The 288,358-nt window shown below is 38.3% G+C and overlaps 1 protein-coding gene and 1 non-coding gene across 6 annotated transcripts; both read left to right on the top strand.

Moving 5' to 3' along the window:
* The first annotated feature begins 108,548 nt into the window (after positions 1-108,548).
* Positions 108,549-267,777, top strand: NCOA1 (nuclear receptor coactivator 1). Of its 5 annotated transcripts, XM_030920913.1 has the most exons (21): positions 108,549-108,566; positions 133,508-133,664; positions 148,207-148,312; positions 155,305-155,471; positions 162,927-163,024; positions 174,703-174,880; positions 183,245-183,424; positions 185,015-185,110; positions 189,407-189,547; positions 197,683-197,830; positions 199,459-200,782; positions 203,901-204,081; positions 220,599-220,716; positions 222,310-222,478; positions 223,829-224,143; positions 234,307-234,408; positions 236,949-237,351; positions 248,609-248,780; positions 254,552-254,735; positions 259,220-259,309; positions 265,384-265,554. In XM_030920913.1, exons 3-21 carry the CDS (start codon positions 148,224-148,226, stop codon positions 265,552-265,554), a joined length of 4,326 nt encoding a protein of 1,441 aa, XP_030776773.1. In that variant the 5' UTR covers positions 108,549-108,566; positions 133,508-133,664; positions 148,207-148,223. The 5 variants fall into 5 exon arrangements, with proteins under 5 accessions (XP_030776773.1, XP_030776776.1, XP_030776777.1 ...); XM_030920916.1 differs by lacking the exons at positions 108,549-108,566; positions 133,508-133,664 and adding an exon at positions 265,242-265,298 and having other exon boundaries at positions 148,224-148,312; positions 265,384-267,777; XM_030920917.1 differs by lacking the exons at positions 108,549-108,566; positions 133,508-133,664 and adding an exon at positions 265,242-265,298 and having other exon boundaries at positions 148,224-148,312; positions 265,387-265,688.
* On the top strand, positions 168,086-168,192 carry LOC115894503. Its single transcript, XR_004054608.1, has one exon. It is a non-coding gene; the product is annotated as a U6 spliceosomal RNA (small nuclear RNA).
* Positions 267,778-288,358: the final 20,581 nt, after the last annotated feature.

Genomic DNA, 288,358 nt, shown 5'->3' with positions numbered 1-288,358 from the left:
TAGAAACAGCATTTTTTTGAGAACTGCTTAAAACACATTCAATCCATTGCTTTAGAAATAATCAGTTTTTACTGGACTAGGCAAGAATACCAGAGAGTATGTTGATTGCATTGTTTTAGACTGGGATAGAATTGCTTTTGCAGAATTGTTCTTTGGTATAATGCAATAAATATTTATTGAGAGCTATTAAAACAAACAGCTTTATGAAATTTAGCACTCCTCTTGTAGAATTCTTATGAGGATTTTATCTCCTTTATCTCAGTGTCCTTGTTGATGTTGTTACTACTGTTACTATTAGTGGCTCATCTGGAGGACTAAGATGAGCTCATAAAATGAGCTAATATATGATGAGCAAATACTGTCTTTAGCTGGAAGCAAATACTTGTATTCAAAGGGAGACAGCTTTGTGGATGAGGGGCTGTGTTAGGAGTATGGGCTCTGGAGCCAGATTTCCTAAGCTTGAATTCTGGCTGTCTCTGCTACTACCTAGTTGTTGTGTTACTTAACCTCTTGGTGCCTCAGCCTTTTCATCTATTAAATAGGGATGATAGTATCTATCTCCACAAGGTGGTTGTGAGAATTTTGTGAGTTTATACGTACAAAACGCTTAGGTCATGCCTGGTCCAGAACATATACAGTAAAGGTGAGCTGCTGTTTTTTTTTTGAATGTTTAAAATAAATAGTACATACTTATGGGGTGCCCATGATATTTTGATACATGCATATAATGTATAATGATCAAATCGGGATATTTAGGATATCCATTACCTCAAACATTTATCATTTCTTTATGTTGGAAACATTTCAGATCTATTGTTTTTTTATCATCTTCATCATCATCATTAGAATCTATGGTAGTAATTCTTTCTCCGGGTCTCGGTACCAGGAAAAGCTGTGTTTCCTGTGACCAGCTGGTTCACTTGTATTATGCAGTCATCTTGACTTTTGTAACTGATGGTTATTTCTCTCTTTGGAAGGGAACTCAGAGTCAAATGTATGTTCCTTCTCTTATAACTGTATAGGACCTTGTGGCATATGATTTGTGTGGTAAACTGACCTCTGACTTTATCTTATTTTCCTCCCTCATTTTCTCTATGCCCAATTTCTTCTTTCTTTTTAATTCTAATACACCCTGTGAACGGTCTCAAATCCTGTTTGGAGTAATACGGAAACAAGCAAGTAATTTCATTGTAGCATGTGCTCATATTGAAATTTCAGATTAATTTTCATTTAATTTACCTTAAGCTAGCTACTTCCTCCTGACAAGGAGGAGCTATAATTTTTATTAAGATATCTCAAGTCATATCATAGATGGGTTACTTCTGGGAAGGTTCCCTTTGACAGCTAATCCTATTGATGGTGTTAGCTTTCTTTTAAGCTTTAATTACAAAGAAAACTGAAAATTTCATTTCATAATTATGACTTTTATTCTCATTTTTTTCTTTGACTTTTGCTCCAGCCATCTCTTGTGGATTTGGAAAGGAAAAGGGGGGCTTATTTAAAAAATTTGTGAACCCCTTGTCTTAAGATTACTCTTCAGAATAAGACTTTTATATTAGGTTATAGCATAGGCAGAGTAAAGTCTATATGTGTTGTTATTGTCTTTCTTTTTTTTTTTTGAGGCGGAGTCTCGCTCTGTCGCCGGGGCTGGAGTGCAGTGACGCAATCTCGGCTCACTGCAAGCTCCGCCACCCGGGTTCACGCCATTCTCCTGCCTCAGCCTCCTGAGTAGCTGGGACTACAGGTGCCCGCCACCGCGCCCGGCTAATTTTTTGTATTTTTAATAGAGACGGGGTTTCACCATGGTCTCGATCTCCTGACCTTGTGATTTGCCCGCCTCGGCCTCCCAAAGTGCTGGGATTACAGGCATGAGCCACCGCGCCCGACCTATTGTCTTTCTTTTACAAAAGAGAACATTAATTAATTTATTTGCAATGACAAAAAAAGTGGAATGTCCCAAAGTCTAGAATATTCCTGAATATTCTGGTTATGTCATTAGCATAATCATTTCCCCAAGCAGATGTACATGGGGCTGGCCTTTTTTGGGGGAGAATTTAAAATAATTTTAATGAATGAAATGCCTCAAGTCTTTTTAAAAATTTGTAGATTCCTTCTTCCCCTCATCCCCTTTTTTTCTTTGTAATTTACTTTTGAAGAACCTGGGTGGTTGTCCTGTAAAATTTCCTATAGTCGGGATTGCAGTTTTTTTAAACATGTTGCTCTGCCCTCTATATATCCTGTAAATTGATAGTTTGATGTAGAAGCTTGATAAAGGTTTTATTTTTTTGGTGGGGGGAGGACGAGACAACTTTATAGATGGTGTGTGAGACACACAAAATCTCTGGTTATCTCTTGTGATGTTAGCAGTTGTTAGTATTACTATTGGCTTTTGCTTCTTAAAATCCTAAAGTGATCACCATGTTGTCTAGAAGAAAACGGGGAGGCATTGTCTGGAAATGAGAGAGTCTGCTTTGTACAAATAGGACTCCTGGTGTGACCATTTGAGAATGAAGCAATATTGTGTGGATTCAAGAAGATCTAGGTTTCAGTCTTGGCTCCTCTGTGTAGGATCTTGCATAATCAACAAAATCAGCAATAATGACAGCAGCAGCTACATTCACTTAGTGCTTGTTTTGTACCAGATTATGTGCTAAGTGCTTTATGTACATTGTGTAGTCTAATCTTTATAACAATCTCGTAAGCCAGACATTATCATATTTATTTTTGCAGTTCAGAAAGATTAAAAGTGTCCAAGGCCACATTGCTAAGAAATAGTGAAACAGGGAATTCAAGCCCTGCTTGACTCCAGTCTTGTGCTCATAATCACTTTGTTTTTCTAAATCTGTAAAAGTGGGTATACAAATAGCTGCCTTATCTACTTTGCAGGGTTAATTAGATGTTTGTGAAAATGCCTTGAAAAATAAGATAGATATTAAAGTGAGAAGTGTGCTGGGATGACCATTCATGAGGAAAGGTGGATGGTGGAGGCTTTGCCTGTGACTAAGTGACAGTGAAAACTTTGGATGGAAAGAACCCTGTGGTCATTTTCTGACTTTCATTTCTATTACTATTGCTGTTGAAATGTGGAAGTGTTTTCTTCTCTTGTTAAAATTGAGAGTGATAGAAATTTTGTAGGTGGTAAATGTTGCATGTCAGATTGCTTAAGAGTCCCTGGGTGAACAAGGATGTCTTAGTTTTACTCCGTTTGCCATATATGTAGGCTTAGTACAGATGAGTTTAACCAAGAGAGAAAGAGTGTAGTCACAGTTCAAATTCTTTTTTCTAAAAGGGCAAATATTTAATAAATATTACAAATATTTAATATTCATTTAATATTTAACAAATATTTAAATTTATTTAATATTTAATAAATATCAAATACATATTTAATATTTATTTATTGAATAAATATTTATTTAATAAATAAAGTAGGAGAAATTATAATTGAATGTATAATATTTTATCTCTTTAGCTGGGTAGTGGGTATATAATATACATTAAAATTATTTTCAGCACCTCTTTATATGTCTGAACTATTTTATAATGAATAATACTATTAAAGTACTGACCAGTAATATTTGCATGTGTGACAGACTAAGAAAGAAGTAGGAGTGAGGTTAGTACCTTTAGGTCTGCCTGCCTGGGACAGAAGGGCAGACTGTAGGAACGTGCACTTTTTTTGAGACGGAGTTTCACTCTTGTCACCCAGGCTAGAGTGCAGTGGTGCTATCTCTGCTCACTGCAACCTCCGCCTCCCAGGTTCAAGTGATTCTCCTGCCTCAGCCTCCCCAATAGCTGAGATTACAGGCGCCCGCCACCACGCCCAGCTAATTTTTTGTATTTTTAGTAGAGATGGGGTTTCACCATGTTGGCCAGGCCGGTCTCAAACTCCTGACTTTAAGTGATCCGCCTTGGCCTCCCAAAGTGCTGGGATTACAGGTGTGAGCCACCACGCCTGGCTGCACTTTTTTTTTTTTTTTTAAAGGAGACGGGGTCTTGCTCTGTTGCCAAGATGGGAGTGCAGTGGCATGATCATAGCTGACTGCAGCCTCAAACTCCTGGGCTCAAGTGACCCATCTTGGCCTCCCAAGTAACTGGGACTATAGACATGTACCACCTGGCCTAGCTAATTTTAAAATTTTTTGTTAAGATGGATTCTCCCTGTGTTGCCCAGGCTGGTCTTGAACTCCTGGCTTCAAGTGATCCTCCTGCCTCAGCCTCTTTGTAATCCCAGACTGTTGGGATTACAGGCATGAGCCACTGTCTCTGGCAGTGCACTTTATTTTCGGTAAACTCTGGTAATGTGTTTATCAGAAAGCCTTAGGGCTTGACCTGCACACCTTTTCTTGGTACTTTGCTTCTTGCAGTTCTTTTCAGACTCTAGGGACTTTATTGCCATATTTTCTTTACTATGGTGAAATATCTAGTATTTCATTCTGGTATTCCCAAGAAAGTTTTCCCATTTTATTGATATATAAATTATATTCCATAAGTCACCCTGTTAAAGTGTATAATTTGGCAGCTTTTGGTATATTCACAAAGTTGTACGACCATCACCATTGTGTAATATCAGACTGTTTTGTTTCCTCAAAAAGAAATTCCATGCCTGTTAGCAGTCTCTCCCCATTCCTCCCTTCCTCAGCCACAGGCAACGACTAATCTACCTGCTGTCTCTATGGATTTGCCTATTTTGTACATTTCCTATAAGTGAAATCATACAATATTTCACCTTTTGTCTGACTTGTTTCACTTAGTGTAATGTTTTTGAGGTGCATCTATGTTATAGTATGTATCAGTATTTGATTCCTTTTTATGGCCAAATAATGTCCCACTGTAATCCATTTTGACTATTATGAATAATGCTTCTCTGAACTTTCATGTGCAAGTTTTTGCATCGACATATGTTTTCATTTGTCTTGAGTATATGAATTGTGGGGTCATATGATAATTGTGTTTAACATTGTGAGAACCGCAAAACTGTTTTCCAAAGTGGCTACACCATTTTACATTCCCACCAGCAGCGTGTGAGGGTTCTGATTTCTCCACATCCTTCAGTGAAGTGGCATCTCACTATAATTTTGATTTGCATTTCCCTAATGACTGTGTTGAACAGTTTTGCATATGCTTTTTGGTCATTTGTACATTTTCCTTAAAGAAATATCTCTTCAGATGTTTTGCTTATTTTAAAATTGTGTTGCCTTTTTGTTATTGAATTGTAAGAATTCTTTATATATTCTGGATGCAAGCCCTTTATCAGATATATGATTTGCAAATATATTCTCCCATCCTGTAGTTTCTCTTTTTACTTTCTTGGTGGTTATTTTTTGAGGGACGAAAGTTTCTAATTTTGATGAAGTCCCATTTATTGATTTTGTTCCTTCTTATGCTTTTGGTGCCATATCGAAGAAACTGTTGTTTAATCCAAGGTCACAAAAATTTATGTCTTTTTTTCCTAAGAGTTTTAGTGCTTACATTTAGGTCTTTGATATATTTTTAGTTAATTTTTCTTTATGGTATGAGGTAGATCCCAATTTTTTTTTACAGTGGGGGCAAAAGCTCACTATCTTCCAAATACGTACATCAGTAGCACTTTCAGTTTCCACCTTGCTTGATAATATTTTAATCATTACATGATTCTGCCACTTCATTTGTTTCACCCTCGACTCCCTGCTGAGTATTTGCTGTACCAAAACTATACTAACTTTTGCACTTATCGTAGAATGTGAAAGTTAGGAAGATGTTTATTGATTATGCAGTTGAATCTCTATTGGAGTAGAACCCTCTGCATCTGTGACAGAAGAGCTCTCAACTTCTGGAACAGTTTTAGAGGTGGTTAGTTCACTGAAGTGTGCTGTGTTATAATACAATAGTTGTATTAAGAAGTCTTACCTATTCAAACATCATTTTATAAATAAAAAAAGTTTCAGAGGGAACAGGGGTTTAGGAACTCAATAGTTTAAATAAGTTATTTTGCTTTTAGCAGTTTAAATTAAAAAGAGTTGGTGATTGCATCAAAACCCACAGTGTTTTATAATTAAATGAGAACTTTATATCCACCATTGTAGTAGGAGAAATGCTTGTATTCCTAAAGCAATTCAGGTCAGTTTTTAAAAGCTCTAATGGCTAGAAAGCTTATTCTTTTGTTGAGTTGGAATGTTGCCCTTGGTAATGACTACCCATTTTATCAAGGTCCTCTTAAAACTCAGAGTCTAAAATTAAACTTCACTTATGTGCAGAGTGGTGCAGAGTGTAATTGGCTGATAGTTTTTTTGTTTTTCCTTTTCATATAACCCAGAATTAAGCTGTTATTGGAAGCCATGCTATCTTTGGGGCTCATCTTGAGTTTGTTATCAGTGAAACCCCTCTCTAACAAGAGTTTCTAAGTGCGTCTCCCGTTCCTTTGAAACACTACAGTTGTGAAATGTGCTTTGCACCTATAGATCTGGACTCATCTCTGTGACTTCTTGGCTGTGTCACCTTAGCCAAAACACCCAGTTTCTTTGATCTCAACTCACTTTTCTATTGAATGGAGTTAATTCCTCCATTTTTGCAGTATTGGATGATTAAATGAAATGATTTGTGTGTGTGGGTGCGTATGGCTGTAGTGATGAAAGTAAGGCTTGTGAAAACAGCCTTCTGTCCCAGGTACTTCTTTGCTGGCCTTACTTAGTCAGATATTAGCTATTTGTTAGCATCCGTCCAGTTCAGATGTCTTTATATCCTGAATTGATAGGAAATATTTCAAACATGCAGAAAAGAATAAATAGTGGAAAAATCATTCTGTGCACCTTCTGCCCAACTTAGATCTTAACATTTTGCCTTATTTCAGATTTTTTTTATTTTTATTTTTATTTTATTTTATTTTTTTTAGAGAGGAGTCTCGCTCTGTCCCCCAGGCTGGAGTGCAGTGGCCGGATCTCAGCTCACTGCAAGCTCTGCCTCCTGGGTTCACGCCATTCTCCTGCCTCAGCCTCCCGAGTAGCTGGGACTACAGGCGGCCGCCACCTCGCCCGGCTAGTTTTTTGTATTTTTTAGTAGAGACGGGGTTTCACCATGTTAGCCAGGATGGTCTTGATCTCCTGACCTCGTGATCCGCCCGTCTCGGCCTCCCAAAGTGCTGGGATTACAGGCTTGAGCCACCGCGCCCGGCTTATTTCAGATTTTTTAAAAAAGAGGTAAAACATTGTGGAGTCGAACCTTCTGTGTACCCTCTTTCTTTTACCTCTTCCCCATTCCCCAGAGGAAACATTGTTCTGAATATATTTGTATCTATACATAATGTAGTTGTTTTACATGTTTTAAACCTCAAATACATACTATACTGCAATATGCTCTTGCAGTAGCCTTTTTTTTTCCTCATCCTTTTTTTTCCTGCGATTTCTGTTTCATGGCTATATCATAATTTACTTACTCATGCTCCTCTGGGTGGTTATTAAGTAATTTCCATGTTTTATTATTGGACAATGCTGTAGTCAACATTCTTGAACATATTGCTTGTGAACATATGTGCATTTCTGTAGAGAGCTTGGAAGGAGAGAGTGTGTGTGTGTACGTGCACACACATGTACATGTGTGCTTGCATATAGGATTGGAATCTCTGGTTGAAAAGTATATGCATCTTCAACTTTGGAGAATAATTTGACATTATTTAATAAAGTATACCAATTTAAACATTACTGTCAGAGTGTGAGAGTTTTACATTCCTCACACATTTCCAGTGTTCCATTTCTTAGCATTATCTAAAACGGGATTCATAAGGTTCTAGATGGTTAGCAGCTATTAGGTTCAGCAATTTCTCCGGCCAACTCTAGAAGCACTTGGTATGTGTAGAAAACATTTATTCTATCAAATGAACAGGCTTCTGGTACTGTGTGGCTCAGGATCTATGACTAACTTATTCTGGTATAAAGCCACCCAGAATTCATTTGACCAGTTTACTTGAAAAATAGCAAATTTTTAGTCCAGGATCGGTGGCTCATGCCTATAATCTCAGCACTTTGGGAGGCTGAGGCAGGCGGATCATGAGGTCAGGAGATTGAGACCATCCTGGCTAACACTGTGAAACCCCATCTCTACTAAAAATACAAAAAATTAGCCGGGTGTGGTGGCGGGCACCTGTAGTCCCAGCTGCTCGGGAGGCTGAGGTGGGAGAATCTTCAACTCGGGAGGTGGAGGTTGCAGTGAGCCGAGATCGCGCCACTGCACTCCAGCCTGGGCAACAGAGAGAGACTCCGTCTCAAAAAAAAAAAAAAGAAAAAAAGAAAAATGGCAGATTTTTATCTCTGAGTCACATAAGCGTTGGTAATAGTCTTCATTACGTATATATTACTTGATTAAGCTCTATGTGAGCAAGTAAAGTGAGTATCTGGCAATTGTGACTTAAAATAAATATTATTAAGAGATTAATAAAATAAGCATAGGTTAATCTGTAATAAAATGTAAATATCGGACTAGGTGTGGTAGCTCACAGCCTTAATCTTAGCACTTTGGGAGACTGAGGCAGGTGGACCACTTGAGCCCAGGGGTTTGAGACCAGCCTGGGCAACGTGGGGAAACTCCATCTCTACAAACATACAAAAATTAGCCAGTTATGTTGGCGGTGTGCCTCTGAGGTGGGAGGATCGCTTAAGCTCGGGAGGTCGAGGCTGCAGTGAGTGGTGATTGGGCCACTGGGCTCCAGCCTGGTGACAGGGTGGAGTGTCTCAAAAAAAAAAAAAAAAAAAAAAAAAGAGAAAAAAAGTAAACGTATAAATAGATAAATTTATATGGCTTAAGATTTTGACGTTAAAGACATCTAGGATAATTTAATGTGAAGTGTAGTATACTGAATGTTAGGTGAATATGCAGAATTAATGAAGTTACATTAATCATCCATAGCTTAAAGACAGAGATGGTACAGATTCATTGGATTAAGAAGCAAGTATGTGAGCCAGAAGAGTGCTTATCAATTTGTGACCTTTGCTTGCACTCCAGGCATCAGAATAAGTTACCAAAGTTGTTTAATTTAGCATTGAGAAAGAACTTACCTGAAAGAGATTATTTTCAAGTTTTATATTAAAAACATGTTTCTTATGACATTCCTAAATTATTAAAGGTGCATTTAGGAACAACTTATTTTGGGGACTTTTATTTTGGTACCCTTTTATTTATTTTCATTTTTATTATTTTTTTGAGATGGGGTCTGGCGCGATCATGGCTCACTGCAACCTCCACCTACCAGGCTCAATCTGTCCTCCCATCTCAGCCTCCCAAGTAGCTGGGATTACAGGCTCACACTACCATGCCCAGCTAATATTTTAAAACTTTTTTTTAAGAGATAGGTTCTCACCATGTTGCCCAGGCTGGTCTCAAACTCTTGGGCTCAAGCAGTCCTCCTGCCACCGCCTCCTAGAGTTCTGGGTATTACAGGTGTGAGTCACCGTGCCTGGCCTTTGGCAACCTTTTAATAATTTATCTCTACTTTTGGCATTTTGAGTGATTAAGAGTGATTCATGTTATATTGCTTGGAGGAAGGCTGTCTTGTTTTCTTGCTTGCTTGTTTGTAGTATTGGATGATTGGTCCAAAGTTATGAAAAGAATATTGGAACATTATTTATGGAAACTAGGGGGAAATGTAAAAAAGTAGGAGGGAGAAAAAACCCGTAGAGCAAATAAAGCAATAACTACCTATATGTAGTACTATCCCTAAACAAACGCCATTGGTGGGCTTCTGAAAGTGAGTCTGGATTTATAATTTTATTCAGTTTTTTTCCTAAAGCTAGTCTATAATTTATAGAACCAGGAGTTAAAAGCAAAACAAACAAAAAACAGAAGCCTTCAGTGAAGCTCCTTCAAGAAAGAAGTTATTCTTTTAGTTCTACTTCTGCTCTTTCTCAGTGCCTCAGAAGCTCTTACTAAGGAGCCTTAGCTCAGCCGGCAGGCGGTCACTGTAGCGGCTTGACTCCTGTGTGCTAGCTGCTTGGTAGGCTGAATAGACTGAGCCATGATCTGCATGTTATAAAGGCACAAGTGACATGGACCCTGACCTATGAAATAATTTTTTTTCTCTTTGTGAATATAAATAGGTTTTGCCTTATTTTAAATTGAGGGGTGGAGCTAAGACAAAAGTTCATTACGTTGTAAATGCAAATGAATTATATGTTGCTGCTGTTAAACTGAGCCAAGCTAATGGCCACACTCATGAAATGTCAGTGAATATATTAGTACAGATTAAGAATTTTTTTTAACTCGGTTTAATCCCCCTTCAATTCTCAGTCTGATACCTGACCCTTTTCTCTCCTCTTTCACATGTTAGTATCATCTTTCTCACTTTCTCTCTTATACCTCTGTTATACCCATTGCTGTGAAGTTGCCTCTCTGGCCTTCATTCCAATGTACTTTCCTATTTCTAGCCAGCTTTTTTTTTTTTCTTTTCATTTTAAAAATATATCTTTATATACCAGTGTTTTTTCCTGTGTTCCCCCTTCAACCATACACACACACACACACACACACACACACACACACACACACACCATTTTGTTTAGACTTCCCAGTATTTTACTGTATGTTGAATTTGAATGCTTTAAGGCTAGTGCATACTCTCTTCAGTTAGGTCTAGGCCCAATATTTTCCTATTGGCTTAAACTTGCCCCATTTACACACTTTTTAACTTTGGTTCTTGTAGAGAATTGAATTTGTATTTTTTGTACTGTATTTTCTGCTGTGTGTTCTTTTTTTTCCTTCAGTTTCTTTCTTCTTCTGTTCTGTGTGGAATCTCTTCTGCTTGTCACTACTCTTCTGTTTGCACACTACCCACCCTTTTCCAAGACCCAGTGTGTACCAACTTTCTCCTCTGAGCAAATGCATTTCATTTGTACCTGGAGTACACATTGCATTTTCTCACAGCCAGGCCCTTCTTGGATTTCTCTTATCTGGAGCTGAGGTTTTTTTCTCAGGGTTTATGTCTGCGAGAGCCTTTTCACACTGACAAGGTGTTTTTGCCACTGTGAGATTTCCTTTCACAGAAACTAGAAGGCTAATTTACCTAGCATGCATGCCTTTGACATACAGGTATTTATTTATCTGCTCCAACAATTAGAACTAGAATATTGGAAACAAGGTTTTTCTTAGGAAGATTTTACTCAAAGCCACCAGAGCATACATGTGAAGTGGTTATCATTGAGCTTAGTTGTTGCTAGCTTTTTCATTTTAAAATAGTTTTATCTTTGTATTAGGGCACAGGATGGTAGAGATAGTATGACTGGGTGTTTCTAGTGATAATTATGATGATTTGCTAGGATTTACAACTAGGAAGGGAATTATTTAGAATTTCAGTTAGTGAAATGATAATATAGTAATAGCGTCAGAATTTTGGAATGTGCCTCATGATTTCACTATGCTCTTTTAATTTTTACATAGTTCCTTCTGGTAGTTATCGACAAGTGTATGTATTTTGTGTAGATATTCTTACCATGTTTTTTTGTTCTTGTATTCTCTTTCTCATTTAACGCAACTAGTAATAACAACCATTTATTGAGTGAACATATATTTTAAAAGTCCTAACAAAATTTTAGCAAATCAAATCCAATAATATATAAAAAGTATAATACATTATGATGGAGGTTACCTTGGGAGTGCAAGATTGGTTTAATATTCAAAAATTAATAAATGTATTTTACCATGTTAACAGACTAAAAAGGAAAAAAATATGAACATCTCAATAAATGCAGAAAAAGCATTTGATAAAAATTCAGCAAATTAGAAATAGAGATAAGAATTCTCAGCAAATTAGAAAAAAGAGGGCTTCCTTAACCTGATAAATGGAGTGTATTTATGAAAAGCCTACAGTTTAACATTATACTTAATGGCGAAAGACTAAATGCTTTCCCTCCATAATCAGGGACAAGGGAAGTATATCTCTTCTTACCACTTCTCTTTCACATTATACTGGAGGTTCTAATCTGTGTGATAAAGTAAAAAAAAGAACTAAAAGGCATCCAGATTGGCAAGGAAGAAGTAACTTTTTATTTGCAGGTGACATGATTATCTACAAATAGATTCTACAAAAAAGCTACTAAAAGTAATATGTGAGTTGAACAAGGTTGTAGGATAGAAGATCAATATGTAAACATGAATGGTATTTTTGTATATTGGCAATGAACGTTTGGAACTTACAATAAAAATTAATGCCATGTATAAAAACATCGAATACTATGAAATACTTAGAGAAAACTCTGAGAAAAGATGTTTAAGACTTGTACACTGAAAACTATAAAGTGTTCCCAAGAGATATTAAGATGACCTAAGCAAATGGAGAGAGATACTGTGTTTATGCAACAGAAGACTAAATACTAAGATGTCACCTTCCCCCAAGTGTTCTGTGTGTACTGTGCAATCCCAATCAAAATCCTAGCAGGAATTTTTTGGTACTGATTGACAAGCTGATTGTAAAATTCATATAGAAATACAGAGGACCTAGAGCAGCCAAAACGACTTTGAAAAAGAAGAAAAAAGTTGTAAGACTTACACTATTTATCTTCAAGTCTTATTATAAAACTGTAGTCATCACAATAGGGTGGTATGGGTTTCAAGACAGACAAATAGATTGATGGAACAGAATAGAAAGTCTGGAATAGATTCATTTACATATGTGATAAAATGTATTTATATATGATGAAATATTATAATTCAGTCATAAAAAGGAATGAAGTACTGATACATGCTACAACATGGATGAACCTTTAAAACATTAGGCTAATTGAAAGAAGCCAGTCACAAAAGATCACTATAGAGTGGTCTCTATAGAAACAGAAAGTAGATTAGTGGTTGCCTTAGGGCTAGGTTGGAAGGACTGGGGGACAGGGTTTCTTTTTGAGATGATGAATATGTTCTAAAATTGACTATGGTGATGGTTACTTATGTCTTTGAATATACCAAAAATCATTGAATTGTACGATTTAAACAGGTGAATTGTATGGTATGTGACCTATCTCACTATAACTGTTAAAAAGAAAACACGGTTGGGCATAGTGGCTCACATCTGTAATCCCAGTACTTTGGGATGCTGAGGCTGGAGGATCGTTTGAGGCTAGGAGTTTGAGAACAGCCTGGGCAACAAAGGCCCTGTCTCTACAAAATAAAAAATTTAAAAATTAACTGGGTGAGGTGATGCATGCCTAATACTAGTAGGCATAGTCTCGGGAGGCTGAGATGGGAGGATTGCTTGTGCCCAGAAGTTGGAGGCTGCAGTGAGCTAAGATGCACCCCAAACAGAAAATTTAGTAGCAGTATTTTTTGAAAAGTATGAAAGAACAAGCCATGTGTTGAGAAAAAAATATTTGTAATTCATTTATAAAGGATTTAATTTCAGAATATATGGAGTTATCAAAGCTCAATATTAAGGAGACATAAAAACTAATTCAGAAATGAGCAGAGTACTTGTACAGAGAGTTTACTAACAGAGATACACAGATGATGGACGAGCACATCAAAAGATAATAAACATCATTAATCATTACAGAAGTGTGGATAAAATCCATAATGAGAGATCACTAACACCTTTTAAAATGGCTAACATTGCCATAAGTAGAAAGCTGAAACTGGATCCCTTCCTTACACCTTATACAAAAATCGATTCAAGATGGATTAGAGACTTAAATGTTAGACCTAAAACCATAAAAAACCCTAGAAGAAAACCTAGGCAGTACCATTCAGGACATAGGCATGGGCAAGGACTTCATGTCTAAAACAACAAAAGCCAAAATTGACAAATGGGATCTAATTAAACTGAAGAGCTTCTGCACAGCAAAAGAAACTACCCTCAGAGTGAACAGGCAACCTACAGAATGGGAGAAAATTTTTGCAATCTACTCATCTGACAAAGGGCTAATATACCGAACCTACAAAGAACTCAAACAAATTTACAAGAAAAAAACAACCCCATCAAAAAGTGGGCAAAGGATATGAACAGACACTTCTCAAAAGAAGACATTTATGCAGCCAACAGACACATGAAAAAATGCTCATCATCACTGGCCATCAGAGAAATGCAAATCAAAACCACAATCAGATACCATCTCATACCAGTTAGAATGGCGATCATTAAGAAGTCAGGAAACAACAGGTGCTGGAGAGGATGTGGAGAAATAGGAACACTTTTACACTGTTGGTAGGAGTGTAAACTAATTCAACCTTTGTGGAAGACAGTGTGGCGATTCCTCAAGGATCTAGAACTAGAAATGCCATTTGACCCAGCCATCCCATTACTGGGTATATACCCAAAGGATTATAAATCATGCTGCTATAAAGATACATGAACACATATGTTTATTGCAGCACTATTCACAATAGCAAAGACTTGGAACCAACCCAAATGTCCATCAATGACAGACTGGATTAAGAAAATGTGGCACATATACACCATGGAATACTATGCAGCCATAAAAAAGCATGAGTTCATGTCCTTTGTAGGGACATGGATGCAGCTGGAAGCCATCATTCTCAGCAAACTGTCGCAAGAACAGAAAACCAAACACTGTATCTTCTCTCTCATAGGTGGGAATTGAACAATGAGAACACTTGGACACAGGAAGGGGAACATCACACACTGGGGCCTGTTGTGGGGTGGGGGGAGGGGGTACAGGGGAGGGATAGCATTAGGAGATATACCTAATGTAAATGACGAGTTAATGGGTACAGCACACCAACATGGCACATGTATACATATGTAACAAACCTGCACATTGTGCACATGTACTCTAGAATATAAAGTATAATAAAAAATGGCTAACATTAAAAGGACTGACTGTACTAAGTGTTGGCAACTGGAATGCTCACACACAGCTGGTGGGAATGTAAAACCATATACTACTTTGGAAAATAGCTTGACAATTTTTTTTTTAAAGTTAAACATATACTTAACATGTGACCCAGCCATTCTACTCTTAGGCAATTTACTTAAGATAAATGAAAGCATATGTCCATATAAAATTTGAACATGAGTTATTATTATAACTGTGTTATTTTTAATACTCCCAAATTAGAAACAATCCAAACGTCCTTAATAGGTAAGCGGATAGATGTGGTATATCCATTAAATGGAATAGTACTCAGCAATGAAAATGCAGTAACCATATGCACAACAACTTGAATGGGTATCAAAATAATTATTCTGAGTTAAAGCTGCTAACCAAAAAAGAGTGCATTCTGTATGATTCTGTTTGTTAAAATCCTGGAACATGCATCTTAATCAGTAGTGAAAGAGTGCAGTTCAGTGCATGTCTGCGAATTGTGTTGAGCACAGGGAAGCGTGGGAATGAGGGATCATAAGATGCACAAGGAAACTTATAGAGTGATGGATATTGCATTATCTGGATTGTGGTGATGGTTTTATTGGTGTATACATGTGTCAAAATTTATAAAACTGTGTATTTTAAACACATGCAGCTGATTATGTGTTCATTATGCCTCAAAGCTGTTATAAGTAAAATAAAGTCTTGTGAATGGGAAAAAGCTCAAAGTGTGTGTAATATCCTATAAAGCTCTGTATGATCTGGCCCTTGTTATCTTTCTCACCTTCTCTCCTATTCTTTTCCCTTCCCTATTCTTTAGCCAAACTAGCAACTTTGCTGTTCCTTGACTATTCCAGGCTGCTTCCTGCCTTAGGAGAATTTGCTTTAGCTTTTTTTTTTCCTCCCTGCTTTTGATGTTCTTTTCCCTAGATACTTGCTTCATAACCCTCTCAACTCTTCAAGTCTTTGCTCAAATCTTACCTTGAGTAAAGGAAGTCTACCTGTTTATTTTTTCTCTCTCTCCAACTTTGTTAGAGTGTAATTGATGAATAAAAATGTTACATGCTTATGGTATACAACATGATATTTTGATATATATATGTGTTGTGAAATGATTAAATTAAGCTGATCACTGTATCGGTCACCTCACATGTTTTTGTGGTGAGAACTGTCTTAGCAATTTTACAGTGCATTATTATTAGCTGTAGTTACCATGCTGTACAATAGAGCTCCAGAATTTATTCATGTTGTCAAAGTGAAACTTCATAACCTTTGACTAACATCTCTCCATTCCTACCCCTTCCTGTCTTCAGCCTCTGGTAGCCATCATTCTGTTCTCTGCTTCTATGAGTTCAACTTTTTAAGATTCTAAGTATTTAGTGAGATCATGTAATATTTGTCCTTCTGTGTCTGGTTTATTTCACTTAGTATGAAGTCCTCCAAGTTCATCCATGTTGTCACAATTTACAGGGTTTTCTTCTTTTTAAAGGCCAAATACTATTTCATACACATACCACAGTTTCTTTATCTATTAGACCATCTTTGGATACTTAGGTTGTTTTTATATTTTGGCTGTTATGAATAATGCTGTGGTCAACATGAGAGTTAGATATCTCCTTAACATACTGACTTCATTTCCTCTGGATATATATCCAGAAGTAGGATTGCTAGATCATTTGATAACTCTGTTTTAAATTTTTTGAGGAACCTCCCTACTATTTTTCATAATGACTATACCAATTTACATTCTCACCAACAATGTATAAGGTTTCCCTTTGCTCCACATCCTTGCCAAAATTGTTATCTTTTTTCTTTTTGGTAATTGCCTTCTATCAGCTGTGGGACATCCTGTCTAGTATCCTCATCCCCTCATTCCTATCCCCTTCCTTCCCTATTCTCCCAGCCCTCCATACCTTCTAATATAACATATAATTACATATTTTATTGTTTGCCTCTCCCCGATGGAATGTAAGTTCTGTGAGGGCAGAACAGATTAGTACCTGGCTTATAGTAGCCTCTCATTACATATTTGTTGAATGGATGAACTCCCAGCTTTTGCAGCATGGACTGACTCATTTTCTCTTAATCACTCACCATAATATATACCTTTTCTAACATTCATTATTGAGTTTTCATAATGACTTAGTTTTTATAGTGATAATCCAGTAACACTACACCACTTCATCTAGTTGTGGTCTAATTTATTAAACAATTTCTTATCATTTAGTTTATTCCTGAAGAATAGAGTCATTCATTCAGCAAGCATTTAGAAGTCTACAGTGTTCAAGCTTTGTGTGCCAGCCTCATAAAAATGAAGAAAATATGGACCTTGCTCTCAAGGAACTCTCCAACTATAGTGGAGGTAGATATATCAACAGTTATTATAATGGTATCTGATAAGGGGACATATTAGAAGGCATTTTGAAGGTACAAAGAGCATACACCAGAGTGTATACCAGATGGAGTGCCCAATTATGAGAGCTGGAGGTTAGATCCTGATTTGGCAATGGTATAGAAATGGGAGGAGGAAGAACAACTAAGTAAGAGAATGCAGTAATCAAAATGTATGTCAAGGGATGATTTGGGCCAGATATTAAAATAGATTAGAAGGGGGCTAAAGATTGTCAAAGATGGAAAAGATGAAGTAAAAATTTAATTATTAGCTATATATTAATGTTTTCTAGTAATTCATAATCTAATACATTATTATTAGAGGAAGATTCTTGCTTTTAAGGATTTGAAAGAGGTAATACATTTAGATTGCATTTGTCTTAAAGTTTGTAGTACTCATACTCTTAGGAGAAGGGAGGATTGAGTATTTAGAATTATCTTAAACTAGAGTCAGTGGAAATTATAAGCTAATAGTTGTAGAAGTGAGCACTTTTTGAGTGCTTATCTTGTATCAGGCCTTACTCTAAATATTTTACATGTGTTAATTGAAAATAATATGATACAATTTCACCCTCATTTATTTGTATGGTCAAGTCAATTATCTGTAGGTAGGTTATTTGCATTTGGGGTTATCCATTCATTTCAGAAAACATCTTCATGGACTGTGTCCTTCTGTCCTCCCTTAATATCTTTCTCTCAGTTATTTTTACTGCCCTGATCAGCTTTTTTTTTTTTTTTGAGACGGAGTCTTGCTGTGTGGCCCAGGCTGGAGTGCAGTGGATGGATCTCAGCTCACTGCAAGCTCCGCCTCCCGGGTTCACACCATTCTCCTGCCTCAGCCTCCCGAGTAGCTGGGACTATAGGCGCCCGCCACCTTGCCCGGCTAGTTTTTTGTATTTTTTAGTAGAGACGGAGTTTCACCGTGTTAGCCAGGATGGTCTCGATCTCCTGACCTTGTGATCCACCCGTCTCGGCCTCCCAAAGTGCTGGGATTACAGGCTTGAGCCACCGCGCCCAGCTCCCGATCAGCTTTTTAAAACAAATAATCATACCTATTTTTAAAAACTGATAAATAGATTGTTATTATTAGAGTCTCCCTTCTCCCCATACATCATGGGTACGATTGTTAGAAACTGGGCTTTTTGGGCACAGTGGCTCACACCTGTAATCCCAGCACTTTGGGAGGCTGAGGTGCGTGGATCATGAGGTCAAGAGATCAAGACTATCCTGGCCAACATGGTCAAACCCCATCTCTACTAAAGATACAAAAATTAGCTGGGCGTGGTGGCATGTGCCTGTAGTCCCAGCTACCTGGGAGGCCGAGGCAGGAGAATCATTTGAACCTGGGAGGTGGAGGGTGCAGTGAGCCAAGATCGTGCTACGGCACTCCAGCCTGACAACAGAGCGTGACTCCTTCTCAAAGAAATTGAGAAAGAAAAAGAAAAGAAAAGAAAAAAAAGAAACTGGGCTTTTTAAAGGATTTGAAGACCCAAAATTAGAGGAAGGAGAAAAGTTGTGAAGCAGTTCACTTATGGGAGCTGATTTCAGACAGAACCTGAACTTTAAAGACAAATGATGGACTTTGCACAGAAATATCTTCATCCTCATTGTCTGATGATTTTTAAATTTTAGTTTATGTTGCCAGAAATTCTGTTTATTAAGCATTAATTTGAGTAGGCAAAAAGCTGTTTTTCAGATAGTTCTGGTTAGGCTAAGAGGTTATAATCATTTTAATAAATTGTTCAAGTCAGATTGCCTTTCAACTTCTTTTTATTTTACTTACTTTTAATTTTACTTACTTGTTACTTACTTTTTTACTTACATACTTACTTTTTATTTTACTTTATTTTTTAGACAGGGTCACACTCTGTTGCCGAGGCTGGTGGAGTGCAGTGGCACAGTCATGGCTCACTGAAGCCTCAACCTCCTGGACTCAAATGACCCTCCCACCTCAGCCTCCTGAGTAGCTGGGACTACAGATGTATGCCACCATGCCTGGCTGCTTTTTAAATTATTTTGTGGAGATGGGGTCCCAGTCTGTTGCCCACACTGGTCTTGAACTCCTGGGCTTAAGTGATCCTCCTGCCTCAGCCTCCCAAAATGCTAAGATTGTGTGAGTCACTGTGCCTGGCCTCCCCTACTTCATATATGTATATATATATTTTTTGAGATGGAGTTTCACTGTTGCCCAGGCTGGAGTGCAATGGCACGATCTCGGCTCACTGCAACCTCTTCCTCCCGGGTTCAAGTGATTCTCCTGCCTCAGCCTCCTGAGTAGCTGGGATTACAGGCGTCTGCTACGATGCCCAGCTAATTTTTCGGTAATTTTAATAGAGACGAGGTTTCACCATGTTGACCAGGCTGGTCTTGAACTCCCAACCTCAGGTGATCCACCTGCCTCGGCCTCCCAGAGTGCTGGGATTAAGGCATGAGCCACTGCGCCCAGCCTACTGTGTATTTTTTGAACTTATGGAGTGGAAACTGTAATTAGAAGGGAGAAATGTAATTTTTGATATCAGAATACTATGGTAAATTTGGCATCCAGTCTAGGGCTAGTGCAGGGTACTGTGGTGTTGGAAGGCTTAGAGAATCTGAGGGTAGTGAAATTAGGGGAGAGGAGTTTGTGCACAAAAGTGCAATATTGCAAAACACAAATTGTTTCATTAAAAAATTACTAGGGATGGTACTTTAGGCAGTGGCCATTTTAGGGGAAGTAAGGGCATTTTTTCTTCAAGTCTGTCGTCTAATGACCTCTCACTTACTTGCTCAGAACTCATTCATTCTTCAGTGGTGTCTCATTTTCCAAATTTGGGAGACTAGTAGTGGAGTTAAAGATTAGGTTGAATTTGGAAAAGATAAAAGTGCATCAAATTTATGGGAAGATGCTTATAAAATGATAATAAATGACTAGCATACAGATAAAATCAAGGATACAGAGAACAAGGGCGGCATGTTAAGGATAAGCATTAGGAAAGCAGAATCGGAGATTTGATTTGTAAGGAAGCTGATTATTTATTTGATCTCACTTCTACGTGATTATCTTTAGTAATGTGGAAATAGCTACTTCAGGTTATAGTCTTTATTATGTTAGAAAGTTCTTTTTTTTTTTTTTTTTTTTTTCCGAGACAGTCTCTCTCTGTCACCTAGGCTGGAGTGCAGTGGTGCGATCTTGGCTGACTGCAGCCTCCACTTCCCGGGTTCAAGTGATTCTCCTGCCTCGGCCTTCTGGGTAGCTGGGATTACAGGCATGTGTTACCATGCCCAGCTAATTTTTTTGTATTTTTAGTAGAGATGGGGTTTTACCGTGTTGACCAGGCTAGTCTCAAACTCATAGCCTCAAGTGATCTGCCCGCCTCAGCCTCCCAAAGTGCTGGGATTTTACAGGCATGAGCCCCTGTGCCCAGCCTTATGCTAGAAAGTTCAAATAATCATTCTTAGGTCTGCTTCCTTATGTTTTCTTCTTATTGCTCCTAGTTCTACTCTCTGAAGTTGCATAGGACAAGTCTATGTCCATTTTGGTGTATCAGGCTTAAGATACTTGATGATTGCTTTGATGTCTGTATTTGAAGATTGCTGTTCTGTCTTCCTATATGGTTCTCTTTTCCAGGCTAAATTTTACTGGCCTAATTGTTTCATGGATATCATTGTTTTCAGACTCTTTTGGAAATCCTTATGGATATTCTCTAATTTGTAACTCCTTTAAATTATGATTTCAAAACCTCACGTAATAGGTAAGATGTGATTCTGGTGGTTCAGATTAGAATGGGTCTGTTTAATCAGTGTGATTACAGTAATCCTAGTTTGCAGTTTTTTTTTTTTTTTAATGGTTGTATTCCACATTTTGTTTTCATTGACTGCTTTGATCATGTAAACCTATAGGTTAATACATTTCTCCCCCTTACTGTCCCCCTTTCCTTTCTACCTCTTTTTTCCCCCATAATTGGCTTTCATTCTAGAATAGAAAAGAGAATGGTGTAGTAACATGAGCCATGGATTCTAGGGGCAGAAAGATTTGGGTTCCTTCATTTATTAGTAAAGCGTCCTTGGACTATTGATCTTTTTTTTTAAAAAATAGGCTATTAATTTATCTTTACTAAGATTGTGGTGAGATTTCCATGAAATAATCTAGGGGAAAGACTTCATACTATTCTTCATTCTCATGCTTTACTTATCCTCAATTTTGAAAAATGTTTTTAAAAATAAATTTTATTGGCTGGGTGCAGTGGCTCACTGCACTGCAGCCTTTGTGACAAGAGCCAGACCCTTTCTCAAAAAATAAAATAAATAAATAAATTCTGTTGTATATATTTAAGGTGTACAACATGATGTTATGAGATACATGTGAAGTTGGCCCTCTGTATCTGTGGGTTTTGCATCCATGATTCAACCAACCACAGATCAAAAATATTTGGAAAAAAATTTAACAATACAACAAGATATAATGCAACTGAAAAAAATAATACAGTATAACAACTATTTACATAGTGTATACATTTATTAGGTATAAATAGTCTTGAGATTATTTAAAGCATATAGGACAATATGCATAGGTTATATGCAAACCATTTTACATAAGGAAGTTGAGCATTTTCATAATTTGGTATCCTGGGGTGGGGTCTGGGAACTAATCCCCCACGGATAGGAGGAATGACTATGTAGTAAAATAGTTACTATAGTAAACAAATCAACAAATCCATCATCTCACTGTTAACTACTGTTTCCCCATGGCAAGAGCAGCTATCATCTATTTACTCTTTGAGCAAAAATCCTGAGTAAAATATACTATTATTATAGTCCTGATGTTGTACATTAGATATTTAGACTTGTATATCCTACATATCTGCTACTTTGTATCTTTTGACCAACATCATCTAATTTCCTACCCCAACCTCTGCCCCTGATGACTACTGTTTTATCCTCTATCTCTGTACATTTGACTTTTAAAATATTCCATATGTGAGGTCATATAATCTTATTTTTGTGTTTGGCTTATTTTACTTAGCGTAATGTCTTCCAGGTTCATCCACGTTGTGGCAAATGGCGGGGTCTCCTTTTTTTTTTTTTTTTTTTTTTGAGACGGAGTCTCGCTCAGTCGCCCAGGCTGGAGTGCAGTGGCCGGATCTCAGCTCACTGCAAGCTCGCCTCCCGGGTTTACGCCATTCTCCTGCCTCAGCCTCCCTAGTAGCTGGGACCACAGACGCCCGCCACCTCGCCCGGCTAGTTTTTTTTGTATTTTTTAGTAGAGACGGGGTTTCACCATGTTAGCCAGGATGCTCTCGATCTCCCGACCTCGTGATCCGCCCGTCTCGGCCTCCCAAAGTGCTGGGATTACAGGCTTGAGCCACTGCGCCCGGCCTCTCCTTCTTTTTTAAGGCTTACATAATATTCCATTGTGTTTATATATATACACCACAGTTTTTTATTGATTTGTTTATGATTAATGGACGACTAGTTTGTTTCTATATCATAACTATTGTGAATAATGCTGCAATGAATATGAGAGTGCAGATATCTTTACAAGGTGGTAATTTAATCTCCTTTGTGTATATAACCAGAAGCAGGATTGCCTGAGTCATGTGGTAATTCCATTTTTAATTTCTTTAGGAACCTCCATAACATTTTCCATAATGGCTGCACTAATCTACATTTCCTACCAACAGTGTACAAAGGTTCCCTTTTCTCCGTACCCTTGCCAACACTTATCTCTTGCCTTTTTAATAACAGCTATCCTAATGGGTTTAAGGTGATATCTCATAGTGTTTTGATTTGCATTTCCCTTGTGATTAGTGATATAGAACACCTTTTCATATACCTGTTGCCCATTTTTATGTTGTCTTTGGAGAAATGTCTATGAGGTCCTTTGCCCATTTTTTAATTGAGTTATATGTTTTCTTGCTATTGAGTTGTATGAGTTCTTTATAAATTTTGGATGTTAATGCCTTATCAGATAGCATGGTTTGCAGGTATTTCTTCCCAGTCCATAAGTTGCCTTTTCATTGTGTTGGCTGTTTTCTTTGCTGTGCAGTAGCTTTTTAGTTTGATATATTTATTTTTGCTTTTATAGCCTGAGCTTTTGGTGTGTTGTCTTAAGAAATCATTGCCAAGGCCACTGTCAAGAAACTTTCCCCTGTGTTTTCTTCTAGGAGCTTTATTGTTTCAGGTTTTACGTTTGAATTCATTTCTGTGTATGGTGTCAGATAAGGGTCCAATTTCATTCTTTTTTTTTTTTTTTTTTTTTTCCCCGAGACAAGGTCTTGCTTTGTTGCCCAGGCTGGAGTGCAGTGGTGTGATCTCGGCTCACTGCAGTCACAATCTCCTGGGCTCAAGTGATCCTCTCACCTTAGCCTCCCAAGTGGCTGGGACCACAGGTGCACGCCACCACACCCAGTTAATTTTTGTATTTTTTTGTAGAGATGGGTTTTCGCCATGTTGCTCTGGCTGATCTCAAACTCCTGAGTTCAACCGACCCACCCACATTGGCCTCCCAAAGTGCTGGAATTACAGGCATGAGCCACTGCCTCTGGCTAATTTCATTCTTTTGAGTGTGGAAATCCTAAAAAAAGTTTAAAAATATTTAATAGATGCAAAAGAATGTATACAACTATTAACATATAAAGAATACAGCAAGTACTCATGTACTTATCACCTTAATTTATGTTTAGTTTATTTTTAACCTAGTATTAGACCCTTTAGCTGACTTACCATTTTAAATTTTCATTTATTGTATTGTCTGGCCTACTCAACTTTGTGTTATCAACAGATATGACGAAGAGCTTTGTTGTGTGTTTGTTTTTTGTTTTTTGTTTTTTTTGAGACAGAGTCTCACACTCTCACCCAGGCTGGAGTGCAGTGGCGCCATCTTGGCTCACTGCAAGCTCCACCTCCCGGGTTCACGCCATTCTCCTGCCTCAGCCTCCCAAGTAGCTGGGACTGTAGGCGCCTGCCACCACGCCCCAGTAAGTTTTTTGTATTTTTAGTAGAGACGGGGTTTCACCGTGTTAGCCAGGATGGTCTCCATCTCCTGATCTTGTGATCTGCCTGCCTTGGCCTCCCAAAGTGCTGGGGTTACAGGCGTGAGCCACCGTGCCCGGCCTGATGAAGAGTTTTTGAATTGTTAGAACAAGTCATTGAAAAAAATATGTAACAAGGTAACCTGGGACTGAGCACTGAGGCAGACCACAGTTCTATTCATTGGTTGATACTGTGTCATTAATCACCATTTTCTAGGGCAGAGTTACTTATTTCTTTAGAGATAGGACCTCTTACTGTTGTGCAGACTGGAGTGTAGTGGCACGATCCTAGCTCACTCCAGCCTTGAATTCTTGGGCATAAGTGATTCTCCCACCCTGGCCTCCTGAGTAGCTAGGACTTTAGGTGTGTGCCACCATACTTGGCTAATTATTTACTGATCGATTTATTTGGTTGATACAAGGTCTTGCTGTGTTGCCCAGGCTGGTCTTTAACTGCTGCCCTCAAGCATTTCTGCTGTCTTGGCCTCCCAAAGTGCTGGGCTACAGGTAAAAGCCATAGCTCCTGGTCTAGGGCAGAGTTTTCATAGTCAGTTTAACCTTTACCTGAAAGTACCTTTAACTGCTTAACTTCTTTTTTTTTTTTTTGAGACGGAGTCCCGCTCTGTCGCCCAGGCTGGAGTGCAGTGGCCGGATCTCAGCTCACTGCAAGCTCCGCCTCCCGGGTTTACGCCATTCTCCTGCCTCAGCCTCCTGAGTAGCTGGGACTACAGGCGCCCGCCACCCTCGCCCGGCTAGTTTTTTGTATTTTTTAGTAGAGACAGGGTTTCACCGTGTTAGCCAGGATGGTCTCAATCTCCTGACCTTGTGATCCACCCGTCTCGGCCTCCCAAAGTGCTAGGATTACAGGCTTGAGCCACTGCGCCCGGCCTAACTGCTTAACTTCTTAACACTTTCTTCCATAAGAGTATTTGAGAGATAGATGTCAGATATATATTCTCTTTAGTACTGGCCTAATTTATCTACCTATTTTTTTCTTGCTGGTTATGCTGTAAAAACTCATGTTTGCTAATTTTATGAAAAAGCAGCCATATTTAGCATAATGATACAACCGAAACACTTAGATATTTTAGCTAGTGATAAAATATACACATTCTTTACTTTTAGCATATTTCAGATTTTAAAAAAGTGGTTTTCAATTTTTTTTTTTTATAAATTTTCGGTCCAACATACCATGAACTACCAAATTCTCTACTACTTCTCAGAAATAGCATTTTATTAAATAGATTCAGATTAAAGATTGCAAAGTGCATCCAAAGAGTTGCAACCAAAGATTTCCAGGTTTAGAGTTGACAGTAGCTTATTTTTCTGGCATCACATTTGTAAGTCTGTTAGCTGTCGGTGAGCAGAATATCTGAAAGAGTGTTGAACAAAAGATATTCAGTGCAGTTTTGATTTAAGCAAAAATGATCGATCTGTTTACTGTTAAGAGCTAGAGAAGAATCACTGGTTTAATAGTTACATTTGCCTTCCCATTTATGTTGGAATGTTTTAGTGAGAATCTTTATTGTGACTAATGCTATGGAACTTTTAGCTAATCACAGGTATTTTATTTTGAGAAATAAAGACAAATGTGATGAGTGGAAAAACCTGTTTCTTACACACTTTTGCAATAATGTGGTTCTGGGTCTGTGTTTCGGATTTTTGACTTTTGATCATCTTGTCTTTCAGGTAACTTTTGTACTCTTTTTTCTGCTGAGGATAATTATTCTTAATTTACTTTTCATTTCTGCATGGCTTCTTCCCACTAGTTCATCATCTATATGCAAATTAAACAAACAATATGCAGTGGCATTCTAGCCAGTCTGCCTCATGTCCACTTCATTTGTATTTTCCTTTTATTTTGTTCAGTACTTTAAAATGGCAAAGCCCAGAGTCCACATACATTTAAACTTAGGTGTATAAGACCTTTGCAAATCTCTTCAGTGCTGGTAGAGAAGAGAAACAGTGAGAAATGTCTTGAAGGGGAAGAGTGAGGAGAGGAAAGTGTATTCATGAATATTTAGAATAGAAGATACCTTTTAAAAGGGGTTGATTACTATGTGGCCAAAGTCTTACGGGGATTTCTTACATATCAGACTTCTTTATAGCCTCGTATCAGCAGTATTATAGCCTCACAATAAAAAATGCTCTTATAGCATTCTGAGTGTTAAAGTGCAAGATTATCTAGAGTGACTGTGCTGGACTGGCTTAGTTGAAAACCATAGTAAATTAGGTACCACCTCACACCCATTAGGATAGCTATTATTAAAAAGGCAAGAGATAATAAGTGTTGGCAAGGGTGTGGAGAAAAGGGAACCTTTGTACACTGTTGGTAGGAATGTAGATTAGTGCAGCCATTATGGAAAACAGTATGGAGGTTCCTAAAGAAATTAAAAATAGAATTACCACACGACCCAGCAATCCCCCTTATGGTTATATATGCAAAGGAGATGAAATCACCACCTTGTAAAGATATTTGCACTCCCACACAATTCACAATTGGAGAGATATGAAACCAACCAAAGTGCCCATCAGCCAGTGAGTAGATAAGGAAAATGTGGCATATATACAACATGGAATACTACTCAGCCATAAAAAGAAAAAAAATAATGTCTTTTGCAGCAACTTGGGTGGAGCTGGAGGCCATTTTCTTTTTTTTTTTTTCTATTTAAGTTCTAGGGTACATGTGAACATGTGTACATGTGCAGGTTTGTTACGTAGATATACATGTGCCATGTTGGTTTGCTGCACCCATCAACTCGTCATTTACATTAGGTATTTCTCCTAATGCTATCCCTCCACCAGCCCCCTCCTGCCCCCTGACAGGCCCCGGTGTGTGATGTTCCCTGCCCTGTGTCCAAGTGTTCTCATTGTTCAGTTCCCACCTATGAGAGAGAAGATATGGTGTTTGGTTTTCTGTCCTTGTGATAGTTTGCTGAGAATGATGGTTTCCATCATCCATGTCCCGGCAAAGGACATGAACTCATCCTTTTTTATGGCTGCCTAGTATTCCATGGTGTATATGTGCCACATTTTCTTAATCCAGTCTATCATTGATGGACATTTGGGTTGGTTCCGAGTCTTTGCTGTTGTGAATAGTGCCGCAATAAACATATGTGTGCATGTGTCTTTATAGCAACATGATTTATAATCCTGTGGGTATATACCCAGTAATGGGCTGGCTGGGTCAAATGGTATTTCTAGTTCTAAATCCTTGAGGAATCGCCACACTGTCTTCCACAATGGTTGAACTGATTTACACTCCCATCAACAGTGTGAAAGCGTTCCTATTTCTCCACATCCTCTCCAGCATGTGTTGTTTCCTGACTTTTTAATGATCACCATTCTAACTGGTGTGAGATGCTATCTTATTGTGGTTTTGATTTACATTTCTGTGATGACCAGTGATGATGAGCATTTTTTCATGTGTCTGTTGGCTGCATAAATGCCTTCTTTTGAGAAGTGTCTATTCATATCCTTTGCCCACTTTTTGATGGGGTTGTTTTATTCTTGTAAATTTGTTTGAGTTCTTTGTAGGTTCTGGATATTAGCCCTTTGTCAGATGGGTAGATTGCAAAAATTTTCTCCCATTCTGTAGGTTGCCTGTTCACTCTGGTGGTGGTTTATTTTGCCATGCAGAAGGTCTTTAGTTTTATTAGATCCCATTTGTCAATTTTGGCTTTTGTTGCCATTGCTTTTGGTGTTTTAGTCATGAAGTCCTTGCCCATGTCTATGTCCTGAATGGTATTGCCTAGGTTTTCTTCTAGGGTTTTTATGGTTTTAGGTCTAACATTTAAATCTTTAATTCATCTTGAATTAAATTTTGTTTAAGGTATAAGGAAGGGATCCAGTTTCAGCTTTCTACATATGGCTAGCCAGCTTTCCCAGCACCTTTTATTAAATAGGGAGTCCTTTCCCCATTTCTTGTTTTTGCCAGATTTGTCAAAGATCAGATGGTTGCAGATGTGTGGTGTTATTTCTGAGGCCTCTGTTCTGTTCCATTGGCCTGTATATCTCTTTTGGTATCAGTACCATGCTGTTTTGGTTACTGTAGCCTTGTAGTATAGTTTGGAGTCAGGTAGCATGATGCCTCCAGTTTTGTTCTTTTGGCTTAGGATTGTCTTGGCAATGCGGACTCTTTTTTGGTTCCATATGAACTTTAAAGTAGTTTTTTCCAATTCTGTGAAGAAAGTCATTGGTAGCTTGATGAGGATGGCATTGAATCCATAAATTACTTTGGGCAGTATGGCCATTTTCACGATATTGATTCTTCCTATCCATGAGCATGGAATGTTCTTTCATTTGTTTGTGTCCTCTTTTATTTAGTTGAGCAGTGGTTTGTAGTTCTCCTTGAAGAGGTCCTTCACATCCCTTGTAAGTTGAATTCCTAGGTATTTTATTCTCTTTGTAGCAATTGTGAATGGGAGTTCACTCATGATTTAGCTCTCTGTTTGTCTGTTATTGGTGTATAGGAATGCTTGTGAGTTTTGCATATTGATTTTGTATCCTGAGACTTTGCTGAAGTTGCTTAGTGCTTAAGGAGATTTTGGGCTGAGACAATGGGCGTTTCTAAATATACAATCATATCATCTGCAAATAGGGACAATTTGACTTCCTCTTTTCCTAATTGAATACACTTTATTTCTTTCTCTTGCCTGATTGCCTTGGCCAGAACTTCCATCACTATGTTGAATAGGAGTGGTGAGAGAGGGCATTCTTGTCTTGTGCCCATTTTCAAAGGGAATGCTTCCAGTTTCTCCCCATTCAGTATGATATTAGCTCTTACTATGGGTTTCTCATAAATAGCTCTTATTATTTTGAGATACATTCCGTCAGTACTTAGTTTATTGAGAGCTTTTAGCATGAAGGGCTGTTGAATTTTGTCGAAGGCCTTTTTTGAATCTATTGAGATGATCATGTGGTTTTTGTCATTGGTTCTGTTTATGTGAAGGATTACGTTTATTGATTTGCGTATGTTGAATGAGCCTTGCATCCCAGGGATGAAGCCAACTTGATCGTGGTGGATAAGCTTTTTGATGTGCTGCTGGATTTTCTTGAGGAATTTTGCATCGATGTTCATCAGGGATATTGGCCTAAAATTCTCCTTTTTTGTTGTGTCTCTGCCAGGTATCAAGATGATGTTGGCCTCATAAAATGAGTTAGGGAGGATTCCCTCTTCTTCTATTGACTGGAATAGTTTCGGAAGGAATGGTACCAGCTTCCCTTTGTACCTCTGGTAGAATTCGGCTGTGAATTCATCTGGTCCTGGACTTTTTTTGGTTGGCAGGCTATTAATTATTGCCTCAATTTCAGAGCCTGTTCTTTGTCTATTCAGAGATTCAACTTCTTCCTGGTTTAGTCTTGGGAGGGTGTATATGTCCAGGAATTTATCCATTTCTTCTAGATTTTCTAGTTTATTTGCATAGAGGTGTTTGTAGTATCCTTTGATGGTAGTTTGTATTTCTGTGGGCTTGGTGGTGATATTCCCTCTATCTTTTTTTTTTTTTTTTTTTGAGATGGAGTCTTGCTCTGTCGCCCAGGCTGGAGTGCAGTGGCCGGATCTCAGCTCACTGCAAGCTCCGCCTCCCGGGTTCACGCCATTCTCCTGCCTCAGCCTCCGGAGTAGCTGGGACTACAGGTGCCCACCACCACGCCCGGCTAGTTTTTTGTATTTTTTACTAGAGACGGGGTTTCACCGTGTTAGCCAGGATGGTCTCGATCTCCTGACCTCATGATCTGCCCGTCTCGGCCTCCCAAAGTGCTGGGATTACAGGCTTGAGCCACCGCGCCCGGCCTCCCTCTATCATTTTTTATTGCTTCTATTTGATTCTTCTTTAGGAAGGCTAGAATGAACCACATGGTACTGAATTAGCATTTGAAACATAAGCATTGAACAAACATTTACCTTAATGTTGATACAGATTCAGAAATAACTACAGATATGTAAGTATACATAGCGTAGTATCCATACATTTATTTACTAGCTCTGTCTGCTGAGAGGGCCTAGGAGCAGTGACAACCCCGTAGCACGAGCACACCCAGCATCAGATCTTGGTTTCTCATACCATTCTCCAATAGAAAGAACTAAGGCTCCTTGGAAAATGGCTGATTCTAGGACTGGGGCAGGGAATTTGCAAGATGAGCCTGGAACGTTGTAGAGTGCCAGAAAATAAGAAAATATGCAAAATGCAAAAGGACAGGGGATTGGCAAAGGGATACAGGAACCAACTAAAAGAGCACCCAATGACTGAAGCTAGAACAATTTGAACAATAAAATAAACAATATCATATTATTGGATTATGACCCAAAGCATAAAATAAATATCCCTAAGTCCACACTGATTAAAATAAATGGTTAAATAAATAACTGTCCTCACTTATTTATTTATCTTGTGCAGAAGAATTCCAAATAATTTGTGCAGACACTTCCCTCCTCAAGGAAGTGAAACTTAACCTCCCACCTCCTACCACCCCCTTGAGTATGGGCTGCACTTGGTGACTGAGAGGGAATGGTTATTTGTATAGATTCTGTTTGAGATCAGTCAAGGACCAAGGTATTTACATAGGATATAGCATTAAAGAATGTTGGTGATCTCAGAGGGAACAGTTTGTGGGGAGAGGTAGATACTTGTGCTCTTTATGTATATAGCTCTAAATTTAACCAGCCTTATAGAATATTTATTTTGTGTTTTTATTAGATTTATTTATTTTTTTGAGTTGGAGTCTAGCTCTCTTGCCCAGGCTAGAGTGCAGTGGCATGTTCTCGGCTCACTGCACCCTCTGCCTCCCAGTTTCAAGCAATCCTTCTGCCTCAGCCTCCTGAGTGGGTGGGATTACAAGTGTGAGCCACCACACCCAGCTAATTCTTGTATTTTAGTAGAGATGGGGTTTCACCATGTTGGCCAGGCTGGTCTTGAACTCCTGACCTCAAGTGATCTGCTTGCTTTGGCCTCCCCAAGTGTTGGGATTACAGGCATGAGCCATCACACCCGGCCTGTTTTTATTAGATTTAATCACAAACTGACAGCTGTTTAGTGTCTACCAAAAGTTCACTGAAGCTATGATTGTACCACTGTATTCTGGCCTGGGCGACAGAGCAAGATCCCATCTCTTAAAAAAAAAAATCTTACTGCAAAAAAAAATCCACATCAGATATGAGACAGACAGTCTAATGAGTATCTTAATTATGCGTTCATGTAGTTTCTTGTATTAAGTCTTTAGAGAACAAAAGTATCAAGACCACATCATCTTAGTCTCTCTGACATGAAAAGGGCTGTGCTGAGTTCTGATTTAATGATATGTTATTTGTCTGTATAGAATCAGTCTGTAAGAAACATCATTTAAATGATGTGCATTTTCTAAAAATTTCTAAAATAATTTTTGAAACTATAGTCCTAGGTTCATTGTTCTTTGTATAAGTGCATCTAGTTAAGATATACAATTTACATGTTTTCTTTTTCTTCTTACTGAAAAATGAAAACTTATAACCTGGAAAACATGGACCCAAATTTGACACTTGATGTTTGTAATTTGCTGATATCATGAGCTTGATAGTGTCTGTTTCAATTGTTTACAGCAGTGATTTATAATTTTTACAATTCTTGAGATTAGGAGTTTGCGCAGGGTTCAGATAGGGGATTCTTCTGCTCTGTTTGCCATCGGTTGGGATCACATACTCAGCTGGTAACTGGTGTGGGCTGGACAGTCTCGGGCTTTCTTCATATGTCTGACACTTTTGTATGCCTCCATATGGCGTCTCCACAGCATTGTGGTGTCAGGGTAGTTGGATTTCTTACATGGCTTCTGGCTTCCAAGAAGAGGGAGTAAGGGGAAGCTGCCAGTCTTCCAGGTTCCTGCAGTTTCAGAATGTCACTTTGACTGCATTCTTCCTGCTGGTCAGAGCAAGTCACAAGGCCAGCTAGGATTCAAGGGACTAGGAAATAAAGCCTCATCTCTTAATAGATGGAATGACATGTGCACATTGGTAAGGAAATAATCAATGGCAGCCATGTTTGGAAGATAGTATGTGGCCATACCATCTATTACAGTATCTAATCTTTTAATTTATTTATATGATTTTATTATGATTAATCCTCTTTATCTTGTATTTTAACTTGTAACAACATAAGTCCTCTTAGAAATTAGGTTATAAATCTCAAATTAAAATTATTACCTTAATTTTTTTTTTTTTTTTTTTTGAGAAGGAGTCTTGCTCTGTCGTCCAGGCTGGAGTGCAGTGGCGCGATCTCGGCTCACTGCAAGCTCCGCCTCCCAGGTTCACACCATTCTCCTGGCTCAGCCTCCCGAGTAGCTGGGACTACAGGCGCCCACCACCACACCCGGCTAATTTTTTGCATTTTTTTAGTAGAGGCGGGGTTTCACCGTGTTAGCCAGGATGGTCTCGATCTCCTGACCTTGTGATCCACCCGTCTCGGCCTCCCAAAGTGCTGGGATTACAGGCTTGAGCCACCACGCCCAGCCTACCTTAATTTAATAGAAAAGATTTTGGGATAATGGGAGGCCTGAATAAACCTCTTTTTTGTTGTCATTCACTATACATTTGTCTTGTTATTCACTATAAATTTAATAAGTATTTTGGATTATTTAGTTGAAAATCTTCCAAAACATCTTTGCTTAGTAATTACAGCTATATTATGAGAATTTACTCTTTCATCTTAGTTTTCCCTGAACTGGGTGGCTTACTGACATGTGTCTGTGTTTTTTTAAGCCCTAATAAACTGTGTAGAGCACAGTTTAGCAGAGGCTATCATAAATGCAGCTACTCTTTGACTCAGTAATTCTGCTTCGTGAGTACAGAGATACAGCATTGTCTGTATGGCAAAATATTGCAAATGACATAATCAGTGAGAGGCTGATTACATTGTGATGTATTCATATATCATGAGATTAAAAAAGAAGGATGAGGGTATTCTATAAGGAATGCTATGAAATGAGTGCTAAGATACACTATGTTAGAAAAAAAGATATGAAACTCTATAGTATTGTATTGCTCTGTTTTCATACTGCTGATAAAGACATACCTAAGACTGGGCAATTTACAAAAGAAAGAGATTTAATGGACTTACAATTCCACATGGCTGGGGAGGCCTCACAATCATGATGGAAGGGGAGGAGGAGCAAGTCACGTCTTACATGGATGGCAGTAGGCAAAGAAAGAGGGCATGTGCAGGGAAATTCCCCCTTATGAAACCATCAGGTCTTGTAAGATTTATTCACTGCCACGAGAACAGTATGGGAAAAGACCTGCCCCCATGATTCAGTTACCTCCCACCAGGTCTTTCCCACAACATGTGGGAATTCAAGATGAGATTTGGGTGGGTACACAGTCAAACCATGTCATTCTGTCCCTGGCCCCTCCCAAATCTTACATCCTCACATTTCAAAACCAAACATGCCTTCCCAACAGTCCAAGTGTTAGCTCATTTCAACATTAACTCAAAAGTCCACAGAGCAGAGTCTCATCCAAGATAAGGCAAGTCCCTTCCACCTATGAGCCTGTAAAATCAAAAAGCAAGTTAGATACTTGGGGGTACAGGCATTGGGTAAATACAGCCATTCCAAGTGGGAGAAGTTGTCTAAAACAAAGGGGCTGCAGGTCCCAAGCAAGTCCAAAATCCAGCAGGACAGTCAAATCTTAAAGCTCCAAAATGATCTCCTTTGACTCCATGTCTCACATCCAGGACAAGCTGATGCAAGGGGTGGGTTCCCAAGGTCTTGGGCAGCTCTGCCCCTATGGCTTTGCAGAGTACAGCTTTCCTCATGGCTGCTTTCACAGGCTGGTGTTGAGCGTCTGTGACTTTCCAGGCGCATGAGGCAAGCTGTTGGTGGATCTAACATTTTGCAGTCTGGAGGACGGTGGCCCTCTTCTCACAGCATCACTAGGTGGTGCCCCAGTAGGGATTTGAGCCCCCACATTTCCCTTCTGCACTGCGCTAGCAGAGGTTCTCAATGAGAGCCCCGCCCCTGCAACAAACTTCTGTCTGAGCATCCAGGTGTTTCCATACATCTTCTGAAATCTAGGTGGAGGTTTCCAAACCCCAGTTCTTGATTTCTGTGCACTCACAGGCTCAACACCACATGGAAGCTGCTAAAACTTGGAGCTTGCACCCTCTGAAACAACAGCCTGAGTTGTACTTGTCCTCTTTTAGTCACAGCTGGAGTGGCTGGCACACAGGGCACTAAGTCCTTAGACTGCATATAGCAAAGGGACCCTGGGCCTGGCCCACAAAACCATTTTTTCCTCCTAAACCTCTGGGCTTGTGATGGGAGGGGCTGCCACAAAGGTCTCTGATATGCTGTGGAGACATTTTCCCATGTCTTGGTGATTAACGTTCAGCTGTTCATTACTTATGCAAATTTCTGCAGCCAGTTTGAATTCTTCTCAGAAAATAAGATTTTCTTTTCTATCACATTGTCAGGCTGCAATTTTTCCACATTTTTATGCTCTATTTCCCTTTTTTTTTTTTTTTTTTTTTAAAAAAAAGACGGAGTCTGTCTGCCACCCAGGCTGGAGTGCAGTGGCGCGATCTCAGCTTACTGCAAGCTCCACCTCCTGGGTTCACGCCATTCTCCTGCCTCGGCCTCCTGAGTAGCTGGGACTACAGGCACCCGCCACTGTGCCCAGCTAATTTTGTTTTTGTATTTTTAGTAGAGACGGGGTTTCACTGTATTAACCAGGATGGTCTCAATCTCCTGACCTTGTGATCCGCCTGCCTCGGCCTCCCAAAATGCTGGGATTACAGGCATGAGCCACCGCACCCGGTCTCTATTTCCCTTTTAAAACTGAATGCCTTTAACAAGACCCAAGTCACCTCTTGAATGCTTTGTTGCTTAGAAATTTTTTCTGCCAGATACCCTAAATCATCCCTCTGAAGTTCAAATTTCCACAAACCTCCAGGACAGGGGCAAAATGCCGCCAATCTTTTTGCTGAAACATAACAAGTTTTAGCAAACAACTTCCTCATCTCCATTTGAGACCACCTCAGCCTGGATTTCATTGTCTGTATCATTATCAGCATTTTGGCCAAAGCCATACAACAAGTCTCTACAAAGTTTGAAACTTTCCCACATTTTCCTCTCTTCTTCTGAGCACTTCAAACCGTTCCAGCCTCTGCCTGTTACCCAGTTCCAAAGTTGCTTCCATATTTTTGGGTATCTTTTCAGCAGCACCCCACACTTGCAGTACCAACTTACTGTATTAGTGTATTTTCATGCTGCTGATAAAGATATACCCAAGATAGGGCAATTCACAAAAGAAAGAGGTTTAATGGATTTACATTTCCACGTGGCTGGGGAGGTCTCACAGTCATTGCGGAAGGGGAGGAGGAGCAAGTCACATCTTACATGGATGGCAGTAGGCTGAGAGAGAACTAGTGCAGGGAAACTCCGCCTTATGAAACTATCAGATCTCGTGAGATTTATTCACTACCATGAGAACAGCATGGGAAAAGACTTGCCCCCATGATTCAGTTACCTCCCTTCAGGTCCTTCTGACAACACATGGGAATTCAAGATGAGATTTGGATGGGGATACAGCCAAACCATATCAAATATGCCACTTTTGTTTTTGTATGCTTTTATATGCATAGAATATCTATGAATACATAGTAAACAAGGGAAGGGAGCTGGATGATTGGAGGGAAGTTCACCGTCACTTGTTTTGTACAGTTTCCTTTTTGTACCAAGTATTTGTATTACCTAACTTAAAAAATTCTCTGATAGGCTGGGCACAGTGGTTCATGCCTGAAATCCCAGCACTTTGGGAGGCCGAGGCGGGCGGATCACTTTACGTCAGGAGTTTGAGACCAGCCTGGCCAACATGGTGAAACCCCATCTCTACTAAAAATACAAAAATTAGCTGGGCATGTAATCCCAGCCACTTGGGAGGCTGAGACAGGAGAATTGCTTGAACGTGGAAGGCGGAGTTTGCAGTGAGCTGCGATTGTGCCACTGCACTCCAGCCTGGGTGACGGAGGAAGACTTTGTCTCAAAAAAAAAAAAAAAAAAAAAAAAAGCTCTGATAGTTTTCATTTGTGATTGTCTTTTTGTGTAAGGCAGAACACTGGATGCTCTATCCAGGCAGGCAGGATGGGTTCTGTTTCAGACAGCATAAAGACCAGTAGGAAAGATTAAACATATGTACCATGTCTCTAGACTGCTTGTTAAGAGTTGTCATTTTTGCATTGTCCAAATATACTGCCCATTATTTTTACTGAATTGTTTATTTTTTTATTATTGTGTTGAAGAGTTCTTTATGTCCTGAAGACAAGTCCTTCATCAGATATTTGTTTTGCAAATATTTTCTCCAAATTTGTGGCTCGTCTTTACATTTTTATAACACTATCTTTTGAACAGCAAGTTTAAAATTTTAATAAAGTGTTATTTATTTATTTTTCTTTTATCGTTTGTGTTTTTAAGCATCATATATAAAAACTCTGCGTCAGTGAGAGGTTGGCAAACTAACCACCTCATTCAGCCCACTACTTGTTTTTGTAAGTAAAGTATTATTTGAATATAGCTGTGAACATTTGTTTATGTATTGTCTATGGCTGCTTTCATGCTACAATGGCAGAGTTGCGTAGTTTCAATAGAGACTGTTTGACCCTCTGCAGGATAAGTTTACCAACCCCTGGTCTAACCTATAATCCCAAAGATGTTTTTCTATGTTTTCCTAAGTTGTATAGTTTTGAATTTTTTATATTTAGGTCTATTAATTTTTGTATAAGACATGAGGTGTGGGTTGAGGGTTTTCGTTTGTTTGTTTTAGCATATGGACTGCCAATTGTTCCAGCACCATTTGTTGCAAGGCAATTCTCTTTCCATTGAGTTACTCTGGTACTTTTGTTTGAAATCAATTGACCATAATATATAGATTTATTTCTGGACTGTCCCTTTCTGTTCCATTGATCTTTGTGTTTATCCTTATGGCAGAATCGCGATATCTTAATTGCTGTAGCTCTATAGAAAGTCTTGAAATCAGTGAATCTAAGTCTTCCAACTTTGTTCTTCTTTTTGAAAAGTGTTTTGACTATTCTAGTTTCTTTGCATTTTCATAAAATTTTAGAATCAGCTCGTCAGTTTTTATAAAAAGCCTGCTGGGCTTTTAATTGGATTTTACATTAATTTGGGGGAAAATTGACATCTTAACAATATTGATTGATCTGATATGTGAAAATAATGTATCTGCAATTATTGAGGTCTTTGATTTCTCACTGTGTTTTATATATTTTATATATATAATATGTGTATATATATATAATGTGTATATATATATTTTTTGAGATGGAGTCTCGCTCTGTTGTCCAGGCTGGAGAGCAGTGGCATGATCTTGGCTCCCTGCAACCTCTGCCTCCTGGGTTCAAGTGATTCTCCTGCCTCAGCCTCCTGAGGAGCTGGTACTACAGGTGCATGCCACCACACCGAGCTAATTTTTTGTATTTTTAGTGGAGAAGGGGTTTCACTGTGTTAGCCAGGATGGTCTTGATCTCCTGACCTCGTGATTTGCCCACCTTGGCCTCCCAAAGTGCTGGGATTAAAGGTGTGAGCCACTGTGCCCAGCCTGTACTTTGTATTTTTGAGCACACAAATCTTGCATTTATTTTGTTATATTCTATTTATTTTTAATGCTTATACAATTGCTACTATTTTGTGAATTTATTTCTAATTATTCATTACTACCACTAGAAGTACAATTTAATTTTGTGTGTTGACCTTGTCTTCTGCAATTTTACTCAATTCATTTAGTAGTTTTAGTAGTAGAAATTTATTAGGTAAATTCAGTAGATTAATCCTTTGGGATTTTCTATAGACAATCTTGTCATTTGTGGAAAAAACCAGTTTGGTTTCCCCTTTTAAAATCTGTCTTCTGGCTTTTATTCCTTCTTCTTGCATCACTGTACTGACAGTGTAGTACAATATAGTACATTGTTGAATAGGAGTGGTGAGAGCAGACGTTCTTGTCTCGTTCATCATCTTAGGAGACAACGTTTAATCTTTTGTGATTATGTATAATGTTAGCTATAGATTTGTTATAGATACATAGGTTGAGGATGTTCTCTTCTATTTCTGGTTTTCTGAGAGTTTTGAATCATGAATGATTGTGGAAGTTTTTCAAATGCCTTTTTTTTTTTTTTTTTTTTTTGAGGCGGGGTCTCACTCTTTCGCCTAGGCTGGAGTGCAATGGGTGATCCTGGCTTACTGCAGCCTCTGCCTCCCAAGTTCAAGTGATTCTCCTGCCTCAGCCTCCCGAGTAGCTGGGATTGCAGGTGTGCGCCACCACGCCCTGCTAATTTTTGTATTTTTAGTAGAGACGGGATTTCATCTTGTTGGCCACGCTGGTCCCAAACTCCTGACCTCAAGTGATCTGCCCACTCGGCTTCCCAAAGTGCAGGGATTACAGGCGTGAGCCACTGTGTCCAGCCCAAATGCCTTTTTTTTTCATTAATTAAGATGATCATTTATTTTTCAGTCTGTTGATGTGTTGGATTACATTAGTAGATTTTCTTTCATATGTTGAACCAACATTGCATTCTTGGGATAAATGGTATTTGGCTATGATACATATTTCTTTCTATATATTGGCTAGATTCATTTGGTTAAGATATTTTCCATCTATGATGGTCTGTAGTTTTCTTATAATTTGTTTTGGTCTGATTTTTCTATCAGGGTCAATACTATATTCTCATAAAATGAATTGAGAAATGTTTTCTTCTTGTTTCTGGAAGAGTTTTTGTAATATTGATATGATTTCTTCATTAAATGTTTAGTAGAATTCACCAAGGGAGCTTTTGTCATGGAACTGTTTTCATGGGAAGGTTTTAAATTATGAGTCAAGGAATTGGTACATTTTATCTAAGTTGTGGAGTTTATTGCCATAAAATTGTTCAGTATATTCCCTAATTACCCCTTTAATAGCTATAAAATCTCTAGTGATGTCTCCTTTTCATTACCAATGTAGGTAATTTGTGGTTTCTGTCTTTTTTTTTGATCACTCTGATCAGAAATTTATTTAGTTTCATTGAACTTTCAAAAAATTAGATTTATGTTTCATAGATATTATCTGTTTTGTTTTCCATTTTTTTTCTTCAAATTGCTTTGTATTTAATTTACTCCTCTTCTTTTTCTACCTCCTTAAGATGGAGGCTTAAATTATTGATTCAAGACCTTACTTGTTTTCTAATGTAAGTATTTCATGCTGTAAGTTTCTATAAACTACTTTAGTAGTATCCCTGTTTTTTTGTTTTGTTTTGATTTTCTTTTTTTTTTTTTTTTTTTTTGAGACGGAGTCTCGCTCTGTCACCCTGGCTGGAGTGCTGTGGCCGGATCTCAGCTCACTGCAAGCTCTGCCTCCCGGGTTCACGCCATTCTCCTGCCTCAGCCTCCCGGGTAGCTGGGACTACAGGCGCCGCCACGTCGCCCGGCTAGTTTTTTGTAGTTTTTAGTAGAGACGGGGTTTCACCGTGTTAGCCAGGATGGTCTCGATCTCCTGACCTCGTGATCCGCCCGTCTCGGCCTCCCAAAGTGCTGGGATTACAGGCTTGAGCCACCGCGCCCGGCCTGATTTTCATTTTTTAAGGAGCAGAGGTTTAATAGGCAAGAGAAAGAGAAAGGAAAACAGCTCTGTCTCTAATGAGAGAGAGGGGACTTCGGAGAGGAAAAGAGGACAGGAGATACGGCAGTCGTGAACAGGAAAGAAGGAAATTAAGATAGAAAAATTGGAGATCCTGTTGCTGACACCCCTTTGGGCAGTGGGAGGCTGAGGTCAGTCCAGAAACCTTTGGATAGTACCAGGGGGTAGTCCCAGCCAGAAATCCTCAGTTGCTCTAGAACCTCTTCCCAGCCTCACATGATGGCTAAATCCTCTGTGAAAGGAAGCTGGTTCAAACATGGCTAACATGGCCAGCAACCTGTGGGTGCTGGGGGATTCTTTTTTTTTTTTTTTTTTTTTTTTTTTTTTGAGACGGAGTCTCGCTCTGTCACCCAGGCTGGAGTGCTGTGGCCAGATCTCAGCTCACTGCAAGCTCCGCCTCCCGGGTTCACGCCATTCTCCTGTCTCAGCCTCCCGGGTAGCTGGGACTACAGGCGCCGCCACGTCGCCCGGCTAGTTTTTTGTAGTTTTTAGTAGAGACGGGGTTTCACCGTGTTAGCCAGGATGGTCTCGATCTCCTGACCTCGTGATCCGCCCGTCTCGGCCTCCCAAAGTGCTGGGATTACAGGCTTGAGCCACCGCGCCCGGCCTGCTGGGGGATTCTTGATGTTCTGTCTAGTAAGTCACACATCCGAGTCTTTAAGAATGGCAACCACGCTAACCGTGTTTTTAGCTGGCTGATGGATGCCTATTATTGATTTGATTTGGTTCTAAAATGGAGGCTGAGAGCCCCAAAATGAAAGGACAGGGTTGGAGTCCGCTTTTCTACTTACCATTTCGATGAATGTTGTACCTTGTTATCCCAGACGAGGTTCCCAATATGAAGTGGCTGTGTTGTCTGGGGTAAATACCCGGAGTTCGTCAGCTCGCACCAGGAAAATTTAGGACACAGACACACACGAGGAGTTTAGGAGCGGAGGTTTAATAGGCAAGAGAAAGAGAAAGAAAAAGGAAAATAGCTCTCTCCATAGTGAGAGAGAGGGGACTTCTGAGAGGAAGAGGCCCTCCGCACAAACGTTGATGTTTTCTCTTTTAATTTTCACTCAATTAAAACTATTTTCTGATTTTCCTCACTTTTTTATTTTACCCATGGAGTATTTTAGAAACATGTTGCTTAATTTCCAACTCTTTGGTATTCTTAATCTATATTTCAGTTATTAATTCTCATTTAATTCCATTTTGGCCAGAAAAAATACATTATTTGATTTGAAGTATTTTAAATATCTTAAAGTTTGTTTTATGGACCAGAATACGGTCCATGTTGGTGAATATTCCCTGTGCTCCTGAAAAGAACATAGTTTTTGCTCTTGTGTAGAGTGTTCTGTAAATGTCCAGTTTGATCAAGTTAGTTGGTAATGTTTTCAGGTCTTCTGTATCTTAGTTATTTTCTGTCTTCTTGTTCTGTTCATTAATAACAGGAGTATTAATATGTATAACTGTAATTGTGGATTTGCCTATTTCTCCTTACAGTCCTATCAATTTTTGTTTCATTTAATTTGAAGTTGTATTGTTAGATAGTAACACATTTAGGATTGCTATGTCTTCCTAATCAATTGATTCTTTGTAGTTATATAGTGTTCCACTTTATTACTGGAAATATTTCTTGTTCTGAAGTCTGTTTTGTCAGATATTATTAAATCAGTTCTGTCTTTTCTTTCTATTCTATCCTTTTTACTTAACTTTTCTCTTCATATTTAAAGTGGGTATCTTGTAGATAGGATGTAGTTGGATCTTGTTTTTAAAATTTGACCTCATAATTTATTCTTTTAATTAGGATACTTAGATTATTTCTATTGAATTATTGATGTTTGGATTTAAACATACCATCTTGCTAGTTTTCTGTATTTTGGGCCTTGTTTGTTTATTTTTTCCTCTTCATTTTATTTTCAGTTCCAGGATACATGTGCCAGATGTACAGGTTTGTTACATAGGTAAACATGTTCCATGGTGGTTTGCTGCACCTATCAACCCATCACCTAGGTGTTAAGCCCAAGATGCATTAGCTATTTATTCTGATACTCTCCCTTCCCCCACTCCTGTGACAGGCCCCAGTGTGTGTTATTCCCCTCCCTGTGTCCATGTGTTCTCATTGTGCAGTTCCCAATTACAAGTAAGAACATGTGGTGTTTGGTTTTCTGTTGCTGTGTTCGTTGCTGAGGATAATGGCTTCCAGCTCCATCCATGTACCTGCAAAAGACATGATCTCATTCTGTTTAATGGCTGCATAGTATTCCATGGCGTATATGTACCACATTTTCTTTAGTTTATCATTGATGGGCATTTGGGATGATTCTATGTCTTTGCTACTGTAAACAGTGCTACAGTGAACATATGCTTGCATGTGCCTTTATGGTAGACTGATTTATATTCCTTTGGGTATATCCCCAGTAATGGCATTGCTGGGTCAAATTTAAAAGAAGAAAGCAACCCCATTACAAAGTGGGCAAAGGACACGAACAGACACTTCTCGAAAGAAGACATTTATGTGGCCAACAAACATATGGGAAAAAGCTCAACATCACTGGTCATTAGAGAAATTTAGAGAAATGCAAATCAAAATCACAGTGAGATACCATCTCATGCCATTTAGAATGGCTATTATTAAAAAGTCAAGAAACAACAGATGGTTGTGAGACTGTGGATTAATAGGACACTTTTATGCTGTTGGTGGAAATATGCATTACTTCAATCATTGTGGAAGACAGTGTGGCAATTCCTCAAAGAGCTAGAACCAGAAATTTTTTCTACTTTTCTTGCCTTGTATTGAATTAATCCTTTTCTGTGATTCCACTTTATCTCTACTTTTAGCTACTTATTTACCTAGTGCTTGCTGTAGGTCATGGTTCCTAAACCTTGATACTATTGATATTTTGGGCCAAATAATTCATTGTTGTTGTTGGGTGGGGGAGTGGCTATCCTGTATGTATTGTAGGATTTTTAGCAGCATCCTCAGCGTCTACCTACTAGATGAGAGTAGCAACCACTCCCCATTGCCTATTGTGACAACCAAAAATGCCTTCAGACTTTGCTAAATGTTTTCATGGTGGTAGCAACGGTGGGTTGGGGGTGGCAGTTGTCCTTGGTTGAGAACTGCTACTCTAGAGTTTGAAAGATATATAACTTATCACATTCTTCCTTTAAATAATATTATGCCCCTTTATATGTCATATAATCACTTTACAGCACTGTACTTCAATTTTGTACCTCCCCTTTTTATGTCATGTTGTTACACATTTTACTTCTATGTGTTACTAACCCTACAATACAGTCTTATTAATTTTTGCTTTAGTTGGTAAATAACTTACAGTGAACAAAGTAAGAAAAAGTAGTCTTTTATATTTATCTTCTAATGCTCTTTGTCTTTACCACCCTCTCTCTCTCCCTCTCACCTCCCCCTCTCCCCTCCCCTCCTCCTCCTCCTCCTCTTCTCTTCTTCCTCTTTCTCCCCTCCCTTCCACCTTTTTTGATAGATCCAAATTTTTACCTGGTACTATACTTCTGCCTGAAGAACTGCCTTTAACATATTTTGTGTCTTCAGGGAGTGAATTATCTCAGGTATTATTAGTTCAAAAAAAAAACTTTATTTTCAAAAAATATTTTTGCTGGTTATTGAATTCTGTACATAGAACTGAATTCTATGTTCAGTTTTTTTTCTTTCAATCCTTGAAAGGTATATACTCCATTCTCTTTTGGCTTGCATACTTTCCTGATAAGAAGTGTTCTGTAATTTTAATCTTGGTTCTTTGTATGTAATGTTTTTTTCTCTATCTTTGTGATTTTTATCTTTGTTTTCAGCAGTTTGACTATGATATATCCATGTATGTTTGTTTGGTGTGTCTGCTTTTGGTATTTATTATGAAGGGTTCTTTGGGATATTTTGGATCTCTGGTTTGTTACCTTGGGTTCATTTGGGAAAATTCTTGACCATGATCTCTTCCCATACTTTTTGTGTCCATTATTTTTTTTTTTCTCCTGGGAGTTGTAGACATTCCGATATAATTCAGCTCTTGAATACTCCAAACTGTATTTTTCCCGCTACTCTTTTTAACTTTGGTTTCATTCTGGATTGTTTTTATTGACCTGTCTGCAAGTTCACTTGTTCTTTCTTCATCCCTGTCCAGACTACTGTTGAGCCAGTCAAAGTGTTACTGAACTAAACTAAGTTTGTTTGCCTGTGTGCAGCGGAAAACTGTATTAGTCCATTTTCATGCTGCTGATAAAGACATACCCGAGACTGGGAAGAAAAAGAGGTTTAATTGGACTTAGAGTTCCACTTAATTGGACTTAGAGTTCCACATGGCTGGAGAGGCCTCAGAATCATGGCGGGAGGCGAAAGGCACTTCTTAAATGGTGGTGGCAAGAGAAAATAAGGAAGACGCAAAAGTGGAAACCCCTGATAAAACCCATCAGATCTCGTGAGACTTATTCACTATCACAAGAATAGCACGGGAAAGACTGGCCCTCATGATTCAATTACTTCCCCCTGGGTCCCTCCTACAACATGGGGGAATTCTGGAAGATACAATTCAAGTTGAGATTTGGGTGGGGACACAGTCAAACCATATCAAAAGCCAAACACTGAAGCAGCAGGTTTTTGTAGAGGGAAAAGTTTATTGCAAGGCCGCCAAACTAGGAGACAGGAGAGTGGCTCAAATCTGTCTCCTGAGCTGGGGCATGTTTTATAGTCAGATAGTAATGAGGCATGATCTAATTGGATCTTCCAGTGAGGTGGTACCTAGAGGTGTAATCTGATTGGATCCTGTCTTGGGGTAATGCCAGAGCTTGATCTGATTGGATCCTGAATCCTGCCATAGGCTGTCTGCTTCTTAATTCAGTCCCTGTTCCTTAGTCTGATCACTTAGGTTCCGCTTGTGGTTGCATGCTTGGTTTATCTGGGCATGCTCAGGTTGTGTGACATTCAACCTGGGGGTCCATGGCAACTGAAAAACAACTCACAACTTTGTTACATAAAAGTTGAATCAGGCCGGGCGCGGTGGCTCAAGCCTGTAATCCCAGCACTTTGGGAGGCCGAGACGGGCGGATCACGAGGTCAGGAGATCGAGACCATCCTGGCTAACAGGGTGAAACCCCGTCTCTACTAAAAAATACAAAAAAACTAGCCGGGCGAGGTGGCAGCGCCTGTAGTCCCAGCTACTCGGGAGGCTGAGGCAGGAGAATGGCGTAAACCCGGGAGGCGGAGCTTGCAGTGAGCTGAGATCCGGCCACTGCACTCCAGCCTGGGCGACAGAGCGAGACTCCGTCTAAAAAAAAAAAAAGGTTGAATCAAACTGGGGTAGTGCAGTCAGAAAAAGGATTTTTCACCTCTGGTATCTTTTTATTTTTGTTTTTAGCTTTCATATCTTTTTAAAGTTGCCATCTCTCTGCTGAAAGGACTAGAGAGACTAAGGTGATCCTCTTTTGCTGCTGCCTCTTGTCAGGTAGTTTGTATTGGAGACTGAATCAGTGTAATCAAGAGTTGAGCTGATTTTGGGTTTTGTCACCGTCATTACCCTCTCAGTGCACCACAAGCTTCATATTTCTCTAGCAGTTGGCTGCTGGTCCCTTGTGTTTAGAGAATGGCATGTCACTTTACAAGATTTTTCTCCGAGTTCCTGTATCATCCTCATCTTCCAACAGTCTTTGCACATCTGTGCAACAGAAGTACCAATATTTCTCCTTACGCTGTTACCCCTCTCCCAGTGATAGCCTATTGTTTGTTATTCAGTGCCATGCTTGTGGTACAGAGCAGGCTTCTCTTTTGTTCTGGTTCAGACTCAGTTGTATTCAGGTCATTTGTCCTGGGCATCAGTTGGGCTTTCTCAGCCTCAGCATTCCTGCCCTCTCTTTCTTGTGACTTGCCCTTTCTTCTGTGTATTTGTGGTAGGTCATGGACAGGAATATCCTTCTTTTCCCACAGTGGTGGCAAAAGTCTCTTTGGTATTGGTGCAGGATTTTCCTGCTCTGTACTCCACCGTGGTGGCAGAGGTTCTTTTCCCTCTACCGCTCTCCTAGCAACATTCTATCTTTCCCTGTCACATAACTGAGAGTGTTTGTCTATCTCTTCCCCAGAGGCAGAGGCATTTTGCTTCTGTTCTGCCCTGAAACAATGGATTTTTGCCAGGACCTTTGGTTAGAGGATTTTCTGTTCTAGTGGCTTGAGGCTTTTTTTCTGTGTTAGAGAACAGTTGGGGAATCAGGCTTCAGCCTTGTCCTAGACACCTCCTGCATACTTCCCCTAATGATGAGGGCTCTCTCTGGTTTCCTGTCCTACTATTATACTAATCTTTCTTGTGAGCACCTGGTCAAGGCACGTGGAATATCTTGCAACTGAGTGAGAACTTTCCTTATGTCTGGGGTCCCCAGCTATTCTAAACTGACATAGAAGGTTATACTTGGTCTTTAAGAATTTGTTAAAATTTTAGCTAATTTTTTCTTTTACTGTTGTATAGTGGCCACTTCTTTTTCTGTGACCTGCTGAAGGTCAGACAGTTTGTGTGTAGTCTTTGCTTGGAGGAGTTATCCCTCCAAGAAGAGGAATAAAATGTACTTGGAATTTTATTAAATTTGCTTGATTGCCTTGTGACCTCCACTCTTTGTTAGACCAAGAGAAGTTTTGATTTTATAGATACGATTTTTTTTCTCGTTAGGATGGAAATGACATTCTTTTGTGGCTTTCTGCTTTCTAAGCAGAAATAGAACTACTTAGAGTTCTTGACAATTTAAAAATTCTGTTTATGCTGATCCTCCTTTAATGTTTTCCCTTTTCCCTCATCTGCGTCTCGATCACTTCATCTTTTAGGATTGAACCCAAGCTATTTCCTCCATGAAGCCTTTCCTGATTCCAATAAGTAGAATGGAGCATTCTTAACTGTGTCTCTTGTAGAACGTGTTTTATTTTTTTGCAGGCCCATTGAAACCCTCAGTGAGATTGGGCAGTTTCCCTTAAGATTTTGCAAGTTTATGAGCATAATGGTTGTTGAGTTTTTATATAGGATCATAGAGTAAACTTGAGATAAAAGATAAAATGACGTACAAGGAAGCTCGTATTTATTAATCGAATACAAATTTGTGAAATCACACCACAGAGGTTTCTGTGCTGTTTGTGTAGTTATTGCTTTTGAACTAAATTATTGTCAGAAATAAGACTTAAATTCCTAAAATCTAATCTTTGAAAAATAAGGGATTCGTTATACAAACTAGTATATATTGATGCAATGGAATATTGTAGAGCTGTAAAAGCAATAAAGAAACATTTCCTAACTTGGATATCCAGGACATACTGCTGAATAAAAAGTAAGATGCAAAACTGAACATTTTTGTAAGAAGGCAGGAGGAGTAAGACTGTATTTGTAGGTAAATGTCTTTGCGTAAAGCATTGCTGGAGGAATATACAAGAAACTAGTAAAAGTGGTAACCTACAGTAAGCAAGAGCAAAGTGACCTGCATATGGATGGTGTGGGAATGAGACTTCTTAGATATAGGTTTCCTTTTATATCATTTTGATTTTTAAATCATGAATGTAGCATGTATTCAAAAAATGAAAACCAATAGACATAACTATGTAGATATTGAAAGATAGGAAGATCTGAAAAATTCTTCAGAGCTGATAAAAATGTTAGTCTATGAAACAAAAACTGGATGTGAGATGCTTTTATTTTACATAAGCTAGCTTTCACCAATGAGAGAGTGAATACAAAGTGTGGAAAATTGTGAAGGACAAGGTTTTATGAATCTGGCTCCAGATAGAGAAATATGTAAAAAGGTAGCTTTCTAGCACAATTAGGAACGTTTTGGTTTTAGATGCAGTAGTAGTGTGGATGATCACTCAAAGTAGAAAGGAGCACTTTGTATAGGTAAAAACTATAACAGAAGTACACAGTACGTGGAATGGGCAAGGCAGCCATTTCTTACTCCTGAAATCACCAGGAATACCCTTGGAATCTGATAAGATGTGTTTATTGTCAGAAAAAATAGATGAAAATACTAAGAATATTCTTATCACAAATTAAAACATATAAAGAAACAATAATTACTTAAATAGATTGTAGCTCAGAGACCAACCTTATGGGCAAACAAATGAAATATAAAAGAAGAAACTTTGTAAACCAAAGGATGATGAGAATTCCTTAATGTTGCTGGGAAAAACTGGTTGGTAATTTGAAATGCAAGTCAGTTTAGAGCCAAATCTCATTCTATACATTATATGAAATGAAGTATTGAGAAGATTAGTCCATAGAAAAATGAAAATCAGAGTATTATCTACTATTATTAAAGGGGGAGAAATTTCAAAGCAGAGAAATAATAAAAGATATGAAAAATGCAATGATGGGCAAATCCATCCACCTGAAAATAAAAACTTCTGTATTAAGGGCCAGTGATAAGACAGAACATGTTAAAAGTAAGCAAGATAAATAGTACAAGTTGAGCAACCCAAATTTGAAAATCTGAAATCTGAAGTGCTTCACATTACAAAACTTTTTGGATGCTGACATGTGCACAAAGGAACATTTTGAATTTCAGATTTTTGGATTTCAGATTCTCAACTAGTAGGGGTAGAGTGGCAGAAGTTTGGGAAAAAGGCAGTGTGAATTATGGGGGAAGGACCTAATTAATGGTGCATTAAGGGTTGCTGCACAGCATTCGGTGTCTAGTTGAATTTTGAGACCATAATTTTATAGCAGGATCAAGTCACATGGTTGTGTGATTGTTCTCTAGCAGGCAATTGGATTAGGAGTTTGAGGGTGGTGAAGCTGAAGCAAGAAATAGCATACTATGTGGATTTATAGTTGGGGAGATAACCAAGATTCTGAAACTGGAGATAACAAGCAACTAGAATGGAGAAAGAGTAGGTAGAGTGCATCCAAGTGAATGAGTCTAGACTCAGGTTAGAAAAAATAGAGTGAGATATTGAATGATAAATTGAAGAAGAGGGTCATACAGCCAGATGGGACATCACAGGGAAGGAAGGAAATTGCTTGTGAGGATCTGGAAGTGTCACTCTGGAGAATTTTGTCTCTACCATGTTATCCTTCACTCTAAAGCATTATTTTCGAGAGCCAGATTTAGCCCAGTGGTTGAAAGATTTGGTCAGTGATGGTTAGTGATGAGAGTTGGCCAGTGAGTGGTCAGAGTTGGTCATCATTCTCAGTGATGAGAATGTATAGATGATTTGTTTTACTTACGTAAGAGGGATTTCCAGAGGTCCTTGTGGAAAAAGTTGGAAGTAAGGGTAGCAGTGGGAGACCAAATGGAGTAGATGTGAAAGCATAACTGGGGGCGTGCAAATAGAACAGAGGGTAGTTGGCTAGAATGGTTTGTGTTTTGAATAAAGTCCAAGAGTGATAGGGGTAGGAGTCACAGGTAGAATTTACTAGCCCTACATTTCTGACCTGTGGTGTAATGACCATCTCTGGAGCCTGATCCACTGTCTGTCTTTGTGATTATAAAGGGAATGTTAGTAAAAAGCTTAATCCTGGGTGGTAAAACCTAAATTACTTTGGCCTTAAATAGCAAAAGCCAGTAAAACTTTTTTTTTTTTTTTTTTTTTTTTTGAGACAGGGTCTCACTCTTTCACCCAGGTTGGAGTGCAGTGGCGTGATCCTAGCTCACTGCAGCCTCAACCTCTTGGACTCCAGCCATCCTCCTACCTCAGCCTCCCAGGTAGCTGGGACTATAGGTGCATGCCACTAAGCCCAGCTAATTTTGTATTTTTTGTAGAAACAGAGTTTTGTCATGTTGCCCAGGCTGGTGTTGAACTCCTGAGCTCAAGCAGTCTGCCCACCTTGGCCTCCCAAAGTGCTGGGATTATAAGCATGATGTACTGTACCATTAATTTAGTAAAATCTAATTTGTAATATCCCACTTTCAGTGGCCTAGGATGGAATAATAGCCATGATATCAGGTGCTTCTTTATTACAGAGTTCTTCTGCTAGGAACCTTGTTTCCTTTTACTGTTCCACTTTACCTGAAACTGGATACTCAGGCTACTGCTGCTGGAGTGACTTCAGCAACTCCCCTAGAATACCAAGGCAAGCGCCAATTGATTGCATACCTCCTTTGGGGATCTGAGCTTTTAAAAAAGCCAGCAACTACCTTTTATCAACTTGATATGTTTATCTATTATATCTTTAATCTTTAAATTAATTTTTAAAAACTTGGTGGTGACAAGAATGAGAATTGACATTTCTTGAATAACTAAAGCATCTATGTAAGAATCTTTGTATGCTTACAAACAGTGGTGTGTCACAGTACCTAAAATTTGTAATGTTTTCAATGGCCCAATTGTGTCTTCTGTCTCCTGCTTTAGATATATCCATACTAATGGAAACGTAACTGGAACTGACTCTGATGATAAAATCAAGGACCATCAAGCAAGATCATGCAGTAGGCAACTTTGCTTCCACATGAAGTTACCAACATTTAGAATTTCTACTTATTCTAAGGTATTTGAGACGCAATTTTACTTTAGTTTTGACTCCTTAGTAGTCATTTTGTAGTGTTGATTTCTAGATAATAGGTTTGGTGAGTTTAAAAGTACTTAATATGTTAGAATGTTTAGCTCTTAGAGAAGAGTTCACTTCCCTCCTTTCCCACTATACTCCCAAAGAAATCAACTGAGAAGAGATCCAAATTTTTTTTTTTTCAAAAGCCTACAGTACTCAGTATTCCCATGTGGTCTCACAACCAAGTACTAACCAGGCCTGACTGTGCTTAGCTTTTGAGATCAGATGTGTTCAGAGTGGTATGGCTATAGACAAGATTTTAAAGGGATCTATTTATTAAAATTAGGAAAGCATATCAATTATAAGAAATATATTAAGTGTAGATTAAGTCTCAGTAACTATATTAGAGGAACTGGAATAAATAAATATCAATTTCATAATTATTTACATTATGACCCCTGAGAGAAACAACTGAACGCAGCACTCTGAGTCTACCTGCATGATGACAGAGACCTTATTGATCTTCCTTTAGATGGTTTGAAACCTTTCTCGCCTTTCTTCCTAAATTTATTGTTAGGGATTTTCTATTCACCAGTATGTGTCACTGTTACTCTCTATAAGCTGTCCCTGTAGGACCTTTGGGAGCTAATGAATTACTTGGGCTGGAAAACCAAGATATTTAATTAAAGAATCAGGTGACACTTCCAAAATATGAGGACGATCCCCACCTGAAAGACCACATAAGACAAATAAAACAAAAAGGAAATATAATGTCAACAGAAAGCAAAACCAAAAATGATTCTATGTTTTCACATAAATTACAGATAGGTAGAGTGACTTAGGTGTTTATTTAAAAACAAAATATTTTTTATTTTAACTATATTTTTCCAAATAGGCAGAAAGTATGGAAACTATTTTAGGGGACAGGTCAAAGTTTGTTGAATTCTCTGAATATGTTACAGAGTTTTGTGAATTAATATTTTGCTAGAATACAGAGAAGGTAAAACCTGAGAAAAATGTAAATATGTATCACTTGCTGCTAGGATTCTTAACTTTGTTCTGTTCTAGAAGAAGACTTTGTAAAGCATAAATTCCAAAATAATAAGAATTCATGATATTGGAAATCCTTAATGTCATGGGCTCCTTGGGATGTCATTTCACTGAGTTTTGCTCGGGCCCACTGGGCCCACTCAGCCTGGCAGGCTGTGTGCAGCTCACACTATTGGCCTGGATCCCATGCCTGCCAAGGGTGAGCAGAGCAGTGAGGGGTGTGTGAGCAAGTGAGTGTGGGGTCTGGCCACTTTGCACAGCCGGGCACACTGGCTGTGGTAGGGCAGGCAGCTCCAGGCACCAGCATGGGCACTGGCTCCCTGCCAGCTGTGTCTGGACCAGGTGTATCACAAGCAGCTTCCCTGGCTGGCACCAGGGAATGCAGTGGTCCCCGGAAGCTTGGAGATGCCAGGATCTTCAGAGCCCTAAAGAGGATGTCAAAGCCTTGGCTCGAGGAAATCCTAGGTCTGGGCTCTCTGAAGGGCTGCAGAGCTCTTCTCTCTTCTTGTCACCCTCAATGTGGCAAGCAAGGAGCGTATTTCAGTCCTGTTTGTATTACACCTCTTTCAACCCTGCTATTCAATGTGTCCCAAGTTCTTGTCCCACACCCAGGAAGAATAAGGTACATGGATAAATGGAGGGTGAGCAAAGTGAACAGGAACTTTATTGAGCGATAGAAAAGCTCAGAGGAGACTTGCAATGGGTAGCTCCTTTCTGCAGCCAGGGTGTCCCAATGAGTGCTCAGCTTTCAGCAGAGAGAAGACCATGGAGTTGGAGTGGGTAGCGCCTCTCTGCAGCTGGTCATCCCATCCTCTCCTCAACTTTCAGCAGAGAGGAGACCCTGGAGTGGGTGGCCCCTGTCTGCCACTGGTCATCCTATCCTCTCCTCGAATTTGGCTGAATCCAGGGTTTTTATGGGCTTCAGAGGGGTTGAAGTACATGCCAATTGGTTCATGAGTGGTCCCAGAAAAAGCACCGTAAGTTTCCATTCCAGTCCACGGGACTGGCAGCCTGGCCCCCAGGCTTCAAGCATTCCCTGGTTTGAAGGTGAGGCTTTCAGGGACCTGCCCCTTTCTGCCCAGAAGCCTATCTGCCTCCTACCACTCTTCGTGGTGCCCAGGCTGTTCCTGCTTTGGAGCACCTGCAGGCCAGCATCGAGCCTCTCCTTAGCCTCCCTCCCGTGCGCGTCGGCACCCACCCAGCTGGGTTGCAACAGTGCCTGGCCTTGGCCTCAACTTTGAGATTGAAGCAGGTGCTGGGAGCAGGAAGAGGCCAGGCAGTGGGAGTAGGCACTTCTGAGCCTGCAAGGGCATGGGGGGGCCTTCCTGGGTCCCCAAGAGTGCAGAGAAGTCTGGGTCCACAGTGGTGGCTGGGCAATTGCAGCTGCACCCAGAAGGGCAGGCCTTCTGCCTGCTCCCAGCCCCTGCCGGCTCAGTGGAGCACACAGCTCTTCCTACACTTACCCCACTGCAGCCGTTCTAGATGGGCCGCTGCTGCCATCAGTAAGACTGCCTCAGCTACCATAAATGGATTACCTCCTGGAAGGGGTTAGTGTAATTGATCAATTTTTGCTAAAGAAAAATTAAATCAAGTAGCAGATGAAAAAGAGGTTACTTTGATGATAAGTTTTGAAACGTCCCTGGCAACTAGTAAATGTATTGTACTTTTCTTTGTTTTCTTGATGTCATTTGAACTCAAATAGTAATGATGATTAAATACATAGTCTGTCTTAGTACCAGAGCCATTTTACTTGTTTTTAGGTATATCTTTTCTTCTTACTTTCACTTAGTAAGTAAATTCTGCTATTTCATTAGCAGAATGCCCAAGCTTTGTAAAGAATGATTCTAGATATGGGGAAGAATATAAATCATTCCGTAACTTCGTTATAAATGAAATTGAAGATGTCTTTTATTCAGAATGCTTACTCTTGGGCTAGGAAGACTAGATACACCCATCTGAAACCACTTATGTGCAGTCATAGAATGCGCACATCAAGTCACAATCTAGAATCCCTTTCTAAGTAATATACTTAAGTTCTATATTTAGACCTTAACAAAAGTAAAGATTAGGGAATAGGAAGTTTTCATCAATTGAATTTGGTAATTGGTTGTGTGAAAGTGCCATATAGCCTAAATTAGGTTGCTTAAATTTTTAAATTAGGAATTTCTTATTTATCAGTTTCTTTTTTTGAGACAGAATCTCATTTTGTTGCCCAGGCTAGAGTGTGTGGTGGCATGATCTTGGCTTACTGCAACCTCTGCCTCCTGGGTTCAAGCAATTCTCCTCCTCCCCAGTAGCTGGGATTACAGGTGTGCGTGACCACACCTTGCTAATTTTTTTTTTTTTTTTGAGACGGAGTCTCGCTCTGTCGCCCAGGCTGGAGTGCAGTGGCGCGATCTCGGCTCACTGCAAGCTCCGCCTCCCAGGTTCACGCCATTCTCCTGCCTCAGCCTCCCGAGTAGCTGGGACTACAGACGCCCGCCACCGCGCCCAGCTAATTTTTTGTATTTTTAGTAGAAACGGGGTTTCACCGTGGTCTCGATCTCCTGACCTTGTGATCCGCCCGCCTCGGCCTCCCAAAGTGCTGGGATTACAGGCATGAGCCACTGCACCTGGCCATTTATCAGTGTCTTATATCTCCTCACTGTTTTTCAGATGTTCACAGAGTGATATCCCCTATTCATATTTTTCATTTTCCATTTTGAAAATGAAGTGAAAAATCTCACAAATTTGTGCTTGGAAGAGTTATACATTTGAACTTCAGATTTAAAGAATATGGCATTTTGTTGTTTTGGGGGATAAGAGCAAAATCAATACGTGAGACGGTAAGTTAAGGCCCTAGAACATTTGCAAAGTTATATGTCCTGGATTACAGTTTACATTAAGTTAATAAAATGTTTTGTCTGAACTCAGTAAAACATTTGAAAGCAAATTTTGGCAAGTTATATTAAGGGAATGGATATTCCCTGCTATAGTTTTTTTCTGTGCTATGATGGAAAGAGCAGAAGCTTTACTTTCATGCTACCTTGGGAGAACTGAATTAGTATTTCTTAGTTTCCTTTTCTGTAAGAACTAATTTTTAGAGGTGATGAAAAATGAAATGTGTGTGAAATAATGAAAAATAATGCTTCTTAATGTGAAATTAATCAATGTTGTTGCTAAGACAGGGAGGTGCACATTACTGTATCATTCAGAGGTATCCTTTTTGCAGCAAAAAACAGGTCTACTCACTATTGAGAAGCTTGTAAAACCAGTTTCAAAGTTAATAGCAAGTATTATGCTTGCAGAGAAAGTAAAATGAGTTTTTGGCACAAATCCTTTATCAAAGACATACCATCTGGAAAAGCAATTACTGTCATGTGCACATGCCAGTATTTTGTTTTTCAGGTGGATGAAAGCACTGATGTACAGAAGATACACTAGTGCTTGATACAGGTGTGTTACTGTTTTTTTTTTTTTTATCACTGAAGAATCATTATAGCAGAAGAGTTTTATGTTTTGTTTTTGTTTGGTTGTTTTTTTACGCCCTTATAGCCTAGAAAAGCTGCATTGTGTCCTGATCAAAGCACCAACAACTATAGCTGCAGGAAATGGTCTCCTTGCTTTTTAAGTTAAAGAAGTTGTAGCAGGATATCAATTCATATCCCACTTTTTTCAGAGAGAATTGGCATTTAGTAATGTGACTTTTTGTCATGATTTAGTGTTGAATAAAATAGTAAAACTTGTTAATGTAAGCAGTTTTGGCCACTAAAGCCACCTCTTTTCAGAGTTTTATGACAAAATAGCAGCAATAGTATTTTGCTTTTTCACAGCGGTATGCTAGCTGTATAGGAGGAAAGGGCTTACATGTTTGTTAATTAGTTTTTTAGTAAAATGAGATAAATACTTGGTACTGATATTATCATTTCTATGATTTCAAGGGACCTAACTTACCTAGTAGCTGTGGTATTTCAAATAGTCTCAACTTACAACTTTATATTCATGATATCATGAATTTCAATGTTAAGGATGAAATATGAGGATTTTGTAAAAGTCTGAATTACGGTGCAAAATAATTCAATCTCTGAGAGTTTGACTGTATCCTCAAACTTGATGGTTTTACTAATTTATTATTATTTTTTAATGAATTTGAGCCAGGCACGGTGGCTCACGCCTGTAAACCCAGCATTTTGGGAGGCCTAGGCAGGTGGATCACAAGGTCAGGAATTCAAGACCAGCCTGGCCAATATGGTGAAACCCCGTTTTTACTAAAAATACAAAAATTAACCGGGTGCAGTGGCAGGTGCCTGTAATCCCAGCTACTCGGGAGGCTGAGGCAGGAGAATTGCTTGAACCCAGCAGGTGGAGGTTGCAGTGAGCTAAGATTGTGCCAATACACTCCAGCCTGGGCAACAGAGTGAGACTCTGTCTTAAAAAAAAAAAAAAAAAAAAAAAAAAGAGAGAGAAAAGAAAATTTGTATTATACACGTCTAAAAACCACAACCAAATATTGAAGTAGAACTTGAAGAAATACTTTCCAGAGTCAAAATGCAAGTAGATTAGGAATCCTTTTTTCAATTTCTCAAGTTGAAGCACTTAATTTCCAGCTTTAAGTGGTATATACTTTTTTTTTTTTTTTTTTTTTTTTTTAGCATTCAAAGGAATACTGAAATTAAAAATCAGTGAGAAATCTTGCTATGTAATTTCTGGGTCCATGTTCAATCATAATATTCAGGCTGTATAATGCCACTGATTTGTGATTTATAATTAGAGATTTTTATTTAGTAAAAATAACAAGAAAGAAACCAGCTGAATATGAAAATTGGTTTACGGTTCAATCTGATTCCAGATGTGGGGGTTTGAACATCTTGCAGTGAAGTTATCAAACACTAATAGGGTTGTGACAAGACAACTCAGGTGCTTAATTGAGTGGGCTCTGGTTGGTCAAAGAAGATGAGACAATCTGAGCGTCAGTAAACATTAACTGCAATATAATGAATCATATCAAATATGTTTAAATCCATGAGTTCATAATGATACTTTAAAAACTCATTAGTTTTCTTCAGAGTATGCTAAGGAGCCAACTATACTTCAGAGCAGCCAAATAGTTGCAGAGAGGAAGTTTCTTTCTCAGATAGAATAAAACATCACCATTTTCTAATGAATTCCTGGACCTAAGCAAACGTCATGAATGGCTGCTAACAGTACAAGAAGAAATGGACGTTAGTTTTCTCTTAATGAAAGTTCACAGGGCTGCCCATGAAGTGTTCTTGCCAAAAAAGTTGAACCTGAATCTGATCAAGTCTCTAGCTCTGCCAGTTTACAGGAAACACAGAAGACAGAGAAACACATTAAGTGACACCATGTGAATGTAGTTAGCAAAATATAGGTTATGGGGAACTCTTAGAGACATATGACTTGTTGTTTTTCAACAATCAAATTGTAGGGACAAAAAAGAGAAATGGAGGAGGAAACCGTAGATTAACAGCAATGCCTGGACTTTGAGTCTAGATTTTAATAAACATTTATGAAATAGGGAAATTTTAACACTGACAAGATATTTGATATTAAAGAATTATTGTTAATTTTTAGGTGAGATGGTAGTATGTAGTTATGTATTTTTTAAAAGCCCTTACCTTTTAGCGACACACAATGAAATGTTGATGAAAGATATGCCTGGGCTCCTGCTTCATTACTATCTGGAGTACAGGGGAGGTTGTGGGTGAGGATTAAGTAAGATTGGCCATTAGTTGATCGTGCAACTAGACACTTGTGATTTGGGGGACAGCGCGTTGGGGGTGGGAGTAATTCTTGATAATATTCCGTAAACTTTTTTGAAAAATTCCATAGGAAAAAGGTCCAAAAATACAGTTGAATTATGTATATTTAGCAACCTGCTGAATCATATTTCTAATAATTTCTTGAGTCTGTTGAGTGTACTATATAGAAAATCCCATTGCCTACAAGGGACAGTTTTACTGTATAGTGCTTACTGTTTACCAGGCTCTATTCTCAGCAGTTTATACATATTTACTTTTTAGATCCTCACAAGAATGCTTATGAAGTAGACATTAACTTGCAAAGGTTACCCAGGTGCTATGTTTTAGAGCTGGGATTTGTATCCAGACTTTCTAGCCCTAGAGTCTATGCCTCTCTAGTTTTTGTATCTCTCTTTTATAACGTTTTATTTTTAATCCCTCTACTCCAGTCCTTACACTTTTTATTTCTTTTGTTTCTCTTAGTGCACTGGCCAAGGAGTTCAGCTTTTAAAGACCAGTTTTTGTTTATAATTTTGATTTTGGAAGTTGTCTTAATACATAGGGAATCCAGAGTCCAGCTGACTTTGCTCCTTTACATACAAGGTACTTACTAAGAGGCTAGACTTAGCTTACTGTGTATCCAGAAACCAAAGGATCAAGTGTATTATACAAGTGTTTAGTATTTTTTATTATAGTTCTCTTCTGATCTGTAAGCAGCTCATTCATGGCTCATTTTACTTTTAATTACTTGATTTTATTGGTATTACTTGCTGAATTTCTTTGTGATACTTAGATAAAATTACTCCTTCCTCCCCTTAACTCCTACACGTGTTATGTAGTTAACCTCCTGCTTGACTTTACGTGGATTACGTGAGATAATCTTAAAGCATTTAGCACACAGTTTTGCACATAATAAGTATCTAGTAAATATGCTTTTTGGTTTAAGAGACAGTCACTTCATACTTTTGTTCAAAAATTGTTCTTTATTCTTTAGGTAACTTTTGAAATGGGGTGGGAAGAATATGGCTTAGTCACTTTAAGAAGTCCTAGGCCTGGGACAGGTGGGTAAAACTCGATAATGTGTTAGGGTGGTTTAATGAGTAATCTCTGTGTTCTCTGCAAGGAACTTTTAAATGATAGGCTCTGAGTTCAAGAAAGATTACTCACTTGAGTTGGTTTCCAAAAGAATACTTGTTTATTGGGGATGAAGTGGGAACAATTTAGGGAAAACGTGGCCTGTCCCAACTTCTTGAGTTTTTTGGTTCCTCTTGAGCCAACTGCAAAGGACGTTATGACATAGTAAGATACTACAATTCATGAAAGGAGGCACATAGGCACTAGTAAGAAAGAAAACTTTTGGTTGCATTCATACGAGAGAAGGATCACAATTACAGGTAACTTTTTCTTGAAGATTATGGAAGGTGACTATCTGAAGACCTGGGATAGCTAGTTAAAAGTTGTGTGGCTCACGCCTGTAATCCCAGCACTTTGGGAGGCTGAGGCAGGCGGATCACGAGGTCAGGAGATCGAGACCATCCTGGCTAATACGGTGAAACCCTGTCTCTACTAAAAATACAAAAAATTAGCGGGGCGTGGTGGTGCGTGTCTGTAGTCCCAGTTACTCGGAGGCTGAGACAGGAGAATGGCATGAACCCGGGAGGCGGAGCTTGCAATGAGCCGAGATGGGCAACTGCACTCCAGCCTGGGCGACAAAGCCAGACTCCGTCTCAAAAAAAAAAAAAAAAAAGGTTGTGGTATTTTTCTTTGCTCCATCACCTCCCTTTCTCCACCCGAGCTGCACCTGTTATTTTATATAGGAGTATACCGAAGCAACCTTTTAACATATCTTTAATTGTATTTTTGAAAATGATGTTAAAGTATTTAGAAACTGAAGACTGTGGCCACACAAAGTATCTTTTATTTTCCAAAGGCCAGTTATTATTATTGAGTGGCATTGCTATTGAAATTGCATCACCAATTACTTGACTGCGTTAAAGAAGGAGATTTGCTTTTGGGGGTCCATAGGTTATTGATAATATTTTTTTGAATAATAAATGTGTGTGACAGAAACCCACTCTCAGTTCTAATCATGAAATGAAATGCTCTCCAATGAAATCTGGATGTTCTGGAAGCCAAAAGGTGATATATAAGAGGAAGCATAGTTGACAGGTGCTGAATTTAACTTTTGTTGTCAGTTACTTGGTGAAGGCATTGAAATGTTTATTGCTTTGAAGATTATCTTAAATGAGGAGGCATAATTAATGTGGTCTATACAGAATGTGAGATGAAGTGAATTTAAGGGAAAAGAAAGCAGATATGAGAAAAACAAAAATATAAGAAAATAGCTAATATTTAATGATTGCTGTGTGTCTAGCACTGATAGGTATTTTGTACATATTTTCAGATACTGTCCCAATAACCATTTAGGTGTAAGTTACTAAACAGCTATTAAAGTTCTTGAGAATTTTTGACATTTCCTGAAATTAGAAATTCCTTACATTATTAAGAAACACTCTTTGGTTGACCTTTGCCAGCCCAGCAGACTCAGAGTTAGCTTAGGTGCAAAATTGAGAATCTCTGTCCTTACTCTTCATATCGTATGGATGCATTTAATGCTAGTAAAAATTGTAAGCCTGAATAAATGTAGTGTAAAACCTGCATTGATGATTTGGGGTTTATTTAGATACTTACGAAGCTTTTATCTAAATTTGGGATTAAGTTGATTTTTCCAGTTTTTCCAGTTAATGCAACATTTAAAAAAATTTTTAGATTAAACCACAAAGGAAAACCTCAGTAAATTCCAGAAAAGCTGAAACTACGTATGTCCATTCTCTGACTACAACAGAAGTTTAAAGTGTACAACTTTAACCATTTGGACAAATCAAACAGAAAAATTGCTTAAATAAATGTAGGGTCAAACAGGAGATCAAATATACAATAACTGGTCATTTAGCACCTGAAATGAGATTCAGGCCAAGACTCATACTGTGCTTAGAAGTAGATTAATAGTCTTTGTTAATTTCACTGTTAATAAATGTACTAAATACTAAACCTTAGAATTTAGTAAAACAAACACTCAATAAATGCCTAGTTTCTGAGAAAGGGAAGATATTAATAAGATAAAAGCAGAAATAGGTGACTTAAAAAACAGAAACCACAGAAATGAAAAATCTAAAAGCTGTTTCTTAGGGTTGAAAAACAAAATAGAAAAATATCTGACAAATCTTACCAAGGAAAAGATGGAAAACCAAAATTAAGTTTATAAAGCAGATATAAGAATAGAACAGATATTTTAAAAATAGTAAGTGAGTACTATTTATTAACTTTTTTTTTTTTTTTTTTTTTTTTTTTTGAGACGGAGTCTTGCTCTGTCACCCGGGCTGGAGTGCAGTGGCCAGATCTCAGCTCACTGCAAGCTCCGCCTCCCAGGTTCACGCCATTCTCCTGCCTCAGCCTCCCGAGTAGCTGGGACTACAGGCGCCCGCCACCTCGCCCGGCTAGTTTTTTGTATTTTTAGTAGAGACGGGGTTTCACTGTGTTAGCCAGGATGGTCTCGATCTCCTGACCTTGTGATCCGCCCGTCTCGGCCTCCCAAAGTGCTGGGATTACAGGCTTGAGCCACCGCGCCCGGCCTATTTATTAACTCTTAAGTTGATTTATTTGAAATGAATTATGAAATACCCAAGCTGATTTAAGAAAAGTTGGTCTGGGGCTACATTCAGCTAGCTCTAGAACCAACTTTTGCCGGTTAATTCTTTTTAGTTTTCAAGGAACATATAATTCCTATGGTGAGAACTATTTTAGAGATTATAAAAAAGATGGAAATATGCCCAATTAATATTATAAAATCAGTATAACTCTCTTAATGGTTCAGTGGAGAAAAACTCTTTTGGGGGAGGTTACTGCCTTTTTTTAGTTTCTATTGTAAGCACAGATTTTTCTTGAAATTAAAACAATTGAGAAAAGAAAAAAACCAGAAGCTCAAAACTTAAAGATATCGTTTATATTTATTAACATATTTACCATTGCTGGCACTCTCCTTTGTGTAGATCAAAATTTGAATCTGATATTCTTTTTCTTCTGCCTAAAAATCATTTCTCTGAGTGCATAATCTGCTGGTAATGGATTTGTCTCATCCTTTGTCTAAAAACATTTCCACCTTCATTTGAAATATATTTTAACAGGGTACAGAATTTGAGGTTGACAAGTTTTCCCCCGCTTCCAATCTTGCTCCATTGTTTTCTTATTTGTATAATTTCTGATGAGAAGTTGGCTGTCATCTGTACCTTTCTTTTTCTGTACACAATCTTTTTTCCTCTTCTGGCAGTCTTTAACATTTCTTTCCTCCCAATCACTGGTTTTCAACAATTTGATTATGATAATTGTTGGTATGGTTTTCTTTGTTTATCCTGCTTGGATTTTGTTGAGCCTCTTATGAATCTGTAAGTTTCTGGTTTTGATAGCATTTGAAAAAATTATGCTCATTATTTCTTCAAATAAGTTTTTTAATCTTTTTTTCCCTCTGTTTTTTGGACCTCAGTTACATTGATCTTAGCTTGTTTGTATGTTGCTGGAAATCAGTGGTATTCACTTCCATTATTTTTGTATTTTTCTCCTTTGTGCTTCATTTTGGTTATCTTCTATTGCTATATCTTCACGTTAGCTAACCATTAAATCTGCTGTCGATCCTATGCAGTGTATTTTTCATTTCAGATTTTGTATTTTTAATTTCTGGAAGCTCCACTTGGGCCTTAAAAAAATCTTACACTTCTGCATTCAACACTTCATGTCTTTCTCTGCTTTTTTGAGTGTATTAAAAATACGTATAACTCTTTTGGCATCTCTGTTTGCTATGCTCTCTGTGTCAGTTCTGGGTCTATTTTTATTGATTTGTTATTCTCCTGGTTATAGGTCATATTTATATGTCTGGTAAATTTTGATTGTCAGACATTGTGAATTTCATGTTACTGGATGCTAGGTTTTGTGATAAAGAGGCTTTTTTTTTTTTTTTTTTTTTTTTTTGAGACGGAGTCTCGTTCTGTCACCCAGGGTGGAGTGCAGTGGCACAGTCTCGGCTCACTGCAACCTCCGCCTCCTGGATTCACGCCATTCTCTTGCCTCAGCCTCCTGAGTAGCTGGGACTACAGGCGCCCGCCACCACGCCTGACTAATTTTTTGTATTTTTAGTAGAGATGGGGTTTCACCGTGTTAGCCAGGATGGTCTTGATCTCCTGACCTTGTGATCCGCCTGCCTCGGCCTCCCAAAGTGCTGGGATTACAGGCGTGAGCCATCATGCCTGGCCAAAGAGGCCATTCTTTTAAGTAATGTTGGTCTACGTTTTGGCATGCAGTTAAATTTTTTTTTATGCTCTTTAAGACTTGTTTTGTTTTAAGGAAGCTTTGTTAGGGTGAGTCTGGAGCAGTGAGTAGACTTTTCTCCTAGAGCTAATTTAGAAGTTGATTTCCTTCTGAGGACTTTACATGATATTTTATGGATTAGGAGGTCTTTTCACTCTACCCTATTGGAATACAAACTATTCATAGCCTTGTATGAGAGTTTCAGAAATTCTTTGGCTTTTTTTTTTTTTTTTTGGTTTGCTAATCCTTTCTCCAACCTCAGGTGGTTTCCTTCCACACAGGACGTATCAGCACTCTCGCAACAGCTTGTGGGAACTCTTTTGCATGTCTCCAAAGTGTTGTCTCTGTATGTAGTTTCTTTCTCTCTGTTAGGCTAGTCCACAAATTCTGGCTGCCTTGGCCCCACTGTCAGTCTTAGTGACCTCAACTCTTTGAGACTGTGAGGTTCTGTTTAAGCCCCATCTCCCCTCTGTACACTACATCCTGTAAACTGTTTCAAGGGTGTGAGGTCAGGCAAATGTAGGACTCACATCATTTTTTCATCTTTTCTCAGGGATCCCACTCCTGCTCTGACTGTTATCTAATATCTGAAAGCCATTGTTTCATCTGTTTTATCCAGTTTTCTGGTAGTATAAGCTGAGAGAGCAAACCTAATCTCTGTTCCTCCATCATGGCTATTTGTGGAAATTCTTGATTAAGTTCTTCTCCTTTTTCTGTGGATTAAGATGTGGGTCTAAGTTAAAGAAGTTAAGAAACAAGCTGGTTAGATCTCAGTTTTTCAGGTATTTGGCTTACCAGTAACTGAGGCAGAAGAGTCTCCAAACTCTTTGATGACGATAAACAAATGATTTCGCCTCATGCATTCCGCTCTCACTTTCACTGTCTGGAACCTACTGCAGTAGTAGGGTGGTTGATCAAGAATTACGGTATTCTGAGTTTTGGTCAATTGCCACATAGTTTAAATAAGTTCTTAGTACTTTTAACTGAATTAAGACCCATACTTATTTGCTTTTTCTCAACTATTTCTGTTTGCTGGTATTTACTTTTAATTTTATCAGATTTTTTTGTTTGTTTCTGTTAGTTGCTAGTTTATCTAACTGGTTGTCATTTTTCAGCTGGATTATATTTTCTTTATATATTTTGTATTTTTCTGCATCACAGTAATGTTTAGGCTCTTGAAAGTGTTTGATCTTCATGCATTATATCTTTAGTTTTCTTATGTGTTTTTCTGATCTTGCTTTTCTCTACTCAAATGAATGAGTGAATAAATTAGTAACCAAATAAATGTAGACACATACACTCACAGACAAAGTGCATTTTCTCAATTCAAACACTATTAATTGTGACATATACCACAGGTTTAATATATTTTCATGAAAAAAGAAACATTTAGTTTATTTTTTAAATCCTTAAAGGTTTACTGACAGAAGTATACATTTATCCATTTATCCATATGACTTCTGCCTCATCTTTTTGGGAATCATAAGATTGAGTCTAATCGTCTTCCAAATTCTGACATGCTGCTTTTCCTTACCTATGCTTGCTTTCTTGGTCTCTTTACACATTATGATTGCCAGTATAATTTTGAGTCATATGAGAAATGTGTAGAATTTAACTGCTTTTCTTTCTGGTTGAACTCATGGTTTCAGTTTTTTTATAGATAAGCCGTGAATTAAATAACTTCCTTTTTGAGTCAGCTGGAAACTTTTGACAGATTGATATCCAGTACTTGGGTGATAGTACTTTGTAAAATGCAAATTAGTCACACCAGTGTCTTCCAGCTCTGATTATTCTATGATCTGTTTTGAGAGATTGTGCAATTTTTACTGCTTTTAATTGCCCTTGCTTGGCTTGCAACAGACAACTTTTGCATCACAATAGCTTTTTATTTCAGTGCCTTGTCACGGTTCAGTCTTTCTGAAAACATTTTCAAGCAAGTTATGCTTTCAAATGTAAGTTAAAATTTAACTGCATCTGCATTTACCTATGCAGCTAACTCAGCTGTGGTCATAGTTGGATTGACAAATACCTTCTATGGGAATGTATTTTCCATAGGTTTATACATGGGTGGGCAGTGACATACCTCACAACTTACTCTTTTGCTTGGCTACTGGCAAATTTTTTTGGATTTTGATTCTGATACTTCTGGTTTCAGAAACCTGAAAATAATTATTTTAAGAAAAGCAAGTATCTTTAGTATTGAGAAAATCTAGTTTAGTAATTTAGCATACAATGAGTAAGCATAAAATCTGTCAGTGGTAGAATTGTTTAATAAGTTTTGGGATGATCAGATAGCAGTTAGGAAAGTTCTTGTAGAGCCTTTTCATATGCAAATGTTATGGTTGACCTTTTTAAAATGGAAAAACTAGTGAAACTGCAAAGAATAGTAATCTTCTAAAGTAAGAAGACTGTAAAGAAGTGATTATAAAAAATTAAGCACATCTGTGTGAAGAAAACCAACACAATTAAAACTAAAAAGAAAAATAACAAAGTGGAAAACACAGATATGACCTTACATGATTATTGTATTATGAAAATATTTACAACACTAAGATTCCGGCAACTACATTAATAAAGGACATGCCCATTAGCTCATAAGGAAAAGAGTTCAACCTCATTGGTAATTAAAAACAATAGTGAATAACTTTTTTTATGCTCATTGAATAACCATAATAAAGAAGTCCATAGGGAATCAAATACTCATGCATTGCTTTTGGAATTGGAACAACTCATTTGAGAGGTAGTATGGTAGTGTATATCTTAAAAGCCATAAACATATCTAAGGGCATGGATTAATGATCTTACTCTTGGGAATTGACCCTAAGTAAATAAAACAAAGAATAAAAAAAACTATATTAGAGCTGCATTCACAATACGATTACTTATCATAGTAAAAGCTGAAGACAACCTAATTGGTCAACAGGGAAAATTTTGATATGTTATGCTAAATTAATACCTGAATAGTTCATATTCATTTCATCTAAGTGTAAGCACTGTGACAACAGGGACTATATCTTTTCTTTTGTTCTCTGCTGTAAAACCAGTGCTTAGAAAAGCTTGGCATGTGGTGGGTACTGAAAAATTATTAGTAGTATTTTTTTTTTTTTTTAATGAGCAACAGAATAATATTGAGTTAAAAAAGAATTTAAACATACACATACAGAACCTGTTCTCATATACCTTAATGAGTAAGGGAGAGGGGAAACAAGTTGCTTGATGGAGTTTTTAGAGGAATTTGAACTGGGGTTTGCAAGTTTAGTAGGATATGGATTATCTTGGGAGCCAGGAGGTGGGAGTGCTACTCCAGGAAGAGGGATTTATCTGAGGAAAGACCTGACAGTGGGAATTGACTGGAGAATAAGGCAGGAAATTAGGCATTTATAAGGACAGAATTCTTTGTGGACTTGTAGAGTTAGCTAATGAGGTAGGACTTTATTCTTCTGTATGAGAAGTCATCGATGCTTTTTCAAGAGAGTTTGATATTGAAAGAGCTATATAATTCAAGGAGTTAATCCACCTTTGCCATATAAGACAGGTTCACTCAGGGAGGTCAGTTAAACCAGGGGTCCCAAACCCTGGTGAGAGACTGTTGGAGTTCATGGTTACCAAGGTAGCTAGAGCTTGAGTGGCTAAGACAGTCACAGAGAAGTGAGCCTAGAAGTCTGAACCTTGTTTCCCTTAAGAGTTGTCACAGTTTAGTAAGCAACACAAACCAATAAGCAGGAAAGTTGAGCAGAAAGTGGCTGCTAACAAACTAAGAAGCTCAGCAGAGTTTTCAGCATTTTCATGGTGCTAGAGATAGCGGCGTCCTGGTAAACACCCTAGGTTGAACAACGGCATCCTAGCGGTAACAGTGAACCAGAAGTATACTGGGTCTTTTTTTTTTTTTTTTTTTTTTTTTTATTGAGACGGAGTCTCGCTCTGTCGCCCAGGCTGGAGTGCAGTGGCTGGATCTCAGCTCACTGCAAGCTCCGCCTCCTGGGTTTACGCCATTCTCCTGCCTCAGCCTCCCGAGTAGCTGGGACTACAGGCGCTGCCACCTCGCCCGGCTAGTTTTTTGTATTTTTAGTAGAGACGGGGTTTCACCATATTAGCCGGGATGGTCTCGATCTCCTGACCTCGTGATCCGCCCGTCTCGGCCTCCCAAAGTGCTGGGATTACAGGCTCGAGCCAAAGTGCCTGGCCTATACTAGGTCTTAATAAGATTGAAAACAAGCTTCAAATTTGCTTGATCTCGGATTTGATTAGCTCCTACTGCCAACCAGAAAGTAAAGAAACTCTTCAATTGAAGATAAATTTCACATGCTTTATAGTTTTTAATGATACGGTGTTTGACATTGAGTCCCCAGATTCCAGACATGCCAAGAGCCAGGAACAAGAGAAAAAACAGATGCAAAAATAGACACAGATGATCAGGTGTGGACGTCAGTAAAAAAATGTTGTGTCACTTCTTTCATTTCTCCTTTGTTTCTGATGAGATGTCTGCTGTCATTTGAATTATTTTCTCTTATAGGTGAATTATCATTTCTCTCTTACTATTTTTATTACATTTTCTATGTCTTTAGCTTTCAGAAGTTTAACTGTGATATGCCTCGATGTGGATTGCTGACTCTCTAATAGGCTTCTCCAAAACAGCTTATGGCAGAAAGAGAGAAGGGTACCTTGTTACTACTAGGTGAAGGTCCAAGCTCTCCATGTGGTCTTCACTGACACTGTGGAAAAGGAGGTCTCATTATCACATGGCGGGGACTGGCTCCCTACTGGCCTTCTCTGCTTTGGGTTTATCCTATTTATGGTTCACTCAGCTTCCTGAATCTGTAAATTTATGTTTTGCCAAACATGGAAAGTTACCTGGTTTTATTTCTTAGAGCACTTTTTCAGCCCTGCCCACTTTCTTCTTTCCTTGTTTGACTCCATGGCAGAAGATAGATCTTTTGTTATAGTCACATAGGTCTTGAGGCTCTAATTATTTGTTTGCAGGCTGTTTTCTCTCTGTTGTTTAGACTGGATAGTATCTATTGTTCTATATTCTGGTTCAGTGATTCTTTTCTCTCTCCCTTCCATTCTGTTGTTGCATCCATCCACTACATCTTTTGTTTCACCTATTGTATGTTTCAGTTCTGAAATTTCCATTTGGTTCTTCTTTATATCTTTTCTTTCTTTGGGGTATGTTCTTTATATCTTGCTTGGTTTTTGAGACTCAACTATTTTGTTGTTTCAAGTATGTCTGTAATGGCTCCTTGAGTCATTTTTATGACAGCTGCTAAAAAATGTTTTTCAGATAATGTTAATACCTCCATCATCTTGGTATTGGCATCTGTGGATTGTCTTTTTTTCATTCTGTTTGAGATATTCTTGGATCTTGGTATGATGAGTGATTTTTATTTGATACCTGGACATTTTTGGTATTACGTGCCGGTGCTCTGGGTCATATTTAAATATTCTGATTTAGTTGGCATCCTCTGACCCTGCCCCTACATGAGAAGGAGGGAAGCCTCATTACTTTCCTGTCGGGATACAAGTCCAGGTTCTCTACTTTGCCTCTCTTGACACACAATTTAGGGAGAGATTCTTTGTTACTGCTGGTCGTGGATGGGAGTTCTGGCCCCCATTGATTTCTCCCTGGCTGGCAGGGGCAGGAATATGTCATTATGGTTCCCCACATATCCTCCACCGGGGGATAGTCTCTTTACGGTGTGATGGTGAAAGGCCTGACTCTCTAATAGGCTTCTCCAAAAACAGCCTATGGCAGAGAGAAGGGTACCTTGTTACTACTAGGTGAAGGTCCAAGCTCTCCATGTGGTCTTCACTGACACTGTGGAAAAGGAGGTCTCATTATCACATGGCGGTAACTGGCTCCCTACTGGCCTTCTCTGACATCACCATTGTCGGGAGAATTGAATGCCTTATTACAGCTAGAGGAGAGCAGACATCTAGGCTCCCTACTTCACCTTTGCTGGTGTGGGTGGGAGCTACAGACACAGAGTTGTTTTTTACTTTTGTTTTTGTGTTTTTGGTGATGTTTGGCTAGGTATAATGGCCTCTGTCTGGATTGTCTCTTTCCTTATTTTTTGCCTAGAGAAAACAGGATTTTGTTTTGTTTGGCTGGTTGGTTTTGTGGGGGAGTCTGGGCCTATGGGTTTTTTCGGGCTGCCAGCTTCTTCAGCTCCAAGGTCATGATATATAACAAAAACAGAAAACTACAGGCCAATATTCCTGATAAACACAGATGCAAAAATCCTCAACGAAATACTAGCAAACTGAATCCAACAGCACATCAAAAAGATTATACACCATGCCTAAGTGGGATTTTTCCTAGGAATGGTTCAACATATGCAAGTCAATAAAAGTGATTAATCACATCAACAGAATGAAGTACAAAACCGTGTGATCACCCAATAGATGCAGAAAAAAATCATTTGATAAAATTTAACATCCTTCATGCTAAATCTCTCAACAAATTAGGCATAGAAGGAATATATCTCAATCCAGTTAAAGGCCATATATGACAAACCCATAGCTAACATTATACTGAATGGGGAAAAGTTGAAAGTTTTTCCTTTAAGAAAAGGAGTAAGACAAGGATGCCCACTTTAATCAGTCTTATTCAACATAGTACTGGAAGCCTTAGCCAGAGCAAATAGGCAAGAGAAGGAAATAGAGGGCATCTACGTTGGGAAAGAGGAAGTCAGATTGTCTCTGTTTGCAGATAACATGATCTTATATATAGAAAAATCTAGAAACTCTACTTTTTTAAAATCAGTTTTAAAATTGATAAACAAATTCAGTAAAGTTGTAGGATACAAAATCAACATAACAAAAATCAGTAGCATTTCTATGCATCAGTAATGAACTAGCCTGGAAAAGAAAGCAATTCTATTTACAATAACTACGAAAAAACCCCACCTAGGAATAAATTTAACCAAGGAGGTGAAAGATCTCTACAATAAAAACTACAAAACACTGATGAAATAAATTGAAGAGGACATACAAAAAATGGAAACCTACTTCATATTCATGGATTAACAAAGAGTTGATATTGTCAAAATGACCATACTACCCAAAGCAATGTGCAGATTCAACACAGGCCCTATCAAAATACCAATGACATTCTTCACCAAAATAGAAAAAAAGATCCTAAAATTTGTTTGAAACCACAAACGACCCCAAATAGGCAAAGAATTCCTGAGGGGTGGGAGAGGACCTTGGAGGCATCACATTATCTGACTTCAAAATATACTGCAAAGCAGTTGTAACCTAAACAGCATGCACTGGCATAAAAACAGACACATAGACCAGTGGAGCAGAAGAGAACCCAGAAATAAATCTACATATTTATAGCCAACTGATTTTTAACAAAGGCATCAAGAACATACATTCAGGAAAAGACAAGCCTCTTCAATAAATGGCGCTGGGAAAACTGGATATCCATATGCAGAAGAATGAAACTAGACCCTCATCTCTCGTTGTATACAAAAATCAACTCCAAATGGTTTAAGACTTAAATGTAAAATCTGAAACACTTCAGGACATTTATATGGGTAAAGATTTTATGGCTAAGACTTCAAATGCACAGGTACAACAAAAGCAACAGTAGACAAATGGTATTATATCAAGCTAAAACACCTCACAGCAGAGAAAACAATCAACAGAGTGAAGAGACAACCTGAAGAATGGGAGAAAATATTTGTAAATGATTCTTCTGATTAGAGATTAATATCCAAAATAAGTAAGAAACTCAACAGCAAAAAGCCAATAATTCAATTAAGAAATAGGCTAATAAGGTCGGGCGCGGTGGCTCAAGCCTGTAATCCCAGCACTTTGGGAGGCCGAGATGGGCGGATCACGAGGTCAGGAGATCAAGACCATCCTGGTTAACCCGGTGAAACCCCATCTCTACTAAAAAATACAAAAAAAAAACAAGCCAGGCAAGGTGGCGGGCGCCTGTAGTCCCAGCTACTAGGGAGGCTGAGGCAGGAGAATGGCGTAAACCCGGGAGGCAGAGCTTGCAGTGAGCTGAGATCTGGCCACTGCACTCCAGCCTGGGCGACAGAGCGAGACTCCATCTCAAAAAAAAAAAAAAAAAAAAAAAAAAAAAGAAATAGGCTAATGATCTGACTAGACATTTCTCGAAAGGAACATGCAAAAGGCCAACATGAAAAAATGTTGAACATCAGTAATCATCAGGGAAATGAAAATCAAAACCATAATGAGGATTATTTCACCTCAGAATGACTGTTATCAAAAAGACAAAAAATAAATGCTGGCAAGGATGTGGAGAAAAGGGCACTCATACACTATTTGTGGGAATGTAAATTAGGACCACCATTATGCAAAACAGTGTGGATACTCCTCAAAACTGAAAACAGAACTGCCGTGTGTTTCAGCAATCCCACTACTAGGTATTTATCCAAAGTAAAGGATAACAGTATGTTGACGAGATATCTATATTCCCATGTTTATTTCAGCATATCACAGTAACCAAGATATGGAATCAACCTAAATGTCTGTCAACAGATGAATGGATAAAGAAAGTATGGTATATATACAAAATGGAATACTATTCAGCCATAAAAAAGAATGAAATTCGGTCATTTGGAGCAACGCGGATGAGCCTGGAGGACAGTGTATTAAGTTAAATATTTAAGTCAGACACAGAAAGACAAATATTTTCACTCATATTGTGGGAGCTAAAAATAAGTTGAGCACATAGAAGTAGAGAGTATAATTGTGGTTACTAAAGGCAGGAAGGGTAATCGGGAGGCAAGTATTGGGAGAGGTTGGATAACAGTTACAATATTATAGGTTAGATAGGAGGAATAAGTTTTGGTGTTCTGTAGCAATGTAGGGTGACTTATCATTAACAAGAATTTAGTGTGTATTTTTAAATAGCTAGAAGAGAGGATTTTGAATGTTCCTAACACAAAGAAATGATGAATGTTTGAGGTGATTGATATGCCATTACCCTGATTTGATTATTACTCATTCTATATATGTATTGAAATATCACTGTACCCCATAAATAGTTACTAAATGTCAATTTTTTAAAAAGCTATTATTTTTCAAATGATAAAAAAATTGTTTTGTAGAATGTTAATTTTCTATATTCCATTTTATTAAAATATATGCAATTTTGTTTTTGTTTGCTTCAAGAGAAATGTCCCAGTGTAGTTTATATATTAATTATGCATATCTTAATGAATTCAGAATAGTACTTTAAATATATTAAGTTTACTTACTGCTCCCCCACCCACTTTCCAAAGTAGACTGCATTAATTTCATGTGATTGATCCAAGTAGATCCAATTGATTGACTTACTGTTTTCCTAATTTCAGATTCCAATTACAGCGACATCAGAGAATGAGTTAATCTTCTCAGAAATCACTAAATACTACTCTGAGGGGCTTAGAAATTAACAGGGTAAGTTGAATATCATCTTCAATACTATCTGAATTTTTACAGTGAATTCCTCATTTGGGCCTATAGTGTGTCAGGAAACAAGTTGGACACTGGGAAGAAGATTCTTACTTTTATTTTCCATGCCTGTAGTGGTTTTCAGCTTTCTTTTGAATCAGGGCCCCTTTGAGAGTCTGCTTAAATCTGTGTAGATCTTTTCACAAACATTCACACATGTTCAGTCAGAGTTTGAAGATCTTCAGAAATTTCCTAAAGTTCACAGATCCTTGGGCAACCCTGTGCTTTGCAGTTTTTCAGACATTTTTGCAGGCTTTGTTTCTCTTTTAAATATTACAACTCTGTGAATTAATTACTGGTATTGATATTTTACATCGAAGAAACCGGTGCTCAAAATGGTATGTGACTTTTCTTATAATGCAGCTGTCAAATGTGAGGCTAGAATTGAAGACTTTCCCAAATTTTAATAATACTGTCAGCTTTTTTTAAGGTTCTTTCTTCTTAATATGTCAGATTGCTCCTTAGTAAGATTGTGTCAACCTTTGCTCATTGTCAGCAAGTGAGCATGTCTGCTTCACCACGTTATCCCATTGGGTGTTCCCCCACCCTAGTGTTTGCTAAATTGGCATGTAGATAATTGCATTTCATTTTAATTTGTTTCTTTGTTGTATTTAGAGTTCTCTATCCACTTATCCATTGGAGTCTTACCAATTTTTATACTATTGTGTATAAATTTTGAATATATTAAGAATATTAACTTTGTCATGTTTTGTGCAAATACATTTACCCTTTCTATTTGCCTTTTTACTTTGTGATTTTTTTATGTATAGAAGTGTTGAAATGTTTAAGTATTCAGATTTACTTTTTCCTCTACATTTTTTCTCTTTTTTTAGTGTAGAAATTTCCAAATGTTTGATACATCTCAGTGAATACAGACACTTACATTCACAGATTTTTTTTTAACATAATGGCAATCTAAATGATTAAAAAAGGAATGTCAGTTAAGTTACAGTTTTTTGACTTCTTTTTGTCATGTGTTTATTGGTTTTTCATCTTTGAATATTTTTAAATATTTAATCTTTCATAATTTTTATAAATGATATGTAGAAATTTAGATTATTAGTTCTGATAGCATTTAGTAAATGTTTCATTTTTACCCAGATTTCAAAGTATAGTTTACCCAGTGTAACATTTTCACATACACGTATATTTCTTTGTCTCTACTAAAGTTCCTTTGATCTAATTATCTGTCACGGCATAATTACGTATTTTTAATGTTATTGTAGCTTTAAAGTGTTCTTTTATTAGTTTTTCAAAACTGTTTTATTCTTTGGTATTTTTCCAAATTAACTTGAGAATATATTCATCAAATTAAAAAGTAAACTTACAAAGCATTTTTAATTACGATTGCATTGAGTTTAAAGATTCATTTGGGGCCGGAGTGGTGGCTCACACCTGTGATCTCATCACTTTGGGAGGCTGAGGCAGGTGGATCACCTGAGCTCAGGAGTTGCAGACCAGCCTCGGCAACATGGAAAAACCCCATCTCTACTAAAAGTACAAAAAATTAGCTGGGCATGGTGGCGGGCTTCTGTAGTCCCAGCTACTCGGGAGGCTGAGGCAGGAGAATCCCTTGAACCCGGGAGGTGAAGCTTGCAGTGAGCCGAAATCATGCCACTGCACTCCACCCTGGGAGACACAGCAAGACTCAGTCTCCAAAAAAAAAAAAAAAAAAAAAAAATTAGCTGGGCCCGTGGTGTGCACCTGTGGTCCGCGCCTATGGTCCCAGCTACTTGCATGACTGAGGTGCGAGAATTGCTTGAGCCTGTTTGTTTGTTTGTTTAAGACAAATATCTTCCTCTCTCGCTCAGGCTGCAGTGCAGTGGCATGATCTGGGCTCACTGCAGCATCTACCCATCAGGCTCAAGGGATTCTCCCAGCTCAGCCTTCCTAGCAGCTGGGACCTCAGGTGCACAGTGGCACAATCTCAGCTCTCTGCAACTTCTGCCCCTAGGGCTCAAGTGATCCTTCCACCTCAGCCCCAGAGTATGCCCAGCTAATTTTTGTTTTTTGTTTTTGTTTTTGTAGAGACGGAGTTTCACCACATTGCCAAGGCTGGTCTCAAACTCTAGGCTCAAGCAGTCTGCCTGCCTTGGCCTCCCAAAGTGTTGGGATTATAGGCGTGAGCCACCATGCGTGGCCAGCTTGTTACACTTTTTTGTGCTTTTTCTACATGTATGCAACTTGGAATTAGATCTCTGTCCTCTCAGAGACTTTCCTTATGCTGTCTGGCCCCCAGGAGCGTCTTTTCCTAGTCCTTTCACTAGTAGCAGGGGTTTCTTTCTCTTAGAGTCCCCCTCCCCCACTGTTATGCCCCAGAGAAATACATAGTGAAGATTCTTCCCATATTCTTCCTACTACCCTGGCCCCTTTCCCGTTTCTCAGGACAGAAGGACAGGTTTCTTTTAGGCTTTCAGATGTGCTGCCTCAGTAGTGCAGCTTCATAACTTAGACTGGCTTTGAGGCAGAGTCAGCAGAGAAGAAAAAAAAAAAAAGAAGAGTAAAGAACCTGGGAACTCCCCTCAAACTGCTCCAAACCACATGCTTTGTAGCCCACAGATGCTTGTTTTATACCCACTAGAGAGAGGGGGTTTCTCCTGGAGTTTTGCCATGTGTGTCTGCTGCCTAATTCTGGGACTCTGCCCACCCTCAGGTCAAAGTGGTAGATAAAGGATTAAAAAAATAAGTAAAGTCACCTTCATATTGGTTATTCTTCACATTTTGTCTTTCTTCTCCAACGCACCTGACATTGTTACTTTTCAGTTTTCAGGAAGTTGCTGTTAGTGTTCTGCCCAGAGTTTTTAGTTGTAATCAGTGAGGGAGATAGGCTGTAAAGGGCTTATTCCATCTTGACATTCACTGAAAGTCATATTATTTCATTTTGAAAACAATTTTTATTTTCCCAAAATTCTTCTTGTTCCTTGATTATTATAAGAACAGATTTTTTGTTGTTGTTCTGTGGATATACTGGCCTCTTGAATCTCTCTCAAGATACCAATAAAGTTAGGAAAATTTTATTTATTTTTGTTGCCTTACTATATATTCTTTGGGTCATTGTGTCTCTACTTCTTCACCTTATTGCCTCCGTTGGTTTTTATTAAGTGGCCAGTGATTGTTAGCTTTCTTCTTTACAGTATTTTCAAGTAAAGTTCACAATCAGTGGTTGTCTTACTTCAACGTATATAACCATTGCTTGGCGGCCCAGGTAGAATGTAGGTTCCTGGTCCCATGGACAAAAATCTGATTCAGTAAGTCTAGAGTTGGGCACATAGACACCTTAAATTATTTTGATGCCTTTGAAATCTTGGAAACTTTTGTAATTCTGTACAGATGATTATTCCCCTTTACAAAATACTGTCTTACCCACTGAGCATCGTGGCTGACCATTGGACTCTGTAGTCGGCTTCCTGCTTGCTGTGGTGAGTGAGAGGTGGGCTTTCCTTTACCCTCCCCTCCCCCTTCCCCTCCCTCCTCCCCTCCCCCCTCACCTCCCCTCTCTCCTCCCCTCCCCTCCCCTCCCCTACCCTCTGTAGAGGTGAAGTCTCTGTATGTTGCCTAGGCTGGTGTGGAACTCCCAGCCTTAAGCGATCCTCCCACCTCGGTCTCATTGGGATTACAGCCCTGAGCTATCGTCCCTGGACTCATTTTTCTTACCATGCACTTGCAGAGACAAGGCTGATAGCAGAGCCCTGTCCCTCAGTTTCTGCTATAGGAAAGGAATTTTTCTGCTGGGAGAGTTCTGATTAGTTCTGAGTTGTCTTCCTTTCCCCCACCTCTCTCCACTGAGATTGTCTATAGCCTGCTATTATCTCCATTTCAAAGTTCACGCTATAAGCCATCAGACAAAGACTTCAGACTCATGATAAATGCTGTGGCTGACACTTACTTGTCATTAGAGTTGTACTGGCCATCATTGGTGGTTTTTCACTTAGTTGTTTTGTGGCCTGCTCACACCCCCAGGCCCTTCTGACCTGAGGTCTTTAGTAGGAGAAGAGGTAGATGAATGGGCTCAGTCTGCCATCTTCAACTGAATGTCCACTGTTAATCTTAAGGTGATATTGGTTTCTAATATGCAAAGTATTTCTGTTCAATTCTCAGATAAAATAATCATCATGAAATCTGTAGTAGGATCACACCTTATTCGTATTCAGATGTGCAAGAAAATATAGCTTCTTTGTTTTTCTTATCTGTTCCTTTTGATGAACCCCGGTTACTGGATGGCCTGAAGAAGAGTACCAGACTTAACTCCCATCTGGTAAACTGGGTCTTACCCAATAGTTTAAATTGTTCTGTTTGGATATTTCAGCTTCTAGATACTACTCATTCAAATATTATCTCTTCCTCAGACCTGCCCACAACAGAATCTAGACTTATTGATTGGCTTGTGTGAACTTGTAGTGGTGGAAGCACACCAAGACCCTCAGTCTATGTACTATCTTCTCTGATTTCTTACTGGTCTCTCCCTGGAACTGTGGCCACCGAGGTTTACAGCTAGTAAACTAGCAAACGATATTACCTGAGACCTGTTCTTTTGACTCCTGGGATTCATTGGCCATCTTTCCTGGTGTCACAGATAGCCTGAGGTCTGGCTTGGCCCCCTGAGCCAGGTATTCTCTCTTCCAGGCCTCTTGCTATGGAATTACTTTGCCCCTCTGGCAAACTCGTCAATCTGTATTAAGTTACCTTTCCCATACTACTTTAGAGCACACAGAAATTTCTTAGTACCTTCCATGGCACACGAGAAATAAGGGAGATGCCAGAGCTGATCTCATATTCCTCCTCAACCTTTATGTGTTTCTGTGCATATATTTCGGTGTGGCTATCTCCAGCTTCTGTTGAGTAGGCATAGGGAGAGGAAAGAGTTTGGTGGTGTGTGTGTGTCTGTCTGTGTGTGTGAGAGAGAGAAAGTGTGTGTGCGCACATGTGGCAGGGAAGTTCCTGGAAGGCAGTCATTTTGTACAGCCTTAGTGGGAAGTGAAGCTGACTGTTCTAGCTCCCAGATTTCCTTACTCCCTCAGACATTCTTTTCTTCTGCAGCCTTGGCCTGAAAGATGATGGGAGTATTGGTCACTTGCATCTTCTATCTCTGTCTCACCTTTTAATCCCACAATCCTTTGTCCAGGATCAGGTGTTTGGGGATATAATTTATACTTTTTCTAATTTATATCATCTTTCTACCCTAATTGACAGGCCTCATGTTCTAACTGTCATGAGCAGAAGGGATATCTGCCCTGTACTATGGAAGAAACTATAATCTTACTCTTTCACTCTTGGCCAGAATATATTAGTGTCTAACAAATTCCTTCTTTGGGAAAACCAGACTTTCAAAAACTTTTATCTTACTGTAAAATTCTTTCTTTAATTCATAACTATTTATAACTATTTTATTCATATTTTATAACTATTTTATTCATAACTATTTAACTATTTCTTTCTCTTTTCATTTTTAAACTTTACCAAAGATATGGATGCTACTCATAGAATAGGAGGGAAGTCAGTGGAAGGAAAAGCAAATGAGAAAAGCTACTCTCAGTACTCCCATTTCTCAAGACTTCCTTGGCTTTTCTTACATTTACTTTTTTAATTGTAGTAGAGATTCTTATAAGATTATGTTTCTAAAACATGTTATAGTTATTTGATTTGTATTAAGCTTATAACTTTGATATTTTTAATTAGTTTTCTCAAATAGGAAAATAGTATGTGTCTCTATTTTTTCAAATCTTCTTAAAATATTTATCAATAAGGTTTTATAAAATTAGGAATGTGGATTTAATATATAGGTCTCACATTCTTTTTGGGAATTTTTTTTTTCTTTTTAGTTTTTTGTTTTTAAGAGAGTAAAATCCAGGTTGCAACTCAGTTTCTTCTGCCTTGCAGCTCTTCCCTATGTGGACCCATGGCACTTTGTTTGTCTTTTGTAGAATTCCTCGTATTTGTGTTTACCAAACTGTACTCAGCTCAGTGCAGGGAATCAGACATTGCTTGTCTTTATTTGCCTTAGTGCCAACAAATTCCTGCTCATGATAGGCATGGGGAAATCAGCAATTCTTGTGCTCCTTTCCTGATTTCTTTTCTCCATAGGACCTACCATATTCTAACATACTATATTGCTTATTTGTTTTATTTATTGTCTGTCTCTTCTCACTAAATTATAAATGCCATGCAGGCAGAGATTTTGAACTGTTTTGCTTACTGCTGTATTACTAACACCTAGTGGAGCACCTGTCATGAAGATGACCAGTATTTGTTGAATGATTAATAAATTATCAAAATTTAGATATTCGCCTAAATTATATGATCTATAAAATACTGTAAGTATAAACTTCTGGTATGAAAAAAGTAGTAACGTAATTGGAAAGGTACATTAAAAGCTAGGAAGACCTTAATATATAATCTACTCCTGTTCCATTTGTGAAATGAGCAAGAGATGAAATAATTTAAGCACAAAGCCCAAGCTAATTGTGGAAATGGACCAAGAATTTAGAACTCTTTAAAGCAAAACATAATAATAATGTCACCTGGACATGTGGTAAGCAGTATATATGATTGTAGTTAAGAAAAAGTACAGGTTCTGCAATCAGATATTTCTAGGCAAGTTTCTTGATTTCTCTGTGCCTTAGTTTCCTCCCCTGCAAACTAGGAAAAAATGTATCTTTCTCACAGATTGTTCTAAGACATCTATGAAATAAAGTGCAGTAACTCTTAGCACACTGCTTGGCATTTAGTGAAGGCTCAAAAAGTTAGCTTCCATTATTACTGTTTGGAATATCTGCCATCTGTAGCTTGTGGATGTGACAGTTCTTTAGTTTTTGGTGGGGCTTTAAAAAAATAGTTTCTAGAGAACAGGCTATCAAATCTTTCCTTCGATCCCTCTAATATGCCAAGCTTCCCAGTTCTCTGAATTGATGCATCTGCTCTGCTCTTGGCCTAGAGAACACTATTCTCTGACGTGCTTTGCTTCTTTAACACCTACTTATCTTTCAGGTCTCTTCCTATTTCTTTCATTTTTAAATTTTTATTTTAAGAATTTATAAATATATACAAAAGTAGAGAGTATGATGAATCCATCACCATTTCTATGTATCCATTAACCACCATCAGTAGCTGTGAGGATTTGATCTCTTGAAAAATTAAAGAAAGTTTTCTTGAAATCCCAGTAAATACTTTTTATTTTTTTCTTCCTAGCACATTAACACAATTTGCAGTTATGTATTTAGTGTCTCTTTTCTCCATTAGTTTATAAGCTTCATAAAAGCTTGAGTTTTGTCTGTTTTCTTTATTGTGATATATCCCGTGTCTCATACAGTGCCTGAAATATGATAGGTTCTCAAGTATGAAAGGAATGAATTATTTAATAACTGACAAGGTCGCTAAAGGGTTTGAAAAGATGAGCATTTGATGAAAACTTTTTGAAAAAGATTGATAAGAATGACTTAGGCAGCTTTATATTAAAATGATAGGTACCAGTTTAGGCTCAGATTCATATACTTATTAAGCAACTTTGTGCTCTTAATTTTTTTCCAAGTAAGCTTCTGTATAAAGCAAACTCGGTGACCTTGTGATGAGAATAATAGTTGAGTTTATAAGATATCGTCCATAGTCGATAACTAAATTAGCTTTGGGGGATCACTCTTGGGTAAGGTAAAATGATCCCTTGAGGTGCTGGGCCTTCTGGGCTGAGAGATCAAGCACCCTGATGGCTCTTAGAGATGTTATCATGTTGAAGCCTTTGCCCAGCCATCAGCCTACTCCTTGTTGCTATAGCTTTGTTTGACAAAATTAAAAACACTGTTTTTCTCTTCAAATTGCTATCACCTCCTTTTTTTTTTTTTTGGATACTGTTTTGAACCAGTAACCATGGTTTCTTATAGAGGCTCCTTGGGAGCTTTAAAAACATCAGTCAGTTTCACAGCTGGAAGCAGAGTGATCTAGATAAAAGCATAAGAAAAAAGCTTACTGAGGGTTTTTCCCCTCCTGTTACAACAGTTCTTTCATTAGGGAGCACTTTGCATAAAGTGAAATGTTCTCTGTTCCCATGGAAGTAGACATTTTAATTTAAATCAACAGTAAGGTAGCACCTGGTTCCTTTTTAGAGTCTAGAAAAGGGATGTAATACTACCATTCACCTGTCCTTCACCTGAACCTACCCTGTCTCTGTGCCCTTCTTTTTTGTTTCTATTTTCTTACCATCTTTCTGGGCCAATGGTGAGTGATAGTAATACTGACATTTGGGGTTCAAGATGGATGAAGTCGTGAAGTTGTAGCTTTGAATTAATGAGGGAAAAAGGAGTTAAGTAGCAATAAAAACGTGATACAGTGTTACCAGGAGTTTATTTGCCAGGATCAAGAAGAGTTAAGGACTGACTCTTGTCAGAAGGCCAGAGTGAGTAATTTGTTAGAAGTAAAGGTTGGCAGCAAGCACTGTCTTGATGGATGGCACTATTGAGAAGGGAAAAGCAACCTATATTTATTAAACTCTTTACAGAAAAGCTTGCCGACCCTCATTGAGATAGACTGGATCAGTCTACCTTGGATTGGATATGAGAATGGTTATATTGCGGGGAAAGTACACTCTTAGGTTATACTGCTTGTAGATATTAGTATAGCAGTGGCATAAAAGGAGGGTGCTGTGGATTTGGATGAGAGTAGTTGGTCTTCTGGGCCTTTCTTTATCGAAAGTCTAAACCCTGCCTGTGAAAGGAAACTTCAAATGTAAACATTGAATGTTTATTTCTTTTACACATTCCTTTGCCCTTCCTACATGTATACCTATGTCCATACTCTCACATGGATTTACTGTAATTCTGTTATTCATATACTTACATAAATGTGGACTTACACAAGTATCTTAATTGGAAATGACCTTGGAGATCATGTTTCGACATCCTTATTTTACAGGTGGGAAAAACTAAGTCCCTTACAAGTTATATGCCTGATGTCACAAAAGTAGGTTAATGGCAAGTCTTGGGAGTAAAACCCTGGTTCTTTGAATTCCTGTTGTCATGCGTACAGGTATTCACATATGAAGTCTGCCCTGTGAGGCCTCACCCAGTATGTATCTTTAGCTTTAAGTAGCCTTTCTTAGAAAACTAAAACAGCTGAAGAGGAGAGAAGCATTAAATCTAGATTCTTCTAACTTAACTCTTCTACTGATTATCTTTGCAATTTTTAGGAAGTGTACCATTCTTTGATAAACAGAAATAAGAATATAGACGATAAATTAGAATTATAAAGATTACTGTGTACTAAGATCTTCGTATTTGCCTCATTTCCTGATCCCTTTCACAGTGTAATTTACGTGAAGGAAATGTACAGTTATTCAAGTAAACAGTGCTAGATTCACAATTCCTAAGTATAATAATTTATAAGTGGAACATTGAAGAATCCAGAATTCATGTTGCTGTAAATATGTTACATAGGCTTGTTTAAATGTTTTCCTTTTGTGAATTCAATAAACAGTAATTTGTAATTTATAATAAAACATGCTTAATTTGTGATTTCATAACTTACTGAAAAAAACTTTAAGAAAATTAGGTATCGCACTAGGTGCCGTGGCTCACGCCTGTAATCCCAGCACTTTGGGAGGCCGAGGCGGACGGATCATGAGTTCAGGAGATTGAGACCATCCTGGCTAACAGGGTGAAACCCAGTTCTACTAAAAATACAAAAAAATTAGCCAGGCATGGTGCCGGGCGCCTGTAGTCCCAGCTACTCAAGAGGCTGAGGCAGGAGAATGGGATGAACCTAGGAGGAAGAGGTTGCAGTGAGCCAAGATTGCACCACTGCACTCCAGCCTGGGTGACAGAGCGAGACTCCGTCTCAAAAAAAAAAAAAAAAAAAAAAGAAAGAAAATTAGGTATCATTCAACTGAAAAAGCAAAAGGAATATACCAGAAATTATAGCCATTTTATTTTCATGTTCCTGATGGGGGTATTGCTGTCACAATTAGGGCAGAGTCATTATTTTTCTCAAATTCAGGATTAGAAAGGTCTTTGCCTTTATTGCATCAGAACATAATCATAGAATTTCTTCTTGCTGGTTCCCTGGGGACCCCCTTTAGACAAGAGACATCCTGGGAGAAATTTGCACAAAAGATGTACATCGGAAACTAAACTACAAGAGCAGATATTAGCATCCTTTTGGTTTGTTGTGCAGATGGTTTGTAAAAACCTTAACATCGGTATTACTTGCCTGTTTTTAATTAACCTCTAAAGAATTGTGTAATTGTTACTTCTTTCCTTCTCTATGATGAGTTAGGCCTCTTAGCTTTCTTTCCTCTTACATTTGAAAAGCATTTTAAATTTTATCCTTAGAAATACAAATACTGAACAAATTAATGTTGTAGTTTCAACATACTTAACCAATCTTAATTATAAATTAGGATGTGATGAGACTTTCACTTTTAAAATACATGATTGATGTTTAATCTTTCAGGAATTTAAGCCATTATAGTGATGTAACTGCTTATACTTAGTTTTATGTTTTTATTAAAGTCCTATCTTTAAATGGATTGTCTCATTGAAGAAAATTAAATGAGCCAAATGTTTGTTTAACTTTGGGATTCTAAATAAATATTTTTCTTATAGTTGTTTTATTAGAATTGAGATTGACATTTATGTAATAATAATGGTTTGATTGTCACTTATCTGGAACTCTGACTTATCAGCACAGTTCAATTATCTAAGCTAGTATTCTTCAGTTCTTCAAAACCATGTTTCTATTTGATAGTTGTGAAATCACCTCTTCCTCTTTGCTATTGTCTGAAATTTAAAATAAATATAACATAACTTGTTTTTAAAAATCAAAAGAATTAGATAGAAAGTACTGCTTTGTTTTCAAACTTATTAGCACACCTCCAATGTACTGAATTCTATTTAAATTTACAAAACGGAAGTTTCTTACATGAGTTTCGTGGACCACTTCAGAGGCTCATTAAATCTCCTGATACTATATATAAAGTTTTATCCATGTGGGAATTCTTTTGAGATGAACTATCTGTAGCTTTATTGGAGTCTTGACGCTTTCTATCACCTAAACAAGGTTAAAAACCATTTTTATAGGACCTCCCTGAAGTATCATACTTTCCAAAAGAGTATTTAAGGTAAATTTGCTTTGCTTTCTAGAATCAATTATAGAATCTTGGTGTAGCCAGGCTCCATTTTTTTCAGATGCCACAAGTTGTGATTTACCTAATGATATTGTAGTTTAATCTTTGTCAAATCAGCAAGGGACACAATGAGGCTTTTTTGGTGTCCTTATTGATTTCTTAGGGCCTTTTTAGCCTTCCAACCTCTGCACAGAGGTTATTGAGCTTTCAACTAGGCAAGCAGGTATTAGTATTTGAATATAAAGCTTTTATGGGCACAATAGAGATCTCTGATAGTTTGCCTCAATTACTTCGTGAAGTGTTAATGTGTCTCATGTCTTTGCTGTATATGGTGTATGTTCTCACACTGTATGTGGAAGCCCCTGTAGTTGCAGAGGAAAATCTATCTTTGACAGCATCTGTGTTGAGGTGAACTTTCAGGAGTGAGATCATGAGATTTCAGACTATAAGAATCTCAGAACTGTGAGCATTTCATTTATTCATTTAACAAAGATTTATTGTGTGCCTGCTTATGGAGATGGAAGTTTTACTGGTTTTGTGATACCAAAAGAACCCCATTGTATCCTCTGCTAATTTGACAAGGATTAAACTACAGTATCATTGGGTAGATCACAACTTGTGGCATCTGTAAAAATGGAGGCTGGCTACACCAAGATTCATTAAGTGATTCTAGAAAGCAAAGCAAATTTATCTTATAGAATACTTGTGGAAAATTATAAGACCGTGTTCATTTAATAATATCGGTTTAGTTAATATTGGGAAATGTTTTTCTGATTACTTAACCTAAAGAATAAAATGCCATACAGTAATACTGACAGCAGTTCTTATAAAACAGTCCTTAGCATAGTAGTCTCACAGAGTTATGAAATTCTCAAACTACTAGGAATTAAAGAAATCTCCTAATTTAAATATAAGACCAAAGCCAAAAAAAAAAAAAACAAAAACTTTGTTTTGTTTACCATTTTGTACGATTTGATTAAGATTTGACTATCAGGCTTAAGTTAGTGATTTTTTAAATGTTTTAATTTAGAGGTTATGTTTCACATTGTAAACCTAGATCCTGAATTTTTATATTTAGTAATATAAGATGGCATACTTACAAGTGCAAAGGCTAGAGCAAATTAATTGAGAGTATTCTTAAATAAACTTAAATTTTAATCATTTTTGTGTATACTTAAGATGATTTCAAAATAAGGATTTTATGATTTAATGTGCTATTACATTTCAAAGAATTAAAGACTTTTGCCATTCTACAATATCCATTTTAACTGGTATGCTTGAGGCTTATGAACTGTGAGGTTTTGTGTGTATCTTTCCAATCCCTGTTAATCCATTTGGCTTTTCAAACTGGAACAAGATTCTTCAATATTCTAAGTCCTATTTTAAGATTCCTTCGCCAGTTCAGCTCGTGTAAGGAAATCATCCAAAAGGAATATTAACAATGTAATATTTATATTGTGTTTGTTTTTACATACTGTGCTTTTGTGTTTTTACTTTATATGCTTAGGGTATATAATTGGTTTTCAAGGGTCAATATGTGATGAACAGGGTTTTACCTATGGGAAGTGGGGTTCATTCAGTTGGTATAGGAACCTCAATTATACATCCTTCCTCTTTGTCTCCATGAGGAGTATCCTGAGCTCATAACCTTATGATGTTTACATGTTATTTTAATTATCTCTTTTCTCAACTAAATCTCCCTCAAATCTTTGAGAACAGAGACATCAGTTAAATCAACTTTGAATCTTCAGAATGTAGCACACAGCGGACATGCAAATATTTTTTAAACGAATGAATCAGTTGCGAGACATAAGGGCTTATCTTGGATCCTCTGTAGTCACTAAACAAGATTTCAAACTGGAGAATAGTGTATTGGCCAATGGTTATCTGGAATACCATAATCAATAGGAGTATTGTTTGTGTTTGTGGCAGGGGCTGGGGCTGGGGAAGATTTTCAGGAAATGGCTCAGTGGTTGTAGATGCTGGAGAGTCTGAAATCTGTAGAGTAGGCTGGCAGGCTGGAGACCCAGAATCAGGTGTTACAACTTGATTCTGAAGGCAGTCCTGAGGCAGAATTTCTTTTTCCTTGGGCCACCTCAGTCTTTTTCTCTTGAAAGCCTTCAGCTGATTAGATAAGGCCTACTCATATTATGAAAGATAATCTGCTTTACTCACAGTTTACTGATTTAAATGTGAATCTCATCTAAAGAATACCTTCTCCCAGACAGCCAAGCTGGTGTTTGACCAGATACCCGGGTACAATGGCTTAGTTAAATTGACATCTAAAATTAACCAAGTAAGTCATTACTTTCAGTGGGAAAATTCAGCATTCTTGTAAATGAAATTAGCTATAAAAAATTGAAATTATTATAAGGAATAGTAACAAGTTATAAAAGAAACGGTCATTGCTATGGCCAGGAATATATTGCTATATTGGAATCTTTAAGGGCAGAATGGAAAAAAAATGAAAGCATATGAACAATTATTATGTAACATATAAATCAGGAAATTTTAAAGGAGAAATGATCAGAATAGGGTGAACTTAGGAAAGTATTCTTAAAGGATATGAATTTTGATAAAAATTTGAAGAAAGTATGCATGTTATGCATATATATGGAGTTGGCAGAGAAGCCTGATAAGTAGAGTACCACAGGCCTTATGAGAGGCTTGGGGAAGGAAGGACAGGGAGAAATTGGCAAAGAGCCTTGCATACATTTTGAATTTGTTTAGCTGGAGAATTAAAAAAACAAAAACAAAAAAGTTCTTCTAGGGGTTAATTGGGAAGGAAGAGATTAAATGAAAACATTTTTTTTTTAAATTTTTCTTATTTTTTAATTTTAAAACATTATTTTAGATTCAAGGGGTACATGTGCAGTTTTGTTACATGGATATATTGCATAACTCGGGGGTTTGGGCTTCTATTGAGCTCATCGTTCAGATAGTCAAGCTCGTACCCACTTGGTAGTTAAAAAAAAGTCATTGAGGCTAGGCGCGGTGGCTCAAGCCTGTAATCCCAGTACTTTGGGAGGCCGAGACGGGTGGATCACGAGGTCAGGAGATCGAGACCATCCTGGCTAACATGGTGAAACCCCGTCTCTACTAAAAAAATACAAAAAACTAGCTGGGCGAGGTGGCGGGCGCCTGTAGTCCCAGCTACTCAGGAGGCTGAGGCAGGAGAATGGTGTAAACCTGGGAGGCGGAGCTTGCAGTGAGCTGAGATCCGGCCACTGCACTCCAGCCTGGACCACAGAGCGAGACTCCGTCTCAAAAAAAAAAAAAAAAAAAAAAAATCATTTCTTAAAGATCTAGTTTGACATATATGATGGACTAGAGTGGTTGCTAAGCCCAAGCACAGGAGATGAGGACCTGGACAGAGATTTATAAATAGAAACAAAATCCAAATAGAGAATTGAGACTTCTCAGAGATTGCTGAGAGAATTGACAGAACTGTGTGATTTAATGTTGGAGACAACACAAGAGAGGACATACTAACTTTGCCTAAATTGTCAATCTAGTATTGTAAGAAAGATGTTGTCAATTTTGATAGTGATATGGAAATTTACCAAGATGGGCAAGTGGAATATAAGGAATGATGTACACATGTGACTCAGATAGTCTCTGGGGTGAAAGTGGTTTTATCATTGTATTCCAATATACTGGACATTCTGAAACACAAAATATGGTATCTTCCTATTAAGGGATGTTATTCTACTTGGTGAAACTGGCATACTTTTATTATAAATTTCATAGTATAACATATAATATTTGAAGATATCAAATATATCACATAAATGGCAAATCATCTCTCTCAGTGTAGTCAGTGTCTACTGTGACAAAGCAACAAAAACTGTAGCAGTTTAAAGTGGGAAGGTATTTAGGAGTATTTTCTGGGAAGGATTTATGAGTGTCTCAGATTTAGGCCCCTATAGATAGGATTTTTTAAAAGTTTTATTTACACAGTGGGGCAAATAGGGAAGCAGAAAGCCCCACAAGTTGGAGGCTTAACTATGGCTTAAATATACTATATTTTTCCCCCCTAAACTATTGATTTGGAATATCTTATAACTTATATACAGCCCTTTTACTATTTTATTATGTATGATTAATCTTTTTTTTTTTTTTTTTTGAGACCAAGTCTCACTCTTTTGTCCAGGCTGGAGGGCAATGGCATGACCTTGGCTCACTGCAGCCTCTGCTTCCTGGTTCAAACGATTCTTGTGCCTCAGCCTCCTGAGTAGCTGGGATTACAGGCGTGAGCCACCATGTCCAGCAAATTTTTGTATTTTTAGTAGAAATGGGGTTTCACCATGTTGGCCAGGTTGGTCTCAAACTCCTGACCTCAGGTGATCCACCCACTTCTGCCTCCCCAACTGCTGGGATTACAGGCATGAGCGCAGCCAATTCATCATTTTTATATGCTTCAGACTTAGTCCTATTATAATAAAGCAGAGCCCTGTAGCTTCAGTTTTATAATTTCCTTTTATTGTATATTCCCCGTTCCCTTCTTTAGTCTGTCAGTCTCAAAAGTTCATCAAAGTATTGGGCATTTCTTGGGGGCAGCATTGAGATTATGTTTTTTTTTGTTGTTGTTTTTGTTTTTGAGACAGGGTCTGGCTCTGTCGCCCGGGCTGGAGCTCCGTGGTGGTGCGATGTTGGCTCACTGCAACCTCTGCCTCCCTGGCCCAAGCCATCCTACTGCCTCAGTCTCTTGAGTAGCTGAGACTACAGGCATGTGCCACCACGCCCTGCTAATTTTTGTATTTTTTGTAGAGACGGGGTCTTGCCGTGTTGTCCAGGCTGGTCTCAAACTCCTGAGCTCAAGTGATCCGCATGCCTTGGCCTCCCAAAGTGCTGGGATTACAGGCTTGAGCCACTGCGCCTGTCTGCATTGAAATTATTATGTTTTTTGTTTCCCATTTGTTATTATTTTGTTGTTACTTATACTGTGTATGCCTTTGCTTTCATTACTTTATTTGGCCATAGTCCTAACAATGGCATGAATTGGGATATTCCTTGGGCCAGAGATATATTCTTATGTTGTCACTGTGCTTGAACTTACATCCTTTTGCTTTCTTTCCAGATACAAGTTTCTTTTGGTGATAGTATTTATTCCTGTGCTTGTTTCTCAAGCCCTATTCTAATTTCCATCCTCCAAACCTTATTGCCTCTTACTGTTATTACTCTCATAGTAAATATCTTCATTGGATTGCACTCATAGCAATTTATATGATATGCATAGAGTGTGAATTACTGAAATAAAACTATTCTGTTTACCTCACAATATTCTGTACCTCAGTTTTCATCAAGTCAAACTGATTTTCTCTGCAAGTAGTTTGTGTTTTCAGTGTTTCAGTACATGTTATTATCTTACAGTATGTAAATAGTAGTGTAAAGATTTGTCATAAAATTACTAGAAAAATAGAATGTTTAAAATATGCATGCAATTTACATGGGAAGCTTTACACAATTCTGTAGTTTTAGTGTTTTTTTTTTAAATGCTGTTCATTTATAAGAGTTAATGAGTCAGTGAAACTACATTTTTAACACTACCAGGAGAAAAGGATTTAATAGATCTTTAACATCTTCTGGTGTTTTTTTTTGTTTGTTTTTTTTGTTTTTTTTTGAGATAGAACCTCACTCTGTCACCCAGGCTAGAGTGCAGTGGTACAGTCAGAGCTCACTTTAACCACCAACTCCTGGGCTCAAGTGATCTTCCCACTTCAGCTTTCCAAATAGCTGGCACTACAAATATGTACCACCATGCCCAGCTAAGTTTTTAAAAAAATTTTTAGAGATGGCATCTCACTATGTTGACCAGGCTGGTCTCGAACTCCTGCCTGCAAGCTGTCCTTTCGCCTCTGCCTCCCAAAGTGCTGAGATTACAGCCATGAGCCACTGCATCTGGTCAGATCCATAACATCTTAATGTCTTTTTCTGACAGTTTTATTGATCAGGATTCCTCTAGAGATCATTCTTTAGAAAACAGCTCCTCCTTCCTCCTTTCTTTCTTTTTTTTTTTTTTTTCTTTCTTTCTTCTTTTTTTGAGGTGGAGTCTGGCTCTATTGCCCAGGCTAGAGTACAGTGGCATGATCTCGGCTCACTGCAACCTCCGCCTCCTGGGTTCAAGCAGTTCTCCTGCCTCAGCCTTCCGAGGGACTGGGATTACAGGCACACACCACCACACCAGGCTAATTTTTTTTTGTATTTTTAGTAGAGACAGGGTTTCACAGGGTTTCACTGTGTTGCCCAGGCTGGTCATGAACTCTTGAGCTCAGTCTATCCACCTCCCTTGGCCTCCCAAAGTGCTGGGATTACAGGTGTGAGCCACTGCGCCTGGCCCCTTCCTCCTTTGTTTACCGGAGGTCAAAATACAAGAATTCCTTCCTTATCAGGTAGTTTAATCTTGGTTAGAATTATTATGCCTTTACCGTTTAATGTTTTCTTGTTACTTCTGTCGTTTCAAAAAATATTATAATTAAAATTTAGGAAGAACACTGGAACTTAATGTAACTGTCAGAGATATTAACTACAATTTGCTGACAAGACACGTGATTGGGGAAGACTAGCAACAAGTAATTGGATTGTTAAGTAGTAAAGTTTAGCAAGTTTAAAGTAAAGACAGGGTCTCAGTTTGTCACCCATGCTGGAGTGCAGTGGCGTAATCTCAGGTCACTGCAACCTTGACCTCCCAGGCCCAAGCAGTTCGCCCACCTCAGCCTCCCCCAGTAGCTGGGACTACAGGGGTGCGCCACCACACCTGGCTAATTTTTTAATTTTTTGTAGATATGGGTTCTCACTATGTTGCCCAGGCTGGTCTCAAACTTCTAAGCTCAAGCAGTCTGCCTGCCTAAGAGCTGGGATTACAGGCATGTGCCACTGCGCCTGGCAACAGTAAAGTTTTAAAAAATAAACTCTAAATTATTTTCTAAATTTATGTAGTAACTAGCACTTTCTTGAATATTTCTTTAGGTAATCAAGACAATCAATATATTTTGGCTAATAAGTAAGGTTAAATTAAAATTTAAGTTATTTTTATATAAAATATTTAAATATTATTTAAAACATTTTAAATAAAATATTCTCCAATCTCTTGTATCATCTTATAAAAATTTGTTACCCTCCATATAAAAGTAGATATAAAAACATTGTTTAGTATGTTAATGTGAACTAAGCAGTGTCATGTACATCAGCCTCAGAAATGGAATTTTACCAATACTGTGGAAACTCCCTGTGTAAGCCTCTCTCAACGTATTCCTCTTCCTGCACTGTTCCCCAGTGTGTGAACACTATGCTGAATTTTGACTGTTATGCTCTTGATTTTAAAAAAGGTTTTACTGCATATGTATCTATGCCTAAATTATCTGTTGACACACTTATTTTATCAAACTTTATAAAAATGGTAAGACATACCTACAAGATATTGTGGGTTCAGTTCCAGACTACCACAATAAAGCAAATATTGCAATAAAGTGAATCACACAAATTTTTTGCTTTCCCAGTGCTTATAAAAGTTACATTTATGCTATGCCATAGTCTATCTAAAGTGTGCAATAGCATGTCTAAAAAATAATGTACATACCTTAATTAAAACATACTTTATTGCTGAAAATTGCTAACAATTATGTGAGCCTTCAGTGAGTCATAATCTTTGCTGGTAGAGGGTCTTACCTCAGTGTTGATGCTTGCTGACTAATCAGAATGGTGGTTGCTGAATATTGGAATGCTTGTGGCAATTTCTTAAGACAATGAAGTTTGCAGCATCGATTGGCTCTTCCTTTCACAAAAGATTTCTCTGTAACATGTGATGCTATTTGATAGCATTTTTTACCCACAGTGTATCTTCTTTCAAAGTTGGAGTTAGTCTTCTCAAACTCAGCCACTGCTTTACCAAGTTTCTGTAATATTCTGAATCCTTTGTTGTCATTTCACCAGTGTTCACACAGTATCTTCACCAGGAGTAGATAACATCTTTAAAAACCACTTTCTTTGCTTATTCATAAGAAGCATCTCCTTATCCATTAATGTTTTATCATGAGATTGCAGCAATTTAGTCACTTTTCAGGCTCCATTTCGAATTCTAGTTCTCTTGTTGTTTTCACCATATCTGCAGTTCGTTCCTCTACTGAAGTCTTGAAGCCATAAAAGTCATCCATGATGGTTGGAACCAATCTATTCCAGACTCCTGTTAATGTTGATATTTGATCTCCCATGAATCACGAATGTTCTTAATGGCATCCAGTATGATGAAGCCTTTCTAGAAGGTTTTTAGTTACTTTGCCCAGATCCATCAGAGGAATTACTATTTATGGCAGTTATAGCCTTATATAATGTATTTCTTAAATAATAAGGTTTGATAGTTAAAATTACTCCTTGATCCATGGGCTGCAGAGTGGATGTTATGCCAGGCAGGAAAACACATTAATCTCCTTGTCTATCTCCATCAGAGTTCTTGGGTGGCAAGGTACATTGTGAATGAGCAGTAACATTTTGAAAGGAATCTTTTTTTCTGAGCAGTAGGTCTCAACAGTGGGCTTAAAATAGTCATTAAACCGTGCTATAAACAGACATGCTGTCATCTAGTATTTGTTGTCCTATTTATAGCACACAGGCTGAGTAAATTAGACATAATTCTTAATGGCCATAGGATATTTGGAATAGTCACTGTACACTGTCTTTACCTTAAAGTCGCCAGCTGCATTAGCCACTAATAAGAGTTAAGTTAGCCTGTCCTCTGAAGCTTTGAACCTGGGTATTGATGTCTCCTAACTATGAAAGTCCTGAATGGCATCTTCTTCCAATAGAAGGCTGTTTCATCTACATTGAAATCTGCTGTTTACTGTGGCCACTTTCATCATAGTTAGATCTTCTGGATAACTTGCTGCAGTATCTCCATCAGCACTTGCTACCTTACCTTGCACTTTTATGTTATGGAGACAGCTTCTTTAACCATCATGAACCAATCTCTGTTAGCTTCAAACTTCTGCAGCTTCCTCATCTCGCTGTCTTCATAGAATTGAAGATAGTTGGGGGTCTTGCTCTGGATTAGGTTTTGGCATAAGGGAATGCTGTGGCTGGTTTAGTCTATCCAGACCACTAAAACTATACCCATATGAGCAACAAGGCTGTTTTGCTGTCTTACTGTTAGTGTGTTCACTGGAGTAGCACTTTAAATTTCCTTCAAGAACTTCTCCTTTGCACTCACAACTTCGCTGACTGGTGTAAGAGGCCTAGTTCCAGCCTGTCTTGGCTTTTGTTGTGCCTTTCTCTCTAAGCTTAATCATTTCCAGCTTTTGATTTAAAGTGAGAGGCATGTGACTCTTTCTTTCACTTGAACAGTTAAAGGCTATTGTAGGGTTATTAATTGACCTAATTTTAGTATTAGCATGTCTCAGGTAATAGGGAGATGGCTGGTTTGGTGGAACAGTTAGAACATATACATTTGTTGATTAAGTTCACTGCCTTATATGGGCTTACATGTTCATGGTGCCCCAAAACAATTATAGTAGTAACACCAAAGATCACTGATTACAGATCATCATAAAAGAGATAATAATAATGAAAAAGTTTTAGATATTGTGAGGTTTTCCAAAATGTGACACAGAGGCACAAAGTGAACACATGCTTTTGGAAAAATGGCACCGATAGACTTGCTTGGATCAGGGTTGCCACAAACCTTCAATTTATAAAAAACACGGTATCTGCAAAGCCCAATAAGTCAAAGTGAAATAAAAGGAGGTATGCCTGTATATTGTATGTGTTCTTCTACTATCTACGTCTTACGTTTTTGAACATGTTGCTCTGTAGGACATTTATTTTCCTGGCTTTATACTATTCGGTTATGGGTATGTGACAATTTGTTCTATTGTTGATTGATACATTGTTTTTTTCTACTATGAACAACTGAGCGATGAGTATTCTTAAACTGATTTTGTGGTATGCATGTGCAAAATTATCTCTTCCTAGAAGTAGAATTGCTGAGTTATGGGGTTTCTGCATATTCAATTTCAGATAATGCCAAATTATTTTCCATTTTGTTTTGTGGCAGAAGGTGGCTAGATATACACTGAAAATTTCCTCTTCTTCCGGGGCACAGAGTTAGGTTGAATTTTCCACCTCTCTTGCATCAGGAATGGCCATGTAAATGAATTCTAGTCAGTAGAATGTGAGTAGAAGTAATCTATGCCACTTTTAGGCCTGGCCCACAAAAATCTGCCATGCATTATCATTTAGTTTCTCTTCTCCTATCTTTTGGCCAAGTTTTGTTTCTTTCATACCAATTCCTATACCTTTTCCTACCTGTTACTGTGCTGGCTAGACTTGTACAGTGTTGGATAGAAGTGGGGATTAATGAGTGTTATTTGTAATTTTAAAGAGCATGCCTCATGTATTTCACAGGTATCTACAGTGTATTCTGTGTTCTCTATATTACCTTTATGAAGCAAGGAGGTTCTCTTTAAGGTTTTTTTTTTTTTATTGTATCAGGAATGCTGAGTTTAATCTAACGTTTTACCAGTAATGATTGAGATGAACATTTGGGATTTCCCTTTTGTTTTCTTAATCTTGTGAATGATATTTATACCTTCATAATTTTTATTTTTTTATTTTTATTATTATTATTTCTTTGATGACAGAGTCTCTGTTGCCAAGGCTGGAGTGCAGTGGTGCAATCTTGGCTCACTGCAACCTCCCTCCACCTCTCGGGTTTGAGAGATTCTCCTGTATCAGCCTCCCAAGTAGCTGGGATTACAGGCGCCTGCCACCATGCCAGCTAATTTTTGTATTTTTAGTAGGGACAGGGTTTCGCCATGTTGGCCAGGCTGGTCTCGAACTCCTGACCTCAGGTTATCTACCCGCCTCGGCCTCCCAAAGTGTTGGGATTACAGGCGTGAGCCACAACGCCTGGCCTCATGCTTTCATAATGTTAAACTGCACTTGTATTTCTAGCATAACTCAGCTTGGTCATGAGATGTATTAATCTTTTGTTCATCACTTTCTTCAGTTTGAAGTATTTTTTGCTATCTCCATTTTTTTCAGTCCTAGTTTGGATAGTGAGAAATACCATGTTGTATGAGTATTTCAGATACTCCCAAACTTTCCAGTTCATGGTATCCTCAAATCAAAGAAATACCTAACAGCTACATTTATTTAGTTTCAAACAAGTTAGTATGTATGTCCTTATAACTTGTTAGTTATTTGAAAAAATCATACACATAAATTCAATATATTTTTATTTTAATTGTAAATAACCAAAGTCCCTTGCTAATGGGACATGTGTGCACCTCAGAGCAATGCATAACTTCTCAAACCTTGGAATCAGATAAGGCATTGCCGTTGTCATGCTCACTTCTTGTTCCGTGTTGATTTTCACTCAGGGATGCTCTTTTTCTTTTTTTCTTTTCTTTTCTTTTTTTTTTTTGAGACAGAGTCTCGCTCTGTCGCCCAGGCTGGAGTGTAGTGGGGCAATCTCTTTTAACTGCAAGCTCTGCCTCCCGGGTTCACGCCATTCTCCTGCCTCAGCCTCCCGAGGAGCTGGGAATACAGGGGCCCGCCACCACGCCCGGCTAATTTTTTATATTTTTAGTAGAGACAGGGTGTCACCGTGTTAGCCAGGATAGTTTCAATCTCCTGACCTTGTGAGCCACTGCACCTGGCAGGGATGTTCTTTTTCACAGCAACTACCATAAACTCAGATTTATAAGCATAATATATCATCGAAAGGAAAGTGGTACTATTTAATTTTGAAATTATTTGGTGTCAGACAGATGTTGTATTGCATAATTTGGGAAACCCTGAATTTTGGAGAGTCAGTAGTTAGAATATGAACAGTGAGGGATACTGTGTGGTTTTTTTTTTTTTTTTGAGTCTATTTGATATTTGTATTTTACTAAGTAAGATAAGTTGGAATAACAGGATATCAGCTATATCTTTAATAAAATTTGCTATAGTCATTTTCTGTGTTGAGTTTTGAATTATGAGGGATACTTGTGTTTTATGTACAGTTTTGCATCTATGATCAAGAGTGAGACTGGCCGGGCGCGGTGGCTCACGCCTGTAATCCCAGCACTTCGGGAGGCCAAGGCGAGCGGATCATGAGGTCAGGAGATCAAGACCATCCTGGCTAACACGGTGAAACCCCATCTCTACTAAAAATACAAAAAATTAGCCGGGCGTAGTGGCGGGCGCCTGTGGTCCCAGCTCCTCGGGAGGCTGAGGCAGGAGAATGGCGTGAACCCTGGGGGGGAGGGGGCAGAGCTTGCAGTGAGCGGAGATCGCACCACTACACTCCAGCCTGGGCGACAGAGCGAGACTCCGCCTCAAAAAAAAAAAGTGAGATTGACCTACTTATTTTCATTTCTTAACACTATTTGGTTTTGGTATTAAGGTTATACTGGCTTCATAAAATGAGTTGGGGAATGAATATTTTCTCTTTCTTAAAGAGTTTATATAAGACTGAAATTGTTCTTTGAGTTTGGTAAAACTCAACTTTCTTTGTGAGATTTTAAAAAATTATTATGGTTGAATTCGTTTTTCTTTTTCATACCTGTATTTTCTTATGTAATACCATACAATACACCTTTAAAGCAGGACAATCTTATACCAAGAATACAAAACAAAGCCTGTTTGGAGTTGATTCTAAGTAAGTTTATCGCTTAGTCACCAAATGTTGTACTTTTAAGCAAAACTAACTCGTAGTTTTAGAGAAGATTGTAAATTATTGGTTTAGTTTCCTTCATGACTATAGGATTGTTTAGTCTTTTCATGTCTTGTGTCATCTTTCAGAAATTTTAGCAGTAATTTTAGATTTACAGAAGAGTTGCAAGAATAGTATATTGAATTCCCATTTGAAATGACTTTTAAAATACTTTTTAAAATACTGTCAATGAGATCACCCAGTTCCATTATTATTATTATTATCATTTTGAGATAGAGTCTCGCTCTGTCTCCCAGGCTGGAGTGCAATGTCACTTTCTCTGCTCACTGCAACCTCCACCTGTGGTGTTCAAGCAGTTCTCCTGCCTCAGCCTCCTGAGTAGCTGTTCTCCTGCCTCAGCCTCCTGAGTAGCTGGGACTACAGGCACGTGCTATTTTTTTGTATTTTTAGTAGAGAGGGGGTTTCACTGTGTTAGCCAGCATGGCCTCTATCTCCTGACCTCGTGATCTGCCCGCCTCAGCCTCCCCAAGTGCTGGGATTATAGGCATGAGCCACCACACCTGGCCAGTTTTCCCATTAGGTACATTTGTCAAAACTAAGAAACTGACACCGGCTCACTGAACTTTAGACCTTATTTAGATTTCAACAGGTTTTTTTTTTTTATTGTGTTTTGTTTGTTTGTTGTTTCATTTATATCCTGTATCCTCTTTCTGTCCAGGGTTCCCAGAGTATCACATTGTATTTAATTGTCATGTCTTCCGAGTCTCCTCTAGTCTATGACACTTTCTGGTTTTCTTTATTTTTGTGACCTTGATTTTTCCTCTTGAGGAGTACTGGACAGATATTCTCTCTGTCGCTGTTTGTCTCATGTTTTCCTTGTGGGGTTGTGGGAAAACTAACATAGAAAGGAAAGGCCTTTCTCATCACATCATTTTAGGGGGCACGTAATATCCATGACATCACTGATGGTGTTAAATTAACCTTCATCACTTGGTAAAGTAGTGATTGCCATGTTACTCACTGTAAAGTCATTATTTTTTCTTTTCCCTATTTAATTGTTTGAAAGCAAGTTACTAAATCACCTTCAAGGCTGAAGACCTGGCAGTTAAGTTTCACCTCCCAGAGGGAGGAGTAGCTACATAAATTATTTGAAATTCTTCTGTAAGAAAGATTTGTTTCTTGTTCTCCATTTAAAATATTTATTTAACCATATGTTTATATTACTGTGTCCTAGGTTAGTTTTAGTGGGTTATGTATCTTTTTAATTGAATTTACTGTTTACATTTGTTTTCAAATCTATTAAATGTTTTCAACAAAAACATTGATCTTTGCTTTCTCAGTTGTTAAGTTCTCCCTTTCATTTTTAATTACCTTGTGTTATTTTCTTTCTTGATCTCACTGGCAGTATTTTTAAAAGTCATTTCAAAGAACCAGGCTGGGTGTGGTGGAGCAGGGCCATCCCAGCAACTCTGGAGGCTAAGACTAGAAGGATTGCTGGAGCCCAGGAGTTACAGGCTGCAGTGTGTTATGATCATGCTTGTGAATAGCCACTGCACCTCCACCCTGGGTGACATAGCAAGACCTCATCTCTTAAAAAATAAAAAAGGACCAACTTTTGGTTTAATTATTCTCTTTATTGTGTGTTTGATTTCTGTTTCATCTATTTGTGCTTTTATATTTGTGCCTTTTTTTTTTCTTGGTGAGGAAGTTCTTTCTGGTAACTTCTTAGACATTTAGCTCAATTTTCATTCTTCTTTTCTAACGAAAGAATTGATGGGAATACATTCTCTGAGTATTGCTTTTACTACATTTTATGATTTCGAAATGTAGTGTTTTCATTATTTTTTCATTCTTGGTTTTAAAAATATTTATAGCTTTTTCCTTGAGTCATGTGGTATGGTTTTAAGTTTTGAAATGTATGACAATTTTATGTCTTTTTCTTGTTGACTTTGATTGCATTGTGATCAGGGAATGTAATCTATCTTTCTGGTAGTAGTTGTTGCATTTTCTCTAGCATGTCTTTTAACCTCCTATATTTTTCATTTCTTTGTGACTGTAGGCTGCATTTTTTTTTTTTTTTTTTTTTTTTGAGATAGAGTCTCACTCTGTCACCCAGGCTGGAGTGCAGTGGCGCTATCTCCGCGCACTGCAACCTCCGCCTCCCAGTTCACCGATTCTCCTCCTCAGCCTACGGAATAGCTGGGACTACAGGCGCTTGCCACCACGCCCGGCTAATTTTTTTTTTTTTTTTTTTTTTTTTTTTTGTAGAGTCAGGGTTTTACCGCGTTAGCCAGGTTGGTCTTGATCTTCTGACCTCATCCGCCTGCATCAGTCTCCCAAAGTATTGGGATTACAGGCGTGAGCCACCGCACCCGGCCTGTAAGCTGCATTCTAAATAGTTTTGTCATTTCTGCGTAACAGTTCACTGACTCTGTTTATTTACTTCTTCCATTATGATTTTACTTGTGATGTTTTTCAATTCTTGTAGTTCTATTTGCTTATATTTCAGATTTGCCCGTTCATTTTTTATATTATCTCGAGCTTTACTAGTATTTTTGATTTGTTCCATCTTTTTCTCTTAATATATTAAACATATTTAATATTCTGTATTTGATAATTCTAATATCTGAAATTTTACTACAAAATTTGTTTTCTCTGGCTCTTTCTAATAGTGCCGTATTTATTTATTTATTTTTATTTATTTATTTTTTTTGAGACGGAGTCTTGCTCTGTCGTCCAGGCTGGAGTGCAGTGGCGTGATCTCCACTCATGGCCAGCTCCACCTCCCAGGTTCACGCCATTCTCCTGCCTCAGCCTCCTGAGTAGCTGGGACTACAGGCGCCCACCACCACGCCTGGCTAATTTTATTTTTATGTTTTTAGTAGAGACGGGGTTTCACAGCTTAATCAGGATGGTCTTGATCTCCTGACCTCGTGATCCGCCCACCTCAGCCTCCCAAAGTGCTGGGATTACAGGCGTGAGCCACTGCGCCCGGCCTAGTGCCTTTTTTTTTTTTTTTGAATCATGAACTTCTTTTTTTAATTGAAACCCTGTGTAACTGTGGTAACTCTTTAGACTTGGATTCACAGTGCGTTCCTCCAGGGAAGATTTTTTTATTTCCTTTTACTATGAGCTTGGAGTTAGGGGTCTATGAACATAGGTTTTAACTTGAAATTCTCCCCTCTTAAAAAAATTTTTAACTTCTATTTTAGATTCAGGGGGTACATGTGCAGGTTTGTTACATGGGTATATTGTGTAATGCTGAGGTTTGGGGTATGAATGACCCTGTCACCCAGGTGGTGAGCATAGTACCCAACAGTTAATTTTTTAACCCTTACTCCCATCCCTCCCTCCCTGCTCTGTTAGTCCCAGTGTCTGTCTTTGCCATCTTTAAGTCCACGAGTGCCCAATGTTTAGTTCCCACTCATAAATGAGAACATGCAGTATTTGGTTTCCTGTTCCTGTGTGTTAATTTGCTTAGAATAATGGCCTCCAGTTGCATCCATGTTGTTGCAAGTGGCGTGATTTTATTCTCTTTTACAGCTGCATAATATTTCCTGGTATACGTGTGCCACATTTAATTTGTCTGATCTACTATTGGGCATCTAGGTTGACTCTATGTTTTTGCTGTTGTAAAGAGTGCTGCAATGAACATAAGAGTGCATGTGTCTTTTTGGCATAACAATTTATATTCTTTTGGATATGTATGTAGTATTGCGTTTGCTGGGCCAAATGGTAGTTCTGTTGTAAGTTCTTTGAGAAACCTCCATATTGCTTTCCACAGTGGGTGAAGTAATTTACATTCCCACTAACAATGTATAAGCATTCCCTTTTTTGTTTTATGAGTTGGTGCTCCAGTGTCGGGTAGGTTTATATTTAGGATAGTTAAGTCTTTTTGTTGAATTGAACCCTTTATTGTAATGTAATGTCCTTCTTTGTGCTTTTTTTACTGTTAAAGTCTCTTTTATATGATGTAAGAATTGTAACCCCTGCTCCTTTTTGTTTTTCATTTGCATGATAGATCTTTCTCCAACCGTTTACTTTGAGCCCATGGGTATTGTTATATGCGGGATGGGTCTCTTGAAGGCAACAGATAGATGGGTGTGTGTTGTTGTTGTTTTTTTTTAATCCAATTCAGTTCTGTGCCTTTTAAGTGGGGCATTTAAACCATTTACATTCAAGGTTAATATTGATATGTGAGGTTTTGATCCTATTGTGAAGTTGTTAGCTAGTCACTTTGTAGTTTCTATTGTGTGGTTGCTTTAAAGGGTCTGTGAGCTGTGTGCTTAATTGTGTTTTTGTGGTTGGAGGTTATTTTTCTTTAATCTCCATGTTTAGAATTCCCTTAAGGATCTCTTGTAAGACTGGTCTAGTGGTAACGAATTCTCTAGCGCTTGCTTGTCTGGAAAAGATTTTATTTCTTCTTTGCTTATGAAGCTTAGTTTGGCAGGATATTAAATTCTTGGTTGGAATTACTTTTAAGAATGCTGAAAATAGGCCCCCAATCTTACACAGTTTCTGCTGAGAAGTCCACTGCTAGCCTGATGGGGTTTCCTCTGACCTTTTTCTCTGACTTTTTTCGTTAGCATTGACCTTGAATTGTTTTGTGATTTTTTTGTCTTGGTGATGTTTGTTTTGTGTAGTATCTCACAGGTGTTCTCTGAATTTCTTGTAACTGGATGTCTACCTCTCTTGCAAGATTAGGGAAATTTTCTTGAATTATTCCCTCAAATATGTTTTCCAGGTTGTTTTCTTTTTCTCCATCTCAGGAATGCAAGCAATTAGTAGGTTTGGTTGCTTTACATAATCCCATATTTCTTAAAGACTTTGTTCGTTTTTTTGAATTCTTTTTTCTTTATTTTTATCTGACTAGATCAGTTCAAAAGATCAGTCTTCAAGCTCTGAAATTCTTTCTTCTGCTTGGTCCAGTCTATTGATAAATCTTTCCCTAATATTTTGAAATTCCTTAAGTGAGTTTTCAATTCCAGAAGTTCTGATTGACTTCTTTTTAAGGTGTTTATTGCCTCGTTCATTTCTTAGAATGATTTACAAGTTTCTTTGTGTTGATTTTCAACCTTTTTTTGGATCCCAAAGAGCTTCTTTGTAATTCATGCTTTGAATTCTTTATCTGTCATTTCTGAGTTTCCATTTTGGTTAGGGACCGTTGCTGGAGAGCTAGTGTGATTATCAAGTGGTGTCACTACATTCAGGTTTTTCGTTTGGCCAGAATTCTTACACTGGTTCCTTCTCATCTGGAAACACTGGCACTTTTGATTTTTGTAATTACTTTCATGCAGGTAAGATTTTTTTGTTTTTCTTTTCTTATCCCTGTAATATTTTTTTTCTTTCCCTTTCCTTTCCCCAACTCCCTAGGGGATATGATTGTAGAGAATGCTGGGTAGCATCTTTTGGCTTTGCTTCTATAGCCTTATATACTTCTTTGGGCAGATTTTATACTGGGCTGTAGGTTTTGACCTACAAGCCAGTAGATGGCGCTGATGAGTAAGATCACTTAGCTGTAGCCAATGTGGCTAGCTATACACTTGATGCTTGTTTACAGGAAGAAGCTCTCTGTTGCCTCAGGCATTGGGCTGATATGTGGAGTGCACAGTGGCCTAAGCTCCCTGCTCAGCCCCAGGGAAGTGGGAAGCAAGATGGGTGGGGCCAGGCCACCTACAGTCCCCTGATGGCAGGCACAATCACTAACACTGAGGGAGAAGCCAGTGGGCAGGCACCAAGCACCCAGAGGTAGTCGTAGGCATGGAGCTGGGAAACCTCCTTGGCCCCAAGTTCTCTGCACAGGCAGGGGTGGAGGCCTGAACTCTTAATCCAGGAGAATGGGTGCTCCAGGTACCTGGAGATCTGCGTGGGTGCAGAGTGCAGAGGGCCCTGCTGTACCACAGTCTCTACACAGGAAAGATGGGGTGTCTCAGGCTGGCAATCCAGGCAAACAGGTCCTCTGACTGCCTGAAGCTATGCCCGGGAATGGAGCAGAGAGTGCCCTGCTTTACCATGGTCTTGGCATAGGGAGAGTAGGCTGGCTCAGCCTGCTGATCCAAGTGAATGGGTCCTCCAGTTGCCTGGAGATCTGCCTGGGCTTGAAGCAGAGAAGGTCCTGCTGCACCCCGACTTTTGTTTTTTAGGACTATCCACATAGCATAGATGATCCAGGCCATGATGCCTTTGGTAAGGCCAAGAGGTTACTTTTCTTTGATGTTTGCCTTTGAAGATGTTTTTAATGTTTGAATTTACCCTTTTCCTGGTGTTATTGTCCTTCTTGGGCCTTGTCTTTGTCTGATGGTGTCTTACCTGACTTCAGAGGACTAAACTTTTTTCTCAATCCTTTCCAACTCCAGGTTACTAGGATTCTTACATGCCCCAGGAGTATCTGGAAGCTTCATTACTTGCTTTTCTGCCTATTGCCTTGATTCATTTTCATTCTTTTTTTTTTTTTTTTGATAATGGGGTCTCATTCTGTTATCCAGGCTGTTGTGCAATAATGTGATCACAGCTTACTGCATGCAGCCTCAACCACCCAGGGTCAGGGGATCCTCAACCTCCTGTGTAGCTAGAACTACAGGTATACACCACCACACCTGGCTACTTTTTTGTTTTTATTTTGTTTTGTTTGGAGAGACAGGGTTTTGTCATGTTTTTCAGGCTACTCTTGAACTCCTGGGCTCAAGTGATCTGCCTGCCTCGGCCTCCCAAAGTGCTGGGATTACAGGTATGAGTCATTGTGCCTAGCCCATTTTCATTCTTTATATCAGATGTTTAAAATAGAAATGTTTTAAGATCTCTAGCCCAGCATATTCTCATATCCCAGGGAGTGGGAATCCTCTGGGAAAATTTTCAAAAGAATGATTTCTAAAGCCCACCCCACACCTACATGTCAGAATCTCTAAGGTGCAGGGCCTGTGGGTATGTTTAAAAGCCTCCTAGATAATTCTGATGCATTACAAGTTTGAGAACCACCGACACAGAAAAAGTTAATTATTTCTTCATGTAAACTTAGATAATTAAATAATAAAACCTAATGCTATTAAAGATAAGGTAACATATATTGTAAGCATGCACTAATTCTAGCTTAGTATTAATATTGTTATGTGCTAGGCTCCATTCACATATCTTGTCCTTCACATATCTTGTCATTTATTATTCACAAGAATCCCATAGCTACCACTTTTATTCTCATTTTAGAGATTAGCAAATCAAAGCACAGAGAAATTAAATTATTCAAGTTTATATAGCTAGTGGGTAGCAGAATTGTTACTTAAATCCAAGTAATCATTCTAATTCCAGAGCATATAATCTTAATGCACCATCTTTACAGTCTTCCAGGTAATTCACAGAGTTAATTTTATTGATTCCCAAACGGTTTGTAACATTATAGAATGTAGCAAGAAAAACATATTTGGATAAATTATGTATTTATGTTGATTTCATGTAGGTATTGAGGAAGCAGAATAACAAAGTAGAAATCACCTCAGTTTAGTCAGATAGACTTAGGCATTAATCTCTCCTCAACTGCTTGTTACTATGTAGCTGTGAGAAAGTAAATTATCACAGAGCTGTTATTCTTTTGTTGGTAAAGGAGGATAATTATTTTTACTTCATGGGGATTTTGAAGAAATAACATAAAATATAACCTGTAATATATTGCTTTGCACACAGTAGATGGCTAGTATCAGAACGTAAGGAATCCTCTGAGGAAGTTATGTTGGCTTCTCAGCGGGAGATTGTAGTAAGCCTTAGTCTAGGACGTTGTTGATGGAACAGCTGATGGGTACTGGTTGATGGTGCTGGTGGGGGCCAATGCTGACTGTCAGTGTTGAGAATCTACCAAGTGCCAAGCATCGTCCTAGGCTCTGGAGGTAAAAGAGTGAGTGAGACATAGTCTTACTGCTTTCAAGAAGCTTGCAGTTCACTTATCTATATAATCAGACAGATACATACACAATTACTTTCTTTGCTAGATGCTAGGACACATAGGAGGGGGTTACTCAGCCAAACCATTGCAGATGAGGAATGACTTTCTAGAGGGAAGAGGATGAGAATGTGAGGGGTTAGATTAGTAAATCCAGATAGGAGGAAAGGTCAAGGTTGGCAGAAATTTGTCATTACTATAAAGGTGTTCCATTCATCCAACATTCATGAAAATATCAGGGATCTTAGGAAACTTTTTTTTTTTTGAGACGGAGTCTCGCTCTGTCGCCCAGGCTGGAGTGCAGTGGCCGGATCTCAGCTCACTGCAAGCTCCGCCTCCCGGGTTCACGCCATTCTCCTGCCTCAGCCTCCCGAGTAGCTGGGACTACAGGCGCCCGCCACCTCGCCCGGCTAGTTTTTTGTATTTTTTAGTAGAGACGGGGTTTCACCCTGTTAGCCAGGATGGTCTCGATCTCCTGACCTCGTGATCCGCCCGTCTCGGCCTCCCAAAGTGCTGGGATTACAGGCTTGAGCCACCGCGCCCGGCCAGGAAACTTTTATCAGTTCACTGTTAGAATATTAAGAGCCTACTTTTAGGTTTAGTCTTTACTAAAGCAGACAGTTTTTCAAAGTAAAATCAAAATGGCACTATTTATATGTAATACTGAATTTTCTGTCAAATAGCACTTTTTGGAGTCTACGTGCTTGTTATTTGGTAGTATTGTCACATTAGGTTATACATCGGAGGAAGAGAGAAGAAGAGAAACAAAGGAACAGTAACCTTCAGAGGATGGAAATGATGATTTGTGTGTGGGGTGAATTTCATCATGCACTGTGTCTGCTATTTGCACACTTCCCTTTTCCTATCATCCTTTTTCACGTATGATGAAAAATAATTTGTTACATAGTTACCATAGTACATAATTTTAATTTGATACCATTTGTTGCTCTTGTATGGATTTGATGGTTGAGATTTCTTTCCATCTTTCTCTAATGCTCCCAATAAAATAGCATATTAAAAATGCAAGGGAAAGACCATTTCTTTTGGCAAAACTGGGGAAAGTGAAAGGGAATGAATAAAAAATTTCTTGGAAGGGGAGGAATGTGAGTCTGGGGGAAGGAAGATGATGTTGTAACAGATAAAATGATATTGGGGATTACAGGAAAATGAATGAAGTTGGTCTTGAAAAATACCCCCAAAGCAGAGGCAGTAGTTCTGCATGTTTTGGTAATCTGATGAGTGTGACTTGATGTAAGAGTACACTTTTGATCTCCTACTTGTATATCTATATGACACCTACCTATAAGTACTGTAGTTTTTTATATGTACTATAGTCCTGCTCAAGACATGAGCAGTCTCTGACTAGAACTGGGGAAAGTGGAGCAGCAGTTAGTGTGGGTATTTGGAAACATTGGAAAACAGTTGTTAGGGGACTTAAGCTCTTAATCCCTGAGGATTTAGCAGAGGCTAGAAAGAGGAAGGGAAAAATGAAATCAAGTTAGTAAAAAATTGATTCTGAAAATAATACTTGGGAAAGTTTACGAAATGAGGTTGAAATTGTGAACATAGACATGTTTACTGTGATGACAAATCTTAGTATACCAGGAGTAGCCAAAACCTTGAATGGAGAGATACAGTTTTAGACACCACCCCTCAAAAAGAGAGTTTATAATACTGTCCTGCAAACTTACCATCAAATACTTGTTTGCATCTTTATGGTATGAAGTTGGGGAGGATGGTAGAAATGTTGAACATAAAAGCATGTTGCTCCAATGACTGTGGTGGTGTTGGGGTATGTTGAATTTCAGGGCCCTTTGAGAGAGAAGTATTCATGCCTCATTGGGGTTTAAATTTTAGCAGACTCTTCACTATCTTTGGGCACTTTTTTCTAAGAGTTTGTTGTTGTTTTGGCAGGTACAAAATTGCTTCTTGAAACTGAACGTTATGATCTCTCCACCTCAACTTCTGCTGGTTTCCTTTTACCTCTATCCATTTTCTCTCTTTTTCACTTGTTCTTCCAGCTGTAACTGTCTCCCTCTTTAAATATTGCAGTGCTTCCATAGTAATCCATTCTGTTCTCTTTCTGCACACGTTCTGTTGGTCATCTCATACACTGCACTGTCATCAATGTGTTAATGATTCCAGAATCCTTTATATTCTACCTCTTTGAAAGCCATCTGAACATATCTTCTTGGGTGTCCTGTTGCCACCTCATGATTAATGTGTATGCAACTGAGTTCATGAGCATCTCCCTCAGACATCTGTTATCTCCCATAAACTCAGGCCTGGCTAAATGGCATTAATGAGTCCCCCATGCCAGGAACCTTGGTGTTCATAGGAGCTTATTCGGAGAATATAAACAAAGTTTTATGCTTCATCACAGTACCTGTATTGTATTTAATACCACCAAAAAAAAAAAAAATTGGAGCCAATCTGAAGTCCTAATCACTGCATTTCTTAAAAACTATGATACACACACGTGCACACACACAGAAATATTTTACAGACAGTAAAATCTCTGTGGAATATTTAATGACATGAGAAGGGACATACGTAAACTTAGTGAAAAAAAGATGCTCTTAAGCAATATATTCACTATGATTCCATAATTATTCAAATAAAACTATATATATAGATATTTATAGAAATAATGCATATGCAGATATTCACTTTAATTCTAGATTGTACAGCTATGGGTGATTTTAATTTTATTTTTATTTACCTGTATTTTCCAACGTTGTGTAGTAAAAATGAATTACTTTTGTAATTCACACATGCGGACAATTTGGCCTCCCTTTTTTACTCCCAACACTTGTTGAAGTAGTTTAATATCTTCATCACTCCAACTATTGCTGCTTAGTTCAACTACTCATTATATCTGGATGAGACACAGCACCTGTTGACTTTGCTGCTCAGCTGCCGAGCTCCCTTCCTGAAAATCCTAGCTGATGCAGTTCTTCACTTGTATAACTGTTCCAATTAGGTGGCTGTGTATTAAATCTCAAAAACCATCAAGAACAGAGGAAATTGTGAATGTTGTTCCTTGTAACTAGTTTACCATCTGGTCTGAAGACCTTCCGCTGATGGAATTCTGCCAACTCAAGATTTAATTTAATATATTCACCTACCTTAACCAAGTCACTTTTAACCAGAGCATGGATAGTTATGCAGATTTGGGGTGAGGAGAGGTGAAGGAAGGGAGGGAGAGAAAATGTGATTTGAACTCAGGCCTTTACAAATCTATGCTCATTCCTTCTGTTCTACCTCTACAAACTGCCATACTTTGTCCTTGCTGGGTGTATGTTCCCCCCTCCTGTATTCAATAGACAGTTCATTGGTTTTTTTGAGCATTTAGCCAGTAAGAACAAATAGGCAGATAATGAAAATCCATCCATTTTAGTGCCAGTTATTCTATCAGCAGATCCTATTAGGAGTATTTATTGAAGCATGTCATGCTGATAGTCCCGGAGTGTAATTATACTTGCAGATTTTTCTTGCTTTCAGAGAGTTTGTAATATGTTCCAGATGGTTAAATAGGAAAGAGTAGACAGTTTATACTGTCTTTTCACTTATGATTAAAAATTTGATGTTACTTACTACTTATGTTACCATTATTGCTTTGTTGGATTTTTACATGAGAGGAATTTAAACAAAATGTGTGATTTTTAAAACTCTTCTGCTATAGTCAGCAATTAACAGGACTTGTCATAGATTCTTTCACCTTGTTGTTTAATTGCTTCTATTTAGGCATCATTAAAATGATATAATTGTGTCTTAAGTAGTAATTCTTTTATGCATGTAGCCTTTATTCTTGGAAAGTATTCATTTGGGTTTGTTTTAGACTTAAAATTAAATGGTGAACCTTCTTGTGAAAGTTTATATGAAACTGAAAAAGAGTAATTTTCCAAACTGTTGAAGATTCTTTGACCTTTTGCCACAAACTATTAATAATATGGCCTTAGATTCAAAATTAGTGAATCTACTACCAATAGTAGGAGTGATGATTTTTCATTGATTCATTCATACTCTCTTGACTACCCTTATCTGACTAATCAACTACTTATTTTGAAAGGCAGCTTACCAGACATTGTGAATATAGCCTGTGAACTCAGTTTAGAACAGTTAATGGATCAAAGGGGTCCAGACCCAGAACCCTTGGCTTCATTATGACCTTGAGTTAACCAATAAACTGACTGGTTGGTTAACCTGGAGAAATATGTTATTTTTCAGTAAGAGATAGAATACTCAAAGTATAATCATTTGGTCGGGGCACGGGGACAGATTGATTTTGATCCTTAGACTACCATTCTCTGTCCTTGAAGTTCTCTTCCAGACTTCTTACAAGAAAACAAGCCAAATATTATAAAAATAATTATAGTTATAGAATTACAAAGATAATTATAAAATTATATTTTTGGTGATAAATAATAGAGATTATTCCCAAAGGGTTTTTTGAGGGAGATAAAGGGAGTAGTTTGATCCAGCAAGATTTACTTCCTATAAATTGCCTTTAAGAATCTTTGTTCTTTTTCAGATTTTCTTATTCTTCTTTAACCTGCCACATCCTACCTCTTCCTGACTTTCTCTCCCCAAAACAGCCTACCCTCTCAGCCTTTTCAGACTCCTCAGTCCTTCCTCATACTTACTGTACAGAATTTTTTCCAGGCCGGACGTGGTGGCTAACGCCTGTAATCCCAGCACTTTGGGAGGCTGAAGTGCGCAGATCACCTGAGGTCAGGAGTTTGAGACCAGCCTAAACATGGAGAAACACCATCTCTACTAAAAATACAAAATTGGCTGGGCATGGTGGTGCATGCCTGTAATCCCAGCTACTTGGGAGACTGAAGCAGGAGAATTGCTTGAACCTGGGAGGTGGAGGTTGCAGTGAGCCGAGATCACGCCATTGCTCTCCAGCCTGGGCAACAAGAGTGAAACTCCGTCTCAAGAAAACAAAAAAAAATTCTTTCCAGTTTTTCCAGGTAAAATTCTTATCCCTTCTACAAAATTTAAATTCCTTATCAGCAAGATCAAAGCCCAAACTAGGACTAAGAAAAGCATGCCTTTGGGGAGACTCAGTTCATCTTGCAATAATAAACTGGCAATAATTTCAGATTTCTATTTTCATGACTGTTGCCAAATTTTATATAATTTGGTTTGTTCAGCTTTTACAGTGAACCTCATGTTCAAATTATTATTAACTATTCAATATTGGCTGGGCGCGGTGGCTCATGCCTGTACTCCCAACACTTTGGGAGGCCGAGGAGGATGGATCACCTGAGGTCAGGAGTTCGAGACCAGCCTGACCAACATGGAGAAACCCCATCTCTACTAAAAATACAAAAATTAGCCAGGCGTGGTGGTGCATGCCTGTAATCCCAGCTACTTGGGAAGGCTGAGGCAGGAGAATCTCTTGAACTTGGGAGGCAGAGGTTTTGGTGAGCTGAGATTGCGCCATTGTACTCCAGCCTGGGCAACAAGAGCGAAACTCTGTCTCAAAAACAAAACAAAACAAAATTATTCAATGTTATGAGTCTTTCTGGGAATATACAATACAATATAGGCAAATTTAATTCTTATTTTTGTTGTGTGTTTTTAAAGTGTTCTGTATTTTCACTTGTGCACATGTATAAAAATTTGATTTTATACAGATGTCTTAAGATGGGATTAATTTTTTAAAGAATGAGTCACAGAATTTCATTCAATGGAATATTGTAGCTTTATATTTAAAGAATGGAATTTGACTTATAAAAGTTTAGGATATGCAGGACCTTTCTACACTATTTAAGTAAGAATTGCATGTATGTGATGAAATTTAAGCTAATTAGGGAAAATATCTTTCTGGGTTAGTGGTAAGAGATAATAACAGGATATTTGAAAAGAAATGCTACTTTGAATTTATGATACCATGTTTCTTCTTGTTAACTAAGCTAGAAATTTTTCTTTATTCCTTCTTTGGAGTATCCCAGCCCTCTTATCTACCCTGCTTTCGTCATGGGAAGAGTTGTTAACTGTGATTCTCATAATCTTGTGTGGTATGTGGGGGGTGGGGAGGAGTTCCCTTATTCACCTGGCCCTTTTCCTGGAATATGGCATGTGAAATACCTTGTCTTGTTGAAACATTTAGAAAATTACAGTAATGACACTTCAGTCCTAATCTTTCCTGAGGCTTCCTTTGTCCCCTTAATATATATCTGGTATATTTTAAATCTCTTGATTTTTTTTTTGTTTTCCCTTTGAACACTTGAACCGTGGCACTTCAGTGTTTAATTGAACATTGATATTGTCTAGAATTTTTTGTGTATGTGTATGTTCAGGCAGCTTTCTTTCTTTCTTTCTTTTTTGAGACGGAGTTTTGCTCCATCTCAAGGCTGGAGTACAATGGTGCGATCTTGGCTCACTACAACCTCCACCTCCTGGGTTCAAGTGATTCTTCTGCCTCAGCCTCCTGAGTAGCTGGGATTACAGGCGCCTGCCACCACGCCCAGCTAATTATTTGTATTTTTAGTAGAGACAGGGTTTCACCATGTTGGTCAGGCTGGTCTCGAACTCCAGACCTCAGGTGATCCACCCGCCTCAGCCTCCCAAAGTCTTGGGATTACAGGCATGAGCTACCACGCCCAGCCATTCAGGCAGCTTTCTAAGCAGAGCTCATGAATTTGAATCCCCTGTCTAATTTGTACCTAATCTCTGTCTTTCTGTATTCTAGAAGGGATTAAGTCTAATTTGTACCTAATATCTGTCTTTCTGTAGCCTAGGAGGCTTTGTTAGGAATTGGTATATGCCTTTGTCTCATTTCCCCAAACCTAATGTTTGACCTTATACTGTTAGCTGACTGTCAAGTTCTGTTCACAGAGTGACACCTCTAGTCCCCTTGTGTTTTGACATGTTAACTGTGTGAGAGGAAAATGCTCAGACACTCCTGAGAAATCAGGCTGCATCCACTTACATATCCAGCAAAATAGATGATGAACATAGGAGAAGGAGAACCATACAGCAGTCTGGTTTAGTGCACACTGACCTCCAATATAGCCAGTTAGTATACAGGTATTTGACCTAAATAAGACCTGTTGTTTTTTTTTTTTCCCCCTTCTGAGGAGGAGCAGTTGTAGCCACAATGATAAAAAATAGTTTATCCTCATATACCACTGTTTCTCAACAACACCACTGTTGACTTTGGGGTCAGATAATTCTTTGTTGTGGGGATTGTACTATGCATTGTAAGATGTTCAGCAGCATCTGTTATCTACCTAGTAGACATCTGTAGACAGATGTAGACATCCACCCTGAGTTGTGATAACAAAAAATGCCTCCAAACATTACCAGTGTTTCCTGGGAGGTAAGACAGCCCCAGTTAATAACTACCGCCCTATACTTATGATTATATCTTTGTACTTTTGATTATATGGTGAAGACAAATTCTTAGAAGATAGATTGTGCATTGTAATTCTTTTGGTAACTCCAGAAGGATATACCAATTTCTATTTCAAAAACAATATAAGACATTATATATTTCCCTAGACCCTTACCAGTGCTGGATTTTGTCAGTTTTTTTAGTCCTTTGCCGTTTTGATAGATGCCATACTTTTAATTCAAATAGTTATTAATAAAGTTGGATATATTTGAATTTTTATTGTCTATTTGTAGATCATCTTTTGTGCATTGCTTGCTTTTGTCCTTTGCTCATTTTTCTGGGGATGTTAATTTGGTCATTTGTGGTTTCTCCTAGTAGGTTGAATTTATTGAGGTGTCACATATAAGATACTCAATAGATTTTTAAGTTGAATGTAGATACTCAATAGATTTTTCTTTCTCTAAAGAAAGAGGGTATGTATGTGTTGCATGTGTTTGTGCATGACCATGTGTATGCATGTATATATGTTCATGTGTATATATATATATTCATGGGCACAGAAGAGCAGAGGGCCAAAGTCTGAACTGTATGTCCACATTTACCAGGCATTACAAGGATATTGAGAAGAAGTGGAAGACAACCAGTATACTTTTCTTAGAATATATCTGAAAGGTCAAAGAGAAAAGTGACTTTAATTTGATAGGAAGTTCACCTCAAATCTCCCTAGCCAAATTCTGTAAGGTCAAACAAGTGATGAATATTCAAAGGACCAAAAGAAGTTAAAGGTAGAAATTCAGAGAAGTGATATAGTAAGGGTATGAGAATGGGAGGCTTAAATTTCATAGCATTGTCTAAGTAATGTGGTATGTGGGAGAGCTAAGTGTAGATTGGTGAGAGAGCCTAGCTTATATAGATTACCTATGGAATTTTTTTACTTTCTCATTTTTATCAGGGGATTTATCTTCTTCACTGTTCTTGGATATCATCTAATTTTCTTTTTCTGGGCTCCAGATCTCTGTCTTTGTCTTTGAAACGATCTTTGCCCTCTTCTTTCAGAGCACATACAAAGATAATAATAAATATATATCTAGGGCAAAAGTTCTCATCATATGGTCTGCACACCCCTCGGAGGGTCTGTATTAGGCTGCTTGGGCTGCGATAGCAGAATACCACAGACTGGGTGGTTTAAACAATAGAAATTTATTTTCTCACAGTTCTGGAAACTGAAAGACCAAGATCAAGATACCACCAGGGTTGGTTTCTGGTGAGGCCTCTCTGTATTTGGCTGCCATCTTCTTGTGTCCCCACATTACCTTTCCTCTGTGCCTGTGCACTCCTGGTGTCTCTTTCTCCTCTTATAAGGGCACCAGTCTTACTGGACTGGGGCTCCACCCTTAGGACTTCATTTAACCTTAGTTACCTCCTTACTAGCCCTATCTCCAAGTACAGTCACTCTGGGGGTTAGGACTTCAACATATGAACTTGAGAGGGGAACACAGTTCAGTCTATAACAGAGCCCCTAAGACCTTTTCATGGAGTCCACAACATCAAAATTGTTTTATTAATAATATTAAGATGTTGTGTTCCTTTTCTATTGTATAGACATTCTCACCAATAGTGCAAAAGTAATGGAGGGTAAAATTGATGCCTTCTCATAAACTGAGGCTGTAGTACCCAATTGTATTCTTGGTTATTATTTTCTTTGTTACTACATAATTGCAGTAAAGAAAAAAAAATGGGTTATTAAAGGGCTATTCTCAGTTTTAATTTATAATACAGTAAATATTGGTAATTCATATTAATTAAACCTCTTTGGGTCCTCGATAATTTTTAAAAGTATAAAGGGATCCGTAAACCAAAAACATTTAAGAACTGATGATCTATGGGAAAGAAGGGGCTATTAATCAAGTAAATTTTTCTATTTTCTATTCTTGATTCATAAGGCAAATAGTTCTGTCGTAATCAGAGATAATAAGCTTTTATTTTTAAAAAGTAGGCAGATTACATTTCTGTATTTATCTTTAATGAAAGCAAAAAGTTTTCAATGTCTGCATATTCAATTTTCAATAGATCTCTGCCCCTGTTCTTTCTGCCTATCAACCCTGCTTCCCCCACCAGCTTTGGTCCTTGCTTCTGGTGAGAAGAGGCAAGGTAGTTTTTCTTAAGTCTGGTCCATTGCTTGTTGTTCAAATGCTACTGTTTTGTTGATGAATGGCAGATACAATTCCTTTCTTAGGGAAGTTGCTGCTAAATGGTGAAACAACATATACATGTGCAAGATATTACTCTACATATCAATATAGAATATTTTGAACAGAATATTTTCCAGGAAGTAAAATGACATTTCTTATAAATGGGTAGTGAGCAGACTCTTGGGGTGGATGCATGAATTGACAGAGAAGAGAGGAGGAGGAGAAAGAGTATGTGTAGAGAAGGGTTTGACAAACTTTTACTGTAAAGGACCAGATAATAAATGCTGTAGACATTGCCAACCATACGGGAGCTACTGGACTCAGCTGGTGTAGTGTGAAAGCAGCCATAGACAATAAGTCATAAACAAATGAGTGTGAGTGTATTCCAACAAAACTTTGTTTATGGACATTGAAATTGAATTTCATGTAATTGTGTTGTGTCATGAAATATTATTATTTTTTTGATTTTTTTCAACCATTTAAAAAATGTAAAAACTGGCCAGATGTGGTGGTACACACCTGTAATCCCCGTTACTCAGGAGGCTGAGGCACGAGAATTGCTTGAACCCTTGAGGTGGGAGTAGCAGTGAGCCGAGATCGCACCACTGCACTCCAGCCTGGGTGACAGAGTGAGACTCTGTCTCAAAAAAAAAAAAAAAAGTGAAAACCATTCTTAGCTCACAGGCCATACAGAAACAGGTGGTGAACCTGATTTAGCCTGAGAACCATAGTTTGCTGACCCTGGTATAGAAGATTAAGAAGATTACCAATTCTAAGAACCAAGAACCAAATGAGAGATGAGTGCCATTTGTGTCTAAAGGCTAGAAGATGCCTGCCATATTGGTTTCAGACAAGGCTGAAGGAAAGGTGAGAATGTGTTCATGGCCACATGAACTGGAGATTTAAAAATTTTGTTGCTCTTTTCAGGGAACTAACTTTTGCTTTGTTAATTTTTTCTACTGTTTTATTTCTTTCACTGATGTCTGCATTTAGATTATCTTCTTTCTTTTACTTCCTTTGGGTTTACTTTGCTCTTTTCTTCCTAGCTTCTTAAGATAGAACCTTGAAATCTATTTCCCTCTAAAGGAGACATTTAAAGCTATAAAATCTTCTTCCTCCCCTTTAAACACTGCCTTCTCTGTGTTCTCCAGATGTTTATATGTATTTTTATTTGCACTTTTCATTACATTCCATTTGAAATAATTCAGTGTTTTCTGGGGTTTTTTTTCCTCCATGGATTATTTAGAAGTGTGTTGGCTTTAAACATTTGAAGTTTTGGAGTTTTTTTAAACACTTACTGTTACTGGTTTTTAATTTATTTCAGTTGTGTACAAACAACACACTCTGAGAAGTTTAATCCTTTTAAATTTATTTTGATTTATCAGCATAAGTCATATCAGTCTTGGTGAAATTACATGTACTCAAAAAGAATGTATTCTATAGTTGTTGGGTATAGTGTTCTAAAAATGTCGCTTAGGTCGAGGTGGCTGATCAGATCTACCATGTCTTTATTGATTTTTGTTTTAGAGGGGTCTGGTTCTTCTATCAAATGCTAAGAGAGGGACATTAAAATCTTCAGCTGTGGCAGTATGTATGTTTTTCTCTAATTTAGTCACTTTTTCCTCATGTATATTTAAGCTCTGTCATTGCCGGCTGTGATAATGGGAGACCTTGAATGCAAGGTAGCAAGAGTAGGAATTCTTTATTGAAAGGCACTGTTGGGTGGTGACTAGGGATCTGACATTGTGACATGGGATGTGGGGACTTGTTCAGCAGGATATACTGCATAGGCAGACCAGGGATAGTAGTTAGACGTGCTGCTAAAGTGCTTCCTTCAGACTTGGATTGCTAACAGTATGGAGTATAATGATTTAAAAATAATGAATGTGATGCTGTTCTGATAAACACTGGAGAGAAAGAATCAGCAGGAGATTTTAATGGATTGAATATAGGAAAAGCAAGGAGAGCTGACTGAAGCAGTTCTAAGGACCAAGAGAGCTGGGAAAGTGGTAGTATGGTTGCTGGTGATGGCAGTGTATTTAGCAGTGACTTTAAGTGGTAGAGATGAGGATTTTCTTTTTGACCTAATAAATTTTGGATGTTACCTGGATATCTAAATATAGGCATCATTTTGTTAATAGTGAGAATTTCCAGATTGGTAAAAGAGGATAAGAGTTTCTACTGGGTTTTCATTGCATGCATACTATGAAATAATTGATTTCTGAATAATTGTGGGGTTAAGATTTTATACGTGGTCTTAGCTCAGATATTCCCCTAATGTATAAACTTTTCTTAATCACTCTTCTAAAGTATCTCTCCTAGTCAGTCTCTACTTCATTATTCTGTTTTCTTTTCCTCCTACTAGAATGTAAGCTAAAGGAGAGTGGGGCCTTTCAACTCTTTTGTTCACTGCTGTATCCCTAGCACTTGGTACAAGACAAATAAGCCTATCACATATTAGGCTTTTAATATTTGAGAATTGAATGACTGCCTGTTAGAAAAGAGAAAATATGTATACTGAGTAAAAGAAATAAAAAGCACATGTTTTATAATTTGATTTTAAAATAACTTACTAATGTTTAATACCTGTTTTTGTTTTTTGTTTTTTGCTTTTTGTTTTTCTTTTTTAAGTTAAGGCTAGGTCTCTGTTTATCATTCCTTACCCCCTACCCCCACTACTGTGCATGTCACCATATGGAAAGTGATGGTTACATGTGATATAAATTAGCACATTTTGTTATATAATTAAACTTTGCATCCCCCAAAAATGGAATTACTTATTAAAATTTCTAAGTACGGCCGGGCGCGGTGGCTCAAGCCTGTAATCCCAGCACTTTGGGAGGCCGAGACGGGCGGATCACGAGGTCAGGAGATCGAGACCATCCTGGCTAACACGGTGAAACCCCGTCTCTACTAAAAATACAAAAACTAGCCGGGCGAGGTGGCGGGCGCCTGTAGTCCCAGCGACTCGGGAGGCTGAGGCAGGAGAATGGCGTAAACCCGGGAGGCGGAGCTTGCAGTGAGCTGAGATCTGGCCATTGCACTCCAGTCCGGGCGACAGAGCGAGACTCCGCCTCAAAAAAAAAAAAAAAAAAAAAAAAAAAATTTCTAAGTACATATGCTGGTCACTACTTTAAAAGGTAATATGTAATTTAGAAATATGATCAAAATAAATCTAAATACTTGGAAACAGATAGTTTTACTGTTAACTTTAGTAGCTGTTCTTTGCTATCCTTAAGGGGTACAAAGAGCTGGTAAGACTGTCGTTGTCAGTTAACAGTGTGGTAGAGTAGATAGAACCTGCACATAGAAAAAATTAGTAGGCCGGGCGCAGTGGCTCAAGCCTGTAATCCCAGCACTTTGGGAGGCCGAGACAGGCGGATCACGAGGTCAGGAGATTGAGACCATCCTGGCTAACCCAGTGAAACCCCGTCTCTACTAAAAAAATACAAAAAAAAACTAGCCGGACGAGGTGGCGGGCGCCTGTAGTCCCAGCTACTCGGGAGGCTGAGGCAGGAGAATGGCGTAAACCCGGGCGGCGGAGCTTGCAGTGAGCTGAGATCCGGCCACTGCACTCCATCCTGGGCAACAGAGCGAGACTCCGTCTCAAAAAAAAAAAAAAATTAGTAATGCAAATAGTTATCTGATAAAGTGTATGCCAGTTTAACTGTCACCTAAAGAGATTTAATATTTACCTTTTCTTGGTCCTTAGTAGAATGCCATCTTCTAATACATATAAAACCTATATTGGAAATTAAAATCCTATCTGAGTATCCTGCCATAATGTTTTGGAGATTTAGAACAACTTGGTTTTGATGGTCCTCAGTAGAAGCTTTTTGATTAAGTAGAGTTGTTCTTTAGGAAAGAACTAAACACTTCCAGTTTAGGTGTTAGGTTTAATTTTTAGCTTTTTGAGTGTGGATTTTCTCTGACATCTTGTTTTCTCTTGCCTTGTGGCAAATACAGAGAGAAATTGTGTTGCAGAATGATGATACAAAAATGCTCTTCCTCCAAGTAGTAGAGGCTAATCTAGCAGTTGTACTAATTGTGCTTTAGTTTTCCTTCCTCCCTCTGTTCTCACCTTCAAATCTGTGCCTAATTCCTTATATTAATAATCTGGGAGGCCGGGCACAGTAGCTCACACCTGTAATCCCAGCACTTTGGGAGGCCAAGGTGGGTGGAGGACCTGAGGTCAAGAGTTCGAGACCAGCTTGGCCAACATGTTGGAACCCCGTCTCTACTAAAAACACAAAAATTAACTGGATGTGGTGGCAGGTTCCTATACCCAGTTACTTGGGAGGCTGAGGCAGAATTGCTTGAACCTGGGAGGCAGAGGTTGCAGTGAGCTGAGATTGCGCCATTGCACTCTAGCCTGGGTAACAAAAGCAAAACTCCATCTCAGAAAAAAAAAATCTGGTATATACCCCAACCTATGCCATTATTCTGAAGCTCATGGGTTTGCATAGAAAAATTTGTAATGTTCTTTGACCAGTAATGATCAGAGCTTATTCTCTTTGAGCTTTTAACTATATTAGGATTGTTGAGTTAGAGCAGGTTCATTAATTCCATACATTAATTTTTTTTTTTTACCAAGATGTGTTTTATTTTTCTTGCAGTAGCTTTGTTAATTGCACAAAATCATGTTTTGTTTTTGCCATTTAAACATTATCACACAATCCTATTCTGAAAGACAAATGTTCATTAAAAACAAAGCAAAAATAAAAATTCACAACCTTAATTACCTAGATTTGTCATTTAAAGGTTTAAAGAAAAAAAGGGAGGGGCTTTCTTACAAGCTTTTTCACAAGTGTCACATTTTCTCCTTAAAAGGGAAGGATTTCAAAACAAAGGTGAAATAGCTTAAACAGAAATATTCATAAAAAGGAACTTTACAGAATTGTCAACAATATTAAGACAACATTGACTAACCGGTTTCATTACCGCATCTTCCCCCGCCCCCACCCCGGTGTGTCCTGCCAGGACTAGAACAGGCTTTGTGTTCAGACAGAAATGCTTCAAAATCCCAGTGAAATGAACTGTGCTAAAAACCCGACAGGCATCTTCCCTGCCCTCCCCCACCTCATCTTCTGCAATCCTCTAACCCAGGTTCTATCTGTGAAAGGGGCCAAAGCTGTGAGGGGGGAAGGACCCCCGCCCCAGTGTGGCCACCTTATATATAATTATATATTCCATCATAAATGCTGGCCTTCCTTCTGCAAATTATGATTTTGGAAAATCCAACCCATGCAGTGGGATAAAAAACTGACATCCCTTGGGTGACTTGTTTTTTTGCATCATCCCAAGCCCCCCATGGTCCCCTATCCAAGGAGATATGTAGGGCCTTGAGGATGTACCAGACCCACCTCGGAGGGCCAGTCAGTTCAGGTAGGTCAGGCCCAGTTCTATTCCCTCCCAACAGACCCCGGGCCCGGGCAGCACCAAAGACCATGATGCTGGCTGGAGTGAAGACACTTGTTTCCGTATCAAGAGCTGAGTTAATTTTTTTTAATGTTGTATATCTACTCTGCTCCAGATTAAAAATACCTGTGTGGAGCTTACAGTTGAGTGAGAGAGATACACAATAAACACATAATGACACAACAAATATGTAAATAAAAATAGTGGGAAAAATGTTATGAAGAAAAATAAGAAAATGTCATGAAAGTACATGGAGGCTCATTTAGATTACTGGGTTAAGAGAAGTAGAATTTTAGCTGAAGTTGGAAGAATGAATAGGAATTGGATAGATGAAGAAGGTATGAGGGATTATTCACAGCAGGTAATATATTGTAGGTAAGGCCGTAGAGTAAGGAAGAAAGATTGGGGAATAGGAGAAACTTTTAATAAAGACCAGTGTGGTTAAAGCATAGTATGCTATGGGGAGAGTGGCTATGCTGTGAGTTTTGGATTTTATCATAAGTGAGATAAAACCCTGTGGAAGGGGTGTGTAAGCAGGAATAGGATACTGGATTTGTGTGTGTGCAGGGGAATAGATAAGGTGGGGCTTGATGATTGAATATATAAGGTGTGATAGTGTAAAACTTTAAAGGGTGGTGATATCTGGGATTTGGGTAGCAGCGATTGAATGGGTATGAAGGTACCTTTTTGTGGATGGGGAAAAGTAAAGGAGAGTAGAGGAATTTAGTTTAGAACTTAATAAATAGGCAAATGCTTGCAGGCACTTATAATAGAGCATTGAAAAAAGTAGCAACACTCTTTTGAGAATAGTTTGTCTTCAAAATAGATGTGTTTAAACTGCACCCAGAATTAGTAATATTGAAATCTACTAGTGCTTTCCTCTTTAACATGAATATAATGATGCATGTAAGAGTCATGAATATTTTAGATTTAGTAGTTGATGTACAGACTTTTAAACACCCAGTTTATAAAAGTTTATATTCTACCTTTTTTCAAAAGGAACAAGAAGTAAAAATTAAGATATAACGAAATACTCTGGGTTGACTTCTTACTGTACTGTTTGAGTTTTTTGGGGTTTTTTTTACACTTTATCATTAAACTTAGAATGTAAACTTTAATCTCTTCCTAGAAACATTGAGATTTGAAAGAAAAAAAAGATACCTAAAATCTCCTGAATATATGTTACTGAAACAGGAGGATATAATGAATAATTAAAGGAATGTGTGAAACGCAAGTCAGGGAAAAACTAAGGGAAAACATGATGCTGCCATCATTTATTAGAAAGGTGGCTGTCAAGTAGAAGACAAATTAAACTAAATTAAATTTAGCTAGCTATAGTCTGGTTATTATTAATCAGACACTTTCATGTTGTTTATCATGTGCCAGACACTGTTTTAAGTAACTTAAAAATATTAAATCTTTACTTTCTGAACAATTCTTGACTAGGTACAAGTGTTATCCCACTTTTTGTAGATGAGGCAATGGAGGCATGGAAAGATTAAAGTCAAAAAGCTATAAATGGAGTTGGACTCCAGAATCTATACTTTTAATCTTAATGCTATACTGTCTTGGTTATAAGAAGGGAATGTGGTTACCTGTAGGCAGATATGGATAACTGAAGCTGTTAATTTATTTCACTGGTGTGAAGTTTTATTGTATCAATATACCAGATTCTATTATTGATGGGCATTTGAGTTGTTCCTACTTTTTGCTCTTATAAACTTTGTTAGCATGAACGTTATTCTTCATATGTCTTGTTGCCCGTATCCAAGAGACTTTCTCTGAGGTGGTGGTTCTCTTTATTACTGGTCCACTGGTGGAATTCTTGCCACTTACTAATGGTGCTCAGATACATTACTTGCAATTCTTGCTCTGGCCACAGAGCAGCAACAGGTTTCATATCTTTCCAACATAATGCACTTATGTCTTCTAACTGCACTCATGAATTCTTAGATTTTTAAAGTCACCTAAAAAATTATGTGAATAAATGAGTTCTTTTCTGGAGAGAGACTGCAAGTTTTTCATAAAAGCATTTTGTAATCATAAAAACAATGAAATCACTTTTATTAAAGTGAAAGATAAAAAAATAAGTAAATACTGGTTGTCTTATGTGTCCATGTGAAGAGACCACCAAACAGGCTTTGTGTGAGCAACATGGCTGTTTATTTCACCTGGGTGCAGGTGGACTGGACTACTGAGTCCAAAAAGAGAGTCAGCGAAGGGTGGTAGATTATCATTAGTTCTTACAGGTTTTGGGATAGGTGGTGGAGTTAGGAGCAACGTTTTGCAGTCAGGGGGTGGATCTCGCAAAGTACATTCTCAAGGATGGGGAGAATTACAAAGAACCTTCTTAAGGGTAGGGGAGGATTACAAAGAACATTGATCAGTTAGGGTGGGGCAGAAACAAATCACAATGGTGGAATGTCATCAGTTAAGGCTATTTTCACTTCTGTGGATCTTCTGTGGCTTCAGGCCATCTGGATGTGTACGTGCAGGTCACAGGGATATGATGGCTTAGCTTGGGCTCAGAGGCCTGGTACTGCTATTCTACTACAAAAAGCAAACAAATTTATTTTAAAGTCTATGGAAAAGTCAAATAAACTTTATACATGTATCGAATAATTTACAGCATTTTCAATGTTTACAGTGTTTTTAACATTAATATGGATGGTTTGATTTCAAATTTCATTTAAATCTTTTTCATCTTCAATTTGGAGAGCACGACTTGTGTCATCATTAATAAGAAAGTTGGTAATATTCTTTCTTCATTCTTTTATTAAAATCTTGCATTTTTTCACCCAAAATTTGATCTCATAAAAGCTTCTTTTTCAGACACCTTCTTTTTAAATTTTATTTGGGGTAAAATAATAAGTTACTATGGAATTGTAACTCCATGCCACCAAAATAATTTATAATTGCCATTAGTGTTAATGGTTTATTTATAATGACTCACTACTGGATGGCAGTATAGCTAACCTAAATTATGAGTCCCAGAACACTGGGAATTTTGACTAACTTTGTTCTTTTCTCTCCCCATCAAAAAGTATATCCTAAAGAAGATAAGTTAAAGCCACATTATAATAATCTTGAATCTACTCTAATTTTAAGTAAATAATATGTAAATCATTGGTATTTTAATTGTTTTTGATAACAAACTTTCATCACACCTCACAGTTAGTATACCGGGGTGAGAGAATTTACTGTCCTTTAGGTATATAAATACTGTACTCTAGTTGGTAAGTTTGTTTTTTTACTTCCTTACAAGAGAGAACATTAAGCGATACTTAGATAAAATACACTTAAGAACAGTGATAAAAAAGAGAGAGAACATTAAACCACAATTTCTTTTGACAGTCATATCATAAGGCAGTATTTGGTAATGAAAGATGGATTTTTTCCCTGCCTTTTAAAAGTCACAATCCATGGTTTCAGTTTGTGTGTACAGAAGGACATTCTCTTGGTCGAAAGCTGGTTCTTTTCCCAAACCTTTCCAATAGCCTTGCTGCCTATGGTTAACTCTATTTCTGTCATATAATTCTTTATGTTATTGAGTAATTTCTGTTGCTTACGGGTTCTCAAAAATGTCAGGAAAGTGGATTTTTAAATTCTCAAAAAGATTAAGGTGATAATATATACATGAAGTAAAAATTTTTGAATAATTATAAAATAACAGGAAGATTGAAATAAATAAAATGTTAGAAATAATAATATATAGTCTTTGATTTGAGGTAAAAGTGGTACATTGAGCACTTAGTATTGTTCCCTCTCAAAACAACAGTTTAGTTAAACAACAACAAAAATAGGATAAGTAAGGATTTTTAAAAAGTCATAAATCCGGGGAGACTAGGAGAGTGGGAGGGAATATGACAAATTTTTTGAAGGGGTAGAATAGCTGGTAAATAGTAGTAGCAATCTCACTAAACTTGAAAAAGCCACTTTGAAGGGAAGAAGTCTGATGACCAGTTGAACTGATACTGGTGAATCTTCAAAAGGCTCAGATACTATGTATTATGTAACTCTGGAAGTTAAGAAGGGAAGTGAGGCCGGGCGCGGTGGCTCAAGCCTGTAATCCCAGCACTTTGGGAGGCCGAGACGGGCGGGCGGATCACAAGGTCAGAAGATCGAGACCATCCTGGCTAACGTGGTGAAACCCCGTCTCTACTAAAAAATATACAAAAAACTAGCCGGGCGAGGTGGCGGGCGCCTGTAGTCCCAGCTACTCTGGAGGCTGAGGCAGGAGAATGGCGTGAACCCGGGAGGCGGAGCTTGCAGTGAGCTGAGATCCGGCCACTGCACTCCAGCCTGGGCGACAGAGCAAGACTCCATCTCAAAAAAAAAAAAAAAAAAAAAAAAAAAAAAAAAAGAAGGGAAGTGAACTAAAATGAGAAAGATGATTTAAAAGCTTTTTAAAAAGCCATTAGTTGCCCTGATCTCCTTCTTCTCTGTCACTGTGCTTATGCACTTCTCCCATCCTGACAGGTGGGAGACTTGAGGTCCATCTTTCACATTAAAACAGAGGGTCTCTTGGCTAGTGGACACCAGTCACATTGAAGGTGGAGAGGAATTGAGTATTGACATTTCCAATGCTCAGAACTCCTGGCCCCCTTCTCTGTTACTGGCTCCCAAATTGAAAACTAGGCCCTTTAGCATCCAGGCAGGAAACAGGAGGAATCTTTTTGAGAATCTCACCGACTCAAGGAGAAAAACCTAAAGACAAAAATAACTATACATAAATACTGTACTCCAGTTGGTAAGTTTGTTTCTTCTAGGGGTATAGGTTAACAATGTGAAACTACTTTACCTGTATACAGGTGTTTGAAAAATGAGCTAAGCATTAGAAAATGGGAGCCAGGTTTCTCACATAAATATCTGTGTCCTCACAAAGAGCCTGGACAGATTGCCCTGTTGTAGGGAAGGTCATAATCGATAAGCCCCATGTATGTAACTAGAGCTTTCAATCAACTTTGTGTACCCAGAGAACTGAATACCACTGGGCATCTGAGGAAAGCTTCTAATATGAATAACAGAAACCAAAATAAGCAAATAGAAAAAAAATGGAGAAAATAGATCATGCCACCTAGAAAACTTTATGTATATGTATGCATGTACACACATATAAACATATACACATGTACACATACAGCCATATATAGATACATATACATACATACACACACACGCACACATATATAGAAGTACCCAGGTATGTACATGCAGAAAGACTGGATGCTGTACCCATAGAGCTAGAATGAGATATTTTAAAAAGAACATTCAGAGAGCAAAAAAGAGTTTTTACCAATTGAGAACATATAGTAGAAAAGAAAAACTCAAAGAAATATTGGACAATAAGTTGAGGAAATTTTTCTAGAAAGTAGAGCAAAAGGGCAAAGAAATAATAAACAGAAGATAAAATAAAGATACTAGTCCAGGAGTTGTATTATTAAACATTCCACAAAAGGGGAAACAATAAATGAAAAGAAAGAAAAAATGAATAGTATAATTCAAGAAAATTTCTCATAATTGAAAGCAAAGTGCTTATTGAGTGCCTAATGTAATGGATGAAAGTAGACCAATACTCATTTAAAGAATAGGAAATATAGGCCGGGCGCGGTGGCTCAAGCCTGTAATCCCAGCACTTTGGGAGGCCGAGACGGGCGGATCACGAGGTCAGGAGATCGAGACCATCCTGGCTAACACGGTGAAACCCCGTCTCTACTAAAAATACAAAAACTAGCCGGGCGAGGTGGCTGGCGCCTGTAGTCCCAGCTACTCGGGAGGCTGAGGCAGGAGAATGGCGTAAACCCGGGAGGCGGAGCTTGCAGTGAGCTGAGATCTGGCCACTGCACTCCAGTCCGGGCGACAGAGTGAGACTCCGCCTCAAAAAAAAAAAAAAAAAAAGAATAGGAAATATAAAAAAGCAAACTTAGATACCTAGGCTCCATAATATTCAGGGAAATGCAAATTGAAAGGAGATACTGTTTTTCATCCATTTGATAGGGTAAAAAAATTAATTATATCAAGAATTGGGAAGGATATGGGGAAAATGGCTCTCTCAAACCACACACTCTGGTGGAAGTCTGAAACAATTATTTTGGTAAACGGTTTGCCAGATGGCAAGTGGAGTTGTACATATACAAATATTACAATCTAGAAATTCTGCCTCTGGATATTGCCATTAGAAATTCTTGTACTTATGCATATGAAGATCTGAACAAGATGCTGTGTATAAGAACATTCATTGAGCCATTATTTGTAATAAAAACTATGGACAACCTAAATACAGAAATGGCTAAGATGTGGTATATTCACATACATATATGAACAGAACACATGCACACTTCAACATGGATAGAACTCCAAAACATAATGTATGAAGTCAGCAAAATGCAGAATATGTATGGTATATATACATTTTAAATGTGTATTTCAAAACATACAACATTACATTGTTTATGGATATATGTATGTCTAAAAATGATATAAAAAATTGACCAGAAGGATATGTACCAAATTCATAATAATGGTTACCTCTATCAAGGGGAGGGGGAAAGAACAGGGCAGGCTCTGAGTATGGGGACTTTAGCTTTATTGGTGATGCTTCATTTCTTTAAAAAGAAGATAAATATATCACAATGTTTACTATTGTTACTTCTGAGTAATAGATCTATAGGTATTTAGTTGTTGTGTTTTTCTTTATAGCTTTAAATTCTGGCCCTTTGCCTAACTCCAAAATAACAAAGCAAGAGTGTTTTCTAGATTTCCTTTTATGTGTTAGGTACATTATAGGCAGTCTTCTGTCACCTTGCTTTCTCATCTGATTCTTAAATGGGAATTGAGGTACTGCATTAGCCAGTACATATGACAAAATCCTGCATCAGAAGCAGACAATGAAGATAGAAGGGCCTTTACCCATGAGAGACAGTTTAAAACTAGGAATTGGAAGCTTCAGGCATGTCCAATAGCTGTGGGGGTTTATTAAGGGTTTGTTCCATCTGTCTCAGGTCTCCTACCCTGGATTCCTAAGGGAGGAACACCCCCCCCCCCGCCCCCACCACCGAGACAAGATCATGCTCTTTTGCCCAGGCTGGAGTGCAGTGGCCCAATCATAGCTCACAATAGCCTTCAACTCCTGGACCCAAGCGATACTCCCATTTCAGCCCCTCAACTGAGTAGCCAGGACTACAGGCACACACCACCTTGCCCGGCTTATTTTTAAATTGTTTTGTAGAGACCGGGTCTCACTTTGTTGCCCAGGCTGTTCTCAAACTCTTGGCCTCAAGTGATCTTCCTGCCTGGGCCTCCCAAAATGTTGGGATTACAGGTGTGAGGTACCCTATACCTGCCCTAGAAAATACTTTCAAAATATTGAACTTTGGATTGCACAGGTGATCATGTAGTAATCATGTAATAATTACTAAATAATTAATATTTAGAAGAATAATCTTACTGATTCCATAATAACAAACATCAGATGATCTGCATCATTCTTTCCCCCCTATTCCTTCATAGTTCTCCTTTTTTGGTCTCTGTATGTCACCTATCTCTTGGTTTTTATATTTTTCACTTCTCACCATCTGCATATCTTTTTTGAATATGGATTCATCATGTACTTTTCTGCCTTCGTGCAGTCCCTAAGTGACTGTGCTCAGCCTCCCATCAGCATGGTTTCCCTGTTCACTTGCATGACTGGCCATGAGTTCGTCAGCATGAGCAAGCTGTTCTGGGGACCCTGAATCATTAGTAGGAATCCATCTGACTTTAGTTACTGCTTGGTTTTGAAAAAGTACTTATAATAAATAAATAAATGTACTCATGAAAACTCTCAGGTTTTATAAAAGATGGTGGTATTATTTGGCTAACATGGTAAAGTACACAAATGATTTTCGGGAGTGCCTTTTCTTGGAAGTCAAATAAGAAGACAGAACCTGGGTTTGTGGATGACTATCTTTGCCATATATAATGACTACTTATCAATTACAAAGTAGTAATCAAAAGGAATGTCATGCCCTATGAAATGTTTTAGGGCACTAACTTTATTACAAATGCAGGTAAACTAGACATATACAATGAGAACAATGGGCTAATCTAACTATAAATCCCTTTCTTTAATAGTTTAACTATAAGCCAATATGAAGAGCTGGAAGTTTAAGTTTGAGTTTTCGAAGTATGAGTTTAAGTCAAGGAAAGAAAAAAATATTGAACATATAAAAAGCATTGAATTTGGAGGGGCAGTAAGAGGTCAGGATTCAGTTGATAGGAGCAATTCAGTTTGCTAACATTAAATATTCCACCTTAATATGGAATTCACCATTGGGGAAATCATCATGATTTAGAGAAAATATAGTTTTTTTATAAAAAGCAAAAACCCAAAACAGACATTAAAAAACAATTACAAATGTATTGTTGAAAATAGGTTTGTATTTATTGATAGTAAAATACATCAGATATGCATAAAGTAAACCATTCATTTTCTTTTTGAATATATGAATTAATCTGGGAGTGGACTAACATCTTCACACTATTCAGTCTTTAAACCTATGAACATGTTAAATCAGTGTTTTTTAGATCTCTTTTTGTGTCTTTCAGCAAAGTTTTAAGTCTTGCCGTAGGTTTTATTAAATTAATTCCTAAGTATTTTGTTTTTGATGCTATTATCAATAAAAAATAAAATTGTTTTTAAATGTTATTTTCCAATTGTTTGCTACTTTTATATAGAAACAATTGAGGCCGGGCGCGGTGGCTCAAGCCTGTAATCCCAGCACTTTGGGAGGCCGAGACGGGCGGATCACGAGGTCAGGAGATCGAGACCATCCTGGCTAATACGGTGAAACCCCGTCTCTACTAAAAAATACAAAAAACTAGCCGGGCGACGAGGCGGGCGCCTGTAGTCCCAGCTACTGGGGAGGCTGAGACAGGAGAATGGCGTGAACCCGGGAGGCGGAGCTTGCAGTGAGCTGAGAGCCGGCCACTGCACTCCAGCCTGGGCGGCAGAGCAAGACTCCGTCTCAAAAAAAAAAAAAAAAAAAAAAAGAAACAATTGATATTTGTATATTCACCTTGTGAATTCACCTTACTAAATTCACTTTATTGTATTCCCCTTTGTATAGTATATTCACCTTGCCAAATTCACCTAATTCTAATAATTGGTTCTCAGATTCCTTAAAATTATTGACGAAGAATTCATTTTTAAATAAATAAAGACAATTTTAATTTTCTTCCCTCACTTTTATTTCTTTTTCTGGCCTTTTTGCCCTGAGTAGGAGCTCCACTATATTCAATACAATGATGAATAGAAGTGGGGAGAGTGAATATTCTTGACTTGAACACAGTATTATGAGAACTTGCAATATTTTACCATTGTATAAAGTACTAGCTGTAGGTTTTTCATTTATCCTCCTTATCAGATTGAAGGAATAACTTTTAACTTTCAGCTTACTGAGAGTTTTATCATGAATGGGTGCTGATTTTTCTCAGATGCTTTTTCCGCATTCATTGGGATTTTTTTTAAGATTCTGTTAATATGGTAAATTGTTTAGATTTAAATTTTTTATGTTAATTTTTAAATTTACAAATAATAATTGTACATATTTATGGGCTAGATAGTGATGTCTGATTCATATAATGTATGGTGATGAGCTCAGGGTAATTATTAATAGCCTATCCATCATCTCACACATTTATCATTTCTTTATGTTGCACGCATTCATTATCTTACTTTTAGCTCTTCGAAACTATACAATATATTGGGGTTTTCTGTTTTGTTTTGTTTTTTTTGAGGTGGAGTTTTGCTGTTGTCCAGGCTGGAGTGCAATGGCGTGATCTCGGCTCACCGCTACCTCCACCTTCCGGTTCAAGCCATTCTCTTGCCTCAGCCTCCCAAGTAGCTGGAATTACAGGCGTACGCCACCATGTGTGGCTAATTTTGTATTTTTTAGTAAAGACGGGGTTTCTCCATGTTGGTCAGGCTGATCTTGAACTCCTGACCTCAGGTGATCCACCTGCCTCGGCCTCCCAAAGTGCTGGGATTACAGGCGTGAGCCACTGCACCCGGCCAAAACTACACAATATATTGTTTACTGTAGTTATCCAACAGTGGTATAGAACACTAGGACTTATTCCTCCTATCTAGCTATAATTTTGTATCCTTCAACAAATCTCTCTCTATCCCTATCCCTCTTCCCCCTACGCTTCCCAGCCTCTAGTATCTTATATTCCACTTTTATTTCTATGAGATCAACTTTTTTTTTTTAAGCTTCCACATAGGAGTGAGAACATGTGATGCTTAATTTTCTGTTGCTGGCTTATTTCTTCCAATTCCAGTCACATTGCCATGAATAGCAGGATTTCATTCTTTTTTATGGCTGAATAGTACTCAATTATGTATCTATGCTACATTTTCTTTATCCATTCATCTGTTGTTAGACACCCAGGTTGATTCCATATCTTAGCTATTGTAAATAGTGTTGCAGTCAACATGGTAGTGCAGATGTCTCTTCGATATACTGATTTCCTTTTCTTTGGCTAAATGCCAAGTAGTGGGATTGCTGTATTATATGGTAGTTCTATTTGTAGTTTCTTTTCTTTTGAGGAACCTCCATACTGTTCTCCATGGTGGTTCTACTGGTTTACATTCCCATCAACAGTGTTTTAAGAGTTCTCTTTTCTCCACATCCTCATCAGCATTTGTTATTTTTTGTCTTTTTGATAATAGCTATCATCCTAACTGGGATGAGATGATTACCTCATTGTGGTTTTGATTTGTATCTCCCTGATGATTAATGATGTTGAACATGTTTTCATATATTTGTATGACTTCTTTTGGCCATTTGTATGTCTTTTGAGAAATGCCTGTTCAGATTATTTGCCCATTTTTTAAATCAGATCATTGTTGTTGTTGCTGTTGAGTTCCTTGTATATTCTGGATATTAATCTCCGTCAGAAGATTGGTTTTTGAATTTTAAATCCTTAGGTATACCACTTGATAATAGTCTATTCTTATATATATCTAGATTCAACTAATGTTGATGTCATTTGTTTACTTTATTTCAGTTTCACTTGTTTTCTAATTTCCATTGCATTTTCTTCTTTCACTGTAGGTCATTAACAGGTATGTTGTCAAAGTTCTACCTATTTAAGACTTTTCTGGATATGTTAATGGTTTCTAATTCCATAGTAGTGAGAGAACATACCCTTTAAGATTTCAGTCTTTAGAAATGTGTTATATAAAAAATGGTTCACCATTTGTTTCATGTTGAGTAATAGTTTCATGTGCACTTGCAAATAAATGTACATTTGCCAGTTGTTGGATGTACTGTTCTATGAATGTTCATTTAGGACAAGCTAGTTATCACTGTTCTTCAAATCTCCTGTTTCCTTACTGGTTTTTAAAAATCTAGTTGTTTCATCTATTATTGAGAGAGGAATGTTAAAATCTTCAATGATACGTATGGATTTTTCTATTTCTCTTTTAAGTTCTGTTAGTTTATGCTTCATTTATTTTGAAGCTCTGTTATTATTTGCATAACTTATGATTCTGGCTGGGCGTGGTGGCTCACACCTATAATCCTAGCACTTTGGGAGGCCACAGTAGGAGGATCACTTAAGCCTGGGAGCTCAAGACCAGCCTGGGCAAGACCCCATCTCTAAAACAATTAAAAATTTCTTTAAAATGATGATTCTGTCTTCCTGATGCATTGACTCTTTTATGAAACTTCCCTTTTTATCTTTAGTTACATTCCTAGTCCTGAAGTCTACTTTTGCTGATATTTATATTGCTTTCTTATGTTTGCTGTTTGTGTAATATATTCTTTTCCATTTTTTAAACTTTCAACCTATTTGTATCTTTGTATTTAAACTATATCTCTTATTGACAGCTTATGGTGTGGGTTTGCTTTTTCTCTAGTTTCCATCTTTTAATTGTAATGTTTAGTTATTTTATATTTAATGTAATTAATATGGTTGGGTTTAAGATACCATTTGTTCCTTGTTCTTCTTTTCCTACTTTCGTGCCCTCTTTTGGGTTAACCAAATATTTTTTAGTAGAGTACTGATAATTCCTGTTAACTTTTTAGCTATACTTTCTTATATTTTCAAATTCCTTATAACCTTTTGAGCACTACTCTTTTATAATTTTTAAGTGGCTGCTCTCGGAATTAAAATATATATCCTTAATTTATAAATTTATTTATAGTTAATGTTGTAATACTTTATGTGAAATTTAAGAGACTTGCAACAGTATAATTGCATTTATGCCTTCCCATCCTTTGTGTCATTATTGGAATATGATTAACATTTAATACATTACAAACACCACAATATTTTATATTTTTAATATATTTTTATATAATCACTTATCTTTTAAAGAAAGAATATGTACATCTTTTAAAGAATAAAAAATACATAGTCCTTTTTATTTACCCTCGTATTTATGATTTCTGATGCTTTTGCTTCTGTTTTGTAGATCTGACTTTACCTAGCATCATTTCTCTTTAGCCTGAAAAAGTTCCTTTAGTATTTCTTATATATTAATCTTACAACAGATTATGTTTGGTTATGTTAAAGTGTTTTTAATTTTGCCTTCAGTTTTTTGAAGGATATTTTTGCTGGATATAGAATTGTGAGTTGATAGGGCTACCCGCCTTCAGTATTTTAATGGAAGAAATTATTCCATTATCTTCTTGCCTCTGTTGTTACCAATGAGAAATCAGTTACCATTTATATCTTTGTTTTCTTGTATTTGATGTGCTACCTTGACCAAGCGAGTTTCAAAATTTTATGTTAATTTTTTTTTAGTGGTTTGACTCGACTTTGCCAGAGTTGATGTCTCTGTATTTATTCTGAGTGGGATTTATTGAGACACACTGGATCTGACAGTTTATTTTTCACCAAATTTTGAAAATTTTCAATCATTATTTCCGCATAGTACTATTTCTGCCCCAGTATCTTTGTCCTCTCATTGGTATTGCCAACAGATTACAGAAGGCGTGTGTGTGTGTGTGTGTGTGTGTGTGTGTGTGTGTGTGTGTGTGTGTTTTCCCCAGATTACAGAAGGGGTATGTGTGGTTGTGTGGTTTCTTTTCTCTTTCTTCTTCAGACTGGGTATTATTTTCATTTCAAGTTCACTGACTTGTTTTTCTGCTGTCACAAATCTACTGTTGTTAAGTCTGGCCAGTGAATCTTGAAATTTGCTATTGAATGATCTAGCTCTTGAATTTCCGTTTATTTCTTTCTCAGTTTCCATATGCTGCCAGTATTTCTCATGTGTTTACCCTTTATATATATATATATATATATATATAATCTTTAAACATATTTATAATAGCTACTTTCACATCTTTGTTAGGTATTGCCAACACCTAAATCAACTTGTGGTGTGCTACTGTTGACCACCTTTTCTCCTGATCTGGAGTTACATTTTCTAGCCTCTTTGCATGTTTAGTAAGTTTTTATTGCATACTGGATGTTGTGGATGACATTGTGGATTGTTAACTCTTTTTGAAGAGTATTGATTTATCTTCTAGTAGACAGCTAAATTACTGGCTAGTAAACATACACTTAACTATACAACTCAGCAATTACAGTCCCGGGCATTGAAATGAAAACAAATGTTTTTACAAAAGCCTGTACACAAATACTCATAGCAGCTTTATTTATAATAACCAAAAACTAAACACAACCCAAATGCACTTTACAGGACAAATAGTGAAAAAAAACTGTGGCATCACTGTACCATGGAGCAATAAAAAGGAATGAACTATTGATACATGCACCAAACTGGTTGGATCTCAAGGGCATTATGCTGAGTGAACATGTACCCTAGAACTTAAAGTATAATAAAAATAATAAATAAAATAAATTTAGAAAAGCCAACTTGAAAAGATTCCATGCTATATGATTCAATTTATGTAGTATTCTCAAAGTGACAAAAATTATAGAAATAGGGAACAGATTGCAGTTGTCAAGAGTTAAGGAAAGGGGAAGGGGGATGTGATTATAAACAGCATGAAACAATTCACCTGTGGTGATGGAGCAGTGAATCTCGATTGTGATATAGTTTTGTGAATCTGTACATGTGCTAAAATGTCATAGAATTGTAAAAAAGACATACAAAAAATGAGTGCGTGCAAAAACTGGCAAAATTCAAGTAAGATCTGTAATCTAGTCTACTCAGTTTCCAACTTTCTTTTAGCTCTGATTTACGTTCTTTAATGCCTCAAGCCAATTAGACTGTGGTTTTCTCCTTTAAACCTAGCCTCTCTGAGCTTAAGTGGGAGTGCTGGGAAGAGTTCCCTTCCAGGAGAGTCTCATAAGTGTGTATCTCACTCAATATAATTCCTTTCTTTCAGTGGTCAGAACCCTTACAATTTCTGTCTGCTTTGGTCACTTTCCAATTTCTTCAAACAGTTGTTTTTTTATATTTTGTCCAGAGTTTATAACTGTTATCTGTGGGCAAATTAGTTCGATATAAGGTAGTTCATCATTACTAGAACCAGAAGTCAACTACCATCTTTTTGAAGTATTACAAATATAAAATGTTTGTAAACTTTTTCAGTTAGAAATTTGAAGATAAAATATTATAGGAGTGTTACATAACTAAAGAATTATGTGATAACTGAAAATATGAAAAAATCAGAATTTTTAAGTAGGAAAAAGGATATATATACAAATGCAGCCAGAAACAACTTTTAAAAGACATATAAATGAGTCTTTCAGAAGTTTAAGGGTAGAATGTAATTATGTTTTACCTAAGCATCATTCTCAAATAGGAGTATTTAATCACCAGAAAGGACTTAAGCTGTAAAATGAGATCTTTATCCATTGTCTTTTGGAAATATTTTTCATTTCACTCTGAAAGTTGCATTTTTTTCTTTTTCTAGCATATCTGACCTTTATTATTTATTGGAGAATAAAATGGCAATCTAACATCCCTTCTGCTTTTATTTTTGTCTTTTTATTCTAGTTGTTTATATAATTGGCCTTAAATGAGGTGAGAGTGAAGAGACTAGAGCCATCTCTGGAAAACATCATTGTCCCATTCCCCAGGAAGCTACCCTCTGGAACACAAGATTTGACCATATCTGTTTTGAGGATTCATTATGAACAAAGAAGTCTCCCAGGTAGGAATTGTAGTTCTATTTTTATAGAGCTTTGTCTCTGCAAAAGTATGGAAGGAAAATGATTATCTGTTGACTGTTATCTTTTATGGAAATATGTGTTTGATCTGGGATGCTTCAAGGTTAGTGTAAAACAGGTGCTGACATTCCTAAGTGAAAATGATAGGAAAGTTCTAGAGTACACTTTATGAGCTATTTTAGTGTATGTTGAAATCACTTATGATGAGACCCTCAAAGTCCTTAGTGAATTGAAAATGGCAGCAGAAAAACTGTAGTAAACCATCTCCAGATTTGCTTCATATATTTCTAACGTATATCCAGTTAATTTTGTACATATATGCATAAAATTATATCATATATACCTATGTAATTATAAGTATACCTGTATAATATGTAGGTAATTATAGGTATACCCATATAATATATACCTTTGTAATTTATGTATATATAGTGTCCATATGGGCATTTTTACATTGTTACTGTTTTAGAGTTTGTGAGCTAGCTGAATAGAACCAGTATATCCATGAACATGCTAATGGGAGCAGTAGAAAAATTAACATGCATCAAGCCAAGACAGTAGATAAAAGAGTTGAAGAGGGATCAGAAACTGATAAATCAGTAAGGGAAAACTTCCAGGAGAAAATGTGTTAATTAATAGACTTTTAATTGAATTATACATAGATAAAAATAAAAAATTATAAGCATATAACTTTTTATTTATTATATACTGAACATATTTGTGTAAACATTGTCTGGATTAAGAAGTAGAACAGTACCACCACCCCAGAAATCCTCTTCATCCCTGTGCCCCAGCTGCACGCCCATTCACGTTTAAAGGAGGAGACAGTTGTCACCATGGAAAGTGATACCTGTCAACCTAAGAGCGTGGGGTTTTATAGATCATTGAAGTTAAAGGCAATAAAATTTAGTTGGCCAACAATGCCTGTGTTTGGAATTAACAGTGAGTTTGGAAGTTGGCAGAGAGCTTTAAAGCAAGGACTAGAGGTACAAAATTATTTAAGAAGGTATTCATCTAATCTTACTATCTCTGCCTCTTTAAAATTTCATCAGTTTTGGCTGGGCGCGGTGGCTCACGCCTGTAATCCCAGCACTTCAAGGGATGCTGAGACGGCCGGATCATGAGGTCAGGAGATTGAGACCGTCCTGGCTAACACGGTGAAACCCCGTCTCCACTAAAAATACAAAAAAAAAAAAAAAAAAAAAAAAACCCCGGTATGGTGGCAGGCACCTGTAGTCCCAGCTACTTGGGAGGCTGAGGCAGGAGAATGGTGTGAACCTGGGAGGCGGAGCTAGCAGTGAGCCGAGATTAAGCCACTGCACTCCAGCCTGGGTGACAGAGCGAGACTCCTCTCAAAAAAAAAAAAAAAAAAAATATTTTTTTCATCAGTTTCTAGAGCAAACACAACTCTCGGTTACTGGCTTTTATTAACTGATGATACATTTGTATTTACACGTTGAGTGCCCTGTATCTGAAATGCTTGGTGCTAGAAGTGTTCCATATTTTGGATTTTAAAATATTTGCAGTATACTTATCAGCTGAGCATCCGAAATCTGAAATCCTACATGCTCCTGTGAGCATTTCCTTTGAGAATCATATTGGTGCTCAAAAAGCTTCAGATTGTGGAGTGTATCGGATTTTGGACTTGGGATGTTCAACCTGTATTAATTTATGTTTTCTGTTGTTTCCAATCAGACTGTTGTTTCTCCCTAAGAAGCAATAAATGAATTAAGTATTCTGATTAAAAAAGAAAGTTTTGCGGAGTAGGATGTATTATCATAAAGAGAAATTTTAATTAAGTAGGAGAGCCATGTCTTTAAGAGTTTTCAGGAAAGGAACGTTAGTACCTCGACCTTATGAAAGAGAAAGGGGGAGAAAATTGATAGAATAATGCAGTGACTGAACGTTAGCTTGGTGTCTGTCTTTCCTCACTGTTCACTGAGTGACTCTGAAGTCATATTTTCCTCATTATAATGACATTTTTAATCTTTTCTATTTCTTCTTAACATTAAAAACAATTGCACATGTACCAAATAGTTACAAAATTGCTAGACTGAACATCTGCATGCCCATTGCCCAGTTTCACCATTTATAAACATTTTATGGAATTTGCTTTATCTCTCTCTGTATTTACTTTTCCTTTTCCCCTTCCCCCTTTACCATTACGGTGATGATGATGAACATTTGAGAAAAAGTTGTAGACAATCATGATCCTTCACTCTAAAATATTTCCTACTTAACCACAATATAATAATCAATTCAAGAAACATTGCTGTTATCTAATATGTAGTTCACATTAAAATTTTACAGTTGGTCTGATTCACAATCAGAAATTGCACAGTTATCACATTTGTTTGGTTTCCTTTAACCTGGAATAGTTTATTAGCTTTTATTTGTTTTTCATAATAGGACCTTCCATGATAATAATGTTGGAGAAGAGTACAGGCCAGCTATTTTGTACGGTGGTCATCATTTCAGGATTGTCTGTTTCCACCTATTTCTTTCCTAAAAAGACTGTGGTATGAGATGGAGATTCATGGATTTTTCTTTTTTTTTTTTTTTACTGAGAAGGTTATCTTAAATAACAAAGCCTACAAAGAGTTTTCAGGATACAGTCTATTGGAACAAGGAAAATTCTAGAAAGTAGACTCACTAAGATAATTTAGATGTTACTGAAAAGAATTATACACACACACAGAGATAGATAGATATATAGATATATATATATATAAAATTTTAGAATCCAAGATTTATAAACTTTGGAACAAAAATTAGGGTTTGCAAAAGCAGAACTTTTGATTTTGATGGAACAGTGCATTTTATTTTAAAGTCCTTGACATCTTATAAGAAATAATTGGTTTTATGTTATAGCATACCATAGAAGATAAGTCACGATTAGCTATAGGAATAATTTTATTTTCATGTGATGTTTGGACTAAGAATAGAAAAGATTCTTTGTTTATATGTTTGAGTACCTTATATACTACCTAGTTTTTAGATGTGGTATGTTTTAATGTCACCTTTTCTGTAAGTCTCTTACTGGGTATATTAGGGAAATGTTTTGATGTGGAGGCCAAGCCAAAAGATTGGGGCTATATTGATGGCTTTTCTATTTATTAGTTATGTGACTATAGGTTAGTGATATAACTTAAAGTGTATACAAATTCTGGAACCAGATTACCTAAGACGTAGTTCTTCCTCTACCATTTAAGTGGTTGGGCAGATTAAGTAACTTGTCCATGCCTCGGTTTTCTCATCACTAAAATGGATTATAATATTACCTACCTGATGTTTATGAGTAAATGAGTTAGTAAGGTTTATGAGGGAATTAATTAACATAGGTTAGGTGCTTAGAACAGTGATTGGCGTATAGTAAATCTTATATAAGTGTTAGTATTCATTATCATCATCATCATCATCATCAGAGCATAGTTTATTAGTATGATAAAACTGTCAAAATGGAAATAATATATACTTCATAGGGCAGTTGTGAGGAATAAGTGAATTAATGCATATAAAACATATAGTACATATTCAATATATATTTAATATTGTCACATCCTTTAGTTAGATGAATATTAATGGGCTTATATTTTAACTTATAAACTTTTTATTTTGTTTCTCTCAAATTATTTGTTACTATGGACTTTATAACGTGAAAGTAGCAACTGGAAGGGCAAGCATGTTTATACCACTAAAGTGGCCTATAGTCTAAATATTTGAGAAGTACTTTACTGGGTGACAATTGCAGGGGTCCTTAATTTAAAAATTTAAAAGTCTGCATCTCTAGTTTAAAATGTATAAGCATTATTTTTATTGTTATTACTCTGTTTTCATAATTATTTTTCTATTGAGAACCCTGGAAAATGGAATTTGAGTTTCGCTTGTTCCAAGTTAGTCTTTAGCTGGTTATTGCAACTGAAGGAATATAGCTAGCCACATTTAGTGTTAGCATTAAGAGGATATTGATGCTATTTAACCAGCCATTTACATGAAATGCGTGGGTTTTTTTTTTTTTTTCATTTTTCAATGGATATCAATAAAATAATGCCAAATATAAATGAATCAAGTAAGATGACTTAGGTTTTAAGCTGGACTTTACAAAATGCATATCTTTTCTATAAATGTGGTCAATGAAGATTGGCTCAAATTGCGATTTTTTTTTTGTTTTGTTTTGAGACGAAATCTCACTCTGTCGTCCAGGCTGGAGTGCAGTGATGCAATCTGAGCTCACTGCATCCGCTGCCTCCTGGGTTCAAGCAGTTCTCTCCCTCAGCCTCCCTAGTAGCTGGGATTACAGGCATCCACCACCACACCTGGCTAATTTTTGTATTTTTAGTAGAGATGGGGTTTCACCATGTTGGCCAGGCTGATCTCGAATTCCTGACCTCATGATCCACCCTCCTCAGCCTCCCAAAGCGCTGGGATTACAGGCGTGAGCCACCACACCCGGCCCTCGTATTGTAATTTTATCTGTGCCCTTTCCCTTTCAGGTTGGGAGGGTGACCCTGAAGTTAACTGGAGGTTTGCCTGACTTGATCATTTTATACCACCCTTAAAATGTAATTCCATTGTTTTGGTAAATTATTTTGAGCCATTTGGCTCTATGACTTTGGTACTTCTGCCATATACCATTAAAGAACAAACTTTAGTGTATTTATTTTTCTTTTATTGGTGTAGATATATATATTTATACTGTATTCTGAAATGAGTTTCTAAAATAGTTGATCAAAATTCATCAGCTTCTGATCTGGGGCTGAATTCTTTATTTTAGATATTGGAGTAATTTTATGTATAAATGTGGTTATTTGGTTTTGGATAATCATTTGTGGATTATCTGTATCTAATGCAGATCTTCATTCTCTTTTGATTCTGGCTTCTAGCTATTTTTCTGCCCACTATTATCTGAATCTCTGAAAGAGGTTGGTAAAAAGAGACAGACATTAAAAATTTTTTTAATTTTTTTATTTAATTTTTTTTTTTTTAAAGAGACATTGTCTGTGTAGCCAAGACCACACTTGAATTCCTGGCTCAAACAGTTCTCCCACCTCAGCCTCCTGAGTAGTTGGGATTATAGATACATGTTACTGCACCTAGCAACACTGAAATTTTTATCACTCAGTTTTGTCTGTGCAAATGACAAAGCAAAATAATCATCATTTTCTTTTTTAAGGCTACTTCTGCTAAACTCTTATAAAACTCTTCTGTACACCTGCAAGTAAATATTAAGTACTTATATTCTTGTTTATACCAGCTAAAGATAGCTATAGTTAGGAAGACTGATTTTTCCTCAAGAAATACCAACACAAATTAAAGTGGATTTTGGAAGACATGTGCAGTATACCTGCATAACTCTATGTCACTCTAAGATAACTGGACTCATAGTTTCATAAGGAAATATTGAGTTATTTTGCTAATTTGTTCTAATAAGATAGCTTCCACAAATATGTGTTACAATGCTATTTTTCCTCAGTCATGAGTATACTAGGACTATTTTAATAAGGCAAATGTTTATTCTTCATCTTAAAATTAAATTTTAAATGAAGCCAATATGAGGAAAATACTGGATTTTAAAACGAATTTGGTTTTCCTTTTTTTATGTATTTGTTAATAGAAAACAAAATAAACTTTTTTTCAAACTTTGTATTTAGAAAAAATTAATGCAAAGAAAAAGGGCATTGTCTCTTTATCTGTGGAATAAGTTTTTAATGGTAAATACAAACGTATTAAATATATTGTTTCAAACTTTAAGATGCATTTAGAGGTTACATTACCAAATCCTTGATAATGTCTTTATTATTAGCATAATAAATTTAAAAGACTGCACAATGTTCTCTTTTACAAAAAGCACTTTAAGAAAAATCTAGTATTTTATAGAATTAATGAAATAAGATTAAATGGTGTTTTGATTTTTAAGAATTCAGTGATTGCTTTGAATCCATTTATTTGATTTTGCTTTTTATTCTTGGCCATAATAGTTAAGACTTTGGCAGGTGATTTATGGTAGAAATTTAGGGGAGAAGGGTCTCTTTTCTGGGCCAAGGATAACTACCATCTCAATTTGGGCCCCTGGCGTTGTAGATTTTGAGAGAATTTTTGTTCCCAGGGATTTCAGGAAATCACTACCCATTCATTAGCTTCAAAATATCTAGCATTCAACAAAAATTAGGAGGCATGCGAAGAAATAAAAATGCATGGCCCATATACAGGAAAAATAGCAATCAGTAGTATCTGTCCCTAAAGGGACCAGACATTGGACCTATTCAAGAAGAAAAAGTAGGTAAGTTGGACTTCATTAAAATTAAAAACTTTTGTTCATTAAAGAATACTATAAAGAAAATGAAAAGAGAAACCACAGAATTGGAGAAAATAATCTGTAAGTCATGTATCTGATAGGGGTCTAATATCCCGAATGTAAAGCACTCTTATGACTCAATAAAAAGACAAGTTAAACCCAACCCAAAATCCTACAACTCAATAGCAAGAAAACATATAACCCAAATAAAGATCAGGCAAAGGACCCGAAAAGATATTTCTTCAAGGACGACATAAAAATGGCCAACAGGTATGTGAAAGGTGCTCAACATCATAAAATGATCAAGGAAATGCAAGTAAAAGCTGCTATATCACCTCACATCTATCAGCTATTAGGATAGCTGTTACAAGTTGAGTATCCCTTATCAAAAATGTTTGGGGGACCGAGATTGTTTCATATTTTGGATTTTTATGGATTTTAGAATATTTGCATTATACTTACCAGTTGAGCAACCAAAATCTGAAATGCAAAATGCTCCAATGAGCATATCCTTTGAGTATTATGTTGGCATTCAAAAATGTTTGGATTTTGGAGCATTTTAGATTTGGGATTTTTAGATTTGGGATGTTCAACCTGTATCAAAAAGACAAAAGATAACAAGTGTTGGCAAAGGTGTTGAGAAAATGTACACTTTTGGTGGGAACTTAGAATGGAGCAGCCATTATGAAAAACAGTATAGATACTCCTAAGAAAATTAACATATGACCCAGCAATACCTTTTCTGGGTGTATACCCAAAAGAGATGAAATCAGCTCATAAAGCTGTCTGCACGTCCATGTTCATTGCAGCATTATTCACAAGAGCTGAGACATGGAAACAACTTAGGAGTTGGTCAGTGGACAAACAGATAAAGAAGTTGTAGCATATATATACAATGAATTATTATTCAGCCATTAAAAAGGAGGAGATCCTGCCATTTGCCACAACATAGGTGAGCCTGGAGGACATTTTGCTAAGTGTAATAAGTCAGACACAGAAAGAATATTACATAATCTCATTTACATGAGGCGTCTTTGAAAACAAAGTCAAATATACAGAGATAGAGAATAAAACATTGTCATAGTGGGAAAAAATGGGTAACTATAGGAGATGATGGATATGTGCATTTGATTTGTTCATTTACAATAATATATAATAACCATTATAATATATAATAACCATTTTACTACATATCCACATCTCATGATATCATGTTGTATGTCTTAAATATACACAGTAAAATTTAATTTTTAAAAAATAGGCAAAGGAACTGAATAGACACGTCTCCAAATAAGACATACAAATGACCAAAGAGTGCAAGAAAAGATGCTTCGTGTCATTAGCGATTAGGGAAATAGAAATCAAAACCATAATGAGATACCATTTCACACCCTCTAGGATGGCTGTAATTTTTTTAAAGGCAGGAAATAACTCTATTTGGCGAGGTTGTGGAAGACTGGAACCCCTGTACATTACTGGTGGGAGTTTCAAATGGTGTAGTTACTATGTAGTTACTATGGAAAACTGGTTTTGACAATTCCTCAAAAAGTTAAAGAGTTACTGTATAACCCAACAGTTCCACTCCTAGTTAAATACTCAAGAATTAAAAATATGGCCACATAAAAACTTGTACATAAATGTTCACAGCAACATTATTGATAATATTCAAAAATGAAAACTACCTAAATATCCATCCACTGGTGAATGGATAAACAAAATATGGCATCTCCAAACAATGGAATATTATTCAGTTATTAAAAAGGCAGTGAAAATCCTAAAGTCCCTATCCTTCCTTAACACATGAGAAAGATTTTGGTTGTCATTGAAATGAAAAGCTAAAATGTAAACTTGTTTCAAAGACCCTTATATGTCTTAGGACTCCAGTTTGAGAAACATTTTTTTATGGAAATTACCTAGTTTAGATCTTTATTTATCATGTTTTTCCTGTGAGATGCCCTTCATACAACTATTGACTTCGAGATATTTAGCTCTCAAAGTATCCTTCTCACTATATATAAATGCTTCTTTGTGCTAATTGCCTGCTAAACATTTTAAAATGTATTATTAGAAACGTTTATTAACTAATTGGCAGGGACTTTTTAAAATTATGCAGTTCTCAGCTAAATCCAAGAAATGAATGACAGATTTCTTGTGTAGAAATTTAAATTCAACTGAATTATAAGGCACTGTTCTATTTCTTTAGCCTTCACCTGTTTGGTTTAGTCTGGTATGTTTGAGCAGAGATAGATGTAGTTTCTAGTTCCTAAAACTACTCTCTAGAGATTGCATAAGATTGGCTATAATTTAGCAACTCTTTTTAAATCAACAAGGGTACTTTTACTTAGAAACCGTACCTCTTTTTAAACAGCGATATGTAAATTGGTTTCCTGAAACCAGCATTTTATTTTCTTAATGATCCTTATTTAAGTACCCTAACTGCCAAATATAAAGCCATTCCACATAAATACAACATAATAGTTTTTCCTCTTCAGAAGTTTTACATTGCCCTGTTTATTTGTTTTGTAAACAGGAAGCAGTTAATACCAGAATCATACTATCAGCAAATTGTGGGTGACTGTCTCATAGCTCTTCAGCTTTTGGCTCTTACTTCAGTAGGCCAGCCTGTCTGGCTGCTGTTGAGTTGTTTGTTGTTTGTTCTCCCTAGCCCCAGAATCTCAGATATAGCAGTTGTGAATCTCCAGCTAGTAGTCTAAGGGTAGCACCGTATGGGAATCTTGCTTTAGATCCAGATATATTTATTACTCAAAATTATTCAATATGTGAGATTGTATTATTCAGATCATATAACTGCAGCATGGCTTGGGTCTGTAGTACTGTGAAATATCACAGGTTGTTTTTTTTTTTTTTTTTTTTTTACAAAATAGATCTTTACTTTTTCAAAATTAGAATACTCCCTAATTTCTAGACCAAGAAGGCAGTTTGCTGTTTTTTTCCCCATTGAAAATAAGACAATAAGGATTTCAAGAAAGTTCAGTTTTTCAATTATAAGAAATAACTTCAAAGATTTTAAAAAATATTTCAGAAAATATTTAACCATACAAACTTAAATATCTTTGTTTTAGAAATCTTAAATGTTGTATTAGTAAGATAGGTTAATTGTTTTTAATTCATCACCTATTTATTTAGTTTCTCTATCCTTTAGGTATTATGTTAGATGTTGGATATACAATAAAAAGATGTAGTAACTGGCTTTGAGTTCACAATCCTGAAAGGGAGACAAAAGAATTGTAACTTATAGCACATTATAATAAAAAACATAGGCCCAGGATTATTTTGAGAACAAGTAGAATTTCAGATGGATAAATTCTTAGATGGACATAACCTAATTTCATTGGAGGCCGAAAAGATGAGCAGCTAAGGAAACAAGAAATGGTACCTGAACATGAAGTAAGCATCAGCTAACTCTTTTCTTTTGAATTGGGCAAATTCTAAAGTCATGTCTTTCAACTTCCTTGTTTAGCATTTTCTTCTCTCTTTTGTTTCTACTTTTGTAGAAAAGTTTAGAATTGATGCTTCATTATTACAAATTTTTTGCATTATTTCATTTTTAGATTACTAAATTTTAAAATGCATTTAATTTATATGAAATTAAATGACTTCTTTACTTCTGTGATCTTTGGTTAATCTTATTTATGCTTCTGTGAATTTCTACAGGGAAACAAGGTGTATATTTTGTTTGTTCCAGTAATACAACGAGCCAATTATTTTTATTTTGTGTTTGAGTTTTAGAATGGATGGTAGCAAAACCATGTTGGTCTTCTGACTTTGTTTTGTGGTAGTTGTTGCAAGTCTGTTATATTTGCCTTGCATTGGGGTTGTTCACCTTAAATTGTAAATTTTGCAAAGGCTAGCTAGGCGTCTATATTTTCCTTATTGTGTGTTCCTTCTTCTCCAGTCGCCCCCATAGAAGGTTTAATAAATTGTTTTTTAAGACATTAATCTGTAATGCAGTTCATCTTATTTATCATTAACAGAAATCTGAAATTTAAAAGTATATCATTTTTATACATGTTTAATTTGAGGTGACAATGGGATATCCAAATGAAAACATACAGTTAACAAGTGGACATTCAGATACCAGATTACTAAGATGAGAAAGATTATACTTACTCTTCATAGAGGAAATCTTAGAATAAAAGTCTAATCCTGTCATCCTTCTGTTGTTAATCCTCCAGTAACTGCCTTAGTCACTGGGACTTAGTCCTTACAATGACTTTTAAGACCTTACATGGTATAGCCTCCCATTATCTCTCTGACCTCATCACTTACTCCCCCATCCCCTGGTTCTAGCCATGCTCACCTCATTCATGTTTCTCAAAAAGCAGTTATGCTCTTGCTTTAAGGTCTGTCTACCTCCCCTTGCCAGAATCACTCTTCCTCCATTTATCATTCTCTTGACTCTCTCCCTTATCCCTTTCTTACCTTTGCTCATATCTCTCACTTTTTCAGTGAATCCTTTCCTAATTGCCTTACTTGCTTCCCTTCCACTTCCACATACCTAAGCCTCTGTTTTTGCTTTATTTTTCTCCATAGCTCTTATCACCTTCTAATGTACTGTAAAATTTACTTTTTAATTTCATGTGTTGTTGTCTCCCTCACAATAGAATGAAACTCAGTGAGGACAGTTATTTTGTAAATTTTATTCACTGCTGTATCTCTAGTACCTAGAACAGAGGTTGGCATATGGTAAGAGCTCAGTAAATATTTGCGGCTAATTTAAGTTGGTCTGCTCCCACATTGAGATCAATTTAAAGTTTTTTGGCTAACATTTACCTTTTTGTCTAATATTTACCTTTGCTGAGAACATGAGATATTATTACCAAGGATTTTATTTTTGAAGTCTTTTCTTGAGGTTGAAACTAAAGTTAACATATATAATCTATATACTTGTATATACAGATGATATATATAACATAATTTGTTTATCTGTAGATTGTATAGTAATATATAATACATAATACACGGCATATATAATCTATGAACACTTGATTGGACCATCATTTAGTAACTCATTCACCAGATCCTATAATAGACTCACACAATAGGTGAAAGCTGATGCAAACTTTGTATATTATGTTTAGGAGGTTGGATGTTGTCCTATGGGCATTGAGGATTTAGTGAAGGGTTTTAAGTAAGAGATTGACATGATTAGACATACACTTGGTAGACTGCTGTGGTGGGTCTACAGAGGATAAACTTAAGGAGGAAAAGGAGGACAAGACTAGAAACAGGGAGAAGCTATTTGGGAAACTATTTTAGTAGTCCAGCAAAAGAGTTAAATGAGAACCTGAATTGAAATTTTGGTAAAGGAAAATATGAAGAAAGGATGGATTTTGGAAATATTTAAGAAGTAAAGGCCGGGCGCGGTGGCTCACGCCTGTAATCCCAGCACTTTAGGAGGCCGAGGCGGGTGGATCACTAGGTCAGGAAATCTAGACCATCCTGGCTAACATGATGAAAACCCATCTCTACTAAAAATTAGCCAGGCGTGGTGGCGGGCACCTGTAGCCCCAGCTACTTGGGAGGCTGGGGCAGGAGAATGGCGTGAACCTGGGAGGCAGAGCTTGCAGCGAGGTGAGATCGGGCCACTGCTCTCCAGCCTGGGCGACAGAAAGAGACTCAGTCCCAAAAAAAAAAAAAAAAAAGAAGAAGAAGTAAAAACTGGCAAACCTTGGTGTTTGCTTGCATGCAGGATATGAGAGAAAAGGCTAGAATGACTGCAGTGTACCAACTGAGACAAGAAATATATATGATAAGGAAATAGGTTTATAGATCGACTTTGCCCAAGGACAGGCAGGTAGTGTTTAATCCAGGACTTAAATAAGGTTTTTCTGGCCCCAAAGCTCATGCTGGTTTTGTTTTGTTTTGTTTTTGCTTTTATTATTTTTAACTGATGCGTAATAATTGAATGTATTTATGGGGTACAGTGTGACACTTTGATACATGTGTACAATGTGTGTGATCAAATCAAAGTAATTAGCATGTTCATCACGTCAATCATTTTTCATTTCTTCGTATTGGGAACATTCAAAATCTACTCATTTTGCTATTTGAAAATAAATTGTTGTTAATTATAGTTACCTACAATGCTATGGAACACTAGAACTAAATCCTCATATTTAGCTGTACTTTTGGATCTGTTAAACAACCTCTGGCTATCCTCTCCTCCCCACATCCTTCCCAGCCTCTAGTAACCACTATTCTGCTGTCTACTATGAGATTAACTTCTTTAGTTTACACTTGAGTGAGAATATGCAGTATTTGTCCTGTGGCTGGCTTATTTCACCTAGCATAATGCCCTCCAAGTTTGTCCATGTTGCCATGAATGAAAAGATTTGATTCTTTTTTGTGGCTGTATGGTATTTCATTGTGTATATATACCACATTTTCTTTATCCGTATATCTGCTGATGGACACTTAGGTTGATTTCATATCTTGACTTACTGTGAATACTGCCACATAAATATTGGAGTGCACATATCTCTTCAACATACTGATTTCATTTCCTTTGGACATACGCATATTTGTAGGATTGCCGTATCAGATACATAGTAGTTCTATTTTTAGTTTTTTGAAGAACCTCCATGCTCTTTTCCAAATGGCTACGCTAATTTGCATTCCCACTAAAAATGTATTAGAGTTCCCTTTTCTCTTCGTTTCTTCCTAGCACAGAAGCCCATCCTTTTAACTACAGTGTTGCAGTAGGCAAATCTAGTTGATTCCTTATCAGGGAAATGAGACCTTGAAAATGACATTTAAGGAGGGATGCTTTTGCTGCTGTTTATAGGACAGATTAGAAGTGAGAATGACTAGAATTGAGAAGCAAGATTAAAGGATCTTGCATTAATCTACAATTAGGTATTTGGCTCCACATGAGGATTATAACCATATCTGGGAATGAAGAAGGAGGAGACAATCTTGTTAAGGAAAAATTAGCAGGATTTGAATGCCAGTTAGAAATGAGTAAAAGAGAAAGAAAAATAAAAAATTGTAAAATTGTGATCCTAAGAGTTGGAAATGTTAACAAATAGCACTTCTAATATGGAGAAATTGAAAATGTGCCTTTTTGGTTACATGAAATAATAAGTTCATGATTAAAATTTTAGGGATTATTTGTACACCAAAAAATACGACAGTTATTGGTCTTCAGAAAAGGGCTAGAAGCAGAGTCAGTTTTAAGACTACAGGAAAGGGTTTACTCAGAAATACCAATTAAAGCCATGTGAGAGACTCTCAACATTCTTTATAATAAAGTTTCTCAGTATGGCTGCCAACATACAGTGCTGTAGTTTAATAATTTAGAATTTAAGGAAAAGCTAAAGATTCTCCCATTTAACAAGAATTTTCTTTCCTTTTATAACAGTAGATGGAGTAAAAGAGAATGGTGTAAGTGTGTTGTTTGGCACTAATAAAATCCAAAAGGTAGTGATGATTTTAAGACCAAGGATAGGACTCTGAGTTTCATTAGGGATTATGTGGAGAATAATGGTTGATGAGGGACAGATCAGCAAGGATCTTTAAGTGCAGTCACTAACTGGTGCAACATGTGAGAGACCTGGCTGGCGTGCTAGGGGGAATGACTTTGTGTTCTCTGGGATCTATACCAAGATCCTAACATAGACTAAACATTTGATCTTTGTTGCCTGACTACATAAACAAAAGGTTAGGAGTATAGAACTCAAAGCGTAAAGTACAATTCAAAATCTAAATCTAGTTTATCGCTTTAACTTAATTATATATATATTATTTATCTTCCTATCAATATAAAATCCCAAACCTTATGAGTAAAAGTTATTTTAAATTATGTTGAAAGCAGGTTCTAAATAATAAATGCAAAGAATAATTTCTCTGACTCCAGTTCAACATTCGACTTTAACATTTACACATGAAAATGATTTTTTTCTCTTTGGAAAAAAAAGTCTCAGTATCTGTTTAATTATTCTAACCACGTTTTCATCCTAATTGGTTGTAACAATTTCACAAAGGATTATTAATTTTATTTTACAGATGTAGAAAAGAAAGCATAGAAACACTATCTGATGACCTCTGTACTTTTATATAGATCCTGATGTTTTTATGATGGCTGTAATTATCTATTCATTGAGATAGCACAGTTTTTAAAAATTTTCTAACAGAGGGGAGCTTCCCTACTTTTATTTGGTTGGAAAGGTCATAAGGGTAGATTTCTTACTGCTGTCCTTCCTGTTTAGGTGTGAAGTTTTTCAACATGAGTGGCCTCGGGGACAGTTCATCCGACCCTGCTAACCCAGACTCACATAAGAGGAAAGGATCGCCATGTGACACACTGGCATCAAGGTAGGAACACTCCTCTTAGTCTATTTTTGGCAGAGCTGCTTTATTACTTTCACTGCCACTTCAGAGCTTTTGTTCAATCTGCTCCAAGTTCAGTGACTTTCTTTGAGTCTTTCATACTCACCATGTTGTCTTCCTTCTCCCAGGATCTTTGCACATGCTTCTCCCTCAATCCAGCTTGCTTCCTCTTGATTTCCTTTGGTTAACACCTACTCATCCTTGAGATGTCAGCTTAGTCATGACATCCTTAAAGAGAGCCTTCTCTTCCTTCCATAACTGTTAGATCAAGTTCCTCCTTTCATGTAACTGTCTCAGATGTTTTTATAGCCATGATCCATAATTGCAGATTTTTACTAGTGTGATTATTTCATGAATTTCTGGCTTCCCTGCTAGACTCTAAGGTGCCCCTTGGTAAAGGACCTTGTCTGTTCTTGCTCATCATTGTATCTTTAGTTCCTGACACAGTGTGTGGCTTATATATAGTAAGAACACAATAAAGATTTGTCAAATGAATAAATAAATCTATTATATACCTTTAATTGCTGTCTTAGAACATTATGGCATTAATGGAACTAAGAAATATCAGAATTTTAAAAAATGATTATTGTGTAGTTAAATATTTGGTTATAAGAAATATGACCACCTTAAACAGGCTAAAAGAAACCTAATGCTAAGGAGACCCTCACAAATGCCAGATAGAGAAGAAACTTCAAATGCCAGATAGATTTAAATATGCATAGTTATATACAGTCCTATTAACTTTTGATTAGTATTGCATTACATGAATATACCACATTTGAAAAAGATGTTTTTATGCAAATACATTCCCTAGCTGCTCATTTAATATTAGATTAAAAGAGCAGCTAACTTCCTACCTGAGAGCAGCTTCCTACATTGAGTGGAAATTTTATTCCACTCATCTTCTAGGATTTAGAGGAGAGTTTTTCAAACTCCACACTATTGACATTTTGCATCAGATAATTTTTTATTGTAGGGGAGCTGTCCTGTATTTTGTAGGGTGTTTAGCATTATCCCTGCTTCTACACACCAAATGTCAATAGCATCTTAGTTGTGACAACCAAAAATGTCTCCAAACATTGCCACATGTCCCCTGGGGCCAGGGGAAGCAAAATCACCTGTAGTTGATAATCACTGATCTAGAGAATAAAGCTACAGAAGACTCTTCTGTCCTTGGATTACATGCTGCTTTCTCATGGGAGGAAAAAAGGGAGGATTTTAACAGGAGAATGCCAGGGCTCCAGGCTCGAGAAAGAAAAGTGACCATTTATCTTACTCAGCTCAGAGAGCTATCACAGAGAGACAATAACCTGAGTATTCATAATCACAAGTAAGTGTCCAGATGCTAGGAGGAATGTTGAGATCAAGCTACAATCTAGAAGTGTGTTGTCAAAAATTAATGCTCTTGTTTTTATCTGTATATAAAGTCAGTCCTTAAAGGAAAAGTTAAGAATAAGTAACTATCTTTTACATTTAATTTTTTGTTTGGGGAAATTTTTTAAATATGTAAAAGAATATAGACTAAGAAGCTATATCCAACACAATGTAATTGATAATATTTCACATTATTATTTTGTTAATATTTTATCATATTTGCATAATCCTGTTTAAAAGTAATACAATATTGATTTGTCTGCAGTATTTTAATCTATTTTTAATAATCATGTGTGTATTTTATATATATACACACACAGGTATCTGAGCAATATAGAATATTAAATTTACATAATTTATATGATACTGTATGTATTTTCTATAGTATACTTTTTCAGCATGGATTTTGAGGTTTGAATATGCATAGATATATTCAGTCCTGTTCACTTTTGATTAGTATTGCATTACATGAATATACCATGTTTGAAAAATATTATTTTTCTACAAATATATTCCCTAGAGATAAACAGCCCTGTTACAAATTTTCGATGTTACAGCCAGCCCTGCAGCAAACATCCTCACATGTATCTCCTATTTTATACATAAGAGTTTCTTTGGTCAGGCACAGTGGTTCACTCCTGTAATCTCAGCACTTTGGAAGGCCGAGGAAGGTGGATCACCTGAGGTCAGGAGTTTGAGACCAGCCCGGCCAACATGGTGAAAACCCATCTCTACTAAAAAAAAAAAAAAAACATTAGCCAAGTATGGTGGCAGGCACCTGTAATCCCAGCTATTCAGAAGGCTGAGGCAGGAGAATCGCTTGAACATGGGAGGTGGAGGTTGCAGTAAACCGATATAGTGCTACTGCACTCCAGCCTGGCAGCGAGCAAAACTCCAGCTCAAAAAAAAGAGTTTCTTTAATATCTGTATAAATTTTTATGTTCACTAGGTAAGTACCACATTGTTTTTTAAATAACAGGCATTGAGAATTCCTTTTTTCCCACATTCTTACTAACACCGTTTTCTTCTCATTTTAGTACTTTGCCAATCTAATGGGTGTGGGGTTATAGTTTTAAGGGCATTTCCATGATAATTAGATAAACTGATCATCTTTTTTTGGTCTTTTACTCATTTATATTTTCCTCCTTTGTGAATTTCTTGGTTGGTTGTATCTTTTGCCCATGTTCCTGCTGGGTTGTTTGTTCTTTTCTTTTTTATTTCTAAGACTTATTTTAAATTTTCTGGTTACTAACCCTTTCTTGCTTATAATTGATGCAAGTATCTTCTCCCAACCTGTTGGTTAACATTATTTATGGTGTCTCTTGACATATAGAGCCATAGGTTTTCATGTGTCGAGCTTTTTAGGGTCTTGTTTAATAATTTTTCTTCTACTCTAAGGTTTTAAATATATTTTTGTAATGTTTTCTTCTAATACACGTTTAAGGTTTTAATTAATCTGAAATTTATTTTTGTGCATGGTGTAATGTAGGGACCTAATTTTATTTATTGTTTTTCCCAGTTATAAGTAATGACACTACCCTTGACTGTTTTTGTTCTGTTATCTTTATTGTAAATCAAGTTCCTGTATATATAGGGATCTGGTCCTGAGCTTTTTTATAATTGCCTTGATATGTGATGGAACAAGTCGTTCTTCTTGGTTTTTCTTCAAATCCATCCATTGTGCTGAATCTTCTTACGTGTTCTAATGGTTTATCTGTAGATGCTCTGATGTTTTTGTGTATATAATATCATTACAAATATAAAAGTTTCGTATCTTCTCTTTAGATATCTTAAAGATAATTATCTTCACATTTGCTTTAAAAATATTTGAAAGTACCATCTCCTTGAGGTTTGTAACTGAAATATGGGCTTCAGTTTTAACAAAACGATGTATTTGATATGGTAAACTAAAACTTTATAATTTTGAAGCTGAGTTTATGTATGAATACCACCTTGTAATGTTTCTGTCTTCCCAAACAGAAGTGAATTCATTAATCATAAAGAGCATCTGTTAGACATCAGGGTATTGCCAGCATTGTGTACAGATCCTTGAATAGGAGAGTTTCTCAACAATTGTCTGGTGGGGTGAGATATCTTGTATCTCCCTCCTGTTACCTCTTCTCCATTCATTCATTCTTCTAGGAGAATGAGGATTAAAACGTTAATCTCAAAATTTTAGGTAGCTGTGTTTGTGCTTGTTGAGCATTTCCAGTTCAACTCAAGTACATATTAAGTGCCTGCTCTTCAGCCAGCACCATTTGCATGATATTTTAAGGATACAAGTGAAATGTGAGACGTTTCTGTCTTTAGGGAGCTTACAAATCTGGTCATGGCACTCGTTCTGCTTTTTAAATTTCTGGGCTCCCCGTGTCCCTGAAAATAAATAATCATAATCAGAACGATGGTAATAGATAACATTTACTGAACTAAAAGTATATGCCAGGAACTCTGCCAAGCATTTTACATGTATTTTCTTTTTTATACAAAACCCTGGGAAGTAATGTCATTATCCTAGTTTTACAGATAAGAAAATCGAAGCTTAGAAAAGTTAACTTTCCACTAAGTGACTTACTTGGGGTTGGATGGCTAGTAAATGACAGGAAGTTTGGGCCTGTGCATTTTTTTTGTTGTTGTTAAGGCACAGGATCTCATTCTATTGCCCAGGCTGGAGTGGAGCTGCACAATCATAGCTCACTGCAGCCTCCAACTCCTGGGGTCAAGCAATCCTCCCACCTCAGCCTCCCAATTAGCACATACCATCATGCCTGGCTAATTTTTATTTATTTATTTTTTTTGAGACAGCCTGGGTAACACAACACAGGGTCTTGTTGTGTTACCCAGGCTGGTCTTGAACTCCTAGCCTCAAGCAATCCTCCTGTGTCTGTCTCCCAAAGTTCTGGGATTACAGGTGTGAGCTGCTGTACCCAGCTGAACCTGTGCTTAATTTTAAGCAGTATACCATGCTTTTTATCATGGCATGCAAGATCCCTGTGATCTGATCTGGACCACATCTTTTGCCCTTTTGTTTCTTATCTATAGTTTAGCTATACTGAACTACTTATAGATTCTTTAACTTGGCATTTTCACTCTTACTTTATACCTTTGAAAAAGCTGGTTTTTTCTTTCAGGAAGCCAGCCTCTTCTTACCACTACATTCATGCATCTTGTTCTCTAGGTCTAGGTGTACTTCTGTAGTATTCTAGTCTTGCTGCATAGTATTGTAATGGCCTGTTTTCTTTGTTTTCCAACTAATTGGGAGCTGCATCTAATTTATTCTTGGATCCTCCAGACACAGTACATGATTATCTGGCATATCATAAGTATAGGAGTATTTGTTGAGTTAGCTAGTTTGTTGAAGGAAAAACGGTACACACATGAGATATTAACTCAGAATAGCATTAACTAGGAGGTCTGCAATATACATGGTAATAAAAAGGATCCGTAAAGAGAGAAATATAGTTGACCCAGAGTAATAAAGGAAGACTTCTTTTCCATTAAGGTAGAATTTTTTTTTGCCATCTCCAGTTTTGGCTTTGAACATATCTGCTCTCATTTTATCTCCTTGCTTATTGGTTACTTCATTTCATGGTGATTTTTTGTAGTCTCAATCTCTAGTCAAGGTGTCTAATTTATAGACACCTTGCCAGTTCATTACTTTTAGCTTCTTGCTTTCTCTATCCCCTCTCTGTCTGTGTGTCCTGCCTGGTCTATCACTTTTTTCTTTTTCTCTATACTGTCTTCAAGTTCTTTGGTTTTACACAAAACTTACCATCAAAAACATATTTGAGAGTTCCACCAAGAGAGTCCAGTTTACTCTAAATGTTGAAATTTAGATCCATGGATTTAAATAGATCATAACTTTAGACTGAATTTACTAAATAAACCTTATATCAATTAGTTTCTATAAGGTAAAAGTAGATGTCTTCAAACACTGTCAGGTTGCAGAGCTGAGGTTCTCTAAAACCTTGTATGTATCAAAATGTATGTTACTCATTTTATTCATGCCTTGGTGTGTAATTTGTCAAAATATCTTGCTCCATTTTCTTGTTGTGGGAGTTGTAAGATATAATTTTAATAACTGCAATTGGGAAAATTCCTCAATAATGAAAGACTTAAAAGATGAAAGACAGAAATGTAATGGTTACAGTTTTAAAATTTGGTTTTGTTTTGGCATTTGTAATATTTTGTTTTGTGTAGGTAAATACATTTGATTAGTTGATTCTTTTCAACTTACTATATTATTTTGTGCTGTTGTTTTTATAGTCTTTAATATTATTAAGAAAGGTAAATGGGGCTGGGCTTGGTAGCTCACACCTGTAATCCCAACACTTTGAGAGGCTGAGATGGGCGGATCACGAGGTCAAAAGATCGAGACCATCCTGGCCAACATGGTGAAACCCCAGGTCTACTAAAATACAAAAATTAGCTAGGCATGGAGGCATGTGCCTGTAGTCCCAGCTACTCAGAAGGCTAAGGCAGAAGAATCGCTTGAACCCGGGAGGCAGAGGTTGCAGTGAGCCGAGACTGCACTGCAGCCTGGCAACAGAGTGAGATTCCTTCTCAAAAAAAAAAAAAAAGTAAATAGTATCTTAATTGTTGCCAATTATGAGCTTTATAGCAACGGATCTTCCCCTCTTCTCTCCTCTTTTTTCTATTACTTTTATATCTAGCCAAATGATTTTGATTGCTGCTTATAAAACAAAGAGCTACTTGTGACCAATTCTCCTATTATATTGGTTTGATAATAACAAAATTTCAAAGTCATACTTAACTGTCTTTATATGTGTTACAAAACAAGTTACCTGATGACTTGGCTAAATAAACCAGGGCTAAAGACTGAAAGGCAAAACCGAATCATAGTCATTGAGTACATTTGGTATACTTTTTAAAAAAGGTGCTACCTGTATGCACTGTTATTCCTTGTTCTCATTATTTTGCTTTAAGATAAATTGTTTGACTTTGTTTATTGCATTTATAGGAACTTACAAATAGTTTTTTTTCTGCCTTTTTAGGATACAGCTGTATACAGAATACATTGTTCACTGTACCTTCGTCTCTATTATTATCCTTCTTATTTTGCTTTTGAATGGATACTTTTTTGATGAGGATCAACTAATGGTTTAATCATAAGAATTAAAAGTTTATCAGAGTTATCAGATTTCTAATTGTAACTTTTGAATTCTAGTATCGTCTTGCCTGCTTAATTTATACCAGTTATTTGAAAATTGAGATTTTTCTATTTCAAGGAGTTATTCATAATATAAAGTAGTTCCAAATGCAACTGGTGTATTTATTGTATGTTTGCTTTTAATATCTAGTAATTGTTAGTTATTTGAAAATATTCAAGGTGTATATATGGATTGGGGAGATATATCTGTTATAGCAGTCAATTTACTTTATATATTTTAGCCAGAATTGTTTTCTAAACTTTGGTATTTGGTAGTGTCCATTTTTTAGATGTGAATTTATATCACTTTCTAAATCTGGTTTTATATTTTCGACAAAAATAAAGATCTCTCTAAATGTGTAAGCATAGATACTTGATCAGAGAAGGAAATATGGTGATACAAATGTACACTAACTGGATTTCCTTTGTGTGACAGCACTGAAAAGAGGCGCAGGGAGCAAGAAAATAAATATTTAGAAGAACTAGCTGAGTTACTGTCTGCCAACATTAGTGACATTGACAGCTTGAGTGTAAAACCAGACAAATGCAAGATTTTGAAGAAAACAGTCGATCAGATACAGCTAATGAAGAGAATGGAACAAGGTAAAAAACAAACAAACAAAAAACCCATGGCCGTGTGCTTTGTTATTAAGAAATTTATAATATGTCATTTTACTTTATTATTATTATTATTTATTTATTTATTTTTTTTTTTTTTTTTTTTTTTTTTGAGACAGAGTCCCACTGTGTCGCCCGGGCTGAAGTGCAATGGCACGATCTCAGCTCACTGCAAGCTCTGCCTGCCAGGTTCACGCTATTCTCCTACCTAAGCTTCCCAATTAGCTGGGACTACAGGCACCCGCCACTACACCTGGCTCATTTTTTTGTACTTTTTTAGTAGAGATGGGGTTTCACTGTGTTGGCCAGGATGGTCTCGATCTCCTGACCTCGTGATCCACCCGCCTCGGCCTCCCAAGGTGCTGGGATTACAGGCGTGCACCACCGTGCCCGGCCTACTTTTTTATTAAGAAATTACATTGAACATTATATATAAATAAATGTCTTTGTTAAAATGCTGTTTATTTTAGAAAGAGAACCTGAGAATCTTCTTGTTATAACAAAGTGTCTTATTAAGTTAACTCAAAAGCTGGTTGCTTTAGATTATGGGACTCAGTATCGTAGGGGATTGAGTCAGAAGACACAAGTTGTGGAGTTGGACCTGAGGCCCTGGCATAGAGTTCTTTAGGACAGTAACTCCATGAAGGGAAAAATCTCTCCAGCTTTATGAGGAAGTTTGTCTCTACTTGGGCTCTTCTTTCAAAAATCCCTGATTTTTAAAAATTTTTTATTTTATTTGTTTGTTTATTTATTTTGAGATGGAGCCTCACTCTGTAGCCCAGGCTGGAGTGCAGTGGTGTGATCTCGGCTCACTGCAACCTCTGCTTCCTGGGTTCAAGCAGTTTTCCTGCCTCAGCCTCCGGAGCAGCTGGGATTACAAGTGCGTGCCACTATGCCCAGCTAATTTTTGTATTTTTAGTAGCGACGGGGTTTCACCATGTTGGCCCGGCTGGTGTATTTTTAAGGTTCATATTTTTACTACATGTATTTACTGGGAACCCCATACCATCAAACCTCTTTGGTTGCCTACCAGAAACAAAGGCAAAGCACTTTGAAGAAACAATCCTACAAGCTGGCCCCATGGGAGTGCCACAGAACAAGTGCTTCTGAGGGTGATTTTACACTGCAAAGTTACTTAACATATGAGGAAATAATCTAGAGTAACAACACAAATAATAAACAGAAGGACTGACCCCAAAGAACTTCAGATTATTAACATTAAAGTTTTATAATTTTAAGATTTTAGAAACTGGAAAACGGATAGTCTAGTGACAACTGATTTAGCAACAGGAGAAACCATACTGTAAAACTGCAGAGGGGAGCACTAGCAAGAGGCCTGGCTAACACTAACAGCCTGGCTCCTGCTCCCTAAATTGGGGGTGGCAGGATTCCTCTGGGTAAACTGAGCAGTCGGAAGGTGAAGTCATGTGGGGACGATCCTCAAATGAAAAAATTCATTCCTTATCTTGCCCCAACTCCTCACATAACTGCATGTTAACTGTTTAATGTGAACAAAAAACCAGGTATTGGAGGAAAGCCTGTAATATAAAAGAGAGTAAACCAAGCAAACAAACAGAAAAAAGGGAACTCGGAGGAGGCAGCAACAATGCCGGGAGCTGAAGAAAACTTAAAAAGATCCCAGTCCCTCGGAGACATGAGGGAAGGTGTTTCATCAAAAAATGAGAATAAGTCCTATAAAATGAAACATTCAAAAGAAGAAATCACTTTTGGAACTTAAAAACAGGATAGCTGGTAAAAATTTTACCTGTTTCCACTCTTTGCCTCCTCACGCTCTCTGCCCTGACCAGTTGCAGGCACACCCTGCCCCCGCTATTTACACTTGCTGTTCCCTCTGTCTGGAATGCTCTGTCTCTAGATATCCACATGCTTTATTCACCCTTTTCATGTCTTTGCTCAAATATGTCTTCTGAGTAAAGTTGTTCCTAACTAAACTATTAGAAATATTTTAAAAACCAGAAAACAAAATCTATGCATCTTTTTACACCTTCCTTATTTTCCCCACAGTACTGTTTACATCTGACATATGACATATTTTATATATTATTTGCCTGCCCCCACTAGAGTTCCACAAGGGCAAGGATTTTTGTTTGTTTACGACTATATCCTCAGTACCTAAAACAGCACTTGGGTACATAGTAGGCTTTCAATGCATGTTTGTTGAATGAATGGATGAAGGGATGAGAATTGAAGAAATCTCTTAAATAATAAGCAATAGAAAATGAGAGAAAAAATAAGAAACTTACAGGATTAGTTCAGGAAGTCTAACATATGATTAATCCCAGAAAAAAAAAGAGAATAGAACAAATAGAAGGGAAGAAATGATAAGAGAAATAATGCAAAAATAATGTTCTCAGAACTGGAAGAATATTAGTTTCCGGATTGAAAGCCCTCATGTAGTGCCCAGCACAGTTGTTGAAAAAGAAAGATAAAGTAACTTATACCATGCACAATTTAGTAACATTTCAGAACACCAGGGAGAAAAACAAGAGAGAAGAAAAAACAGGTCTCATACATACTTTCAGAATAGGTTCAGATTTCTAAATAACAACATTGAAAACTAAAATTCTAGACCCAGAATTCTGTGTTCATCCAATTGAAGTTATGAGTGCCAAATAGACATGTTCAGACCTTCAGAGTCTCAAAGGTATTACCTTCAGTTGCACCTGTTTCAGAAATCTCTATCCAATCCAAGATAGTTAAGGTAGAAAGAAGGGCATAGGATCTTAACCCAGGGAAACCATGGAATCTTAACACAAAGAAAGGTAAAAGGAGACCCAGGATTACAGTTGTGCAGCAACCTAGAAAATAACCAGTCCTAGTTGCAGCAGGTGGATAGAGGACTCTAGGGAACATTTCCATAGGAAAAAAGGAACGCATAAGAGTATCTGCTAACTGACTGAATCTAGGTGAATTTTTCAGCTTTGGAGGGGAGTTTAGGGTTGAATTAAACTATACATAACATCTGAAACACTAAATATAAGAAAAGAAGTGTAAATTATAACACACACCTTGGCTCCCTTATAAAGTATGTTTATATGACCATAGTAACATATATATAAATATTGGTTACTCAAAAAATTGTTAAAACTATACTGAAAGTAAGAGAGGAGGGGTAAGTTGTGTAGCAGGTTGGTGTAAATAACTTAAATTCTTTACCTTTCATGATAGCATGTCAATAGATTATGTCTAACATGGACAAAATCAGGTTGTAGCAAATTAGCATGTCACTAAGAAGTATGAAGCGTATTAATTAGGATACAGGCTAGGCTAGTATAACAACACACCCAAAATACAATGGTTTTAAAAAGATGGTCTAGGAAGGTGTCAGGGATTGACTCCTTCCATCTTTTTTGCTCTGCCATTCCTAGGGTATTGCCATTATCCGTGTGGTTAGACATGGCCCCCTAACAAGGGGAGGCCATGTCCAGCTAACAAGAAGGAGAAAGAAAAAAACTAGAAGACATGCTTCTTTTCCATTACAGATAAGACCCAGAAATTGCATGTCACTAATGTTCACGTTCCCTTAGACCAGAAACTAGTCACGTAGCCATTCCTACCTTAGGTTTTCCCTAAAATGTTAGATGTTTTGCACTTCACACAAAATTATGTAATCTGCTTGAACTTCATAGTTTATGTTTTTTAGAACTTGTTTACAAACAAAAGCCTTTCTTACCCTCATGTAATAAAACACATGAAATGATGAAGGAAATGTATCTTAAAATGAGAAACTCCTGCACCATAATAATAAAAAGATAACATAATTTAAAAATAAACAAAGACCCTGGATAGACATTTCTCCAAAGAAAATGTACAAATGGCCAACAAGCACATGAAAAAGATGCCCAATATCATTAGCCATTAGGGAAATGCAAACTAGAATCACAGTCACATACCATTTCACACTCAGATGGCTGTAATCAAAAAGACAGATAAGGCTGGGTGCTGTGGCTCACACCTGTAATCCCGGCACTTTGGGAGGCCAAGGTGAGAAGATCGCTTGAGCCCAGGAGTTTGAGACCAGTCTGGGCAACATAGCGAGACCCTGTCTCTACAAAAAAATAAAATATTACCCAGGCACCATGGTGCATCCCTGTAGTCCCAACTATTTGGGAGGCCGAGGTGGGAGGATTGCTTGAGCCCAGGAGTTTGAGGTTGCAGTGAGCTATGATTGTGCCACTGCACTCCATCCTGGGCAACAGAGTGAGGAGTGTCTTAGGAAAAAAACAAAAAATGGTAGTAACAAGTGTGGGTGAGGAATTGAAAGCCTCACATACTTCTAATGGGAATGGAAAATGATAGAGCCACATTGGAAAACAGTCTAACAGTTTCTCAACTGGAGGGGAGTTTAGGGTTGAACACAGAGTTAGCTGTCATATGACCCAATAATTCCACTTCTAGGTGTATCCCCAAGAGAAATGAACACATGTCCATACAAAAATTTGTACATGAATGTTCACAACAACATTATCACAAATTGCTAAAAAGTAGAAACTACCCATATGTCCTATGAAAGGACATATACCGCTATGAAGGACTATCATTAGGCAATAAAAAGGAATAAAGTACTGATAAATAATTCAACGTGGTTGAACTCTGAAAACATGCTGAGCCAAAGAAGAAACCCAGTCACATGACCACATATTGTATGATTCCATTTATAGGAAATGTCCAAAAAAGGCAAATTCATTGAGACAAAAAATAAATTGGTAGATATCTCAGGCTTAGGGGTATTGGAAGAATGAGGAGTGACTGGTAATGGGAATGGAGTTTTTTGGGAGGTGATGAGAATATTCTAAAATTGATTGTGATAGTAGTTGCACAACTCTGTGAATATACTAAAAATCATTGAATTGTGTGCCTTAAATGAGTTAATTGTATGTTGTGTAAATTATAGCTCAAGAAAGCCATTATTATAAGTATTATGTGAGATAACATATCATAGGTTTGCAAAAATTAAAAACCGTAATATTGTTTTTCAGCGAGGATACAGAAGAGCCAAACCAATGTTACAACCTCTTTGGAGAGCAGTTTGTCAATACCTAGTAATATAAGTTATACAGACCTTATGATCCTGCAATTTCACTTCTAGTATTTATCCTGAAAAAACTGACACATGTACAAAAGAGGAAATATCAAAAAATAGTTTATTATAGGACTGTAGTTATCAAAAGACCTACCAGTAGGGGAATAGAAATCCACTATGGATTATTTATATAATGTAATACTCTTAACAGCAGTTAAAATGAATGAATCAGACCTGCAGGTATCAATGTGGTTAAATCTCAAACATAATATTGAGTGGAAAAAGTAAGTTGAAAAAGTTTGTACAGTTGTCCCTTGGTATGGGTGGGGGATTGCTTTCATGACTTCCCACTGGTACTAAAATCTGAGTATGCTCAAGTCCCTGATATAAAATGGTGTACTAGCCAGGGGCAATGGGGCATGTCTGTAATCCCAGCTACCTGGAAGTCTGAGGCTAGAGGATTGCTTGAGCTTAGGAGTTTAGGGCTAGCCTGGGCAATATAGCAAAATCCCTGTCTCTTAAAAATAAAACAAACAAAATTTAAAAATAAGATAAAATGTCATAGTTTTTGCATATCATTGATCCTCCCGTGTACTTTTTTTTTTTTTTTTTTTTTGGAGACAGGCTTTCACTTTGTCGCCCAGGCTGGAGTGCAGTTGCGGGATCTCGGCTCAGTACAACCTCTGCCTCCTAGGTCCAAGCAATTATTGTACCTCAGCCTCCTGAGTAGCTGAGATTACAGACATGTGCCACCACACCCAGCTAATTTTTGTATTTTTGTTAGAGAGAGGATTTCACCATGTTGGCCAGGCTGGTCTCCAACTCCTGATCTCAAAAGATCTGCCTGCCTTAGCCTCCCAAAGTGCTGGGATTACAGACGTGAGCCACCTCGCCTGGCCCATGTACTTTTAAATAATCTCTAGATTACCTATTATGATACCTACAACAATGTAAAGGCTATGTAAATAGTTGTACTGTATTGTTTAGGGAATAATGATGAAAAAAATCTATATGTATTCAGCACAGACAAAATTTTTTCTCAAATATTTTTGATCTGTAGTCAGTAGAATCCATGGATGGGGAGGACTAATGGTATATATAACTATACATTTATGTAAACTTTAAAACATGAAACAATAATATTTATATATATGTTTATATATATAAACAATAATATATTTTTATGAAATCATATATGTAGTAAAAGTATAAAAACATGCTTAGAATGATTATGGCAATCTCAGAATAATGGTTGCTTCTGAAAAAAGGCACAGAGGAGGGAGGGCAGGCCTTTCACTGTATTTGCAACATGTATTTATTTAAAAAGGAAAGATACGGAGCAAATGATGTTAACATCTGTGAAAACCGAATGGTGGCTATATTAATATGTGCTGTATAATTTTCTGTATTTTTTGGAATACTTGAAATTCTTCTTTTTTTGAGACATGGTCTCATCCTGACACCCAGGCTGGAGTGCAGTGGCACAGTTATAGCGCACTGCTGCCTCAAACACTTGGGCTCAAGCAATCCTCCTACCTCACCCTCCTGAGTAGGTAGGATTACAAGCATGCACCACCACACCTAGCTAATTTTTAAAATTTTTTTGTAAAGATAAGGGTCTCGCTATGTTGCCCAGGCTGTTCTCAAACTCCTGGCCTCAAGCAGTCCTCCCACCTCTGCCTCCCAAAGCACTGAGATTACAAGCTTGGGGCACTGCACCCAACCCTGAAATACTTCCTGTTTTAAAGTGAAAATATGAATTTTTATGCTCAATAATATAATACCGTATTTGGCTTTTGGTTAACTAGTCTGACAGATCATAAACTTTTATTATTTAAGTATGATTCTGCTTTAAGATAATGGGATATGCAACATCACCTCACAAAAGAACTCCGAATTACTTACAAGTTACAATTTTATCAATCAGAGCATCATGGCATGAATGTGAAATGTTAGTGAGTTCATGCAGGCTCTCAAAAGGAAAAATCATATTTTCATTCTCTCTTCAATGGCACTTGATCAAATCAGAAAAAGAAAGAGAAAACTTGAGGAAATAATTTTTCTTTTACAACTTACCCACTCTCAAAACTTGGTATGGACTTTTTAAAAAGGCAGTATATTTATAGCATTTTTCTCATTGTTGAAACACTGGATGTAGTATTCAAATCTTCATGGTACCATGTATTAGTTATGTTTTCAGGCACATTACTTAACTTTTGTGATGTTCCATTTTATAATCCATAAAATAAGTATAATTAAGATTAGTGTGAAAGTGCTTAGATACTGACTAAATGTTATTTGAATTTGAAAGTTGGTGAATCTGTGTCTTCATAAACTTGACTGTATGGAAATCAGCTCTTTTCAGATATGTGATTTTTTAAGTTTCTTTATTATAGAGAAATCAACAACTGATGACGATGTACAGAAATCAGACATCTCATCAAGTAGTCAAGGAGTGATAGAAAAGGAATCTTTGGGACCTCTTCTTTTGGAGGTAGGTGTCTTCATTGACTTAGAAAATGATTAAAATCTTTGTTGTAGCCAATTTGATTTTTTCTTTTTTTTTAATGCCTTATATCCAGTTAATAAATTTTAAAACAAAGTAAAGAACTTCTTACAATTTTATCATGATAACTATTCGACAGTTGTTACTGTTTCAGAATCAAAAGTGAATAATGAACATAAGAAATTTTCATGAAGGCATTCTAAGCAGTGAGATGGAAAACTTGAAGCTTATTGTATGGCTTTGCCTTTTATTTCTGTGGTGGTCAGGCCTAACTGGGAAAATAAAATATTAATATTAGATTTACTTGGCTAGCTAGTGTTATCTATATGTATACCATAGAATTTTACTTTTGAGTAAAGGATCCTATAGTTTATTGCAGTACATGGTTTTCTGCAGTTTTCTGAATAAAAATATTTAAATTATTCATATAAACATTCTAAGAGAATTACTATTTTAACTGTCAAACTTTGTAATGTGAAGAACTTTTAAATTTGAATGACTTTGTAATTACTGTGTAATTTTCACCCCTGCATTTTCTATCTAATCTTTACTTCCTGCATTCTTAATATAAATGTCTTGTTTCCAAGCATCCTCATTACTTTAAATGCTTTCTCTCCTACATGAATGTTTAAAGACATATGTATGTATGTATATACTCATCCCTCACAATGTACACTTTCTATCTCTAGGCCTAATTATGTATATTTATTTACGTAAGGATATATAAAACAGATTATCCTTTCCTTATCTTTCCTAAAGGCTCTCCTCTCTGATGAAATCTTCTTAACTACTCAGACTTGCATAGGTCTCTTTATTTTCTAACTCCTTTATATGCTTTGTGGTATTACCCCACTTCCTCCTGTTTTTGTATTAACCATAATTCCCTCTACCTACTGCTAATGTAAGAATAGTCTTAAAATTCACTTCTTGCTTTTACAGCCCCAGAAATATCATGTATTCTCATTACTTCACTTTTTATCTCTATAGAGATGATACTCAAATATGTATGTTTTGCTTTTACCTCTTCCCATACTTCATTCCTATAATGAATAGACGCTAATAATAATAAATGCTAAATAGTTTCAACTCTCCCATTAGCAGCTTCCCCTCTGAATCTAAATTCTTTATTTCCTTCCACATTATACAGGTACTTGATTACTTTAGATTTCTGCTTTTAATTATTTTTATTCATGGAACAAGCGCATAATTTTGTAGAATTATAATATATGAAACACATTGGCCATTGAAACTAGAATGGAAACTATTCTCTGAGCAAGTACATACACATATAACTGGTGAGGGGAGCTAGTACGTATGATGGATGTGGATTTCTTATTATCAAAAGAAATAAAAAAATGACAGGAAAACATTCATTCAAAATTATTATAAGAAGACCAAGTAGGAATTAATTTTTTTAGCTGATGAAATTATGACTGAAAACCACTGTAAATCAAAGGAAAACTGTAGCACATTACATATGAATTAAATGTCATTATGCAAGCATTTTCAAATATGAAAGAACATATCACATTAGAAATTTAAAAAACAGCATGGAGGTGTATTTAGGTTCTTGACTTCAAGGAGCTAATAATATTTTTGTTTATGAATTACAGATATGTGAAATAAAGACTATCAAATAGAATTATAAATTTTACAGACAACAGATACCTTCATTGACAACCTGATGTCTTTTCCATCTTTTTTTTTTTTTTTTTTTTTGAGACAGAGTCTTGCTCTGTCACCCAGGCTGGAGTGCAGTGGTGCGATTTCGGCTCACTGCAAGCTCCGCCTCCTGGATTCATGCCATTCTCCTGCCTCAGCCTCCCGAGTAGCTAGGACTACAGGCGCCCGCCACCACGCCCCTGACCCTGTCCCTGTTAACTTAAACTTTATGGAGTTTTATCCATGGAAGCTAAAACAGGAAGGGTAGAAAAGCTACCAAGAGATGTTTTCATTGAATAATCCACATTACAGTCTTGAGATGCACTGTTCAGCATAATAGCCAGTAGCAACATATGGCTATTAAAATTTAAATTAGGGCCAGTCACAGTGATTCACACCTGTAATCCCAACACTTTAGGAGGCTAAGTCAGGAACATCACTTGAAGCCAGGAAGTAGAGACCAGTTGGGTAGTGTAGTAAAACCCCATCTGTACAAAAAAACGAAAAAAGGTAGCTGGTCATGGTGACACATGCCTTTGGTCCCAGCTACTTGGGAAGCCGAGGCAGGAGGATTGCATGAGCCCAGGAGTTTGAGACTACAGTGAGACTTGATTGCACCACTGCACTCCAGCATGGTCAACAGAGCAAGACCCTGTCTTTACTTAAAAAAAAAAAAAAAATTTAATTAAATAAAGTTAAAAATTCAATGCTTCAGTCTCACCAGCCGTATTTAAAGTGTTTGGTATCCATATGTGGTCAGTAGCTACTGTATTAGACAACATAAATATAGAATATTTTCATCATTGCAGAAAGTTTGGTTTGACAACACTAGTGTAAGAGGGACTTGCCCAGATAGAAGATCCCCAGAGGTAAAAAATGAACAAATATCTTTTCTCACCATTCAGAATTGTTTATTTCTCTTTTTATTATTTATTTATTTATTTGTTTGTTTGTTTATTTATTTATTTATTTTTGAGACAGAGTCTCTGTCGCCCAGGCTGGAGTGCAGTGGCACGATCTCAGCTCACTACAAGCTCTGCCTCCCGGGTTCACGGCATTCTCCTGCCTCAGCCTCCTGAGTAGCTGGGACTACAGGTGCCCGCCACCACGCCTGGCTAACTTTTTTGTATTTTTAGTAGAGATAGTGTTTCAACGTGTTAGCCAGGATGGTCTTGGTCTCCTGACCTCGTGATCCGCCCACCTCAGCCTCCAAAAGTGCTGGGATTACAGGTGTGAGCCACTGCTCCTGGCCTATTTCTCTTTTTAAAAATATAAAATAAAGATAGCACGGGTAAAGAATGAAGATACTGGAAGAAATTTTCGCACGTCTAAAGAGAAGGTGACATTAGAATTTATTTATTCAACAAAGATTTGTTGAATACCTAGAGTATGTCAGACACTGGATATCTACATCATGGAATTACTATAAAAATTAAGTGGCACAATTTCTTAGCAGAGTACTTTACACATAGTACTCATTAAGTCCAGTATAGGCATTTTTTTAAAAGCTCATTTCCTCCCTTTGCTGTCTAAAATTCCTCTGCCTGCTGGTCAGAGTTCTGCATTATCTGACTCTAACCCTCCTATTTCCTTTGGTCCATAAGAAAACTCTTACTTCAGTCAGGGAGGTCTCACTATGTCTTGCACATGCATTCTAGCTTCATCAACTTGCTTTGTACGATTCCCTACGTTTCTTTGGGGTTTTTTTGTTTTGTTTTTTGAGATGGAGTCTTGCTCTGTCGCCCAGGCTGGAGTGCAGATCTTGGCTCACTGCAGGCTCCGCCTCCCGGGTTCACGCCATTCTCCTGCCTCAGCCTCCCGAGTAGCTGGAACCACAGGTGCTCGCTCTACCATTCCCTAATTTTTTTTTTTGTATTTTTGTAGAGATGGAGTTTCACCATGTTAGCCAGGATGATCTCGATCTCCTGACCTCATGGTCCACCCGCCTCAGCCTCCCAAAGTGCTGGGATTACAGGCGTGAGCCACTGCGCCCGGCCACCATTCCGTACATTTCTTTGTGGCTTTTGACACTTGCTGACCACTCATTCCAACTACCTTAAACATTCCATGGCACCTTTCACAGTGTTCTTTCTCTACCCCTCTGGTTACTCCTCAGCCTTTTTCTCAGATTTCTTTCTTTAATTGCCTCTTAATGTTAGTATCCCCCAGGATTCTAGCCTTGGCTCTTTCCCTTTTTTAATTCTGTACACATTTCCTGGGAAGGTTTATCTGTGTCTTTGTCTGTATAACATATACATATATATGTGAATTATATGTATGAAATCAATTGCAATTCTCTGATTTCACGCAATAGAAATCAACTCTGACTAAGCAAATATGAATTTATTGGAATGCTATTTGGATATCATAGAGCCATGCTTGGAAACGGGATGAAATCAAGGTACCTTGAGGCTAGAAAGCAAAAGCTTTTTAACAGTCTCTTTGAAAGAACTATCTGGGCAATGCCCTGCTGCTAGAATGAATGTACTCCTGCTATGTTTAGCTTTTTGTAATTCTTGAGATTCACATTTAAGGAGGAAGTCTCCCAGTGGCCTGATTAAGTATCCCATAAGACTTCATGTAGTGGGGAAGAAAATTTCCCAGAGGAAATCAGAGTATTCTTTACTAGGGGAAAAGATGATTGTAGTTAAAAACAAATAAACAGGCCGGGCGCAGTGTGTCACGCCTGTAATCCCAGCACTTTGGGAGGCCAAGGCGGGTGGATCACTTGAGGTCAGGAGTTTGAGGTCAGCCTGGCCAACATGGCAAAATCCCATCTCTACTAAAAATATAAAAATTAGCTGGGCATGGTGGTGAGTGCCTGTAATCCCAGCTACTCAGGAGGCTGCAGCAGGAGAATCGCGTGAACCTGGGAGGCGGAGGTTGCAGTGAGCTGAAATTGCACCACTGCACTCCAGCCTGGGCAACAGAGTGAGACTCCGTCTCAAAATAAATAATAAGTAAGTAAAAAATAAACAAGAGACCCAAATGATTACTGTATGTACCTGTGAATCACAAAGGTCTATCCTTAGCCCAGATCTCTCTTCCAAGCTTCTGTTTCAATACATCCTGCTGCCTTTTAAAGATTTCCAGTTTTCCCAGAGTGGACTCAAACTTTGGAGGTTGGAGGTATTTTGGGGCTTCTCAGCACACTTGTGACAGTGGGGTCACCTCAAGTTTTGGAAAAGCAATGAAAAATGACCAGTGCTGTGATAACATCCAGTTTACTCACGTGACCTGGGATAGTTCCTTTTGTACTGTCCGTCCCAGATTTGTTGCCGTAATCTGGGACGGACAGTACAAAATTTGTTGACATGACTTGGGGAAGAGAGTTCCTTGTGCTCCCTTTTCATTAGCATTCTGGAAAGAAATCAAAACTTGTATGTGGTGCTCACTTTGGCAGCACATATACTAAAATCGGAACAATACCGAGAAGATTATCACGGCCTCTGCACAAGGATGACACACAAATTTGTGAAGTATGTCCTATTTTTCAGCTGAACCCAACTTATACCACAGGCAAAACCCTCAAGGGCATCAAAGAATATAAAAGCAAAAAGCTTCACTGAAAGGACAGCACCTTTGAATATTAAAGGAACATCAGATGCAAAAGAACCAGTGTAAGAGCTCTGGAAACTCAAAAAACCAGAGTGTTTTCTTACATCCAAACCACTGCACTAACTCCCCAGCCATAGTTCGTAACCAGCCTGAAATGATTCACGTGACAGACTAAGAATTCAGAATCTTGATGGCAACAAAGATCATTGAGATTCAGGAGAAAGTTGAAACCCGATCCAAGGAATGTTAGGAATCCAGTAAAATGATATTAGAGATTAAAGATAAAATAGCTGTTTTAAGAAAGAACTAAACTGATCTGATAGAGCTGAAAACCTCACTACAAGAAAAATTTCGTAATTGGAAATATTAATGACAGAATCGACCAAGCTGAGGAAAGAATCTCAGAGCTCGAAGACCAGTTCTTCAGCCAACTTAGACAGAAATAAAGAAAAAAGAATAAAAAAGGATGAACAAAACCTCTGAGAAATATGGGATTATGTAAAGAGACTACACCTACAGCTGGTGTCCCTGACAAAGAAGGAGAGTATATTAGTCAATTTTCACACTGCTATAAAGAATACCTGATACTGGGCCAGCTGTGGTGACTCACGCCTGTAATCCCAGCACTTTGGGAGGCCACGGCGGGCGGATCACTTGAGGTCAGGAGTTCGAGACCAGCCTGGCCAACATGGTGAAAGCCCGTCTCTACTAAGAATACAAAAATTAGTCTGGTGTGGTGGCACATGCCTGTAATCCCAGCTACTCAGGAGGCTGACGCAGGAGAATCTCTTGAACCCTAGAGGCGGAGGTTCCAGTGAGCCAAGATCACACCACTGCACTCCAGCCTAGGTGACAGCAAGACCCTGTCTCAAACAAACAACAAACAAAAAAACCCTGAGACTGGGTAATTTATAAAGGAAAGGGGAGTGTTTTTGTTTGTTTGGTTTTGTTTTTTGAGAGAGTCTCGCTCTGTCGCCCAGGCTGGAATATAGTGACACAGTGTTGGATTACTATAACCTCCACCTCCTGGGTTTAAGCAATTCTTGTGCCTCAGCCTCCCAAGTACCTGGGACTACAGGCATGTATCACCATGCCCGGCTAATTTTTTGTATTTTTAGTAGAAACGGGGTTTTGCCATGTTGGCCAGTCTAGTCTCAAACTCCTGGCCTCACATGGTCCACTCGCATTGGCCTCCCAAAGTGCTGGAATTACAGGCATGAGCTACCGTGTCTGGCTGGAAAGAGGTTTAATTGACTTCCAGTTCCACGTGGCTAGGGAGGCCTCAGGAAATTTACAATTACAGCAGAAGGTAAAGGAGAAGCAAGTACGTTCTTCACCAGGCGGCAGGAGAGAGAAAGAGTGAGAGAGAGAACGAGGATGTGCCACACTTTTTTTTTCTTCAACTTTTAAGTTCTGGGGTACATGTGCAAGACGTGCAGGTTTGTTACATAGCCAAATGTGTGCCATGGTAGTTTGCTGCACAGATCAACCCATCACTTAGGTATTAAGCCCAGCATCCATTAGCTATTCTTCCTCGTACTCTCCCTCCTGCCACCCCTGCCCCCAACAGGCCTCAGTGTGTGTTGTTCCCCCCGCCATGTGTCCACGTGTTCTCATTGTTCAGCTCCCACTTATAAGTGAGAACATGCAGCATTTGGTTTGATGTTCCTGCATTAATTTGCTGAGAATAACAGCTTCCAACTCCATCCATGTCCCTGCAAAGAACCATGATCTCATTCCTTTTTATGGCTACATAGTATTCCATGGTATATATTTACCACATTTTCTTTTTTTTTTTTTTTTTTTGAGACAGAGTCTCGCTGTGTCGCCCAGGCTGGAGTGCAGTGGCCGGATCTCAGCTCACTGCAAGCTCCGCCTCCCAGGTTTACGCCATTCTCCTGCCTCAGCCTCCTGAGTAGCTGGGACTATAGGCACCCGCCACCTTGCCCGGCTAGTTTTTTTGTATTTTTTAGTAGAGACAGGGTTTCACCGGGTTAGCCAGGATGGTCTCGATCTTCTGACCTCGTGATCCGCCCGTCTCGGCCTCCTAAAGTGCTGGGATTATAGGCTTGAGCCACCACGCCCGGCCTACCACATTTTCTTTATCCGGTCTATCATTGATGGGCATTTAGGTTGATTCTAGGCCTTTGCTATTGTGAGTAGTGCTGTGGTGAACATACATGTGCATGTATCTTTATAGCAGAATGATTTATGTTCCTTTGGATATATACTCAGTAATGGGATTGCTGGGTCATATGGTATTTCTGCCTCTAAATCTTTGAGGAATCGCCACACTGCCTTCCACAATGGTTAAACTAATTTAAACTCCCACCAACAGTCTACAAGCATTCCTTTTTCTCTGCAGCCTTGCCAGCATCTATTGTTTTTTGACTTTTTAATAATCACCATTCTGACTGGCATCAAATGGTATCTCACTGTGGTTTTGATTTGCATCTCTCTAATGATCAGTGATGTTGAGCTTCTTTTCATATGTTTGTTGGCTCCATGAATGTTTTCTTTTGAGAAGTGTCTGATCATGCCCTTTGCCTGCTTTTTAATGGGGTGGTTTGGTTTTTTCTTGTAAATTTGTTTCAGTTCCTTGTAGATTCGATATTAGACCTTTGTCAGATGGATAGATTGCAAAAATATTACCCCATTCTTTAGGTTGTTCACTCTGATGATAGTTTCTTTTGCTGTGCAGAAGCTCTTGAGTTTAATTAGATCCTATCTGTTAATTTTTGCTTTTGTTGCAGTTGCTTTTGGCATTTTCATCATGAAATCTTTGCTCATACCTATGTACTGAATGGTATTGCCTAGATATTCTTCTAGGGTTTTTATAGTTTTGGGTAATGTCTTTTATTCCTAGAACTTTGTCCAGTCACAGTCACTTGGGTAGTCTCATTTAAAGCCAGGGCCCTGTGAGAAGCCTTGGCTAATGTGAACCCTTCCATGAGACGCATGGTGGTCTTCTTCAAAGGATGACATACTGGGCAGAGTTTGGAAAAGTTCTCAGATTGATTACTGAGTGCACAGGCATTTGTTGTCTTCTCTGTATGCAGTAAAACCAGCTGTCAGGTCTTGGAGGAATAGGAAGTTTCCTTCCCAGGAGCACACTTTTTAGTTAGTTAGATAAACAACATATGAGGGAAACTTGTAGAACAAGAACAAGTAATAACAGATTGTATTAACCAGACATACTTTTAAAAAATAGAGATGCTTCTATATTCATAGGAATAGTCTCAAAAATTATTCCCTGAAATGTTACTAGTCTCTTGAGGGTGGAATTCTGGCAGATCTTCCACTATCAACCTCATTTTTATATTTTTATATTTTAATTTTTTATAAGCATATATTTATAAGAAAACGCAAGTTAAATTGTATTTATACTGATGCAAAGAACATTTTAAAAGAAGTTTCAGGTCTATTTTTGAAAAATAAATCTGTTTTTAAATTATTCCTATTTTTATATAAACTTCAAGGCACATAAATGTACATTGATCACCCACTATGAGACTTATAGCTAATCTGAGCAGTTTTATATACCCCATTTAGATATGAGGTACTTTCCCATGCTCATCTAAACCCAAAATATTTTTACAAAGAGTTTATCTAGTATTGAGATTTTAAAGATTATTAATCACATCCCTGTCTCCTTTGCATTATGGACTAAGTAAGTCACAGCAATCAGGTAGAATAAAAATAGCTTTATTCCTTTTTGTTCTTGCTAAAGAAAATATTAGCAATATTTTAAATGAGAACAATGGGTTGTGCTTCAATCTTGCTTTAAATCTTGTTTATAATCTTTGTGATGAAGTGATAATGGAGATGTATTACTAAATTTAATTTAATATTTGGTTTAAATAATCTTGTCCATTCATCTGTTGGCAGACACTTAGCTTGATTCTCATATCTTGGCTATTGTGAATAATGCTGCAGTGAACATGGGAGTGCAGACATCTCTTTGACATACTGATTTCATTTCCTTTGGATGTATACTCAGTACTGAGATTACTGGATCATATGGTAGTTCTATTTTTAGTTTTTTGAGGAACCTCCCTACTATTTCCCATAATAGATGTTCTCTTTTCTTTACATCCTCACCTACACTTAACAGATACGAAGTGATATCTCATCATGGTTTTAATTTGCATCAACCTAAGTGTTCAAAAATGGATGAATGGAATAAGAAAATGTGGTATATACACAGAGCGGAATACTATTCAGCCTTTAAAAAGGAAATCCTGTCATCTGCGACAACATATATGAACCTAGAAGACATTATGTTAATTAAAAGCCAGACACAGAAAGACAGATACCACATGATCTCACTTATATGTGGGATCTAAAAAAGTCAAATTCATAAGAGAGAGTAGAATGGTGGTTACCGGGGTCTGTGTGAAGGGTGGGTAGATTGGACGGATGTTGGTCAAAAGATAAAAACCTTTCAATTAGGAAAAATAAGTTCAAGAGATCTATTGTACATTATGGTGACTGTAGTTAATAACAATTCTTTTATGCCTGAAAATTGCAAAGAGAGTAGCTTTTAAGTGTTTTCACCACAAAAAAAGATAAGTATATGAGGGAGTGCTTATGTTCATTAGCTTGATTTGGCCATTCTACAATGTATACATATTTGAAAACATGTATACCATAAATATATATTAGTTTTTCTCAATTAAAAAAAATCATCGTAGCTGAAAAATGCACCTCACAAAAATAAGGTAGAGGCAAATGGAAAACTATGTCATTGGATGTGTTTACTAAATTATGATACTCATTTTTAAATCCAACCCACAAACTTTGCAAAGGTTTTTATTGACATTCTAGTTTCCTTGATTTAAAAAAAAAAAAAATGATTCTTCCAAACATCAGAAGGTGTTGCATTTTCACATTTAAAAAAAAAAAAGGCCTGACGCAGAGGTCCATGCCTGTAATCCCAGCACTTTGGGAGGCCAAGGCAGGTGGATCACCTGAGGTCAGGAGTTTAAAACCAACCTGGCCAACATGATGAAACCTCGTCTCTACTAAAAATACAGAAATCAGTGGGGCACGGTGGCGCATGCCTGTAATCCCAGCTACATGGGAGGCTGAAGCAGGAGAATCACTTGAATCCAGGAAGCATAGGTTGCAGTGAGCCGAGATTGCGCCACTGCACTCTCTCAAACAAAAAAAAAAAAAAGAAAAAGAAAAAGAAAAAGAAAAAAGGGCCACCACTGAGAATCTAATTGGAACATTTTTCAACAGATAAAATGGTCTAAGGTTTTAAACTGATGAGATAAGATAAATTGTACAAGCTATTCACGTCATTTTCAGTATCACTGTCATTTTCAGGAACAAAATTATAACAGTGGTAACATTTCCAAACATCCATTTTCACATCCTTTCTCTATAGCGTTAGTGTCTTTTTAAAAAGCAGGTTACTTTTTATTCATTGTTAAAATTTCGTCTTAATCCTGAAGGAAAAAAAAAATGTGTTTACTTTTTGGCGAGTATCTGCTAGACAGCAAACTTGGTACCCTGGCCTTTTTTTTAAAGGAAAAATGAGTAACCCGTCAACATTGTTAGACAGGTCTTTTAATTTTGCTGTAGATAACCAGCAGACCCTGTATGATCCAAAGGATTTTTATGGTCATTTTACATTTTGTTACAAAATTCTGTAAATGTTCTATTTTTTCAGGATCTTGATTTTATTGCTTATATACATTCTGCAGCAAGTAAGCTGCAACATGTTGCAATAAATGAAAAGATTACAAATAAGTAAGGTGCCACAGTCAACCTCTGCATTCTGGCTCTTCCTCAGGATACCAGGGTTTTTGTAATATGTGACTGTCTACACTGAGTCAGGCACCAGATTGTTAATATGCTTAAGCTTAATTTCTTTATTATGTTTTAGTTTAGAATATACATAGAAGTTCTAACTTTTCCCCTGCACCCTTGTGGATATTATATGCCCCATAGGATGCATATGTCTCCTTTTGGAGACCCCTGGCTCCATCTCAGTGCATAGGAAGCCCCTGTGATTTGTCTTCTGTCCACCTCTGCTGTATACCATATACTCCAGCAGCTCCAAACTGCTTGTTCGTTTTCTTTTTGTGCTATGCTCTCTCCACTTACTGGAATGTTCTTCCTTCAGTCCTCTTTCTCCTCCACTATGCCTTTTATATGTTAGGTAGGGGTCTGTACCTTTCTTTGACCCCTGCCCTGATCCCAAATTAGGCATCCTTTTGTGTGCTTGTAGACTATTTTGTGTATGTCTCTGATCTGCATTTTATCACTGATATTTTATTATGTTTATGTCTTTCTCTCCTACAGTACCACAGTTTCCTTGAGGACAGAGACCAGGTCTTGACATATATTTCTGATCTCTTTTTTAATAGAAAAATGTATAGTTTAATTTTTCTTTTATCTTTCAACCTCCAAACCATTTTTTTCTTTTGATTTTGCAGGCTTTGGATGGATTTTTCTTTGTTGTGAACTGTGAAGGGAGAATTGTATTTGTGTCAGAGAATGTGACCAGCTACTTAGGTTACAATCAGGAGGAATTAATGAATACCAGCGTCTACAGCATACTGCACGTGGGGGATCATGCAGAATTTGTGAAGAATCTGCTACCAAAATCACTAGGTAAACAGAAATGTGTTTTTAAAAAGAATGCTAGCTCTCTGTATCTTCTCCTTATATAATATGTATAATCTATAATACGTGATTATTACATTTATAACACATTGTATTATATATGTTATATGTACTTAAAATATTGTTTCAATGTAGTTTCAGTCTCCTATATAAATATGAAGGGGAGTTTCATCAAATAACTGATGGAGAGCATTCCTTTCAGCTTCTTCCTTTATACTGTGTCACGCCACAGTAGTTGGAGAGAATTATTTTCAATTTTGATTATGTTCAAGAAAGAGACAAATGTATATTCTTTCCTTCACCCTGCTCATAGAAAAAAGAATAGAAATGAGAAAGAGAGGGAGTGACAGGGAGGGAAGAAGGAAAGAATATATGTCATATACCTACTAAAATTAATGTTTTTACACTTAAGTGCTTTAACGGAGGAGTTCCAAGTATGGTTGGATGGGCTATTCACTGCTGAGTAGCCTAGCTGAGAGGATGGATGGAGTCTAATTTCTAGTGTCTCTTTTATTCACTGAACCCTGTGCCTTGGGGCAGGGCTGGGACTTTAGGAGTTAGGGGATTTTTTCTAATTCTTGTAAAGGCATGGATGGACTAACAGCAGGCCTTTGTTTACTTCTTGAATTTTCAGGCTCCTCTAAAGTTTTTCAGTGCTCAAGTTCCAGTTACTACTAGTGATTGCATTGCTACCTTTACATCTGAGTGTGTGTATTTTTCAATAGTTAGTACACATTTTGTAGATAAATAAGAAATTTTTCATATTACTTTTCATATTCCATTCTGTTTTAGATTTTTTGTTCCTTTTTTTCCACATAGTTTATTTGTTCAGTGAGCTCTGAAATAAAAGCAGTTTATCACACAGATAAATTTACCACACATCAGTTTTTCAGACAGATACTGTGTGATAAAGTATCTGAGTTGGAGAGTTAGGACTCTACCATACCGTTTAGTATGGAAACTGAGGCATGTGGTCAAGGAAGTCAAACAATGTAAGATTCCCCTGATGTCACTGTAGGTAATACTTAAGATTTCTTTCCCTAGCCATGGACTGTAGATTCTTTTGTTCTACTGTTCACAAATTTTGAGGACTACTGGTGTATGGATTTTAACTGAGCTATTGCATTTTATTTTGTATCAAAAAAATCTAATTTAATTTTAGTCTCATGTTGAGTAACAAGATATTTGTTGGGTTTAGCAGCCTTCCTGGTTGGAGAGAGGCCTACGGTCACAGAAAACAAGGATGAGCTGTTTTCTGACTTCTGAAGAAGGGGCTTATTGTTTGTGGAAGGGCCACATTACCTGTTCTGCATGGTTCTCAGGATGCTGTAGATCTATGACTATTCGGGTTCCCCCAAATCACTGCCAGTAGGTAAATTTGGAGAGAGTGTCATCTACTAGCTTAATGTGCTTGCTGGTGGTGCTGCTCCTGGCTACTTACAAGACAGTGATCCTCAGCTGACCTGACAATTCATTGTTGCCTCTCTGAGCAGCCTTTCACAATAGGGAGGAATATGAAGTTTTTGCTGTGGAGGTATCTTTCCCTCACTCCCCCAAAATGGAAGAACAGAAACATTGAAAAAGTAATACTACTTTCTTATACAGTAGTGTAGACAAACAAAGATAGGGCAAGCTCAGTAGTAATAGAATAGATCACATAATCTTACAGTGTTGGTTGATCATCCATTAGAAACCAATGAGATGGTCCCACCAAAAGAATAAAGGCCAACTACACTAACTTAGAAAAGCCAATAGCTTCTTTCAAGGTATTTCCAAAAAGCATTTAGAAGAAAATAAATTATAGTACCTATGTTGAAACCTTTATTATTAGAATAATCAAAGTATTAGAAAATTAAGGAAAGAGACTAAGTAGAATCATTTTATGTGTATTTCATTATCAACCACTGGGGAAAACAAAAATCAAATCAAGATTCAGAACCTATCAAGGAAGAAATTTGAAGAAAAATTTAGGATCATTATTTATATATGTACTCACCTTATATAAATATATCACATATACATGATTCAAAGCACTGCCTTCTTATTTTTGATTTGTTATTTCCAAGGAGAAATTTTGAAGAAAAAAGTTAAAAATCAAACTTTTAAAATTGCTTTTGAATTTACAGATTTAGAAGATTTCAGTGTCTAAAATCTGTACTTTTTAAGCATAACATTTTATTTATAAGAAACAAAATCTGAATGCTGGGAAGCTGGTATGGTGAGAAATTTTGTCCAAAAGCACAAGTGTACATGGATATACTTATACTTGCACAGATGGTTATAAAAAGATTATATTGTGAAAGGCTGAGATTACAAAGAATGAGATGTTAGTGAACATAGACTTATTTGTGAAATTCTAATAAATTGGAACTTGAAGTTTGAAAAAAGAAATTTTAGAAAGCAAGTCTTTTTATAAATTCATACCATTTATATCTCAAATGATGGAGACACGATGGTACTTAAGAGCATAGCCTTTCTGGTATAAAACAGAAATGGGCTATGCATTCTGACTCTGCTACTTAATTAGCAGTGTGACCTTGGACAAGACATTTGACCCCTCTACTCCTCATCCTTGATCGGAAGGTTAGGGGGTAAGTGTTGCTTAGCATATTTCTTGGCTCGTATTAAATTCTTTTTGTTTTAGCTATTATTATTATTCCTGTTACTGGCTTTTTCTAAATGTTTTGGAGCTTTTAACTTCTGAGTGGTAGATCTACAATTATTATTAACAATTACTAGCTTGTTTTGATTATGCTTTTAGCTTAGAAATTGATGTGAAGGAAGGACAATCTTGTCCTTTCATAGTGTGCTCTTAGAAGCACATAGAAATTATTCTGTAGAAATTGAGGCAGATTTTTTTTATAGATCACATTCAGTAGGATAGTTCCGTTTTTCTTTTTTATTTGTTTGTTTATTTATTTTTGAGACAGAGTTTCGCTCGTCACCCAGGCTGGAGTGCAATGGCATGATCTCAGCTCACTGCAACCTCCGCCTCCTGGGTTCAAGCAATTTTCCTGCCTCATCCTCCCAAGTAGCTGGGGTTACATGTGCCCACCAACACGCCCAGCTAATTTTTGTATTTTTAGTAGAGATGGGGTTTCACCATGTTGGCTAGGCTGGTCTCGAACTCCTGATCTTAGGTGATCTGCCTGCCTCAGCCTCTGAAAGTGTTGGGATTACAGGAGTGAGCCACCACACTGGACCCTGTTCTTCTTTTTTAAACTGTAATGCTAAACTGCTACTTTTACCTATACAGGGGGCTTTTGTTAGTCGTTTTTTAATACTTAGGGTTTGTTTTACTAGGTTTTTTAAACATTATCAGTGGCATTTATCCTTTTAAAGAGGAATCATATGGTGAGTTAAGAAAGGAACTGCATGAAGATTAGGCATGTTGCTTTCTAGCTAGATAGTGAAAACTGCACCCTCCTGCACACAAAATACTGAATTTTGTCAGAAGCTTTGTACCTCTAGTATAGGTCTATCCTCTTGTTTCCATTCCACAGAATATATGGGACCTTATGTGTTTGATGCTGTCGTCTTTTTGCATAAATATGTAGCTCACTGCCTACTGTTTAAAAGAAGATTTAAGTTCAAAAAAGTTTTGTCATGGTAAACTATTAATAGTTCGATTAACTTAAAACAATCTAATCTTGTGAAATCAGGGTATCTAGAAAGATCACCTAAAATATTTAGCAGCTTATATTTGAGGGGCCTATAAGTTTGGAATTGAACTTGCTGTTAATTATTGTTGTTTTAAGAAGATATGATAGTTGACATGTAAATTATTACCAAAATGACTTTAGTTTCTTTTGTTGTGGTGATTATTTTCAACTTTTTTTTCACATCTCAAAAAGTGTTTTATACAATTTAGATATACTGACCACCATAACAGGTCACGAAATTAAACTTCAAGGAAGCGCCTTTCTCATCTTCATCACTGTCTGCTCTTCTCTTGGCTCCTTAATCCTACCTTAATTCCTAACCATTCCTCCACCTCTTTTCCTTTTCTCTACCTTCATTCCTTTTACCTGAACTGAGTGTGATTAGATATTTAGCTCTTCTTCTACTAACATTCCGCAAGTAGCTTTCTTTGTAGACACCTTCAGAAAGTTGAAACTGTCCCTGATAACCAAATAGATCAGGGTAAACATTATCGAAGCCAAGCTGTAAATAAAAACGTAAAGCTTTTTTTTTTTTTTTTAACTTTTATTTTAAGTTCAGTGGTACATGTGCAAGGTGTGTTATATAGGTAAACTCGTGTCATGGGGGTTTGTTGTTCAGATTATTTTGTCACCCGGTGTATTAGTCCATTTTCACACTGTGATAAAGAACTTCCCTGAGACTGGGTAATTTATAAAGGAAAGAGGTTTAATTGACTCGCAGTACCACATGGCTGGGGAGGCCTCAGAAAACTTATAATCATGGGAGAAGAGGAAGCAATCGCCTTCTTCACAAGGAGGCAGGAGAGAGAGAGAGCAAAGGAGGAACTTCCAGATGCTTATAAAACCATCAGATCTCTTGAGAACTCACCATCACGAGAACAGCATGGGGGGAACCGCCCCATGATCCATTCACCTCTCTCTCCCTCAACACATGTGGATTACAGGTCCCTCCCTTAATATGTGGGGATTACAATTTGAGATGAGATTTGGGTGGCAACACAGAGCCAAACCATATCAACCAAGGTACTAAGCCTAGCCCCCAATAATTATTTTTTCTGATGCTCTTGCTCCTCCCAGCCTCCACTGTCAAGTAGGTGCAGTGTCTGTTCCGCTTTGTGTTTATGAGTTCTCATTATTTAGTTCACAAAAGTGAGAACATGCAGTGTTTGGTTTTCTGTTCCTGTGTTAGTTTGCTAAGGATAATGGCCTCCAGTTCCATCCATGTTCCTGCAAAGGACATTGTCTCATTCTTTTTTATGGCTGTATAGTATTCCATGGTGTATATGTACCACATTTTCTTTATCCAGTCTGCCATTGATGGGCATTGAGGTTGACTCCATGTCTTTGCTAATGTGAATACTGTGGCAATGAACATACACTTGCATCTGTCTTTATGGTGGAATGATTTTTGTTCCTTTGGGTATATATCCAGTAATGAGATTGCTGGGTTAAATGGTAGTTCTGTTTAGTTCTTTTAGGAATTACCACACTGCTTTCCACAATGGTTGAACTAATTTACACTCCCACCAACAGTGTATAAGCATTCCCTTTTCTCCACAGCCTTGCCAGCATCTGTTATTTTTTGATGTTTTAATGATAGCCATTCTGACTGGTGTGAGATGATATCTCATTGTGGTTTTGATTTGCATTTCTCTAATAATAATCAGTGATACTGAGCTTCTTTTCACATGCTTGTTGGCCATATGTGTGTCTTCTTTTGAAAAAGTGTTGATGTCCTTTGCCCACTTTTTAATGGGGTTGTTTTTTCCTTGTAAATTTCTTTAAGTTCCTTATGAATACTGGATATTAGACCTTGTCAGATGCATGGTTTGCAAATATTTTCTCCTTTCTGTAGGTTCTGTTTACTTTCTTGACAGTTTCTTTTGCTGTGCAGATGATCTTGCATTTAATTAGGTCCCATTTGTCAATTTTTGCTTTTATTTTCATCGCTTTTGGCGTCTTCATCATGAAATCTTTGCCTGTTCCTGTGTCCAGAGTGGTATTGCCTAAGTTGTCTTCCAAAGGTTTTTATAGTTTTGGGTTTTACATTTAAGTCTTTAATCCATCTTGTATTGATTTTTGTATATGGCGTAAGAAAGAGGTCCAGTTTTAATCTTTTGCATGTGGCTGTCCAGTTATCCCAGCACTATTTATTGACTAGGGAGTCAATTTCCCCATTGCTTGTTTTTGTCAGCTTTGTCAAAGATCAGATGGCTGTAGGTGTGCGGCCCTATTTTTAGGCTTGGTATTCTGTTCTGTTGGTCTATGTGTCTATTTTTGTACCATGCTGTTTTGGTTACTGTACCCCTGTAATATAGTTTGAAGTTAGATAACGTGATGTCCCCAGCTTTGTTCTTTTTGCTTAGGATCGCCTTGGCTATTTGGGCTCTTTTTTGGTTCCATATGAATTTTGAAATAGTTTTTTCTAGTTCTGTGAAAAATGTCATTGGTAGTTTGGTAGGAATAGAGCATTGAATCTGTAAATTGCTTTGACAGTATGGCCATTTTAATGATATTTATTCTTCCTATTCATGAGCACGGGGCGTTTTTCCATGTGATTGTGTCATCTCTGATTTCTATGAGTAGTGTTAACAAATCCTTTTCTTTTTTTTCTTTTCTTTTTTTTTTTTTTGAGACGGAGTCTTGCTGTGTTGCCCAGGCTGGAGTGCAGTGGCACGATCTCGGCTCACTACAAGCTCCGCCTCCTAGGTTCACGCCATTCTCCTGTCTCAGGCTCCCAAGTAGCTGGGACTACAGGTGCCCGCCACCATGCCCGTCTAATTTTTTGTATTTTTAGTAGAGAGAGGGTTTCACTGTGTTAGCCAGGATGGTCTCGATCTCCTGACCTCATGATCCGCCTGCCTCAGCCTCCCAAAGTGCTGGGATTACAGGCATGAGCCACCACGCCTGGCACAAATCCATTTTTTATCATAGGGTCTATTTACTTTAGTTGGAGAGTTTTCCTAATAATTAGACAACTTAATCCATTTATTCAGTACATGAGAAGAGAGCTCTAAAAATGAATGGATATGCTAGTTTTTACATTCATTTTTCTTTTTTTCTTCCCTTTCCTTCCACTCTTTAGCCTATATGTGCTCCAAAAGTGGAGGGGAGGACCTTGGACAGAAATCCTACATAACTAAACCAGACATGCATATAAAAATGTTATTCATAGCTCTTCATTTTCTACATTGTTCCCCCAACAGAATAGAAACTTCATTTCCTTTTGAAAATAGTAATATGTGTTTGTTGTAACTGGGGACTTGAAATGATTATTTCTATTAAAATCACTACTGATATTTGAATCAAGCATCAAGGTATCTTATGTATTTTATTATGAAATTTTAAAGTATAAATGACTTTAGAGATAATGTAGTGGATTCTTTTATTTTAAAAAATGAGACAATGAGCGTCAAAGATTAATTAACCCAAACCTTAGAACTTGCTAATAGCAGAACCCAAGACTTCTAATACCAGTGTGGGTTTGTTTCCCTGATTTCCTCTAACACTTAATAAAGGATGAGATGGAAAAAATGAAGGAGGGTCATTGGAGAGTTTAAGGTAGGAAAATGTTCGGGAACAGTGAAAAAGTAGCCTTGGCCAGGCATGGTGGCTCACACCTGTAATCCCAGCACTTTGGGAGGGCGAGATGGGTGGATCATGAGGTTAGGAGTTCGAGACCAGCCTGGCCAACATGGTGAAACCCTGTCCTACTAAAAATACAAACATTAGCCTGGTGTGGTGGAGCACGCCTATAATCCCAGCTACTCAGGAGACTGAGGCAGGAGAATCGCTTTAACCCAGGAGGCGCAGGTTGTGGTGAGCCGAGATCGCACCATTGCACTCCAGCCTGGGTGACAAAGTGAGACTCCGTCTTAGAAAAAAAAAAAGACAGCCTTAAAAACCCTCTGATATCTCATGACCACATGGTTTAAACATGACACTATGACTGGGAAATTATGACCTACCACACAGTGGTTTTTACTTGAAATGGATACCTTTTCTGTAACTGAATTCATTTTTCCTATACTGGATCAGGTAACATTCCTTTTTTAGCCATTTTTTTAATATAATAATATTGATTATCCACTATATCCAAGATATTGTAGCATATGAACTGTGCTAGTTAAGTAAAATAAAGCACAAGGAGAAAATGGTTATGAGAAATTGAGATTGCTCTATATTCTTAATATTTTTTTGAGTCACAGACTCTGAGAAAATTGAAATCTCCCCCAGAAGGGTGCACATCCACACAAAAGCCAACCTTAAGAATCCATGATTGCCAAGTTAAAACCCTACTTATCAATATACCTGTGGTTTTGAATCATTTTTTCATTGTCAAAATATAACTGGAAACCAACTGAAAAACTCATTAATTAACTGCTATAAAATTCTGAGCAAAATGACTAGTAAGTTTTAATTTTTAATTTTGTCTTTGATGATAATATTTGAGGGGAAGATCGTATGTATTTTCTTGGAAATGTTACAGTTTTCTAATTGGTAGACATTTAGATTTGCTAGGGAGATAAGTATTCTATTGCCTCAGGATAATGTTAGATCTGAAGAGGTCAGTCTGTCTTTTAATCTGAGTATCTCATTAAGCAGATGGCTTAAAGTACATCTTTTGTATCTTCAAAGTTTGTGCTTTTTCACCATATTCACAAGCACATAATCAATTTTTCTTCCTCAGTAAATGGAGTTCCTTGGCCTCAAGAGGCAACACGACGAAACAGCCATACCTTTAACTGCAGGATGCTAATTCACCCACCAGATGAGCCAGGAACCGAGAACCAAGAAGCTTGCCAGCGTTATGAAGTAATGCAGTGTTTCACTGTGTCACAGCCAAAATCAATTCAAGAGGATGGAGAAGGTAAAGCCAAATTTTCATTTTAAAGTGTTTATTTCTTCTCTGACTTTAAGGAAAGGAGAGGAAATTAATTATAAACTGCCTTTTTCAGATAGTATTTTTGGTTACTATAGTATGTATCATAGTAGCTATTCCATTTGCTATATATTCTTAATACTTAAAAAACAATAATTACATCTAGAATCATCCCTTTAATATGCCCCCCAGATTCTTAGTTTTAAGCTGGCATTCCCACTAAAATGTCAAATAATTCAGACCAACTTGCTGTCTAGAAATAAGAGATGTAACTAACTGCTGCCAGTTGGAAATGTACCAGATGCAGCAGACTGTTGAACAGCTCTGATTTTTAGAAAGTTTCAAGTTTAGAGTGTAGGGAACATTGGAGAATAGAGTTGGCATTTTTCAGGCTATACAAGGTAATTTATAAGGAGAAAACTTATGAACAGATGGAAACATGCTGAAGCTCTAATATGAACATGGTGTCAACATGGAATTAGTTAAATATGTGACAGTGGATGAGTTTTCCATGTAAACTTAGACTGGGCTAAGTTTAGAAAATCACAAATTGAGAACTGGAGTAAGGACAAGGGAAGGTAGTAGACAAGAAGTCAGTCAGATGCAAAAAAGCCATATACGTAGCAGGTCTCACCAGGAAATGGAGGTGGCAATCAACTGGAGACTTCTTACAAAATACACATGCCAAGTCTTATTTGATTAAAGTTCGTTTTTAGCTGTGTGATATTGTGTTTAACATCCTCAAAACAAAATTTGGGAATAGGACTTAGAAAAAATTGTATATCCTAAAAACATGAAGTCATCTGTCAAGAGCAAAATGGTGCTTCAGAGTTAAAGGTTGTTTTTCTCATAAAATTATCTACACCGTGGTTATAAGAATAATCTTTGCAGCCATTAAGTACTGGTGAATATAAGAAATTGACTACAAAACTGTATTTTAAAAAACACTGTGCCACTTATATCTAACCAAAACTACTACTTCTAGTTGTTATTATCTGTACATGAAATGCATCAGTCTGCTCTGGTATATATAAGAGTATTCAATAGGAAGGAATAGTTTATGCCAACTAACTCTCTACCTGGAGCTGTCAGTTTTTGGTTGCCAGAAAGTTTATTTCTAATACACATTAGATAAGAATGATTTCGGCCAGGCGCGGTGGCTCAAGCCTGTAATCCCAGCACTTTGGGAGGCCGAGACGGGCGGATCACAAGGTCAGGAGATCGAGACCATCCTGGCTAATACGGTGAAACCCCGTCTCTACTAAAGAATACAAAAAACTAGCCGGGCGACGAGTCGGGCGCCTGTAGTCCCAGCTACTTGGGAGGCGGAGGCAGGAGAATGGCGTGAACCTGGGAGGCGGAGCTTGCAGTGAGCTGAGATCCGGCCACCGCACTCCAGCCTGGGCGACAGAGCCAGACTCCGTCTCAAAAAAAAAAAAAAAAAAAAAAAGAATGATTTCAATATTATGTCAGGTCCTGTAACATGTATTGTTTTTTTGAAAACCATTAATGGCAAGTGATAGAGGTAAACCATTTTCTATTCTCTTTCCTTCAATTTCACCTTCTTGTTTTGGGCAGATTTCCAGTCATGTCTGATTTGTATTGCACGGCGATTACCTCGGCCTCCAGCTATTACAGGTGTAGAATCCTTTATGACCAAGCAAGATACTACAGGTACTAATTGTAAAGTTCAGAATGTTCCATAGGTATTAATAATGTGACTCTGTCCTTAAAACTAATTATATCCAGAATGTCTTTCTGTTCTAGGAGATTTAGGCTTTGCTCCCTAGTCTTATACAGAAAACATTTTAAATGGTGCTCTTAGATACTGTAGTCATTGTCATGGTCAGGGTGCTGGAGAGAACACTTTTTATAACGTTATATACCTGTATTTGTTTGATTATAAATTATGTTTCATAATCATGGAATAAAATGCTTAAAGAAATTTAGAAGATATAGATATGTAAATATGTAGATATACATACATTTATTTAAAATAGATGTGAATATGGTAGTTTTACTATTATGTTTAAATGTATCTGGCTATTTCTGTTTTTTTTTTTAATTCTTTTTCTTTAAATTTATTTAGCCCATACTGATTGAGTCCCTAGAAGTGCCTATCACTAGGTGATTACTCAAGATGTATATGGTTGAACAAAAATAATTCAATGACAAATTGTGTTATTTTTGATGATGGAAAAGTTATGAGATGGTATAAGGGAGGATATATGAAATTAGTTGGTCAGCAAAGGCCTGTCTGAGGAGCTGATACTGAGCCCCAAAGGATGAAGTGGTGCCCACTATTTAAAGTGTGGGTCTTGGAAGGGGGGCAGCAACGAAAGGTCTTGATGCAGGATGGGTACTCCTAATTAAGGAACCAGAGCTGTAGAAGTTTCTAAAGATAAGCAAGACAGAGAGGTAAGTTAGAAGTACTAGAAGGAGGGCAGGAGAACGTCAAACTGAGTAACAGACTGCCTATAAATAAGGCATTCTTAAAGGCCTACTTCAGATTTTATTTTCAGCAAGGACAAATTGTTACTGTTCTTTATAGCTGATGAATTATTTTTCTTATATTATTTGATTTTATCTTTACACTGACACATTGTGTGTGCATGCTTTTACAACAACCAGGGTTAAATATATCTCACTTACCTCTCTAATTTTAAAATAGAGATAAATATTAGAGGTGTGTTTTCTAGCAGACTAAGATTTTAAAAATCATTTCTTCTGAATTTTCCGCTTTGTGAAAGCTTAGTTTTAGTGTACATTTTGACTTTTACCACCTTTTTATAAGATCCTATTTCATTATATATTCATTTTTTAGTCCCAGCAATCTAATATTCCAATGTTGTATGCTTTGTGCTTGTGTTTTTAATGATAAACTTCCAGCTGCTCTTACTAAAGAACTAGTATGGATAAATTAGCACAGATAATAGAACATGGTGAAGAAAATGTCTCTGAATGCAGAGAGATGGCATCTAAGGATAGTAATTATCAATTATCATACCTTTCTTCATTCCATTTTTGAGTCTACCATGTATTACGTTCCTTTCCGGTCTCTACCATGAACAATACTGGAAAAATTTAATAAGCTTACTGTGGATGTGTCGGTTTGTGCCAAAACAAAAATTTCTTATTTAAATTTAAAAAATTATTTTTTTAATTATTGAAAATTGAAAGTATTTTTCATGAAGGAAAAATAGAGTCCATTGAAAAGGAAAATTGGTCAGTAACCAGTTAACCTAAAAAGAAACCAAAGAAGGGCTTTGTGAGATAGCAGAATGAAAATGTGTTGAAAAGGGTTATTGTCAGGTCACAGAAAAAATGTCAGAGATGAGGAAGGCCTAAAAGTTATGAGGCTAATTTAGGAACAATATGTTTCAGCTTTTCCTCATATTGCAGTTCTATAAATTGAATTCTAAATTGGATTGTTTTAAGGACTTTATTTTCTCATAGGAACAGTATTATCCGTGGTAGTTTTGTTTCTAAGAACCCAGGTGTTAAAATTTTAGATATACCTGGTAATATGTATAAATATATAAAAATAACCATAATCGTGTAAAATAAAAGATTAGCCTCTGGGCCATAAAATAACTATATATACAGAGGCAACCTCAAAGATCACAGAATCCAACCTGGATTTACAAATGAGGGGATGGTGATTTGATCAAAACCATACAGCCCTTTGCCGAGAATGGACACCTTTGGGTCCTAATGTGGAGCTCTTTCTTGTATTACATTACTTTTCACTAAAGCGCTGTTAAAAGGGCATCACTATACTGTACACACTTATTGTATAAAGATACCAAGGAAATATAAAATATACTTAAAATGTAAAACCAACATTTTATTATATAAATCATAGAATTGACTTAGCTAAAAAGAATAGGTATAATAAATGTTAAACATTTCTTAAGTTTTTGTAGTACTTTTTAACTCTTTATGGGATGATCCGTATCTCTTAAAAAAAAGAAAAAAGTCTTTTACTAGGAAATGTAAAAAGGTTTTTTATTGTTGTTTGGTTGTTTGGTGGTTGGTTGGTTAAACTTTCCTGTAGTAGGCAGAGGTATTCTAAATCAAGCTGTTCATGATTCCTCACTAAGAGTCATTACATTACCTATCTGGTACCATTGCTGATAACTTAATCACTTTCTCTCCTGCCAGTCCCCAAACTCTAAACTTTCTCATGCCCTCTCGTGGGGCCAACCCTTACATGAACACACACACATGCACATGCCTCCCTTAGTCACTGCCTGTGAGGTGCATTCTTGTATAGGAAAATTATGTAGCAGTGGAATCTCTGCTATAACCAACTTTTTATCTCTGACATAAGAAACAAGGGTTGAACTATTAAAATTCTTAAAAATCTAAGATCTTTTATAGTTTCAGTTACAGTGTTCACCAGGCTTTCCCCAAACTGTTCTTAAATGACAAAATTCCCTTATTTGAGTTTCAGTTTATTTTCTTTCTACTATTTACATTTATGCCAAGACTTAGGTGATAACCTGCTAAAGTAGGACTGGGTACATCAGATTCAAGACCCTAAGTTACAAAGGTCTAATGAATATTTTATTTCTAAGCAAACCAAATGAAGTATATAAAGAGGGGATTAGTTCAATGAGGAGGCACAAACTGGATGATAGATTTGAGTTGATTGTATGAAGAAGGGGAAGATGGGGAAAATATTTAATCAGGCATTCATAGAAGAGGAAACATTAGTGGTGAACTCTAATAATTGGGGAAATAAAAATTTAGACCACAATGAGATAGCATTTTTCACCTACCAGTTTGAAAACATAAAGAAGCCTGACAACACAAGTGATGGAAAGGATGTTAGATTAGCACTAGCTCTTATGCATTGCTGGTGGAAGCATAGAGTGGTACAAGTTTCAGGAAGACAGTTTAAAATTAATACTATAAAGTTGCATTCACATAACCTATAATCTAACAATTCTGTTCCTACATATATACCCTAGAGAATGCATATACCATGCAACATGTGAAAGATGTTCATAGTAGTGCTGACTATAATGGCAAAAAACTGTTAACAGTCTAGATGCCCATTCACAGGAGAATTTAAAGATGGGGGTAGTGACAAGGGAGGAGTGCACATGTGATGCAGCAATATTGGTAACGTCAAGTTCTAAAGTTGAGTGGTGGGTTTGCAGGTTTTTATATCATTTATATAATTCTTAATTTATATATATATTCTATATATATCTTGTATTATTTTGTGTGACTGTAAGATTGTGTAAAACATGATAAAACAGGTCTTAATATTCACAAACTGGATTAATTGGCCCTCTGTTAACTGAGGAATAACTTACCTGAATTCTCTCATAGCCATTTAGGAAATTTGTTTAAATATGATAACAATGGCGAATTACCATAAATTTTATAAAGCGTGTGTTCCGTGTGCATACTGCCTAGCAAATCTTAATGTTCTCACTTACTGTTTTTCTGATTTAACTTTTGTTGCTTTCAGTCTTTGTTTAGTCTTAAATACAGTATTGCCTACAGCCCAACAAAGGGTAGAGAGGGAAAGCCTTGCTTCTTTTCTCGTATTCTCTTAGTAATTAGAAATTAATTTAAACCAAGCAATATACTTCATCTTTACCTCTCCTTTCCTGTCAGTCATCAGTATACAGAGAGCAGAATCCAAAGACCAAGCCAGAGGAGTTTGAACTGCATTAGTCTCAGCAGCGTCAGGTCATTATGGTATGACCTAGACCTGAATTGAATTTTATAATATGACATACTAGGACGTAACACATTCCAAAACCAAAACAATTTATGTCAATAACATACTTCATAACTATATGTAATAAAAATTAATAGTGCTTTTTGTTGCTTTTGTTTATTGAGTATTTGGAAAGAAAGAAAATTTCTTAGACTCAGTTGTTAGTTTTGAAATATGGATGATTTGTATAAAGAGGCTGTTATAAATGTAAACTTTTGTTCTTTGTACAGGTAAAATCATCTCTATTGATACTAGTTCCCTGAGAGCTGCTGGCAGAACTGGTTGGGAAGATTTAGTGAGGAAGTGCATTTACGCTTTTTTCCAACCTCAGGGCAGAGAGCCGTCTTATGCCAGACAGCTGTTCCAAGAAGGTAAAGTTTTCTCTCTCAATTATTTTCATTAACCTTTATCTTTACTTACATTTGAATAGTTTGTATAGAACTTATGGCTTGATAAGTATTTTCTCCAAATTATAGTTTTTGCAATAATCAGTTTTAGGAAAGGAAGAAATGGGTAAGCAAAGTAATTCATGAGTGGATCCTGAAATTTGGGATACACGTTCTAAAGAATAGGATGTTGTGTGGTGGTCACTCATTCATTCATTCATTCATTCAGCAGGCATGTATCAAGTTCCCAACATACATAGAACACTATGTAAGGTGCCAGGGGTACAGTGATGACTAAGAAAGAAGGTTTTGCCCTTAAAGAGCTTATAATACAGTAGGAAAATATATGACAACCCTAAAGATCAGTTTGACATGGGATATGATAGAACCATAACCAAATAACAAAAAAATTAATTCTGACTTGAAGAATCAAGGATGACTTCAGAGAATAAATAATATTTTGTTTGGCTCTCAAAGATCATTCCCAGCAGAACAAGCATGTTAAAAGGCCTTCTGGATAATACAGAGATCAGTGTCATGCATGTTTACTTCATGACTGTTGCAGAACCTGTATCTCTTGACTCAGGCTGAAATTTCAAGTCAAAAAATACATCCTATGTAATTATTAATTATGCATAGCTGCTGGGTCTTAGTAAGTATAATGGAAGTATAAGATATGTATATTCCCTGCCCTTAGGAAACTTAACAGTACTACAGGAAAGGTAGGAAAAGTTATTTGAGAGTTAAGGCCAGAAAGTTGACAGAAGTTCAGAATTAAATGGCTTTGATATACTTTAAAAATATTATCGTTTAATTATGGTAGCCTAACATTCTTTTTCCAATGAAATTTATTCTCTACTCTCTAGATAGTTTCTTTTGTAAGAATCTCATTGTATGGCTTTTCCTGAAAAACAATTTAAAAATACTATTATTTCATCAGTCTTAATTTTAACATTTTTCCCATAACATTAGATTTCCTAAGTTTATAGATGATTTTCCATTCATTACATTTTAGGTCAACTGCTTCCTAATGATATGTGGAGAAAGTAGTTTTTTTTTCTTTTTCCAGGAAGCATCTATATAAATATCACAATCCAGGTATTTCTGGAACAGCTTCGTACAGACTAGTGGTTCCCTAGTGGGCTCCTAACTAGACTTATACCACCCCTTAAGATTGTATTTCAGTGGGTAGATCCAAGAATCTGTATTTTTTAAAAGTTTCCCAGGCAATCCTGAAGGGCAGCCAGGTTTGGAAACCATTACAATAAGTAACTAATGCGGTCCATTGGATGTGAACTTTGTGATTTCCTCTGCCAAGAGTGATGCTTGACTTTTGCGTAGGTTTGGGACTCAGCACTGTCTCTATTCATTGCCTCAAGTTCTCAAGTATATGGTACTTTTGATTTCTGCCTTAAGTTGGGCCTTCCAAGGCTTTACTTAAAAGATTTAATTTATTTACCTATAACTTATGTACATTTTCACCTAGGCAAAGCAGATCTGGCTTGTCTCATTATCCAGATGGCTAGGCTCCCCATAGATGTGACTAGGCCATAAAACAAATTGATTAAAGTATAATAAGTAACTAGTTTGTCATTAATATATACACTGAAATAATTTAGAGTAAAATGTAAAGAAATGTAAGTATAATCCAATACCTCTTCCCGTTAGTCATTTTTTAATGTTCCCTCATTCTACCTTTTTTAGGAAAAAAAATCTTCTATAGAAATAACTTGTATTTTTCTTAGAATTGAGTTGTCCAAAGTTCACATGACTGAATCTAGTGTTTTGGAGATTCTAAACAACCTGACAAACAGGTTTTGTGGATTGAGCACAGCCTTTTCTGATATTTTCTAGTCAGCAGTATCTAGCCAGATAAGAGAAATGTGGTCGATGAAACACTGTCATGAGAATCACCTGTTAAAGATATTGACCTGCCGAATTAAAATACCAGATGAAGGCCTGCCCAGATATCTGAACAAACCTTAAAGATAGTGCTTAAGTTGGCCAGGCACAGTGGCTCACGCCTGTAATCCCAACACTTTGGGAGGCCAAGGAGGATCACCTGAGGTCAGGAGTTCAAGACCAACCTGATCAACATGGAGAAACCCCATCTCTACTAAAAATACAAAATTAGCTGCACATGGTGGCCCATTCCTGTAGTCCCAGCTACGTGAAAGACTGAGGCAGGAGAATCGCTTGAACCCGGGAGGCGGAGATTGCAGTGATCTGAGGTCGCACCGTTGCACTCCAGCCTGGGCAACAAGGCGAAACTCCATCTCAAAAAAAAAAAAAAAGTAAATAATAATAATAATAATAATGCTTAAGTTTGACAACCATTGATCTATCAAGATTGGAGAGAGGTGTTTGCATTTGCAGTTTTCTTGCTGCCTTTTCACTTAGGACAGTATAAAAAGAGTGAAACAAATTATGTACCATCTTCTTGATTTTGTGTAGAACTTTATAGCGAATGATATTTAGGCAGAAAAAGTTTGTCCTCCATCTGTTGTCTTTTTTTCCTGCCCATTAACTTACTCTTTGATGGCAGCAACTAGTCTAAAATCCTAATATGCGTTAAAATTTCTAGTTTTAGTTTAGTTTTTTAGCTGCTCTTGACAAAGTCAACTCATGAACTGCTGTCAAAGGGAATTTACTATTATATTTTCCAGAATCAAGTTTGAAAACACATTTCAGTCAGAGAATATTTGGGAACTACCTAGCATGAATTAGATTAAAGCCATGGTTTTACATTGAGATTGGAGAGAAATAGGTATCAGGATCACTTGAGGAACTTTTTAAAGTTCAGGAGAAGATCCATTCAAGTGTGTATAGTTTGGAAAAAGTTCCCAGGTTCTGTTCAATTCAAAACTATTACTTTAAAGAAATATCTAGGTCATGGTGCTTCCCAAGGTCCCTGATAAGATAGATTCATCTGGGTCAGTTGTTAAACTAGATTTCTGGACCCCACCCCACACTACTGAATCAGAGTCTAGAGTCTAAGATGTTTACTTACAGAGAAGTTTGTAAAATATGAACCTAGGTTCCACAAACTTAATAACTATAACTAGGAAATGATGTTTTATGTGTAATCCCACTTTAGGGGATTTATGAGATATATTTAAGGTATTTAAGTTTCTGAGAAGTTCTACAATAAAAATACCTTTTAAATTTTGTTACTGAGACTTTTTTTTTCCACAGAATACTTTTTCTTGGAGCACATCTATCAGCAGTTAAATAGTAGTCATGGGAAATGTCAGGCTATACAACCTAGAAACTAGTCATATTAAAGTTCTGTTTACATATATATAATGATGTAATAGATCATCTTTTCTTGTCTGTGAAATATCCATGACATATTGTTATATTAAAAAGTAGGTGGCTGGACACAGTAGCTCATACCTGTAATCCCAGCCCTTGGGAGGCTGAGACAGGAGGATTGCCTGAGTCCAGAAGTTCAAGACCAGCCTGGGTAACATGGTGAAACCTCATCTCTACAAAAAATAAAAATATAAAAATTAGCTAGGCATGGTGGCACACAGCTATGGTCCCAGCTAGTCGGGAGGCTGAGGTGGGAGGTTTGCTTGAGCCCAGGAAGTGAAGACCAGTTAGCGTTGATCATGCTACTGCACTCAAGCCTGGGTGACAGAGTGAGACACTGTCTCAAAAAAAAAGAAAAAAGTAGATCAAGAGAGCACAGCATATATAATATCTCACTTTTAGATATCTATTTATCCAATTCTGGAAAATTAACAAAATTTTAACTGATTATCTCTGCATGATGGAATTACAAATGACTTTACTTATTCTTTGTTCATCTCTCTATTAGCTTTATATTAAAATAAAGCTATTTTCATCTTTTAAAAAATATAGTTAAGGCTAGGCATGGTGGCTCACGCCTGTAATCCCAGTGTTTTGAGAGGCTGAGGTGTGAGGATCACTTGAGCACAGGAATTCGAGCTCAGCCTGGCCAACATGGTGAAACCCCATCCTATTAAAAATACGAAAATGAGCTGGGCGTGGTGACGTGAGCCTGTAATCCCAGCTACTTGGGAGTCTGAGGCAGGAGAATCCCTTGAACCCGGGAGGTGGAGGTTGCAGTGAGGTGAGATCACACCACTGCACTCCAGCCTAGGTGACAGAGTGAGACCCTGTCCCAAAACAAAGAAAGTATATCATTAGTCAAAGCTGGAAGGGGTTTATGGTATTAAGTTTGGAAGCATTGCTATAAAACATAAAGTACCCATATCAATGATTAATTAGAATGTTCTTTGAGACTTGCGTAATGTGGTTAAGTCCACAGTCCGTGTAACAATTAACTGAAAATCTTTTTATGTCAAACTTTGTTCTTTTTTTTTTTTTTTTTTTTTTTTTAGGCGGAGTCTTGCTCTGTCGCCCAGGCTGGAGTGCAGTGGCCGGATCTCAGCTCACTGCAAGCTCCGCCTCCCGGGTTTACACCATTCTCCTGCCTCAGCCTCCCGAGTAGCTGGGACTACTGGCTCCCGCCACCTCGCCCGGCTAGTTTTTTGTATTTTTTAGTAGAGACAGGGTTTCACCGTGTTAGCCAGGATGGTCTCGATCTCCTGACCTCGTGATCCGCCCGTCTCGACCTCCCAAAGTGCTGGGATTATAGGCTTGAGCCACCGCACGCGGCCCAATCTTTGTTAAAAATATTTAAAATGTGAGTTTACTGTCCTGTTAGTGATTTTGATATAATAAATAGAATTTACTCATTGGTGATTAATTTTAGAACATCTAGGGGTAATTATTTATTTTGTACCTAACAACAATTTTTTTTTTTTTTTTTTTTTTTTTGAGGCGGAGTCTCGCTCTGTGGCCCGGGCTGGAGTGCAGTGGCCAGATCTCAGCTCACTGCAAGCTCCGCCTCCCGGATTTACGCCATTCTCCTGCCTCAGCCTCCTGAGTAGCTGGGACTACAGGCGCCCGCCACCTCGCCTGGCTAGTTTTTGTATTTTTTAGTAGAGACGAGGTTTCACCGTTTTCGCCAGGATGGTCTCGATCTCCTGACCTCGTGATCCGCCCGTCTCGGCCTCCCAAAGTGCTGGGACTACAGGCTTGAGCCACCGCACCCGGCCAACAATTTTTTAATTCTTTCTCTTTTCCTCCATATGTTTAGGTGACTACCACAAAGAAAAATAAACGTGTACCAACATTGACCCATAGTACCTTGCCACACATTTTTTACCTTTTTTGTTAATATCAGTAAGGCATGCTTGTTTGAGGTTATCTCGCCACCAAATTGGGAGGGATCAAAAACCCAAAAAGCTTTGCTTCTACGGCTGCTGTAACCAGGGAAATTTTAATGTTTCTTTTGCTTTGTAGCTCTGTGGGGCGGGGGGGAACAGCTGTCATGTTAAAGTTTCTTTGGAAGGATTCTGAGGTGTCAATAATAGTCCTTCAATAATATCTGTCCCCACTAAGTGTTCTAAAAAGTTCAGAAATGAACACAGAAATCAGAGATCAAAATACTAGCTATAAAGATGACAAAATTAGGTCAGAAAACTAGGCCAGGACCTATAAACAAAATGAGATTCCAAAACTAAACCTTGAAACCCACTTAAAGGGAAAATTTGATGTGTAGAGCAAATGTTTATTGAACCAACTCTGTGAAGAGCTGTGGCTACCTTACTCATCTCTTAATTCAAAGTATTAGTGAAGCTGTTGCCATAAATGGTGTCTAGGGATTGACTATGTGTGTAACTCAGAACATAAGTACTTTGGAAGCTGCATATTTATTGGGTTTTTTTCCCTCTGATGTTTATTGAGGAAATATTCGTTCAATACCTGCTATGGGCCGGGCGCGGTGGCTCAAGCCTGTAATCCCAGCACTTTGGGAGGCCGAGACGGGTGGATCACGAGGTCAGGAGATCGAGACCATCCTGGCCTACACGGTGAAACCCCGTCTCTATTAAAAAATACAAAAAACTAGCCGGGCGAGATGGCGGGCGCCTGTAGTCCCAGCTACTCAGGAGGCTGAGGCAGGAGAATGGCGTAAACCTGGGAGGCGGAGCTTGCAGTGAGCCAAGATCGCGCCACTGCACTTCAGCCTGGGAGACAGAGCGAGACTCCGTCTCAAAAAAAAAAAAAAAAAAAAAAAAAACCTGCTATGTACTCTATGCTAGGCTCCATGCTAGATATTATCTTACAATGTTATTAGCTCAGTTTTAGTAATGAGTTGACTGAGATGGGTGAACATTAATTTGCATTAAGTCTTAAACTTGTAAATGACAGTGAGAGGTCAAACCGGAATCTGACTCCTAGGCTCTTACTCTTTTCATTGATTTATGCTGCCTTCCTTTGACCTCTTCATCTGAACAATTAAGCACCAGAATTTTAGTTAACTGGAGAGTCTGAGTTCTAATTAATTGAAGTTTTACCATATTAGATATTGCCTTTTTCTCATTTCCAAGAATGGCTGAATGAATTATAAAATGCCAAATCTTAGTCCATACATTCTCATACAAAACAAGTAATCTACTTTCAAAACATGAAGTGTGGTAATTGTCTTGTATTAAATTAATAAGCTTCCCCAAATTCGAAATTTTTCCTTAGATACATTATATTTAGTAACTATGCCAGTGATTTAGCTGAAATTTGCCAGGTGCGTAAAGAATGTGGTTGGTTAGATATAAGTCTTATCCTTTCAATTAGATTTATATTCTGGTTTTGGTACTTAGGCAGATATATTATGATATAGATTTATAACAAACTATACCTTTTCCGTTGGTACTGTATATACAGGACAATAAAATAGAACATGTCTTATTTACTTCAAGTAACATGTAACTTCAAAAATTATTTATTAATTTTAAGCCTCTTTCTCATGTCCTTTAAAATGTAATCAAAGCCCCTTCTGAAATGTCTTTGAAAAATTGGACTAACATTTATCACAGGCTAAATTGTAATAGTCATTTGTGATAGTACTCAATCTTTCTTAAAATAGAATTATATGGTATTATCAAAACATCAGTGATATTTTATTACATAATAGTCTGGCATAGCCTTTACATATTTAGTAAATACTTGCATGATTAGAATTTTTTCTGCTGTTAGTAAAGCTTTAAGCCAAAAGTAAATTATGCTGCTTATAAAGTGACTTGATTGTCTTAACTTAGTTTTTGTTCCTTATACTAATAACCATTGGCTTTATCTTAATTTGCTTACTAAACTTTAACAGTTCAAACATTAAAAATAGTTCACAGATTTTACACATATTTATAAATAACTTGTCGAATGGGACCTTAGTGATTCACATTCCTGAGTGAAAACTTAAATTTGAATATTAGTTAAGGAACTCTGTAAGCTGATCAAAACTTAGAAAGTAAATTTTATGCTGTGTGAGTCATATCTTAGTAGAGCTGTTATTAAAAAAATCAGCCAGCAAAAGAGAAAACAAACTTGTTAAAGGTAATACTGAGAGTGAGAGGAGAGAAAAATATTTTCTGATATTTTTAATGGAGAGTTAATAAATTTGAAGAGCTGCCCCCACTATAGAGAAAGATTAAGGTTGGACCAGACATGGTGGCTCACACCTGTAATCACAGCACTTTGGGAGGCCAAGGTGGATGGATCATTTGAGGTCACGAGTTCAAGACCAGCCTGACCAACATGGTGAAACCCTGCCTGTACTAAAAATACAAAAATTAGCCATGGTGGTGGGCGCCTGTAGTCCCAGCTACTCAGAAGGCTGAGGCAGGAGAATTGCTTGAACCCCAGAGGCGCAGGTTTCAGTGAGCCAAGATCGCGCCACTGCACTCTAGCCTGGGTGACAGAGCAAGACTCTGTCTCAAAAGAAAAAAAAAATAAAAAGATTAAAGTTGATGTTTCCCAGATTTGGGGTTTCCTCATAATTTTAGCTTATGTGAGGAGGCACCCATTCAACTATGACTCAATTAAAACCTGTCATCAAGTGGTATCTTTCAACTGGAATTATCTTTCCCCCTCAGATATCTGCTTTGTCTGAACTATTCTTTGTTCTGAGTCTAAGCAGTCAACAGTTGGGAGGGCATTTAAAATGAGGTTCTAAGTAGAAATAAAGCCTGGTGACTTAAAGCCAGCATACAAGTATCAGAATTTTAACTAGGTTTCTCTTTTGTTTGAAACAGTGATGACTCGTGGCACTGCCTCCAGCCCCTCCTATAGATTCATATTGAATGATGGGACAATGCTTAGCGCCCATACCAAGTGTAAACTTTGCTACCCTCAAAGTCCAGACATGCAGCCTTTCATCATGGGAATTCATATCATCGACAGGTACTACTTATTTGGAGAGCTTCATATGAAATAAGCCAGTTCACATATCTCTTATTAGAGAAATTTTTTATACTCTTGATGGCTAGAAAGCAGATATTCTAAATTAGGCATAAAACTAGTGTGATGAGTATATATAATCAATATATCCATATTGGGTTTTATAGTTTAATCATGTAATAGTTTTGTTGTTCATAAAGGGAGGTAGGAAAGCAGAGGGTGAAAATATGCTTTTTAGAGGGTAAAACCAAAAAGATGGCTAAAAATTTACAACATTCCATATGTGAATCTTATAAGGGATTTCAGAGTTTGTTAACATTGTTATTTTTATTTTTATTTTTGAAAGTGCTCTATTTCCATTTTGGCATACTTGGTGGCTCCTGAGTTCAAGTTGACAATTTCTCGCAGAAATTACAAATCATTAAACTATCAACTTGATTTTTGAATGCCATTGCCTCTAATTTGTTCCCCTCTCTAAGTATGTTTTACACTGGTATATGGTAAATTCTTGAAACTATTCTTTTATCCTATGAATTATTAGAAATCCTACATTTACAATGGTTAAAATGTAGCATTAAAAACAAAGACATGGCCGGGCGCGGTGGCTCAAGCCTGTAATCCCAGCACTTTGGGAGGCCGAGACGGGCGGATCACGAGGTCAGGAGATCGAGACCATCCTGGCTAACACGGTGAAACCCCGTCTCTACTAAAAAATACAAAAAGCTAGCCGGGCCAGGTGGCGGGCGTCTGTAGTCCCAGCTACTTGGGAGGCTGAGGCAGGAGAATGGCGTAAACCCGGGAGGCGGAGCTTGCAGTGAGCTGAGATCCGGCCACTGCACTCCAGCCCGGGCGACAGAGCAAGACTCCGTCTCAAAAAAAAAAAAAAAAAAAAAAAAAACAAAGACATTTCCCCTCACTTCATCTTTTTCTCATCTAATGTATTTGCTTATTGGAACATGGTAATGCCAGTCACAAATCTGTTATCATAATTATGAATTTGAGTAAAGAACTCACTGAAAACCTGAATTCAGTATTCTGGTTTTTTCTACTTTTAGTTTAAATTATGCTTGTGAGTGGAATTAGCACAGTTCTTTTTTTCATATTGTGATTTCTCTTTCAAAACATCTGCTATGTCTGCATATCACTCTTTTTAATTTTTACATCAGTGACATAGTATTTTCCTTACCCAGTCTTCCTCTTTGGAGTTGAAATACTTAAAAGCTGTAACAGGAGTCATAAATAAATGCTTTATAAACAGAGGTGTGAGAAGTTTTTTTCAACCAAAAAATTATTATAATGTTAATTGTGTATATTAAGTTTAGAAATTGTTTAAAAGAACATATATTGGATTTTTTCCAAAACCAAGAAAAATTTATTTTACATATAACTGAGACCATTATCAAATGTAAGAGTCGATAAGCATTATTTCTTATTAAGTGGTGCTAATATTTTACAGTAGTTTTTTCTTAATTTAAGAAACTTTTTTCTTAATTTAAGATGATACAGAAGCTCTTTACTTGATAGCTTGCAATATTAATGAGATCAATGGTCTTGTTTTAGAATATGTATCATGAAAATATTTTAATAGAAACAAATGAAGATGTTTGAATAATAATGTCTTTTTCCCCCAGGGAGCACAGTGGGCTTTCTCCTCAAGATGACACTAATTCTGGAATGTCAATTCCCCGAGTAAACCCCTCGGTCAATCCTAGTATCTCTTCAGCTCATGGTGTGGCTCGTTCATCCACATTGCCACCATCCAACAGCAACATGGTATCCACCAGAATAAACCGCCAGCAGAGCTCAGACCTTCATAGCGGCAGTCATAGTAATTCTAGCAACAGCCAAGGAAGTTTCGGATGCTCACCTGGAAGTCAGATTGTAGCCAATGTTGCCTTAAACCAAGGACAGGCCAGTTCACAGAGCAGTAATCCCTCTTTAAACCTCAATAATTCTCCTATGGAAGGTACAGGAATATCCCTAGCACAGTTCATGTCTCCAAGGAGACAGGTTACTTCTGGATTGACAACAAGGCCCAGGATGCCAAACAATTCCTTTCCTCCTAATATTTCGACATTAAGCTCTCCCATTGGCATGACAAGTAGTGCCTGTAATAATAATACTAACCGATCTTATTCAAACATCCCAGTAACATCTTTACAGGGTATGAATGAAGGACCCAATAACTCCGTTGGCTTCTCTGCCAGTTCTCCAGTCCTCAGGCAGATGAGCTCACAGAATTCACCTAGCAGATTAAATATACAACCAGCAAAAGCTGAGTCCAAAGATAACAAAGAGATTGCATCCATTTTAAATGAAATGATTCAATCTGACAACAGCTCTAGTGATAGCAAACCTCTGGATTCAGGGCTTCTGCATAACAATGACAGACTTTCGGATGGAGACAGTAAATACTCTCAAACCAGTCACAAACTAGTGCAGCTTTTGACGACAACTGCCGAACAGCAGTTACGGCATGCTGATATAGACACAAGCTGCAAAGATGTCCTGTCTTGCACAGGCACTTCCAACTCTGCCTCTGCTAACTCTTCAGGAGGTTCTTGTCCCTCCTCTCATAGCTCATTGACAGAGCGGCATAAAATTCTTCACCGGCTCTTACAGGAGGGTAGCCCCTCAGATATCACCACTTTGTCTGTCGAGCCTGATAAAAAGGACAGTGCATCTACTTCTGTGTCAGTGACTGGACAGGTACAAGGAAACTCCAGTATAAAACTAGAGCTAGATGCTTCAAAGAAAAAAGAATCAAAAGACCATCAGCTCCTACGCTATCTTTTAGATAAAGATGAGAAAGATTTAAGATCAACTCCAAACCTGAGCCTGGATGATGTAAAGGTGAAAGTGGAAAAGAAAGAACAGATGGATCCTTGTAATACAAACCCAACCCCAATGACCAAACCCACTCCTGAGGAAATAAAACTGGAGGCCCAGAGCCAGGTGGGTAACTGCTTGCTTCACAGAATGGTCATTCCTAGTAATTTTTTTTTTCATTTATTCTATTCCATCTATAGACCAGATATGAATTCATACTATGTTTTTTCCTATCCATTGGGCATATATTAAGAAGTTAGTATCAATAATTGATCACAGCATGCCCTCAAAAGTTTTCTTTAGAACTTCAGAAGGCTACAGTTTTAATGTAGAATTCTAAAAAAGGAGATTTTTCTTTCTCTGTAAAATCAGAGTTCACATCTTTAGACCTTTTTTAAAATACCTTCCCTGTCCCTTCTTCCCATCCCTACCTATTGAATGTAACTCTCTAGGAATAAAACCTAGGAACCAAACCTAAGTTTGGGAACCTCTGATGTAAATGAAGTGGGAGAGAAATGTAAGGAGGTGGACAAGGTTACCTAGTCTGGCTTGTTTTTTATTTCCTTTGAAGCATTTCCTAAGGCTGTTTTCCTTTTCATCTGATTCTGACTACCCTCAACCATCAGAGAATAGGGACTTGAATATTCCGGGTAACAGAATATTGCCCTTGTAAAACATGACCTGAAACAGACGTAAATAAAGACAAACCTTTCCGTAAGTTGTTATGGATTAGAAACCTTTATGTTTAGGATGGGGTGAAACTGGTGTAAAAGTAAACAGGTATCTTCATTTATTGTATAATTGCTTATGGACTCTGAAGGAATATAGTTTTAAAAAAATATGGCCCTTCCTAGGAGTTTTCACCTTATTTAGAGACAGAATATAGACATTCATTCATCAGCAGACTATGTACAAAGCAGTTTATCCACAAGACTCCGTTCTAAAACACGAGTCACACTTAGTATGCATAGGTCCTTCGGTTTCTTGATTCAGCTTAGTTTTCTACTCTTATCTCACAAGAGTCACTCTCTTCCCTCAGGAATACTGCATTCTAGGCAGATGGAAGTCTTTGTCATTCCTAGAATAAGCCATTTTTCTTCTAAACATATTCTGCCTTGCTCTTCTTTCTGTGCCCACTGAACTTCTATTCATCCTTCACAAACCAATTCAAATAACATCTGCATAAAGCCTTCCCCAAGTATCCCTAGTTAGACATTTGCTGCCTCTGTCCTCTTGTAGTGCTTCATATGGTCTCTGTTTACTATTTGTAGTAACACTATTTTGACTGGTTCTGTACATGTGTGTTCTTTGAGGATAAGGCTGTCTCATGTTTCTTGGTACAATGAAACTAATTTTTAAGCAGAAAACAGCATTAAATAATAAGTATACTAACTTTAAAAGGAAAAGGTTTATAAGATAATGCCATTGTGTTCAGTTCTGGTGCATCTGTTTTGTGCACATGTGCGTGTATTTCTGTTGAATTGATTCCTAGGAGTAGAACTACAGGATCATAAGATATGCATATGTCCTTTTTCGTAGATAATGCCAGTTTTCCTAGTGTATCAGTATATTTTCTAGTTGCTCCAAGTCCTTAATACATGATATTATCCATATTTTAGATTTTCAGCTATTCTGAGGGTGTGTTCTAATTTGCATTTCCCTGATAAATATTCATTGGTCATTTGGATATCTTCTTTTGTAAATTGCGTAGTCTAGTCTCTTGACCATTTTTTAATGTGTTTTTATTTTGCTTATTGACTTTTAAGAGTTCTTTATGTATGAGTTCTTTATTGGACATATATTTGCAGATATCTTTTCAATGCTAAGGCTTACCTTTTCATTCTCTTACTGGCACTTTTTGATGAAGTGAAGTTATTCACTTTAATATAGTTCAGTTTGTCAATCTTTTCCTTTATGGTTAATGCTTTTTGCACATGTGTGACAAAAGACATGTTCACAAATGTTTTTAACAGCTTTATTCGTATCAACCAAAAACTGGAAGCAACCCAAAAATCCATCACAATAGAGTGGATAATTATGTTGTGACATATTCATACAGTGGGACACTATTCAGCAATAAAAATGAATGAACTACTGCTAAATGTGACAGTGCCCGAACCTCAGAAATATAATTAAATACATACATTTAGTTCTATTTATATACTCTAGAAACAAAAATTTTAGTTGAACTAGATAATGAAACCCAAAAAGTAATCATAATATAGCAATATTGTGAAATAAAGGACAGTTTTCTTCTCTACATAACCTAAGACAGATGTAGGAACTCCCTATTTATTCTTTTTTTTTTTTTAATTTTTTTAATTGTATTTTAATCTTTTTAATTTTTAATTTTTTGTATTTTAATTTTTTTAATTGTATTAATTTTATTTATTTTATTTATTTATTTATTTATTTTGAGACAGAGTCTTGCTCTGTAGCCCAGGCTGGAGTGCAGTGGCATGATCTTGGCTTACTGCACCCTCTGCCTCCCAGGTTCAAGCGATCCTTCTGCCTCAGCCCCACTAATAGCTGGCATTACAGGCACACGCCACGATGCTGGGCTAATTTTTGTATTTTTAGTAGAGACAGGGTTTTGCCATGTTGGCCAAGCTGGTCTCGAACTGCTGACCTCAGGTGATACACCTGCCTCGGCCTTCCAAAGTGCTGGGATTACAGGTGTGAGCCACTGCACCCGGCCTCCCTATCTATTCTAAAAGATATGTTTCTTATACTGTTAAGTCCTTAAGTGGGAAGTAATCTTTCTGATATCTTTAAAGCTGATACATAATTTATGAAAAAATTTCCCAAACTTTTTTAAATTATAAAAAAGTTGAATCAATATAAGTTTAAAGTAAGTCATTTTATGAAATTTTGAAAAATATGACACGAAAAAATCAACAGTAATGCCATCATCGTAACACAATACTACTGACACTTTTTTCCAGTCCAATCTTTTTTTATACATAGATTTTTATACCAAGATCTAGTAGCCAAATATTATAGGTATATTATTTATATCCTGCAGTATATGAATACTATATCAGAAGCATCCAAATATTTTCCCCTATGGAATAGTTAGCTCGTGTAATTTCCAAGTAGCCCCAATCGTTCTAATTATTTCTTCTTTCTTTCTTCTCTCAAAGTCACACTGAATTCATAGAGTTTAAAGAAGGAGCCTTTTTTCTGCGTTGTTTCAGGTGAAAGTATAGAATATATGTCCTCTAACTTTGGTTTCCATTCTTAGTTTACAGCTGACCTTGACCAGTTTGATCAGTTACTGCCCACGCTGGAGAAGGCAGCACAGTTGCCAGGCTTGTGTGAGACAGACAGGATGGATGGTGCGGTCACCAGCGTAACCATCAAATCGGAGATCCTGCCAGCTTCACTTCAGTCCGCCACTGCCAGACCCACTTCCAGGCTAAATAGTATGTTTTGGGGACAACACCTCATTTTAAACGTTTAGTGATAATGTGGATTAGCATTTTATCTCTCACCAGTATTACACAGATCCTTGGCTTAAGAGTGAAATATCTTTTTATTAATGCCACTACAAATAATAAAACAGTTATATTTAGGTATGTGAACTTCATGCATCATGTGTATTTTAAATTATAACCTCTACCCTTTTGTAATTAATGTTAAGGTGAGCAGTTGATGTTAAGGAGAAAAATTTTGTTGTCTCACCCAAAACACCCCATAACAGGACTTTCAGAAATACAATATTGGGTCAGATTGTTTCCAGATATCTTCCTTGAAAACTAATCCTATGAGTTGCAGAAATAAAAGATTTGGCACTAAAATACACTGGGCAAATGCTACATATTCCATACATTTTGTATTGATGTTTCAATGCCTATTAGCAGTTTTGATAAGTCGTGTATTAAAGAAAGTAGTTTAGATTTCTTTTACCCAACATTCCCCAAACATTCCTGATTATGGAATTTCTTTTCTCAAGTAATACATGTTATACCAGAGAATCAGTTTTCCATGAAGTTGCTTAGGAGACAGCTGTGTTAAAATATGTTATTGTTCTAACCCAAGTTAGCATTTTCCTAGTTGAGAGACACTTTGATAGTTTAATACATTAAATTTATGAAAATAACGCTGTCAGATTTTTTTACCCATCACATTTTGATGTTGAAAAAACCAGTGGTAAGAATTCCATTGTATGACCTTGAAACTAAGGGAAACTAATCAGCTCACTTTCAAAATTAGTCTGGATTTCCGACCTTAGTCCTGTCCCTTTTCTGATGGTATCGGATGTGGGACTTCAGTTATTTCAATCCAACTGGAACTTTTAGCTGTCATGACCCAATTACTGATAGTTTGCCAAGATTTCAGACAGCTGCAAAGAATAATCTTGAATCATCTGTGACATTTTTGGAGGCAGTATTTTAGCTGACCGGAGCTTTAGAGGAAAAGTCAGAAGCCTAGATTAAAATCTCACATTCTCCAGTCATTAACAGCCTTACCTCAAGGAAGTGCATTTTTTGAACCTTAATTCTCTTTATCTGCAATATAAGAATAGATTAAATGATTTTGAAAGTTTCTTCTAATTGAAACAGTGAGACTGTAGACTGGAATACCAGTCACAGTTGAGGAAACAGTAAGATGCAAGGCTGAAAAGAGATCAAATGAAAGTCTGCATATTGATTGGTTTGGGGGTCCTTATCTCCTTCCCCATCCAATATGGGGGACTGGAAGAATTTTCTCAGGGCACATTGAATGGGCAGAAAGATGTCTAGATGTGAGTATATAAGTACAAAAGCCATTCTGCTATCTCATCATCCAACAATGAAGGATACCAGGAGAGACAAGCCTAGCACTCAGCCCTCTCAGTCCGTGTTTTAGGACACTGACTGAACAGACACAGTCAAGAATCATCAGTACTTGGAGGAAACTCTGTAACTTGAAAGGGAAAAAAAGAAATAAACAGAAAAAGTATGCAATGGAAATACATAATGAATACATAAACCAAAAAAGAAAAAAACTACTAGAAATCTTAGAAAGATAAAAATGTATTACCCCTGAAAATATGGAAAGGGAAAAAAAGGGACAAAAAACAGAAAAAACTCTTGGAAATTAGGTATCCAACATTTTTTTTTTTTTTAATGAGAGAAATGTAAGATGATACAGCTTAGAAAAGCTTCCAGAAAGAACAAAAAGATGCTCCCAGAAAGACAAATGGGAAGTAGGGCAGAAAAAGTTAAGGAAATTACAAGGTCCACCTCAGAGGGCCAATAATGATTAAGAATTATACAAACAGGCCGGGCACGGTGGCTCATGCCCGTAATCCTCGCACTTTGGGAGGCTGAGGCAAGTGGATCACCTGAGGTCAGGAGTTCAAGACCAGCCTGACCAACATGGTGAAACCCTATCTCTACTAAAAATATACAGAAATTAGCTGGGCGTGGTGGCAGGCACCTGTAATCCCAGCTACTCGGGAGGCTGAGGCAGGAGAATCACCTGAACCCAGGAGGCAGAGGTTGTAGTCAGCCGATATCATGCCATTGCACTCCAGCCTGGGCAACAAGAGCAAAACTCTGTCTCAAAAATAATTAATTAATTAATTTTAAAAATTTAATTTAATTTAAAAAATAAAAGAATTAAACAAACAATTAGGGGGAAACTTATCAAAAAATATAAGAGAATTTTCTGCAACTAACTAAAGGACTTGCTTCTCCGGATTACAGTGTTTCAACAGAAATGGAAAAAAAAAATACTTGTACCAAAGCTTGTCATCATATCATTCTGGAACATGAGAGATAAAGAAAAGATTCTAAAACCTTTCAGAGAGAAGTTGTTAATTCCATACAGTGAATCAGGAATTTCTCAAAAGGTAATGTTGTAACTAGAAGACATTGATGATTTGAGAAAGAGGACTTCTACTTTCAACTGTGACAACAATAATTGACACTGGTCTAGTCCTCCCACTGTAAATAATGGGAAAAAGAGCAAATATATTAAACAATTCTTGTAAGACAATAGATAATAGGCAGTGTGAGACTGTGATCTCTCTGAGAAGGAAGCAAGTCAGGTGAGCTCTACAGTCATCTCAACTTTTTTCTTGGAGACGTTTACCAAACCAAGTAAAGGTAGGAGAAACCCAAAATAAGCATGGATATTTTACTAAACTCAGAAAATAGTGATAGGAGTTCAGTGACCTTGGGGCAGCTATAACTTGCTGAACAAAGTACCTGAGAAGAGAAGGATATGTAGAAAAAGAGCAACAGAAATCTGAATCAGAGTTCTTTTAAATCCTTGGCTGAATACTACACTGTGCATGTTTTCAACAATACTCCATTAGGTAGGGCAAAGAACAGTTTGTGAAGGAAGAACAACTATCAGGAAGGAGTGAGCTGAACAACTACCAGAACTCACACAAGATTGGAAGATAATCAAGTCCTGACCAGTCTACCAAGGAGTCGGTAGACCTTCTTGAACATCTGGGACATTTAGTAGAAAATGGCCTCACTTTAAAGTGGATTTACTCTAGACCTGCTTTGACATCTTAAAAACAAAGCTCAAAAGGATCAAGCTGGTGTGCAAGTAAATTAACTGTCTGAAAGAACAGTATTCAATAGTTTTTAAAGAGGATACCAAAATTCAGACATTCAGCAACATTATATTCATAGTCTCCAACATATAATAAAAAAATTAAGACACATGATGCAGCAAGAAACTGTGACCCATACCCAAACAGAGTCAGTTAATAGATCCAGAAATGACAGAGATGTTAGAATTAATAGAAAAAGACTTGAAAATAGCTATTCTAAATATGTTGAAGAACTTAAAGGAAAACATGAACATAATGAAGGAAGAGATATAAACTACAAAAAAAAAAAAAGAGCCAAATAGAGCTGGTAGCACTGAAAAATACAATATTTAAAATGAAAAATTTGTTGGAGGGCCTACCAGTAGATTAGACACTGCAGGAAAAAACAAAAAGAGCAATAAACATGACATAGTATTAGAAACTATTCAAATTAGAGGAGAAAAGAATACCACAAAATTATCAAGGACCTCAGTCACCTGTGGAACAATACAAAGCAGTCTAATATACACATAATGTATAAATAATACATAATTATGGAAGAATGAGGAGCAGGTGAAATTTTTGAAAAAATAACAGCCAAAGTATTTACAAATTTGTGGAAATTTATAAACCTGCAAATCCAAGAGTTTAATGAATCCCAAGCAAAATAAACACAAAGAAAACTACTACAAGCCATGTCATAATCAAATTGCTAAAACAAAAATCTTAAAGAAAAATGACACATTATGTCAGATAAACAAGAAAAAAACTAACTTTCTATACTTAGTATCATTCAAAATGATAGAGATGAAAAAAGATAGAAAATGATATACGATGAACAAAGATAAGAAAACAACTAACTTTCTATATCCAGTATCAGTCAGAAATGCAGGTGAAATAAAGATGTCTTCAAACAAACCACACTGAGAAAATTTGTCACCAGCAGATTACAGTATTGTTCAAGCTAAAATAAAATGAATCCAGATGGAAACTCTAACCTACAGAAAATAATAAGAGAGCCAGATAAGTAAAGGTATGAATAAATGGAAAATCCTTTTTTCTCATTTGTTAGTTTATTTAAATGAAAAATAACTGTTTAAAGCAAAAATAATAACAGTGAATTATATATGTAATATGTAGAAGAAAAATGTGTGACAGTAATAGTACCACAGATGGGGTAGAATAAATGGGAAAATACTGTTTTCTATGAAATAGTATAATATTTGAAGCTAGAGGCTAAAGTTAAAAATGCATTTTGTTAATAGAAAAATACTCTAGAAGTGTCCTGTGTGTAGAAAATCCTAAAGAAGTGAGAGGAAAAGCTACTTGAATTAAATGAATTTAGCAAAGTCACAATATGTGTACTCAGTATTTTAAAAAATCAATTGTATTTCTATTAGTCACATACAATTGGATAATGATATAGAAAAAGCAATTTACAAAATACATAAAATGTTAAGACATAAATTTTAGATGGAATAACATGTGCAGTACTCTACACTGAAAACTACTTTGCTGAGAGAAATTAGAGGGGGCCAGATAGATGGAGAGGGATACCATTTTCATGGATTGTAAGACACAATTTTGTCAAGATGTCAATTATTCCAAAATCGACCCATGTAAATTTAATGTAATCCCAATAAAAATTCCAGCAGGCGGCCGGGCACGGTGGCTCACGCCTGTAATCCCAGCACTTTGGGAGGCTGAGGCAGGTGGATCACAGGGTCAGGAGATCAATACCATCCTGGCTAACATGGTGAAACCCCGTCTCTACTAAAAAAATACAAAAAATTAGCCAGGCATGGTGGCGCCTGGTGTCCCAGCTACTCGGGAGGCTGAGGCAGGAGAATGGTGTGAACCCGGGAGGCTGAGATTGCAGTGAGCCAAGATCACGCCCCTGCACTCCAGCCTGGGTAACAGAGCAAGACTCTGTCTCAAAAAAAAAAAGAATCTCAGCAGGCATTTTAGTAAAATTTGACAAGCTTTTTTTAAAATGTATATGAGAATGCAAAGGTCCTGAAATAACCAAAACCATTTAAAAAAAAAAAGAAAACTTGGGAGTATTTATACTACCTGATTTTAATACTTCTATAAAGCACCAGTCATCAAGATGGTGTGGTTTTGGAATAAAAATAGACATATAGATCAATGCAAAATAATGGAGAGTCCAGAAACAGACCCACATTTATATGGCAAATTGACATTCAACAAAGACACCAAAGTAATTAAACAAAGAATTGTCATTTCAATACATGGTGATATAACAACTGAACATGTAGAAAAAAATGAACCTTTACCCCTCTCCTCATCCCATACACAAAAAAAGAACTTATTTTGAGTCAATCATAGGCTTAAATATAAAACTATAAAGCTTTTCAACAAAAAAAAAAAAGTCATTGAGATAGACACATTTTTGGTAGGGCACAAAAAGTGCTAATCATGAAAAAAAAATATTGATACATTAGACTTCATTAAATGTTAAATCTTCTACTCTTTAAAGACCACCTTGAAAGAAAATGAATCAATAATCAATAACCTTTCAAAACAGAAATCACTGGGCTAAACCCACTTGTAATTCTACCAAACATTTAAGGAAGAGATTATATTCTCTATAATCTCTTATAGAGATTATAATCCAAAAAATAGAAGCAAAGAAAATATCTCCTGACTCACATTGTAAAACACATATCTGATATAAAGGAGTGATACCCAAAATAAACAAAGAACTCTTAAAATGAAACAATAAGAAAACAAGCAACTCAATTTAAAAATGGGCAAAAGATCTGAACAGACACCTCACCAAAGAAGATATACAGATGGTAAGTAAGCATATGAAATGATGCCCAACTCGCTTGTCATTAGAAAATTGCAAATTAAAACAACAATATGCTGGCGGGGATGTAGAGCAACAGGAACTCTCGTTGCTGGTGAGAATACAAAATGGTACAGCCACTTTGGAAGACATTTTGGCAGTTTCTTTAAAAACTAAACATACTCTTACCATATGATCCAGCAATCGCACTGCTTGATATTTACCCAAATGAGTTGAAAACTTATGTTCACACAAAAACCTGCACATGAATGTTTATGGCAGCTTTATCCATGGTTGCCAAAACTTGGAAGCTATCAAGCCATAGAAAGACATTGCTGAGAAGAAGCCAATCTGAAAAGGCTACATCCTGTATAATTCCAACCGTATTTTGGAAAAGGCAAAGCTGTGGAGACAGTCAAAAGATCAGCAGTTGCCAGGGGTTTGTTGTCAGTGGTTGCCAAAGGCAAGGATGAATAAGGAGAACATGGGATTTTATGTGATAAATATCATACCTAAAAATCCCCTGTGTTCATATCATGTGTATATAAATGTATATAGACATATACACTTACATATATATAAATCATGTCTATGCAATGACATGTATCCTGTCATTATGTATTTGTCAAAATATCAAAATCCACAGAATGTACAACACAAAGAGCTGTACATGTAAGTCTAATGTAAACTGTGGACTTTATTTAATAATAATGTGTCAATATTGGCTTATCAGTTCTAACAAATGTACCGCACTAATGCTGTAGTAGGAAAAACTGTCCAATCTAAAAACTGGGCAAAGGATTTTAAAAGACATTTCACAAAGGAAGATAGGAAAATGGCAAATCAGCATGTGAAAAAATGGTTAGTATCTTTTTTTTTTTTTTTTTTTTTAAGTCTTTCTGTTGCCCAGGCTGGAGTGCAGTGGCATGATCTCTGCTCACTGCAACCTCCGCCTCTCAAATTCAAGCAATTCTCATGCCTCAGCCTCCCGAGTAGCTGGGATTAGAGGTGTGCGCCACCATGCCTGGATAATTTTTTTGTATTTTCAGTAGAGATGGGGTTTCTCCATGTTGGCCAGGCTGGTCTAGAACTTCTGGCCTCAAGTGATCCACCCGCCTTGGCCTCCCAGAGTGCTGGGATTACAGGCATGACCCACCGCTCCCTGCCAAGATACTTAACATCTTTAATCGTCAAGGAAATGCAAATTAAAACTACAGTACAATACCACTGCATACCCATTAGAATGCCCAAAAACTAACAATACCAAATGATGACAAGGGTGTAGAACAATTTGAACTTTTACATTGCTAATGGAATGTAAAATGGTGTAGAAATCGTTCAGCAATTTCTCATAAAGTTAGTCATACATTTACCATGTAACCCAGCAATCCAACTTTTAGGTATTTAACCAAGAGAAATGAAAGTCCATGTCCATAAAGATACTTGACTACAAATATCCAAAAGCTTTATTCAAAATAGCCCCAAACTGGGTAGGCGCGGTGGCTCACGCCTGTAATCCCAGCATTTTGAGAGGCTGAGGCAGGCAGATCACTTGAGGTCAGGAGTTCGAGACCAGTCTGGCCAACATGGTGAAACTCCATCTCTACTAAAAAAAATACAAAAATAGCCAGGTGTGGTGGCAAGCGCCTGTAATCACAGCTTCTAGGGAGGCTGAGGCACGAAAATCACTTGAACCTTGCAGTGAGCCGAGATCGCACCACTGCACTCCAGCCTGGACTACAAAATGAGACTGTCAAAAAAAAAAAAAAAAATGCTCCTACACCGGAACAAACTAAATGTCCATCAACAAATGGTGTATTCATAAAATAAAACACTGCTCAGCAATGAAAAAGAAGGAAACATAATACTATTACATTGGATGAATTATTCTTGGAAACATTCTAAGTGAAAAAAGCCATATATATTCAGAATTTTTTTTTTTTTTTTTTTTTTTTTTTTGAGACGGAGTCTCGCTCTGTAACCCGGGCTGGAGTGCAGTGGCCGGATCTCAGCTCACTGCAAGCTCCGCCTCCCGGGTTTACGCCATTCTCCTGCCTCAGCCTCCCAAGTAGCTGGGACTACAGGCGCCCGCCACCTCGCCCGGCTAGTTTTTTTGTATTTTTAGAGACGGGGTTTCACCGTGTTAGCCAGGATGGTCTCGATCTCCTGACCTCATGATCCGCCTGTCTCGGCCTCCCAAAGTGCTGGGATTACAGGCTTGAGCCACTGCGCCAGGCCAGACTTCTATTACTACAGATTAGTTTTGCCTGAGAGCTTAAAAAAAAATTCTGGGCCGGGCGCGGTGGCTCAAGCCTGTAATCCCAGCACTTTGGGAGGCCGAGACGGGCGGATCACGAGGTCAGGAGATCGAGACCATCCTGGCTAACATGGTGAAACCCCGTCTCTACTAAAAAAATACAAAAAACTAGCCGGGCGAGGTGGCGGGCGCCTGTAGTCCCAGCTACTCGGGAGGCTGAGGCAGGAGAATGGCATAAACCCGGGAGGCGGAGCTTGCAGTGAGCTGAGATCCGGCCATTGCACTCCAGCCCAGGCGACAGAGTGAGACTCCGTCTCAAAAAAAAAAAAAAAATAGAAGTCTGATCATTGTTTGCCTAAGTTAGGGAAGATTGATAGCCAAGGAACATGAAGGAAATTTTAGAGGTGATAGAAATATTCTGTTTTCTTGATTTGAGTGGAAAGTCCTGGGTTTATACCTTTCTCAAAAGTTGTTGAACTGTACAAAATTTGAACCTAAAATGGGTGCATTTTATTGTGTGTAAATTATACATCAATAAGGTTTAGTTTAGAAATATCTGAGAGTTGGCCGGGCGCGGTGGCTCAAGCCTGTAATCCCAGCACATTGGGAGGCCGAGACGGGCGGATCATGAGGTCAGGAGATTGAGACCATCCTGGCTAATACGGTGAAACCCCGTCTCTACTAAAAAATACAAAAAACTAGCCGGGCGACGAGGCGGGCGCCTGTAGTCCCAGCTACTCGGGAGGCTGAGACAGGAGAATGGCGTGAACCCGGGAGGCGGAGCTTGCAGTGAGCTGAGAGCCGGCCACTGCACTCCAGCCTGGGCGGCAGAGCAAGACTCCGTCTCAAAAAAAAAAAAAAAAAGAAATATCTGAGAGTAGAATGATTTCCAGCCAATAATTAGGTATCACATTTCTGGTAGTTGTAAAGATAAAATAAAGCATTTTCAGATATAAAAGGCCTCAGATTTTATTTGCTTGATATATTCACCTTTTCTAGCAAAGGTCCTGGAGGATGTACTTAAGCAAACAGGGGAAAACCAAAAGAGACAGAGGAAGCAAAGGATCTGAAAGGAAGCCCAGGAATGACACCTGATCAACAAGATGAGGGAACAACCAGTGCATATTGAACTGGGGGCCTGACAAATCCTCTAGAAAGGAGGCATCCGGGGAAGAAATGAACTGATCTCCTTGAGTTTATAGAAAATGTTATTGATAGATTTATGTCAAAAAGTTGAAACATCTGATAAATTCTACTAGAACCACTGACAAATGAAAAAATAAGAAAATTATTAACTCCAGAAAAAAGTATGGCACAAGAGAGGAGGTTCAAACAAAGTGCACAATTTGACTTAGCAGTGAGCAATATTTTCATAATCATAAGAATCAAAATATTAACTTTTGATTTTATAAAAAACTATGATCTCTGTTAGCGAATTGGGAACCAGGATGGTAGTAAGAGAGGTACATATGGAAGAGTTAAGACCTCATCTATAATGAGGGAAAGTCGGTAAATCTAAAATTGAGACATCAAGAAATAGCAGTATATGCATATTTAGGAACAAATAGGCAATGCCAAAGTAAACAATTTTCAGAGTTACAGATGGTTGCCTCTGTGGAGAAGGAGGTAACTAAGTGACTGGAAGGAGTGAGGCAAGAAACTGCTATTATTTATTATGGGCCTCTTGGTTCTGACTTATAAAATTATATATGTGTGTTAACTTGATGAAAACTAGAATTAATAGAAATAGAAAGTATCTGCTAGCTTTGCAAGTTGTGAAAGTGGGGTGTTTTCTTTCATAATCTGTATTGAGGCAAATAACTTTTTTCTCCCTTGAGGCTTCCCCTCCTGAGTACAGCTCCATAAGTGAAAGTATGCAAATAGGCCAGAATCTGTTTCACCTTGTGCTGATATGTTTGCAGAGGCCAAGAGCATAGAGGGGAAGATACCGAGGCAGATATGGGGGAGGTCAATAGATGCAGACAACCAGTCTACAATGTGTAGATATAGACAGGAAAGAAAAAAGAATTCAGAGGCCATAAGGCTAGGGAAACAAGTTGGATGTGAAAAAGGAAAAAAGAATTAAGGATTGCAGAAGGGAAAAGAAAGAAAAAAGATGGGAACAAAAATATGATAGCGTATAAAGAGAAGAAGAATCACTTCTGATTCTCTGCCCCACTCTTACCTCTAAATTGTCCATCACTACTGTTTACTAGAACCAGAGTCTACTATTGATTGGCCCACATCTTAAGCTTGTGCCCGCCCAGGAAAATCAAGCACCTTTCCTTACTTTAGTCTTCAATCTTAGCTAAACTGTGTCAAGTTCAAATATCTCGCATAAAATAGTTTATCATCCTCCTTCACCACCTGAGATACACAGTTAGAAGTAATGGCTCTATCCCCCATGACACTTACGTTTTTTTCTAATACTTTTCTTTGCCATTTTGCACTGTGTTCTGAGAGAATCTCTGAGCTCAACTTTCCAAATCAAAACTAAATCTTTAGCTATGTCCATTTTGCCCTTCAGTCCATCTATTGAGATCGTTTCATCATAGCTATAATTTTAAGATTTCTAAACATTCTTTTCCTTAGGAGTCTATTACTTTTTATGGATGCAATAGACTTTTTAATCTGTATGATGATATTTATTGTGATTTGGGGTTCACTCATTTTCTATAGTAACCCTTTTTTCTTCAACATTATTTTCTTCATTAAAGTTGCTTTCTTCCTACTGTTGACTTTTCTTGAATGTTTGGTAAATTTTGACTGTCTCTCCATATATATCGAAAAAGGTCTAGAATTTTAAAATGTTGGTAGCTAGTGTGTTTCTTTAGCTAAAGTAAGAAGCCCTTTTCCCCTGGCAGTGAATATAGATTCTGATTATAGAAGCCCTACTTCTCAGTTGTTGTGAGGAATAGGCCTTGGAGGTGGGGAAACCCCTTGTGGCAGCCCTAGCATCCCCTTTGGGAGATTCCCTGGGCAGAACTCCCATTTTTAGTCATATGCTCACAATTGTAATCCCATGGACAGGTGCCAGAGTCAGCTGCACTCAGAGCAATGGCCTGGCAGCAGCTGTTCAGCCATCCATAATTATCCCAGCAATTGCCCATGGCCTGTTCCTTTATTTGCTCAAATGACCACTAAGCCTGGAGTTGTTCTGGTGTTCTGGGAAAATTCCCCTCTTTGGAAAATCTTTCTCCTGTTACAAGTGTTTTCGTTTAGTTGAAGTTTCACAATCAGTTTGTTTCCATTTATGTTTTGTCTTTCAGAAATCCTTTGTTGTTTTAGTCTGCTGCCATGAAAATTTCTTCTGCCTTTCCTTCAGCTGTAGATTTGTGTTCCTCTTTTTTATTTCTTTAGTTATTTCAGTCATGTTTTTGGAGAGAAAATAAAATATAAGTAACAAATCTGCCACATTGAACCACTTGGGTTCGTTTACAAATGAGAAAACAAAGGTCCAGAGAAAAGGGAAACACATAAACACACACAGACAAAAACTTCCCCAAAGTAATACAACTAATATTTGCAGAATAACCAGGATTTAAATCTCAATCCACCTGGTTTCAAAACATGCTATTTGTATATACACACACACACCCCCCCAAGCAATGTGGCCAAGTGATTTAAATAATTTTGTTAGAAATATTCTGCCAGAGCACATCCAGGTAAACACTGCTTTTTCAATGGAGACAGCTTTTATGAGGGTATTATTGATCAGAATGTGTACAGCATGCCTCTTTGGCGGTACCTTCAGAACCTTTGCTGTGTCCTTTTGACTGTCTTCAAATCCCTATTCTTTGAGGGTAGATTTCACTTTTGAAAATGTCCAGAGTTATGTGGAACCAAATATGTTGATCTAAAAAGAAGAATGTTATTTTTTTTTAATCAAAAACTAAAAATAAGTGTACCTATGAGGAAACTTAGTTTCTTGAAGGACATGTGGACTGGTTGAGATAGTTCCTGAAGAATTCCAGAAATATCTAAGCATTGACATCACTGGAATAAGGAAATGACCGTGTGAGGCAGTTGTTTTTGTGTTCTGTGAACATATACATTCTGGGATAATTTATTTTAATCTTATTAATTTGTAGTACATCAAAAATATTATATAACTATAAACATCATTATGTTCACATGCAACATTTTCAGTACTTAAAAAGATCAATTTTTCAGCCTGGGCAACATGTTGAAACCCCTTCTTTACAAAAAATACAAAAATTAGCCAGGCATGGTGGTATGCGCCTGTAGTCCCAGCTACTTGGGGAGCTGAGACCAGAGGATCACTTGAGCCCCAGGAGGTGGAGGTTTCAGTGAGCCGAGATCATGCCACTGCACTCCAGCCTGGGTGACAGTGAGACCCTGTCTCAAAAAAAAAAAAAAAAATCCTTTGAGGTTACATTTCATGTTTTTGTTTATTTATTTATTTTTAGTGATTAAGATATTCACATGATTCAACATTCAAAAACATTTTTTAAATACATACTGAAAAATCTCTTTCTAGCAGTATTGTTTTTTCTGTACCTTCAAAAATTACGTACGTAGACTTCCCTTTTTAGAGGCCGGGCGCGGTGGCTCAAGCCTGTAATCCCAGCACTTTGGGAGGCCGAGACGGGCGGATCACGAGGTCAGGAGATCGAGACCATCCTGGCTAACACGGTGAAACCCCGTCTCTACTAAAAATACAAAAACTAGCGGGCGAAGTGGCGGGCGCCTGTAGTCCCAGCTACTCGGGAGGCTGAGGCAGGAGAATGGCGTAAACCCGGGAGGCGGAGCTTGCAGTGAGCTGAGATCCGGCCACTGCACTCCAGCCCCGGCGACATAGTGAGACTCTGCCTCAAAAAAAAAAAAAATACAAATAGTGTCATACTATGCACATTAGCTGTTCTGTATCTTAGTCATTTTTTCACTTAATGTTCTATGGATGTCATTGTGTATCAGTGCATAAAGAGCATCTTTATTCTTTTTTTATAGCTGTACAACTTCTTACAGTTATGCCAGAATTTACTTAACCAGTAGCCTGATAGGTATCTTTTGCTATTACAAAGCTGTAATGAATAATCTTATATAGAGATAATTTACCACATGTGACAGTATATCTGAGATACAAGTTCTGAATAGAATTGCTGGGTCAAAAGATAGATATTGCCAAATAGTCCTTTCGAGCAAGTGTTTCAGCTTACACCCTAACTGATAATGTTTCCATTTCTGTATATCCTTGCCAGTACATTGAATTATGTACTTTCTCATTTTTGCCCATCTGATGGTTTTATTTTTTTAGGTATCTCAATGTTATTTTAATCTATATTTCTTTTATCGTGAATTAGATCATATTTGAATGATTTTATATATTCATTTATGTTCATATTCTCTATTCACCTATTGTTTTGTTGGGTTTTTATCCTATTGGTTTATAGAATTTTTTATATATTAGAAAAATTAGTTCTTTGTCTACATCATGTTTTGAAAAAAATAAAACACTGTAACTACTGTGCAGTTACTGCCAAATGCAACCCAAAACTAAGCCAGAAACTTCCTTACCAGCAGCTGAAAAAATTAACTGTGAATATCAGAATCAGTAGATACTAAATCAACTGTTAGAAGAGTAGAATGTGCAAAAGCCACCCTCATGGTTAAGAAAATGCTCTCTACTTGATGTACAGAAATTTTTTTTCTGTAGCCTAATCTTGGAAGTGACAGAAATTTTTAAATTATTTCTTAATATAAGGATTTTTGTTTGTTTTTTGTTTTGTTTTGTTTGCTGGATTCAGTGTCCCTTTTAGCCATATTTTAAATGGAGGAAGTATGATGTTGAGCCCTTTGTAAAGATAACAAATGTTAATAGCTTGATCAAGGGATCCCTAGGGCTTGTTTTCTGCCCCTACTTCAGCTGCCTGTTTCCAGCAGAAATGACTGTATTGTCTTGTATTACATGTATACTTACTCAAGTTTGTATCACAGAAATGACCAAAAATATTTCATTTATTCTCTGGACAAAGAGAGAGAGCCTGTGCATTTCCTAGAAGAAATAGGTGAAACAAACCTTCACATTTTTTACAGAAGGCAGTTTCTAAAGAAAGTCGCAAAAGGTTGAAATGACTTTCAGAATAAAAACCAACTTCTTTTAAGCATACAGTCTATCCAAACAAAACTTTTTATTGAATCAAAATTTTATTAGTATGGGGATTTTTTTGTTTATTTTTGTTTGCTTAGTCACCAAACTCAGCATGTGAGTCTTATTTTGAAAATATTTTATCCAACTTATTTTCTTAACATTTTTTTCAAGACTAGTAAAATTAGATACTGTGTCCTATTATTGAGTCAAACTATCTTGTAAAACTTAGTATTGATAGTAGACAGTGGACAGCCATGTAAATTTTCTTAGACTTTTGAATTAATTAATTTTGGTTATAATAATTAAGATTAGATTTATTGAAGTAAGATTAAGGAATTAACATGTAGGCAGAGCTCTGGGACAGTTTTAGATAATCTTTGACCAACTTTCTGATTTAAATAATGACAGAAAGTAAGTGATTATTTCCCATTTTTGTTGTTGTTTTAGTTTGGTTGTTTTTGTTTGTTGTGTTTTTCAGAATCCTACAGAATTTGATTTCTCTGTCATTTGTCATGATAGAGATGAGGTTAATCGAAAGCTGTAATTATATACATTTAAAAGTAAATGTGTTTATATAACTTTTATTTCTCACTTATACTAAATATTGACTATACTTCACTTAAAAGCGAGCCTTGCATGAATTATGTAGCAATAATGTTCAGTAACTATCATTAAGTACATTTTGGGAGGCATCCTTAAATCTACTTATTCTTCATTCGTTCGAATGAGGGATCCTACCTCAATAAGCTTTCCCTTAAAACAAACTCCAAGGCTATTTTAGTTTTTAAAAAAAGATTCTGTTTGGGCTACTATAACAAAATACCACTGACTAGGTGGCTTAAACAACAGAAATTTATTTTCTCACAATTCTGGAAGCCTAAAGTAGATTTGATTTCTTCTGAGGCTTCTTTTCTTGGCTGGGAGATGGCCCTCTTCTCTCTGGGTCAGGTTATCCCTCTGTCTGTATTATCTTTCTCCTAATCTCCTCTTCTTGGAAAGACACTAGTCTTACTGGATTAGGGCCCACTGTAAAGACCCATTTTGACTTAGTTACATTTTTAAAGGCCCTGTCTCCAAATATAGTCACATTCTGAGATACCAGGGGTTAGGACTTCAGCATATTAATTTAGAGGGAGGTACAATTCAGCCCATAACAATGATCAATTAATATATATTCATTTTAGGTTAATCGAAAGCTGTAATTATATACATTTAAAAGTATATGTGTTTATATAACTTTTATTTCTCACCATTGGTTGGTTGTAATACCAACCATTGGATGGTTATTTGTAATAACCATCATAGAAAGAAAAGTAGCCTTTAATCTGACTACCTAAAGTGGAGCTAAAGTGTGTGTGTGTGTGTGTGTGTGTGTGTGTGTATGTGTGTATCCTCCCAGAATTTTTTTTATTAATATATATGAAATAGTTTATAAAAACAGTCATCTTGAAAATAATGTTTTGGAATATGTTTTCTTTTTTCATTTAACAGCACATTGTCAGTATCTATACCATAATTCATTCATCAGTCCCTCAATTTCTGGAATTTAGGTTATTTATAAATTTTTTTCTAGTATAAATAGTACAGAGATGACCATAAAGCTTTCCAAAAAAGCCTTACGGAGAAACTTTCTAAAATACATATACTATTTTCTTCAATTATAAAACACAATTCGACTTCTTTTTTCATTTGAGCCATCATTATAAGTCTCAGTTCTTATACTGTTACTGTACAGCTGTATTCTAAGATTAGCAACTGTAGAGCTGTGTTCATTTGCTACATGGCCTCAGATTCTAGTTTCTGTTCCTACCCCTGATAGAATGTATTTTATCTTTTGCTCACCACTCTCATTTCATGGTGATGACACTGTGTTACTTAAAGCATATTCTGTTACGATGTGACTGAAAAGCAAATAACCAAAATTGTTAAATTTATCTTTAAAATAAATAATTTCTGACAAAGTCCTGAGTGATTCTGGATAACATTAACCTATGTACAAACTTTAATATCAGATTTTCCTTGATTCAGAAATCTTTTTTCACTTTCTCATTTACTTTTTATTATATGGTCATATTAGATAGTTTAAAGTGCTGAATAAGTGACCTTTGTATCATTGAAGTCATACTTTAAAGGGGAAATCTCACTCTCCAATATATTATTTTTGAAAATACTATCATTTTATCCTCCACTGAGATAATGACTTCTTACCTTTTCTTCTTCAATCAGGATTACCTGAGCTGGAATTGGAAGCAATTGATAACCAATTTGGACAACCAGGAACAGGCGATCAGAGTCCATGGACAAATAATACAGTGACAGCTATAAATCAGAATAAATCAGAAGAGTAAGTAATACATTTTGTATTTTATAAGGTATCAGATACCAACTTCTAAACAGAGAACTATTTTTTCCAAACTAGATTTCAGTCTACAGTGGTATTTTGTGAGATATTAATAGATGTAAATACTTATTTAAAAAAAAAAAAAAGTGGGCCAGTGCAGTGGCTCTGGCCTGTAATCCTAACACTTTGGGAGGCAGAGGCAGGTGGATCTCCTGAGGTCAGGAGTTTGAGATCAGCCTGGCCACAATAGTGAAACCCTGTCTCTACTGAAAATACAAAAAATTTGCCAGACGTGGTGGTGCGCGGCTGTCATCCCAGCTACTAAGGAGGCTGAGGCAAGAGAATTGCTTGAACCCGGGAGGTGGAGGTTGCAGTGAACCAAGATCACGCCATTGCACTCCAGCCTGGGCAACAAGACTGAAACTCCGTCTCAGGGGGAAAAAAAAAAAAGTGAGGGTAGTGGGGCAAGGGAAAGACACTGAATTAAATAGATTTATTGACTACATGACCACAAGGCTAGTATACATTGTAATCACCAAGAGATTGATATAATATGTAGCTATTGTTTTATATTTCATGTATAACTTTAATTGATTACCATGATGTGTCTGGGACCTATGGATGAATTGGCCTCAGTATAATAATTATGTTGCTCTTGAACTTTTAGTTATATTTGTCCAGCATTTCTCTTCATTTGGTGCAAGAAGTTATAAGAAAGGAAAGTATACTTTTTCCATCTACTCAATGTCACATCTTGATTAGAACTGAATTTCTTACTCCCTACAGGCAGCCGTATTCCATAACACAGAGTGCATCTCATACCTGCCAACCATAGGAAGACTAGATAGTGCTGATTGTGGTTTAGTGCCTTAACTAGGAACTGTATTCCCATTTACCTTCCCAAAGGAAGAGTGCTAATAATTGTATTATTATATTAGTGTTATTAGGATTAGTATTATTTTGTATATATTTCTGTTTTATGTATCAGTTGGTATCAATTTGAATTAGACTGTGTATTTCCTACATGTAATCAATGAATAATTTGTTTTGTTGCTTAATACCTAGCATATTTCATTTTTCCAGTTTGATTTCTTTTGTAAATGGTAATCATGTCAACAATCAAGATGATTTGGTCATCTTTAAAAGTTAATATAATATGTAGTGTTTTGATTGTGGTTCAGTTATTAACAGTTAATGGCATTCATAAAATAGATAAATAGAAGTAGTAGAATAAATCTGAATTATAGGCTAAATGATTTTTTCTGAGTTTTTGGCTGATTTTGTTTTTACTTTTATTATAAGTTATTTCCCCTTTCTTAACTATGTTGGTTAATTTTCCAGGCTATTTCTGTAACATGAAGAATATGGGAACAAAGTTCAATGATTGACAAAAGAACGAAAAATATATTTAAGCTACATACCAAATACTCATTTAATTTCTGCACATTAAACATAGAACATACCATGGCGTTAGAATTGCCAAGCATCTCAACAGAGAATTTTCTAAGACCAAATTTGCACCTATATATGTATATAAAGATTGAATAAATTATTTGCTATGTCAGTCTGAAACTCTCTTGTTTTTTAATCCTGCAGCCAGTGTATTAGCTCACAATTAGATGAGCTTCTCTGTCCACCCACAACAGTAGAAGGGAGAAATGATGAGAAGGCTCTTCTTGAACAGCTGGTATCCTTCCTTAGTGGCAAAGATGAAACTGAGCTAGCTGAACTAGACAGAGCTCTGGGAATTGACAAACTTGTTCAGGTATTTATTAAAGTCAACATTATTTAACTGATGGAGCCCTAAGAAGCTAGAAAATTATTTTAAGCAAGATTTTAAAATAGTGTACCCACTGTGCTTTAGCTGTTTTATAATTTACCCCTTGTGAAACTTATCAAAATATATAATACATAGTTTTTTTTAAAGAAAAATATTATAATAATTAGAATTAGAAATAAGTCTTAGCTTTTCACCATGGAACAGAATCTTACAAGCTCCAGCCAGAATAGAATCCAGATTTATAGCATCACTTCTCATTTTAGAGCTTAATTTATCCTTCATTCATGCTTGTCTTCTGCCAGTATATTCCATGGTATTCCAACTTCCAGGTTAGCCTTTTTTAGATGATAGGGTGATAAAATCACTTTAGTGCATCTTGACCAGCATTTTTAAATAGAGTAGAATAGTGTAGAATACAAAGTGTGAGAATGCGTAACCCATAAAAAGAAGTCATGTTTTATGAAACTCCTTTCAGCTGCATATACGCACACACACACATGCACACATGCGCATGTGCGCAAATAGGTCACAATTTATATTTCTTACAGTAGGTAATAGTGAAAACATTTGGAAACCATAACACTACAGCTTTCTGTTACATCAGCTGTGGATTTTTTTTTTTTTTTCAAATAAAAGCATGAATTTTATATCTGAGATAGAAAAATGCCTGCTTGATCCCTCCTTTAAGAATCTACTTCCTATAGGCCGGGCACGGTGGCTCAAGCCCGTAATCCCAGCAGTTTGGGAGGCCAAGGCAGGCGGATCACGAGGTCAGGAAATCGAGACCATCCTGGCTAACATGCTGAAACCCTGTCTCTACTAAAAATACAAAAAAATTAGCCGGGCTTGGTGGCGGGAGCCTGTAGGCTCAGCTACTCAGGAGGCTGAGGCAGGAGAATGGCATGAACCCGGGAGGCAGAGCTTGTGGTGAGCCGAGATCGTACCACTGCACTCCAGCCTGGGCAACAGAGCAAAACTCTGTCTCAAAAAAAAAAAAAAAAAAGAATCTACTTCCTATAGTAAGCTATTAAATGTAAAGTTTATTGATTCTTAGGCTTTGCAATGAAGTTTTTTTCCAAACCTTTTAGTTATATTTCATTGATTTGGAGCCTTTATTTTAACTACATTGCCATCTCTGTACTGACATTTTAAATATCTCAGCTAATCTGTTACTCCATTTCAAAAGCAGCTTTTATAAATGATTTCTTTAGGTAGTAAACTTCTAGAGAGCATGAATTCAGAATGAATATATAATGATATTTTCTAGAAATACAGAAGCATATCACTTATTGGCAGAAATTTATTTGTAAAATATTCTGGCTTCTTTTCTAACAGGGGGGTGGATTAGATGTATTATCAGAGAGATTTCCACCACAACAAGCAACACCACCTTTGATGATGGAAGAAAGACCCAACCTTTATTCCCAGCCTTACTCTTCTCCTTCTCCTACTGCCAATCTCCCTAGCCCTTTCCAAGGCATAGTCAGGCAAAAACCTTCACTGGGGACGATGCCTGTTCAAGTAACACCTCCCCGAGGTGCTTTTTCACCTGGCATGGGCATGCAGCCCAGGCAAACTCTAAACAGACCTCCGGCTGCACCTAACCAGCTTCGACTTCAACTACAACAGCGATTACAGGGACAACAGCAGGTGAGTGCTCTTGTTTAGCAGTTGATACTTTTTTTTTTTTTTTTTGAGACGAAATTTCACTCTGTCTCCAGGCTATTGTGCGGTAATGCGATCTCAGCCCATGCAACCTCTGCCTCCCAGGTTCAAGCAATTCTCCTGCCTCAGACTCCCGAGTAGCTGGGATTACAGGTGTGTGCCACCACTCCCAGGTAATTTTTATATTTTTAGTAGAGACAGGGTTTCACCATGCTGGCCAGGATGATCTCGATCTCTTGACCTTGTGATTTGCCCACCTCGGCCTCCCAAAGTGCTGGAATTACAGGCGTGAGCCACCGCACCTGGCCAGCAGGTGATAGTTTTTAAAGACAGATACCAAAACTCTGTTCAAGGCAGCCCGGTTGCTACAATAAAAGTGTCAAGTCCACTCCCGGAACCTTCATGAAAGATTTGAAGAGCCACCCTTGATCTCCTAGGAAAGGGATAAGGGGCCTTTCACTCAGTTAAAGACAGTAGGCTCCTAATAAAGCACTTTGAGACCTACAACTTAAAGACAATTTAATTTTTATTTTTTGAGATACAAACCATTTAAGAGGAACATCATACGATTGTTAAATTAAGAAAACCAGCTTAATTTACAAAGTAGAGCATCAAGAGATACTGTTTATGATTACTGGAACAGAAAATAAAGTTTATTTATATTGTTTGAGGTTGGAGAGATTGATGCCTAGTGATGTTATTATATTAGGAGAATGAAGGAAAGGATAGTTTGGGGGCCTGGGAGTTGTGAGTGAGTTAAATCTTCTCTCTTATGACAGGAAATGAATAGGTGTAGTGGCATAAATATTTAAGATTGTATAAGCAACAGATACGGAGATAATCATTAAGGACCACAAGAGCAAATGGTTAAAAATGTCTGCTATGGGCCAGGCGTGATGGCTCACGCCTCTAATCCCAGCAGTTTGGGAGACCAAGGCTGGTGGATCACTTGAGGTTAGGAGTTCGAAACCAGCCTGGCCAACATGACGAAACCCCGTTTCTACTAAAAGTGCAAAAAATAAATAACTGGGCATGGTGGCACATGCCTATAATCCCCGCTCCTATGGTGGTTGAGGCAGGAGAATCACTTGAACCCGGTAGACGGAGGTTGCAGTGAGCCGAGATTGTGCCATTGCACTCCAGCCTGGGCGACAGAGTGAGACTCTGTCTCAAAAAAAAAAAAAAAAAACAATGTCTGCTGTGGAAAGGGGGACCTGAGCTGTAGATTGTTGCTTCTTGTTATGAATCTTGTAGTTTCTAAAATCATACTTGTATATTGCTTTGAATTTTTTTTTTTTTTTTTTTTTTTTTTTTTTTTTTTTTGAGACGGAGTCTTGCTCTGCCGCCCAGGCTGGAGTGCAGTGGCCGGCTCTCAGCTCACTGCAAGCTCCGCCTCCCGGGTTCACGCCATTCTCCTGTCTCAGCCTCCCGAGTAGCTGGGACTACAGGCGCCCGCCTCGTCGCCCGGCTAGTTTTTGTATTTTTTAGTAGAGACGGGGTTTCACCGTATTAGCCAGGATGGTCTCGATCTCCTGACCTCGTGATCCGCCCGTCTCGGCCTCCCAAAGTGCTGGGATTACAGGCTTGAGCCACCGCGCCCAGCCTGAGCCACCGCGCCCGGCCGAATTTTTATAAAAGTATTTAAAGAGGTTCCCTGGAGACTTACTAATTCAGGAAGGAAGAGAAAGAAGTAGATAAATTATACTGGAAAGGCAGTGTGATATAATGGTTTTAAGAGTTCTAGTTTCAAGTCCCAGTTCTAAACTTAGGTGGTTTGCCTTAATCAAGTGATTTACCTTTTAAAGCCTCTAATTCCTCATCTATAAAAAGAGTCTAATAAAGAATTCCTTTCCCTCACTGCTGGTTGTGTGGAATAAATGAGACAAAACATGTAAAGCTTGTAGCATAATGCCTGGCATATTGTAGCAGTTGATAAATACTAGCTATTACTATAAAGTTGCATTAATAAACATAATATGTGATATAAAATGTGCTTCCATTCTGTTTAAAAAAAGGAAGATGATGAAAGGAAGAGAAAAGGAGAACTAAGAAAGGAAAATTTTTTTTTAATGATAGAATAACAATAAAAGGAATAATTTTTTAAATGCTAGGGTGGAGTAAAGGATTCAAAGAAGAATTAAAGGAAGAGAGAGGAAAAGAGAAAGAGAAGGAATCATAAATGTTCTGAGATATTAATTGAAGACAAACTACTTCTTGTAGCTTTCCATTCATCTTTAGATAGAGGGCACCAGAATAAGAAATGCTTAGTAGTTTCCCCATGTTTAATTTTTCACAGAGCATATTTAGGGGACTGTACTAGGTACTATAAAGAATACAAGGAATGAAAGAAACAGGTAACTGCTTGGCTTTTTGACTACAAAACCTGAAACCGTTTTGACTACATACCTGAAAAGTTAAGTGACACTGCAAGCAGTACATGATTAAGGGCTAAACCAAAAAAGTAAAGGAAAGTGTAGGTGTGCTAGTTTCTCATTTTACAATGTAAAGTTCTGTAAATACTGCCTAATATTAAAGGGTCAATGAGCAAGGCCAGACCAAGGGTCTAGGTCAGGTTCGTGAATGAATGGAATGATGATTCATGCTTGGTTCAGAAAAAAAGTTGTTTTGGCTTTCTTTTGCTCCTAAAACAGCTGATAAGCAGAGAAGCCCTGCAAAGGTAGGAGAATAAGATGCAAATAGGTGAAAGTTGCTGTTCTTTGCTTCCTTTAAATCTCATGAATGCCTATCCAGAGATGGCATGGTAGCCCAACAGAGTATAAAGTATCCACCAAGTCGAAGAAACACAGAATTTGGGGCTTACTATGTTATAAACCCCAGAAATGTCTATACGCAAAAACAACTTATACTGCCAACTAAGACAGTAACTCTGCTATCTAATGAGCCACATCCAGGCCTGTTCTTTCTGTTCTAAGCCATAAGTTCTTACTGTTTCAGCAGTAGGTCACTCAGCTTCACTTGTACTGCAAATACTAGGAATTTTCCATGTGTCCACTTAAGGGCTTTCTGTGAGCAGGTCTGGCCAAGGTTCTCAGTCAGTGTCTTAGTTAAGATGCTTTCAGCCACAAGGAAAGAAAAAAAGATCGGCCAGGCGCGGTGGCTCAAGCCTGTAATCCCAGCACTTTGGGAGGCCGAGACGGGCAGATCACGAGGTCAGGAGATCGAGACCATCCTGGCTAACCCGGTGAAACCCCGTCTCTACTAAAAACTACAAAAAACTAGCCGGGCGAGGTGGCGGGTGCCTGTAGTCCCAGCTACTCGGGAGGCTGAGGCAGGAGAATGCCGGGAACCCGGGAGGTGGAGGTTGCAGTGAGCTGAGATCCGGCCACTGCACTCCAGCCTGGGCAACACAGCGAGACTCCATCTCAAAAGAAAGAAAAAGAAAAAAAGATCAACTCAGCATAGTAAAACAGTAAAGAAAATACTTTGACCCAACTGACAATTCAAAATGGAGGCAGACCAAGGTGTGGTTACTTCAGAGATTCAGGGATGTTATCAAGGACCTAGGTTCTTTCTCTTTTTGCTCTGGAATCCTTGGCATGCCATGATTACAAATATCATAGGCAAACAAAACTATAACTAGCAGAAGAAAAGGGACTGTTTCTTTCCTATGTACCTCTTTCCAAAAGCCAGGAAACTTTTTCCAGATGGTCTTCCCACCCCATCCCCCACCAAAAAAAGAAAAAAAGGAACCAAAAAAAAAAATTAAAAAGGGAGAAAAATATTTCACATGTCTGACTAGTCCGAACTGAGTCACATGTACACCCTTAACCAGTGGTTCGCAAAGACTGACTGAGAGTACTCCTGGATTACCCCTGGAGTTGAGTGATTTGGGATGATCAGCTGAACAAAATCTATTCTGTCTTCAAGAAAGAATGGGAGAATCAATGGCTGTGGGTTGGCAATAACAGTGCCTGATTAAATCAAGAAATTGAGGTTTAAATGTATTGTTTAAAGTTATATAGTTAAATTCACAGTTGGGATAAAATAGTAAACTGAGGTAGTATCCTGACTTAAATCCTATTAAATGACAGGTTGTATTTTTTTGTGTGTGACTAAGTACATGTCAGTGTAGACAAAAAATGAATACCATTAGTGCACTAAAAATTAAGTCATTCTGAAATATAAAAAGCAAACATGAGAAAGAAAATTATATGTAAATAATACAACTGTTTATATAGAAAATCCTAAAGAATCTATAGGGAATTTAGAACAAATAGAGTAGTTCAGCAAGGATTTTAGATAAAAGAACAAGAAATAAAAATGACAATTCTTTTTACTGGAAAATTAATTAAAAATACATTCAGACCAGGCACAGTGGCTCATGCCTGTAACCCCAGCACTTTGGGAGACCAAGGCGGGAGGATCACCTGAGGTCAGGAGTTTGAGACCAGTCTGGCCAACATGGTGAAGCCCCGTCTGTACTAAAAATACAAAAATTAGCCAGGTGTGGTGGCATGTTCCCAGGTACTCAGGAGGCTGAGACAGGAGAATCACTTGAACCTGGGAGGTAGAGGTTGCAGTGAGCCAAGATTGTGCCATTGCACTCCAGCCTTGGCGACAAGAATGAAACTCCATCTCAAAAAAAAAAAGAAATTCACACTGTTGAAAACTTAGAAGACTGAAACTCATAATTGAAAGGCAAGAAGAATATCCAAATAAAAAATACTCATGAAAGAAATTATATCTTCTAATTGGTTGTTGCTAGTAAAAAGATGACAATTGTTCCAAATTTAATCAGTAAATTCAGTGGAATTCCAACAAAATCTCAACGTGGAATTTGACAAATAGATGCTAAATTTGTTTTAGAAGCATCAATACAATCTTGAAGTATTAATAAAATGAGGGTATACTTGCTCTACTGATATCAAGATTTAAAACAAAGCTTTAAAGATTAAAGCAGGCCAGATATGATGGCTTACACCTATAATTCCCCCATTTTGAGAGGCTCAGGCAGGAAGATTGCTTGAGGTTAGGAGTTTGAGACCAGCCTGGGCAACATAGCAAGACTCTCTCTCTACCAAAAAAACAAAACACAAAAAGCCAGGTGTGGGGATATGCACCTGTAGTCCCAACTACTCAGGAGGCTAAGTTGGAAGGATGGCTTGAGCCAGGAATTCAAGGCTGCAGTGAGCTGTGGTTGTGCTACTCATTCCAGCCTGGGTGGCAGAGCAAGACATTGTCTCTAAAAAAAAAATTAAAACAGTGTGGAACTAGCATGAGGATAAATAGTTCTACCATAATAGAGTTCTACATAATAAAGGGTTCTGCATAATAGCTCTGCATAATAGAAAGCCCAGAAACACACCCAGACATATTGGAGAGACTTAATAAGAGACAGAGGTGACAATGGGGAAAGAATGGCATGCATCATAAATGCTGGTACATTTGACTATTCATGAGGAGGAAAAAATTAAATTAGATCCTCATCTTATACAAGACACAAAAATAAACTCTTAAGTGTTTTAATGACCTAAATGTGAATATGAAAATATCTCTGTAGCCTCTTTAAAATGACATAAAGGAAAAAGTTAATGTTTACATTAAAATTTAAGACCTACAAGACAAAAGACACCATAAGCAAGGTTAAAAGGCAAGACAAAGACTCAAAGAAGATATTTTCAACCCATATGACTGGCAAAGGACTAGTATCCAGAATACACCCAGTTTGTAATGTGCTATTCATAATATATTTACCTCACTGGATTGATACCCATCTGTTCACTTATTGGTTATATCCTCTCCTTCCCTCTTCCCAAATGCAGGAGACTGTAAGCATCTCATAGCAAGAATTTAGCACCATGCCTAATGATTTGAGAAAAGAAAAAGGAGTATACTCAGATATACATTATAGTTTGTTTCTTTTTAGTGAATTTTAAGATCAGTTTAAAAACATGTTAAAAAAATAAAATGTATAAATAGATATCATTTATTGACCCTAAGTATATCTCACTGGCTGGTATATACTTTTTACTCCTTGTGTAAAGCAGTAAAAATATTATAACATTTTAAATTCAATTATAGAGTTATGAATAAATCCCCAGTTGGGAGGAGAGATATGAAAAACATCTTAGGAAACTAGTATATCTGTATTGTTTGAGACTGTTAAAAAACAGCAAAAAGGAAGGAAGGAGCTGATGATTAAAAAGTAATACAAAGTTACAAGCCATTAGGTGTAATACTGACTTACTTCTCAAATGAGCAAAGACCCAAGAAATATATCCGTAATATCAATAAAGGACATCTAAAATTCTATTTCGGGAAAAAGAACAACAGCAAAAATGGGTAGACCTGCTGCTTTTAGAAAATGGTATCATAGGTCGGGCACGGTGGCTCACGCCTGTAATCCCAGCACTTTGGGAGGCCAAGGTGGGCGGATCACGAGGTCAGCAGATCGAGACCATCCTGGCTAACACGGTGAAACCCCGTCTCCACTAAAAATACAAAAAATTAGCCAGTCGTGGTGGCGGGCACCTGTAGTCCCAGCTACTCGGGAGGCTGAGGCAGGAGGATGGCATGAACCTGGGAGGTGGAGCTTGCAGTGAGCGGAGATAGCACCACTGCACTTCAGCCTGGGTGACAGAAAAAATCATAATAAAAAAATGAAAAAATGAAAAGAAGGCCGGGCACAGTGGCTCACACCTGTAATTCCAGCACTTTGGGAGGCCAAGGCGAGTGGATCACCTGAGGTCGGGAGTTCGAGACCAGCCTGACCAACATGGAGAAACCCTGTCTCTACTAAAAATACAAAATTAGCCGGGCATGGTGGCATATGCCTGTAATCCCAGCTACTTGGGAGGCTGAGGCAGGAGAATCGCTTGAACCCAGGAGGCAGAGGTTGCGGTGAGCCAAGATCTCACCATTGCACTACAGCCTGGGCGGCAAGAGCGAAGCTCTGTCTCAAAAAGAAGAAGAAGAAGAAGAAAAAGAAAATGGTATCATATTAGCTGACAAAACATACAAAAAAAAAAGAAGAAAAAGAAAATGGTATCATATTAGCTGACAAAACATACGATTTTTCTACTCCAGTTTTGTTTTCTTCTTCCCTAGCAAGGATCATGATCTTCAAAACTATCAAGAGGAGAATATAAAGAAAAAGTGACAGGGAGACACATAAACAAATATGGTATAGTTAGCAATCTTAAAACAAGTGAAATCCAGATATGTATGTGTTAGGGTACTGAACAAATGTATGTATCTGACTTTATAAGAACCACCATTGATAATCTTTTATATATTGTAGAGAATAGAAGTGATCAGAAAACAGAATTAGGATTAAAGGACAGAAAAGAAGACAAACATTTTACCTTCAGGTTTCTGGCAATAGAAAATGCCTGATAGAACAAGAAACTTCTTCAAAGAATACTTTTGTCTTTGCAAGAATTTGTGCAGTAGCTAGCTCAGGGTTTCTCAACCTTGGCACTTTAACATTTGGGGCTGGATAATTCTTGATATGGGGGAGATGTTGTGTGCATTAAGGATGTTTAGCAGCATTCCTGCCTCTGCCCACTAGACGTCAGCAGTACCTCCTCCCCAAGTTGTGATCAGCAAAAATATCTTGCCAAATGTCCCTTGTTTGGCAGAATCACCCCTAGTTGAGAACCTCTAGGCTAGATAATCATCTTTTAGGTTTCCTATAGAAGGACTTCTTGGTAAAGCATTGGGAAAAATATCCATTCCAGCAGATAAAGTGACAGCTAGCCTGAACTGCGTGTGTTTATTTTATACTTGTGAATGGGTTTGCCCTCTTCCACTGGCCACAAGCCCCACATTTCCTTTTGTTCTACAACAAGCCTTTTAACCTGTGTTTGTGTCTAAGGACTAACAACTAATCTCCTCCCATCCCCCACCTCTCTGAAAGTTAAGATTTCCAAGGAGCTAAGGAATGTAGTGATCCTTTTGGGAAGGCTTTGTTGGAAGAAGTGGAACTTGACCTACTTGTTAAAAAACAAAGCATTTTAATAATTGAAGAAAAGAGGCAGGTCAAAGTAGGACAGATGTACACAGCACTAGTCAGGTTACACACACAGATAGTCAAGGGGAGGAAAAAATGAACAAGGGTTAATTCAAGCACAGAAATAGATCAGGTTTCCTATAACAGATAGTACTTGTAGATTTATGCTATTTAGAATAATTCCTTCTACTTCTTAAAAAAAGCCTGTTACTACTTGTCAGACATCTTTCCTCCATCCCTACCCATTTCATTTGTATATTATCTCACAATTCAAAGAACATATAAAGCTATATGTTTGGAATGTATTTTTACCTGTCCTCATTGCCTCCTCTCCTGTTCTTATACTTGCTGTTCCCTCTGCTTCAAGTTAACTCTGCCCTCCTCCTTGCCACCTCGCATTCTCATCCTTCAAGACTGCTGAGCTCACTCATGCTTCATGGTCCCTGTCTTCATCCCTAGGCTGAATGAGCTGCTGTCTCTGTGCTGCCGTAGATGTGTCTGTCTATGCAGACAAAGCACCTGTGCATTTTACTGTTGTGCGTTGGCTTTTGCCGTTCAGTAGGGGACTCTCAGAAGGACAGGAATTTGCTCACCTTTGTAACCTGCAAACTTTATACAGTATCTTGAATGTACTGAGTTTTTAAATAAATCTTTATAAAATTAACTTGGTTTATTTAAATTTATGAATATGGTCTTTCAAGTTTAAGAAGTATGTCTGTTTTGGTATTTAAGAGTCTTTTTGACTTTTAAAACTATAATGTTGGTATCTTTCTTTTTGAAGTAACTCAGAACTTCAAAAAGAAGTTTTAACTTATTCCACAATGCCTTAGAGTTGTCATTTTAACATTTATATTATAATGAGCTTTTCCCAAAAATTGGTTTGTTTTCTGATCTAATGGGAGTCAGAAAATGACTGAAGCTAGAATTAAGAGTTGAGCTATTTGGTGACAAGAGATTTAATCACGTTCATAGCTCTTTGGATTCTTAGAAAACTTCCGTAGGCTTTCTAGTTTATATATAATATATTGAAATATATTAATGTATGATATATACATATAATTTGTGTTATACAAGGTATCATTAAACATAAAATAGTATTAATATTATTGTTACTGTTATCTTCCTGAATAGTTTATTCATATCAAATTATTGAGGAAGAAATGTTTTAAGCTATAGACTGTTTGCAAGAAAATCTCATTTCCAAAAATGCTTCTTCTGTTATCAGATACAGTTAAGGTATGCCTGGCATGCCTGTGACCTGGAACCTAATCCTGGTCTAGACTGATCTTCCAAACCAGTGTTCATAGAAAATTGTTCTGGGAGATGGGTGTTAATGGTTAGATGTCAGAAAAAAGGGTTCATGATAAATAAATTGCATAGTATATCCCTTCTTGGAGATCCACAATGTGCTTTTGGCCAATTAAAGGCTTATAAAATTTCTGCAGTAAATAAATCTATTTTACCTTGTGTAACCCATCATTTCCAATACTTAATACAGCACAGAATGCTGTTTTCCCAACACATCTATTAATATCCTGCAGAACAATGTTTTTTAGCATACCAATTTGGGAAACTGGTCTAAAGTAATTACTTTTTCTAGTTAAATAAATAATCCATTTTTTCAGACCATTTGTTTCTTACGTAATACTGTCTAGCTAATGAAATTGTATTGGATTTTCCCCAAATATGTATCCACCAGATATAGTACCTCCAAGTGAGAATACCATCCAGCTTGCTCAACTTTCCCTTCATCTTTTAGACCTTTGTAAAATGTGCCCTTATTGTATGCCTGCTTTTACATTTATAATATTTTAAGACCTAAGGCTGGTATTTCTTTGTCTCCATTACAGCAGTTATCTAAAATAACTATTACCATGTTTTTGTTGTTGTTGTTTGTTTGTTTTTGAGACAGAGTCTCGCTCTGTCACCTAGGCTGGAGTGCAGTGTGTGTGTATCCCACTTTTAAATACTTTGCCATAGTGTTTTGGAGGCAATAAGTGTTTTATAAATGTTGGAAACTACCGGCCTTTTGGAAAATAAACATAGGAAATAATTTTACCAAACCTGCAACACTAAAACTTTTTAGTAGTCAATAGAAAGTTTGTGTTACTTTCTAAGGCCAGTGTTGTGCTTGTGTGTAGAAATATGGTATCTTACTGTTTCCATTTTTCTCTAGTTGATACACCAAAATCGGCAAGCTATCTTAAACCAGTTTGCAGCAACTGCTCCTGTTGGCATCAATATGAGATCAGGCATGCAACAGCAAATTACACCTCAGGTAATGTGAGAAAACCAGAAGTCATTAGTACTTCTTTAACCCACACAGTGTTTCATAAAGTGTTGACTTGAGTGTCTTTGAACTGGTCTGTGAGCTGATCTTTTAATGATGTTTGTAGTGTAGTTTTCTTCTAGAATGAATTAATAATTACTTTTGATATCTCTTACTGATATTTGATCTAAAGCAAATGGTGCTTTTTGTTTTATTGTTATTATTGTCATTGTTATTGGATACCAGATGACTAAGTAGAAAAAGCTCTTATTGCTGTAGTGAATAGCACCAGTAACAGGAAGCCTCTGATATGAAACTATGTGAACGGTACCCGAAACCTGATCAAAACCCAGTCACATTGCTAAGCTGTCTTAACTATCTTGTGTACTATATTCAGTCTGAACATCAGCATTTTCTAACTTTTATTTATTTTTTAAATCCCTTTTTTAGTAAACCCAGCGCCATTAGAACTTTAAACATAAAAAGAACTAGGTGGACTTCTAAATGTTACCTAGTACTCACTCCCTACTTTACCCCCATACATACTTAAAAATTTTTTGTTTCAACTACTTACTTTTATTTCATAACAAAGTTGATGTAAAAGGGAATTTTAGAGGATTCAAACAGTACTCTTTTCCTCTCCACAATATGGAACTAGATGGATTAGGGGCAAATACAGGAAGCCAGCACCTGTATTATTAAAGGGATAGATACAGCCATGCATCACTTAAAGACAGGGATATGTTCTGAAAAATGTGTTTTTAGGCAACTTTGTAATTGTGCAAATGTCATAGAGTGTATTTACACAAACCTACATGGTATAGCTTACTTATACATCCTGGCTATGTGTATATCCTATTGCTCCTAGGCTACAAACGTGTACAGCATGTTACCGTACTGAATACTGTAGTCAGTTGTTATGGTATTTGTATATCAAGACATACCTAAACATGGAAGAGGTACAGTAAAATACTGTAGTACTATAACCTTATGGGACCACCGAATTTGGTCCGTCGTGTGCAGCTGAAATGTCTTATTACTAAAATGCCTTATTGCTGAAATGTCTTTATGCATCACGTGACTGTATTGACTGAAGCTGTTGGTAAGCAGCAGTTATTGACAGCTTCATGGATCCAGATTTCAGTTTCTCTGTCTTACAATTTATCAATCTTAGTGCTAGCTATTTCAGGAGTAATTAGGTTGTAAGGAAACAAGACCCCACTTTTGGATTCACATAAAGATAATTCCTTTCAGAAAGTCTTATTTCATAGTGTCTTCTAGATTAGACTGTATGTAGTTGGCAAGAGCTGTATGCTTTAACCAGATTCTCAATCTGAATTGACATTTTCCAAAGAAGGCTTTATTGATGTTGCCATGTTATATTGAAAAAGTGATTTTAACCTAATTTGACCACTTTTTTCCTCATCCATAATATTACAACTGTTAAACCACTTACACTAATGCCTGGAATAATCTGAAACTCCAATAATAATACAACATAGCTGTTTTCATTTATTTTTTTTTTTACTATTTTATTTCTACTTATTTTCTTTTTAAGTGATGATTTCTTAGGCATTGGATCCTAGATTTCTGAATCTTCCTTTTTTAATGGTATTTGTAGGTTTTTTCTAATTGTAAAGGTAATACACGTTCATTGTAGATAATTTGGTAAATACAGAAAAGTATAATGAAGAAAATTAAAATCACCTATAATCACATTTTATTCATTTAAATAAAGTCAGATAATGATCTCAGTGAGGAAAGAGGAAAACTAGGTTTCTCCTTACCAGAAACACAGTAAAATTTTTGGAATTGAAAAAGTCTTCTAATGATCTAATGAAGGATAGGACAGAAGTAATCGGCCGGGCGCGGTGGCTCAAGCCTCTAATCCCAGCACTTTGGGAGGCCGAGACGGGCGGATCACGAGGTCAGGAGATCGAGACCATCCTGGCTAACACGGTGAAACCCTGTCTCTACTAAAAATACAAAAACTAGCCGGGCGAGGTGGCGGGCGCCTGTAGTCCCAGCTACTCGGGAGGCTGAGGCAGGAGAATGGCGTAAACCCGGGAGGCGGAGCTTGCAGTGAGCTGAGATCTGGCCACTGCACTCCAGTCCAGGCGACAGAGCGAGACTCCGCCTCAAAAAAAAAAAAGAAGTAATTAAGCACATTTTCTTTCACCTCCTTATGGTCTTCATGTTTCTCTTAATAATGGTTATGGCCAATATTATAATACTAATCAATATATACTGTCTGAATTTTTCAGTTCTGTGTGACTTTTAATTGAGAATATACGTGCTCGTTTATAATGGTCAGATATTGTTTAGCATTTCTTGACTACTTTTAGTCTGTAAAATGTACTTAATTCATTTTTTCTCCTGTGTGTGTTACTTAAGAGGTTTTCGTTCCTTTTCTGTTTTAGTTTCCCTTGTACAGTGATAATTGCTATGTACTTTATTGCTCCACGAAAGTAGGTTTTAATCCAATAAACTCTCCAGGATAGAGAGTGATTATAATAATTTTAGTAAGTGAGTTTTTTCCTGCTTTTCAGCCACCCCTGAATGCTCAAATGTTGGCACAACGTCAGCGGGAATTGTACAGTCAACAGCACCGACAGAGGCAGCTAATACAGCAGCAAAGAGCCATGCTTATGAGGCAACAAAGCTTTGGGAACAACCTCCCTCCCTCATCTGGACTACCAGTTCAAATGGGGAACCCCCGTCTTCCTCAGGGTGCTCCACAGCAATTCCCCTATCCACCAAACTATGGTACAAATCCAGGAACCCCACCTGCTTCTACCAGCCCGTTTTCACAACTAGCAGCAAATCCTGAAGCATCCTTGGCCAGCCGCAACAGCATGGTGAGCAGAGGCATGACAGGAAACATGGGAGGACAGTTTGGCACTGGAATCAATCCTCAGATACAGCAGAATGTCTTCCAGTATCCAGGAGCAGGTAGGAGGGTCACCACTTTATGTTGTTCTAACTAATCCATACAGGCTTAGGTCTCTCTCCATCTTCATGTCCTTTCTCGGACATTAAAACAGTGTGTGGAAGAGGAAAGATGCTGACATGGGAATCTGGAGACCCAGGATTCAGACTCAGCTTTTGACACTAAATGATTGACTGGTTTGAGGCTTATCTCCCTTTTGTAGCTGAGATGATTGAATTAGAGGATCTGTAAGGACCTGTCTGACTCTAAAATTTTGGGCATTTTGTATACAAAGTACATTCCTTTTTTTTTTTTCTTTTTTGTTAGACGGAGTCTCGCTGTGTCATCCAGGCTGGGAGTGCAGTGGCACAATCTCAGCTCACTGCACCCTCCACCTCCTGGGCTCAAGTGATTCTCCTGCCTCAGCCTCCCGAGTAGCTGGGATTACAGGCATGCGCCACCGCGCCCAGCTAATTTTTGTATTTTTAGTAGAGACAGGGTTTCACCATGTTGCTCAGACTGGTCTTGAACTCCTGACCTCAGGTAAGCCACCACACCCGGCCTGTTCTCTTATTTTTTAATTTCTCTCATTGATCTCTATGAGAATTCAATGAAAGCATTCCCCACACAATGGATTTTAGTACATTAATTCAAAATTCACATGTAGTTTTTTCATTGTGTGTGAGATTTTGTTTTTGCCAATTTGCACAAGGATAATTTATCTCCACAGGGTATCTCAGACTACTCATTGGTGTCATCACTCTCAGCTGCTGCTGTTGCAGCTTCCTCTCCAGCCTCAGTCAACTTTCTGGCTTCCAAAAGCTTTTTTCTTTTTTAATCTTTCTTTGGCACTGACTTCCATTCTCTTTGTCCTGGGTGATAATATCTTTTCTTATTTCTTTTCTGTCACTTTGAGATTCTAGTAGGTAATGGCAGTGATACACACTTGATTAGTCTACTCTGTTTAATCAGACTTTTATGCAAAATTAATTGTCAATTCCTGAAAAATAATTGAAATAAATCCCTTGATTATATAAATGAAAGAAAATAGGTAAATTTTAAGACTCATTAAAAATGAATTCGCCGGACGTGGTGGCTCAAGCCTGTAATCCCAGCACTTTGGGAGGCCGAGACGGGCGGATCACGAGGTCAGGAGATCGAGACTATCCTGGCTAACACGGTGAAACCCCGTCTCTACGAAAAAATACAAAAAACTAGCCAGGCGAGGTGGCGGGCGCCTGTAGTCCCAGCTGCTCGGGAGGCTGAGGCAGGAGAATGGCCTCAGCCCGGGAGGCGGAGCTTGCAGTGAGCAGTGAGCTGAGATCCGGCCACTGCACTCCAGCCTGGGCGACAGAGTGAGACTCCGTCTCAAAAAAAAAAAAAAAATGAATTTCAATGAGAAAGCTGCTGTTTGACTTGAATAAAATGTCAAAGTTATACAGATATTTTTGACATGGCAGTATGCTTATCAGTTTTGACAGCCAAATCAATTTAGAGTTTCCATTGTGATGGTAGCAAGTACTAAAATCCTTTGACTATCAAATTAAGTATCTAAAGATTTGTGCCAGAGAGCACCAGAACTTTCAAAGAGATTTTAATCAAAATTATGCCACATCAGTTTCTTTGTCCTCAAGACAATGAAGTCATCTTTGGCTGGTTTATATCACTGACGCTATCTGTGTGGGCAAGAAAAGGATTATAAATCCATATTTTCATTATATGGTTGCCTGAACAAGAGTGTGGCCTTCAAAAGGGTTTTGTTTCCATGTGTCTTACAATTTCTGTATGCAAAGAATTTGACAAAGCTTTTTCACTTTAGCTTGCAGAAGTACTTCCTCCAACATTAGAAGACTTATGTAGTTATCTGCATCCCCATTCCTCCTCCAAAATGACAACCTGACTAAAACAGCAAATGGGTTTTTAGCAGCATTCCTGATATTGATTGCAGAGCCCTAAATCAAAATATTTATCTCCTGCATTAGGGGAAAAAACTAACTAGAAGTAAGCCAAACATTAATAAATTCCTCATGAAATTATTCTAAGGATTTTTTTCTATTAAAAAAATAGAAGTAGTATTTCTGTCCATTTTCAGGCATGCACTTTAAAGTTTTCTCCAGAAAGTCAAGAAAGGAGGACTTTATATCCTGCTTTCATTCCTTGACAAAGCAACCTGGAAAGGTGGGCCTTCAGTGCCCCAGTTCTCATGAAATTGACAAGTTTCTTTCACAGTTGTGCCTCTAGTCTTTGATCTGAGTTGTGTCAGCATAGAACAAAGTGAGCTGAAATAATGGAGTGGGTGGAGCTTCCTCTTTCCCCGTACCATGATGGGAAAGATGTGTTGCCACCTATCATGAGTATCTGGTGCCTGGGTTTTTCTTCCAGACCAACTTTTGATTGACAAAAATATTTTCACAAAATAATAATTTGCTTTTTATAAAGTCAGCATTCATACTACAAACAAAACCCAGAAGCTGCGTGCAGTGAAGAGAACAGCAGTTTCATCCAGTTGCAAACTGAAATGAAATGGCAGGGCTGTCAGTTCTTCCATGGACTGCTTCAAAATAATACTGGAAAAATGTTTAGCTTTTCTGGAAAGAGTAAGAACGTTTAAAGATGCAATATTTTAAATTTCTGTCACCACTCTTAATTATAAACTTGCTCCAAATTGATCGGCAGTCTGGTAGAGGACCAGGTTTTGTGTTGGCACAAAATCAAGTTCTGGAAAACTTCCAGCCTTTTCAAAAACAAAAACAGTTTATTGTGGCTTAAGGAAATCCAGATAGAAAGAAGGGCTCTTTGGCCTTTGTTGGTTTTATGCTTCTATTCCTAAGAAATAGAAAGTACCAAAATATATGTGTTCCCAACATGTTTCCAGGTTTGACAAATTAAGGTCCATAATCCAGCCCACTTGTTTTGGTTAATAAAGTTTTACTGGAACACAGCCATACTTACTGCTCTGTGTATTATCTATGGCTGGTTCCACATAGAAGAGTTGAGTAGTTGTTAAAGAAACTTTATGGCCTGCAAAACTGAAAACATGTATTATCTGGCCCTTTGCAGAAAAAGCTTGCTGATTTCTGTGTTAAGTGATGACAGTAAAACCAATGAATAACTGCATTAGCTTTACTTTATATCCTTTGCTTTCACCTCTTTCTGATTAATATAGGCCCCAAGTAAATAAAGGAACATGTAAGTCATAGTAATGGCAGAGTAAGTTTTCTTGTATTTCTGAGAGCAAGAAACTTCTAGGCTACCATGCTATGATGATGAGTGTGCAAGAACAGAATCAGACATTTAGAAATTGTTGTCTATTAACGCAGTATTCAAAGTAAATATGAGAAATTGGTTTCTTTAGTGTATCTGCCCACTTCATGGATTCCTTGAAGCCCATTTAAAGACCTCTTTTCTGTGAACTACAATAAAATCCTCTTCCACCTATTCCTCCTCAATGATCTCATCTCCTTTTGGGGTTTCAGGGACCTTTACATGCTAGTGACTTTATTCTCTATCTCTAAACAGTATCTCTCAGCTCATATGTACAGCTGCCTACTGGATGCACATACTTGCATTTTCTTTTTTTTTTTTTTTTTTTTTTTTTTGTTTGAGACTGAGTCTTGCTCTGTCGCCCGGGCTGGAGTGCAGTGGCCGGATCTCAGCTCACTGCAAGCTCCGCCTCCCGGGTTTATGCCATTCTCCTGCCTCAGCCTCCGGAGTAGCTGGGACTACAGGCGCCCGCCACCTCGCCCCGCTAGTTTTTTGTATTTTTAGTAGAGACGAGGTTTCACCGTGTTAGCCAGGATGGTCTCGATCTCCTGACCTCGTGATCCGCCCATCTCGGCCTCCGAAAGTGCTGGGATTACAGGCTTGAGCCACCACGCCCGGCCACATACTTGCATTTTCAACCAACACCCCAAACTTAACTTGTACAAACCTAGGCTCATCAACTCCACATTCCCTTTTATAGTTCTGTGTTCCAGCTACAGTAAACTTTCTGAGTTCTGAGAAACAGCACAGACCTTGTTCTCTTTTACTTCCAGGGGCTTTGTACATTCTCTATACTCTATCTAAAGTATTCTTCCTTTACTTCTTATTCCTATTCTTCCCTCCTTTCAGATATATCTCCCCTGCAGAGTCTTCCTGGACACTCCTAATCATAAAGTACTCGCCACCCTATCTTAAAACCACTTGTTAACCTAGGTGTCTTTCTTTTAAATAGCAAATTCCTTACGTGAGCAGAGTGTGACCTTTTTAACCATTGTTTCTCCAGTGCTTAGCACAGTGGTCTCACAGTGAATAGATGCTCAATGAATCTTTGAAGAAATAAATTAATGAAAGTATGAATTCTAATTCTAGTTGCCACTGTTACGTGTCTGCAATGCTAGTTATGGTCGGTCTAGCAGGGAGACTTAACATAGTCTAGGCTGGCTGGGCACGGTGGCTCACACCTGTAATGCCAGCACTTTAGGAGGCCAAGGCAGGCGGATCACCTGAGGTCAGGAGTTTGAGACCAGTCTAGCCGACATGGTGAAACTCCGTCTGTACTAAAAATACAAAAATTAGCTGGGTGTGGTGGTGGGCGCCTGTAGTCCAGCTACTCAGGAGGCTGAGGCAGGAGAATTGCTTGAACCCAGGAGGCGGAGGTTGCAGCGAGCCAAGATCACACTACTACACTCCAGTCCAGGCAATAGAGCAAGCCTCTGTCTAAGAAAACAAAAACAAACATAGTCTAGGCAAAGATAGAACTGTAAAATTTTTCATCTAGAAGAACTAGATTATCTGATTGATGGAAGTTATCCAAGGTCCAGTGTAGTAGCAGAACTGGGACCAGAACTCTTAAGTATTCCTCTAATTCATTACCCACAGGCTAGTTCTTTCTACTAAAACTCGGTCATTTCACAGAGGATTTTGAGAGAAATGAAACCACTCTCTATGATACTATAATGGTGGGTACATATATACATTTGTCCAAACCCATAGAATGTACAATACCAAGAGTGAACCCAAATGTAACCTATGGACTCTGGGGTATGTTGATAAGATGGCTATACATGTGAGTGAGTGGAAAAGGGGTATGTAGCTTCATTTACATAATCTTTACCAAAAATAAACCCTATCTAGTGAAAGAAAAAACTGTAAAGTCTAAAGTTAGGAAATCTCAGTACCATCTACTCAGCTTTGTTTTGAACCTAAAACTTCTCTAAAAAATTAAGTCTTTTTTAAAATAATAAAATTAAAAGACCAACACTAAAAACAACAACAAAACAAACAACAAAAAAGTCACAAGGGAAACTGTTCATTCCAACATGGACAGGTAGAATGTGAGATGAGGCCAGAAAGAAATATCAAAAAGCTTGCTCTTGTACTTGGAGTCTCTTATTTATTGTTTACTGTTGACCCCACAAAGTAATATCCAGAATACGATAAGCATCTTGTCCCTCTCACATACATATTTTTCTTTTTCTGTTTTTTCTTTTCTTTTCTTTTCTTTTTTCCTCTTCTTTTGAGACAGGGTCTTGCTCTCTTGCCCACGAGTGGCATGATCATGGCTCACTGCAGTGTCCAACTCCTGGTCTCAAGTGATCCTGCCACCTCAGCCTCATGAGTAGCTAGAACTACAGGCATGTACCACTGTGCCTGGCTAACTATTCTATTTTTTTATAGAAACAGATCTCACTATGTTGCCCAGGCTGGTCTCAAACTCCTGGCCTTAGGCCATCCTCCCGCCTTTGCTTCCCAAAGCACTGGGATTACAGGCATGAGCCACCACACCAAGGCTATATTTTTTCTAAAAGAAATTAATTTCATCATAAATGAGGTTAAAAACACATTAATATAAGACATTTTTCTTTTTTTTTTTTTTTTTTTTTTTTTTTTTTTTTTTTTTTTTGAGACGGAGTCTCGCTCTGTCGCCCAGGCTGGAGTGCAGTGGCCGGATCTCAGCTCACTGCAAGCTCCGCCTCCTGGGTTCACGCCATTCTCCTGCCTCAGCCTCCTGAGTAGCTGGGACTACAGGCGCCCGCCAGGTCGCCCGGCTAGATTTTTGTATTTTTAGTAGAGACGGGGTTTCACCATGTTAGCCAGGATGGTCTTGATCTCCTGACCTCGTGATCCGCCCGTCTCGGCCTCCCAAAGTGCTGGGATTACAGGCTTGAGCCACCGCGCCCGGCCAAGACATTTTTCTTTTAAGGATCACAACCAAAATAGTTTAAAATGGAGGGTTAATGCAAAGACATTAGAAGTGAAGATGGTGGCAAAACAAAAACAAAAAACCCACTCTCTAGAGTCATTCAGGAAAAAAAAAAAAAAGCCGGGTGCCGTGGCTCACACCTGTAATCCCAGCACTTTGGGAGGCCAAAGCAGATGGATCATGAGGTCAGGAGTTCGAGACCAGCCTGGCCAGCATGGTGAAACCTCGTCTCTACTAAAAATACAAAAAATTAGCCAGGCATGGTGGCGCACGCCTGTAGTCCCAGGTCCCAGCTACTCGGGAGGCCAAGGCAGGAGAATCACTTGAACCTGGGAGGCAGAGGTTGCAGTGAGCCAAGATCACACCACTGCACTCCAGCCTGGGCTACAGAGTGAGACTCCATCTCAAAAAACAAGACAAAGAAAAAAAAAAAAAAATGGATGCTGGGCGCAGTGGCTCATGCTTGTAATCCCAGCACTTTGGGAGGCCAAGGCAAGTTGTCACCTGAGGTCAGGAGTTCGAGACCAGCCTAACCAACATGGAGAAACCCTGACTCTACTAAAAATACAAAATTAGCTGGCCATGGTGACACATGTCTGTAATCCTAGCTACTCAGGAGGCTGAGGCAGGAGAATTGCTTGAACCCAGGAGGCGGAGGTTGTAGTGAGTCAAGATTACACCGTTGCACTCCAGCCTGGGCAACAAGAATGAAACTCTGTCTCAAAAAGGAAAAAAAAGAATAGAAAAAGAAAAAAAATGGAGACCCATATATTCTAAATCAAAATTTCTTACCTTACATGTAGAGAAAGCAGCAAGGAGAAAATATGTAGCTTCATTTATATAATCTTTACCAAAAATAAACCCTATCTAGTGAAAGAAAAAACTGTAAAGTCTGAAGTTAGGTCAACTTTCACAGAAAATTTGAAATAGTTTTAAAATTGTAGCCGGGCGCGGTGGCTCGAGCCTGTAATCCCAGCACTTTGGGAGGCCGAGGGAACACGGTGAAACCCCGTCTCTACTAAAAATACAAAAAATTAGACGGGCATGGTGGCGGGCGCCTGTAGTCCCAGCTACTCGGAGGCTCAGGCGGAGCTTGCAGTGAGCCGAGATTGTGCAACTGCACTCCAGCCTGGGCGACACAGCGAGACTCCGTCTCAAAAAACAAAATAAAAAATAAAAATAAATAAAAATAAAATTGTAGCCTGTAAGTCCGGTCACGGTGGCTCACGCCTGTAATCCCAGCACTTTGGGAGGCCGAAGTGGGCGGATCACGAGGTCAGGAGATAAGTCCAGCTTGACCAATATGATGAAACCCCATCTCTACTAAAAATACAAAAAATATTTGGGCATGGTGGCATGTGCCTATAATCCCGGCTACTCAGGAGGCTGAGACAGGAGAATTACTTGAACCCAAATGCTTGAAGCAGAGGTTGTAGTGAGCAGAGATCACACCATTGCACTCCAGCCTGGGAACAAGAGCAAAACTCGGTCTCAAAAAAAAGTAGCCTGTAATAAAAAAAAGAGTAAATTAACTACGTCTCTGGCAAATATAATGATTTTTTTTATTTAACCAAATAAACCAAGTAAAAAGAGAAAAAAAAATCATTGTATTAAAAATAACAAAAAAATTACATTAATAGTGGCAGAACACAGTAGATACTACACAGTCATATATGCATGTATTTGCAAAGAGACATCAAGGACATAGAAACATGTTTATGATGTAATGTTGAGTGAAAGAAGCAGGTCACGGAATCTTACAGGATTTTATAAAGATGTAAAGGAATTATACTAAATTATGGGCAGTCATACTATGGCATCCTTTTTTTGCGCCTTCATAACTTTTTCTGCCTTAAAAGTATTTAACTGTGAGATGTGTTTTGTCAGGAAAAAAAAAAAAAAAAAAAACGAAAAAAAAAACAGAGTGCTAGCACTAAACATTTTTTTAAAAACATTTTACTCTTTTAAATTGTTATGGATATCTACTTTTGGCCAAAGGAATAACAGGGACCAGATTTATTTTCCCGTCTGAAACAAATAAAAAACAGACAAAGTACGTTCAGCAGTAGTTCTTGAGATTGTCCAGACTGTGCTGCAGGGAGGGAGAATCCAATAGGAGCCAGGCCATTTCCCTGAGCTGAGGAGGTAGAGCTGGCAGTCTGGGAAAGCCAAGGCACCTAGAGGTAGCAGGGCACAATACCAGAGAGGACAGCACTACCCAGAGAATTGTAGGATATGCAGAGGGTCCCATTCAGCTGAGAGCTGCTGCCCACTTGCAGGCACGCATGTATGTGTGTACAAATCAAGGCCAGAGAAAACCACCTGAAAAGCTAAGAGGGAACAATCTTCAAAGTTCACACGGGACCAGTTCCTCTTCCTACCAGCCAGAGTAAAAAACCTTGTAATTCAGGGGGTATCAAGTAGAATACTCAGAGATGGTTTGCCTCGGTAGTGGGGCAAATTCATAAGGCCTAAACTCTGCTCTTGTCTCATTAGGCACAAGACCTAAAGAATTAACCTGTTTCCATGTAACCTAACCACACCCCAGACAAAGGTCAAAAATATTTAAAAGAGTAGAAAAAAAATCCAACACCTAACAAAGTAAAATTCACTAGGTCTGGAATCTGATTTTTAAAACTACCAGGTATACAAAGAGATAGGAAAATACAACCTGTAATGAAGAGAAAAATCAAAAATTCAGAAATTACACAGATGATAGAATTAGTAGACAGAGACATTAAAGCAATTATAAATTATAAATTCTGTATGTTCAAGAAGCAAGAGGAAGCTTGAACATGTTAAGTAGAGCCATGGAAGATATAAATAAAACCCAAGTCAGACTTCCAGAGATGAAAACTACAGTGTCTGAGATTTAAAAAAAAAAAAAACTCTAGATGTGATAAACAGCAGGTTAGAAATTACAGAAGAAAAAATTAGGCTGGGCATGGTGGCTCAAGCCTGTAGTCCCAGCACTTTGGGAGGCCGAGACAGGTGGATCACAAGGTCAGGAGATCGAGACCATCCTGGCTAACATGGTGAAACCCCGTCTCTACTAAAAAAAATACAAAAAACTAGCCAGGCGAGGTGGCGGGCGCCTGTAGTCCCAGCTACTCCAGAGGCTGAGGCAGAAGAATGGCATAAACCTGGGAGGCGGAGCTTGCAGTGAGCTGAGATCCGGCCACTGCACTCCAGCCTGGGCGACAGAGCCAGACTCCGTCAAAAGAAAAGAAAAAATTAGTGAACTTAAAGATATAACAATGGAAACTATCCAAAATGAAATCAGAGAAAAAAGACTTAAAAAAAACAACTGGTAATTTACTCAAAATTGATCTTATAATTCAATGCAGAATTTCGGCATGCTTTTTGGAGACATTAACAAACATCCTAAAATGTGTATGGAAATGCAAAGGACCTAGAGTAGCCAAAACAATTTTTAAAAAGAACAAAGTTGGATATCTGCCTAATTTCAGAAATTGCCATAAAGTCACAACAATCAAGACAATGTGGTACTGGTACAACCTAGAGATCACTTGAACAGAGTAAAAAGTTCAGAAATAAACCCTTACTTTTGTGGTCAGTTGAGTTTTGACAGTTCGGTCAGATGGCTGCTAATAAGCATCATCCTAAATAAAAAGGAATAGCCTACTGATAAGTGCTCCAAAATGGCTGAACCTCAAAAACATCATGCTAAGTGAATGCAAGACAGACACAGAAGACCATGTATGGCTACATTTACATGAAATTCCCCCCAAAAAGCAAATCCTTTAGAGACAGAAAGCAGATCGGAGGTTACCTGGGACTAGGGGTGAGAGCAAGGATTGACTACAAACAGGTACAAGGGAATTTGGAGAATGATTAGATGTCTAAACTGGATTGTGGTAACTCTATAAATTTACTAATAATCATTGCATTATGCAGTTACAGTGTGTAAATTTCATGTTGTGTAGATTATGTCTGAATAAAACTTAAAAAGGGGAAGGAGGAGGGGAAGAGTGGCTAACAAAACTTTCTCATTTTTTATTTTCACACGTGACTTCTTCTTTTGCTTTCTTTTCTTTTCTTTTCTTTTCTTTTCTTTTTTTTTTTTTTTTTTTTTTTTTTTTTTTTTGACAGAGTCTTGCTCTATCACCCAGGCTGGTGTGCACTGGCACGATCTCGTCTCACTGCAACTTCTACCTCCCAGGTTCAAGCCATTTTCATGCCTCAGGCTCCCAAGTAGCTGAGATAACAGGCATTTTTGTATTTTTAGTAGTGACAGGGTTTCTCATGTTGGCCAGGCTGGTCTCAAATTCCTGACCTCAGGTGATCCACCCACCTCGGCCTCCCAAAGTGCTGGGATTACAGACATGAGCCACCGCACCTGGCCACACATGGCTTTTTCTTAGCTATTTTTTTCCTTTTCAAGTTTAATTTATGGCCGGGCGTGGTGGCTCACGCCTGTAATCCCAACACTTTGGGAGGCCGAGGCAGGTGGATCACCTGAGGTCAGGAGTTCGAGAGCAGCCTGGCCAACATGGTGAAACCCCATCTCCTCTGAAAATACAAAAATTAGCCAGGCGCGATGGCAGGCGCCTGTAATCCCAGCTACTATGGAGGCTGAGGCAGGAAAATTGCTTGAACCCAAGAGGCGGAGGTTGTAGTGAGCCAAGATCATGCCACTGCACTCCAGACTAGGTGACAGAGCAAGACTCCATCTCGGTGGGGGGGGAGTTTAATTTACTACACAAGTAATTCATCATGTATGTTCATACATATTTTTACACTTAAAAATTCATATAAGCAAACAGAACAGAAACAGATCATATACAATCCTGCTGCACAAATCAACATCTTAGTGAATGGAAAGCATTATTCCAGACTTACATTTATTTATCTATTGGTTTATGCTGAGATTTCTTGCCCTAGTTTAAGATACTAAATTTTTTCCATGCTCTGTTGAATACGATATTTGTAAATATGTTGCCTGACACAAAACAAGGCAAATAAGAAAGTTATTTGTAAATATATTGTGACAGATCCTTTCGGGTTTTTTCATTTATGGGGTTAATAAATTTATAGTATATCAACATAAATTAATTTGTGTCAATTTACAGGAATGGTTCCCCAAGGTGAGGCCAACTTTGCTCCATCTCTAAGCCCTGGGAGCTCCATGGTGCCGATGCCAATCCCTCCTCCTCAGAGCTCTCTGCTCCAGCAAACTCCGCCTGCCTCCGGGTATCAGTCACCAGACATGAAGGCCTGGCAGCAAGGAGCAATAGGAAACAAGTAAGGGGGCAGTTTTTATATATGAGCATCCTTGATACTGTGATAAATCCCTGATACTGATAAATGCTACAGTGATTGAACCTCAGGAACATTATGCAAAGTGAAAGAAGGCTGGACACAAAAGGCCACATATGGTTACATTTATGACATTTCCCCGTTTATATGTGGAGACAGAAAGCAGCACATAAGAACAGCCATATTTTCATGGGCTGATTGTTTTCACAGGCTAAGTAGAAGATTATTGGCTACTTCCATTTGCATAATGGAAAGAACTAAATTTTATATTATCAGCAAAGAAAAATGATTTTTAAATCTTAGAAGTATCAAGTAACTTCTAAGGCAAATTTGTGTGCCAACAGTACAGAAAAGAGATCTAGTGTCCCCAGCCTTTCCATCCTAACCTGAGCACACGTGCAGAATATGATGAGCTCACAGCAGTAACAGCTTCCCTGGACAGACGTAGAAATGGGTACTTTTTAAAAAGCTTTTCTTTATAAGAACACTTTAAAATCTTATAAATCTAAAACCAAGAATGGCAAATGTCAGCATTCAGTAGAGCTGAGTAGTGGGCACACAAGTTTCACTTTTCCCAGTGTATTTAAAGACTTTATAACAATAACAAAAGTTTTTAAGGCTTACCCCTTTTTGAAGCTCTAGATTTTTAGTGACCTTGACTTACCCATCTTGCTTAGAATTATCTCACTAAAGTCTGTTTTTTTTCCAAATCCTGGCTGCTGAACTTTTCACACATCACTTTGAGTTTTATAAGAATTTTAATTTGGTTGTGTCTTAGCTCTAATGACAGGGAAGCTGTCTGATCTGACAACATAATAAGTAAGGCAGTTAAAGTTGAAAACACGAGACTATATTCTTCTAAAGTTCATTGAAAGGTGAGAGAAAATCTTCATGTTAGAGAATTGTGTAAGTCTCAATGAAGACCATGTATAAATTAGGTAGAAATGGAACCGTATCTGTAATGTAAGAGGAATTTAGTCTCCTAATGTATTCCAATCCCAACTTCCTAAACTCACTCTGGATTTTGTGGCCCATCATTATAATCACTACCTTACAGGCACTCTGACTCCCTTGCCCAGCTCTCCCTCTGTTGCACTTATGCCTGGCAAAATTCTCCCTAATGAAATCCAACTAAACTTTTGCTTTGCACCTCCACCTAAGCATCGAAATATGGCTTGGGGAAAACAAAACAGTCATACTGACATGTCTCAATAACCTATTTCTCTGCTCCCCTTTACAGTTAAATTCCTTAAAAGATTATACTCTATCCACTTCCCCTACTCCTACTCCTTGTTGAACTAATCAGGCTTTCATTCCTATCATTCCACAAAAAAGTGTCCTTGTCAAGATAGTTAAATGTCCTCTTCAATGCCAAAAGCAATGCTCATCAGTAGTATTTGACATATTTGAGCATTATTCTTTCTTGAAGCTCTTCATTTGGTTTCTAGAACAACTCTCTCGAGAAAAATGACTCTCCTCCTATCACTTAGTCTCCTTGAGGATCTTTCTCATCTCCATGACCTCCATTTGAGGGCCCCAGAGTTGATTCTAGGACCTCTTCCCCATACCCACTCCCTCCTTTGGTTACATCACCCATCTTACTATTGTCAATGCCTATTTCTATATTTGACTCCCAAATTTAAACCTTCAGTGCAGATGGCTTTCCTGAACACCATACTGTATGTCCAGCTGCCCAACCATTATCTCCACTTACAAATCTAATAGGCATCTCAAACTTAACATGATGAAAACTAAAGTGATATTTTCACCAGACCTGCTCCTCTGGGTTACTTTTTGCCATTTCAGTAAATGACAACTCCATGTGCCACTTGTCCAGAAGAAAAGTCTTTCTCTTTCTCACATCCCACATCCAACACATCAGCAAATCATGTCAGCTTCTTAACACCTCTCTTTTCTTACCAATTCCACTTGTGCACCTTAGTGCAAGCCACAGTCATCTTTTCCCTGGGCCGTTCCAGTAGTTTCCTCTCCTGCTTCCACCCTTGTTGTACCATCATTTAATCTCCACATGGTAGCCAGAGCCATGCTTTTAAAACGTGAGGCAGAGTATGTCAGTCCTTTACACACAACTCATCCAGTAGCACCCCATCTTACTCAAAATACAGAATAGGGCCCGTAAAACCCCACATCGTCTTGTTCCTGGATACCTCTCTGATCCCATCTGTTATTCTCACCGCTCACTCTGCCACACTGGCTTCCTTTTATCCTTCTGCTCCTCAGATGTGCTAAGTACACTGCAAACTCAGGATGTTTGCATTTTTTAATCTCTCTGCTGGAATGTTCTTCCCTCAGTGGCCACATGGTTTGTCTCTCACACTTCAAGTCTTTCCTTAAATGTCACTTTATTAGAAACAGACGTTAAATGTCACCTTATTACACTTCCCTGGCCATCACTTATGAAATAATAGCATTTTCTACCCCTGGCTCCTCCTTTCCATTCTTTTTTTTTTTTCATAGTGATTAACACTTGACATACTGTGCGATAGTCTATTTATTTGTGATTTTTCTTCTCCATCAAGAATATGAGCATCATAAGAGCAAGAACTTTATTTTGTATTACTTCTGTGTCTCCATCCTCTGGGACAGGAGGCCCTTCATCTACATCTGTTGAACAAATGAGTGCAAATACTCCCTAAGTCAATGTCTTGGATTCAGATTCAAATATGGATGTAGGTTTTTGTTATATTTTAGTAGTTTTTGCAAACTTTGACTTTCCAGATCGTTTGGGAAAGAAAACAGTTACCATCAACTCTTGAAACACTCACACTTGTTAATTTGGTTCATGTGCAGAAGTTTATTAGTCAACATAAGCATTGTGTATTAGCGTATATCACCTGGAGACGATGACCACTCACTATCTCTGTCACACAGCACAAGATACCATGAGGAACACTGAAAACCCCTGCTGCCAAATAACGAAGAATCTAGTTGGTGAGGGGGCAGGTCAGAGAGAATTAAAACATGAAACAGTCAGAGAACCATTAAGTAGAATGATGTAATAGAGTTCAGAGGTAGTGTAATGTAATTCTTTTTCATTATCTCTCTGGTGGCAAGAGAAAGAAATGGTTAAACAAACCTGTGTGTCCTGAAACTGGGTAGTGCTTCTGTGTAAGGCTGGTTGATGGGAGAATCCCATTGCTTATTAGCATTTTAAAGGATAAGAAGTCCTGTTGTTTAACCTTTTGTTTCTCAGACTTATTAGACCAGGGACTCTCCTGCTTGTTAATACATGTAATATCTGTGGAACCCACTCTGGGTCAGAGTATTCATCCTTCTCTTTTTCCCATCATTTAGTGACTACCAAATACCTAGTGCTACCCTAAGAAAACTGTGATAGCTGCTACAAAGCAGGCAGGAAAGCAGAGTGAGGAAGAGGGCCTGTGAGTGTTGGACTTTAGGTGCCAGTGAACCCAGATGTCTTTCTAGGACCTGGGACAGTGGTTGCAGCTGCAGAAGAGCTTGGTCTTCTTCCCTTAAAGGAAGATGCCAAAATGGAACTATTGGCAGGAGCAATTTGAAAGAACTTAAACTAATATACAGTCCCAAATATTAATTTGAAAGGATATTAAGCCCTAAATTTTTTTCCATAAGTATGACATCATTGCAGTCCTTGAAGCTTCCACATGCATTAACTTACATAGCCTTGCTCCTCCACAGTGGTGACTTATGTATCAGTTGACAAATGAGTACTGTCTTAGGCAGAAATGTTCTCATTAGAAAATAGGCATAGAGGCTGGGTGCAGTGGCTGATGCCTGTAATCCCAGCACTTTGGGAGGCCGAGGCAGGTGGATCACCTGAGGTCAGGAGTTTGAGACCAGCCTGACCAACATGGCAAAACCCACCTCTACTAAAAAAAAAAAAAAACAAAAAAAACAAAATTAGCTGGGTGTGGTGGTGCATGCCTGTAATCCTAGCTACTCAGGAGGCTGAGGCAGGAGAATCACTTGAACCCGGGAGGCGGAGGTTACAGTGAGCTAAGATTGTACCATTGCACTCCAGCCTGGGCAACAAGAGTAAAACTCCGTCTCTGAAAACAAAAGGCAATAGACATAGATTAATAGGCTTTTTTCTCACCTTTAGTTGTAGGAACACTGCCCCACAAGCATACACACTATGCAGACATTAATGATCCACAGGTGTATTATTGACTATTTCCTAGGCATATAATTTTCTGTGGGCATCTGTGTTTTATAATTACATGGAGGAAAATTCTGTACTTTTCTTCAGACATGATAAATAGGCTGTTTCTTGGCCTGTCAATGCAGTATGATTATCTTAGTCTACTAGAAACTGTAAATGTCAGTATATCCTTCTTAACACTAAGAGCTGGCAAGGAATAGATAAACTATTGATGGGGAAAATTATTTTTAAAATCAAATTCTATAGAATTAACATTAAAATAGGTGGAATTTTACCAGCAGTTTATTGTTAACAATTAATATATAATCATAAAATTTTGGTGTTTATAGAACTTAGGAAAGACAGAATTAATATCATTATCCTTTAGATTTGTATATCTGTATCACTGAAAATTTTCAGGGTTCAAATACAAAGTGTCAAGTTGAATTTACGTGGAGTTTATTGCTTACTATTCTACCTCCTAATAGAGACTGATTTTACAGTTGAGATCTTTGGCATAACAACAGCCCAGAACTTGGCCGTGAAGAAGTCAATAAAACAGGCTCTCTGAAAAACATAAGTGCTTATGTATTTTGTTTCCTAGAAAAGACATGAAGCTATATTCAGGCCTGGTAAGACCTTGGAAGTCTTTAAAAGGATTGAATTTGCCACCTAAAAACATTTGGTTATATACATCTGATTTCCTCTTAATTTGTAGCATATTGAAAGTGACCACAGGCTAAAACATTGAGAAGTGACAACAAGCTAGGATATTGAATAAAGGCTCTCAAATTTTGGTGTGCCTGAGTAGTTAAAGATGGATCTTTCTATACCCACCCCTGGAAAATGTGATTCACCAGGGCTTGAGTAAAACCTGGGAGTCTCGATTGTCAATGAGTCCCAGAGTATTCTCTTGTAGATGATCTCTGCGCTACACTTCAAAAAATTTATGCCATTTCACTGGCACAGATACAATAAAACCAATTAATAGGAAACAATCTGAACTGCACCCATTTGACAGCACCAAATAATAACCCATGCCATACTTCATTTATTCATCAGGTATTTACTGAGTGCCTGCTATATGTCACATGTTAATAGACACAAGAAATAAGTGGAACAAGATACCATCATTCCCCTGAAGTACTAAGTCTAAGAGGCTATACAAGCAAATACAATATAAGGATGCTGTCTTTGAATCATTCATTCCTGTGTTAATTCATTCAGTGAACATTTGTTGAAGATCCATATATATATATATGCCACACACTTTGCTCAAATAGGACATTCTTTGTTTAGATAGGTAAATGTCAGTTACCTAGAAGATTTACTTACATGGAAAACTTCCTTTCTTAATTATTTACATGATTGTAGCCTATCATCTCTAATATTGTGCCAGATAATTGTTACTTAAAATGAGTTCTTTTCAGTTATTTAATCCCTTTTGTAGACTTCAGAATGTATCTGAATTATATTAATTTTTATATATTTTAAGAAGATACAGTCATACTTGCAATTTAAGGATGTAACGTATTTTATTTGGAAACAGGATCTAGTCACATTATCCCTTGTTCATGATCAGTGGATGTAATCTGGATTGTTTTTGAGTTTACAGTGTGTTCAGTCAAGCTGTCCAGAACCAGCCCACACCTGCACAGCCAGGAGTATACAACAACATGAGCATCACCGTTTCCATGGCAGGTGGAAATACGAATGTTCAGAACATGAACCCAATGATGGCCCAGATGCAGATGAGCTCTTTGCAGATGCCAGGAATGAACACTGTGTGCCCTGAGCAGGTAAGTGGCACAGCTGGCACACTTGCCACACTACATCACAGTTCATTATTCTGAGGAAAATCAGGTATGTTGACAGTTACTCATCAGAAACAGCCACACTTCTTTATTTATTCTTTCCCACTAACTTTTAATAATTACTGGCTCTTAAGATATACAATGAAAATTTTTGACAGACTTTTTTTTTTTTTTGAGATGAGGTCTCACTTTGTCACCCAAGCTGGAGTACAGTGGTTCAATTACAGCTCACTGCAGTCTTGACTGCCCAGACTCAAGGAATCCTCCTACCTCAGACTCCTAAGTAGCTGGGACTGCAAGCACATGCCACCCTGCCCAATTAACTTTTTTACTATTTGCAGAAACAAGGTCTCACTATGTTGCCCAGGCTGGTCTTGAACTCCTGGGCTCAAGTGATCCTCCTATCCCAACCTCCCAAAGTGCTGGGATTACAGATGTGAGCCACTACTCCTGGGCCTTGACAGACTTTATAAATAAGATTTTAGTTTCATGAGATTTTTAGTTTTTCAGATTTATTAACCAGTACATGGCTGGACGTAGTGGCTCACGCCTATAATCCCAGCACTTTGGGAGGCCAACGCAGATGGATCACAAGGTCAGGAGTTCGAGACCAGCCTGGCCAACATGGTGAACCCCATCTCTACTAAAAAAAAAATACAAAAATTAGCTGTGCATGGTGGCATGCACCTGTAATCCCAGCTACTCAGGAGGCTGAGGCATGAGAATTGCTTGAAGCCGGGAGGCAGAGATTGCAGTGGGCTGAGATTGCGCCACTGCACTCCAGCCTGGGCAACAGAGCAAGACTCTGTCTCAAACAAAAACAAAAAACAAAAAAACAGTACATGTAATATATTGTCTTGGAATACTCCTTTATATTTTGAACACATTTTCTTCATTTCTACCTTTTTTAATTCAGTAAGCATTTATTCAGTACTTACTGTGTACAAAGATAGCCTTGTGGGACATGCATATGTACAAGTTGGAGAAGACACAGCATGAACAAAGGATCATTTTCATAGGACAAAACAAGTGTGTTAAGAGATGGGCCATACGTGTTTCTGTCAGATGAGGAGTGTATGCACAGTTGACTACTGAAAGTTTAAAAGAAAAAAGGCCTGGTCAAAAAAGCCATTATGAAAAAGTTGCCTAAACAGAATAGAAAAAAAACATTCAAGATTGGTTATCACAGCATGACCTAGACAGGATAGGGGTTGAAAGCCTAATTAATGTTAAGGGTATATTTATGTTATATTTAGAGAAGTAATGTGGTAAGCTTTTTGGATATGTTGCATGCCATCTAAGTGTGTGGAATTTATCCTGGAGCCTCTTACAGAATGACTAAATTCAAGAATGACTAAATTCAAAACAATATTTAAGATTATTGGAATAACTCCCTATAGTTGCTATTCTCGTTATTCGTGTCGGTAACCACATAGTACGCCATAGTAAGTAGGCTATTACCATGCAGCCATCATTTATAGCAAATCATAAAAATATATAAATACTGATTACCCTTTTTGTCTTCAAGTGATATAATATACACCTCTATACATGAGGTGATGTAATTTATGTATATATAGAGGTATAATATAATGTATAGAGGGGTATATAATGTATAGCACCTCATTACAGTTTATTTCTATTTTGTCCCTCCTGTGCTACTGTCATCATACATATTATATCTATATATGTTCTATTCCCTGCAATTTATTATTTTTTCTTTAGTCAATTATAAATTATAAATTTATAAATTCTACTTATAAATTTATAAATTAATTATAAACTACAATTGACTAAAGAAAATTTAAATAAAACCTTTTTTTTTTATATTTACCCACATAGTCACCACTTTCAATTTTCTGCGTTCCTTTTTGTAGTTCTGAATTTCCATTTGGTATTATTTTCCTTCTGCCTGTGAGTCTTGCTTTAACTTTTTTTTTTTTTTTTGAGATGGAGTCTCGCTCTTTAGCCCAGGCTGGAGTGCAGGGGTGTGATCTCAGCTCAGTGCAACCTCCACCTCCCAGGTTCAACCGATTCTCCTGCCTCAGTCTCCCAAGTAACTGGGACTACAGGTGCCCACCACCACGCCTGGCTAATTTTTTTGTGTGTATTTTTAGTAGAGATGGGGTTTCACTGTGTTAGCCAGGATGGTCTCAATCTCCTGACATCATGTTCTGCCTGCCTCGGCCTCCCAAAGTGCTAGGATTACAGGTGTGAGCCACCGCGCCTGGCCTTGCTTTAGCATTTTTATAGTGCAGGCCTGGAGCTAATGAGCTTTTCTATGTCTGAAAAGTCTTTCACCTTCATCTTTGAATGTTCTTTCCCCTAAACTCTAGCTTGGCAGTTTCAGCTTTCAGTATTTTAAAGATGTTGCTCCACTACAGTATTGCTGAGGAGACAATCTGCTATCATTTTATCTTTGTTCTTCCATTTATGATTGATGTTTTTCCCTCTCTAGCTGATTTTAAGATTTTTCTCTCCCCCCCTGGGAGAGAGAAAAGTAATTTGATTATGATATGCTTTGGTGTATTTTGTTCATATTTCTTATTCTTGGGGTTCATTGAGCCTCTTGATTCATGAACATATAATTTTCATTAAATTTTGGAAAAAAATTTTTCTTGTCATTTTTTGGTTTTTTTGTGTTTTTTTTGAGACAGAGTCTCACTCCATCGCCCAGGTTGGAGTGCAGTGGCGCAGTCTCCACTCACTACAACCTCCACCTCCTGGGTTCAAGCAGTTCTCCTGCCTTACCATTCTGAGTAGCTGGGACTACAGGGGTGCGCCACCACACCCAGCTAATTTTTATATTTTTAGTAGAGATGGGACTTTGCCATGTTGGCCAGACTGGTCTCAAACCCCTGACCCCAGATGATCCACCCACCTCAGCCTCCCAAAGTGCTGGGATTATAGGCGTGAGCCACCACACCCAGCCAAATTTTGAAAAATATTGATCATTATTTCTTCAAATAATTTTTGTCACCATCCTCACTCCTCTCCTTCAGAGACTTCAATTGCGTGTATAATAGGACACTTGAAATTGTCTCACATTCACTGATTCTCTAGGATTGGGGGGCTTTGGGGCAGTGGGATGAGGTTCAGTTATTTTTTCTTTGATTTTAGAACATTTATATTACTGTAGCTTCAGGTCCACTAATTTTTTCTTTTGCAATATCTAATCTGTTTATCCAGTGTATTTTTCATCTCAGACACAGCAGTTTTCATATTTAGCAGTCATATTTGGATCCTTTTTATATCTTCCATATCTCCAACATATTTTTCATATCTGTACAGTCTTTCCTCTTGTTTCTTAAACAAATGGAATATGGTTGTTACAATAAATGTCCTGATATTTCTCACCTATCAGTTCTATTATCAGCATCATTTTTTAATTGATTTCAGTTGACTTTCCTTTTCATTATGCATCATATTTTTCTGCCTCTTTGCATGCCTGGTAATTTTTTATTGGATGCCAGACATGAATTTTACCTTGTTTATATTCCTACAAATACTCTTGAGCTTTGTTCTAGGAAATGGTTAGATTACTTGGAAAGTTTGATCCTTGCTTTTTTGTTTACTGTGACCAAAGCAGTATTTTTTCTAGGACTAATTTTAACCTTACCACCAAGGTAAAACTATTCTAATATGCTACATGATACTACATGAATTATCATGTTTTACACTCTGGGGGGTGAAATCAGGGCCTATTCCCAGCCCTGTGGGGACTTTGGGAATTGTTCCGTGTCATCTATTCAGGTGATTCTTTCCCCTGCCTCTATAAGCTGATTAGTACTGAGCTACAGACTTGAGAGCCACTGCAGATCTATTCCAGAACCCTCTCTGATATTCTGCTCCGAGGATTCTAGCTGCGTCCCCTTAACTCAGGGAGCCTGCCAGGCGCTGCCTGGGTTCCCTTTCTCCATGGTACAGCCGGAAGTACGCTCCCGGCAATAGGCTGGGCAGTTGCCACAGTAGGGACTGCTGATCCTTCATTGCCTTTGTCTAATGTCTTAAGTGCCTTTGTTTCACATATTTTGTCTGTTTTTTTAGCTGATTGAGGCAGGAGGATAAGTCTGATCCCTGTTACTAAATCTTGACCAAAGTGTGAGTCTATCACTAATTAACATATATATGTGTGAATTAACTTTTTATTAAAGTATCATATATAAGAATATAGAGAAAAGTGTACAACTCAGTGGATTTTCACAAAGTGAACACACCTGAGTACCACTCAGATCAAGAAACAGAATGTCATCAGTACTCCAGAGGTTCTCCTTGTGTCCCTTACACACCCTCCACCCCGACATGGGGAACTACTATCCTGACTTGTAACAACACAGTTAATTGCTAAGCTTTTCATTTTTGCTGTGCTGCTGTTACTTTTCTGTCAGTGAGATTGTTTTTCATTGAAGAATTTGGTTTTCAGCTTAAACAACTAGCTTGTAATTTGATCTTGTATTTATCTTTAATAGATAAATGATCCCACACTGAGACACACAGGCCTCTACTGCAACCAGCTTTCATCCACTGACCTTCTCAAAACAGAAGCAGATGGAACCCAGGTCAGTAAGGAAATTCTAAGCCCAGAGCTGTCAAATGTACTCTAGATACACAGAGGATTGTGTAGCATCATTAAGAGCCTGACCTTGGGAGTCAGACCTGGATGTGAGTCCTGGCTCTGCTCTTCTTAGCTGTGTCGTCCCGGGCATGTTATGGAGCTTTACTGAGGTGCTGTGTAACCACAGAACTAACATGACACCTGCTTACAGGATTGTTGAGAGGATTCAATGAGATCAGTTCAGATGGTTTAACTCAGTGCTTAGGATAAAGGATAAAGTGATCACAAATTATGGCCACTAATTGTTATTTTGTAAATAAGCACAGTGCTAAAAACTCATCTGTAATCAGAGTACCTCAGAAGATCTCAGTAAATTCAGACAAAACAGAGTGCCTGCTGTATACTTCACCTCCTAAGAACTATGTTTCAAAACTGCATAAACAGCAAGGGTGGCCACTTTCCTATATTAACCTAATTTAGAAATTTTGGAGGAAGGGCTTAATTCACTTTTGTAACTTTGGTTGAACTGTAGTCTCTCTTTTTTTTTTTTTTTTTTTTTTTTTGAGACGGAGTTTTGCTCTTTTGCCCAGGCTGGAGTGAAGTAGCATGATGTTGGCTCACTGCAACCTCCGCCCACTGGGTTCAATCGATTCTCCTGCCTCAGCCTCCCAAGTAGCTGGGATTATAGGCACCCGCCACCATGCCCGGCTAATTTTTTGTATTTTCAGTAGAGACGGGTTTTCACCATTTTGACCAGGCTGGTCTCGAACTCCTGACCTAAGGTGATCCACCACACCAGGCCGAACTTTAGTGTCTTAATAAACATTTTTAACACAGGGATTATGCCACAGATGGCAATAGGAAAACACATAATATATGTTCCATCAGCATTAGGTGAACTGTGGGGAGAAGTGAGGAAAGGAAACTTCATTTGTGAAATGCTTGTGGTTTGCCAGGCACTGTGCTATGCACTGTATGCATTATCTCATTTAAGCCTCACTGTAACCCTAAGAACGAGGTAGTATTCCTTTTCTTCACAGATGAAGAAACTGAACATGAAGAGGTTTAACTACATGTACCATTCACAGTGCTAGAAAGAGGAAGAGCTGAGGTTCAAACCCAGGTCTTTCTACCACCAGAGTCCACACTGTTTCTGCCATACCAGTTAGGGACTGCTGAAAGATAAAACACATCAACATAGGCACATAAACTGTCACTTAATCAAAGAAGGCAAATTATTAAATTTGTTACAAGTAATGAAGCATAAGCATTCAAAGAAAGGAGAAATTGCTGAGATGGTCAGAAGAGCATTTTTGCAAGAGATAGAGCTGAACTGAGCCTTGAAGGACAGTTACCAAGGCAAAGAGAAGGAAAAGGGTATGGTACTTGTTGGAGACTGGTGCAGAGGTAGATTGAGAAGTAGAAGGAACTGGAAGTAGAGGCCACAGAAACAGGGAAATAGTAATATCTTAGCACAGTCCTGGGAAACCAAATCAACTGAAGGTAAAGGCTATTCACAGGAATTAAAATTGGTAAAGTGGCTTGGGGCAAATTTCCAGAGGCCTTGAATGCTAAACTAAGGGATTTGGATTCAACCCTATGGACAGAAGAGTCATCCCTGAAAGGGAACATTGATAGAAGTCCTAGCGTAGACTTCATCTTGGGAAGAAGGTGAAGGAAGATGTGTTGGCCAGTTGAGAAGGACAAAGATTAGAAGACTGGGTTCACAGTCTAAGCATTAGGAAATAGGACCTGAGTCCTCTCAAGGTAAAGAGAAGGCATTTTGGCCGGGTGCGGTGGCTCACACCTGTAATCCCAGCACTTTGGAAGGCTGAGGCAGGCAAATCATTTGAGGTCAGGAGTTTGAGACCAGCCTGGCCAACATGGAGAAACCCTGTCTAAAAACACAAAAATTAGCCAGGCTTGGTGTTGGGCACCTGCAGTCCCAGCTATTCGGGAAGTTGAGGCAGGAGAATCGCTTGAACCCAGCAGGCAGAGGTTACAGTGAGCCAAGATCACACCACTGCACTCCAGCCTGGGTGACAGAGGGAGACTTCGACTCAAAAAAAAAAAAAGAAAAGAAAAAGAGAAGAGAGAAGGCATTTTAAGATCTGGGAGCGGCCAGGCGCGGTGGTTCAAGCCTGTAATCCCAGCACTTTGGGAGGCCGAGATGGGCGGATCACGAGGTCAGGAGATCGAGACCATCCTGGCTAACACGGTGAAACCCCGTCTCTACTAAAAATACAAAAAACTAGCCGGGCGAGGTGGCGGGCGCCTGTAGTCCCAGCTACTCGGGAGGCTGAAGCAGGAGAATGGTGTAAACCCGGGAGGCGGAGCTTGCAGTGAGCTGAGATCCAGCCACTGCACTCCAGCCTGGGAGACAGAGCCAGACTCTGTCTCAAAAAAAAAAAAAGATCTGGGAGCTGGGTGCGGTGGCTCACGCCTGTAATCCTAGCACACTTTGGGAGGCCGAGGCAGGCAGATCACGAGGTCAGGAGATCGAGACCACCCTGGTTAACACGGTGAAGCCCCGTCTCTACTAAAAATACAAAAAAAAATTAGCCAGGTGTGGTGGCTGGTGCCTGTAGTCCCAGCTACTTGGAGGCTGAGGCAGGAGAATGGCGTGAACCCAGGAGGTGGAGCTAGAAGTGAGCCTAGATTGTGCCACTGCACTCCAGCCTGGGCGACAGAGCGAGGCTCCGTCTTACAAAAAAAAAGATCGAGGAATGAAGAGTCTTCATTCACCAGGTATTTTTGAAAGCCTCAAACCCACAGAGACATTACTGGGCAGCTTGACAAATTAGTTACACCCAAATGACCATGTTTTAAAGTTCCAGAGCCCTGCCCTGAAACAGTATTTGAACTGAAGTAAAAATTATATCAGAAAATCTTCAGAGGTTAGGACTCAGCTTTCACATCAGTCTTCTCACCTGGAAGAACTGAAGTTTCTTTTGTGTCACACTTTGCCTATCTGAGAAGTCGTGACAATATTAAGAAGTCCTTTGTGGACTGGTCTAAGACACCCCCTTTTAAGCAGTAGTTTAAAGTGGCTGAAATGGGTTTTAGAGTTTGTTTCGTCTTTTCAGTTTTCTCTAATTTCAATAATACACTTTTTTTGGGGGGGGGATGGAGTCTCACTTTGTCGTTGCCCAGGCTGGAATGCAGTGCCGCGATCTCAGCTCACTGCAACCTCCGCCTCCCAGGTTCAAGTGATTCTCCAGCCTCAGCCTCCCAAGTAGCTAGAATTACAGGCGTCTGCCACCACACCCAGCTAATTTTTGTATATTTTTAGTAGAGACGGGGTTTCACCATGTTGGTCAGGCTGGTCTTGAACACCTGACCTCAGGTGATCCGCCCGCCTCGGCCTCCCAGAGTGCTGGGATTACAGGCGTGAGCCACCGTGCCCGGCCAATACACCTTTTTTTTTTTTTTTTTTTTTTTTTTTTTTTTGAGACGGAGTCTCGCCCTGTTGCCCGGGCTGGAGTGCAGTGGCCAGATCTCAGCTCACTGCAAGCTCCACCTCCCGGGTTTACACCATTCTCCTGCCTCAGCCTCCCGAATAGCTGGGACTACAGGTGCCTGCCACCTCGCCCGGCTAGTTTTTTGTATTTTTTTTTAGTAGAGACGGGGTTTCACCGTGTTAGCCAGGATGGTCTCGATCTCCTGACCTCGTGATCCGCCTGTCTCAGCCTCCCAAAGTGCTAGGATTACAGGCTTGAGCCACTGCGCCTGGCCTACACTTTTTTAATTTATTTGAGACAAGGTCTTGCTCTGTTGCCCAGGCTAGAGTGCAGTGGCACCTTCACAGCTCACTGCAGCCCCAATCTCCCAGGCTCAAGTGATCCCCCACCTCAGCCTCCTCAGCAGCTGGGACTACAGGCACACACTACCACGCCCAGCTAATTTTTTTTTATTTTTTGTAGAGGTGGTTCTCACTATGTTGCCCAGGCTGGTCTCAAACTGCTGGCCTCAAGTGATCCTCCTGCCTCAGCCTCCCAAAGTGCTAGAATTAGAGACATGAGCCTCCATGCCCACCCTAGACTATCTTTTTAAAAGTTGTATTTTTAAAGAAGCAGAACTTTCTAGTTTGTTTCATCATGCCTTTATCAAGAACTTTTTAAGAATTTGGGTACAAAAACACCTTATGCTCTGCCCCAGTGTTTCATATGTAGAAACATAAACATGAAATTTTATCTGTTGACTTTTTTTAAAATCAGTGCCTAAAAAAGAACTATAGTTTGTGGTCATGTGAAGTTTCAGTGGTAGAATTTTCTTTCTGTTGTGGCCAATCATGAAATCTCTACTTGCTCCAGTGTTTGTGTATTTACCAGAAAGCAGCTGGGGAATGAATTAGACAGAAATATAAAGACAGATGTACAGAAAGGGAGAAGAAAAAGATGAGGAGAAGAGGACTAGGGGAGTAATGGGACTAGCTGTACTTCAGAACTGGGATAGAATGGGGAGGAGGTAAGGCAGGAGGGAACAAGAAGAGAACCCAAAGAACAGAGGAGTGGGAAGAGGGATGGCAGGAGGAGGTAAGACAGGAGAGAACAGGAAGAGAACCCAGAGAACAGAGGAGCGGGAAGAGGGCTGGCAGGGGGATCGTTGACCTAGGAAGAGAGGAAGGCCTGGTGAAGCCCTAGAAGGAAAGAGTCAGAATGAGACGTTACAGACCACAAAGGCAGGGCGAGGGCACAGAGGCAGCTGGAGAGCAGACTGGGTGCGCTGGTGTGTTATAGACACAGGAGAAAGCCCAGAGGAGGCAGTAACAAATGGGAGCATATAGGGACTAGAAGCCACATTTGGGAAACTAGGGAAAGGGGAAGAGAAGGAGAGAAAAGCAGTGCAAATCTAACTAGAGATTTGATTCCTTAGGCACTAGGAAAGCTCAGCTTGGGGGCTGTCTGCCTTATCTGAGAGGGAGGAAAGTGGAGCTGTAAATGGATTAAGAGGATAGGAGACCAGGGGACAGACTGATGTCCAAATTTGATGCATACAACATTTGACATTTGGCTAATGAAGGTTGATGGAAAACAGCTTTTATTCAATTAGGATAGAAAAGTTTTCAAAAAAGCTGAGTGTAATTGGCATGAATTAGTGATAAATGACCAAAAAAAATACACCACTAATCTAAACTACTTTATGACCTATCAAAAAGGAGACACAAGTTTATCAAAAAGTTTGAGACACTTAGATGCCTTAGAAGGCATCTCCGTTCCTGGTCTGGAACATTCACAAGTGTGGTATTAGCCTTAATCAGTTCTACGAACAACTTTTTAATAAGGCTGGTTGGTAAAGACTAACTTCTGGCTTTGTTTTCCCAATAGAATATGCTAGAACTGTGCAACTTTAGACATTTTAAAGGAATAAGTGTATTGTTACTGAAAGTAGTGAGGGGAAAATTCACACTGTTCTCAAGGCTAGTAGACGTACTGTTATTTTTAGCTCATGTGTTTAAATGGATTGTCTGTCGGGAAAAAAGTCAAATATAAAATTGTTCTAATGATAATTTGCTGTTATTCTAAAGCCAATATGTGAAAGAGCTGTGTAATAGTATATTTAAATACTAAAAAATCTTTGGACATTAACCTTAGATGCTGATGTCCTATTGAGTTGTGGTTTTGTTTTGCTAATACTGGTTGAAAGCCCTTAATTTTTCAGTGACGTCATAAAGATTTTTTATCCTACTGAAATCATCCATAGAATGGTTTTAAACCAGTTTTCTAAATATCACATATTTTTTAAAACCTATCACTGGATACCCAGACTCTGAAACTGGGCTTCTCCCAATCTTGGCAACATTAGCAATGATACTCACTTTCAGTATTGATGGCAACCCTATAGGAGGCGTGACCATTCCAATTTTGATTTTATTTTTAAAGTGTGAACTTTCCAGAACCCTGAGCAAAATGAGTGCAGCGATTTTCTTTTTGTAGGACAAGAAGACAGAAGAGTTCTTCTCTGTGGTGACTACAGACTAGAGGAATGCTCTAGTGAGTTTCCACTTCAAGTAGTACCCACTCATAAGCCGGGGGGGCAGACCCTTCTGTCTAAACACATCTTTTATTTGTGTTCCAGCAGGTGCAACAGGTTCAGGTGTTTGCTGACGTCCAGTGTACAGTGAATCTGGTAGGCGGGGACCCTTACCTGAACCAGCCTGGTCCACTGGGAACTCAAAAGCCCACGTCAGGACCACAGACCCCCCAGGCCCAGCAGAAGAGCCTCCTTCAGCAGCTACTGACTGAATAACCACTTTTAAAGGAATGTGAAATTTAAATAATAGACATACAGAGATATACAAAGATATTATATATTTTTCTGAGATTTTTGATATCTCAATCTGCAGCCATTCTTCAGGTCGTAGCATTTGGAGCAAAAAAAAAAAAAAAAAAAAAAAAAAAAAAAAAAAAAAAAAGGAGTTTGCTTTTGTCGGGAGATTGAAAGATGTTTTCGTTTCTTTCTTCGTAAAGGCCTTGGATATTGAAAAAATACCAAGGCAGAACAGTTGGACAATCTATTTCTTGAGCCAAATTTAATTATTCTTATTTTTGTAATCAGTCATTGGCTTCTTATCTGGAGGAAGGCTTTTGGAGGAGAACCAAAACGACAAGTTCCAAGAAGATGAAGCTCCGCCTCCGCCGCTCAGTCCCAGCCCTGCCCAGGAAGAAGGGCCTGTGGGGCTTTGCCTGTGCCCGTCCACGTCCACCAAAGGCTGTCACGTGTCTCGAAATCAGCAGCCCTCCCCATCCCAATCCCAGGCAGCTTGTGTGTACAATCAGCTTCTCTAGCAACTCTGTATCTGTTGGCTTCAAGAGAATATTTTGCCTCCACATATGTACCCCTTCTCCTTTTTTTAAAGATGGATTTAAACCAAGATGCCTCCAGGAAAGAGGGCAAAATGAGTATATTCACAGAGGAATCCAAAAAATACAGTTTGGGGGAAAATGCAATAATTTTTGATGAGATGGGTGAAGGACAAGAAGTGAGTTCTGTCAATTATTGTAGATACAATATTCTGATTAAATCTGGAAAAATAAAAGGCAGCCTGTTTTTTCTGCTTTTATTGTATTAACAGCTGAGGTAGGCTAAAGTTATTTAAAATAAAATTAAATTTATGATCCAAGTAGCTTATTTTTCCCTTTAAATCTCATTGTAAATATATTTGATTTCTTGTAGAAATTGATTTCTTTCTGTTTAATTTTATGCTTTTATTATACTCTTGATTTTTCTAAATTTGTGTGTGAAATATAACATTGATTGAATTGCAGTTACATTTGGTTAGTAATATTTCATTATTTTAATAACTGATGCCATGTATGGATTTACTTTGGAGTTCAAATCAAAATGTCACTGCCAGAAAGAGCTGTTCCAGCTGATCTAGAGCATACTGCCCTAGAGTGTCCCTGGGATCATCTGAACAGAAGTGCACAGGCTACTTGTACAGAGAAAAAATTAATACTCAAAGGAAATCTTCATTTTTTAGATTGACTTTGGGAATTTGAATTTTCATCAGTGCAAATATAAATTTCTCTATCCTGCTCTGAGGCTAATTGGTACCATATTTTCCCTTTGTGTCTTGTCACTCCGCCACATCCCATCTCATCCTGGCCTCTGAGTGAAGAACCCAGTGAACTGACTTTCTAGTTCTAGAAGTTCCGCTGCAAAGCCAGGAAAGCTTGAGAAAGGTATTGTGGAAGAAGCAAAGGTAGACCCCCATCACTGACCTTTGTCTGCATCCCTGGGCCTGTGAATGATGACAGCACCTGACATTCTGCACCAGCTACCTCTGCCTGCATGGCAGAGAAAAGGCCATAAGAACAGTGGAAGAGGAGCATGGACTCAGACTTCAAGGAAGAAGCCATTTCCCCAGGTCCTTCCTTCTGCATCTCACCACCCCTAGTTACAAATAACTCCACTGAACAGCATCTATTCAGAAACTATACCGAATAAAAAGATTGGTGGAAGGGCTCATGTGGTTAGCAACTATTAAACAGAAATAGGACACTCAGTTACAAACATTATCTCCTTTAGTTTTTCAGAAAATGCATCCCTGATTTCATTCATTTCCAGCCTGAAAGCCAGCCATATTACTCTAGTCCCTACCAAACTGCTCTAGGAGGTCATTTCCATTTTGTTGGTGATATTTAGACGCGCAGACTGCAGGAAGGTTCACCTTTAACTTCAGCATTCCAGATGAAGTTTCCTGACTCAGTGCTTTTGCATAAGGAACTAGAAAAAAAAAAGTGGTAAGGAAAATTGGAGATGCTAACATCCTCCCCCATCCCAACTGCACCTTAAAATATGCATGTCACCTTCAAGGTTTTATAATTGCACTGTTTGTTTTATGTATGTACAGATTAAAATTATTGCTACATTTGAGGAAAATAAAATTGCTTGCTTCTATGTAATTCCTGTCATTCCACAGGAAATTCACTTTTCCAGCTACTGAATAGAATTTGTTTAACAGCCTCATGGGTTGCCTCTTCATTTACAGGGAAGCAATGAAACGTATATTCTGCAGAAATTGCCAAAGCCCAAATTAACTAACGAGTATTATAAAAGGTTAATAAAGCATCCCTGAAGCCAGAGATCCTCAAAGTCATCCTGATTTGAGCTAGACCATTGAAATTTGAGAAGGTCAAACTGAAGTCATGATAGCAGGCCTTGAGGGGTTCTAACTGTGACATTGTCTGATGATTAAAGACTTCTAGGCCTGCTGTTTTTTGACTCAGAAGATTTGGTCCAGGCAACACTTCATGGCCATAGATGCCATGTCTCTATCAATTACTGTTTTTTTTTTTAAATATATCAACATTTATCAATAATCGATGTTGTCTTACTTGAGGAGTCTCCTTCAATGTGACAATGCATTTTATAGGAATTAGGGCCTGTTGTTTGTTTTTAAAGCATCCTAAATCCATCAGCTTGGCTAAGTAGGACTAGGGTGTAAGAGTTACAGAGGAAAGAGACACGAAATGCAGCGCAACAGTTAAAGACAGATTTATTTTAGAGAAAATAAACCTGAGAGGGGCTTCTGGCTGATTTCCATCAGGAGTGCTTTCTCTTACAGAGTAAGAGTATACATTGATTTTAGGGTGAGGGGGCTTATCACAAGCTTGGAATGTTTCTATGTGAGGGAGAAGTTTTATGGTGGGGTCGGAATGTCTGGGCGGAGGGGAGGTTATCTTGGGGCTAATGTCTTTCTGGCCAGAGCGGGCTTATCTTGGGGTTTAGCATGTCTTTGGTTAGGGAGGAGTTTGGAGTGTTTCTGGTTGGAAATGTTATTTGTGGTTTATGGTTGTGCCGACCTTAGCCATTAGGCTGATGCCCTTTGGATTTAGGCGGTTTTTTATTAAGGTGAATTTTAGAATGAGGGGCTTGTCCAAGATGGCGATGTTCCTGCTGTGTCGTAGGGTAAATGTGATTCCAGAGGGCTCAAGGAGGGTGTACTTCCCACACACATTCCTAGACCTAAATGTACACAGATTTGGTAACTGTTAAGTCATATTTATGGGGGACAAAACCTTTTTTTTCCACAGTTGGGATAGGTAAAAATGAAACTTCCCTTAGAGGAGGCTGAACGTTGATTTAAAGTTATCCTGAGATATAGGGGTGAGGAAAACAAATACAAACAATTGAGAAAAAAGTGTGATTGTTATAAGGAAGTTTCACCTTTGTGGTTTCACCTAAAGTAGGTTCCATTCCTTAGGAAGACCTCAGAAATGGTCTCCTAGACCCTGACAAAGAAAAAACAAGGACAGTTGTCTGCTTACAAAGGCAGTTGTACTGATTTCCTGGTTGACAGTAACTGCTCTTCCCAGAAGGGCACCTCCACTTAAATAAAATGAGTAATTCAGAGCAAGCTTGAGCCGTGACCATTCCTGTGCCCCTGAAGATCTTGATTTAATTAAGCCCATAAATTCTTTTTATTGGCGAAAACTGCCCAAGGAAGCATGCCTCTGTCCAGAACCCTTTCTGCCAGCACTAAATTAATTTTCTTTCTATATTTTATTTTCATTGCCCCCAGAATTCTTAACAAGATTGAAGGAACACAAAGTTCTGGCCTCATTCACTCTTTCAACACATTGTATTGTCTTTATCTGAGGAACTAGGGATATGAAAGGATGCCGACAGGCTTGCGCCCTGTCCTAGTGGAGCCTATATTCACATTAGGGGACTTAGATCGAGATAATCACAACTGGATTAAGTGGCACACAGGAGAATTCCAAGTAGGAATTTCTTTTTTTTTTTTTTTTTTTTTTTTTTTGAGACGGAGTCTTGCTCTGCCACCCAGGCTGGAGTGCAGTGGCCGGATCTCAGCTCACTGCAAGCTCCGCCTCCCGGGTTTACGCCATTCTCCTGCCTCAGCCTCCCGAGTAGCTGGGACTACAGGCGCCCGCCTCATCGCCCGGCTAGTTTTTTGTATTTTTTAGTAGAGACGGGGTTTCACCGTATTAGCCAGGATGGTCTCGATCTCCTGACCTCATGATCCGCCCGTCTCGGCCTCCCAAAGTGCTGGGATTACAGGCTTGAGCCACCGCGCCCGGCCCCAAGTAGGAATTTCTAAGCAGGGCCTCGTCTGGAGGTGAAGGCAGATTCCCTTGAGGAAGCAATGGCATTCAAAGTGAGGTTTGCAGGTGATGAGGAAGTAGCTCAGTGTAGAGCCAGTGAAGAGTTGTGAGAGGCAGCATGTGGGAAGGCCTGGAGACAGGGAGGAGCCCCAGAGAGCTGCTTGTTTTAAGTTGTTAACTAGCGCTCTTCTGAGCTGGCATCTACATTAGAGTTATGTCAGCCCGTGGCTCCAGGAGATATTAACAGTAGGCATTGGGATCCTCACTTGGAAATTGTTTCGGCTCATACCTAAAGTCTTTTCCACAACTAGCCCTGTGCTGCCAGAAGTACAGGCTTCTTTATCTTCTACACAGTAGTCTGTAGCTGGTGACAGTATTAAAAGTATTCAGAGAGAATAAATTTTTAATTTCTAAAATGCTTTTCTGCACATTATCTCATTTAATCCTCTGCTGTCGTTGTAGAGAGTTGTTAGAAAACGAGCTCTGGGCCGGGCGCCGTGGCTCACGCCTGTAATCCCAGCACTTTGGGAAGCCGAGGTGGGTGGATCACCTGAGGTCAGGAGTTCAGGACCAGCCTGGCCAACATGATGAAACCCTGTCTCTACTAAAAATACAAAAAATTAGCTGGGTGTGGTGGCATGTGCCTGTAATCCCAGCTACTCAGGAGGCTGAAGCAGGAGAATTGCTTGAATCTGGGAGGAAGAGGTGGAGTTTGCAGTGAGCCAAGATCACACCCGTGCACTCCAGCCTAGACAACCAGAGCAAAACTCCGTTTGAAAAAAAAAAAAAAGGCTGTGTGCAGTGGGTCACGCCTGTAATCCCAGTACTTTGGGAGGCTGAGACAGGCGGATCACAAGGTCAAGAGATCGAGACCATCCTGGCCAACATGGTGAAACCCAGTCTCTACTAAAAATACAAAAATTAGCTGGGTATGGTGGCGCACGCCTGTAGTCCAAGCTACTCGGGAGGCTGGGGCTGGAGAATTGCTTGAATCTGGGAGGCGGAGGTTGCAGTGAGCCCAGATCACACCACTGAACTCCAGCCTGGCAACAGAGCAAGACTCCGTCTCAAAAAAAAAAAAAGAGGGCCGGGCGCGGTGGCTCAAGCCTGTAATCCCAGCACTTTGGGAGGCCGAGACGGGCGGATCACGAGGTCAGGAGATCAAGACCATCCTGGCTAATACGGTGAAACCCTGTCTCTACTTAAAAATACAAAAAACTAGCCGGGCGATGAGGCGGGCGCCTGTAGTCCCAGCTACTCGGGAGGCTGAGGCAGGAGAATGGCGTAAACCCGGGAGGCGGAGCTTGCAGTGAGCTGAGATCCGGCCACTGCACTCCAGCCTGGGTGGCAGAGCAAGACTCCGTCTCAAAAAAAAAAAAAAAAAAAAGAAAGAAAAAACAAGCTCTGAAGGGTTATGACACAAACACTACCATTTATCAGTGGAAATTGGGAGTTGAAACCAAGTCTAATTCCAAATGCTGGATTCACTATCCCGGACGATATGATTTAGGGTGGATTCTGAGTCTGTAGACTTGAATCTCTTTTGTGACCTTAGACAGTGCTTTCATATGTGAAATAACTAAAACAGCTTTGAAAAGAGGGGCAAGAACTCCGGGGTTGAGAAGAGAGGACCTGGCCCCTTCTCTGGAGGCAGTCAGAGCCTGCCCTTTGGAGGCCTCAACTAAAAGGGGGTTATCTTTGGCATATGGTCACAGGGTATCCCACTACCGTTTGGGAGAAGCATTCTGTCCCTGCATGTCTAAACAAGGAATGAAGAAGGAGCTCTATGAAACTACAGGGTCATCCCTTAGCTTAAAAGAATTTTGGAAAATGTGGGTTCCTTGTGGGGCAGGTATAAGAATGACTGACAGAGGATCCTTTTTATAAGGCCGAGGAATTTTAGGACCCTGCAGTTCACCCTAGGATAGTAGGTTTTTTGGATCAGACCTTGGAAGCGCTCGCCTTTCCCTGGCTCTTGATCCTACTGTGCACAAAGAATCGTTCTCTTATGCTGTGGAGTTTGGCCCTGGTCTAATTTGTGCTTGTCTCTGAACTGGTAGTTGGTACAACCAGCAGAAGCAAGCAGTGCCCACGGGTGTCCGTAACAAACTTGAGACATTGACTTGAGAAAAGAAGAATTACATTGAAAGGAATAACTTCTGTCCTATAAGATTTTCCTCCCATTCCAGTGCCCAGGAGCCCTCAGGTAAAGCAGAACCCCAAGACTACAGTATGGTATTTACTCCTTTTTTTCTTTTTAGAGTCAGGATTTCTCCCAGGCTGGAGTACAATGGCACGATCATGGCTCACTGCACCCTCAAACTCCTGGGCCCAAACCATCTTCCTGCCTCAGCCTCCCAAGAAGCTGGGACTACAAGTGCATGCCACCACATTCAGCTAATTTTTTTTTTTTTTTTTTTTTTTTTTTTTTTTTGGTAGAGGCAGAGTCTTGCTGTATTGCCCAGGCTGGTCTTGAACTGGCCTCAAGTGATCCTCCTTCCTTGACCTCCCAAGTGCTGGAATTACAGACATGAGTCACCAGGCTCAGCCTTTGTTCCATTTTGATTTTATTCTGTTGTCTCTGTACTTCACACACTGCTGTACTGTGGGAAGTACAGAGACACTGCTCTGAAGCTGCTGCTTTCCTAACAGTGGAAATTCTACATCAGTTAACAGATTTTTCATTTCTACTCTGCCAGACAATGTACTAGGCTAGTAACCCACTTTTGTGTGAATAATTTCTTACATTTGTATAGCACTTTCACATATTTGATCTGCAAAATCCTATAAAGCAATTACAGTAGGCCATTTTACAGATGGTGAAACTGAAGCTCAGGTTTATAGTCAGGTGACTAACAAGTGCTTGGCCCAAGAGTCAATCCCTGGGCTTTGGAATGAAACCTGCCAGTGGTTCCACTGCACAATACAAGTACTAGAGATAAAAGCACCCGGCCAGGCACAGTGGCTCGTGCTTATAATCTCAACACTTTGGGAGGCCAAGGAGGGCGGATCACCTGAGGTCAGGAGTTTGAGACCACCCTGGCCAACATGGTGAAACCCTGTCTCTACTAAAAATGCAAAAATTAGCCAGGCATGGTGGTGCATGCCTGTTAATCCCAGCTACTTGGGTGACTGGAGCAGGAGAATTGCTTGAACCCAGGAGGCAGAGGTTGCAGTGAGCCGAGATCACACCACTGCACTCCAGCCTGGGCAACAGAGCCAGACTCCATCTCTAAAAAACAAAACAAAACAAAAAAAACACATCATTAGATGATGACACAATGACTGTGGGAATTCTGATGAGTTAAAAATTATTATCTGGAAGTCAAATTCCTTACAAGGCTCATAGGGATTTCCATTTTGAAAACAAAACTAGGTCAGGCACAGTGGTTCACACCTGTAATCCTAGCACATTGGGAAGCCAAGGCGGGGGGATTGCTTGAGGCCAGGAGTTTGAGACCAGCCTGGCCAACAGAGCTCTAATTGTGAGTTTGTCAAAGTATACATGTTTTAAATGTATGTGAGAATAATGTTTCTCAGGCAGGGCCTTGTACACTCGCTGAACAACTCTTCCCTTGAACTCAGTACCACTTACACGTGTATACATCTTAAGTCCACTCTTCAACATCTCTCTCATAATCCAGTTTTAAATTTTCAGCTGGTGAGCATTACTACATGGATCCCACCCTTCCACCTCCAGCACCTCAAACTTCAGTCCCAAATCAAATAACATTCCCCACAAATATGTTCTTGTGTCCCCATCCAAATTAATTGCATCATCATCCTACTAGCGGTCATTTTCAACAACTTTTTCCCACTCGTTTCACTAAATTGCAAGAAGTCCCACTTTGTAGTGCTGCATAGCCATCTCCTCCTTTCTAGGCCTATTACTCATTGACCAAATTCCGGACTTAATTATCTTTTTTCAGACGATTACAGTAACCACTTTCATGCCTTTTACACTCATCCTTCACATAATCATCAGAGAAATCTTTCTAAACACAGCCTTCAGAATCTTAAGTGACTGCTTCTTGCCTAGAGTTGATCTGAAATCAAGTGACCTTTTGAGCTTTGCCCTCTACACTCTCTCTAAACAAAAAGGACCTGCCACTAAAATGATCCAGTCTTTATTCTTGAATTTACCATGTTCTCACTTTCATTGCCATCCCCAGTCTTTTCCCTCAGACTGTATGCTCTTCCCTTCTACTCATCCTTCAAGACTTCAGTTGAGGCCGGGCGCGGTGGCTGACGCCTGTAATCCCAGCACTTTGGGAGGCCGAGGCGGATGGATCACAAGGTCAGGAGATCAAGACCATCCTGGCTAACATGGTGAAACCCCGTCTCTACTAAAAAAAATACAAAAAAATTAGCTGGGCATGGTGGCGGGCACTTGTAGTCCCAGCTGCTCGGGAGGCTGAGGCAGGAGAAAGGCTTGAACCCAGGAGGCGGAGCTTGCAGTGAGCTGAGATCGCACCACTGCTCTCCAGCCTGGGCAACAGAGCAAGACTCCGTCTCAAAAAAAATAAAGACTCCAGTTGAGAGGTTGAGATGCCCTTGCCATGAAGCCCCCCCTGTTCCCCACATTCTGATATAGCCCTTCCTTTGCTCTGCCTTGCTGCGGTGTTTGGGTCTCCATTGGCATGCAGTTATATATACATCTGTTTCTTTTCTTCACTAAATTGTAAGCCTCTTAAAGAAGAGATACACACACTCCTACCACCCCCAGCCTCCCCCCGAACCCTCTACATAGTAGGATCTTAAATGCTGATTGAAGAAATAGACTCAAAGGCAATATTTCAAATAAGGGAAAATTGCTGTGAGTAGACTGGCACTGAATTGTCTCCCTAGAGTCTGGATTGTTGAGCTGATGGAAGGTTGCAAACTTGTCTAAAAGGTCAAGACAGGATTTTGATTTTATCTTGACGACTGTGAAACGGCATCATCGGGGTAAGTAAATACCCAAGATTCGTTGTCTCATGGCCATGGAAAACTAGGATGCAGACACACCAAGAGTGAGGTTCAGAGCAGAATCTTAATAGTTGGAAGAAAGAGAAAAGCTCTCTCTGCTGCAGAGAGAGGGGTCCTGGAGAAAATGGGAAATGGTTTGCTACTTCTGCAGTAAACTGCAGAAGGTTTTATAGATGAGCTTGAGGAAGAGGTGTCTGATTTACATAGGGTGTACAAGATTGGTTGGACCAGGTTTGCTATTTACAGAGCACACGAAAAGCTGGTAAGAACTATAGGTGTATGGCCGGGCGCGGTGGCTCAAGCCTGTAATCCCAGCACTTTGGGAGGCCGAGACGGGCGGATCACGAGGTCAGGAGATCGAGACCATCCTGGCTAACACGGTGAAACCCCGTCTCTACTAAAAAAAAAATACAAAAAATTAGCCGGGCGAGATGGCGGGCGCCTGTAGTCCCAGCTACTCGGGAGGCTGAGGCGAGAGAATGGCGTAAACCCGGGAGGCGGAGCTTGCAGTGAGCTGAGATCCGGCCACTGCACTCCAGCCTGGGCGACAGAGTGAGACTCCGTCTCAAAAAAAAAAAAAAAAAAAAAAACTGTAGGTGTATCATTTGCATAGCATGCAAAGACGGTGGTTGCCCCACACTAATCTTTCATTATGCAGATGGGTTCTCTACCTGGCCTGTGCCATGCTCCCTGGTTCTTTACACGTGGTGACAAAGGAAAGCTGGAGCCTCCATGCTGAACATGCCTGGCCCTCAGGTAGCCCTTTTATTAATTTAATTTTTTTTTTTGAGACCGAGTCTCACTCTGTCGCCCAGGCTGGAGTGCAGTGGCAAGATCTTGGCTCACTGCAAGCTCTGGCTCCTGGGTCCACACCATTCTCCTGCCTCAGCCTCCCAAGTAGCTGGGACTACAGGCACCCGCCACCACACCCGGCTAATTTTTTGTATTTTTAGTAGAGATGGGGTTTCACCATGTTGGCCAGGATGGTCTCGATCTCCTGACCTCATGATCCACCTGCCTCGGCCTCCCAAAGTGCTGGGGTTACAGGCATGAGCCACTGTGCCCGGCCCAGGTAGCCCTTTTCTATTGGCACAGCTGGCAGCATTCACCTGTGCACACTTCCAGCTTGCTTATCTATGACTGCAGTTTGATTTTTCAGGCTGCTCTTTGTTAGAAAAGAAATGATTGGGGGGCTGTTTTTGTTAAAAGGGAAAATTCGTCAAGGACTCTGTTGCCCTCACTATCTGCCCAAATAATTTCTTTATAGCTCCTGTATCAACTGTTTTCTTTTTTCATGAAAGGTGAGTAAATACAAGTCCTTTTCACTAGAAGTTTTGAAATTCTCACACTCTTGGAGCCTCCACATCGTTGGAGAGTTTACAGAACATTAGCAGTTATCGGCAATACTTCATCAAGCGCTCAGCTTTATAGATGATATATGCTTCGGTTAAACCCTTTACACTTCTCTGAAATCATCCTCTCACTGAAAATCAGCCGACTGAGTTGACTACCATCTTAACTGAGAAAGTAGGAAAGGCAGATCGGTGAGACAATCCCTTTCAGTCTTCCCTACAAAAACGAATATATAGTATAAACCAAAAAGTGTCTGAGACAGATCTCAACTGATTTAGAGGTTTATTTTGCCGCAGTTGAGGTTGTGCATGCAAAAAAGAAATACAAGTTACAATAGGATCTATGGCCTGTGCTTTTTTCAAAGATGGTTTTGCAGTATTTAAAGGGCAAAGAGTAGACAGGAGGGGTAGGAGGAAAGAGAAAGGGGGAGGTTAGGTGGTGAGGCAAATTGTTACGTTCTTGTGAGGCTTTGATTAGCACTCACTGAATTCACATTTTACATTTGAAAAGACAGGAGTAGGGGAAAGTCAATTATGCATTTTTTCCTGCACTCGATAAATCTTTTTTTTTTTTTATTTTGAGACAGGATCTCGCTCTGTCACCCAGGCTAGAGTACAGTGGCACGATCGCAACCTCCACCTCCTGAGTTCAAGCAATTCTTGGGCCTCAGCCTCTCGAGTAGCTGGGATTACAGGCATGTGCCATCACACCTGGCTAATTTTTTGTATTTTTAGTAGAGACGAGGTTTTGCTATGTTGGCCAGGCTTGTCTCAAACTTCTGGCCTCAAGTGATCTGCTTGCCTTGGTCTACCAAAGTGCTGGGATTACAGGTGTGAGCCACTGTGCCCAGCCATTCCTTTTACACATAAGATAAAGTCAGCATGTGAAATCACAGCCATCTGTTTAGGAATAAAAGGAAGGAAGTTTTTGTGTGCTTCAGTTCCCAAGTTTAACTTTCCCTTTGGCACAGTGCGTTTGGGGGTCCCCAGATTTTTCTTTTCTTTTCATAATAATATGTCCTATTCACTCTTTTACCTACAATAAAATGCTGCTGAGAAGCAATTCATGTTGAAATTAAACAAGAATAAGATGACTCGTTGTGAAATTTCTTATCAGTTTGGCCTTCAAAACCAGTGCCTCTAAAAGCTGAGTGACTTAACTCAGAAAGTGGACACGTCAACAAACAGGGTGACCTTCCTCTAACAGGAACAAAGGTCTTGCCTGGGGTTTCCTTCGTCAATCCTGAAGCGGTCCAGCCCTGCTCAGTTCTGCTTCTTTTTCAAGTCCAAAGTAATTTATCACATACCTGCCTATACTTAACTTTAGGTTGCATATTTCCTGATTATTTTCCTTTTTGACTGGCAAACTCCTATTTTTAAAAAGCATAAATTGTCCGGGCACGGTGGCTCATGCCTGTAATCCCAGCACTTTGGGAGACTGAGGCAGGTGGATCGCCTGAACTCAGGAGTTTGAGACCACCCAGGGCAATATGGTGAAACCCTGTTTCTACTAAAAATACAAAAAAATTAACCAGGTGTGGTGGCGCATGCCTGTAGTGCCAGCTACTTGGGAGGCCGAGGCAGAAGAATCACTTGACCCCTGGAGGCAAAGGTTGCAGTGAGCAGAGAACACACCATTGCACTCCAGTTTGGGCCACAGAGTGAGACAGACTCCGTCTCAAAAAAAAAAAAAAAAAAAGGCATAAATTTTAAAAATTAGCTTTCCATTTTAACAGTCTTCTAATGCTAGCAATTATACTTTAAGTAATAATTACTTAGCAAGCCAGACTTTGAAGTTCAAGCAAAAGCAGCTGGGGAAAAAGCTCCCTATGGAGCACACCCTATTTAAAGACTCGCACAACTCTGAGCTTAGGCTTTAAATTTTCATCCTAACCTTCAGCTGAAAGCTTCTGAAAAGCTTTTTATTAAGGAAATTTTTAAGTGTCTGTGAAAGTAGAAAGAATAGTATAATGAACCAGTTCTAGGTTTTTAATCAGTCTTTTGGTATGTGATTTTCATAACCCCCAAGTAAAGAGATGATTTCAGTCACTTTATTCATTACCAGCTCAAAAGTTGTGGCTAGTCATCCTGGGAATCTTTAGACCTAAGGATTGGTCTTTAAAATTGCACATTATTGGCCGGGCACGGTGCTCATGCCTGTAATCCCAGCACTTTGGGAGGCCGAGGTGGGCGGATCATGAGGTCAGGAGTTCGAGACCAGCCTGGGCAACATGGTGAAACCCCATCTCTACTAAAAATACAAAAATTAGCCAGGCATGGTGGTGGGCGCCTGTAGTCCCAGATACTTGGGAGGCTGAGGCAGGAGAATCGCTTGAACCCAGGAGGCGGAGGTTGCCATGAGCCAAGATTGTGCCACTGCCCTCTAACCTGGGCAACAGAGCAAGACTCTGTCTCAAAAAAAAAAAAAAAAAATGGGCCGGGCGTGGTGGCTCAAGCCTGTAATCCCAGCACTTTGGGAGGCCGAGACGGGCGGATCACGAGGTCAGGAGATTGAGACCATCCTGGCTAACACGGTGAAACCCCATCTCTACTAAAAAACATAAAAAACTAGCCGGGCGAGGTGGCGGGCACGTGTAGTCCCAGCTACTCAGGAGGCTGAGGCAGGAGAATGGCGTAAACCCAGGAGGCGGAGCTTGCAGTGAGCTGAGATCTGGCCACTGCACTCCAGCCTGGGGGGCAGAGCCAAACTCTGTCTCAAAAAAAAAAAAAAATGCGTATTAGCTATTTTAAATAATGACTATCTCACAAGTAATTTAATAGTAGTGACAGAATATATATGTTTTCAACCAGCAGATATTAGCTGAATACCTACTATTTGCCAGGTACTACTTAAGGCGCTGGGGCTACCTCAATGGAGAAAATACAAATCCCTGCCCTCATGGAGCTTGCATTCTAATGAAGGTTGGCTGACAAACCAATAAGCAAAATACATGACAAGGGCTGTGGAGAAAAATTAAGTAGGGAAGGAGGGATAGAAGTAGTAGAGTGGAGTGGTCACAGTTTAAAACAGGAAAGTCAGAACATGCCTTCAGAGAAGGTAACATTTGAGTGACAACTGGAAGGAGGTGAGATAGTGAGCCATGGCAATATGGAGAAAGACCTTGCTAAGCAGAGACACAAAGACCTTGAGGCTGGAGCAGAGTGACTGAGGAGAACTGTAGGAGTTAAGTAGAAGAGGCATTGAGGGACAGGAGGGTGTGGGGCCTCGTAGACCAAATCAATTCTTTGGCTTTTAATGAGATGACAAGGCGCTACCAGATTTTAAGCAGGAGAGTGGCGTGCTCTTGCCTGGGTTGTATCGGGGCTCTTCTGGGCTTTGTGTGAAGAGTTGTTATGTAGAAGGCAGATGCAGAAGCTAGGAAACTTGTTAGGAGGCTATGGCAGTCATCCAGGCAAGAGATGATGATTTGGACCAGGAGGGTAGCAGTCAAAATCAGGAGAAGTGGTCACATTCTGGATCTATTTTAAAGGTAGAGACAACCACATTTGCTGACATACCAGATGTGGGGTGTGTGTGAGAAGAATCAATAATGACTCTTGGCTGGGCACGGTAGCTCATGCCTGTAATCCCAGCACTTTGGGAGGCTGAGGCGGGTGGATCATTTGAGGTCAGGAGTTCGAGACCAGCCTGGCCAACATGGTGAAACTCTGTCTCTACTAAAAATACAAAAAATTAGCTGGGTGTGGTGGCAGGCGCCTGTAATCCCAGCTACTCGGGAGGCTGAGGCAGGAGAATCGCTTGATCCGGGAAGCAGAGGTTGCAGTGAGCAGGGATCGCACCACTGCACTCCAGCCTGGGCGACACAGCAAGACTCCGTCTCAAAATAATAATAATAATAGTGACTCTCATGTTTTTGCCCTGGGCAACTGGAAGGATAGAGTTGCCATTAACAGAAATGGGGAAGAGAAGCAGGCTTAGTTCATTTTCTGTCATGATAAGTTTAAGATTCCTATTAGACATCCAAGTGATCTCAAATCAGCAGCTGGATATACACAGGCCCGAAATGTAGGGGACTGACTAGAGTTGAAGATATAAATTTGGAAGACATCAGTATATAGTTAATTTTAAAGTCATGGTTTTTGTTTTCTATTTTGTTTTGTTTTGTTTTTTGAGATGGAGTTTCACTCTTGTTGCCCAGGCTGGCGTGCAATGGCGCCATCTTGACTTACCTCAACCTCTGCCTCCCGGGTTCAAGCGATTCTCCTGCCCCAGCCTCCTGAGTAGCTGTGATTACAGGCATGTGCCACCACACCCAGCTAATTATATATTTTTAGTAGAGACAGGGTTTCTTCATGTTGGTTAGGCTGGTCTGGAATTCCTGACCTCAGGTGATCTGCCTGCTTTAGCCTCCTGAAGTGCTGGTATTACAGGTGTGAACCACCGGGTCTGGCCACAGTCATGGTTTTTAAAGACTAAAAGATGACTGGAAACCAGGTCTCTTAACCATCTCTCTCATGTTAAATAATCATGCCACGTAGAGTTTATCACAGGAACAAAGATGGTTCAATATTTGAAGTCTAGGAGTACAATTCACCACAGTAACAACAGAGAACAACCACATATGATCATGTCAGTAAATGCAGGAAAGGTATTTAGGACATGCATTTATGAATTGAAAAAAATTTTTAGCCAACCAGCAGCAGAAGGTAAACCCCTTAATCTAATAGAGTATTTGTCGAAACTCTCAACAAATAACATACCTAACAGTGAAGGTCTCAGAGCATTCTCACTAAAGTCCATTGCGAGTCAAAGACACCTGCTAAACTGCTATTATTGCACTAGAAGTCCTGGCCAATGCAATAAGATGAGAAAAAGAAATAAGTATGAAGATTGCATTAAAAGAGACTAAATTGTGGTGATGGTTATATAGTGCTTTTATAGAGTATGGTTTAAATTGGTCTTCACAATCCTGCTAAAACGTATTCACAGTTGAGGAAACTGAAGCTAAATTGCTTAGCCATTACGTTGCAGAGTTGAACCCTAACATCAAGTCTTCTGGGATTGTCACCTGCCTTGCTCTTTCCATTTGTATCACAAAGAAGTAACAGCATATTTCCTATGGTTCAATTTCTGTACCTGCAGCCACATCATGACAGTCTTGTGTCTTGAGCATTTCAAACAGTCTCCTGACTGATGTCCCAGCCTTCCTTCCCATTCCCAGGAAATAACACTGTTGCCAGATTAATCTTCCACTTTTATCACGAGTACTTCTTATTGCTTACGTCCAGTGTTGGGGCAGAGGTAGAATGTTTCGTCCTCAACCAGTGTTTTCTTCCTTTCTAATTGACGTAATGCTCCTATTCTACTGTTCTACCTTACTCTTCCTCCTCATGGAAATTAAAAGAATAACCTAGTTGGTGGGTGATTGCCTTTGATCCACATCTGTCAGTTGAGTGGAACCAATCTATCAATGTTTGATAGAATGTGGGGAATTCATTCTTACTTCTCCACATGACCACTAGGAAGCATCAACTTTGGTGAAGTATCTGCTCTGTATACTCACACTTTTCATTAAGATAGGGAACTAGCAATCCTATTTAGGCCATCCCATAATGCTATATCTTCTAACCAATTGATAATAAAAGTGATATTTTGTTTATCTGCTTTTTGTCTCATTTCTCAAGAACCTAGGATCAGAACTTAGGTGCCACTTATTTGACCCTTAAAAATCCCCTCAGTTGGCTGAGTGCAGTGGCTCATGGCTGTAATCCCAGCACTTTGGGAGGCCAAGGTGGGCAGGTCACGAGGTCAGGAGATCAAGACCATTCTGGCCTACATGGTGAAACCGCGACTTTACTAAAAATACAAAAATTAGCCGGGCATGGCAGTGTGCGCCTGTAGTCCCAGCTACTTGGGAGGCTGAGGCAGAATTGCTTGAACCTGGGAGGCAGAAGCTGCAGTGAACCGAGATTGCGCCATCCCACGCCAGCCTGGGCAACAGAGGGAGACTCTGTCTCAAAAAAAAAAAAAAAAAAAAAAAAAAAAAAATCCCCTTGGCTAAAATCCAGCCTTAGGCCAGCAGTCAACACCCACCATATCTGGATGTTAAAGAAGGACAAAAGCTGGTGCTGTGTTAAACTTGCCCTCAGAGGACAGCTAAAACCTGCCAGGCAGTCATAGCTGAGGGCAGTGGTTCTCAACCATCTTTCCACGCTAACACCTTCCCGACGGTTAGATGGCTCACTGCTGCCGAGACTCTCAACCAGGAAGCAAAAAGGAATTCCCACCCTTAGGGCAGCGTCTCAGAACCTGTGGGAAAGTTCTGTGTTGATTAAACAATATAACAGGCAATTCTTCACCTGCCCCTGGAGGGGAGCCCTCTGCACTCTGCCAGCGCCATGAGAAGCGGTGACCTAGGCTTTGACCCTCAGCTTTATAAGTTCAGAAACTCAACTTTAGCCGGGCGCGGTGGCTCAAGCCTGTAATCCCAGCACTTTGGGAGGCCGAGACGGGCGGATCACGAGGTCAGGAGATCGAGACCATCCTGGCTAACACGGTGAAACCCCGTCTCTACTAAAAATACAAAAAACTAGCCGGGCGAGGTGGCGGGCGCCTGTAGTCCCAGCTACTCGGGAGGCTGAGGCAGGAGAATGGCGTAAACCCGGGAGGCGGAGCTTGCAGTGAGCTGAGATCCGGCCACTGCACTCCAGCCTGGGAGACAGAGCCAGACTCCGTCTCAAAAAAAAAAATAAATAAAAATAAAAATAAAAATAAAAAAAAAAAAAAAAAAGAAACTCAACTTTGTTAGCTCATCCAGTGATAATTGGGCTCTAGGGTGTTAAGTCACAAAACTTATAGTCACAGGAGGCTGATTTATTATCCAGAATGTCAACCAATTACAAATGGAAGATACAGCTTTTCAGCACTTCAACTACTCATGACCCTTTTTCAAACTACCCTCCAGTATCTAGATGGCTGGAAAACCAAATTGGTAACCAACTACAAGATATTAGAAAAACTGCTGAGTGCAGTGGCTCACGCCTGTAATCCCAGCGTTTTGGGAGGACAAGGTGGGTGGATCACTTGAGGTCAGGAGTCTGAGACCAGCCTGGCCAACATGGCGAAACCCCGTCTCTACTAAAAATACAAAAATTAGCCAGGCATGGTGGTGCATGCCTGTAATCCCAGCTACTCGGGAGGCTGAGGCAGGAGAATCAATTGGACCCAGGAGGCAGAGGTTGCAGTGAGCCGAGATTGTGCCACTGCACTCCAGCCTGGGTGACAGAATGAGACTCTTTTTAAAAAAAAAAAAAGAAAAAAGAAAAACTGAACTGACAAAAGACCTGGTTTTCAATCCCAGTGCTGCCATTGTCTTTGATCTTGGCAAGTCAAAGCTTTTCTGAATCTGTAAACTCTGAGACTAGATGGCCTGCATCACAAAAGTTGTCAGGATTGATTCTTATGGGAGCACTTTGTTAATTAGACAATGTTTTTCACATATAAGAAACCTACCGGCCAGGCACGGTGGCTCACGCCTGTAATCCCAGCACTGTGGGAGACTGAGGCGGGTGATCACCTGAGGTCAGAAGTCACCTGGCCAACATGATGATGTCAGGCCTCTGGGCCAAGCCCGCACATATACATCCAGATGGCCTGAAAGAACTGAAGAGCCACAACAGAAGTGAACAGAGCTCCTGCCTTAACTGATGCCACTCCACCGTTGTGATTTGTTCCTGCCCCACCCTAACTGACGAATTGACCTTGTGACATTCCTTCTCCTGAACAATGAGTCTCAGAAGCTCCCCACTGAGCACCTTGTGACCCCTGCCCCCGCCTGCAAGAGAAAAACCCCCTTTAACTGTAATTTTCCACTACCTACCCAATCCTATAAAACTGCCCCACCCCATCTCCTTTTGCTGACTCCTTTTTCGGACTCAGTCCGCCTGCACCCAGGTGATTAAAAAGCTTTATTGCTCACACAAAGCCTGTTTGGTGGTCTCTTCACACGGACGCGCGTGACAGATAAAACCACCTCTCTACTACAAATACAAAAAATTAGCTGGGTGTGGTGGTGGGCACCTGTAATCCCAGCTACTCTGGAGGCTGAGGCAGGAGAATTACTTGAACCCAGAAGGCATAGGTTGCAGTGAGCCAGGATTGCTCCACTGCACTCCAGCCTGGGCAATAAGAGCCAAACTCTGACTCAAAAATAAAAAATAAAAAAAGAAACCTATCAAAGCATCAAAGCCTAAGAGATTCTTTTCAAGGATGTAGCGTCTATTCTAGGGCTTGCAGCACAATCTTTGCCCTGTTGGAGAAATCATAATTTTCTGTAACCTTAGTGTGCATGGCCAGATACAGTGCCCTTGGTGCCAGATTTCTGCTTTTTGACTCCTTCCTGTGAGCATTTTACCCTCTCATAATGTGTTGATTTTTTTTTTTTTTTGAGACGGAGTCTTGCTCTGTCGCCGGGGCTGGAGTGCAGTGGCCGGATCTCAGCTCACTGCAAGCTCCACCTCCCGGGTTTACGCCATTCTCCTGCCTCAGCCTCCGGAGTAGCTGGGACTACAGGCGCCCGCCACCTCGCCCAGCTAGTTTTTTTTTGTATTTTTAGTAGAGACGGGGTTTCACCGTGTTAGCCAGGATGGTCTCGATCTCCTGACCTCGTGATCCGCCCGTCTCAGCCTCCCAAAGTGCTGGGATTACAGGCTTGAGCCACCGCGCCCGGCCTCTCTAGCTTTATATCATGTCTTACTGAAGAATTCAGAACTTAATTTTTTTTTAAGATGCAGTATCATTTAGAAACATTTTCCTAATTGGCTTGAATGGAAATGGTACTTGATTCCTGGATGGCATCACTCCTTAACAGAAAGGGGTAGACAACGGCCTACTTCATGGAGAGCTCTTGGAGAGCAGCTCTGAGGGCTGCGCCATCTGCATCTTCCCAAGTTTAGGGCCTAGCACGAAGTCGCAGGCACTGCTCTAAGGAGTTTGTACATCCAAACACATTTAAATCCCTGCTTTACGGATAAGAGAACTGGGTCTCAGGGAAATGGAGTGACTGCCCAAGTCCACAGAGCTTGAAAGTTTGGACTCAAGCAGTTTGACACCAAAGCCTGGGCTCCTACCCACTGCTGTGCTATCTAATATAGTGCTCAATGAGTTTGTTCAGTATTATGAAAGATCCTATGCCTCCTACTTTTTTAAACTTTTAAGTTCAGGGGTACCTGTGCAGGAAGTGCAGATTTGTTTTATAGATTAACTTGTGTCGTGGGGGTTTGTGGTACAAATTTGATCACCCAGGTATTAAGCCTAGAACCCATTCATTATTTTCCTGGTCCACTCCCTCCTCCCACCCTCCAATCAGTCCCCGTGTGTGTTGTTCCCCTCTGTGTGTCCATGTGTTCTCATCATTTAGCTCCCACTTTTAAGTGAGAACATGCAGTATTTGGTTTTCTGTTCCTGGTTTAGTTTGCTGAGGATAATGTATATGCCTCCTACTTAATAGAAAAAAGTCAGCAGGTATGGTCAACTTCAACTTTTTCTCCTACAGTCTATTAAACGTACGTACATCTTTATCTTCACCATCTGCCTTTCCTCCAGTCTCAGAAAAGAAGGTTCCCCTCTCTCATTTCAAGGCCAGCTCTTCCCGGTACCTTTGACTCCATCTCTTCCTATTTTCTCTGGACTTCATCAGTTATTCTATTTTGGAATTTTAATCTCTTAATCTCTCCTCTCCTTACTTTCTCCTCCTCACCCTCTTTCTCCTCCCCACCCATCAACCTCTCAAGATCTAAGAAAATACCCACTAGGGAACCCAACATTGATCTTTCCAGCCCCTCTTCAATCATCCTCTCTCTCCTCTCCTCCCTTTCAAGCTTCTAGAAAGGACACTTCTCACCTCCTCTTACCTCCCCTTCCGTTCTTTTTTTTTTTTTTTTTTTGAGACGGAGTTTTGCTCTTGTCGCCCAGGCTGGAGTGCAGTGGCTCAGTCTCTACTCACTGCAATCCCTGCCTCCCGGGTTCAAGTGATTCTTCTGCCTCAGCATCCCGAGTAGCTGTGATTACAGGCAACTGCCACCACACCTGCTAATTTTTGTATTTTTAGTAGAGACGGGGGTTTCACCATGTTGGCCAGGATGGTCTTGAACTCCTGACCTCGTGATCCACCTGCCTTGGCTTCCCAAAGTGCTGGGATTACAGGCATGAGCCACTGCGCCCGGCCTCCCATTCTTGTCTCAACAGGTTACGATCTGATTTCTACCCTCACTATGCTATTTAAACTTCACTAAGTTCACCAGTACATTCCCAATTGCTAGACGTTTCCACGTTTTAGTCACTGAAATTCTATGCTGCACTTGATTGCTCTCTACCCCTTGAACTCTTCATTCACTTGACTTCCTGGGGTCGGCTCTGCCCTCAGCACTCTACCAATTCTGCCTGTGAGACCCGTCCACTCTCCTCCATTCAGATGACCACCTTTCATAAAGGGAAATCTTTTTTTTTTGAGATGGAGCTTCGCTCTTATCGCACAAGCTGGAGTGAAATGGCACAATCTCCGCTCACCGCAACCTCCGCCTCCCGGGTTCAAGTGATTCTCCTGCCTCAGCCTCCAGAGTAGCTGGGATTACAGGCACCTGTCACCACGCCCAGCTTTTATCTTTTTTTTTTTTTTAGTAGAGACAGGGTTTTACCATGTTGGCCAGGCTGGTCTCCAACTCCTGACCTCAGGTGATCCACCCACCTCAGCCTCCCAAAGCGCTGGGATTACAGGCGTGAGCCACTGCACTGGGCCCATAAAGGGAAATCTTATCTGGAATCTTAGTACCACCTTATCTAAGGGGGACGGATGTTACCCATATAGATTCTTAGCTACCTGAGGGCAAAACTGTTTTATGCACAGCCTGCCACATAGACAAACAATAGATATCTGTTGAACAAATTACCCCTCATCAACTGCGCTTCACAGATATCTAAGCAGTTTCTGTAGGTGTGTCTCAATGTTTATAGAAATACTGTAACCATTGTACAGAGTGTTACAGATGTTCAGAGAAGGAACTATCATTTTTGGCTGGGTAAGAATTTTTGGCAGTGATAGCACTTGAGCTGGAAATAGTGGAAGTAAAGTACAGGTGCAGGAAAGGGAGGGGAGGAGTAAGAACATTCAACTCCCATGACAGAGACTGGAGAACAGCAACTGGAGGGAGTCTGTGGAAACATCAAGTTTGAATAAGGGAATAGAAGATTCAACTAAAAAGATAGCTAGGAGGCCGGGTGCGGTGGCTCACGCCTGTAATCCCAGCACTTTGGGAGGCTGAGGCTGGCGGATCACCTGAGGTCAGGAGTTGGAGACCAGCTTGGCCAACATGGTGAAACCCCATCTTTACTAAAAAAATATAAAAATTAGCCAGCTGTAGTGGCACATGCATGTAGTCCCAGCTACTTGGAAGGCTGAGGCAGGAGAATGGCTTGAACCCAGGAGGCGGAGGTTGCAGTGAGCAGAGATGGCGCCACCGAACTCCAGCCTGGGCGACAGAGAGAGACTCCATCTCCAAAAAACAAAAAAGATAGGTAGGAAATACACGAGGAGGGCCTGAAGTCTAAGCTAAGGAGTGCTGGGATTTCTCCATAGGCAGGGAGGTGCCTAGACTACACAGGTAGGTGTTCAGTCATCCTATCTGGTGGCAGAGCGGCTGCTGGATTGAAGTGTCACACTGGAGGTGAATAGACCGTGGGACACGCCAGTGAGCAAAATGAGAGGCTGACACAGGGCAGCAGCACTAAAATGACATGAAAACAGTTGTAGTACTTGACAGATTTCATCGAATCTAATAAATCTGTATGTATGTACATATATATAGACACACACGAATTTTAACTTTTTATTATCATTGCAGAGACAGTGCCTCACTCTGTTGCCCAGGCTGGAGTGCAGCGGCATGATTAGAACTGACTGTAACCTTGAACTCATGGGCTCAAGTGCTCTTCCCACCTTGGCTCCCAAAACCCTGGGATTAACAGACGTGAGCCACCACGCTGGCCAAATTTTAACATCTTTGTTATTGAAATACAAATGTTTTAATGTATTTGCCAGCATTTTTTTTTTTTTTTTTTTTTTTTTTTGAGACGGAGTCTCGCTCTGTCGCCCAGGCTGGAGTGCAGTGGCTGGATCTCAGCTCACTGCAAGCTCCGCCTCCTGG

The sequence above is a fragment of the Rhinopithecus roxellana genome, chromosome 17 (assembly GCF_007565055.1).
Source record: "Rhinopithecus roxellana isolate Shanxi Qingling chromosome 17, ASM756505v1, whole genome shotgun sequence".
NCBI lineage: Eukaryota > Metazoa > Chordata > Mammalia > Primates > Cercopithecidae > Rhinopithecus > Rhinopithecus roxellana.
The sequence above is the reverse complement of the archived record's forward strand: the minus strand, read 5'-3'. Positions and strand labels throughout refer to the sequence as shown.

Bases quoted from the DNA above. Each gene is read 5' to 3' on its own strand.
- NCOA1 (XM_030920914.1), top strand. From the start codon at position 148,224: ATGAGTGGCCTCGGGGACAGTTCATCCGACCCTGCTAACCCAGACTCA. The intron at 174,881-183,244 runs GTAAACAGAAAT...TTTCTTCCTCAG, and splicing joins TCTGCTACCAAAATCACTAG to TAAATGGAGTTCCTTGGCCT. The intron at 248,781-254,551 runs GTAAGGGGGCAG...TTGAGTTTACAG, and splicing joins CAAGGAGCAATAGGAAACAA to TGTGTTCAGTCAAGCTGTCC.